Here is a 245,935-nt window from a genome sequence, read left to right as displayed (position 1 = left end):
CATCTAAAAGTAATAATCTATGCTATCGAACAGGTAGCCTACTTAGTTATGTTAATTTCATATTTTTTTCTTTTCAGTAGACGACTAGGTAAAGAAGCTGTGAATATCTACAGTAATTGTTCCAGTTTAGATTAGGACAAATTTGTTGACCACCAAAAGACTAATGAATCCATACACCTGATTATGATCTCTGTCTGTCTTGTCTGTCTGTCTGTCACCCCCCCCCTCTCTCTGTCTCCCTCTCTCTCTCTCCCTCTCTGTGTGGGCGTGCAAGCATGTATTTAGTGTCCTGAGTTTCAGTGACCTCTTGACTGGTACTGGTTGGACTATACATTACAGAAAAATGGAGGAAAGACTTAACTCTTCTCTCCCAAGTTATGACGATGATTGACCACCGACATCTCCGCTCCCTTCAGGGTGTGTAGAGGCCACAGACCATAGCAAATATATGGTTAGAGACATCTCAAAGAAAACGTCGTTCTCAAGATGTCAGTGGTCACTAAATGTCAGAACTGCAGAGAAGGGTGTACAACTGTCTCCTTTTTACTTTAGAACATTTGCAATTGTTTCAATGATGATAATAAACGTTATTTCTGTAACGCTTTACAGTTGGGCTCATTACAGTATAAGTTTAGAGTTGGCAGCACTTCACTGGGGGTGTATACTTTCTCCCTTAATCTCACTACTAGCATCACTTTAACTGTACAGCAGTGGTTTTTAGATGATAAATCGGGACCCTATATGGGTTGTTGGAGGCCTGCTTCTTCTGGCTTCCTCCACTACACAAGTACCAATGATATCTTAAAGTACCTGTGCCCCTAAAAGTACCTGTGCCACGGGGCAAGGGTCCTGAACTGAAAACAAGGTAAAAACAGCTGTACAATATTAGCTCCTCTGTTCCCTCTTATGACAAACATATCACACGGAGCGACCCCCCCCCCCCCAAACTAGAACTTAATTAATAACATAGGCCTAAGAATATTATAGTAAACATTCAACTCTTAACTTACACTTGAGGACGTTTCTATTATTTTCACCGGAGTCATTGACTAATATTATTTTGTAGTGCTATTCAGAACTTGTAATGTGATGCAAGACTTGAAACAATGCAACAATGCATACGACTAGTTGCACAGAACAATTGCTATGTGAATGCTATGCTGAGCTCTAAATGGTAGAGGTTAAAACCTCATTATAATAATTCAACCATGAGTATAATCTCATGTTTAAAACTATCGTTGTTGGGTTTTTTTTTTTTTTTTTTTAAGAATTATAACATTTCAGTTCTGGTATGTAATTTAAGTGCTTTGCATCATAATTGTTATTTAAGGTTTTATTGACGAATTGATGTTTATTATTCATAAGATAGTCCAGCTGAAGTGGCTTGCCTGGGTTTTTTTTCCTTTTTAATTCTTTTTTTCCTTTTCTTTGAGGTGTATTTCAGAATAAAGGTCTGTTTGGATGATTGGAGTGAGGGTGGGAGTAGACTTTATCCTGGGTACTGAAACACCATGCAGCTCACAATATCCTCCTCTACAAGGACTATGAATAGAAAATAGCTGATGCTATAAGGCATGGCTGTATGTAGTGCTAGTTGAACACTTGGAGTTAATATGTGGAGTGTTCCAATGTCCATGGTTGAAACTCAGCCCCACGGTTGAACTTCAAAAAGAGTAGATTTACTGTTTTCACTTTCCTTTGGTCATTCTGCTTTGTCCAACTTTGATTTGAATACTCATTTTCATAGAGAAATATGCTCTGTGTCTTCCAAAAAGAAATATCAATATGATTTTGTTCAGACTGAATTTAGAGTCGGCACTTTGAGATTAAAGGAACACTCCGCCCAAAAAAAGAAGGCTGATTTATTAGGCCCATCATTTTTTACACCTATACCAAAATTATAAACTGTCTTGTGCAAGTTCGTTTGGTTTTGAGAGTTACTGGGTTTGGACATTAACTGTATTAAATGAAGATTGGTGAAATTATGAAAATAAAAAAATAAAAGATCAAGTCCTTACATTATGCCTGCCCAGGATCTGTTAATCATTTACTAATGTCTTGATATAGTTACATTTTCATAATTTCACTGCGTTTTATTTGAATTCCTCCTGGAATATGACATCATCACACATTCCAACTCGTAACTCAATATCTCTCAAACCAAATTAATTCATACAGGAGACGGTTTGTTATTTTGGGGATATGTATAAGATTATGGACGTAATAAATCTTCTTTGTTTTTTTTTGGCTGGAGTTTTCCCTTTTTAAGACCTCCTAACCAATTACCCAGCTCTCTAGAAATGTTCCGTCTTTAGCAACACAACAGAGGTGACGGAGCGTTTGTAACACCAGGCTGGGACTACGTTGAGGCGGAGACCCTCATTAGACTTGTGTATATGAAGTGTAAATTTGTTTTTGTTTTTATGTTCTGTATGAGGATCGGTGAGCGATCCCACATGATCGAAGTAAACCATGTTTGTAATTGTACCTATTATATTTACTGTATGTTGAACATTCAAAAACTATTAAAATCTTTCAACAACAAAACAAGAAGCCCTTTGTGTTTTTTATTTTTAACTTTTTTTATAATTTGTTTGTTTTATTGTCTCACTGATTGTAGACATAGGAGCAAGTCCCTGCAGGTTTCTACTAGTGGCTCATCGTTATTTTACCCTGTATTCAACTGGTTTGATTAGACTGGACAATTAAGTGTTTATGATTATGTCTTGCATAAAATGATGCCCAGTTTACATGGGTTTACAAGACACAATCCAGCTTTACACAAGCAGGGGGGGGGCATTGGTATGGGCAGGGTAATAGTAGAAGACATAAATATAGGCAATGCAATTATAGTAAAGATAAGTATAAGCGATGTAAACAATATAATTAACACTGAATATGGGCAAGTAAACCGTGTAATCAAAGGTGCAGATGAGGGTCTGTATGCCTTATCAATTATGTTATGTTACAATAAATGTGGGAATATACACTTAGAATCTGAATATATATGAGTAAGTAAAGTAAACGGTATACACAGGTGCAGTGTATACAAGGTATCCTAACTGGCATGATATACTGAATGTTATACAAGTCAAGTCAAGAGTTTTAATTGTCACGGCATACAGGTATACAATGAAATGCGGGTGGTCTTGCCCGCAACGATTGATTGATTGATTGAAAAGTTTATTAACAGATTGCAGAATGGGTACAGTACAGTACATCTCAATACATACAATTGTTAAGGGGATGCAGACCAGAGAAAGACTTTCGTCTTGTTTACACCAGGGTCCCCCATTTTCAATTCATCATAACATATATGACATACATGACATACAGATAGACAGTACTGCTACATCTATACATTTATGACCTATCAGATTTGCAAATACAGTACTGTTTGTGATACAAAAGTGTCCAGAAAAGGAGTGTATATACATTTGGCGTAGAAACTGTACATTGGAGGAGGTTGGTGGGGTGGGGTTGGGTGGGTTGGGTGAGGGCTGTACATTGGAGGTGGGGGGGGGGGGGGGGGGTTGGGTAGGGGACACACACATTTTACACTGTACATTGGAATGTTGACAAAGCCTTACTTGGTCATTTACTGTACAACTAGGTTAGGACATTTGTAGGGGCCAGTTTCGGATTGCAGTCTCACGTAGGTGTTTTTTGAGAGTGTTTTTGAAGGTGGGTAGTGATTCACATTCCTTTACAGCTTTAGGCAGGGCGTTCCACATTGATGTGGCATAATTGCGAAACGTGTTTAGTCCCTTGTTTGAGCCGAATCTGGGTTTTACATGATTTGTGGAGCTCCCTCTGGTGTTGTGATCGTGGTATTCACTGACCTTTGGGAAGTATTTTGACATGTACATGGGTACCTTGGTCGCGTAGTGTATCTTGTAGACCAGGCCCATTACAAGTTGCTGTACTCTGTCGTCTACTCTAAGCCATCCTAGGTTGTCAAAGTGGGCAGGGGTGAGGTGGGTTCTAGGAGTCAGGTCAAGTAGTAGTCTGACTAGCTTGTTTTGAGATGTTTGTAATTTGTTTTTTAGTGCCTTTGAGGTGCTTTGGTACCATGAGGTGCAAGCATAGTCGTAGTACCCTTGAATGAGTGCTCCTGCTAGAGTCTTCAGGGTATTCTTGTTTACCAGAGAGGAGATCCGGTACAAGAATCGCGTTCGTTGGTTGACTTTTTTTATTACATTGGATGCCATTTTGTCACAGGAGAGATTAGCCTCTAGGATGGAACCCAGGTAGGTAATTTCATCTTTCCTTGTGACAATATTGTCACCCACTGTAACCGAGAAGCCGTCAGTCTTGCTGAGTTTGTTATTTGAACCGAAGAGAATGGACTCTGTTTTGCCCATGTGTAATGATAGTTTGTTGTCGGCGAGCCATACAGTGGTACAACATATAATAGAATCAAAAAATGAAAAAACAACATTGTGCAGTAAACAGGTAACTGGTAACATGGAGTGACATCTCGGTATCTGTACATAGTTATTTACAGAGCATATGGGACATGCTAGTTAGCTTTGGTAGTGCAATACACTGTTCCTGTTCTTTAATTTAAAGTGTCCTTTCCTTTGGCCATAAGTGTGCGTGTGTGCGACATGAGTGTGTGCCCGCTCATGTTAAAGTGTTAAGTGGCTGCTCGTGTGTGAGCGTGCACAGCGTGCGTGTCGTGTGTGTGTTCGTGTGTGCTTGTGTGTGGATAGTTCAATGTTCTGAGCACTCAATGTTCATTGTTCATTGTTCATACACGTTGTAGTCCGTGCAGTTTAGGTGGTAAAGAGTCGGACACAATACAAATAATGAGAAAAGAGAAAAACATATATATATACTATATACAATATCCTTGACATACATGATCATAAATAGATATATCACAGTTATATAATATTGTCTAGGTGATTCAAAATGTCCTTTTGACTCATTCCAAGCTTTAGAAATGAAAACACATTTTCCTCATTGGTGTAGTTTCAGGGGAAATCAGAGTTCTACACGACCACTCACACTTTGTGAAGTGTGACACCTCGTCACTGACCTAACCCATTACAATGATTATCACAGACATTTTGATAGACAAACGACAAGTGATCGTAATCAAATGACAGGTGATCATCATTAAATGACAACCGTGGCCAATGACGAGGCTGGTGATTTATGGTAATTCTCTTGAGCTGTGTTAATGGGGATGACTATGAATCACCAGCCTTGTGCTGTTGACCATATTGAGCAGCTGCATTGGAATTTGGAACAGATAGCTGGAGTACTGTAATGGTGCCTTGCTCAAGGGCACTCGACAGCCCCCCCCTCCCCACAGCTGGTGTGGGGAGTCAAACCAGTGGTTTTATGGGCACGAGCGCATCGTTCTCAGTCACATGTAGAGATAATTGAGCCCAGATCATCTGCAGTGGGCCTATATCCTGGAATAATACAAAATCCACGCTAGGCCTATAGTCATATTACTTAATCAGTTGTGTTGTGTGTAAGTGCAGCCTGGAAATTCTAGGGACTGGACAGTAGGCCCTGTTATAGAAGGCTGCATTGCAGGAGATGATCTGGCAACTAAATATATGTGCATTGAATACCACACACACACATGCACAGATGTGTAGGGGTCAGACAGATGCACCATCTAATCCCTGATTAATCCACTTGTTTGTGGAAAGGACGTGGCCACTAGAGGGATAAATACCCCGTTATTATTATTTAAAAATATAAATCTATTTCAAATTGTCAACACACACAGACAGTACCAAGAACACATCAAAATCAAGCACATGTAACTAAAAGCAGTGGCAAACAAAGACAACAAACAAAGACTAAATACATTGAATGTAAAATTGATTTTTTTTATAGAAATAAAGAAGCGAGTATGAAAATAAGTTCACAAAAAAAAAACATAAAGAACACTATTGCATACATTCATTATTTTGTGAGGTAGAAAACGTTGATTGAATAATTTTTTTGTATTTCAATTTAATTTGTGAATGTGGAATTTGTAGTATAATTGGTTTAATGAGGGGGGACATGCAACATCGTCTTTATCACTAAAGCCATAGCAGCTAAATATTATGTGTATATTGTACAAAGTGAAATCTGAGAAAACGTCAACTATATAAAAAAAATAATCCGTCCGTTATAGACAACCACAACACTTCCGGTATTTTGAGCTCATGGGAGAGAGCGGGGGAAGGGGGGGCGCGAATGAATGTTGATTAGAGCCTTGACGTAAGTGGTTGTAGCTATTCATTTTACCCCCCAGCCCCCCCCCCCCCCATTCCTCTCTCCCACTCTCACGAGCTCCATGTAACGCGGAAGTGCAGTGTTCTATTCCCACTCACGAGCTCCATGTAACGCGGAAGTGCAGTGTTCTATTCCCACTCACGAGCTCCATGTAACGCGGAAGTGCAGTGTTCTAGTATTCCCATGTATCTCCTCAGCGTGTCGCCATCACGCGCCACTCTCTCCTCCACCGGAAGCCCCGCTGAATCGCAAACTTGGCTTTTCTGTTCCCCGAGGCCACAGTGTTTTCACCAGGACTCTGACGGCGTCGCCTCCTCAGTCAGGTCGTCATGGCCGCTTGATCCAGACTCAATTTAAACCCGAGCGTGGTTCGCGTTTCTGTTGTTGTAATATTTTTTTCTCCCGAAGCCTTTGCACGGAGTTTCCCCCCGGATTAACTTTCGTCTTTTGTAGAGTTTTTTATGTCAAGAAATTATAATGCAACCCCCACCAAGAAAGGTGAGCTGTCCCGTCCCGTTGTGTAGCCTCTCTTTGCTTGTCTGCAAAATGTCTCGACGAAATGCTGCATAATGTTAATTGTTGAAAATGCACGCTTTGTTGTTGACCAACTAGTTTAAAACTTTAATTTGCCTTTTCTTGATTCGGCGAATGGTCGCTATTTTCCACTACATTGTACGGCTTGTTTTTGCAGCCTCTGCTTCTGGGAATAACGTTTTGTGTTGAAGTGAGAACATTTTAATTGTACACTTTTTTTTGGGGGAAAAAAACGAAAGAAGGATAGAAAACACTGCTACAAAAGCAAACCACCAAGACATACTTTGACTTGTAGCTCAAGTGTGTTGCTGCTGTTACACAAATGTTTATGGGATCATATTTCAAAAACATGGCTCATCATCATCGAAGTTTAGCATTTACCATTTCTACCCCAGTGGGTTGTTTTCTGAGGAACGTGACATTTTTCAACAGAACGTTTTTCAAAAGTACAAATAAATATGTCCCTTTTGATAAAGTTGTTTAGTAATACACAATAACTAAGCCTACTTGTGGGCAACATAGACAGATAATTATATAATGATTCATAAATACTGGATCATTTACTTATGAATGAATTATAGCTAATTAGCCTACTTACTGTAAGAAATCATTTTCTCGACTTCTGATATAAATCAATATCAATTGTAAATTATCAGGCTAATAATAGATTGCAAATACCATTATGCTTAATTTATAGACAGCTAACTTTAAAGTACCAACCATTTAATATCAATGTACCTGTACCATCCTCGGCAGCAATATGGGACTGGCTGTCATACAGGTTAATTACCATTGGTAGAAAAAGTACACAATTGCCACATGTCTTCTATGCAAATAAAAAATAGAAATACCTTGACACATCTTATGGTGTAATTAAAAGCCCCTTCAAAATTCCACTCATGCAAATGTATGAAAGTATTTAATATTGTATCTGTGCCACAAGTAAAACTATAACATTATTGTAGGCTACTATAGTGCTTTGGAATATTCAATGCAATCTTCTATGTATTGACCTTTTTAAAGGTGATGTTAAAGTGGTTGACCAGTAATGCTTTAGAGGAGTGCACAACACTGCACAAGTGCATAACTTTCATCAATGTATCCTGTTTAATAAAAGTTCAAGCCCTTTAGGCTGGGTATGATGATCTCACATGTGATATATACTTTTGAGAACCAAACACTCGTCATTGAAAGCTATGGAGTTCTTGAATTCCAAGATCAAATGGCAAAAGTGCCAAAAACATACACCTGAAATGGCTGGTAACAGCAGATGCATGTAGAGTAGTATAAATAAATGAAGTACAGGGATGTTATTTATATATGGCAGGTTATAGCATACAGCTGCCCTCCCCTACAGGTTAAGTTCTTTATATATTTAAATATTTTTTTACTAAAGAAATAAACCTCTGTATAGTAGCACTGTCTTCCAGGGGCTCTACACTCTCTAAAAGGATGTGTTGAAATGACACAGGATATGTTGTCCTTAACTAACTAATTAACACAGCGGGCTACGTTTGAACACTATAAGGCAAATTATATCATGTGAGATGGTATCCTGTATAGGACTGTGAAGCTATGCATCCCCCACCCTGTATCCCCCCCCCATGCTGCTTTGACACCCGAATTTCCCCAAGGGGATCAATAAAGGATTATCTTATCTTATCATATGAATTGCAAAGAATCTGTAGATGTCAACTAGTCGTACTACGACAAAATATAATTTAGAAAGTTTAGCAACTTTGACAGGCAAAGAAATGCCTATGGCCATTTTCAAAGGGGTCCCATGACCTTTAACCTCAATATATATAAATGGATTCATTGGAACTACAAGAGTCACCTTTACCCCAGAACCCCCCCAATTCCTGTATACTATATGGACTCCCATGAATTGGGTATTATATTAGCTGTAAAGCTGAGACTAAAACTGACAATCCAAAGAGCCCAATTATATTTGCGTGTAATGAGCAGGCATAACACTATAAAGTGGGATTTCCTGACAACCCTAGATGGTCAACCTTATCCAAAAGAGAGTAGGATATTTTCTCATGGCTAGCCTGACGAGCCATAGAGTTGTAGCCCACTCTTCAAAGGGGTGTGTGTGTGTTTCTTCCTCCCCCAGTGTCTCAAGAGTGTGCGCTCACTCCGCTCAGCTGTTGTGATGACCGGGATAATCCACCCCTTTTCAAAGGAGACCAGAGTCCTTTAGTTCTGTTCAATTGTTGAGCCCAACATAAACAACTGTACTGTACAGTCAGTGAGTGACTGGGAATTGTCTCTGAACAACGCCAAATAGAACCTTTTGGATTATTCCACCAGGCCCTGGCCTGAGCCCTGGACATAATCGAGTCACCGTCACCTTTCATATGTCCGTCAACAGTCCTCTGGCATTGGATTACCTTTAAATAACTCTTGTGTGGTGTCCAATGTCTTCCGTGTATTATTTTCAGTTTCGAAACGGCACCTAATTACAGTACTTGAGGAAAAGTTACTTTCCACCCCCCTGGTAATTTCCCTCCAGTTTCTGCAATCTAGAGGCCACACCAGCGTGCAACGTCCATTGGACGGCTCCAAAGTGCGTTTGTTTTCGTCATGACGTCGGTGAGCAAATTTTGTCGTTCCCTAATCTACGAGCTGAATTAATTACTTGCCTTGTGAAACCGTCGCAAAGTCCACTTTCTCTGCTCTCGCATTGTTTACAATCCAATCTGACTTTAAAATCGCTAGTTCCACTCTTTGGACGCGAGGACCTCATGGACCGGCAGTGTCTGTCACTCACTCACTCAATCACAGTCAGTTAGTCACTCTGCTTCCAGTGGCAGCTCATAGGCAGGGCACTTTGTGTAAGACCACTTCAGTTTACACGAGCATGATCTACGACGCTGTGTCCTTGTTTAACACTTTGAGCGCCACGCCGGGTTTTCCTTTTTACCCGCTGAATGCCACCATCGGTGCCAATGTTAACGTTAATATCGCCTAATCTATGTTTTAAATTATGGCTATGTGTCTAATCTGCCCATCGCATTATCAAAGACTATTTTCCAGTCAGTGCTGTCAAGGCAGATTGTTTTTTTATCGCGCCGTTTCCGTTTGAGCATTTAGAAAAGCACCCGTTTTCAGTACCGGATTTTTTCCCCCATTCATTTTCATTGAATCCATTCCAAAATCCCTTATGTCATCTGGGAGACGACAGGGGGCGCTTTTTTCCACAATGATCGCCGGCGCCGCTCGGCTATACTTGGGTAGGCTCGGGTGATGCAATATGATTTCAGATAGCTAAAAAAAATTTAAAATAATAATTCCGAGAAATCTCGTGAGTGGCTTTCAACCACCTATAAATAAACCTGAGTATTCTCGTGTGTGGCAGGCAAAGTGTTAATATGCGGTCAAAAGTCAAATAAAATGATTTATCTGAATAGTTGGATTCGATTTTCTAGATCCAAGCTGTGTTCCAATTCTGAAGGGCATGGCGAGTAGGGCTGCACTGAATGTTCTGAAGCTATAATCATAACATTGGAATTCAAAAACGGAGCATTTTGTGTGTTGCATACTAGTGAAATTATTTTTGGCTAATGTTCGTTTTTCTCAGAGGCCATGTCCAGAGAGGACTGGCCGTGTGGACCTCTATTCCAGTGGCTTCCCCAGGGGTCCTTGTGGTTATTTCAGGGGGGTGACAATTAGTTTTGCCCCGTCCAGTCAGAAATGTTATTTTGGTGCTAGGGTCCTAATACTCGATATTTAGCCAGTGTTGTTTCCTTCAGAAGTATTGCCCTTTGTGATGTCACATCAAGGAGGACACAAGCAATCAATTAGCTTGCCTTTTTGGAGCCAGGAACACTATCTAAACTACCGCCTCTTTTGCTAAATATTTATTTATTTAATTGTACTTTTGGGCATGGGCAGAGAAGAGCATAATTATTAATGTAAAACTTGGTCTGTGCGATGCCCACCGAAAACAAACTTTTCATATGAGGGAAGAAAGAGGTGCCGGGAAATGTAATTAAAATGAGATCTAGACTTGTTTCATTTAGAAATAAATCGGAACAAATATTGTTCCACAGGTTTAAGGAAATTGTATAAAATAACAACCCAATGAACCCATCATGTTTTACTTGTCATGGCAGTTTCCCTAATTGGTGTCCGTGAGCAAGTAAGCACACAGGTCGACTTCCTAAAGCGCATCAGCATCACTTCACCTTAAAGCGGTGAAGACATTGCGTTCTGATTCTGAAAGATGCCGTCTTCATTCTAGCAACCAATCGACTCAGCACTTAATCTATTTGAACCCACGTGATTTAATTCTCTCATCACACGTTACGTTAATGTAGTTCGTCTAGGGTTTCGATGGAGAAATGAGGAACCTAAGATGTTCTCCCAGGTGACCGCACTCCAATTATCCGCAGTGAGGCTGGGTCACCGCCGGGCTTCATTGCCTGAATCCACGGCCAATTAGTGGGTCCAGGGTGGCGGCTCAGGGCCTCCAGCCCTCCACACAGAGCCCTAGAGACTCACCTCACTGGCTGCTCCACACAGAGCCCCAGAGACTCACCTCACAGGCTCCTCCACACAGAGCCCCAGAGACTCACCTCACACTCTCACAGGCTCCTCCACACAGAGCCCCAGAGACTCACCTCACAGGCTCCTCCACACAGAGACTCACCTCACAGGCTCCTTCACACAGAGCCCCAGAGACTCACCTCATAGGCTCCTCCACACAGTCAGAGCCCCAGACACTCACCTCACAGGCTCCTCCACACAGAGACTCACCTCACAGGCTCCTCCACACAGAGCCCCAGAGACTCACCTCACAGGCTCCTCCACACAGTCAGAGCCCCAGAGACTCACCTCACTGGCTGCTCCACACAGAGCCCCAGAGACTCACCTCACAGGCTCCTCCACACAGACACTCACCTCACAGGCTCCTCCACACAGTCAGAGCCCCAGAGACTCACCTCACAGGCTCCTCCACACAGAGCCCCAGAGACTCACCTCACAGGCTCCTCCACACAGTCAGAGCCCCAGAGACTCACCTCACAGGCTCCTCCACACAGTCAGAGCCCCAGAGACTCACCTCACTGGCTCCTCCACACAGAGCCCCAGAGACTCACCTCACAGGCTCCTCCACACAGTCAGAGCCCCAGAGACTCACCTCACAGGCTCCTCCAGTCCACACAGAGCCCCAGACACTCACCTCACAGGCTCCTCCACACAGAGCCCCAGAGACTCACCTCACTGGCTGCTCCACACAGAGCCCCAGAGACTCACCTCACAGGCTCCTCCACACAGAGCCCTAGACTCACCTCACAGGCTCCTCCACACAGAGCCCCAGAGACTCACCTCACAGGCTCCTCCACACAGAGCCCTAGACTCACCTCACAGGCTCCTCCACACAGAGCCCCAGACACTCACCTCACAGGCTCCTCCACACAGAGCCCCAGAGACTCACCTCACTGGCTGCTCCACACAGAGCCCCAGAGACTCTCCTCACAGGCTCCTCCACACAGAGCCCTAGACTCACCTCACAGGCTCCTCCACACAGAGCCCTAGACTCACCTCACAGGCTCCTCCACACAGAGCCCCAGACACTCACCTCACAGGCTCCTCCACACAGAGCCCCAGAGACTCACCTCACTGGCTGCTCCACACAGAGCCCCAGACACTCACCTAGAGCTGCCGCGATTACCGCATTACCGCGGTATCGCTGTTGCATCACGGCCACCGCAGAGTAGGCTGAATTCCGCGTCACCGCTGTTTTTTATAATAATAATAATAAATTACCCTCCTCTCGTTGGGCTTGTGGCTCTGCAGATATACCCTACTCCTATATCGAGGTTCCAAGCGACCCTATTGGGTACCAGAAAAGTCACGTGAAACATTGCAGACCACTGATTGGTCAGAAGAGAGACGCGTCACACGTTTTTTACGTCCTGAATGTCAGCTCATCACAACACGGCTAATAACGTTAGCTTTAACTCTCCGCCGGAGTGGACTACCATCGCTCTTCAGGAGTACTAAACGAGACATAATGATTTTACTGTCTGCAACGAATGTTATAATAAAAGCCCTTCGTTCTATACACTTGTCTGATTGAAAACTTTATTAACAGACCGCAGAATGGGACAACTCAGCACGCTCTGAGCAAAGAAAGGAACTGAGATATGAATAGAGTATTGCTTGCATTGCTATGGTCCGGTAAATACGCTGATGTTATTGAACGTATAACTATATAATGTTAATGCCACAAAACGAATGCCTTTATTATAAAGTAGTAACTTTATAGTAATAATAATAAGAAAGGGTCGGGGGGGTTAGGGGTAACCACCCCTGCCCGCGACACCGAGTGAACTGCGCACGACCAGAGGGGAAACTTCGAATCCGTGTTTCACTTTCAATAACTAATGCGTGCTTGCCGAATCCCAAACAATATTCATGCTGCAAAGTCATCCTCTAAAGATAGACATTTAGACTAGAGGCAGGCTATATGCTATAAAGAGTAGACTACTACTAAAAAAAAAATGCATTCTTTTAATTGTTTGTGTGCGTGCGGTAATAACCGCGGCGGTAGGAAATATTTTGCAAATGTGTGCGGTAAGGAAAACATCAATACCGCGGCAGCTCTACACTCACCTCACAGGCTCATCCACACAGAGCCCCAGACACTCACCTCACAGGCTCCTCCACACAGAGCCCCAGAGACTCACCTCACTGGCTCCTCCAGAGTTGATTGTCATCGACCCCTCGGGTTAAGTCGTGGTTCTCAAACCCCTTTGGTGGACCAAAAGTCTTTGGGCTCCCCCTCACCACAACAAAATAGTCATGAAATGGGCCAAGTTAAAATGTATTGAAATAACATCAATATCATGAGCTTTCAAAGGGCTCAGCCCCTTACATTCCTCACTTGTTGCAGCTGGAGTTGACCGTGACGTAAAAAATTTAAATGCAAGTGAAACGCACACTGTCGAGTTCTGGCTTTAGGCAGAATCACAAATAGTGGTTTAAGATAAGTTATTTATATTTAGAACGTGATCATTCATTCATTCATTCATTGCGCACTAGTTAGATGACATGTTGTGCATGTTATGACTTTGAACATCTGCCATTTACACTGCAAAGACGGATAACATAACACTGTACGATGCGTCGGTTAGTGATGCACGATATATCGGCGGCCGATATAATATATTATATATATATATAATATATTATATATAATATCGGCCGATATGGCAGTTTTTTTACACATCGGTATCGGCCCGATATCAAGATTGGGCTGATATTAAAGAAATAATTATAATTTTTCTTTTTTCTTTTTTTAGTTTAATTTTTTTTACATCTTTTGGCCTTAAATAGTTTCAAAATATCAGTCATTTCTGAAAATAAGTTACAAAAGTAAAAGAAAAAAAAAAAAGTATGCGTTTTGGAAAATAGCTCTTTATTTGATTATCATAAAAAAGTGTTTTCTATAGAGATATCGACTAGAGCTGCCGCGGTATTGATGTTTTCCTTACCGCACAAATTTGCGAAATATTTCCTACCGCCGCGGTTATTACCGCACGCACACACAAATAAAAAAAAATTTGAATGCATTTTTTTTTTTTTTAGTAGTAGTAGTAGTAGTCTACTCTTTATAGCATATAGCCTGCCTCTAGTCTAAATGTCTATCTTTAGAGGATGACTTTGCAGCATGAATATTGTTTGGGATTCGGCAAGCACGCATTCGTTATTGAAAGTGAAACACGGATTAGAAGTTTCCCCTCTGGTCGTGCACCGTTCACTCGGTGTCGCGGGCAGGGGTGGTTACCCCCCCCGACCCTTTCTTCTTATTATTATTATTATAAAGTTACTACTTTATAATAAAGGCATTCGTTTTGTGGCATTAACGTTATATAGTTACACGTTCAATAACATCAGCATATTTACCGGACCATAGCAAGGCCAGCAATACTCAATTCATATCTCAGTTCCTTTCTTTGCTCAGAGCGTGCTGAGTTGTCCCATTCTGCGGTCTGTTAATAAAGTTTTCAATCAGACAAGTGTATAGAACGAAGGGCTTTTATTATAACATTCGTTGCAGACAGTAAAATCATTATGTCTCGTTTAGTACTCCTGAGGAGCGATGGTAGTCCACTCCGGCGGGGAGCTAAAGCTAACGTTATTAGCCGTGTTGTGATGAGCTCTGATCAATGGCAATGACATTCAGGACGTAAAAAACGAATACGCGCTTGCCGATTGGTGGTAACACACTGCATGACGCTCCAACGTGTGACGCGTCTCTCTTCTGACCAATCAGTGGTCTGCAATGTTTCACGTGACTTTTCTGGTACCCAATAGGGTCGCTTGGAACCTCGATAGAGGAGTAGGGTATATCTGCAGAGCCGCAAGCCCAACGAGAGGAGGGTACTTTATTATTATTATAAAAAAAACAGCGGTGATGCGGTTTTCAGCCTACTCTTGCGGTGGGCGTGATGTAACAGCGATACCGCGGTAATCGCGGCAGCTCTAATATCGGCATCTGTAAATATCGGTATCGGCCAGAACAGCAATATTAATATCGGTTATCGGTATCAGCCACAATTTTCACATCGGTGCATCACTAGCGACAACATTTCTTGACAACGTTGACTCATCGTTGCAGCCCTAGCCACGAGAAACACGCCAACATCAATAGTTCAGCACGTTGTTCCCCAGTGGATCATGTCTCCCCAGGCATGCCTCTCTGTCCTCCAGGGGGGGCTCGCCACACACATTGAGAAACAAATTGAAACAACGTGGTTTGGGTGGCAGTGGCTCAGAAAGTAGATCAGTCAATCTCCCCTGGTTGTCTGACAGTTCCCGGTTCGACCACAGCTCCTCCTGGCAGAGTGTCGGAAGTGCCCTTGAGCAAGACCCTGAACCCCTAACCGTTCTGGGGGCCTGTATTGCCCCCCCACGAACCCCCGCCATGACTGATGAAATGCATGTGTCGTGGGACTGTGATGTCTAACTAGGAGGGATATGTGATCAAGAGACATTTCCGTTGCCTCGAGTCGTGTGGGTTGACAATAAAAGGATCCTTGGCTTAATCTTCATCTCTAGTCTCTGTGAGATGCTTGCTCTAAAGAGGACGTGTGAGAACTCTCTCTCACTGCGACTCTCTCTCACTGCGACTCTCTCTCTCACTGTGACTCTCACTGACTCACTGTGACTCTCTCTCTGACTCTCACTGCGACTCTCACTGACTCACTGTGACTCTCTCTGACTCTCTCACTGACTCTCACACTGTGACTCTGACTCTCACTGAGACTCTCACTGAGACTCTCACTAACTCTGTCTCACTGTGACTCTCTCACTGTGACTCTCTCTCACTGTGACTCTCACTGTGTCTCTCACTGCAGGGAACAAAATAAACTTTTTGACTTACCAGCCATTTGGCTGGTAGATTTGAAAAACTACCAGCCAGGCAGATTTTTTACCAGCCAAAAATTATAAATAGCTTTTTAGTATATCGCCATGTGTTATTATTACTATATAATACACTCGTATGCTATTTTCAATTAATATCATGAACAACATAAGGAATATTAGCACAATTATGAGTGGACTGAAGGAATGAGTCAGCGTTAACACTTTGAGCGCCACTCACAGCTTTATTCGGGTTTACGACCCGACCGTTGAATGCCACGTCACGGCTATTCTCGGGTGATTTTTTTTTAGCGATCTGAAATAATATTGCATCACGCGAGCCTACCGTTGGAGATCCAGGGACCGCCGGCGATCAGATGTGAAAAAAGCGCCCCCTATCGTCTCCCAGATGGTAAATCACCCTTTTGGACTCAATGAAAGTGAATGGGAAAACTGATTTCTGACTCCACATTTTACTTCTCACTGATGCAGCCGGGGTCTACCAGAGTTCATTCTGGAGCCTCTGCGCCACGGCGAATATGGGTTATACTGTACACACGATGGATCAATACATTTATCGATTTTTTTCGAATGGCGATCGGAAATTGGAATAAACCATGTGGATACCATCTGACCTCAGGTAAGGAATCTATGTTATCAGTGTTAGGATAATCAGACTCGTTTTCACAGAGATATAAGCGTTTATGTGATATGTGATATAGCTGTTTTCTTTTTTGATCCACTTTTTCTCCCATTTTTCTATATATTTTCTCCCATCCCAATTTCGTATCATCCAATTCAACCCTCCCCTGTCACGAACGCTGTTTCTTGCCTCCCACAAGCCGGCTGCAATGTGGACTAAGTCATACATAGCACAAGTCCCCTCCGGTACTTGAGGTAACAGCAGTCGCATCTTTTCACCTGCGCAGCTTGATCTCTCAGTGGTGAGGAGTAACGCGTGGGAGGCTCACGCTGCCCCCGACACTTCCTGATTCCACTGCGCAGGCGCACCAACCGACCTGTAGGAGTCGCTGTCCACAACGCCCGATCCCCACCCATCAGTTTCCCACCCCCTAATACGGCCAATGTGTATTAGTACGGACGACCAGCTAAACTGAAAGCAAATGTGGAGCGCTGGGCTCGAACAGGCGAGCCCAGCTCTTCAGATTTCGTGGTGAGCGCCTTGCCCACTACGCCACGTAGCCGCCCATGATATAGCTGTTTTAGTGTTTTGACTGTAAAAGCGATCAGGAAATGAGAGCAGCTATTATCAGCGCACGGCACGAACGTGCGTGCGCACACATATACTATCGATCATCTAGCGTTTATTTGAAAACGATTCATAAATAGGCAGACAAATGACAACGTTCTGGAATATTCCAGTAAAAGGCGATTATCATAGGCATGGGTTGTTTTTCCCCGGAAAATGTGTGATTTTCAAAATGCTATCAAACGGAAATGAAGCGATAAAAATACAATCTGCCTTGCCAATGTTGACTGGAAAATGAGTCTTTGATAAGCGATGGGCAGATTAGACACATAGCCATAATTTAAAACATAGATTAGGCGATATTAACGTTAACATTGGGAGTGGACCGTGGCATTCAAGGGGGTAAAAAGGAAAACACGGCGTGGCGCTCAGTGTTAATAGTTTTAAATGCAAATAATTTATTGAAACATAGAAGTGGGGTCGGGACACACACACACTGTTTTAACTCACCACCCCTGCATATTGTAGTCTAGTCTGTCTTCAAACTTCCACTCCTCGAAACTTTTTTATATTTGAATATCAACATTATCTGTCCATCCTCAGTAATCCTCAGTTTACTATAATATACTCCTGTCCTGCGTCCTGACTAGTGACTTCATCGTCTTTCCAAACGCACGCACACACATAGAGAAAGGGAGAGTGCCCCCCCCCCCCCCCCCCATTTCCCTTTCCTCAGTCCACACTGTCTGCTGTTCTCTATGGCTCTGCCTCTGATCAGGATTAGCTTGTTAGCTTACGCTAACGTAACGTTAATTTCGGGCGATGTGTGGGCATAAACGACGATGCAAAGCATGTTAGATGCATTTGACCCGTTGTGAGAAAAAAAGAACACCACAGACTTATTTCGGGTCGCAAAATAGGTGCACTGCTGTGTAGCCCTGCTCCTCTGCTTGACCGCCCTGCGCCACAGACATTAGCATTAGTGACTGTGCGGATATGACTCGTCGAGTTGCCACAGGGTTTTTCAAAATAAGAGTCGATATTAACTAGGGATGCCCCGATCGATCGGCCACCGATCGTTATCGGCCGATAATCAGTATAAATATGCGATCGGGGAATTCCGATAATTAGTCATATTCGCCGATCGCGGAAACTGATCAAGTGGATATCTCACTCGCTTGTCTCAGACGCACAGGACCTGCAAACTGCTCCTCCTCCCTAGCCCCGCCCGTACCCGTGTAGAGTTTGTAAACACAGAGGAGGCGGACCTCCTCTGCTGAGTCTAGATAGTGCATTCGACCTGAGCTAACGTTAGCTACCTAGCTATCGTTACTGTTTAAACAAAATTACCCAGTCAACTATTTACTTTTAGTAGGCATTGTCTAACGGTATTTAGCCGGCTAGCTACTGATAGCTCCGGATATCAACAAATGCCCCAGGAAGTCCAGTAGCCCATGTTGATATCTCCGTTAGCTTGCGTTAGCTTGCGTTAGCTGACGTTAGTTCACGGTTCAAAACGAAATGTCCGATTGAACTAAATAGTTGTCTTAACGTCATCTAGCCGGCTAGCAGTAGCTACAGATAGCTCCTGATATCAATGTCTTATAACATTGATTGAATGCGTATTCGAGCTGAGGGCTTGCTGAATGTGAAATGACCAAAGCATAACGTTACCAATAGGGTCCCGCTGCAGCGCCGGAGAATCCTTTTTGGAGCTAGGGCTACTAGAGTACACACAGACAGTGGAGCTGTTTGCAGATAGCGAGCATTTTGACTTGTTGCGTGGTGGCGATGTCTCGCAGATAATACAAGTACAAGTCTAATTATATAATATATATATTTTATTAAAAAAAAATTTATATAAAATTTTTTAATTTCTTTTTAATCAAAAACGATCGGTATCGGATCGGTATTGGCCGATATGGCTCACGACGATCGGTGATCGGTATCGGTGGCAAAAAACGTGATCGGGGCATCCCTAATATTAACCGAACGTTGTTAGCTGCCGGAGCCATAGATATTATAGCTGGAGCTGCGCTTGGGGGCGGAAATGAGACCCGGCACATGATTTTCAAAATAAGAGTATCGATATGAACTATTTTGTTACACGCCAGGTGGCGGGCAGACCTCTCATTGTTACTCGCCAAACCTTAAATCTGCCCGCCATTGGCAGTTGGCGGCCGGGTACTTATTTTGTTCCCTGTCACTGTGACTCTCTCTCACTGTGACTCTCTCTCACTTTGACTCTCTCTCACTGTGACTCTCTCTCACTGTGACTCTCTCTCACTGTGACTCTCTCTCACTGTGACTCTCACTGTGACTCTCTGACTCTCTCACTGTGACTCTCTCTCACTGTGACTCTCTGACTCTCTCACTGTGACTCTCTCTCACTGTGACTCTCTCTCACTGTGACTCTCTCTCACCAGGGCTGTACGCTAAGCTTTTTCACTAGGGGCACACTTGCCCCTAAATGAGAAATTTAGGGGCACAGAATATTTTTTAGGGGCACATTTTTTAATAACAATTTTACCATTATAGTGCAAACAAATATGTTCCTCCTGCCTCATTACTGTGGTCCTTATATTTAACATTTAAGTGCGTTTGTTTTCAGGTTTATCTTTTTATAATGAACCAACTGAGAACGTGTGTAAATCACTAATAGAACAAAAACAACAAACTGTGTGTGTGTGCGCACGCTTGTAGTGCTCCTTGAACGAGATCACCACAACACACACACACCATTGCATTAATCAGGAGGACAAGGAAGAAACTCTGCATACCTTTGTTTCACAATGAAAAGTGCTTTATAAATAAAATTAATTATTATTATTGTAAATTGTTTCCGTTTTTCTTTTTGACATACTTGTGGCACACGGAACAAGTTAACAACTCACCACTGTCTACAGCCCCCGCATCATACTGTAGCCTAGCCAGTCTCTTCAAACTATCTTCAAACTTCCACTGCTCTGGAAACGTTCTTTTGTCAGGTGGTCCCACTCATCCTTTTCGTCTAAGAAAGCCGCAGTGGTTTTTTTTTTAGCGGCCGGCTTACTCCTTCCATATGGTTCCACATATTTATAACCCATTAACGTTATTAAGCTAACGTTAGCTAATCGGGCGTAATGTTACAGTGCAAGCAGTGTAAACAAGGAGAGATTGACGCCAGGGCTCTACGCTAACCTTTTTCCCAAGGAGCACATGTGCCCCTAAATGAAAAAACGTAGGAGCACACAAAGAAATTTAGGAGCACCCAAAAATATTTAGGAGCACAGTGAAAATATTTCAAGTAACAGTTAATTTTTTTTCAGAAATAAATATATTTGTACTGTGCGTGCATGTGGGTAAATTAGCTCTTGCTACAACCCTGCATGTTTACATTTTGTATTTTGTACTTGATGTTCATTAACATGTGCTGTCCCTATCAAATAAACTATCAAATCAAACTACTGCTACAAAAGTAACAGTCACTTAACTTTAGCTTTTTCCCCTTTTATGCATACAATGCCTATGTTTTGGCTGTGTTGCTCTTCTAGAAAAATAATCCTTTCAGGGTTGCCTATTGAAATACTGTACACCTCCAGTACAGAAACATTGTTTATGAGTTTGCATGTCAGGTAGACCATTGATTGACAGTCGAGTCTGCCAATTACGTCACACCGCTTGCACTCCGGCCGTCCGGCGCTGCAGCTGGACCCACTCCGGCGCTGCAGCTGGACCCTATTGCCCACCTCTGCTGTTGATGTTGTTATCATGTCCGTTACAGACTTACAGTCAACACAACGACATACGCTACTGCATCAATGTTATGATTAACAAAGCCAGGCATTCGTTTTGTTGCATTAACGTTATATTACTATTGCTATCGCTAAATCTAGGTGTTCTAAAATATATTGCTATTGGTAAGACTATAATAATTTAGTGTCTCGGAAAACTGCCCTGATTGCAATGGCAGACTTTCAGGAAGTAAACGAGCCAAATGAGAGCTTCCGATTGGTCATTTGCTTTATTTCCCATGAAACCAGTCACGTCGCTCTACTGTGATTGGACCGTTGGCTTGAGTGCAATGTGGGACTTGTAGTTTTTTAACGATTCTCAGCGGAGAAATAAAAAGAACGACTGGGGCTGTAATCTGCACTCGCACGCCTTGCGAGTAATTGATTTTTCAGGTTCGCACACACATATTTTTAGGGGCATATGCGAGCAATATGGTCGCACTGTAGAGCCCTGGACGCGTGAACACTTAAGGTAACTAACTTGCGTTCAGCGTTTCTCTGATTGGCCACGACGCCCACGTGACCGCGTGCTAGCACGCCCCCTTATCCACCCCTGCCGCTCTGACTGTGTGTTGCAGCGCGCGGCAGAGTGTTCTCGCCTTCCTCAATTTATACGCATGGAAGTATTGACTGCGCCGTAACGAATCATTAAAAAAATATACCGTTAACTGGAATATGTTGTGCCTTTACACATATGTTGGATTATGTAATTGGTTTGCTACAACAACACACAGTGACTGCATGTAGAGCTGCCGCGATTACCGCATTACCGCGGTATCGCTGTTACATCACGGCCACCGCAGAGTAGGCTGAATACCGCGTCACCGCTGTTTTTTATAATAATAATAATAAATTACCCTCCTCTCGTTGGGCTTGCGGCTCTGCAGATATACCCTACTCCTCCATCGAGGTTCCAAGCGACCCTATTGGGTACCAGAAAAGTCACGTGAAACATTGCAGACCACTGATTGGTCAGAAGAGAGACGCGTCACACGTTTTTTACGTCCTGAATGTCAGCTCATCACAACGCGGCTAATAACGTTAGCTTTAACTCTCCGCCGGAGTGGACTACCATCGCTCTTCAGGAGTACTAAACGAGACATAATGATTTTACTGTCTGCAACGAATGTTATAATAAAAGCCCTTCGTTCTATACACTTGTCTGATTGAAAACTTTATTAACAGACCGCAGAATGGGACAACTCAGCACGCTCTGAGCAAAGAAAGGAACTGAGATATGAATAGAGTATTGCTTGCCTTGATATGGTCCGGTAAATACGCTGATGTTATTGAACGTATAACTATATAATGTTAATGCCACCAAACGAATGCCTTTATTATAAAGTAGTAACTTTATAGTAATAATAATAAGAAAGGGTCGGGGGGGTTAGGGGTAACCACCCCTGCCCGCGACACCGAGTGAACTGCGCACGACCAGAGGGGAAACTTCGAATCCGTGTTTCACTTTCAATAACTAATGCGTGCTTGCCGAATCCCAAACAATATTCATGCTGCAAAGTCATCCTCTAAAGATAGACATTTAGACTAGAGGCAGGCTATATGCTATAAAGAGTAGACTACTACTAAAAAAAAAAATGCATTCAAACTTTTTTTTTAAATTTTTTGTGTAATAACCGCGGCGGTAGGAAATATTTTGCAAATGTGTGCGGTAAGGAAAACATCAATACCGCGGCAGCTCTAGCTACATGCAGTCACTGTGTGTTGTTGTAGCCACCGGGTAAATCACGATTTATTTTTATTTGTTTGTCATGACAAACCAATTACATAATCCAACATATGTGTAAAGGCACAACATATTCCAGTTAACGGTATATTTTTTTAATGATTCGTTCGTAGTCAATACTTCCATGCGTATAAATTGAGGAAGGCGAGAACACTCTGCCGCTCTGCAACACACAGTCAGAGCGGCAGGCGTGGATAAGGGGGCGTGCTAGCACGTGGGCGTCGTGGCCAATCGGAGAAACGCTGAACGAAACGCTCAACGCAAGTTAGTTACCTTAAGTGTTCACGCGCCCTGACGCGCAAGGAGAGATTGAGGGCTGCAAAAAAGGCGACTGTCTTTTATTTTACATTACTATTTTGTTCAAATCTGCCCGCCATTGGCGCTTTGCGGGTGTTTATTTTGTTCCCTGTATATATATATATATATATATATATATATATATATATAATTGGTAAACTGTCTGGGGCTTTTTTTGCCCCCCTTAACTGATTTTTGGGGGCATTTGGTCCATTTGAGGGCATTTTGCCCCAAGCCCCCGTTAATTTCGAACCCTGCACTGAGGCATAGTTTATTAATTGAACAATGGGTATTTACATTTAGTCATTTAGCTGACTTTTTTAATCCAAAGCGACTTACAAGTTCTGTACGACAGCCAGGTCATCAGGAAGGGCACAACTCTATCAGCTGAGTAACAATGTTGGTTACAATGTTGGTGCTACAGTGTAGGTTAGTATATTAGGACAAGTGCATGACAGTAAAGTTAGTTAGGGTTAGATAAAGAAAAGGAAAAAAGAAAATAAAGATTTATCTATAACAAAACCAAAAACGATCGGTATCGGCAGTGTATCGGCCGATATGGCTCATAGAAGATCGGTTATCGGTGGCAAAAAACAGGATCGGGGCATCCCTAGTATATATAATATTATGCAAATGTATGTATGAATGAATACATATTCTAATTAATTACATTTTCTCATTCAAAAGTCCAATTACAGATGTTTCTAGCTAACTTTGTTTGCAAACTAGTAACATTCCTGGAACCATGTAGCCTATATTTCTTTCAATACTGAATATTGATTCAGTATTATTGAATGATTTCCAGTGCTTATGCTGCATTATAGAATGAAACTCCTCTGTATTGTGGTCTGTTTACTGTTTACTGTACTGTAACTGAAGAGTTAGTTTTGTTGATCATGGTTACATTATGTCTGATCTACACTCCATCAGGTCAGAGTCACCCAGGAGTTGAAACACACTCACGCAGAGCAGATGAGCAGGTTACACGTCAAACACCAAGCAGAATGTGACCTTCTGGAGGACCTGAGGTAAAGACTTAGATTACTGTTTGTGTCTGTCTGTGTGTGTGCGTCTGTGTGTGTGTGTCTGACTGTGGGGGTGTTAATGTCTAGTCACAGTGCTGTTAACATGGACTGAACAAAAAAACAAGCCAGCGCTGCTGCGTTCAGATGGGCAGACATCTTGAGGTGGACGAGACGGGGTTTGTGGCTGCTTTGTCAGCCTTAGTCTTGGTTTGACAGCCTATTGGCTCCCACTTCCTGTCTGTGGTCGATGGCGAGCGAGAGGGAGAGAGCAGAGCTCTGCCCCTCCGAAACAGCTGGATGTGAGGAGCGCTGAGGGCCTCCAGATGTTCTGGCCAGGCAGAACTGTTCACTGAGTGCAGTATTATTACAGAAAGTGTGTGTGGGGGGGGGGACAGAACGACAGATCAAGAACCAAAGCCATAGCAAAGTTGCGAGAGCTGTACTGTGCTCCAGTCGGGAGAAAATAGTTCCAACAAAAATGGTAAAATGCATCTGGTTTCATGCCAGAACTCGGGCAGTTTTGGAAAATGACAGGAAGGTAGAGCTGCAGGAATGCAGAGAGGAAGGGAAGGGTGCAGGCTAAAGAAAGAGAAGGACAGAGAGGAAGGGAAGGGTGCAGGCTAAAGAAAGAAGAACAGAACAGTGGAGCGCCGGCGGACCAGTCCGGACATGTTCTAATGACTTACAGTCTAATCAGGGTGGATTTCCGTTTGTCCCGACGGCCAATCGCCTGCCTTTGCACTTCGTTTTGATCCCCGTCTGTGTGTTAATGAATGGACCGTGGTGGAAATCGCCCGCTTTATTGTGTTTTTATTATTATTTTGACCTTTTTGTATCTGAATGGAACTGTTTCCTCTCTGGTTGGCAGCACATTATTTCAAAGATGAAATGTCACATAAAATCAATCAATCAATCATGAGTCTTGAGTTGCCAAACGGAATGGAAAGGAAACAAACTGTGGTCATTATCTTCATTGGTGCCGTTTAGGACCAGACAACATGTTGTTTAGTCTCTCAAGACTGACGCGTCGGCTTCCGGCAATTTCCAGAATGCTGCTTCTGCCTACCCGTCTGTGATTCAGCAGCTCTGAAAGTCTCCCGAAAGTGAAGGCGGGCATGTGGTAATTTCCCACACTTCCGTTTTCCCGTTGCAGTTATGTATGAAAATAACTGAAATAAGGTGAAACTTAAATAACACAAGTAATGAATAATAAACAAGGACTAAATAACTTTAAATAACGTGAAAACTGAACGTTCCCCACTTCCCTGTCCCCTTACACGACAGTGTTATTTAAGTTATTCACTTGCGTTATCCAAGTTTCACCTTTATTTATTACTCACATTATTTAAGTTCTACCTTGTTTTACGTTTTTTAAGCGGCTGCAAAGGGAATACAGGAGTTGGGGAAATGACCGGATATCCGCCTTCACTTTTGGAAGACTTTCAGAGCTGCTGAATTACAGGCAGTCTCTGGAGCCTTGTGGAAGATTGTGGAAGAGATAGGCTGTCTGTCTCGAGAGATTGCATGTTGTTGCTCTCGAAAAGATGACTGCAGACTGTATTGTTTCAGAGAGACTCTTCTCGGGAGTGCGTCATTCAAAGGGTCCATCGCTTAGGAAGGCTCTGCTTGATGGGAAGGAGAATCATAGTTAGGAATTTGTTGACTTGATAGCTGAGCCTATTTAATTGACAAATCTGGAAGAAATTTGTTTCCCCACATTGTCTTCCAGCAAATGAATATTAGCCATGCAGAATATTCATGCATTTCACTGCAGCGCCAGTTAAAAGACCAAAGCATATTTGTGAGCATTATTGTTGCCAGAAGAACGTTATCCTTGCCAGAAATGTGTTCATCATTTTCCAGCATTGACTGATCTAGGGCTTCCCCTCCTTAGTCCATCAGGCGATTAATCGGTCGGCTTGATCTTGGTCTACCAAGACTTTGTTAGTCCATTAGTTGATTCATTGTTGTGTTTTTTCCAAGCTGAATGGGTTATTATTATTTCCCCGAAAAATGCTAAGCGCCTCTCTGTTCAGCACTACATTTAAAGAGGTCCTTCTATATGACTGCATGTGGGAAACACACTTTTACAAATTAGTAGATTAAGATATAGTCGATAAAGGCCTGTGATTATTGGTCGACTACGAGTTGAGTCGAGGACAGCCCTAGACTGATCATTAACGGCTCATTCAGCATAAACATACTGTGATGAATCTGGTGGGGACCAGACTCGCCACGGTTCAAATACAAACAAATTCAAAAGGTCCACACAAGAGCAATATCAATCAATAAGAATATTTATTGAATTAAGGCAAAAATCCAGTTTGATAAGCAAGAGGCTAAGAGGGGACAGCCCTGCTCAGAATGACAGAGGAAGAGGAAGGCAGAGCCTGGGTGAGAGTAGGGCTGGGCGATATGGCCAAAAATGGTATAAAAAAAAATATCGTTCGATATCGATACATTTCGATATCTTTATTAAATTATTTTTATATTTTTTTATTTTTTATTTAAACAATGTATGTTTATTTTGCAGCAATTCTTTGTAGTTGCCGCCATCTTTAGTGTTACAGCCCCTCAAGCTGCTAGTTTCTTTCTTTTGGTGCTTTTTTGGTGGACAAACCACCGCACACATGCACCGTGACTCGCGACTGGAGACTAGCTCTGCTAGCACACATAGCCTACTGTGTACAGACGGTAGGGCTGGGCGATTAATCGATTTTTCGATTAATTCGCATTAATGATCTAGGACGATTTTCAAAAAAAAATTTAATAATTTTTTTTTCTTTTTGATTCACCTTTTATTTTACAAAAAGTGATGTTTGGTGAAAGTTAGATTTGCACTTTATTAATCCCAATATTGTTTGATGATCAAGAGGCACGTTTTATTTGTTTGGTGAAAAAGCAATTATTGCACTATTAATCCCAATAGGGACATTCATCTTTGTTTGATCAAGAGTAACCTTTTATATATATATATATATATATATATATATATATATATATTATTATTATTATTTTTTTTTTTTATAATTTTTTAAGTGAAGATTGGTGAAAGTTAGGTTTGCACTTCAATCCCAATAGGGAAATTCATCTTGGTTTGATAATTTGTCAAATAAAAACAAAGGTTATTTGAATGATTTCCTAGGGGTTTCTAGTTTTCAAGAGAAAAAAAATCGATTAAAATCGGAAATCGGATAAAAAAAATAAACAGATTTCATCTTTAGGCCATATCGCCCAGCCCTAACAGACGGTTTCAAACTGTATTTTAAATTAGAAAGCAAACAAAATAAATGGACAAGAGAAAAATAAATCTCAATTTGGTCAGTATTGTCATTTGGACAAGCAAAGCCATTACTTTAAGTTGCAGGCAAGAAAGACAAGTCTGTCCACTGTCTCTGGTTTTAAAACTGCCCTGTTGCAGGCCACAAAAAAAAGAAAAGAAAATTCAATATTATTTTTTTCCGATATCGATTATTAAAATGTATTACATGGCGTTTTCACATTCGCCGAAATGCTTGCTTGTGATTGGTCAATAGCGCGCGTCAGAGGTCAGTTATCAGACAATAATGACCGCTGTGGGACAATAATGACCGCTGTGCGCAGCTGTTCGCAATCAAGCCCACTGACACACACTGTTTCAGTGCAATTAGACACTGCCGGTGTTCTGCTGCCGGGGAAGCTGCCGGCGATGACAGGGGGCGGAGCGACGAGCGGAGCCAGAACCAGTGTTGCGAGTCGATGTAAAATGAATTAGGTATATTGTTAGTAAGTTAGCCATGTAATAAGCGGGATAATGTATAGCTATACTCGATCATTGTCGCAAAATAATTGACCTTCACTGACGTTTAAAACACCTCGCCGAGGCGGCTCGGTATTTTAAACTCTTGTGTCGGTCAATTATTTTGCGACAACGACAACTTCTACACCTCGTTGTTTTTGTGAGTGCCCACAAGCAGCTGTTTTATTTGGTCTTCTGCCCATATGTTGATCAGGGCTTTCACTTCATCATTCGCCCAAGTCTGTCCACGAGACATGTTTACACTTTACAGTGTGCTTGTTTTGCAGTGAATGCCGCGCGCCGCGGTAATAATAATAATAAGCCGCTGTGTTTTTTTCTTTCTTCAGATGCACAGTTTATCAGGAGACATGTTTACAGTGTGCTTGTTTTGCAGTGAATGCCGCGCGCCGCAGTAATAATAATAAGCCGCAGTGTTTTTTTCTTCCTTCTAAGTTCTACCCAAGATGCACAGTTTATCAGGAGACATGTTTACAGTGTGCTTGTTTTGCAGTGAATGCCGCGCACCGCGGTAATAATAATAATAATAAGCCGCTGTGTTTTTTTCTTCCTTCTACCCAAGATGCACAGTTTATCAGGTGACTTCCTATATTTGGTCCGCGGTTGGTCCGATGAAGTGAACCGAGACCTATGTTTTTTGGCGGACCAGAGTTCGCGTGTTTGGTCCGCACCAGAGTTCGACTGCGCATTCACACCACCCCCAAAAAGCGGACTATCGAATTCTGGTCCGATAGTCCGGACCAAACAGCTCTGGTGTGAAAGCACCCTTAGAGACTGGTTAGGCCTAACAAAATTAATAGTTGGTTTCAGGTTGGTTGTCAGTTTGGCCATGGGTAGGTAGGGAATTTATTTTATTTTATTTTTTTATTTTATTCTTTCCCATGGCGACTATGGATAGGGAATTTCTTTATTTAATTAAAATGTTCACAACAACATGGATGCATGTACTCTGCTAGCATGTTTAATATCCATAATACTAAATGTTTGACTAAGATTTCTATGAAACTTTATTCTTATAATTTTTTTTTTTTTATAATTTTTTTTAAAAACTCATAAAATATATTGGGTCGCACCTAAATCGGCAGGGTCGGTCGGCAACCTGAAACCAACTATTATTTTTGTTAGGCCTTAGATGTTATAGACTGGCTAGATGTGTTACATGTTGGAGACTGGTTAGATATGTTGCATGTTAGAGACTGGTTAGATGTGAAAGAGAACCAGGCTAGGCTGAGCGATTAATCGATATTATCGATAATTCGAATGAATGATTTGGGACGATTTTGAAAAGAAATATAAAAAATGTCGAGTCACCTTTTTTATTTTACAAAAAGTGATGTTTGGTGAAAGTTAGATTTGGACTTTATTAATCCCAATAGGGAAATTCATTCTTGTTTGATGATCAAGAGGCACCTTTTATTTGTTTTAAGTAAAGTTTGGTGAAAAAGCAGGTTATTGCACTATTAATCCCAATAGGGACATTCATCTTTGTTTGATCAAGAGTAACCCTTTATATATATATAATTATAAAAAAAAATTAAGTGAAGATTGGTGAAAGTTAGGTTTGCACTTCAATCCCAATAGGGACATTCATCTTGGTTTGATACTTTTTTTGTGTAAAATATTTTTTTATTTTTTTAAAGCTCTCAAGAGAACAAAATCGATTAAAATCGTAAATCGGATTTAAAAAAAAATTATCTGGGATTTTATTTTTAGGCCATATCGCCCAGCCCAGCTATGCACTTACGTAACCCACTGCTGCAGCCTGCAACTGTAAATAGACTCCAGACAACAACAGATGAGCAGCCTGTGGAATAAACTGCAGAGCCAGCACCAGGTGAAGCTGTTTGGGGGGAAATGAATGAATTGCACATGTCTGTGTGTAAAGCCATGATCTTCTATCAACATGCTTAAGGATGGGAGGTAGTGTGTCAGACTGATGATTTACGATTATGAACTGTGTGTTATATCTACAGTATATATATTACAATCCGGTCTTCTTTTTCTCCAGGACATTTAGCCAGAAGAAGACAGCCATAGAGAGGGACTATGCCCAGGTGAGTAATTGCCTTATCACTGGTTTGAGAAATAGAATATGGCTGTTGTGTTGGGCACTTTCTTCTTGAATAGAAAAGGTCACCTGGTTCTCTGTTATTTAATTTAATTTAATTAAATTTAAAACCTTTATTTCAACTCGTAAGACACAGATGTGACCCAGCGATGACGAGCTTACAAAAAAATACATAGTTCATCAGCAATATCATACATATAGGCACAATAAATAAGAATAAACAGTAAAGAAATCAATCTGCGAATGAGGCAAATTTTTCTTAATCCCTGAAAGGGAGAGTTTCCAGCCGACGGCGGCAATTCACAGTACGTTTCCCAGCGTGACACTCCGAACCCAGAGATCCTGGGTTGTTCCTCGTGGTCAGATCACTGGCGGATGTTAACGCACCGCAGGAAAACACCACAACAGAGACGCTACATCTGATAGTGTTCCTCCCCGACGCGTCGCTTCCGCCCCGCTTTGTTGTCTCTGCCCGCAGCTTCCTAGGGATGTCAGCCGCACGCCTGAGAATCCTCCCCTCTTCTCCTCGGCTCTGCTCCGGCTTTGCAGCCCCATGTGGAATGTCCACCGCCGCTGTGAGAAAAAAGGGGGTGTGGCCCCCGGAGTTGTCCAACCAGTAACCTCATGCGTCTGCATCTGATTGTGATTTGCGGACGGCCCTTCGCACACAACATCATATACAGCGGTGTGTTTTTTTCCCCTCAAAGTGTTGAGTCGGAACCCACATGTGGGCCTTGGGAAGTTTAAAGGGCCACTCCGCCGGGGGAAAAAAACAAAATTTGTTTTGCTCATAATCCTGCGTGCATTTCAGAACCTCAATAAAATAGTTTTTCACACATTCATTTATTTTTAGAGTAAATGCGTTTGAATATGGCCACCACATTGAATCCTTGTGTTGTGTTAATTACAGCCCTATGAAATTATAAGGTAGCAGTCCCTATAAGACAGGGTATTGCTTTCACGGAGCTGTAATTAACACAACACCCTGATGACATCACTGGTGGCCATATTCAAACATATTCTCATTTACTCTCTAACTGTCCAACTAAAAGCATGTGTGCAACGTTTTAGAGTTTTTGGATGTGTTTAATTATGTGCAAAATAAATCAGCATAGTTTATTTGGTGATGTGCCCCTTTAACACATCCAGTGCCATTCACCAGAGGTCGCTGTGGGCCGTGTGTGCCAGCGCTGTAATGAACGGGGGTACATGACTGTGTTTGCAGTGCTAAAACTATATAAAATATTATAGCTATTGATCTAATAATATAGTCGATTGTCATTGAGTTTCTTCTGGTCAAGATGCAAAAAACTGAATTTTCTTTCATCAATACATTCCTGTTTTATACCATGGTGAATATGAGTATAGTTTTAGAGTAATTCTGTGTAATCCCAGGAAACGCAGCTAAACGGCGTTTTATTGCATTTCATTAGGAAGCGTGCCATTCATCGCTTGGATCAACAATCAATCTGAAATCAACACTAGATTATCTGTATTATGTTTCATCATGCATGCTTCGATCGTCACCAACGGCATACGTTGTGGAGTAACGTTACAGGACACGCACAGATCACAATGGAGGCATGCTCGGATCAATGCAAGATTGATAACATAGCACTTACCTTGACTAGGATGTACTGCAAAAAGAATAATCCAATAATCTGATCACCATTCCAAGTATTGATCTGGATCGTGTTGCCAAGATAATTCACAAAATGACTAGGGCTGTCTTAAATACTTAAATACTCGATGGGCATGGGATTCGAATATGAAAATAAAATTCGATTATGTAAATAATTTTTGTAGTGCAAAATCAACTCTGCCTCTCTTTGTTAATTACAACAATCAATGCTGTTTGTTATTTAAGATGAGGTCGGACTCGGCACTGACAGATTTGTGTTCATTGTGCTGCTTTTATAAAGCCTCAAATGACGGCTTACAATATTTCATGGAAGCAAAGTGTTTAGTTTGTCTAAGATTTAAAAAGGTTTAAACTTTACAGCACTGACAAAGTTGAACAAAGTGCTGTACAAGTCCCACAACATAAATGTTTTATTTTTATTTTTTTATTATTAAATTCTTTTTTATATATACCATGTTTTTTTCCCCGAAGCTTCGAATTAAAATCGAATCTCGGCCCCGAAGCTTCGAATTCCAAAAAATAAATCGAAGGTCAGCCCTAGAAATTATATGAATCCACGGTGCTTGATTCTCGAGTAGGAAAACCCGGACTGGATTTGTTAGATCAACATACAGGCTGAGCCAGAGTGAATCCAAGGATGTGCAATAGCGTCCGCAAGGCGTTAGGCGGCAGTATTGGACGTTTGCGATCTCGGACCCATTCAGGACAGCCTGCACAAGGTGCCTCGATGGATTATGAATGGCAATAGCAAATAAAAGAAATAACGACCCAGAAACGAGAATCTTCGTTTTTTGGCACTGAACCGTTGGGCCACAGAAACGAGAATAGGCTAGTGCGTTAGCAGAGTAAAATCAGGATACATTCTGTCCCATTAACCTAAACAACAATCTGCCAAATCTGTGTTGGGTCATAGCATTTTTTACTCTGAAAATGTTTTAAAACCACCAATACAGTAGTACACGTATAAAACACTGATACAGTAGTACATATAAACCATTGATACAGTAGTACTTCACTTCAATAACGTTTGGATGGTAATCCATTTTGTGAATCCATTTTTTCACAACATCTTTGTTGGCCGACGGCTCCTGCTATCTTAGCGTTAGCAAGCTAAAGGGCTGCGCTCTGCATAGCTTAATTAATGTGCATAACATACCTGTGTAACGTTAATTAACTTGTGTTCCGCTGGGAAAGTTCAGCATCACTGCATACACTTGGTTTAATCCAAACGTCCATTCGTAAACGTTGTATTATGAAATAAGACTGGTGAGTGTGAGTCGCTCAACTCTCTTTTTTGCACGATTGATTCATTTCCTGATAATGTATGATTGACGCGCATAAAAAAGAAGGTAGGCCAGCTGTTACATAGCTTGCATAAAACTGTCTTGAGGTTCCACAAGTTAATCAAAATCCGAAGTATTTCCAACCGGGGCTTGCGATGCTCAGAGTGCAAATCACTGTCTTGCGACAGGCGGTTGTTGTTGTTGTTCATTACTACTCATACGTTGTTCAGCTCAATGACGTAGCTTAATTATTCATTTGAATATAGAATATTTGTTGACAGCCTACAAGTACAATTACCGGTAGTTACGGTACACTACATCACCCCTGGGTGGAACATGGAAAGCCAAACTTCCCCCACTGTACCACTGATACAGTAGTACATATAAACCACTGATACAGTAGTACATATAAACCACTGATACATTAGTATACTACGGCTGAGCCCAAACGTTCGAACCTTCATTCGTTACGTTAACATTCGAATTTATTTTTTATAAAAAGAAATATATATATATATATATTTTTTTTAATTCATTCTGGTTTTTCTTCACAGTTGCAGATAAAGATTAGGCTACACTAATATTATAGTATTAAAAGAAACTGAATTATATTCATTAAAGAAAGTTGATTTAGTTGGGCTGGGGCTTCTCCCTGGGCTGGGTCTGGGGCTGGAAAGTTGATTTAATAAAAAGAAAGACTCATTTAATCAGATTAATCACTTTATTCAACTTTGTTTGAGGATATTTATATATATAAAAAAATTTATTATAAAAAAAAAATGTTAAAAACGAAGGTTCAAACGTCCGTTCGAAAAACCCTGACGAAGTTCGAATCCCAAAAACAGGCTTTGGGGACAGCCTTATAGTATACATATAAACCACTGATACAGTAGTACATATAAACCACTGATACAGTCAGGGTTTCCCATTAATTACCTAGACTGTGGCTGCCCGCCACAGTCTAATTAGTCCCGCCAAAAAAATAAAAATAAAATGCTAATAGTTTTTTTTCTTCTTTTTTTAACTATTTTCTTTATATATATAAAGTTTGACAATAGGGATGTATCGGTAGTATTGGCAGTGGTAGTAGTCGTAATAGTAATCCACTATATATTTTTATTTTCTAAAAAATAAACCAGTTCAGGTAACCACTTTTGCTTAATTTCTTTGATGGCTCAAATGTATGCTCTAGTCCAGGGGTTCCCAAACTTTTCAGGCCGGGGCCCAGAAAATAAGGCGTCAGAGAGCCGCGGCCCAATGCACATCGTCTGGCTTTTTTTTTTTTTTTTTTTTGCCATGCGACCGATTTTTTTTGCCAAATATCACTTCAATCCTATTAAGTTAGTTCAAGTTAGTTATTCATTTATATGTGCTATTTATGAGAGGGCTAACTTGTTGCAAAATAATAATGATAATAATAATAGCCTCATTAAAATACTATTGTTGCTTCAGTTGTTTTCAGCGTTTTATGTGCATAATCTGTTATTTAGTTTGAAATGTTCGTTGAAATAAGTAGATTTTTCGTTTTTGTTTATTTATTAAGTTAATATAAAACCATATAGTCACATTTTAGAATACAATAGAATAGAATTTTAGAATACAACTAGAAACACTGTCCTGGCCTGCTTCTAAGTTCAGTGGCCTGACAAAAAAAATTTAAATAAAAAAATAAAAAATAAAAAAATAAAAAAAAATATATTTTTAATTTTTTTTTTTTTAATCATCTCGCGGCCCACCCGTGGCTGCTCGCGGCCCACCTTTGGGTCGCGACCCCGACTTTGGGAACCACTGCTCTAGTCCAGTGGTTCCCAAACCTCTCCTCGAGACACCCCAGCCGTTCCATGTATTTGTTAAATTCCACCACCAGCACACCTTGATTCAACTAATAAAGGGCTAGTTAAGTTGAATCAGGTGTGCTGGTGGTGGAATTTAACAAATAGATTGAACGGCTGGGGTGCTTCGAGGAGAGGATTGGGAAGCACTAGTCTAGTCGATTTTGTGTTTTGAGCACAAAGTTCATCATAGATCTAGCCTCTTTATTTTGCTCTCAAAGTGCACCAGATTGATGCATTTAACTTTAAAATGTACAACAACAAAAAAGTTCAGGGGGGGCATGCCCCCGGACCCCCCTAGAGGGTCGGAGGTTCACCCCCCATAGTCTCTGAAAATCCTGTGGGAAACACTGGATACAGTAGTACATATAAACCACTGATACAGTAGTATACATATAAACCATTGATACAGTAGTACATATAAACCACTGATACAGTAGTATACATATAAACCATTGATACAGTAGTACATATAAACCACTGATACAGTAGTATACATATAAACCATTGATACAGTAGTACATATAAACCACTGATACAGTAGTAGTATACATATAAACCATTGTTACAGTAGTACATATGAACCATTGATACAGTAGTACACATATGAGGGTTTATCAAGCAACACTTGAAGTCTTGTTGAATGTAATGTTTTGTGTGGACCCCAGGAAGACTAGTTGTTGTCATGCAACAACTAATTGGGGATCCTAATAAACTCAATAAACACAAATTAGTTATACTCAAAGTAAGTATAACTTACAATGTAGATTGTAAGGTAACGTCCTAAACTCTTTCTCCAATCAAGAGCAACTCCTCAAGATGAGGGTTCAGTTGTCAGTCCTATGGGAGTTAATAGGGGGACGTTGCCATCAGGGCTGTTGAAAGAGGACCTCTGCGATACTTAGCATGTCTGTGTTGTGCTGCGGGTGTCATGTTATTATGTCCTTTAGCAACACATTCACATGCACAGCATGGGTCCCAGAATAGAAACGCCAAGCGGTGCCACTGGTCCTCGTCAGATTGACACCAGAGACGGGGGAGATTAACATTAAGGAAATGTCTGATGAGCTGGATGTCATTCCCTGCCTCATTATGCATGACCTTACGCATCTGGTGCGTGCGACCACAGGTGACGGCAAGCCACGGCGGGGAGCTGTCCAGTGGACAGTGGTGCTGAAATCCTGTGCCATGGCGAGCACACCTGCAGCTGCTGTGCCATTCGTCACGACCTTAACTGTAATAATAACGTCACACAAGGCCCAAACAAAATAATCGCTAAATGCAACATCTGCGGTATCAAAATATAGGATGCTGGATAGACCACATCAAACTTCTATCAGGCACCTAAAAACGCACCCGGATAGGTCAGTCACTCGTTAATGTGAACGTTAACGTTGGCACCTATGGGAGGTTAGCAAACATCAGCTATCTAATGTTAGCTTGCTACTAGCTTTGTCGCTGGGGAAGGTCAACCTGATTAGACTGGCGTTCGCTGGATATTTTGAAAAGATGAGCGAGTGTCTGTTTGCTTGCCACACTTGTTCACATAGAGTGCCGTCTTTGCCGTGGCTATAAAAATGGTCGAGTGATCATCCAAGTTCCGCTGCCACCATCTGCTGGCTAAAGTTCGGCCGAGAGGCCGCGTTAATTATTAACGTCGGCTACAGGCAGGTTACAGGTTTATTGTTGACCACGTAACGTTACTGTCTTATTAGGTTACCATTACACTGGGTTTGAGAGGCTAGGGCCTAACAAAAATAATGGTTGGTTTCAGGTTGCCGACCGACCCTGCCGATTTAGGTGCGACCCAATATATTTTATGAGTTTTTAAAAAAAATTATATATTAAAAAAAAAAAAAAAAAAAAAAATTTTTTTTTTTTTTTTTAGAATAAAGTTTCATAGAAATCTTAGTCAAACATTTAGTATTATGGATATTAAACATGCTGGCAGAGTACATGCATCCATGTTGTTGTGAACATTTTAATTAAATAAAGAAATTCCCTATCCATAGTCGCCGTGGGAAAGAATAAAATAAAAAAATAAAATAAAATAAATTCCCTACCTACCCATGGCCAAACTGACAACCAACCTGAAACCAACTATTATTTTTGTTAGGCCTAGAGGGATGTTAGTTTACAGTAAAGACTCAGTGTATTTATACAATATATGGTTGTACTGTAATGTTATTACATGCCTAATACTGCAATATTTTCTTATTACTCTGAGTAACGTTAGTCTATATCCATTTCAGCCACCTTCTATATTCAAGGGGGACAAATTATATGGCCTGATAGAACACTAAAGACTTGAGACTTGACTTGTGACAAAAAATTACTTGTGAGTTGATGTGTTATTTCTACGCTCCTGGACAGTTCAGTCAGAACAACATTTTTACGTCACCTGGATGTAATATCTGAGGCTGCTCCATAGACAATGAATGGGGCGCTGACTGTTTGGAGAAGCCACGTAATATTGTGTTCTCGCACCCAAGTGAGGTTTATGTATCGGTATCGCGTACAGGTCTGAACCAGCATTTCAATCTGAGAGCTCTCACCAGGATTTGATGGGCCCACGACGTCAGCCCATGGAGCAGCCACAGAGTTTACATGCAGGTGACATCCTCGAGGGATCTCTTGACTTCTAGCTGTAGGACAGCATGGCACACGCTCACACATATAGACTGAACTGCGCTGGGCTACAGGAATAACGTGTCAGAATGGCGTTTCCCTTTTTTTTTTTTTTTTTTTTATAAAGATGTGAATGGCTGTGGGTAGGCATTAGGTATTTCCAGTGATGTGCACAGAACTAATCAGAAAAAGGCAAAACTTCCTCAGATGTGAGATGTTTAAAAAAAAAATAATAATAATTTAAAGCTCCATTTGACTATTGACCAGCTTTTGAGAAAATAATTATGGACTTAAAGGAACACTTCACCCCAAAAATGATATAACCGATATTGGCATACAGACCCTCATATAATATATAATATTCAGATCTAATTATATTGCTTATTTTTATGTATTTCTATTATTACCCTGCCCATACCTTTACCCCCCCCCCCCCCCCCCCCCCATGCTGTTATGACGCCGGAATTTCCCCACTGGGATCAATCTTACTATCTTATCTCATAATATGTATTGCCTTGAATTCTTAAAGATAATATTTTTTTTTTTCTCATTAAAGTTAATGGGGTCCAAATTTAACAATGGCAAAACTATATCAAAACATCCGTTTACAAACTCTCAAACGCACCGTGCAGTATAATCCAATAGGCCATAAGGTGAAGCCTGAAAAGTGTCTAGAAAACTATTTTCGTTCCCACGTCTGGGAACTACATTCTGAATGCATTTTTCCATGCAATACCATCATGGACATTGGGTTAAAAGTTCTCCGCAAGATATCCTGCCGAATTTTGTCAGGGGCCATATGTATGGAAATTACAAACATTTTTAAATTGGTTGGGAAGACAATCTCTCTGAAATTGACATTTACACATGTACCTAAACATCAGAGACTCAGAGTCAAATATTGGTGCATTAGTATACTTGAATGTGAATTTATACCATGATATGCAGCAAATTTGTATAAAACGCTTTACCTTGTGATTCCCAACCTGCAATATTAAATATGCAGGTACAATTTTCTAAAGATTGAGGTTGTACACATAAAACAGTTCAGTGGATAGTAGGGGTGCATCGATTAATCTAAATGCATCGATTCTTATGTGACGATTCAACTGCATCGATTTGAAAATGTTAGAATCAATTATAATTGAAATTAATCGAAATTAAAAAAGATTTTTTTTGTGTATTGTTTTTATTGACCTATGACCCATTCATGCTGAGTGAATCAGTTCCCCCAGCCACATTTGTGTATTACATTTTTTTTGGTGAATTAACTGATTGAATCGAATCGTGGTCAAATGAAGAGATTTCATGATGCATTGAATCGTTGCCTGAATAATCGTAATCGAAATTAATCGTTGTGAGGTCGCATCGTTACACCCCTGGTGGATAGTATAATGAGAAAAATAATAGACCCACACATTTTTTATCAAGATGGTTAATCAATCAAAACACTACACAATCCCCTTAATTTGGAATAATGTAAAGAAATGGACAAATCAATAAGATTCTCATTAACCTTTTTATTTTCCATTTAAAAACGAAATAGAATGCAGGTACAAAAATACAAACAAATCACACTATACCTACTGTATAACCCTACCCTAATCCCCTCACCATATACATCCCAACCCCAGTCCACACCATCACCCACCACCACACTTCCCAGGCAACACTGATGTTAATCATCCTCACCACTATCATCTGAGTCATCATCCCATGTATCCCTATCCTCAGTTTCCTTAGAAATTTGCACAGTTTTGACATAGATCTGTACATGGCAGTTTTGCAGACACACAGGGACATCTTCCTGTCTCACATTTGCCTTGTTTGCAACCGCAGTGGACTACCTGCAACACACTATCACTATCAGGAGCCGGATTTGTAGTCATCCAGGTCACTGTTAACTCCCCATCCTCTACGTACCACCCATTGCCAACGGGTGAAGGGGCACACATTACAGCTTTCAATGAATGTCTCATTATAGCTGCTTGGTAATTTGCCATTTTGCAGTGTTGGTACAAGGCGTCACTTGTCAGGGGCATAGAGAGTTCTGGCAAAGCCGATGACGCCATGCAGAATGCTTTGTATCTTGCATCATTCACATTCTTAGCTGATGGCTGGCCATACAGGTGGCACATATATTTGCTAAGACCATGAAAGGTAGACTGGTCTAGGGTAAAACTGCTACCCAGTTCTGTAAATGCAGTCAGGTACTCCTTTTTCTCACAAGCAACAGGACATTTTTTCCTCTTGCCCTTGCCATGAAAGGCACTTGTAGAGTCACAACCCCAATAGATCCCAATAAGTGCTGAACACACATTGGTGCCAAGGGCTGATGACACCTAAGCCTAGCTACACTAATATGAAAAATAGACTATTTGATGAGACAGTTTAGCTGTGTTTTTTATAGTTTACATAACTAGCATTCTAGTTTTCTTCAGATACTGTATGCCATCTAGTTAGCTCCCCCCTTCCCCAGGGGTGCATGCTAGCTCTAGTGTGTGTGTGGGGGGAGGAAGAGGTGAGGGTAACGCATTGGTTCTGAAAGCTAACATACTTTAAACATCACTATGAACTAGCAGAGCTACATAAACATCACTGTAAAACAATACAACTAGATGGCATACAGTATCTGAAGAAAATGTGGTGGGGGAAATATCTATACAGTATAGTATCGCGATACTTTGCGTGGTGATACCGTATCGATACAAGGACGCCAAGTAGCGACATAAAAAAAAATATACCGTAATTCCTCTAATAGTAACCCCGGCTTGTATTTGTTTCAACTGTAGCGGATACCAGGCTTGTATTAGGAGGAGGCATGTATAAGAGAGAGGCCTATATTTCTAATTTTCAAACCGATCATAATGAATAAATCAACATTTTGTGTCAGTTTGAACCCGGTTAATTTATTGAAACCAAGTACTGTATGAAATACGGTAGTAAACAGTGCAATTACAGGTGGTCAAAAAAAGTAAAGTAAAATAGTGCAATCACAATACTGGTATAATAATAATAATAATAATAATAATAATAATAATAATAATAATAATAATAATAATAATAATAATAACTTCGTTTTATACAATTCTGAGGTAGGCTTACTCTCTTGGTAAACATTAACACCATACCATTATATGGTATTTACTGCATAGCCAGGCCAGCATATAACAACAATAACAAAATATATTGCCTATGGTAAATCCGTTGAGGGAAATACCGTAATTCCTCTAATATACATGAAACCCGGCTTGTATTAGGAGGCCGGCTTATAATTGCTTAGCTCAACAGCGCACCCGGTCATTAATGGAGACCCGGTTTTTAATTGAATACCGGTTACTATTAGAGGAATTACGGTATATATGATTTTATTTTAAAGAGTACATGTTTTATATAATTTCAATTTAACAGTCATTTTATTTCAAACCCCCCAGTTGCTGAAGGGCTCTGGGGCTGCATAACTTATTTTTTGTTTTTGTATAAGGAAGTTGCATTGTTCATTTCAATACCTGTAATAGTACAGTAGTCCACACACACGTGCATTCATTTAAGTTGGAATATGACTGTAATACAAACAGTTCGGTTTGTCAGGTACATGCAACACAGATTACAGTGTTGACATCTGTCTGCTTGAGAAAATCCCATTTGCTGCAATAAAAATTATGGAAGTGAGATGAACAGACTGAAAACTTTATTTTATTAGATAAAACATGTTGACAAAGTTTTACTTTGCAGTTGAAAAAAGGTAATAAATCGCAATATATCGCAATATTAATATCTCAATACTCAGCATATCGCAATATATTTTGAATCGCAATACTATCGTATCGTGACTTAAGTATCTGGTGATTCCCACCCCTACTAGTTATGTAAACTATAAAAACACAGCTAAGCTGTCTTTCAGCACAGCATCAAATAGTGTATCCACATCTTGAGCTGCAGAACACGTTGTGGCCAGTTTCTCAGCTGTATCCAAGCGCTTTTTGTCGATAAAACGCCTATAGCAAGCAACATTGGCAAACTCTATCTCTAAACAATGTTTGTAGTCTCCGCAATGGTATGATTCTCGCCTGGCAAGTTAAGCCACCGTTCGATGCAGTTTCTATATCTATCCCACCCTGTCTGTCTAACATCTTGTACACTTTCTTTCTGAATGGACGTGAGATGCATATAACATTAGGCGTGTTCGAGATTGGCTAGGCGGACGCAGATCTGCGCAGGTTTTACTACGGCCTCGCCAAGCGTGTTGCATGACGGTTAGAATGTTGTCCGACTTGCTCTGAAAATCTGACCAGACGAGGCGCGGAAATCTCGCGGGAGCGAGCCACGCACAGCCTTCAGAGCGAGGCTCCACAGTACCACTCACCCGACTGCTCCACGCAAATGCATGATGGGAAACGGCTTGCTATCTCTGCGCAAAGCGCCTATTAGCTCAGAAAAGTTGTCACCTGGTTGTCACCACCAGCCATGCCCACAAGAGGAAGTTATGAGACGTTTGATTGATTGATTGAAAACTTTATTAACCGATTGCAGAATGGGTACAACAATACAGTACGGATCCCGTCTATCAGATATATTAGACAATTACGTTTTGCATTTATAGTCATGACTCAATGAGCAATCTGAGCATTACCGCTCTATGTACAGTACTCCTCTAAGCAATCTGGCTCTCAGTTAACCCAATCGCTAGATAGATTAACGAATTCCATATAAATCTATAGTTATTAATGATGCAGCAGCTGATCTGATACTGTATCCCACACACACACACAGTTTTGCCTCAATACTATATATATAATTCTGTTTTGTCTCAATATACAGTATATATATATATAGATGCAAAACAGAATTATGTGTGTTGTGTGTGCGTGCGCGCTGCGGTGGCCAGGAGCGTGCAACAAGATGCTATACATTATGGATTATGAATAGTATATTCCACTATAGCAGTATATGAATGGTGTGCTGTACATTTGAATCTAATCTAATTTTGCACGCGGCCATCGCATTATAATGAGCTGGACAGGTGTGTATGTCTGTGTGGTGGTGATGTGAATGCGTATCTGCCGTGCGAGACTAGACGAGCAGGCTGTTGTCAAATCTGAAGTGTCCGACGTTCTGACTCCTCCCCCGGCTGCACTCGGCTACTCGTCTATTTTCGAGGCGAGCCGAAATCAATCTCGAACACGCCTATTGTTTAGAAACCTTTTTGCAAACTTTAGAAGGCGTTTTTGGTCCATTTCGTCCTTTTCTGTACTCTCCGATATGTACTCTGTGGATTCCATGAATTTTTTTCCCATGCTCTTTTTTTTGTTTTGAAAATCGATTTTCATCTCTTTTAAATCGTCCTAAATCATTCATTCGAATTAATCGATACAATCGATTAATCGCCCAGCCCTACTACGCGATGACCAAAGTATCCGTTCGCGAGGAAAGATCTAGTCCCGACTTTAAAAGTATAATTGTACAAAACCGGCAGGATTGTAGATGGAGAACTTTTTATTCCTAAATCTACACAAATGGATCTTTCACCCAGAGTGAACATTTCGTAGTCCCCCAAGGTTGGAACGGGATGAAACGATAACGGGGTTCACTTTATGGCCTACAGGTCTCTCGGTACTTACCAAACGCATGCATTTTTGCAAAAAACCTTGTTTATATATTTATTTATTTCCGGATACATGCTGCCTTCAAAAGGGGTTGTCATATAGAGTCCAGTATTCACAACGTTGTAAGTGGTCGTTTTCTGCAGCATTCCTATTGATCTCTATTGTATTTGGGCCTGTATAAAAACTGTTGACAGAACACTTACATTGTTTGAAGCGTTTGTTTTTTTAAGTTAAGTCAAGTAATTACTTTCCAACACTGGCCGCCATGAGTGTTCGCACTATTAAAAAAAGTTCAGTTTTATTTGTTTTCAGGCAGGCTCCTTCAGCTTATGTTTGGTCAGTTTTCAGGCTCCTTCAGCTTATGTTTGGTCAGTTTTCAGGCTCCTTCAGCTTATGGTTGATCAGTTTTCAGGCTCCTTCAGCATATGTTTGATCAGTTTTCAGGCTCCTTCAGCTTATGTTTGATCAGTTTTCAGGCTCCTTCAGTCTTCCCCTGTGGTATTTGCCCATTCAGCTGCAGGATATGTTTTTCATATTTTCATTTCATATTACGCATGTCTGTGTGACCTAAAAGAGGTAATGACTATTTCTGGTTATGTGATGATGGTCTTCGGCAGAATGTATATCTGTTTGTTTTGTCTTAAAGTTGCAGTGTGTGAGCACTGCCTAACACCCGTATACTCTAGAAGGGTTCACTTTGTATTTATAGATAAAGAAATGTTTTCCTCAATGTTACCCCTTTTGTATTCACCTAGTTATCATCTATTTACGGTATGTGTACCAAAAACATTCACAAAAATAATTTCCTTTTTTATTTTCGTTTAAAGACATCCATTGTTTAGAAATCCATTGTTTTCTCTTCCTGTAAAAAGTACCTACTCCGTGGGGCACTTCAAGGTGAACTCCTAAAATATTGTCCAAATACAAAGTCAATTTTGAACAACTGATGCTTTAGGATGTCAATCAAATCAACCAACCTGCCCCACAGGTCTGGTGCATTCAGACATCTGTCAAATTGAGGAATCTCACAATGCTGTAAATGCCATTTCCATAGATGTTTAAGGAATATGTCACTTCCTGTTTGGGGTCTTTGGGCCCCTTCTAGGTTTTCATATGGCTGACACATTAGATTCAAATGTATTGTCATTATGCAGCACAAGTAAGTACAGTACAACGAAAAGAAGTTTGGCATCCAACCAGAATGCAAATGTAGCAGTAAAGTGCAACAGCAATATACAATGTACAGGTGATTAAACTGGGTACAACATATACAACTTAGTACTACTGAGTGTAGTGCTAATCAGATGTATACAGAGTTGTAGTATAATATGCACAGTGATACATGTGTAAAGACAGTATGGTAGTAGTCTAGAGTAGTAGACACTTAAAGCATGTATTCCATATTTGGTCAGTCTGGTATGTTTTTTTTTAAATAACTTTCTTTATTGGAAGAGTTTTCAAAATTATGCAGACAGTTTGACACCTATGATACTAATATAACTGAAATGAAAAGACAAAACATTTTAAGAAATAAATAAAAATAGGGAAACAGAGGGGGGGGGGGGACTCAGTCGTCACAACCAGGCAGGGATGTCAAGGATTCTATGTGCTTTAAAAGGGGTCTCCAAGTCTTCTCAAAGGTATTCAGGGAGCCAGTAGGGCCTTTGAGGGAGAATCTGAGCTTTTCAAGATTAATAGATAATAGTAGTTCCTTAACCCACCTATTGTGAGATGGAGGTTTAGTATGTTTCCACTTAAAAAGAATAAGTCGCCTGGCCAATAAAGTGGAGAAGGCAAGAACAGGATGTGATATTTTGGAGGGTAGAGGCTGCAGAGGAACACAGAACAAGGCCATGAGAGGATCAGGGGTGATGGTAAGGTTGTAGGCTGTGCCGATAGTTTCAAAGATTTCAGACCAGAATGTGGCAAGGCTGGGCCCCTTCCAGAATGCAAATGTAGCAGTAAAGTGCAACAGCAATATACAATGTACAGGTGATTAAACTGGGTACAACATTATACAACTTAGTACTACTGAGTGTAGTGCTAATCAGATGTATGTACAGAGTTGTAGTATAATATACACAGTGATACATGTGTAAAGACAGTATGGTAGTAGTCTAGAGTAGTAGACACTTAAAGCATGTATTCCATATTTGGAGCTTTCATGATGTCAGTCTGGTATGTTTTAACAGTGATCCGTGACGGCGGTGGACATTGTGTATTTTTGGTGATGTGTTATTTCCTGTTTTGAGTTTTGTTCAGGCACCCCTTTTGGAATGTGTAAGGGTCACCCAGTAGACATACACTAAATATGTCCCTTCCTTTTCAAGGTCTTTGGGGAAACCCTTATCTGAAGAGTCATCACATAACTCTGCCAAATCTCGGTGCCTTTATTATGCCTTTATTATTTATTATGCCTTTATTAAATTTAATCACTTGTATATAGGGCTGCAACGATTAGTCGACATAATCGACGACGTCGATTATAAAAAAATCGTCGACGAGAAATTGTTGCGTCGATTAGTCATAAAAAAAAAAAAAAAAAAAAAAAAACTTTATTTAATTTTTTTTTTTTTTTTTTTTGCACTACCTATCTTTGTGAGTGGCTTCTCAGGGTTCCAGACAACATCATAACATGATGATCCCATAGCAAATTTTGGACATTGAAAACATTGTTCCCCTGCAGGAGATGATGATCAGACTAGACACACAATACATTACACAGTACACACGCACTCCTCTCACTCACACACAGCGATCAGAGTAAGACACACACATACACACTCCTCTCACTCACACACAGCGATCAGAGTAAGACACACACACATACACACTCCTCTCACTCACACACAGCGATCAGAGTAAGACACACACATTCACACTCCTCTCTCTCACACACAGCGATCAGAGTAAGACACACACACATACACACTCCTCTCACTCACACACAGCGATCAGAGTAAGACACACACACATTCACACTCCTCTCTCTCACACACAGCGATCAGAGTAAGACACACACACATTCACACTCCTCTCACTCACACACAGCGATCAGAGTAAGACACACACACATTCACACTCCTCTCACTCACACACAGCGATCAGAGTAAGACACACACATACACAAATTACACAGTACACACCTCTCACTCACACAGCGATCAGAGTAAGACACACACACAAATTACACAGTACACACACTCCTCTCACTCACACAGCGATCAGAGTAAGACACACACACATACACACACACGGACTCCTCTCACACACAGCAAACAAAAGTTATTTAAAGTACACTTCCACTTTAATTTGTATTATTTAATTTATTTATCTTGTTATGAGTGATTGCTGTATTGTTCTTCAAATACATTTTCATTTAAAGTGGCTTAAAGATCCAAATTAAAATGTTTCATGAGTCATTATTTTAATTTGCTATGGGATCATCATGTTATGATGTTGTTGTTTGGTCCTGACAAGAGTCTCAAAGTCTGGGGTGATGGTAGACAAGCAACTCTGAGGTCATGCTCAATGTCCAATCTGTTCCTCTGCTCTGTCTTCAGCTGGACCAGAGCTGAGAACCCACTTTCACAAAGATAGGTAATTAAAAAAAAAAAAAAAAAAAAAATTGTTTTTTTGTTGTTGTTGTTTACATTGGTTTTCGATTAGTCGACTAATCGAAAAAATAATCGGCAGATTAGTCGACTACCAAATTAGTCATTAGTTGCAGCCCTACTTGTATATTGCTATTGCACTTTACTGCTACCTTTGCACTCTGGTTAGCACAGTCCTTGTGCTGTGTATTCACAAGAATTTATAATCTAATCTACAGGTGTATACTGCACCTGCTCTTACCACTGATATATATATATATAAGGAACTCTATACCTCACAATCAATCCATAGCAATACCTTCAACATCTACATCATTATAGTTGTCACAGCAGCCATGCTTTGGTTTCCCATGGAGGCTGGCTGCTGTCAGCCTGTGTGAGGATGGATGCTCCGCCGTGCACACACACACACACACACACGTACACACACACGTGTTCATTATATGACCCGTGGGCTTGAAAGCCATTTTTCATTAGAACATCTTTGGACCCGTTGGAACTGTTTGTTTAGTGTATTTGCACTGTATACACTAAACAATCTGGATGCCTCATACTGTCATAAATCACACACTGGTAGCTGCTAATGTCACCTTTCCTTCATGGAGAGCTTTTATTTTATCTTTATTTTTAAAGAATTTGTACCCGTCAAGAGGCCTGTGGTCTGTTGGGGAACAACACTGATGAGTTTTTTTGCGTTGAGCAACAGCTCCACCACTTTCGTTGAAATATAGATTAGATTAGATTCACATTGTAATTATACAGCACAAGTACAGTGCAATCTACCCAGAGTGCAAATGTAACGGTCAAGTGTAATAGCAATATTAAACTAGAGTATATATAAATGGGTACTACTGAGTAATAATGCCAATCAGATGTATGTACAGTAGGGGTGGACGGTATAAACGGTATACGGTATAAACGGTATGAATTTGCTCTACGGTATGGATTTTGACTATACCGTGTAACCGGTAGAGAAGCTCTAAAATAGCAATGACGTCGTCGTCATGTAACCACAGCGCGACTATTTCAATCGCATTTGCCCCTAAAAATAGATAGAATTAGTCATAGATAATAGATATGTGCAAACTGGAAAAAGTTATTTAGGAGGCTTCGCGCAGTGGGCGCAGTCAACACGCAATTGTCATTTCATACTAAACACATATCACCGCGGCGCACAGCAAGTTTCAATTTCAGTTCCTGGCATTTTTAACCAGTGGAGAAAGGTAAGAGATCTTACCATCGTTTTTCTTATATTAATTATTCTAAGTTAATAAAACATACCTGGTGATCAACTACAGTTTGCTGTAAACATTATGATATGTGTGTAGTGTTATGATAACGACGGCTGCAGCGGAGCCGGGAGGACGGCTAGAGCAGCAGTGGATTTGCGAAATAGCATGCAGCTGCAGAGCCGCAGAGCCAGGGGCTCTTTCAGGTCTGGTCACAGGCCGCTCAACAGCGCCCCCCCACCCAACGGCTGAATTGCCCTGAATTGACCTGAAAGAGCCCCTGGCTCTGCGGCTCTGCAGCTACATATGCTTCTAGCAAAAGCCAGTATCCAGCCCCGCTGTTGCAATGGGAGCAGCACGGAGTCTCGACTCGGGACTTATTTTATTTGGAATATAATGACTTTATACGCAAAAGTAGCCTAGTTTTAAGTTAAACTATTATAAATCTACATGCCTTGAGGATGTCATTCTTTATATAGCCTGCCTATCAGGCAAAAAAAATTATTCTAACGGAAACACTGATACCGTGATATATACCGTTACCGTCTATGCTTCAGATTATACCGTGATATAAATTTTAGACCATACCGTCCACCCCTAATGTACAGTATTGTAATGTACAGTGATATAGGTATGAAGACATTATGGTAGTAAGTCATACTGGCCAGTGGTATAACTAGTAAGAAGTTAGGGATATATATATATATATATAGTATCTACAGGTATGTAAAAAGGATTATATGCAGGTATATTCAGACAGATGTGGATATATATGATATGAATATATATATGGTATATACAGCATTATTGTACATGCTATCATACAAAGTTATATGGGTTATATGCAGGTTATGTCCTAGAACCCATAATAAACAAGATAATAGATGGAAAGATGTTTATTTTCAACTGATCTCTCAGAATCTGCAAGGTTGGTTATTAGACGTTGGCTATTCTCTCAGACTTGCTTTTCTGGAGTCCAGAGTCAGACATAGATACCAATGTCCAGTACAAAGCTATCCGACTGCAAGCTAGCCTAGCTTAGCACAAATGAATGGAAGTGGATATGGACCACTAGCTTAGCTTAAAAACTCTGGGAGAGGTGCTATTGCTTTCTACTTGCAGAGAGGAAATTGGTATCTATTCTTATCTGAAAGTAAGAGCATTTCCCATAATGTTGGCGTGTTCCTTTTTTTAAGATGAATTGTGTAGCCCTTTGTTCCAGTAGTGTCATAGTAGCTGAATGACTGTCTATGTGGTGTGATGCCAGTATCGGGTACCATTACTCATTAGACTTTGCACCGTGAACCGATAAAACGGCGGTATTTATTGCGTGGCTGCAGGTTGAATGGCGTTCTGTGTCATCATGGCTGCCGCGTAGACAGTTGGTCATGTGATCGATTTAGACACCCCACTGCCAACAGTTGAATCAAAGTGTGTCAGAGTGGCCTTAAAATGCTACCCCTCTCCCCCCCCTCCCCCAAGCCAACCACCACCCCTCTGTCTCTTCTCTACCCGCCTCTCTCTCTGTGTCTCTTACACCTGCAAGCCGCCGTAACCATTAGCCAATTGATATTCAAATCACAGTAAGTAATAAAATGTCCCCCTCTGTATGTCTCTTCCTCTACCATCCTCTCATCCCTCCTCCTCCCCTCCCTCTCTCTCTCGCCCACCACACCATTCAGGCATGTCAGTCGACTATTCTCTCTCTCTCCGGCTCCTACAATGGCTGGGTTTGTGGTGGGTTTGGGGCTTTGGCTCCAGGCTCACGGAGACCAATGAGTTCAGAGCTGGAGCCTAATGTGTATTGGGGCAGGAGAAGAGAAGAGAAGAGAAGAGAGGGCCTCATCTTCTCAGAGAGAGGGTTCAGAGCTGGAGCCTAATGTGTGTGTCGGGACAGGAGAAGAGAAGAGAGAGAGGGTTCAGAGCTGGAGCCTAATGTGTGTCGGGACAGGAGAAGAGAAGAGAAGAGAGAGAGGGTTCAGAGCTGGAGCCTAATGTGTGTCGGGACAGGAGAAGAGAAGAGAAGAGAGAGAGGGTTCAGAGCTGGAGCCTAATGTGTGTCGGGACAGGAGAAGAGAAGAGAAGAGAGAGAGGGTTCAGAGCTGGAGCCTAATGTGTGTCGGGACAGGAGAAGAGAAGAGAGCGAGGGTTCAGAGCTGGAGCCTAATGTGTGTCGGGACCGGAGAAGAGAAGAGGGAGAGGGTTCAGAGCTGGAGCCTAATGTGTGTCGGGACCGGAGAAGAGAAGAGGGAGAGGGTTCAGAGCTGGAGCCTAATGTGTGTCGGGACCGGAGAAGAGAAGAGAGCGAGGGTTCAGAGCTGGAGCCTAATGTGTGTCGGGACAGGAGAAGAGAAGAGAAGAGAAGAGAGCGAGGGTTCAGAGCTGGAGCCTAATGTGTGTCGGGACAGGAGAAGAGAAGAGAAGAGAAGAGAGCGAGGGTTCAGAGCTGGAGCCTAATGTGTGTCGGGACAGGAGAAGAGAAGAGAAGAGAAGAGAGCGAGGGTTCAGAGCTGGAGCCTAATGTGTGTCGGGACAGGAGAAGAGAAGAGAAGAGAAGAGAGCGAGGGTTCAGAGCTGGAGCCTAATGTGTGTGTCGGGCAGGAGAAGAGAATAGAGCGAGGGTTCAGAGCTGGAGCCTAATGTGTGTCGGGACCGGAGAAGAGAAGAGAGAGAGTGGAAGTGCTGAGCCTGGTCAGTTCAGAGGCCAAGGGTAGAAACCAGTTCAAGGAATGTGAATGAAAGCTGGATGAGAACAATATTCTTGGAGGAACAGAAACATAACCAGGAATGAAAGTGATTTCCTACATTCCCAAACATAACCATTATTCTGAAATATGATCATAAAGTTCCAACATTTAATAGTTTTAAATGTCAATGTTTTCTTGTTGATATTAAGTGGAATCAGTTTAGACTTGAATTATATGACAACTGACTGCAAAACTGCTAATATATAGGGCTATGCTACTAATATAGAATATACGGTGCCAGACATAGTGCCAGATGGTGTGTAATAATAATACTCCTAATATATCGCTTTGGATAAAAGCATCAGCTAAATGACTACATGTAAAATAATATATTTGATTTGGCAGATCTTTTCAGTATTTAATTCCATAACTTATAACATTTACATAATGTTTTATGAAGTAAAAGCTTATATATTTTTTTAGGATGAATAATAACACATGAGGCATTGACGGGCTGCCCAGCCAGACTGTGCTCCAACTCGTTAGTTCTGGAAGTAGACTTTGACTGGAAAACCCTCCTCACCTGTCTGACAAACAAATCAGCTCTGGGCACTTTCCCTTGAAATCTATCCCAATGGCCAGACCAAGTAGTTGAGCTAATGAATGTTGAACATTATTATGCACCATTTCTCTTTGCTCTAACCGTTATGGAACATTGCTATATATAGGATGACTTGTCTTGAACCTGACTGGGGGAGGTGGGGTGGGGGTGTTATGCTCAAAATGCACCAATGGAATGGAAGAATCATTTTAGTTCATCCGATTGGAACCGTCTCTGTTAGCTTTTGTTAGCTAGCCTTGGCTAGGTCTTCCTCACAGCGGCTAGCCAACCCCGGTCGGCTTGCGTCTTGTGCTCCGTTCTGCCCCGTGTTTTCGTTGATGCAACAGCAGAAGGATGTCTCCCTGACACATACCAGAGGGACGCACTGAAGCAGAAATATTCCCCCACTTCTTTATTTTCGCCTTCTGTTTACTCTGCCCTGCTATTTCAGTTCCTCAAAGGCTAACCTCACTGCTGGCAGTGGGGGGGGGGGGGGGGGGGGGGGGGGGGGGCAGGAACCCAATATATCTCTGGGGGGTGGGGGGGGGGATGCGGTCAACATGAATTACATTTTTCTGCCAAAAATGAGCCTAGCTCAGCATAAAATAACAGGAAGCGAGCCAAATTCCAAGCTATGTTCTAACAGGTGAGCGAGTCCACGGAGTGTTGAATTATGTCGGGCTAATTGTAAAAGGTGTGTAGTTGTAGCTGGATAAAAATGTGCCTTGCCAACAAGTACATGATGAGTCTATGGATCTCAGGTTGATTATGGTGAAGGGGCGGTCTTTATGAAGATTCCTTCGGAGAAGAAGGAATGTTGTACAAAAAAAAAAAATTTAGTTTCCTGTAGGGTTGTGTAAAACTATATACACAAACAATTCGATATTGAATAGTTTTGTTTGAAAAATCCGATATCAATTCTTTAAAAATCAATCTTTGGATCTATGCCTTTTTTCAGTGGGTGTGTGAAGATTTTTCCTGGCTTCATGTTATTTCTATCGCACCATTTGTCCTGCGGATGTCTATGTTTGCCTTGCGCCGAGTTACTGCTGATCTATGAATCTTTTGACAACAATGGCAGCCTTGGCAGGTGCTTGCCCCCGAAAGCAACGCCATCAAGCGTAATTTAATCTACATCAAATGTAATCAAAATAAAATCTAATCGGGACCTTGTGAATCGAAATTGAATCAGGTAATCGGTGCCGATACCCGGCCCTAGTTTCCCGGCTGTTCTCCTCTTTAGAGCAACTAACCGTAGTCCCTGGGCCTCTCGGTTCCATGTGTTATTATTTACCATTATTGCTACCCTCTGGTTTATAGGCCAAGGTCTTGGGGTCGCCGTCTTCTAAGCGGCATTATCTGACGAGGAGACACAGGGCATAGATCACGGCGTCAGAGGTGAAAGTTCACCCTCCTCTTCTCTCACCCGTTTCCACCCTGCAGGCTCTGCAGAAGTTGGCGAATCAGTATCTAAAGAAGGAGTGGCCAGACAGCCCAGAGGAGCATGCGGACCACAGGTATGTTCTGCCCCTGGAGGAGAGAGGTCTCTATCGTCAGTGAGGGGGGAAGAGAACCGTCAGTGAGGGGGGGAAGAGAACAGTCAGTGAGGGGGGAAGAGAACGGTCAGTGAGGGGGGAAGAGAACCGTCAGTGAGGGGGGGAAGAGAACAGTCAGTGAGGGGGGAAGAGAACGGTCAGTGAGGGGGGAAGAGAACCGTCAGTGAGGGGGGGAGAGAACCGTCAGTGAGGGGGGGAAGAGAACAGTCAGTGAGGGGGGAAGAGAACGGTCAGTGAGGGGGGAAGAGAACCGTCAGTGAGGGGGGGAGAGAACAGTCAGTGAGGGGGGAAGAGAACAGTCAGTGAGGGGGGAAGAGAACAGTCAGTGAGGGGGGGGAAGAGAACGGTCAGTGAGGGGGGAAGAGAACCGTCAGTGAGGGGGGGGAAGAGAACGGTCAGTGAGGGGGGAAGAGAACAGTCAGTGAGGGGGGAAGAGAACAGTCAGTGAGGGGGGGGATGAGGGGGGAAGAGAACCGTCAGTGAGGGGGGAAGAGAACCGTCAGTGAGGGGAGGAGAGAACCGTGTCTGAGCCAGTGCTGCGTTCATTCACTTGGCTTTGATCGGATACTATCTTTTAATTTGATTGATTAAAAATAGGGATGCTCGATATTGGCTTTTTTACCGATATACCGATATTGTCCAACTCTTAATTTCCGATATCAACCGATACCGATATATGCAGGGTTTCCCCCCCCAATTTTTTTTAAATAATTTCAGGTAATTAACATTACATATCTCTTGTTGTGGAATTAACACAACATTATGCATACTTTTGACAATAAATAAAATCAGAATTTGTTCTTACTTGCTTGCCTGGGTAAATAAAGGTTATAGAAATGTAAATATTTTGTATTTTCTTATTTTTTGAAAACCGATACCGATATTTTCCGATATCACATTTTAATGCCGATATCGGCCGATAATATCGGACATCCCTAATTAAAAACCATTATTCTTTTCCTGCAGGGAGAGTCAGGTGTCTGTAGCAACATCAGCATTAGAATAACTGGATTACAAGGCAAAATACATACAGTAGTAAATAGAGCAAAAAGAAAAACCGGATGAGTTCGTATTAGATCTAGCGGATCTCCCAGATCTCCCGATCCACGGCGGTTAGCCCGTTTTCGGCCCTGCCTGGTTGTGGAGCTTGATGGCTACTGCCAGAACCGTTTGGTGGTATGTCGGGGGAAAGATAAGTCTATGACTGACCATGTCATAGACTCAAATTTGTGATCCACTGTTTTCATCAAAGATTAGAAGAATAGTTTATGTATTCTTGTGTTCATAGCAGCTCCAGGGTATGATATTTTTGTTAGTTTGGTCACCCCGGTACATGTGTACCTGTTACTGTGTGTCAAGTTGTGTTTATTTGTAAAGCCCAAAATCACATTACATGTCTCAATGGGTCCACAATGGACCAACAACAGCCCATGGCTAAACCCCCAGTGAAGAGAATCTCATACTAAAATATTACCACCACTAATGCAAGTTCATTCATTCAATCTTTATTTTAAGAGTTTGTATAATCAATTAGAACAACTGCAGATTATGGTGGAATGGTTAATAATAATAATAACTTTATTTGTATAGCACCTTTCATACAGGGGATTGCAGTTCAAAGTGCTTGACATCGGTAAGAAATAAGACATACAATCAGTGTAAAACAAGCAGCAAGAGCAAAGAATAAAGTGGGATAAAGATAAAATAATGCAGATATACTGTATTAATCAAATCATATCAGAACCTCACGTTCCAATAGGCTTCTTGAATGTCTGTAATCTGTTACAAAACATGATAAAGGTCATAGTATGCACTATGCACCCAGCGGATAGTGGGGCCTAGAAATAAAAATAGAAATAAGTAAAATAATAGCATGGGTAAGGTTTTTCACATTAGGATCTAACAGCCCACTTTGTTTATGGTTTGATTAAGTTTTAGAAGAATAGAAAAGACATGAATGATGAAATGAGCACAAAGTGCAGACATACTATAAAATCAGTGTTTTACAGTGCAATAAAATAGTTCTGGATTACTGTTTAACAGTTCAAACTAAAGTTGTCTTTACCTACTGTTTGGTATCCACAGTTTAAAACCTGACAGTCTTCCCTCTTGTTTGATTGGTTGGTGATGAAGGAGTTAAACTGACCAAAGTATTGAGTTTGAGAGTTTGTTGTTGTATGATGTTCCACGTAAGAGGAGCGCAGAAGCTAAAGGCAGACTTCCCAAGTCCAGTACAAACTCCAGGTGCTTTAAGTGTAGGAGCCAGTCATTTGGTCATGTACCATAGGGTCCAGATGTCCACTCCAACAGAGAAGCGAGATAAATTGGACAATCTCCAATTATGGCTTTATATAGAAACGGATGCCAAAGCAGCTCTCGCCTCTCTGCTAGGGAGGACCATCCAACCCTATTATACAGGACACAATGGTGAGGACTAGGGCTGGGCGATCACGATTCTCTCACGGTTCTTATTTTTTTCAATAAAATAATAAGTAAAAAGAATAAAATATTTAATATTTTTTTTAATAATACACGGGACAAAACATGTCCTACATAGAAAATTCTAATTTATATAAAAAAGAAAGAAATTCATAATGATTGACATACTCACAAAGTTACACCTAAAGGTATTGTGTATACTGATGTTATGTTTTAGCACATATATTTGTTTTTTGGGGGATATTTGTTTAAATGTATAATCTGTGGTTACAAGCTCCCATGTTAATTATCTTGTCCTCAGCAAGGGGTCACACTATTAACCAGCCCAAAAAAGCTTGAAAGACCTCCACTTGTGAAAACATACATATCAAATCAAAGATAAGGGTTATACATGTATAAAACAATGCATGTCGTGAAACTCAAATAATATTTTCCATAGAAATCTACCTATCAAAGTTGTGTCCTCAGTTTATGTCAACTCTGTCAGACATAAACCTAATTAAATCAGACAATAGCATTGCCAGCCCTATCCCTGAGGACCCCTTTTCCTTCCCCTGAATGTGGTGAATGCAACACTACCACACATGGTCTGGTAAGTTTTTACACTTTTTGATATTTTAGACAATGTCAATATTCCGATGGTCACAGCTGGAACATGTCAACACCGTCTCCCCGTTATTATACTTTTAAAAAACAATAGTGGATTGAATTCAAGTGTTTCAGTGAGATTATTAAGATAGCTAGCAACTGCCAAAAAACTAGCTAGCTGCAGTGCACAATACAGGCTTGGAGGGAAAATGTGTGCCCTTTTTTCAACTCCGTCAGATGTCAACTCCATCAGATTTAGTGTCTGACGGAGTTGACGTGTAAGCTGACAGAGTTGACAAATCCATCAATAACCTCATAATATGCTATTATTATACAATCTTTGAACATGGTAAAGGATTTAAATGTTATTTCAGAGTTTTATCTGCACAGAAGTGTGCATATAATAGCATGCATTACAATACACTTCTGACGTTTAGAGCATGGGCAGGCTGTGGTCTGCTTATTGAATAATTGTCTTACTTTCCCAGCACATGTGTTAATAAATAAATATAAATATATCACTTGTCTACGTTGATTGATTGATTGATGTAAAATATGGTGCAGTGTGTAGTTTTCACTACCAAATATCTACACTCTTGCCTCTTATAGAGCGGGGAAGGAGTTCCATGTTGCCCTTTCATATCCCAGAAGGGATACAAGACAGAAGAAAACAGTTATTCTTGTTTTTATACTGTTTACTTAGATCAGAGCAAAGGTGCACGGTGTAAACTGTGGATATTTCATCTTAATATCTTTATTATAATTCTTAATATAGGACTGGTCCATGCATGTCTAGATTGCTGATCATACTTTCTCTGACTTTCCATCCATAGTGTAATACATTATGGTATGGAGTGATCAATAGGATAATTTTTTGCTAGTCAGTTGTCACAATCTTATCAGTTGTAATATACCCTATAGGAATATTGGAATGACTGTCTTCTTGAATTTGCTCCCACTGCTTCCACTGAACATGGATTTTGCCTGCACAAGCCAGTGTGAAGATGTTTGCAACATCTAGTTGTAGAAACTATGCACTGCAGCTTTAAGATTTAACGTCAATCAATCATGTTTAGTAACTAGACACCTGATTTTATAGTCTTATTCTAATACATTTTCATGACTTTTGTATTATAGGCAAGCATGGCTAGACAAAAATTGTCAGTTGAGGAGCGAAGGAGAAGAAATAGAGTACCAATGAAAGAGAAAAGAAAAATTACACATTGACGAAGAGAGCAAACATGTCATGCAAGAGCAGGAAAGACAAAGGTGGAAAAAGAGGGTTCAAGACAAAAAAGTAATAGAAATAGACAAGATGGGAGACAGGGCACAGAGGTATCGGAGAAAATATTGGAGAGAGGTCCAGAAAAGGTGCAGACAGAAAAGGTCCCATGAAGGTGCGGTCCTGGAAGCAGACACCCCCCCCCCCCCGATCAGGATATTCTAGATAACAATGCCAGACAGCGCAGAGAGTCTCTCAGACAGGAACAGAAACAAAGTAAAACGCGAAAAAGGCATTCAAGAGAAATACAAACTTTGAAAGAGAAGATTACAAATGTAACAAAGCAACAAAACAACCTGAGAAAAACAATAATGTGCTGAAAAAAGGCTACAAATACATCACCACTGGACTCTCCAGGCACGGAAACAAAGAATATGCTATCAGGAAGCAAAGTAAGGAATCAGAAAATCCAAAAGGCCCTGCTATTCCACCACATCCTCAGAAGAGAGCTGAAGACAAACAAAGATTCATGTTGGCATCCATGTATGTCGAAGGCCCGGACTTGGCGCACTGGCCATCGGGAGCTCTGTCTGTCACACACACACAAAGGGAGCGGCATGTGATTGGTGGAGGCGGGACCAGGCCATACAACTGTTTGACAGTAGAGATGGCGAATCGAATGGCAGATGGCACTTCTGCAAAATGACAGGGAGAGACGGAGCGAAAGACAAAAAAATTCAAGCATAACCTGCGCTTGAAGATGGACAGTGGAAAAAGAGGAAGGGTCGAGCAGAGAGGGAAAGAGAGAAAAATACATACTGCTTACTGCTTGTATTTCACAGAACAGTCAGATGGAAATGACTGGAAATGAAATGTTTCAACAGTGAAAAAAAAGAGGAAGCATGGAGCAAAGAGGAAAAAAAGAAAAAGAAAAAAAAGGCCCTTGCAGGAGATGCCGCTAAATGTGGCAACATTGACCAAATGTTTTCTTGCACCACGGGACCACCAGGTTAGTCAGTGATAAAAATAAACATGCTAGCTAGCTAACATAGCTAACGTTACCATGCATCATCAATGTCCCCTGTCACTTTTTTTTCCATAAATCTTTTATTCAACTTCAGTCCTGATCATAACCATTTTTATTTTTCATTTTTCTTGTAATGATTAAATACTCTCACTTTTCTGATAAGAGTTGTTGTTAAGTCTGACATTACAAAAACTAAGTAAAGATCCATCAAAATCAGTGTTGTTGCTAACCATTGACACATGATGATTATAACAATTATTAGCCTGTAATAATCCCCCCCAGAAAAATCCACTTTGCATTTGATATATTGAAAATATTTACATTTTTGTGTTTTTTTAACAATAATTTGTGATGCCATCACAAACAATGGCATTTAAAGGGTAAATATTTTAAAAGTCCTGCACCAGCATGCAGGGAATTAAGTCTTTGTAACAAAAATCTTCCTGGTGGGGGACCCCCAGACCCCCTGCTTAAAAAGTGGCCTGACTTGGGCTATATTTCGCTCTATATTTCCTGGCCGGAATAATTCCCCCAGTCCGGCCCTGCGAAGGGGATGAAAAATGGTAAAATCTGCCATTTTGAAATCCAAAGTTATGTAGGTTAGAGTTATCATATCTGAAAAATTATCCTATATTTGAATTCCCCACAAGAAACACATATTTTAGACACCCCTCATGTTAAGATTTCTTTAAAATCATGTTTGCACAAAAGTATGGCCCGCCCTAATATGATGACCACTGGTGGATAGCCAAGATCATCGATGTGGATACTGATCAACAAGATGTGAAAGTGGAATTTCTGCATCCCCATGGTCCAACAGAAAAGGTTCTGTTTCTGCCCAGTTCAAGACATCATAGTGAAACTAATCGGAAATGCAGAAGGAAACGAAGAGGAGAAGTGCAGGGTGAGAAAGTGGAGATCAGGAAGTTGTGTAGAGGAGGTAGATGAAAACAGTGCATTTTGTAATAGTTGGAAACAGTGTATGTAAAGTTTGTTGTTATTACAATTGAGTTAACAAAATGTTCAGTATAAGACAAGGATTTATTAGTTCTTATCATTGTCACTTCCATCTGTTTAAAAAATGCATGTGTTAATTTATCAGAGATGCATATACAATTTTGTCAACTCCGTCAGTTTCTCGTCAACACCGTCAGATCTTTGTCAACACCGTCAGATGTTTGTTTTTGTTAATTTTGGGGAAAATACAAATTCCTCCTTCAGTTTATGTTGTTTAAGTAATAAAGGAGCATCAGATCTTCATCCTCTTGTCTTATTTACTTAATGATCTTTTTTTTTATCATATCAAAATTAAAAACAAAGTTTGAAAATGCTAATATTTCTAAATCTGGGTTTTCAGAATAGTGTGAAATTACACCTGAGGTTTATATATTATATTTGATTGCATACCAGAGTAACTAAACACTATTACAACATACTTCAGAACTTTAGATTCTTGTTGGACTGGAATAATTAGAATTATATACTTTTTTGTGTCTGACGGAGTTAACCCAAATCAAGTTTCAAAGGGAAACATGTGAATTTGTTGAAAATGTTTTTCTATGTATAGCACGCACCTTTACATGGTTAAATAGCTCAGACCTTTCTCTACATGAATATATAACTCTAATTAATATAGTGTGCATTCTCAAAATATAATATTTAAAAGGTGTTTTGTCCCGATTCTCAAGAATCAGTGATTTAAACAAATCGTCATAACTTAGAAATTAGATTGCATAGGTCTATGAATCGAGATTGTGACTTTTTTTTTGATTAATTGTCCAGCCCTAGTGAGGACCATAGCTATCACGGTGATAAATCTAATGGCTGAATGATGGACAGAGTCTAGGGGCTCACGGCGGGAAGCCGCTGCACGTCTATAAATTATATCTCTGTAGTCCAACACAGACAAGAAGAAACAGTGGAAGGGTAGTCTGGAGTAGAGCCTGACACGGGATTGGGTTTTCACTCCTGTACTGTCCCACAAGATCACTCCCATGAGAGCCATATGAAATCCATTTTATTATTTTCCAAATTCCATTATATTTTTTCCCAAATGCAGTTTTTTTCCATTTTAATATCTCAGAATTCTGTATTTTGCCTTTTACGCCCATTTTACCATCAGAAATAGTGTCTAATAAGTGGGAATTAATAAATGTCCACAATTTAATAAGATATAACAGTCCATTTAATGTTTTTAAGTGCTGCAACTCAGAAATACAGTTCAATTTTACACAATATTTTTCAAATAATATTGTGACAAAATAAAAATATACACATTTCAAGTGTAAACAAGATACAGCTAGCTACTTTTATCACAATGTCAGTAGCCTAGCTATATCTATTCTATTGTGATGGAATATAGTAATGCATAATTTATGCACCTTTAGTTTATTTCATTTATAAAGGACAGTGTGTAGGCCTACTGACAATCATTTGCAAATAGATGGGTGCACCAGATTTAGCAAGAAGCTATAATTTCTATCTATAGTCTTATGTACTGTAACGTTACATAGCTATTTAAATCACAATAGTGTCAGTGATTAGCCTCGCCCTCTAGCTGTATCCATTGTGATCACCAGAGATCATCGTTAGAGAGTTGGTGCGTTTTGGGAAGCACGGTCCTTGTTCCTGACATGGCTTTTGAAGTGATCTTCGCACATGTTTTTGTGGGTCCAGTCCCCACGCTATGTTGACAGAATTTGCAAAACACCTTATCGACTGAAGCATAAAAGTTGTTGTGAAGGGCCAGATTAAACTGAATATATATATGTATCGTTTGATATACTTTGTATATTATTTATATATATACACGGAATATCCCTTTACCTGCGTACAGACCAGAGTAATATTCGCTCTCCTATTGGACAGCGCCCCAGGCGCCAACGACCAAGCCCCCAACGGCAAGTTCAAAGGCAACTCCGGGCATGTCAGAACATGCCCAGAGTCTGCGTAGTAATACGAGACAAGAACTGAGGTTGGGACTAGATATTCACTTAAGTATAAATACGGCGCAGGTGTAAACAGCAGTAGTTCATTCAGTACCTTACCTAAACCTTACCCCACCTTCACCACGAGTCAACGTGCAGTGAAGTGAGCAACCTTGCATCTAAATAGAGCATTGAGAACCGCGTGCGAATAGAATGTAAAAGTGTCAGAGTTTAGTGAAGTAACGTCAAGTTCGACCTAGTTTAATGTGAAGTATAGTGCACAGGAGAATCGGCGTCGGCGATTGCAGAACCATTCCTGGTTGGATTATATTGCTTTGGGACCGTGACTACCGGAGAAGAGCACCGTTGATTTCCACTATCATTTGGGATTTAACCTCGTGAGGATTACCACTCGGGCCTGCCTCGTGGAAGGGGCTGGCTAACTGTCGTCAATGCTGTCGAGCATCTTGGATTACAACTATTGCTTTGTCTGCTGATCAAGGGAGTACAAGCACCGACTCCTGTACCTGGAGCCTCTTTATTCCTCGTTGACTCAGACGGAGTACCCGAACATTCCTCTACCCTCCCGGCTTTACACCCCGGAGGGAACCCATTGTCTCCAGTTGGTACCGGTGTTGCCCTATATAATTGCTACTATACAACAGGTGGCGTCAGCTTAGACCCATCGTAGGATTCCTACTATTCTTAGTGACTTATGCTCTTGACTGACTTTACGTATATTCTTCGCCATACAAGCGCGACCCTAATTCTCAATCTGTAACCTAACGTTGCCTAATAATAATAAATTACCCTCCAATAGAATTTCTGTCAATGCCGTGTTCTTGTGAGTGTTCACCATCAATATTTGATGTACTGTTTGGCCAGTAATTAAAGTACATAACTAGCAGTGGTTTAATATATCACAATCTTTAATACAGTCAGGGTTTTGTAACCCCTCAGTTACAAAAGTCATTAGTAGGGATGTCCGATATTATCGGCCTTCCGATATTATCGGCCGATATCGGCACTAAAATGTGATATCGGAAAATATCGGTATCGGTTTTCCAATTTTTTTTTTTTTTTTTTTTTTTTTTTTACATTTCTATAACCTTTATTTACCCAGGCAAGCAAGTACGAACAAATTCAGATTTTATTTATTGTCAAAAGTATGCATAATGTTGTGTTAATTCCACAACAAGAGATATGTAATGTTAATTACCTGAAATTATTCCATTTTTGGGGGTGGGGAACCCCTGCATATATCGTTATCGGTTGATATCGGTATTCGAAATTAAGAGTTGGACAATATCGGTATATCGGTATCGGTAAAAAAGCCAATATCGAGCATCCCTAGTCATTAGGATACTGCTCTGCTCTGAATTTAGGGCTTAGTGCGGAATTTCTTCCGACGTTAACGTTAACGACGCACCGGAGCAGCCAGACGCTTGGATATTTCTCTGTGTTGTGTATAACACGCTGTAGCGTCCCCGATCATGTTCGCGTAACACGTTGCACCAAACGTTCCATATTCTCCCGAACACGGAATTTAAGTCCAGATTAGGGCAAATTCTGCAATATTCCACGTTTTACAGTTTATTCCATTTTTATTGGTCAATTCCGTCCGCGATTCCGTCAACGCGGATTTCATATGGCTCCCATCCCACAAGATCACTCCTGTCCCACAAGATCACTCTTATAATAATAAATAATTCATTTATTTTATAGAGCGCTTCTCAGTAACCCGAAGTCGCTGACGGTGGGCAGAAAGAAAAAACAAAGAAACATAGAACCACAGGGGAAAACGGGGAACAATATGAATACACAGGAACATAGAGCCACAGTAACAGACAACAAAAAATACGGTAGGGGAGGGGAGGCAGAGAGTAGGAGAGGGGAAAAGGTGGCCGACAGGTTGGAGGAGGGTGGTTATGGCTAGGGAGAACAGGTAGGTTTTGAGATGGGATTTGAATGTGGAGAGTGAGGGAGAGTCTCTGATGGTCTGAGGGAGGGTGTTCCAGAATCTGGGTGCAGCACGTGTGAAGGCCCGATCACCAAAACCTTAGAGTTTGGATGATGGGACAGTGAGGGAAGCTGTGGAAGAGGAACGGGTGGGGCGGTAAGGGAGAAGGAGGTCAGTCAGGTAGGGGGGGGGGGCCAGGCTATGGAGGGCTTTGAAGGTGAGGAGTAGTAGTTTGAAGTTTATGCGTTCCTTAATCGGGAGCCAGTGGAGAGAGTGTAGGACAGGAGTGATGTGGTCACGGAACCGGGTGTTTGTGAGGAGGCGGGCAGCTGAATTTTGGACCATCTGAAGTTTATGGAGGGAGCGGGAGGTGATGCCAGTGAGGAGGGAGTTGCAGTAATCATAAAAGTAAAAACAAGATCGATCTTGTCCCGTCCCACAAGATCACTCCTGTCCCACAAGATCACTCCTGTCCCACAAGATCACTCCTCACTCCTGTCCCACAAGATCACTCCTGTCCCACAAGATCACTCCCGTCCCACAAGATCACTCCCGTCCCACAAGATCACTCCTGTCCCACAAGATCACTCCTGTCCCACAAGATCACTCCTGTCCCACAAGATCACTCCTCACTACTGTCCCACAAGATCACTCCCGTCCCACAAGATCACTCCTCACTCCTGTCCCACACGATCACTCCTGTCCCACAAGATTACTCCCCTCCCACACGATCACTCCTCACTCCCATCCCACAAGATCACTCCCATCCCACAAGATCACTCTGTCCCACAAGATCACTCCCATCCCACAAGATCACTGTCCCACAAGATCACTCCTGTCCCACAAGATCACTCCCGTCCCACAAGATCACTCCCATCCCACACGATCACTCGTCCCACAAGGGGAGAGAAGCTATGGTTGTTGGTCAGTGGGTCAGGTGTGTGTTCTGTGTTGCTACAGGAACATCTACTGCGTGTGGAGGGCCTTCCTGGAGGGCACAGTCCAGGTGACCCAGTCCAGGATCGGCGCCTGCGACAACTACAAGGTCCAGGTGGCCGATCCAGCCAAGACGGCCCGACTCCAGAAGGACCAGCAGCTGAGAAAGGTATGGAGGTCGACCCCGAACTATGGTCGACTCTCGCTCTACTTCTCCCCCTTCGCTTCACAATGGCTGCCATTTTACACATTTATACAGCTGGACCGAAACAATTCCAAACATTGTTTTTCCTCGTCATCTAAGGGCAATAGGGGCGACATGTTTTGAAAATGAAACATCGTTTTGTCTGGCGGTCGGCCCGTTTCCTTATCATGAGGTCTGAGGCTGCCTTCGCCCCTAAAACGCAGGGCTGTGCCCACAGGGGCTGCTCTCTGGTTACCCGTGGCCACGTTGCACTGCCTCCAGCCAACAATGCTGCCCTTGTTCCCCGCACCTTAGCAGGGTGGCATCATATACGTCTCCCATCCAACATCTGACGATGGAGTTACCTGCAGCAGATGTTCCCAATATATAGTTAAGAACGGACGGTCGCGAAAGTATTTTATGATTCGGTGTCGATTTCGGTCTATTAACGGCGCTGCTGATAGACGGCGAGTGGAGCGTGGATTAGATATAATCTCCGGCGGGATCACTCGGAAAGCTCTGCTGCACGTTAGAAATGTGAAAAACGAATGTGAATGGACACCATATAGCTGTAGCAAGCTGCTCCTTAATCAACGGGGAGGAATTCACCAGACAAGCCAAAAACACACTGCACCAGTAGACTTTGATATCAAATGTATTCAACATGTGATAAAGATATACAGAGCAAACCTCGAGAGACGCATCAAACACAAGTATTTTGGCAAAGGTCCATCAATGATCAGCTGCTTTATGTAATAGACGTCTGTCTCCTAACGGCAGCCTGGTTATAAACACAGGATATTAGGTTTATTTTTATTTTAGGAAAGTGTTTATTCTTTATTGTACAATTGCTTTTTTCTTCTCTTCCCTTTTGACTCTGTGAAGCACTTATTTACTTACGCCCAGACCAGACATGATGCTCTTTAGCAGCAAGGGGGGGGGGGGGGGGGGGGGCTTTCTGTAATTGTTATCAATGTCAGTAAAGCGCTTTGAGTGCCTCGAACATCCCCAAGTAGTACAAATAAATAAAAGATTAACTCAAAGTATCAATGGACAAAAAGGCAATGTGATGCTTCCTGTCTGGTCTGGAGTCAAACTCTTCTCCCGTCTGTGTCTCCTCTCCGGCCTCCTCCAGTGTATCGAGCAGCTGACCGTGGTGCAGGTGGAGCTGCAGGAGTCCGTGAAGGACCTCACCAAGAGCAGGAAGAAGTACCAGGAGACGGAGACCATGGCCCAGGCCGTCCGGGAGAAGGCTGAGTTGGACGCAAAGTATGCACTGCTGCCCCCCCCCCCCACTCTCGAGCCCCGTCCCTATTTTCCTTGATCCTCCAATCGCGTCCGTCGCTTCCCTCGGACTAAAACGTTCTTCGTTTGTCCGGAGGGAAGCGAAAGTTGCGATTGGAGGATCGGGGGACAGGGGTCGGGGGTTTGAGATGGTTCAGTAGAAGAACTGAGGGAGTTGTCCTATGAAACCAGTGGTTCTCTCTCCAGTGTTCCTTCCACACCTACAGTAGACAAAGCCATCGCTAACAACCAGTATCTTTTCCGATGAGAGGGGGGTCCCTGGGACAAAATCGTCTCAAATTACATTGACCTATTGACCCATCTCAAACCCTTTTTTCTTCATCCTCCAATCACAACTGTTGCTTCCCTCAGACAAACTGTCCGACGTAAGCGACAGTTGTCTGACAGAAGCAACCGTTGTGATGGGAGGATCAAGAAAAGTTTGGCGGCGTTTGAGATGGGTCCATTTGTCTATTTGGTGATATGAAAAGGAGAACCAACTGATCAACATGCTCTTCACACACATGCTCTTGTTTTCCCTTCTATAGGTCCAAGTTGAGCCTTTTCCAGTCCAGATCCAGCCTGCAGAGAGCCAGTGTAAAGGTACAGGGTCCCGTGTATATCTCATTAAACCCGTCTTAAATGATTTTACGTCTTTAGAGTCCAGTCGGCAATACTGAACGAAATGTGAACCTTTCAGCTGAAAGCCAAGAGGAGCGAATGTAACTCCAAAGCCACCCACGCCAGGAACGACTACCTGCTCATGCTAGCCGCCTCCAACGCCCACCAGCAGCGCTACTACGACACGGACCTCCTGGACTGCATCAAGGTGAGGAGGACGTACGCTCTTAACAATGACATGGACGGACAGACTTGACTCCCTAATTTCACTTGTAAACCAGATGGACAAAAGGATGGTCTCTGTCTCGTCTCCAGGTCTTGGACGGTAGTATCTACGAGCAGGTGAAGGACTACTTGGTGTCTCTGTGTGGGACCGAGCTGGAGGCCTGTCAGGTGGTCCATGACACGTTCAACCAACTCCTGGACAGCTCCAAAGGGGTAAGACTTCAGACCTACTGCTTTGACCGCCGGTTATGTATGTTGTGTTGCTGTGTTTCCTGTGTGTTATTATTTACTTGTATTCAACCAGGCAGGTTACTTAACACTTTAAGTGCCACGCCGGGTTTTCCTTTTTACCCCCTTGATGCCACCATCCACTTCAATGTTAACGTTAATATCGCCTAATCTATGTTTTAAATTATGGCTATGTGTCTAATCTGCCCGTCGCTTATCAAAGACTATTTTCCAGTCAGTGCTGTCAAGGCAGATTGGTTTTTTATCGCTTCATTTCCGTTTCAGAGCATTTAGAAAAGCACCCGTTTTGAGATAAAAAACAGTTCATTCTGGACCATTCTATGAAAATCGTCTTTTACTGGAATATTCCACAACGTTGATATTCGTCGGCCTATTTATGAATCGTTTTCAAATAAACGCTAGATGATCAATATTATACGTGCACGCAAGCACATTCGGGCCGCGCACGGATAATCGCCACATTGATTTCCTCTTGGACTTTTACAGTGAAACCGAAAGAGCCCATTTCACAAAACGGCTTATAACTTCATAAAAATTAGTCTGATTATCCTAACACTGATAACATAGATTCCTTACCTGACATCAGATGGTATCCAACTGGTATATTCCAATTCCTGATCACCATTCGAAAAAATCGATAAGTATATAGATCCACCGTGTGTACAGTGCAGTACATGATTCCGCGCGTCTCAGAGGCTCCAGAATGAACTGTGGTAACCCCGGCTGGATCAGTGGACTGGAAAATGTGGAGTACCGGATTTTTTCCCCCATCCATTTTCATTGAGTCCATTTCAAAATCCCTTATGTCATCTGGGAGACGATAGGGGGCGCTTTTTTCCACATATGATCGCCGGCGGTGCTCGGGTATACTCGGGTAGGCTCGCGTGATGCAATATGATTTCAGATCGCTAAAAAAAAAAAAAATCAGAGAAATCTCGTGAGTGGCTTTCAACCACATATTAATAAACCCGAGATATCTCGTGTGTGGCAGTTAAAGTGTTAAAAGGTCCGTCCCCAGTATGGTGATAAACCAGCTGTGTCTCCTGGTTGTGCTTAACACTCTGGTCGACTCGGGCGGCTACGTGGCGTAGTGGGCAAGGCGCTCGCCACAAATGACGGAGATGCTGGGCTTGCCTGTTCGAGCCCAGCGCTCCACATTGCTTTCAGTTTAGCTGGTCGTTCATACTAATACACATTGGCCGTATTAGGGGGTGGGAAACTGATGGGTGGGGATCGGGCGTTGTGGACAGCGACTCCTACAGGTCGGTTGGTGCGCCTGCGCAGTAGAATCAGGAAGTGTCGGGGGCAGCGTGAGCCTCCCACGCGTTACTCCTCGCCACTGAGAGATCGAGCTGCGCAGGTGAAAAGATGCGACTGCTGTTACCTCAAGTACCGGAGGGGACTTGTGCTATGTACAGTGTTGGGACTAACGCGTTACAAAGTAACGCGTTACAGAAACGAAGTTACTTTTTGCCGCAACTAGTACTCTAACGCATTACTTTTGAAATTCAGTAACGCTACTTACGTTACTGAATGGTTTGTTAGTTCGTTACTGCGTTCTTTTTATGTAGATTCATAGCGAGCGTCCTTATTTCGCCTGCGTTTGTTTTGTTTACTGTAGACTGAAAGGCGCTATATAAAACGAAGTATTATTATTATTATTATTATTATTTCTTTCCGTAGCCTCATTCTGGTTTTCGCACTTCTGATTGGCCACTGACGTTCTGAAAGAAATAGACGCTCTCTACAGTAAACAACAAGAGGACGCTCGCTATGAATCTACATAATAAGAACGCAGTAATAATAACGAACTAACAAACCATTTAGCAACTACTTGGAGAGATAATTAATATACAACATGGAAACGAGATAAAGAACATGTTTGAAGGGCTGCTGGAGTCAACTGGACTAACGTTACATCTCGACCACCGCAGACTGGTGACGGTGAGTGCAATGTGTTCACTGAAACTCAAGATCAACGGATTTTGACTGTACGAAATCTGCCAGGGAATCTCATAATACTAATCAAACAATATAAATATAGTCCTTTCATGCACAATTGATATCCTAACTATTCTAACGTTGCAATGCTTTGATTGATATCTTAAACAACGCTGCAAGATGGTTATGAATGAATTAATGAATGGATGAATGAATGAATGAATGAAAACTTTATTTAACAGATTGCAGAATGGGTACAATACAGTACGGCTCAATACATACAATTGTTAAGGGGATGCAGACCTGAGAAAGACGTTTGTCTTGTTTCCATCAGGGTCCCCCATTTTCAATTCATATAGACATTTATGACATACATACATACATGACATTTATGGCATAGGGACATATAGGTATTTAGTACTGATACATTTGTGACATAAGCGGTATTCAAATATACAGTACTGTTACCCCTAGATCCTGACAGAGTATATACATATGATGGGGAGGGGACTGTACATTAGGAGGGGGTGGGTGGGTGGGAGAGAAATATACATACAGCGGGGAGGGAATATATAATGAAACGCTCTAGACCACATTGCTTAGCAGAGTTCGGTGATGTGAATGGAAACTGTCAAGTTGATCAACCGATTTTGAGTATATGGGGCATGGGACTTGAGCAATTTTTTTTTTTATTTTTTTTTAAATAACTAAATAGTTACTTTTCACAGTAACTCATTACTTTTGGGTGTAAGTAACTAGTACAGTAACGAAGTTACTTTGAAATGAAGTAACTAGTAAAGTAACTGAGTTACTATTTTTCAGTAACTAGCACAACACTGGCTATGTATGACTTAAGGCCTCTGCATGCTACAGAAACTTCAGAGCAACTGCAACACAACATCGGCGCGATTTCAGCGCGGTTGTTTTAGAGGGTCTTGTAGACTGTGTTGCTTGGACGTTGCGTACATGTCCCTCAAATCTAACCTTAACAACCGTTGCGTTGATATTGCGTAGCAGTGATTGGTTGGTTAGCGAATGGGGGCGGGGCTGTCATAGAATAATATTAGTCCTGCAGAGGTTTTCAAAATAAAAGAGCGACGTCTAAAATCACCGGAAATACGTTTATTTTGTACATTATCACGAACCTAAACTAACTTTAGTTAAACTAACTTTGCGCGTCGATGTTGCAGAAGCATAAAGGCAGAGTGTCTAAAACACTGTTGCTTTGTCGATGTTGTGTTGCAGTTGCTTTGAAGTTTCTGTAGCATGCAGAGGCCTTTAGTCCACATTGCAGCCGGCTTGTGGGAGGCAAGAAACAGCGTTTGTGACAGGGGAGGGTTGAATTGGATGATACGAAATTGGGATGGGAGAAAATATAGAAAATGGGAGAAAAAGTGGATAAAAAAAAAAACACTCTGGTCGCCTCTTGTCAAAGAAATCAATGTGCTGCGTCAGACCAGAAGTTCATGAGCGTAAAGGAAGTTCACGCACTGAGAGAGAGAAACATGTTTTCTAGGGTAGGTTTCCTCTTTATGATTATATGGCTTACCACCATAACGTCCACATACTTTTTTTTAAAGGAAGGTAAACAAAGCAAAGATTTAAATAAAAAGAAAAGTAAGCTATGCGCAGAATTCTTTTAAATCTTATTTATTTGTTCTTTTATTAAAAAGGGTAAGCACCTTGAGACCGAGATCTCTTTTACAGGAGCCTGTTTACAATATAAAACACATTAGATAAACAAGTACAGTTCAGACACAGATTCAGTCGAACATCAACAAACATGGATATCAAAGGAAACGAGTACAAACATCTAAAATATCAGAATTAAAATCTTTAAAACAGAATGAAATGTTCTAACTTCAAGGTTTTCTGTATTTCATTCCATTTGTACAGAACGTAGTATTTCAAACTAGTTTTGCCAAGCTCAGTTTTTACATGTGGTATCAGTTTTATATGTGCTGTATTTAAAAGCAATCAAAGAGTAGCGATAATAGGGACGTTTCATAAGCAGAACCTTATAGATAAACAAAATACATTGCATATTCCTTCTCTTAGTTAAAGAAGAAGGCCATCCCACTTGTTCATATGAAATATATAAAACGTGATATGATACACGGCATCAAGGGGTTTTAAGGTGGATGGAGAGGCATGCAACTACAGAATGTCACCATGATCAAATACAGACTTGATTGTACAATGGTCTTCCTACTGACAGAAAGATTTGCTTCTATATAAGAATCCAAATTGTGATTATTGTATAGAAACAAAATAGTCAAGGTTAATATGGCTTCTGATTAGTAGTCCCGGTCCGGGGTAAGGTAGAATATGTGTTCTGATTAGTAGTCAGGGGTAATGTAAAATGTGTTCTGATTAGTAATGTAAAAGTATGTGTTCTGATTACCGTAGTCATAGGTAATGTAGAATGTGTTCTGGTTAGTAAACGCAGGGCTGTGTTCCTTTTTAAGAACATAATTCTTATTCTCTTACGGATGGTCTGACTACAGGGAATTCCCCTCTTTAAGAAGAACTGAGAGAGGATGAAAACAGTTCAGACAAACAAACAGGCAGCAAAAAGACCAAATGTGTAACAACAGCAACAACAACAACAACAACAACGCACAACCGAGGATAGTAAAACCACAAGACACAGGACTGTAGCTAAGCACAAAATAAAGACAAAACACCAGTTATGGTAAGAATGAGAAGCAGCTGTGTGCCTGTGACAATAATCCATTATGGGGCCCTGGAAAGCTGTTACAAGGATACATTGGGTACAGTGACCTGGAATGCAGAGCAACCAAGAGAAGTATCTGCTTTCACAAATGTTGTTCGGTACATGGTTGGCTAGTAATAATAATAAATGTATTTATGTAGCACTTTTGTGCTTTGCGGAACAGAAACAAAAACCAGTAAAAATAAGAGCTAAAGGGGAAGAGAGAAATGTGTTAACAGAAACATGGGAGAATCTCATTGAAAGTACGTTTTGAGAAGAGACTTAAAGGATGTTGCTGATTTTGAGTTCCACAGCTGAAGGGCCCAGACGGCAAAAGCTCGTCACCTTTTAGTGACGTTTTAGGAATGACCAGGAGACCCCTACCTGAAGATCTCAGTCTACGTTCAGGCTCATAGGGGACTAACCGCTCTGAAATGGGCTTATTGTAAATAAAGGAGAAGGTTGATAAGAGGAACTAGCGATTGTCCTTGTGAACGCGGGACACTTCTGCTCTGCATTGAACCCTAACACCCTGTATCGGCTTCTCGTCAGTCGGAACAGCTTGAGTTACTCCGCTACTCGGGTACCGAATTAGCTCCTGGGTTACCTTCACGTCAGGTACTGGTCTCAGTTAGTCTGGGCTGCAGGAGTCGTCTTGCCTCTCTGAAACTGGAGCGGCCACGCGGTCTAGAGACCCTAGAAAGCTCTGGACATGTTCTGCTTTCTGACAGGGCTCATATTACACAGTATCCTGACTTACCGGTATATGCTTCCCCTTTCGTCATAACTTCTCTGTGATGGATTTTGTGTGCGTGTATTTGTAGCTGCGACTAGCAGCTCTATAGCTCTCTCTGTTGGTTGGTTGTACAGTAGGGTCGCGCCGATGGCTGGTGACTTCGGGTATCGACGACCTTCAGAGCGATTGCCAATGCCTTTGCCTATGTCATGACGATTCTTTTGGCCGTTTGAGGCCGAACAACCGACTGGCATTTAAGCAGAGACCTGTGCTGTTAAATAGGCTTTGTGTTAAACATAAAAAATGTATATGAATTAATATTCAGGTGCCTTGGTGTCACTGTAGCCTATGTCTGTATCTCCGTTTCTCCCCTCTGCCTCTCTGAATGCTGAGCACAGGGAACTCTGGACCGGACTGGTTCATCCAAACTGATCAAATCATACGAGCACAAAACTCGCAACAGCAGATCTATCCACCATCATGAATAAAAGGATGTCTGTCCTCTTTATCGATCGTGACGATCTTTTCCCAGAAATGAGCGCGCCACCATGAAAATGACAACATTGCATTGATATTTAAATTGTTTAAAATCTCAACATAAAATAACAATAATAATAATCGGATAAAACACTAGAGCATTTATGATAAATAATCAATAAAAAGGCGACCAGTCTACCAATCCCCTAGTGGTGTGTGAATGAATTTGCGCGTGGATGATGCACGCTATTGCGGATTCACGCTCGTTTGTTCATGTGTGTGTATTTGCTTGCACTGTGTATTAGGGATGTCCCGATCACATTTTTTTGCTCCTGATCCGATCCCGATCATGTGATTTTGAGTATCTACCGATACCGATCTTTCCCGATCCGATCAAAAAAAAATATATATATTTTTTTTATATATTTTTTTTTATCCCAATTTCTCACATTACATTCACCCTGAATGTTGCCGTTATCCAGGTGAAAAGTTAACTTCATTCAAGCAAGGCATTGCAATCCTTGACATAAATCATTTGATGTATAATTAAATCAAAGGAAATGCGTTTGGGTCTGAGAGTGTGGCTGGTCTGCCGTTCTGCAGCTGGATACTATTGGTTTGTTTTGGCAAAATTCTTCTGCTCTGTGTGACAATAAATAAATGAATGATTATATGCAATTTAAAACCAAAACTAAGGCCTCAGTATGAGTTTAAGACGTGAACATGGTCATGTTTGTTGAATAAAAAAAAAATATTTTTTTTTTTGTCGATCCCGATCTTCGGAAAATCACGTGATCGGCCCCGATCACTTGATCGGATCGGGACATCCCTACTGTGTATGCATGTACATATTCTGTGTGTGTGTTTGTGTGCGTCTCCCAACCTCCGTTCCGTCTTCCTGTGACCCCTGAGGTCGACCCCTGGCCGTGCCCTAATGACCTGCTGTCATCCTCTACTACTGCTTCACCGCTCCTCAGACTGTGACCTCTGCAGCGCCACGCGCGTAATGCCATCTTCAAAGCACCCAACAATCTTGTTTATTTCATTGATGATACTGGGGAAACATTTACTGACTGATTCTGACTTTATATTGCATCTTAATTTACCGTCAATGTTTTGGCTTTTTGTCTGTTACTTGATCTCTCTCTCTCTCTCTCTCTCTCTCTCTCTCTCTCTCTCTCTCTCTCTCTCCATCTTCCTCTTTCTCGCTCGCTCTCACTCTGTGTGTGTCTGTTTATATATTTGTAAGTACTGTTTGTCCTCAAAGGCTGACAAAACTTTGACATTTCTCAACCCCCCCCCTCTCTCTCTGTAGGTGATGCAAGAGTTTCACCAACAGCTGTTTGTGCAGAAGAACCCACTTTTCCAGAAAGCCTCAGTCTTCCTGTTCCAGCCCAGCGACAGTGACACGGTGAGTCTCTCTCTGGGTCTAATGTCACTCAGCAGCTTTTATCCAACGCGCTTTACAACTTGTGCCTCACGTTCCCCCATTCACTCACTCATTCACACACCGACGGCGGGGGCAACCATGCAAGGTGCCAACCTGCTCATCGGGAGCAGTTTTAGGGGTTAAGTGTCTTGCTCAAGGACGCTGTTGGGAAGAACGCCAATCGAACAGATTACCAGACGACCACTCTACCTCCTGAGCCACTGTCCCCCCCCCCCCCCCCCCCCCCTGGTCTCTCTCTCTCTCTGAGCCTAACATCACTCAGCACCACATCTCTGCTACCTTGGTCTCTCTCTGAGCCTAACATCACTCAGCACCACATCTCTGCTACCTTGGTCTCTCTCTCTGAGCCTAACATCACTCAGCACCACATCTCTGCTACCTTGGTTTCTCTCTCTGAGCCTAACATCACTCGGCACCACATCTCTGCTACCTTGGTTTCTCTCTCTGAGCCTAACATCACTCGGCACCACATCTCTGCTACCTTGGTTTCTCTCTCTGAGCCTAACATCACTCAGCACCACATCTCTGCTACATTGGTCTCTCTCTCTGAGCCTAACATCACTCGGCACCACATCTCTGCTACCTTGGTTTCTCTCTCTGAGCCTAACATCACTCAGCACCACATCTCTGCTACATTGGTCTCTTTCTCTGAGCCTAACATCACTCAGCACCACATCTCTGCTACCTTGCTCTCTCTCTCTGAGCCTAACATCACTCAGCACCAGGTCTCTTCACTAGAGGAACTTTTCAAACGAGGATCCACGTCCCCGAAATCGTAGAGCCGGGTATCCGCTGTCATTAACTGGATTAAAAGCGGTTAGCCATGTTTTCTTATTCTTTTTCCAAAAGTGGTCTGTCGTGCACACAATCTGCCCATTTCACGTTCTAATTCTCTCTCTCTCTCTCTCTCTCTCTCTCTCTCTCTCTCTCTCTCTCTCTCTCTCTCTCTCTCTCTCTCTCTCTCTCTCTCAGCACGACAATACACATCTATCTACCGGTAATCTAACGTTACCAGACGACATCCTACAACAGAGGCTACACATAGAGATCATCCATCAATTAACTCTGCTGCTCATCATCACACAGCAATACAACTTGCTGATGCATAATGTCAGCTAACTATGAAGATACAGTTAGCATGTTAACTGTAATTAGTAGCAACACTTTAGTAAACTTGACTGAACCGCATGTCCACCACAGCACAGTACAGACCGTCTTTGTTTGCAAAACCCGGGGTTGCGTAGCAGCCGACGGGCAGCGATGGGAATTGTGAAAATTATGATGCAGACCCTCTCGCTTCTAAAACAACAGCCATGTGCAGCGTGCAAATGTTGTTGCATCTTCTGACGTGACAATGGAGCCAAGTAAACACTCTGTGTGCCCACAACGATGCGACTTGTAATTGACCAAACCCATTTCACCACACAGCTCAAACGCCCCCACTAGCTGTGGGGCTCACAGTGACGTGCTCGTCGTCAATCATCCTTATTGATCATCAACATGACTCGGATTGGCAATAAAAAAAAAAGCGTGCATACCATTGTGTTAATTTGTCCAAAACAGCCATGGAGCCATCGGCCTCTTTCATAACTTTATTCCCAGGGTCTTTCTTGGGCAGTATTGTCTGTCCTTTGATGATCCATGACCAGCCAGTCCTTTGATCATCACCAACCTGTTGATTCATCTGACTTGGCCGGCAAATGTCTGACTTGTTTGAAAAGCTCAACAAATATGACTGATCTTTTTTTTTTTTTTTACCGTATTGCCCAATTCACGTGTGCTCAATAAATGTTCCCCCATTGACAGTTAAATACAGAGGCACATGCTGCTAGAACCCAACTCAACTCAAGTCCTGCACACTGAGACATGCGCTGCGCATTCCCAGTGTAGTGACGGGTCTTGATGTGTTTTCGGGAGAGCTAGTATCGACGGAAACCTTTTCTGACAGAAACGATTTACGCCACTCTAAATCGAAGACGTATAAGTCTAAACGTAGAGAACATTTTATTTAGCGTCTTTACACATTCACCCTATAAAATGTATACAAAATCATATTTAAAAATAAATGCTAATTAACCATTTAACCGCTAAGAATATCCGGTTAATTTCAAACGGCATCCTTCTCCTAACATATTGGCCTGCTGTGTTTTCTTTTATACAGAACTGTCCACTCAAAAACCTTTTGGTTGTAGAACTTTAGCCGTTTATTATTATTATTATTATTATTATTATTATTATTATTATTATTATTATTATTATTATTATTATTATTATTATTATTATTATTATTATTATTTGACTGTTTCTGGGTCTGACATTGGACTATAGAGTGTGTGAGGGGTGTGTCAGCAGGTGATTGGATGGTGACCACTATGTATGTTTATAGTGTGATGTTCCCTTTAGTCCAGCCATGCCCGTCTGACAGCTCTTCCCGCCCTTGCCCTTGACCCCCCCCCCCCCCCCCCCCCCCCCCTCTCTCCTGCCCATCTGCCCCTGTGCTCCGCTGGACACACTGGACAATTTGTTCAAACTCCGAGCCTCTTGTTGTTTTCATTGGAAGTCAAACAAGCTGCAGTCTGTTCCTAAAGAAAACATCAGTGATGGAGTGAACCCTCCACCCCACCCTGCCAACGCTCCCCCCTCCCTCCCTCCTCAAAAACCCCACTCTCCTCCCCTCCCCACCCAACCCCACCCCACCCCACTTGCACTGGCCGACAGAGGGATCCGGAAAAGAGCGGTGTTGAAAGGGGGGGGGGGGGGGGAGGGAGGGGCAGGAGGCAGAGCCCTGTGGATGTCGCCCCGTCTGTGAAAAGGGGGCTTTGTGAGCGAGAGAGCCTGGTCAGAGTGCGCTCGCTCACAACCCCCACCCCACCCACCTTCTCCACACACACTCGCACTAACGCACACATCGCGCACTAACGCACACAGGAACTCAATGTTGCCCTGCTCTTCTCAGTGACTCTTTCTCTCCTCGCTCTCCCTCTTACATAACTCGGCTCCACCTGTGGCCTTTTTCTCTTCTCCTCATCATGGAACGTGGAGGCCTGGTCATACTTTTCAGCAGAATATACTCAATGTTTTGACTTTGCGTCGACTATTTGTCTTTGACGTTGTAAATAGGCACACGGTAAGATTGTGAGGTCAGATTGGCGGAAGCACAACCGGAGGTCATTGCTTATAATAAATCATCTTAGAAAGTCTTGGGATTAGCGTGTCTCAGATGTTAATGCCTCTACTCCAGGAGGATAAGAACCACAGGCTCAGCCGAGTCTTACTTGTTGGGAGAAAGTTACGTTTCAAGAGTACCGAGTCCCAGTTGGGCGGGTCAAGTCACAAGTCAGAAACGAGTCAATCGATGTGAAATCTGATCAAATATTTAGAAGAAACGGTGAGCGTTTTTTACCGAGACCCCAAATTGAGTCGTGAGGCTGTTTTTTGTTTCGGGGCTCTCCTCATTCCTTCATTCCTTCATTAAAGCTTTTGTTTATACTCTAGAATCATTGGACCTCATTCACCAACATTGTCTTAAGATTTCTCTCTCTTACGTAAGAGAAAGCCGACGACAATTACCCCCGGATTCACCAACGCGTGGAGAGGTTGTCTTAACTTGCCAAATTATCACAGCTGCGAACACGGAGTGCACGTTCCTGTTTACTTAATTTGCATACAGACACGCTCCTCCAGCTCATTATAATGCGAGGGCCGTGTGCAAAACAAGGGTCTGCATTGCATGAGCTGATCCCTGTATTCAACAGGTAGCACTGAAGGCAGCGCTTGGCGACGGATCAGAATTTCATCAGATTGAAATGTATTGTCATCATACAGCACAGTAGCACATAGGCGTATAACGATGCATCGATTAATCGAAATTCATCGATTCTAATGTGACGATTCAACTGCATCGATTTTAAAATGTTAGAAATCGATTATAATCTAAATACATTTTTTTTCTTTTTTCTTCATGTTTTTTTTTTGTGTATTGTTTTTATTGACCTATAGTCCATTCATGCTGAGTGAATCAGTTCCCCCAGCCACATTTGTGTATTCAAAAATGTTTGGGGAGTTAACTGATAGAAAATGTATCGCAAATTAATCAAATCGAATCATGGTCAAATGAAGAGATTTCATGATGCATTGAATCGTTGCCTGATTAATCGTAATCGAAGTTAATCATTGAGGTCGCATCGTTACACCCCTAGTAGCTAGAGTTGTTCCGATACCGATACCAGTATCGGAAATGCCGCCGATACTGCCTAAAATGCTGGTATCGGTATCGGCGAGTACCCTCTAATGTTGCGCTCCGGTACCATATGACGTAATTTATCAACAACACTGTGGACGTTGGGCTCTGTAGATATACCCTACTCGCTGAGTGAGCATTATAAAACAAACGTGTGCTTAATCGACCGTGAATTAAAGTGTCAATTGCCATTTGTCATTTTAACAGCAGAGCAGATACGTTCTTAAAATGCCATCGTCCCGACAGAGCGCTGTTGACAGGGAGCTCTGATGAGTTCGCTTGGTGGCTGGTGTTATTAGCATTGAACAGCTAACTGAAAGCTAGCTTTGACGTTACCTTGGCTAAAGTTGGGGCTATTCATAATCCAACAATAATGGCTGCAGACCTGCAAGCAAAGTACAGCAAGTTGGCAAAGGAGTATTCCAAGTTAAATCACAATGTCACCAGTAACGTTACAGTCTTCTATGGTCTTTCCATATACCGGTAGCTCCTGCTAGCTAACCTAGCTCGCGGTAACGTCGTCATTGCACAATTGCACGTCGCATACACAATTAATGACATGTTGCGGACAGCCATATCGGCGACAATGTTTAGCTTTTAGTGCCAAATGATAAGAGTCTGAGGCGGAGTCTCAAAAGAGAATGTTGAATATTTATTGTGCAAAAATCACAACAGTTCCTCTGCTACTTCAACGGAGCCTTGTAGACTGAGTAGGGTATATCTGCAGAGCCACTGGGTAGCGAGTGCAAAGCGAGTGGATCATTGGAGTAGGGTATATCTGCAGTGCTGCAGCCCCATACTCATTGATTAATGATACTAATACAAATCTATACAATCACCTGTTGAATAAATACCATTACTTTCTAGTTATTACTAAAAAACAGTATATATAAAACAGTATCTGTAAAAAAAAATATATATATATATATAATTTATATACGTTTTTTTTTTTTTTTTTTTTTTTTTTTTTTTTATATATGTATGCACTGGTATCGGATAAGTATCGGTATCGGCCGATACCCAAAGCTTAGGTATCGGAATCGGATCGGAAAGGAAAAAATGGTATCGGAACATCTCTACTAGTAGCACACTATAGCTATATAGTGAGTGTACAAGGGATGTCCCGATCCGATCACGTGATCGGGATCGGGGCCGATCACGTGATTTTCCGAAGATCGGGATCGGCAAAAAAATTTATAAAAAATCTGCATTTTATTTAAATAGTTTTTTATTGGTTTTTTAAAGGTTCAACAACATTATATACATACGTACAAACATACATACAATACATGACTACATATAACCGCACAATACCTAAAATAAATGAAAAATAAAGTAGACAAAAATAAAAAAAATTATAAAAATAATAATCAAAGAAAATTGCATTGTTCCTATAGAGGTTGTCACTTGCCATATAGAAATTGCCTATCCTATGCCTTAGCATCCTCAGCCGGGAATTTTAGATTGAAATAATCCAGAAATGGCTGCCAAACTTGGAAGAATTTCTGGGTAGAGCCCCTGGTGGAGTATTTAAGTCTCAAGTTTTAGGTGTGCCATCACATCTTCGACCCAGCGTCGATGTGATGGAGGAATGGCTGACTTCCAATTAAGCAAAATAAGGCGTCTAGCCAACAAAGAGGAGAAGGCCACAGCATCTGTTTGAGCGACAGATTTCGCCAGGGAGCACTCTAAAAACTGCAACCAAGTGGTTGGGGCTGATCTCCCTGTCACACATGAATGAAAATGTTTCAAAAACAGAAAGCCAGAATCGGGATAGTGATGGGCATGACCAGAACATATGGCAGAGAGTGGCTGGAGCCTGATGGCACCTGGGGCAGGTCGGATCCACATCCGGGTAGATCTCGGCAAGTCTGCTCTTAGAGAGGTGTAGTCTATGAAATACCTTGAATTGTAGTAATCCATGTCTGATGCAGACATACATTTTTACATTTACATTTAGTCATTTAGCTGACGCTTTTATCCAAAGCGACTTACAAGTTCTGTACGACAAGACAGCAAGAAGGGTACAACTCTATCAGCTGAGTAACAATGTTCATCAAGTGTTGCGTGTTACAGTGTAGGTTAGTTTATTAGGACAAGTGCATGACAGTAAGGTTAGTCAGGGTTAGATTTTTTTTTTATATATATATAAATCATTTCAGATAATGGTTGAAGAAGTGAGTCTTTAGTCGACGGCGAAAGATTGGACGGGATTCGGCTGTCCTAACTGGGATGGGTAGTTCATTCCACCATTGTGGGGCAAGGACTGAGAATAGGCGGCTTCTCTTTGATGACCCTCCGGGAGCTTGGATAGGAGTAGGTCTGAGGCGGCCAGAAGATGCAGAGCGTAGGGGTCTTGAGGGTGTGTAGTTAGAGACCATTGACCGGAGGTAGGCGGGAGCGGTTCCCTTTGCCGCACGGTATGCTAGGTCGAGGGCCTTGAAGCGGATACGTGCAGCAATGGGGAGCCAGTGCAGGTCCCTAAGAAGTGGGGTGACATGGGCCGACTTCGGTAGGTTTGAGATCAGGCGGGCCGCTGCGTTTTAAATGAGTTGAAGAGGCTTGGTGGCAGTGGCCGGGAGGCCAGCTAGCAGTGCGTTGCAGTAGTCGAGGCGGGAGGTGATGATGAATGTATTCTTTTAATTGCCAATTGCCAAGAATCTTCAGGGATTTCAAGTCCCATATCCTTACCCCATGACTCCCTGATACGGTCCAGTGATGGGGATGCCATCTCTTGGATATAACTGTATAGTGAACTCACTATCCTCTTTTGTTTTGGGTCTCCCTCCAGCCACTTATCCAGCCACCTGTCTGGTTGAAGTACAGGAAAAGAAGCAAAATATTTCTTTACAAAACCCTGCACCTGTAAATATCTTTAAAAAAATGTGAGCGGGGGATGTCATACCCGCCTACCAACTGTTCAAAGGACATAAAAAGCCCTTCTTTAAACAGGTCCTTCACCTTCTTTAGCCCCTTTCCGGCCCATGTTTTGAATGCTGCATCCATGAGTGAGGGCGTAATTGGGAGATAGGGTGAGGCTTGTTTATATTTAAAGTGAGTCCTAAACTGTGCCCATATACGGAGTGAGCCAATCACCATGGGGTTATTTGTGAGGCGCTTTTTACTGAGTGGCAGTGGAGCACACACTAGTGAGGATAGCGATACCGGGTGGGCGGAGTGTTGTTCCATGTCAACCCACACCATTCCGCCTCCCCCATGTGATGCAGCCATCCAATATGTCAATTTATAGATGTGTGCCGCCAAATAGAATTGTAAAAAATTTGGGAGTGCTAATCCTCCATCCTCTTTCGGTCTTTCCAGGAATGCCCTTCTAATACGCGGGGTGGTCTTATTCCAGATAAAGGTTGTAATAAATGTGTCTAATTCTTTGAAAAAGGATTTGGGGATAAAGACGGGCACTGTTTGAAACAAAAATAGGAACCTGGGCATAATTGTCATCTTGATTGAGTTAATCCTAACGGCTAGTGATAGGGGAAGTGTTGACCAGCGAGTAAGATCTTGTTTAGCCTTATCCAGGGCTGGTTTAAGGTTTAGCTTAAATAAGTCCCTATACTTGCGTGTCACAGTCACTCCCAGGTATGTGAAAGACTCTGATATTATCTTCAGTGGGTATGCCCCGAACGACATCTTTCGAGCTAAATCATTAACCGGAAACAACAAGCTCTTAGAGACGTTAATTTTGTATCCTGAGAACTTGCCAAAGTTTGAGATAATATCCAGTGCCTTCGGGATGGAAACATGGGGATCGGACAGGTACAGGATCAGGTCATCTGCATAAAGTGATAGTATATGTGTTTGGCCGCCCCTAGAGATACCTGCGAGGCCCACATCACTCCTCAGAGCGACCGCCAGTGGTTCAATGGCGAGATCGAACAATAAGGGACTCAATCCGCAACCCTGTCTAGTGCCCCTCCCTATCTGAAAGTATTTGGAAATAGTCTTATTGGTTCGGACCGAGGCCTGTGGTGAAACATACAAGACCCTAATCCAAGCGCGGAAAATGGGCCAAAAACCCAAACCTCTCTAGAGTTGTGAAAAGATATTCATATTCAATGCGATCAAATGCTTTCTGAGCATCAAGAGATAACAGAACCTCTGCTGTGGGCGGGGCTTCAGGAGAGTATAAGATATTGAACAGCCTACGTATGTTACCAAAGAGCTGACGCTCCAGAATAAAGCCTGTTTGATCCGGGTGTACCACTGTATTTATTCAACAAACATGACCATGTTCACGTCTTAAACTCATACTGAGGCCTTAGTTTTGGTTTTAAATTGCATATCATCATTCATTTATTTATTGTCGCACAGAGCAGAAGAATTTTGCCAAAACAAACCAATAGTATCCAGCTGCAGAACGGCAGACCAGCCAAACTCTCAGACCCAAATTTAAAAAAGAATTTATTTTTATTTTTTAATCCCAATTTCTCACATTACATTCACCCTGAATGTTGACGTTATCCAGGTGAAAAGTTAACTTCCTTCAAGCGAGGCATTGCAATCCTTGACATAAATCATTTGATGTATAATTAAATCAAAGGAAATGCGTTTGGGCTGAGAGTGTGGCTGGTCTGCCGTTCTGCAGCTGGATACTATTGGTTTGTTTTGGCAAAATTCTTCTGCTCTGTGTGACAATAAATAAATGAATGATGATATGCAATTTAAAAGCAAAACTAAGGCCTCAGTATGAGTTTAAGACGTGAACATGGTCATGTTTGTTAAAAAAAATAAATAAAAAAAAAAAAAAATTCCGGATTGGGAAAGATCGGTATCGGTAGATACTCAAAATCACATGATCGGGATCGGATCGGGAGCAAAAAAACTTGATCGGGACATCCCTAGAGCGGACCATACTCCACAGAGGCATCGCACACCGGTGTCACACAAAAGGCTGCTTGGCATGTTGGTTGACATCAATCTGCATTAAATGTAGTATACTGGCATGAGAAATGTAGGAAATTGGTAAGAAATTAGTGACTGAAACCTCAAACGAAAACCTCACAGTATTTTCGGACACCCCGATGCCTCTTGAGGCATGACTGTAAATGTAAAACAAAGAATTGTATCATACAAATATTGTCATATTTATTATTATGATTATTTAATTCCAAGGATGTCTGTAGAGTTGACATGAACGCAATGACCATGATTCCTCCCAAATAAAGCCCTTAAGAACATGTCAGACTTACGACTGCTCTTCAGCGCTCCTAAATCCTAAACTCTTCGGGGTCATCTGGCCCATTTAGGAAATCCCTGAACATGATATTGCATTGGTTTGTGATAGATTATTAGTTACTGGGTATTTCAAAGTACCTCATATTTGGTACCATTTTGAAGCTAACAACTAGGGATTTCCAATGATATAAAATAAGTGTATGATTATCATCATAATCTTTATTATGGTTCATATGTAGTTGCACTTGAACTTGTTGAAATTAAACTTGGAAGATAGAAATTAATTTTCAAGCACTTTCCTTGCTTATTTTAGATGTATGTGTAATGAATGGAATGTAGACAATCTTGTTGGCAATATAGAACAGCTGACATTAGAAATAGCATCTATTGTTAAAAAGTTATGAATTAATTAATGAAACTAGATTAGATAAAACATTTTTGTCCGCTTCCATTCATTGTGCTAAGCTAGGCTAACGTGCAGCCAGATAGCTTTCTACTGAACGCACAGAGAGGAAACTGGTAATTATCTATCTTGTCTCTCTGGAGAAGACGGTAAGCTAATTTCCCAAAATGTTGGCGTATTCTTTTAAGCATAAGCATAGGTAATTTGAGCGAGTTAGATGGGGTCCATAGTTCCAAACACTATCATTGGTTTTAAGGTGGTAATTTCCCAGCAATGGCCGTGAAGATAAACCGATACCGCTGTTAATTTCGCCCCTCTGCCAGGGAGGACCAGCCCACACGACGAGGGTACTAATAGGTTTTAATTAGCCAGGGCATTCTAGGGCCTGACTAGATTTACTCTATTTGGGGCCCCTGAGGTGAACATTCGTAATAGCTTCGTCTCTGTTCTGAAACGCTGACTGAGTAACCGACTGAGTAAATTATGACGGTTACAGCCAGTAGCCGTTGGAGAATATCACAGTAAAGAAACATTTATCCATGAAGCAAATAAAATCACACAAGATTGACACACCAGACTTTTCAAGTCATCATGTAAAAAGTTAAGTCAAGTTTTTCAACAGTTTCAACGACAGTATACTGGAACTGAGCTGATGGCAAGTCCATAACTCTAGAAAAGAGCTCGGCCCAAATTCCTGCTTTTTCTACCAAACTCGTCCATCAAGAGAGCTACGAGGTCAGCTTAGAGGAGGAGACTGTTGGCTAAATGCATACATTCAGATTCTCTCTCGCTCTCTCTCTCGCTCTCTCTCTCTCGCTCTCTCTCTCTCGCTCTCTCTCTCTCGCTCTCTCTCTCGCTCTCTTCTCTCTTGCTCTCGCTCTCTCTCTCTCTCTCTCTCTCTCTCTCTCTCTCTCTCTCCTCTCTCTCTCTCTCTCTCTCTCTCTCTCTCTCTCTCTCTCTCTGCCTTCCTCCCTCTGATTCCCGACGGGACGCAGGGATTGGCTGTATTTCTCTTGTGAGGTCATCTACAGGAAGTACTCTCCCACTGGTTGTTTTGCTTTGAATAAACAGCGATGCAGGTCCAGACGCAGAGCAGCATCTCACCTCAGCGGCGCACTTCTCTTCCATGTTTGTATAGCATTATGATTTTTCCTTCCTCTCAATTGAAATGGGTCAAATCGGATGTCGGTGGTCGCTTTCCTGTAAATATTTTGGAATTATCTGGTTGTTATGTCTGTCTTTTTACCCCATTTACCCCTTAATCACAGAATATGGGGATTCTCTCTCTCGCTCTCTCGCTCTCTCTCTATCTCTCTCTGTCTGTCTGTCTGTCTGTCTGTCGCTCTCTCTGTGTCTGTCTATCTCTCTCGTCCCGGTCTGTGTCTCTCTATTTGTCTCTGTCTCTGTGTCTGTCTGGCTCTCTCCGTCTGTCTGTCTCTCTCTATTTGTCTCTGTCTGTCTGTCTATCTGTCTGGCTCTCTCTGTCTCTGTCTGTCTCGCTCTCTGTCTGTCTGTCTCTCTTTGTGTCTCGGTCTGTGTCTTTCTGTCCGTCTGTCTCTCTCTGTCTCTCTCTCTGTGTCTCTGTCTCTCTGTCTGTCTCTCTCTGTGTGTCTGTGTCTCTGTCTCCCCTCACATTCTGGTTGTAACCATAAACAAGCCTATACTGGCTCATATCCAAGTTATCAATTGTAGATGGTTTCAACGTGACAACAATAACATTCCATTCTAAGGAGGACTCAAGTTTATTTCCTGTTGCAATGTTAAACTAATGCAATAGTTGACATTAAGGAGATACGTTTGGGTCCGTCCAGACTGTTCCCCTGGCAACAGAACTCCACATGAAGCCGTCTGTTGGGATGTGCTCTTTAGTCACAGCAGGACTCACTGAAGACGCCAGCCGGCCAGCAGGTGGATCATGTTATCAACCCTTCCGTCTGGGAAAAGCTCAAAGTGCTCAGACCAGCCGCCTCAGGCGGTCAGGATGATACACGCACACACAGACTAGGGATGCACCGATCCGATATCGGTATCGGCCGCCGATATCCGTAAAATAGCTGGATCGGGTATCGGTAAAAAAAGAAGTTTGATTATTTTTTTTATTTTTTTATACATAAGAAATAAAATAAGAAATAACCATTCAGTACATTTATATCTGTGTTAATTTGTGACATTTAGTTTCACTAAGTTAGGAAAGTAATGTTTTAAGTCGAGCCTGAATGATCCCAGTCTCTTCCACACAGTGACAGTGAGCCATACAGTTTATTTATTAAATGAATGAAGTTTATTTTCTGTCTTTGTTTACAACTAATCAAAAACACACTTGTGATCCTTTACAATTCTTAAAAACTAAATATATTTTAATAAAAAATAAACGTAGATAAACTTTTTATAATTTCTTTTTTAACTTTTTTTAAAAAAAGAAATTGGACAATGGGTATCGGATCGGTATCGGTATTGGCCGATACCCAAACCCAGGTATCGGTATCGGGACTGAAAAAGTCGGATCGGTGCATCCCTAATGAACGCACACAGACGCACACACACAGACAAACTTTACCGGGCATGCACCACAGACACACACACACACAGACAAACTTTACCGGGCATGCCATGCACACACACTTGAGCTAGACCGTGAACGTGAGCTTCTCCACGCCGTTGTAAATGGAGCGTGTTGTTTACGTGCTCCGACTCAGTGAAGAGCTACACTAAGTGTGTCTATTATATTCATGTGCCTGTGATCGCACTCATTGTGTGCGTATATGTGTGTGTTGTGTGTGTGCGTGCGTGTGTGCGTCTTCTCTTTGTAGGTGGTGCAGCTGCAGAGAGAGACGGGCACAACGGAGGAGCACAGTCTGGACAAGGAGGCGCGGAAGTGGGCGAGCAGAGTGGCACGAGAACACAAGAGCATCATCCACAGCCAGAAGGTGAGAGGAGGGAGGGAGGGAGGAGGGGGAGAGAGGAGGAGGGAGGGAGGAGGGGGAGGGAGGAGGGGGAGGGAGGAGGAGGAGGAGGGAGGGAGGAAGGAGGAGGAGGAGGAAGAGAGAGAAGGAGGAGGAGGGAGGGAGGGAGGAGGAGGAGGAGGGAGGGAGGAGGAGGAGGAGGAGGAGGGGGATAGAGGAGGAGGGGGTGGGAGAGATGGAGATAGAGAGAATTAAGTCGGTTCCAATTTCAATTATGCTTTTGGCTTCAATTAGTAATCGTGATTTCTATATCAATAAAAGTAATCGATTATGATTTTTGCCATAATGGAGCAGCCCTGCTGTGTTGGTCCTGTATAGAAGACCAGGTCTGTTTGATACACACTGCACTCCTGCTGTGGTGGTCCTGTATAGAAGACCAGGTCTGTTTGATATACACTGCACTGCTGCTGTGTTGGTCCTGTATAGAAGACCAGGTCTGTTTGATATACACTGCACTCCTATAGCCAGGAAACATCTGCACTCATTTCAGTAATCAATCATTCATGGGATTTTTACAATGGCTGCCTCAACGACTACCGCCCTGTAGCTCTCACCTCCATAGCCATGAAGTGCTTCGAGAAGCTAGTAAAGGGCTACATCTGCTCCTCCCTCCCCATCAACATGGACCCCCTGCAATTTGCATACCGCCCCAACAGGTCCACGGAGGACGCCATATCCCATGTGCTGCACACAGCAGCATCACACCTGGACAAGAGGCAGGGGAACTATGTGAGAATGCTATTCATCGACTACAGCTCGGCATTCAATACCATAGTCCCCTCCATACTCATAGCCAAGCTCAGGGACCTGGGCTTGGGCTATGACCTCTGCCAGTGGGTCTTGGACTTCCTGACTGGCAGACCCCAGGTGGTGAGAGCAGGCAACTGCACCTCCTCATCCATCACCCTCAACATAGGGGCCCCCCAGGGCTGTGTTCTGAGTCCCCTCCTCTACTCCCTGTACACACACGACTGTGTGGCTCAGTGGAGTAGCAATACAATCGTCAAATTTGCTGACGACACAGTGGTGGTGGGCCTGATCTCTGCCAACGACGAGAGGGCCTACCTGGAAGAGGTCAAGGTCCTGGCGGGATGGTGCCAGGAAAACAGCCTCTCCCTGAACGTCAGCAAAACAAAGGAGATGATTGTGGACTTCAGGAGGTCGGGGGTCAAGGACTACAGCCCCCTCAGCATCGACGGGGCACCGGTTGAGAGAGTCAACAGCTTTAAGTACCTCGGAGCCTACATATCCGAGGACTTGACATGGACCACACACATTAACAGTGTTGTGAAGAAGGCACGACAACGCCTCTACTTCCTCAGGCGCCTAAGGAAGTTCCAAGTCAGCCAGAAGATCCTTAAGAACTTCTACTCATGTACAATAGAGAGCATCTTGACCGGCAACATCACCTCCTGGTTTGGGAATAGCACTGCACAAGACCAAAGCAGACTACAAAGAGTGACACGTTCAGCCGAACGCACAATTGGAGGGGGGCTCCCCACCCTCCAGAACATTTACTACAAGCGTTGCAAGGGCAAGGCTAAGAGAATCATTAAAGACTCCAGTCACCCGAACAACTGCCTCTTTGAACTGCTGCCGTCAGGCAAGCGATACAGGAGTCTCAAGGCGAGCACAGAAAGACTCAGAAGAAGCTTCTATCCCCAGGCCATCAGGCTGCTAAACGAACAATGAATGAACACTACACAACAACAACCACCAAACGCACATAGCACACACATCCACACGCACACACTCACTTTAAACAAACACACTGTAGCACCCACTCCACACACTTATAGCACACACCCACTTTAAACAAACACACTGTAGCACCCACTCCCCACACTTTATATTTATGGATGAAGGATTGCACTACAACTCGTACACCTTACTGTAAATTGTACCTAAAATTGTACCTCATCCCATTTCTGCTTTGCACTAGATAGTACTGTACATTAGTACACTGCATAGTATTGTGTATTGTATATTATATGGTAACTCAGAACATTGTACATATGTCTATACCGAACACTGTGACCTCATTTTCTTCTAAATTCATGCTATATTATGTTATTATGTTATTTGATACTATCTTGTCTAGCACAGTCTCTGGAGCGTAACAGTAAGAAGCATTTTGTATGAAAGTATTCTGTACTTCTGTATGACAACTATTAAAGAACTTGAACTTGAACTTGAACGTCGGAGGAAAGTGTTTCATGTACGACTGAGAGGGAGTTGACCTTCACTGGTTTTCTACTGTGAAATCTTTGAGTGCTGAAGGAGATAACGGTCCTTGCCAAGCTCTCAAGACGAGTGACTTCCAGTAAACATGGGTTAGCGTTACAGGAGACTTCCTCATAACTGGAAAATCACATCTCACTGAAGAATGCAGTTCAGGAGTTCTGCCATCGCAGAAGGGCTGCTTCCTAAATTTAGAAAATCAGTCGATCTTACGCAGCAAGGAATTTGGCCGTTACAGAAGCATCCTGCATTCTGAACTTCTTAAAGGGGATGTCACCCGTTTTAATAACCCATGGCAGTTGAGTCTGTGTTTGTGAACACGCACTGAACTCTCCTAAAGCCAGGAATCAGAGGGAGAACCCACCAGAACCCTCCAATCTGTGATCTAACTGGGATGATGAGATCTGGGGCTGCTCCATAGACAATGAATAGGGCTATGGTTGGAGCCATAAAGTGTTTGTGTGAGCACTTAACACCCAAGTGAGGTTTTGATTCTGGTCCAGACCTTCCAGCATTGCTAGAATATGAACCTCATTTTATGTGTGTAAGAGCTCACATAAACACACACACATCGTGTGGGCTCACAAAGTCAGAGCCACATTCAGTGTCTATGGAGCAGCCTCCAGATTTTACATCCTGGTAACGGGGTTCTCTCTGATTTCTAGCTTTAGGAGAGAGTGGTGCTTGTTCACAATACTGACTGAACTGTCCTGGGGCAAACTGTCCTGGGGCACAGAAAGAACATACTGACTGAACTGTCCTTGGGCACAGGAAGAACATACTGACTGAACTGTCCTGGGGCACAGGAAGAACATACTGACTGAGCTGTCCTGGGGCACAGGAAGAATATACTGACTGAACTGTCCTGGGGCACAGGAAGAACATACTGACTGAACTGTCCTGGGGCACAGGAAGAACATACTGACTGAGCTGTCCTGGGGCACAGGAAGAATATACTGACTGAACTGTCCTTGGGCACAGGAAGAACATACTGACTGAACTGTCCTGGGGCACAGGAAGAACATACTGACTGAACTGTCCTGGGGCACAGGAAGAACATACTGACTGAACTGTCCTGGGGCACAGGAAGAACATACTGACTGAGCTGTCCTGGGGCACAGGAAGAACATACTGACTGAACTGTCCTGGGGCACAGGAAGAACATACTGGCAGAACTGTCCTGGGGCACAGGAAAACATATGTGAATTCTTAAAATGGGTGGCTTTCCCTTTTAACTCCATCAACCTAACTTCAGGACAATCACAGGCATAATCCTAAATGGCCATAAGTCAGATATTATAATTACATATATATATATAAATATGTTAAAGTTAGGTTTTATTCACTTACAAACATGACACTTGAACTTTTCCATTGCTACCTAGATTGACGGACAACATTGTGCCAAAAACAAGAGAAAGTGTATTTTCACATGCATATTCCTTGTTCCCATAGATGGGCGTAGCGTGTTCTGGCAGGACACTCTAAAGGCACAGTCATAGTCCAGACATAGCACACAAGGGACCCGATTTTGCCGGGGGTTCTCCCGGACTTAAAACGATGCAATAATGGACCTCAGCATACATTCTCATTGGCGTGTTCGCGGCACGCCACTCAATTTCTCTGTCCACACGTACCGGCGGTGTCATGGCAAAAAATTTCTCGGTATGCGCGCTGATCAAAGGAGACCGGTGGATCAAAGAGCCGGGGGGGGGGGCGCCTGGACTACGACAGGCGAAGGTCTGCGGACTGTCTGTCCACATAGTGTGCTTCTAGACCGTGTCAGAGCCTTTAGTCATGAGCTCATGCATCATCAGCTGATGGCCGCTGCGCTCCAGTCGTCTGATAAGGAGGTATTTTTAAAAGGTCTGTCGTCACGCAACTCGTAACGCTGTGCGGGGATTTTTCTTGATTTTTAGAGTGCTCCCTGTTTTAAATATCTCCGCTGTGCGGTCATGACTGTTGTGCGTTTGTCGCGCGTTTAGCCGACTCCGGAGGAGTTGAACCATACTGCCAAGCAAGTGTCCTACCATTTACATGTAATACATGGTTGAATCTGTGACACTAGTGGTTTCTAAGGGAATTGTGATTTCACTAGCTCTCTTAATGCAAGCTAGCTGGCTAATGTAAATGAATAAACCACTGCAAATGAATACCATGTGGCCATCGTGGATTAATGCAACATTGTAGCATTTTCTTTCCAAGTTGGTTTCATGTACAATTCCCACAAATGAATGAATCATACTGATCGAATACAGGCCACATGTCTCTACAGTCTACACTGCTATCAACTTAACTGAAGTAACATGAAAACAGCAGTTATTGAAACGGGTTCCATTCTTGCTAACCTCTTCATAATAGACATTATAAGTGGACAACAGGTTTTTATTTTAGCCTTTAAAGATGGTATTTATTTGTTAAAATAAGTGTTAAATAGCTCTACATTCGGCCATCACTGATATAGAGTGTTTGGTCAGTAACATGGGTCTCCCAGTCCCTCCACTCTGCAGTAAACACAAAATAAATGTCCTGGTATCCCTTCCCACTTTATCCAATCAGGAGAGAGAACCCCAGATATTTTTTCAAGACATCTTGCCAAGTAAAATCTTCTGGCAGATTATTCTACTTGTTTCAAGCTCATTATTTCTTATTTTTGTCAGACCATTTTTGGAGCATGGAGTTCTCTCTCCTGGTTGGATAAAGTGGGAACAGGATACCAGAACATGTATTTTGTGTTCACTGCAGAGCAGAGGGACTGGGAGACTCGCATGGACCACTTATTTTAACAAAGAAAATACCACTTTTCAGAACGTGAAGATACGATAGGACTGTGCGGTTGAGATAGGACTGTGCGGTTGAGACAGGACTGTGCGGTTGAGACAGGACTGTGCGGTTGAGATAGGACTGTGAGGTTGAGATAGGACTGTGAGGTTGAGATAGGACTGTGAGGTTGAGATAGGACTGTGAGGTTGAGATAGGACTGTGAGGTTGAGATAGGACTGTGAGGTTGAGCTAGGACTGTGAGGTTGAGACAGGACTGTGAGGTTGAGATAGGACTGTGAGGTTGAGATAGGACTGTGAGGTTGAGACAGGACTGTGAGGTTGAGATAGGACTGTGAGGTTGAGATAGGACTGTGAGGTTGAGATAGGACTGTGCGGTTGAGATAGGACTGTGAGGTTGAGATAGGACTGTGAGGTTGAGATAGGACTGTGAGGTTGAGATAGGACTGTGAGGTTGAGATAGGACTGTGAGGTTGAGCTAGGACTGTGAGGTTGAGACAGGACTGTGAGGTTGAGATAGGACTGTGAGGTTGAGATAGGACTGTGATGTTGAGACAGGACTGTGAGGTTGAGATAGGACTGTGAGGTTGAGATAGGACTGTGAGGTTGAGATAGGACTGTGCGGTTGAGATAGGACTGTGAGGTTGAGATAGGACTGTGAGGTTGAGATAGGACTGTGAGGTTGAGATAGGACTGTGAGGTTGAGATAGGACTGTGAGGTTGAGATAGGACTGTGAGGTTGAGATAGGACTGTGAGGTTGAGATAGGACTGAGGTTGAGACAGGACTGTGAGGTTGAGACAGGACTGTGAGGTTGAGACCGTAAGCCACAGTGGGTTTAGGATTAGTTTTTCAAATGGAAAGGGGGGATTTCTTTCTTAATTCTGGCTCCTGAAATGGGATACTTCCCACTAGGTATTCTATTCTGATATGTGGCTCTTTGATGATATAATCTGTTCCAGTTTCCTGAAGTGAATCAACTCAATAAGTGTTTCTACTTCTTGTTTTACTCTTGTTTTCTTCTGTCACAATCGTCTCATTATTATTTAAATATTTCATATTTTCAAATGTTCCTTTTAAAATTTTCCTCATTGTGTGGTTGTTATTGTTATTATTATTATGGGTCCTTTGTCGTCATTGTTGGTCTTGTGATTTAGCCATGGTCATGGTTGGTCTTATGATTTAGCCATGGTCATGGTTGGTCTTATGATTTAGCCATGGTCATTGTTGGTCTTATGATTTAGCCATGGTCATTGTTGGTCTTATGATTTAGCCATGGTCATTGTTGGTCTTATGATTTAGCCATGGTCATTGTTGGTCTTATGATTTAGCCATGGTCATTGTTGGTCTTATGATTTAGCCATGGTCATTGTTGGTCTTATGATTTAACCATGGTCATGGTTGGTCTTATGATTTAGCCATGGTCATTGTTGGTCTTATGATTTAGCCATGGTCATTGTTGGTCTTATGATTTAGCCATGGTCATTGTTGGTCTTATGATTTAGCCATGGTCATTGTTGGTCTTATGATTTAGCCATGGTCATTGTTGGTCTTATGATTTAGCCATGGTCATTGTTGGTCTTATGATTTAGCCATGGTCATTGTTGGTCTTATGATTTAACCATGGTCATGGTTGGTCTTATGATTTAGCCATGGTCATTGTTGGTCTTATGATTTAGCCATGGTCATTGTTGGTCTTATGATTTAGCCATGGTCATTGTTGGTCTTATGATTTAGCCATGGTCATTGTTGGTCTTATGATTTAGCCATGGTCATTGTTGGTCTTATGATTTAGCCATGGTCATTGTTGGTCTTATGATTTAGCCATGGTCATGGTTGGTCTTATGATTTAGCCATGGTCATTGTTGGTCTTATGATTTAGCCATGGTCATTGTTGGTCTTATGATTTAGCCATGGTCATTGTTGGTCTTATGATTTAACCATGGTCATGGTTGGTCTTATGATTTAGCCATGGTCATTGTGAGATTGTTCTGCTGGCCGTTTGACCTCTAGGCCCTGGAGGAGTACGGCACGCAGGAGGCCTGTGAGCAGAACCACGGCGAGCTGGAGACCAAGATGGAGGCGGCGAGAGAGCACCTGCGCAGGGCAGAGGTAATGGTGTGTGTGTGTGTGTGTGTGTGTGTGGGGGGGGGGGGGGGCGGGTTGTGTGTGGCTTTGTGGGGGAAATGTCCCCACGAGTGATGAAAACAAGATAAATTTAGCTGTTGTGGAGACATTGGCCAGACATTGGCTTCACAGGGTGAAGGAGCTATTATAGGGCTAGGCTAAAGATGAGGGTTTAAGGTAAGGAGTTGGGGAATTAATGTCCATAGAATGTCCCCAAAGTGTGTGTGTTAGTTAGTTAGCGTGTGTTTGTATTAGTGTGTGTGTTAGTATGTGTGTGTAATGCAGAGGTTTCTCAAACGTTCTCTTTTCTTCCGCAAACGACCACAGCTCAGCTCAGAAGGTTCTCTCACTCCAGCATTTGAAACGGATGAAAACTCTGCTTCCCTCAGTCACACTAACACTGATATTTATTGCACCACGAGAGTTCATGAGCAGCGTTTCCTTCCTCAAGGGGAGAGAACATCAAGTCGCTGTAACCGTTGAATCCTGCAGACAAAGAACCGTAAATTTGTGTTAAGTTCTCAGGTGAACGACGTGTTCTATTCGAATGATCTACAAATGGTTAAGTCGAGGTTAAAGGTCGACTTCTTTTGGACGATGCATCGCGTTCACATTCCAAGTGGTTTGGATTAACGTCACAGCCTGCACGGGGCCCCGACATGTTCAGAGCTCCTCTGTCTGGAGGGTTATATACAGTATAGATGAGATGAGATAGTCCTTTATTGATCCCCTTGGGGAAATTCAGACAGCATGGGGGGGGGGGGGGGGTGTGTACATGTATGGGCATGGTAATGGTAGAAGACATGAATACAGGCAATACAAAATTAGGCAGTGTAAACAATATAATTACAATAAATATGGTTACAATAGACTGGCGTTGTTGCTTTCACAGTAGTTGCTGGTAGTTTTTCCATTTCAAAATAAGAACTAGATATAAGAAGTTTTTCAGTCACCCCCCCCCCCAAGTTTACATGGGCAACAACCACAAGGTAGAAAAATGTGTGTGAGTGAGCACAAAGTGGATCTATTTCACAGGTTATTCTGATCAATCGGTCCCACACGCACAGCTTCACCCGAGCCCCTTGTCACTGATGCCCCCTGCTGGTTGAAAAACATATCGACTCTCCCGTGAGGGGATCACAACAACCCACATCGTGAGCATACAGAACCTTCACCACATCTGGCTCCTCCCACATCAAACCCTCTCTTGTTGTGTGCGCAATAATAGGAGCCAGCGCCAAAAATACTATTTTAACTGCGATCTCAGAACCGCGTTTGAGCTTCCAATATACATTTAGTGTCAGATGAACACAGTGGTCACTAGAACTCTCTTGCAAGTGACCTTCTGCCTGTTACATAATATATTGTCATCCCTCTATCGCATGCTGCATCTACAGTAAGCTTTAGGAGTGTCGTATATGACTCCAGCTGTGCGGTACATTCAGGATTATAGTGATTGACACCAGGTGGGAGAGGACATGGTATTCATGTGTCAGGGAGGTGTTCTTGAAGTCTTGAAGATGTCATCATGTTAAGAAGATTCCTAAAAGGTTGCTGAGCGTTGGTCTTGGTGCGCTCCGACCTCTCTGATGAAATGTATGTGTGGAGAACTTTATGTGTAACTAGGAGGGATATGAGGACTGTATGTATGTAACTAGGAGGGATATGAGGACTATGTATGTAACTAGGAGGGATATGAGGACTGTATGTATGTAACTAGGAGGGATATGAGGACTGTATGTATGTAACTAGGAGGGATATGAGGACTGTATGTATGTAACTAGGAGGGATATGAGGACTATGTATGTAACTAGGAGGGATATGAGGACTGTATGTATGTAACTAGGAGGGATATGAGGACTGTATGTATGTGTAACTAGGAGGGATATGAGGACTGTATGTATGTAACTAGGAGGGATATGAGGACTGTATGTATGTAACTAGGAGGGATATGAGGACTGTATGTATGTAACTAGGAGGGATGTGAGGACTGTATGTATGTAACTAGGAGGGATATGAGGACTGTATGTAACTAGGAGGGATATGAGGACTGTATGTATGTGTAACTACTAGGAGGGATATGAGGACTGTATGTAATAGGAGGGATATGAGGACTGTGTGTAACTAGGAGGGATATGAGGACTGTGTGTGTAACTAGGAGGGATATGAGGACTGTATGTATGTAACTAGCAGGGATATGAGGACTGTATGTATGTAACTAGCAGGGATATGAGGACTGTATGTATGTAACTAGGAGGGATATGAGGACTATGTATGTAACTAGGAGGGATATGAGGACTGTATGTATGTAACTAGGAGGGATATGAGGACTGTATGTATGTGTAACTAGGAGGGATATGAGGACTGTATGTATGTAACTAGGAGGGATATGAGGACTGTATGTATGTAACTAGGAGGGATATGAGGACTGTATGTATGTAACTAGGAGGGATGTGAGGACTGTATGTATGTAACTAGGAGGGATATGAGGACTGTATGTAACTAGGAGGGATATGAGGACTGTATGTATGTGTAACTACTAGGAGGGATATGAGGACTGTATGTAATAGGAGGGATATGAGGACTGTGTGTAACTAGGAGGGATATGAGGACTGTGTGTGTAACTAGGAGGGATATGAGGACTGTATGTATGTAACTAGCAGGGATATGAGGACTGTATGTATGTAACTAGCAGGGATATGAGGACTGTATGTGTAACTAGGAGGGATATGAGGACTGTATGTATGTAACTAGGAGGGATATGAGGACTATGTATGTAACTAGCAGGGATATGAGGACTGTATGTATGTAACTAGGAGGGATATGAGGACTGTATGTATGTAACTAGGAGGGATATGAGGACTGTATGTATGTAACTAGGAGGGATATGAGGACTGTATGTATGTAACTAGGAGGGATGTGAGGACTGTATGTATGTAACTAGGAGGGATATGAGGACTGTATGTAACTAGGAGGGATATGAGGACTGTATGTATGTGTAACTACTAGGAGGGATATGAGGACTGTATGTAATAGGAGGGATATGAGGACTGTGTGTAACTAGGAGGGATATGAGGACTGTGTGTGTAACTAGGAGGGATATGAGGACTGTATGTATGTAACTAGCAGGGATATGAGGACTGTATGTATGTAACTAGCAGGGATATGAGGACTGTATGTGTAACTAGGAGGGATATGAGGACTGTATGTATGTAACTAGGAGGGATATGAGGACTGTATGTATGTAACTAGCAGGGATATGAGGACTGTATGTATGTAACTAGCAGGGATATGAGGACTGTATGTATGTAACTAGGAGGGATATGAGGACTGTATGTATGTAACTAGGAGGGATATGAGGACTATGTATGTAACTAGGAGGGATATGAGATATGAGGAATGTATGTATGTATGTAACTAGGAGGGATATGAGGACTGTATGTATGTAACTAGGAGGGCTATGAGGACTATGTATTGTATGTAACTAGGAGGGATATGAGGACTGTATGTATGTAACTAGGAGGGATATGAGGACTGTATGTATGTAACTAGGAGGGATATGAGGACTGTATGTATGTAACTAGGAGGGATATGAGGATTGTATGTATGTAACTAGGAGGGATATGAGGACTATGTATGTATGTAACTAGGAGGGATATGAGGACTGTATGTATATGTGTAACTAGGAGGGATATGAGGACTGTATGTATGTAACTAGGAGGGATATGAGGATTGTATGTATGTAACTAGGAGGGATATGAGGACTGTATGTATGTAACTAGGAGGGATATGAGGACTGTATGTATGTAACTAGGAGGGATATGAGGACTGTATGTATGTGTAACTAGGAGGGATATGAGGACTGTATGTATGTAACTAGGAGGGATATGAGGACTGTATGTATGTATGTAACTAGGAGGGATATGAGGACTGTATGTATGTAACTAGGAGGGATATGAGGACTGTATGTATGTAACTAGGAGGGATATGAGGACTGTATCTATGTAACTAGCACTGTAGCATTGTTGTGGAATTAACACAACGTTATGCATACTTTTGACAATAAATAAAATCAGAATTTGTTCTTACTTGCTTGCCTGGGTAAATAAACGTTTTAGAAATGTTAAAAAAAATAATAATAATAAACGATACCGATATTTTCCGATATCACATTTTAATGCCGATATCGGCCGATAATATCGGTAGGCCGATAATATCGGACATCCCTAGTTGACATGTATGATATGAGGACTGTATGTAACTAGGAGACATGTGAGGACTGTATGTAACTAGGAGGGATATGAGGACTGTTTGTATGTAATTAGGAGGGATATGAGGACTGTGTGTATTTAACTATGAGGGATATGAGCACTGTGTGTTTGTATGTAACTAGGAGGGATATGAGGACTGTGTGTAACTAGGAGGGATATTAGGACTGTATGTATGTAACTAGGAGGGATATGAGGACTGTGTGTATGTAACTAGGAGGGATATTAGGACTGTAGGAGGGATATTAGGACTGTATGTAACTAGGAGGGATATGAGGACTGTGTAACTAGGAGGGATATGAGGATTGTATGTAACTAGGAGGGATATGAGGACTGTTTGTTTGTATGTAACTAGGAGGGATATGAGGACTGTGTTTAACTAGGAGGGATATTACGACTATGTACCTAGGAGGGATATTAGGACTGTATGTAACTAGGAGGGATATGAGGACTGTGTGTAACTAGGAGGGATATTAGGACTGTATGTAACTAGGAGGGATATGAGGACTGTATGTAACTAGGAGGGATATGAGGACTGTATGTATGTAACTAGGAGGGATATTAGGACTGTATGTAACTAGGAGGGATATGAGGACTGTGTAACTAGGAGGGATATGAGGATTGTATGTAACTAGGAGGGATATGAGGACTGTTTGTTTGTATGTAACTAGGAGGGATATGAGGACTGTGTTTAACTAGGAGGGATATTACGACTATGTACCTAGGAGGGATATTAGGACTGTATGTAACTAGGAGGGATATGAGGACTGTGTGTAACTAGGAGGGATATTAGGACTGTATGTAACTAGGAGGGATATGAGGACTGTATGTAACTAGGAGGGATATGAGGACTGTATGTATGTAACTAGGAGGGATATTCATCATCATCATTTATTTATTCGTACATGGAGGGATATGAGGACTGTGTTTAACTAGGAGGGATATTACGACTGTGTATGTACCTAGGAGGGATATTAGGACTGTATGTAACTAGGAGGGATATGAGGACTGTGTGTAACTAGGAGGGATATTGGGACTGTATGTAACTAGGAGGGATATGAGGACTGTATGTAACTAGGAGGGATATTAGGACTGTATGTAACTAGGAGGGATATGAGGACTATAACTAGGAGGGATATTAGGACTGTATGTATGTAACTAGGAGGGATATGAGGACTGTATGTAACTAGGAGGGATATTAGGACTGTGTGTATGTAACTAGGAGGGATATGAGGACTATGTGTAACTAGGAGGGATATTAGGACTGTATGTATGTAACTAGGATGGATATGAGGACTGTATGTAACTAGGAGGGATATTAGGACTGTATGTAACTAGGAGGGATATGAGGACTGTGTAACTAGGAGGGATATGAGGACTATGTAACTAGGAGGGATATGAGGACTATGTAACTAGGAGGGATATGAGGACTGTATGTATGTAACTAGGAGGGATATTAGGACTGTATGTATATAACTAGGAGGGATATGCGGACTATGTGTAACTAGGAGGGATATTAGGACTGTATGTATGTAACTAGGAGGGATATGAGGACTGTATGTAACTAGGAGGGATATTAGGACAGTGTATGTAACTAGGAGGGATATGAGGACTGTATGTAACTAGGAGGGATATTAGAATAGGACAGTGTATGTAACTAGGAGGGATATGAGGACTGTGTATGTAACTAGGAGGCATATGAGGGATATGGACTGTAACTAGGAGGGATATGAGGACTATGTGTAACTAGGAGGGATATTAGGACTATGTATGTAACTAGGATGGATATGAGGACTATGTATGTAACTAGGAGGGACATTTTTCTGGGGCCCTGGGGTCCACACAAAAAAACATACAAAAACAATTATTGTTGCAAAACCAAATTATTAAATGTCAGTACTCAACAGTCAACACACAATGCATAATGAAGCTAACAAATAAGATAGCTAAAATTACATGTGAGCAAAGAGTCAGAAAACAAAAATACTTTACAGTGTTAAATAGTTTATTTTTAAAAGTTAATTTACTGTAAATGCAGCAGAGGATTTCAGGCAGGTTATTCCAAAGAGTCTGATCTAAAAAATAAAATATCTCCTTAAAGTGTTGGTTTTTGGACCAGGTAAAAATAAAGCTGCCCATTACTGGAACCTCTAGTCTAGTGTAATGATCATGCACAGTATTACTATAAACAATCTGTTTATGTATAAAAACAGGAGTTTTACTGCCCATGACCAACTTGAACAGCACAAGTGTATTAAAAGACAACCTATTATCAACTTTAAGCCAAGAGAGACAGGCAGGCATGCATACGGCTCACATTAGACCTTAGTGAGCAGCCGAGTACCAGATTCCCAGATTCTAAATATGTTTTTGCTTGCCTGCTTCCGTCTCTTAAGGTTTTATGGCGTCGTTTTAACTCTTTACTGTCTCCTGTTCATGATGTCATTGTGCCAACAGACGGTGAAGGTGAAGGCGGAGGCTCGTCTGGACCTGTTGAGACTAGCGGGCGTTGCTGTGGAAACTTGGCTGAAGAGCGCCATGAATCAAGTGATGGAGGAGCTGGAGAACGAGCGCTGGGCCAGCCTCAATACCCACGATCCCTCACTGTCCGTAAGTTCATGCGCATGGCACATGCCAAATGCCAAAGACATGGGAACAAGCAATTTTTTTTATTCAACCCGGTCCCATCTGTTTTTAAACCGTCAGGCTGCGTTTCCACCAGCTCTGGCCTCTGCGGGGTATTAAAAAGTCTTAAAAAGTATTCAATTCATAATTCTCAATTTAAGACCAAAAGGTATTAACTCATTGACCGCCGGGGATTAGACGGGGCCCCGTTCTAGCACTGCCACGCTTTAAAAGATAGGAGTGCGTCACCTTGTTTGTAGAGCTGTAACTATATTCTATATTATAGCTATGGATACAATACTATGGCCGATCTGACATCCCCTATCTATTGTTCAATATGTGAAAAAGAATAAATGTTTCCATCCATACGTTCCCGTGTTATACCGTGGTGAATATAAGTATGGTTTTAGAGCGGTCTGGGGTCATTCCCGAAATGCTGAGTTATAGCCTTATATGTCAATTCTACTATAAACGTTGCCTGTACACGCTACTATTCCCAAATAAAATCTATGTCATAGGTATTATGTTTCATCATGAATGCATGAAGGGGGGTGGGGGGGGGTCGTTTCTGATTATTTGATTGCCAGTAACGGCATTCGTATTGAACACTAAAAACGCTTATCAACCCGATCGGTATAAAAGCATTGCACGATCAAGCTAAAATTGACGTCAGATAGTCCTTACCTTTGATCGGGAGTACTCCAAAAATAATATTCCAATTGTTTGATCGCAATCTGGTACATCCGATGTCCATTTGGTCCACGACATAACCCACCACAACATATGGATCAGGGATATTTGACACGCTTCAATGCAACCGAGAGAATCACTCCACTCGCCCGACAAAGAAAAGTGAGCCCGGAGACATTTGGCCGTTACACGGGCCAAGATACAAGGTTACAAAGGGTGCTCGATACCGCAGTCTATCTGGATGCGGCCGGTATTGCACTTTGGCGATCTCAGACTCATTCCCTATGGTAACACCAAGGTCCCCTGATGAATAATGAATAAAAATATCGGGCGGAAAAAGGAAAAACGATCAAATAACGTATAAATATACGTTGTTGGCGTTCAACGGTTGTCGGCCAAACACATATATAAACGTTGTTGAACTTGTTGGCGGGGATTGAGTTAAAAAGTCTTTAATTTAATTTTCACAGGTATTACATTTTGGGGGGGGCAGCCCAGCTGTCGGGAGATGACATAATATTAAATGTTTTTGTATTCAAGTCGTTGTTTTTTTTGTGGGATTACCGGAAGCTTGGTGTGTCTGGTGAGAGCTTGTATGGAGTGCACAATAATTTCAATTGGCGCACAAGTGCAGCCACCAGTTCAGTGCCGCTGTGTGGGTTTCGGCCGTCCTGACTGGTGGGAAGTTCGGTCCATCATTGTAAATGTGGAGTGAGGACCGAGAATAGCCTGCTTCGCTCGCTTTGATGGCTTAGTGCTGCCAGATAACTCTTACTGTCACAGAAGAAGTGACTTGTCTTGTGTCTTGTCTCGTGTTCCTAGGGGACGGCTGACTTGGAGCGAGAGGACGAGGAGGACGTGGAGGACAGCGGGGAGGTGTTGGACGACAGCAGCTCCAGCCCCTCCAGCACCCTGAGGAACTACCCGCTCACCTGCAAAGTGCTTTACTCCTACAAGGTAACTACAACATGGAAACATTGGGAACTTTGTAAATAATGATATGGATGAATCATGCAATATTCCCCCAGGATACTGTGTAGATGGGTCGTAAGGGTCACTATGTAAAAGTGCCCTGGTGAAAGGTTTCCTTTCTCCACTGCTTTTTTGTATGGGATGGAATATTCTCAATGAGTATTCTGGCTATTAGATCATGTCCCGGGTTAAAGTCTCATTCAGGATACAGTGTTTGTGTGCATCTTCATCTTGATCATGAAATAGGATTGTTAGGAAGGATAAGAAATACTTAAAAACACACAGAAGCCAGAGAGACTGAGCATATGCCGTCTTGAGATCCGAAAGTAACAATGTTGCATTTTGACGATTGTTTATTGTTTATTGTTTAAAAGGATCCCCATTAGCTGTCACCTAAGTGGCGAGCTAGTCTTCCTGGGGTCCACACAGAAAGACAACAGAAAACACAAAACATAACAACATGAGATACATATGACAATCACAATTAACAATGATAATCTAAAAACAGTAAAACATTTTAGACATCATTATCAACATCAGAATATTTTGCTCACATATTTAAGTAGTGCATTCTCAGGTGGTATTTGAAAGACACTTTACTATTCAATTTACTTATGTTCAGTGGGCAGTTATTCCAATGATTGATGGCACGATAACAAACAGTCCTCTTTAAAGCATTTGATTTAGGAAGTGGTAACATAATCTGTCCATCATCAGCTGACCTAGTAAAATAAGAATGAACCTGACTGCATCTGACAATTTGTTTGTATAAGAAAACAGGTTGAGACGAAAAGACAGTGTTCCTGAACATTTTTACTGTGTTGAAAACCAGCCTATTCTCTACCGTTAACCATGAGAGTTGCCGGTGCATAGTTATAGTGTTTGTTCTCATGGAACAATGTAAGACTAACCTTGCAGCTCTGTTCTGGGCAGTTTGCAATTTCTTTAGTTGACCTTTGGATGCAGAGGACCATACTGGTGCACAATAATCTAGGTGACATAAAATGAACGATTGTACACAACCATTACCATAAATAATGTGAGGGAATAAATGAGATTCTCTCTGTGTGTTATGGTATGAAGTACCGGTAATGCTGTTTTGAAATATATTTTTGGCTCAAACACAAGAAAACGTTGCAGGTGAAGATTACGTTCACTATGGTGACTATTACTGATGGAGCTACTTTTTAGCTAAAATAAATCATATAAAACTGCCTTTCTCTCTTCATTCAACTCCATTCATTTCAATTACATTTTCATTTAGATTGTGGCCCCGATGCAGTGGTATGTCCTGATGGAATGCTGCCATTGTTATGTCTATATCTTTGTTTTACTGTCCTTGATCCCAAATGTCCCTGTGTACATGGTTTAGTGAGAACTATGTGGTATAGTAGTATTACCACCCACCCCCTCCTAATGTACAGTCTCCTCACCATCATATGTATATACTCTCTGTCAGGATCTATGGGGAACAGTACTGTATATTTGCATATCGTATATGTCACAAATGTAACGGTACTATATACCTGTATGTCACGTATGTCCCTATACCATAAATGTCATGATGTCATATATGTTGTGTATGTCATAAATGTCACTATGAATTGAAAATGGGGGACCCTGATGTAAACAAGACAAACGTCTTTCTCTGGTCTACTCTGCATCAAATTGTGTGTATTAATCATTGTATCAATTGTGTGTATTGAGCCGTACTGTATTGTACCCATTCTGCAATCTGTTAAATAAAGTTTTCATTCATTCATTCATACCTTGTAAATATAACTTAAATAGACTGAAAAATCAATAGTAAATTAATATGTTTATGACCGCTGTATCCTGGATCATTTTGACATATCTCCGCAATTGTATTCGGGTTTTGCGTAGTTGGGATATGAGCTTATCTCTGCTATTCAAAACAAATTCCACACACTGTCTCAAAGGCAGAAACGGAGTCAAATGGGAGCCGTCTATGTTTCTGAATATCTCACTTCCTTTAACTGGCCCTGAACACTTGACTTTTGACTTGTTTTGTATATTATTATTATTATTATTATGTATTTATTCTGCATTCGTTTTATGTTGTAGCGTATGTAAATTTTATGTGCATTTTAAATGCTGCTTGTCTTGTCCTAAAAGAGATTCTTCATCTCAATGTGACTGAAAATATCTGCATCATATAGGAATATTAATGTGCATTTAAATGCTCTCAGTCTGAGACGGAGACAAAATAAGACACTGAAGTCTTTATCTCCTTCCTTTTGCCAGTCGTGTCAGCCGGACGAGTTGACCATCGAGGAGCAGGAGGTTCTGGAGGTCATCGACGACGGAGATATGGAGGACTGGGTCAAGGTACACAGTTTCCTACAGTCGAGAATTGGCTTGAAATCATGATCCATGAGTTGGAAAGAGTAACTTTCCTACTGAGACTGAAAAATTATTTATACATTGCAAGATGGATAATGCACTGGTTGGAGAAATAAGAGCTGTTGCTGGTGGTTTTCACAATAAGAGCTGTGGCTGGTGGCTTTCACAATAAGAGCTGTGGCTGGCGGCATTCACAATAAGAGCTGTGGCTGGCGGCATTCACAATAAGAGCTGTGGCTGGTGGCTTTCACAATAAGAGCTGTGGCTGGTGGCTTTCACAATAAGGGCTGTGGCTTTCACAATAAGCTGTGGCTAGTTGTTTCCCCCCTCATCCTCACTGATTTACCTGCCTTCCCTCCAATGGTATTCGCTTACATGCTAACTATAATGCTATATAAATAACTCGTACACATAAGCCTTAATATATTACTTCATTATTTTTTACTTTTGTATCTAGATGTGGTGGATACCAGGATGTCTGGCAACAATGTTGTTGTACTGTGACTATCAAAAATACAGCTAAAAACATGTCAAGTCAAGAGTTTTATTTGTCACGGCATACAAGTATACAATGAAATGCGGCTGGTCTTGCCCGCAACGATGTGCAATACAGTAGTACAACATATAATAGAATCCAATAAAACAACATTATGCAATAAACGGGTAACATAGTGGGGCATCTCGGTGTCCCCCTCAATATTGAGAAGAGGTCCCCCTCAAAAGATATAGCTAATATGAAAGACGACTCCCTCCCCAAAAGAGGTAAAAAAAAAGATTTATATATCCTTCTATTAACCAACAATTTGTTGGTTAACCCCTACAGGACCATACATTGTAGACGTGCCTACGCCCTTGTGTGTGTACATAACATAAATACACACAAACCTTTGCATCTCTGATCGTCGTGTTAAAATAAATAAATGGACTGCATTTATATAGCAACGGCAATCATGCAAGGTGCCACCTCGCTCATCGGGAGCAGTTAGAGGTTAAGTGTCTTGCTCAAGGACACTTTGACACGCTGCCGGGAGGAGCCAGAATCGAACCGGGATCCTTCCGATTACCAGACGGACACTCTACCCTCTGTGCCATTGTCGCCCAATGAGAAGCATTCAACATAATGCCTATTTTGTCTGTTAAACTGAGGTTAAACCATCATATTATATCTTATTTTGTTCAGAAGACAAAACACAAGATAATTTAATAATAGTCTGTCGGCACATTTGGACAGTGATACATTTGTACATAACATAAATACACCCACCTTTGCATCTCTTTCTTTTTTTTTTTCTTTTTTTTTACACATTGAGTGCCAACGACGAGATATCTCGTTGTTTGCCGCCATTCGTTGAGTGCCAATGACGAGAAATCTCGTTATTTAATAGTTATTATCATTGGGACTGTCTATGACCTCGAAAAGGGCAAATACCGCCCCCCATCGTCTCCCGGATGGTATTGCACCCATTGGAATGGACTCAATGAAAATGCATGTGAAAAGAAAACTCCGGATTCCACATTTTACTTCTCAGGCATGTAACCCGAGACTACTGCATTCATTGGGGACCCTCAGAGCAGCGTGGATTATGTGTTTCGAGTAGGGGTGTACCGGTGCGTGTATTCGTCCCGCGAATTTACGGTACGGCCGTCACGGTGTGGTACATCCAGCCATACGGTGAATACGTCTCAGATGACAAGCGGACAGAATAACAACAGCGCGCACTGACATCTGCACTCGGCTCTCCCCTCCTCCTCTCCTGTTTACTACAGCCTATTTGTCCCTAAAACAAAACCATGATGAATCAATTAAATGTTTAACACAGCAGGGCCATTAAAATGTTGCAGTTTTCTTTAGTTTTCGTGTTAGCCCAATAATGTTAACCAAAAGACACACACGCCCGCGCGAACACACACGTCAACCTTTTCCGGCGGGACCGCGGAGTCTCACAGCTGATCGGAGAAAAAATAAAAGCACAACATACCACCAGATCATCTGAGCTCCTCTCCAGTTGCTGCTATTAAATCCAAAATATTGATAATCCTCTGCCATTGTTGTGTAACATGTCATCTGTTCTCTAGTCTTCTTCAGTCTCGGCTTCACGTGAAGTTAAATTCTCTCTATAAGTGAAAGTGAAACTAAGTTGTTAAAGGTGCAGTAGGGAATTAATTTACTCAGTGGATGCCTGAACACAGAATTACACCAGTATCACTGACTACTACGGCAAGCCTATAGAATATTATTATATTTAATAATGATAATTATAATAATTATTATAAATATATAATAATAATTATGAATATTTTTTTCCTGTTGTACCGAAATCGTACCGAACCGTGACCTCAATACCGAGGTACGTACCGAACCGTGGCTTCTGTGTACCGTTACACCCCTAGTTTCGAGTACATAACGTTGGATCAATAAACGCGATCGATATTTGGAATGGCGATCAGGAATTGGAATAATCTTTTTGCAGAACATCTGATCTGAGGTAAGGAATCTATTTTACCAGTCTTGGGGTAATCGGATGTTTTTTCACATATTTCACAACGTGTCCCCTATGTGTGTATATGACGTTAGCGCTGACCAGGTCATAGATAATAGATTTTTCAGCCCACTTCTCTAGCGTGCATAAGTACACATATACTATCGATAATCTAGCGTTTATTTGAAAACGATTCATAAATCAGCCGGAAAATGACAACGTGTTGTGTGTATTACGCAAGTCATTGATAAGCGACGGGCGTATTAGACACATAGCCATAATATAGAATATAGAAATAGCTCTGTGAAAATCATGAAATATCGGAAAATCAGTCCCAAAAGGCTGGCATTCAAGCGATAAATAGTGCGCCCCCTGCTGGCACTCAATGTGTTAAGATACATTTTTAGCATTTTTACAGCTTTTTCAGGTCAGACATGACCGACGGAGAGCAGAGAGAGGAAGGTCGGGAGAAGAAATGGGGGGTAAGACATGCGGCAAAGACTAACCCCGGTCGACCGCGTAGGTCTGCAGTGCAGTAACGTGGTGCGCCACCCTGGCGCCCCAAACCTTTGCATCTCTGATCATTAGGGCTGTCTTAAATACTTTGAAGCTTCGAAGCTTTGTTCGATGGGCATGGGATTCGAATGGGAAAATAAAATTAGAATATATTAAAAGATTAATTTTTTTTTTTTTTGCTAAATCAACTCTGCCTCTCATTGTTAACTACAACAAGCAATGCTGTTTGTTATTTAAGATGAGGTCGGACTCGGCACTGACAGATTTGTGTTCATTGTGCTGCTTTTATAAAGCCTCAAATGACGGCTTACAATATGTCATGAAAGCAAAGTGTTTCGTTTGTCTAAGATTTAAAAAGGTTTAAACTTTACAGCACTGACAAAGTTGAACAAAGTACTGTACAAGTCTCACAACATATAATATTGAAATTATTATTATATATTTTTTTAATCTCGAAGCTTCGAATTAAAATCGAATCTCGGCCCCCGAAGCTTCGAATGCCAAAAGAAATGTCTAAGGTCAGCCCTACTGATCATCATGTTATTTCTTCTGTCTTCTCAGGCGAAGAACCGCAGCGGCCAGGTGGGTTACGTCCCAGAGAAGTACCTCCAGCTGCCCTCCTCCAACAGCCTGCTGAGCATGCTCCAGTCCCTGGCCGCCCTGGACGCACGCTCCCACTCCTCCAGCAACTCCACCGAGCCCGAGACCGAGCTGCTGCCCACCTCCACCTCCACCGTCAACGGCGACTCCAGCGGTGAGGGGGAATGCCACGGTTACTTTAGGCTTTAGTTTACGGCAACATTTTGGGAAATGAGCTTATCGTCTTCAGAGAGAGACAAGAAGATGGATACCACTAACGCCTCTCCCGAAGGCTAACCGGCACTGTCCGCTTCCATTCATTGTGCTAAGCTATGCTAAGCCAAATAGCTTTCTACTGAACGCACAGAGAGGAAACTGGTATCTATCTTCTTGTCTCTCTCTGGAGAAGATGGTAAGCTAATTTCCCAAAATGTTGGCGTGTTCCTTTAAACCGGATCGCTGGGCTGATCTCTGGTCTGGTGGGTTTGATTGATTGATTGAAAACTTTATTAACAGATTGCAGAATGGGTACAATACAGTACAGCTCAATACACACAATTGTTAAGGGGATGCAGACCAGAGAAAGACTTTCGTCTTGTTTACACCAGGGTCCCCCATTTTCAATTCATCAGGACATATATGACATACATGACATACAGATAGTCAGTACTGCTACATCTATACATTTATGACATACCAGATTTGCAAATACAGTACTGTTTGTGATACAGAAGGAGTCAAGAAAAGGGAGTATATACATTTGACGTAGAAACTGTACATTGGAGGAGGTTGGTGGGGGGGGTTGGGTACACTGGGATATTGACAACCATACTGGGTAATTTACATTGGAGGTGGTTGGGGGGGGGGGCACACTGTATAAACAAGCAAAACTGTACATTGAGGGGGGGGGGGGAGACTCTGTACAAACAAACAAAATTGTACATTGGACTATTGACAAAACCATACTAGGTAACTGACTGTACATTGGAGGGGGTTGGGTTAGGATATTTACAGGGGCCAGTGTTGAATTGCAGTCTCCCGTAGGTGTCTCTTGAGAGAGGTTTTGAAAGTGGGTAGTGATCCACATTCCTTTACAGCTTTGGGTAGGGCGTTCCACATTGATGTGGCATAATTGCGAAACGTGTTTAGTCCCTTGTTTGAGCCGAATCTGGGTTTAACATGATTTGTGGAGCTCCCTCTGGTGTTGTGATCGTGGTATTCACTGACCTTTGGGAAGTATTTTGCCATGTACATGGGTACCTTGGTCGTGTAGTGTATCTTGTAGACCAGGCCCATTGCAAGTTGCTGTACTCTGTCATCTACTCTAAGCCATCCTAGGTTGTCAAAGTGGGCAGGGGTGAGGTGGGTTCTAGGAGTAAGGTCAAGCAGTAGTCTGACCAGTTTGTTTTGAGATGTTTGTAATTTTGTTTTTAGCGCCTTTGAGGTGCTTTGGTACCATGAGGTGCAAGCATAGTCGTAGTACCCCTGAATGAGTGCTCCTGCCAGAGTCTTCAGGGTATTCTTGTTTACCAGAGAGGAGATCCGGTACAAGAATCGAGTTCGTTGGTTGACTTTTTTTATTACATTGGATGCCATTTTGTCACAGGAGAGATTAGCCTCTAGGATGGAACCCAGGTAGGTAATTTCATCTTTCCTTGTGACAATATTGTCACCCACTGTAACTGAGAAGCCGTCGGTCTTGCTGAGTTTGTTATTTGAACCGAAGAGAATGGACTCTGTTTTGCCCATGTGTAATGATAGTTTGTTATCAGCGAGCCATATGCAGATTCTGCCTAGTTCCGAGCTGAGGGTTTTTTCAACCTGTAACTTGTTCTTGTCAGAGACCAGCAGGGCTGAGTCGTCCGCAAACAGGAACAAGTTGCAGTCACTATTTTATCGAGTTTTAATGTGACTGGGTTCCAAGGTAAGAACCCTTGCAGAAGTCTTAAGATAAGATGAGATATCATATTACTTTATTGTACAGATATAGATGTATATATATTTATTAGTGCTGTCAATCGATTAAAATATTTAATCGCGATTAATCGCATGATTGTCCATAGTTAACTCGCGATTAATCGCAAATTAATCGCATTTAAAAAAATTAGCAACCTTAACACTATGGCGTCCGGAGCCCTGCGGCGATTTAGGCCTCAGAGGACAGAGGATTGTAAACAAACCGATGTACTTTCTAAGAGCTTTATATATCATTTATAGTATTGCTATCTGTCCATTCTCATTGTCACTTGAGTGCATAAACCGTGCCTTCATAATGGCTTAAAGAAAATAAAAATCCATCGGTTGGTTGTCATTTTATAGCGTCGTGAATATAAGGTATATCGCGCTTTTTGTCTAGGCTTTTCTGCAGGAGGCTGCAAAAAAGGCTAAACGTTGGCATCATTATATCAAACGCCATTTCTGCTGTATATATATGAATGAAATAAAACAAACTGCGTAGCATCCGGACTATTACAGAGCATCTATGGATGAAATGGGGGCGGCGGGGAACGCCGATCAGTATTATTGATTAGCAATAGAGTGTGCGTTCCGGTAGCAAATGTCTGTAGTCTATCACGTTAGGTTATAAAACAATGTTCAATCCAGCTGTAATTTGGGGTAATATTATCCTACCGTCAGGCCATGTGATCGCCGGCAGCATTTCCTCACCAGTCATCGGATTCTGGTAGATCGATATGCACATTGGCTAATCATAAATCCCATTATTCCACGCTGAAAAAAACGTCCGGCAAGCTGATCCAAGATGGAGGGGCTTCGTTTGGAATCAAGGATCTATGATCCGCCCACATGACTGTAAATCAAATCAAATCAAATTTATTTATAAGGCCCAACAACACACGTTAATGTCCCCATGGGCCGTACAGGTCTTCTTTAAACAAGTCAAGAAGAAAACATAACAATAAGTCAAGAACAGAACAAGGACACCATAAGGTCCAACAAATTTAAAATAAATGCAAATAAATGAAAGAATGCAAGCACTCCCAGACATACCCCACGCGAAGGTAAGGAAAAACTCACTAAAACCTAACAATAGGAAAAAATACTCCACAGGCAGTGTGGAGGAGAGAAACCTTAGAAGGGCCATTCAAGGGGGGATCTCCCTTCTTAGATGTCGGTGATAGTAGTGTTGCAGACGGACAGTTGATAAGCATGCACTCAAGTGTGTAGTGAAACACAGATGAGTGCATGCAATAGCAACTGAACATTTTGAAAGATTAAAGATAGAGCTGATAGCGATAGCAACTGAACATTTTGAAAGATTGAAGATAGAGCTGATAGCGAATCTATTTGAGGCACAGGGGCGGCGCAGAGAGGGTCGCGTCCTCCCCGTCTTAATCACGGGACATTCAACACTCCGGTCATTGCTCAGGGACAGCCGGAGACAGGGAGATAGGGGGCGGCGCAGAGAGGGTCGCGAACTCCCCGACATCATCGCGGGACGTCCGGCACTCCGGTCACCACTACGAGACCTCCGGAGACAGGGGGGCACGCAGAGGGGGTCGCAACCTCCCGGCCTTCATCACGGGACGTGATGCATTTATTTTTTTTTAATCCCATCAATGATACTGCAGTGGAGCGATGGCACCCCTAAGCGGATCTGGCCGGTACTGCATGTTTTGAAAAATCAAATATGTGGAAAGATCCTGCTAGTGGATCGGGTACCTAATAAGCGTTATAAATATGGAATAAAACAATAACAACTTGCCACGAGTATATACGTGGCTCTGGTCCACAACGCATGGAATCGAAACACGTATATACTCGTGTCTGGTCCTTAAAGTGTTAAACAGATCTTTTTCAAGTTCCAAGTTTTAATCCTCTTATCAACATGAGTCAACAAATGCTTGCTTTATGCAGCCATTTAACACAAAAGGATGACCCTCATGCATTGCAAATTTGCATCAAATTCAAAACAGAGTGATGCACAAAATAACTTAAAAGAAAATAATAATTTAAAACAATGAATAAAGTGTGCATGAAATAATAGGGGAAAGAAAACGTTAGGAACGTGTTACATTCACCCACACAAGGGCTGAGTAATCACACCCCCCCCCTCTCTCTCTCACACACACACTCCCAGCTCTCTTTCTCTCTTGCCCCGTTCCTCATCTCTCACCCCCCTCTCTCTATATATATCACACACACACACACACACACACTTCAGAAACAAACATAGCATCAATGAGAGCATCAATAATACACCTAGTGAAGTCTAGCAAAAAAAAATATAAACATTTCTTAAAAGTTAATCGTGAGTTAAAAGAAATTGTGGCGTTAATAGAATCGGGCGATAACGTGTTAATACCACGTTAACTTTGACAGCCTTAATATATATATATACACTGTATATTATGTACATATGCCTTACCTACTGTTAAGAGCTACAGGTGTCTATCTATCTCAACTCCTATTTGAGATAGAACCCTGTGGCCGCTCGATATCCCCCAGCGAGGTGCTAAACTCGCCAAGTTCTCGAGTCAATTACTAATCCTAATCACGCTTATTTCATAGTCACTGGTTGGTTTTATCCAGTTTATATGAAATATAAGCGTAGAAGAGTTGTTAACCTCTTCATCGTTTGTAATAAACTGAATGTCTGTTTGGGAAAACTCCTTTCATTGAATAGTCATATTCACAGCACTACTATGTAATAGTACTATTAATAATGGTGTAATATTAGCGTATAATATTAATAATAATTTCCATTAAGCCAGGTTGAAAACACTCAATACAAAGGTATCCGCGTCGAAGCCATATTTTTTTACTCCAACCCGGGTACAGACGTACTGTAAGAATTACTGAATAGTCATTGATATAACTTTAGCTATAAGCAGTAACCAGCAATTGATTTAATCAAGCGCCCTGAAAGATTGTGATGGGGTGATAAAGGAACGCAGACCACGAGTTGGATAAAAGTATTTTAACAAAGTTGATTTAATTAGAAAAAGTAGTTACAAAAATACTGTCATGGAAAAATCCAATCCAGGAATATAAAACAACAACATCGTAGTCAACATCTTTCTCAAAAAGAACCATAAGAACTCTCTTTTAAAAATCATCTAAAAGATTTAGCTAAGAGCATAGCTCTTCAAATCTAAAGAGTATCTTCATGGGGAGGAATACTCTGAAAAATGGCCAGACCAGGTTCCAATACACCGCTCAACCAGGTCTGGTGCTAAAAAGTCTCAAGCAAGAGCGAGCGAGCAGTACCTTATATACACAGGTCCGTAGCGTCATATAGTAAGCACAGATAAACACTCCTTTTTTTGATAGTACAATACCAATCAGCGTGCATGGCTGGAATTACATTACCTACCCCCAGTTTGCATCATAGCAAAACTTCTTACTTATTGGTTTGCAAACATTGAGGTCATTCTATCAACCAAACAGCACACAATCAGTAAGGATAACCACTCCTCCCTCTTCCAGTCGTTACTGTAACTAGGAAAGTAACAGATTACTTTGTGTTGTGGAAAACCCCTACTACATACATCAATGTCATGACTGTGCATTTTGCACTGGTCTAAGTTTACAGATAGATAGATATAGATATATATATACATACATGTACAATACAGTAAACATATACTTAATCATTGGTTTATATGTTTATACATTACACATGTAGTTTAAATGTAGTAAAAAAGTATGATGGCTTTTCCTTTGGTAGTGTGATAGGAAAGGGTTAAAACTAGGGATGCTCGATATTGGCTTTTTTACCTATACCGATATTGTCCAACTCTTAATTTCCGATACCGATATAAACCGATATCAACCGATACCGATATATGCAGGGTTTCCCCCCCAAAAAATGGAATAATTTCAGGTAATTAACATTACATATCTCTTGTTGTGGAATTAACACAACATTATGCATACTTTTGACAATAAATAAAATCATAATTTGTTCTTACTTGCTTGTCTGGGTAAATAAAGGTTATAGAAATGTAAAAAAAATAAAATAATTATTTTTTTAAACCGATACCGATATTTTCCGATATCACATTTTAATGCCTATATCGGCCGATAATATCGGTAGGCCGATAATATCGGACATCCCTAGTTAAAACCATGCAGAAGTGGTTCACTTCTTCCTCACAGGCGTTCAAGGTCGGCACACTGTAGCCACATTCCAGCAGCCCCCGTAGTAACAAGAGGTTCTGTTCTATCCATTCTTTAGGGTATATAAGATATAGTATAGTTATACAAGTTTACACAAGTAGGAGGAAGAATACAACAAACCGGACCTGTCCCACCCCCCAAAAAATATTGTCTGTGAACATTGATAGAAGGGCACAGCAACTACCGCGCTCCCCTCCCTCCTATGTGTACACCTAGTATGGTCAATCAGCCCTAATCCAAGTAGCCCATTCATTATCATTTATGGAGGAAAATGAAAAATGGGGGAAGTCAAGGAAATTATTTTATTTTTATAAATACATAAATAAAAAGTACCCTTCCCAGAATGGGTCTTATCCCCCTCCAGAGCTTGGGAATCAAACGCCCTCCTCGGGTCCAAGGAAGCGTTCTGCCTTGGCAACATCATTGAAAAAATTATGATCAGGATTGACCCCGTGTGAGTTTGATGGTCACTGGGTAGATGAGGAAAGCCATGGAACCCTATCTTAACTTAGCTTGGCAAATTACTTTTTGCATTGTACTGCTCTGTACGGATAATCGGATATAGGTAAGGTGTTTTACTTGCACACTTGTGTTTATTATTATAATTAGTCTTTCATCTTTCGCTCTCTGTCTCCCAGTGTCCTTTGCGAAGGCCTTGTATGACTACGCGGGGCAGACGGATGATGAGCTGTCGTTCCCAGAGGGCGCCATCATCCGTATTCTGAGCAGGGAGACGCACGAGGACGACGGCTTCTGGGAGGGCGAGTTCAACGGCTCCGTCGGCGTCTTCCCGGCCGTCCTGGTAGAGGACCTGAACTCTGGCAGCGAGAACGCAGACGGACAGAAAGACGGCAGCGCTCAGGTAGACGCTTTGTTGTGAACAGCCATCACTGATAGAGGGCATGGTCGGTAACATGGGTCCGTTTTCCCACTCTCCAGTAAACACAAAATACATTTTCTGGTATCCCCGTTCCCTCTTTATCTAATCAGGAGAGAGAACCCTAGATATTTTTTGTTATTTCAAGAAATCTTGCCGAACCAGATTTGCTTACTGCACAGGGAGATTGTTTTACTTGTTTAAAGCACATATTTGTGACCAATATTTTGTTAGTCTATTATTATCCTTTTTTCCCCCATGAGCAAGGTCTCTGATAAGCACTCAATTTAAAAGAGGTCATTCTGCATTTTCGCATATAGGAAACACAATTTTACAGACTACAACTAAACAATTCAAACCGACAAAGTCCTTTGACTATTAGTCGACTAATGATAGTTTTAATAGACATTTCAGCATCTTGAAATTCACTGTTAATTTGACTCTCTTGCATGTCCTTGTGTTGCAGGCCTCCCCCTCTACTTCAGCCCTGAGCGACCGCTCCCCCCGCAGCCCCTTCCAGCCAGGGCCCTTCCACAGCAGCCCCTGTCAGAGCAGCCCCCTCCAGACACCTAACCTGGCCTCCCCTCAGTCCAGCCCCTCCAGCGCCACAGCCTCCCCTATAGGCCGACCACCGTCCTACGTAAACGGACACCACAGGCCGCCGCCTGCGCCACTCAAAAGCCCCTTGCAGAGTAAGATCCATTCTCTTTATCGCACTAGAAAGAGGGTGACGAGTTGCCAGTATTGCACAACAAACCTTGTCCCATGCCTGAAGTAACACGTTTTGTGGTCAAGATTCAAGATATTTATTTGTCACGCGTGCACAGTTAAACAGCTACAATGTACAATGAAAGTCTTACTTTGCTAGTCCCCCCTTCACACAGAATCACAAATTATAGACTTAAACTAGAATTACAAAATATAAAAAACTTTAATGCTAAAATAAAGAATAAAGAAGTAGGCAAAGGTGACAGTATTGTAGCAGTATTGCACATTCAGTTCACAGTGTAGTGGTAGAAGGATATAAACTATGCATTGTTGTTAAATATTGCAAATAATGGTAGTGGAGGTGAGGTCACAGCAGTCTGTGTACCCTTCTTCACAGACTTCATATTTTGTGCCTTTATAGATTGGGACTTTGAAGTGATCCTCAAAAGTACCCAATAGGGCTGTCCCCGACTAAGGATTTGTATAGTCGACTTTGATTGGCCGAAATTTGCCAATAGTCGACGGGATAGTTCTTAGGCAGTTAGCCTCTCTGGTATGCGCGCCATTAGCGTTAGCCACGCTTCTAGGCCTCTTTGCTTTTGGAAAGAATGATACAAAAAATAATAATAATATATATACTTTTTTTTTTGCATTCGACGAAGAGGTTGGCAGTCGACTACGGCTCCTTTCGATCGATTAGTCGACTATTCAACTAATCTCGGCCAGCCCTAGTACCCAATAAATAGTTTGTTGTGCATCACATCCCCACCTCCTTTTTGGATAGTATTTTTGCCCTCTGAGTGCCCTGCCCATTGACCATATTCACACGGTGGCCATTTTGCTCTTATGTCATGCTCAGGTTGGGATTCCTTGGTGGGAATAGGGTGGAAATGAACCTGAGGAAGACATGAGAGCAAAATGGCCTCTGTGTGAATATTGCTTTCCACATTACTGCTTTAGTCAGCCAGAATGGAACAGGGGCTGGTACTTGGTAGTTGTAGCAGCACATGATAAAGTTTGCGAATGCTAATTATCAGCATCTCCTGTTCTTGTCAGGTCCAGCCCAAGGCTCTTCTCAGCCCCCTAAATACCCAGTTGAGGGTGGTTCTGGAACCATTCGTCCAGTAAGTAAACACAAAAAGTTCTCATGCTCTCAGGTAAAAAATAAATGTGTAGCTATTTTCCGAAGGTAGAATGAATAACTTTTCAACTGACAACAGTGAATGTTTGAAGATGTAGCTGCAAGTGTCAATTCTGGGTTGAAAAGGGCCAGAAGGTGTTATTGTATACTTATTACATGGCGTTTTAACATTCGCAAAAATGCTTGATTGTGATTGGTCAATAGCGCTCGGTTGCCCATAGCAGCGGTCAGTTATTTTTCGATAACTGACCGCTGTCAGGGGCAACCGAGCAATAATGACCGCTGTTCGCAGCCGGTGCAATCAAGCATTTAGATCGCAGTCATGACGGCTGCTCAGCATATGCACAGCTGCACTCATCAGTGCAAGCTGCCGGCGATGACAGCGCGGAGCCACAGAACAGAACAACTGCGTCTGCATTTGATCTCGTCTTGTCGATGGTGTAAAATGAATTAGGTATATTGTTAGTAAGTTAGCCATGTAATAAGCGGGATAATGTATAGCTATACTCGGTCATTGTCGCAAAATAATTGACCTTCACTGCGTTTAGAACACCTCGGCGAGGCGCCTCGGTATTCTAAACTCTGTGTCGGTAAATTATTTTGCGACAATGACCTCGTAGCTATACATTATCCCTTACATATTGTTGTATCAACTGATCAAAGAATATTTAAACTAAGTCATTCAAATAGTCAGTGGTGGTTATTCAGGCTAGTTGTTGTTGAGACTCTTGCAGCTTCTACTGTGCCAATCACTTGCCTATCTCAGCCCTGTTTTGGTTCGTCCTTCCTCCATGACAAAATCGTGATCTCAGAAGACCACATTTGCATCACTCTTAATCATTTTTGGGCAGTTATAACTGATGACTAGTGGCCCAGATTTGGGGTAATGGAGTTGATATGTAGATAGGTTAATGTGGCTATGATGTGCAGTGTGTGTAGATTAACGATGCGTTCATTGCAAGTTGGAACCAGATCAAACTTTCTAGCATTCAGGATGGAAAAGTGTGAGTTGTGTTATGGTAGCTACTAGCTGGATCAGTGCCACTACTAGAGGTGGCTACTGCAGCTAGCTATAGTTTGCCCCTTTTTTTTTTTTTTTTTTTTTTTTTTTTAAATAATAGTACAGTCGTGCTAAAAGCATTATAGATACTCTAATCACAGTGAATAAAAATGCCACCCTCAATGTGTTGGTTTTCCAGTTCCGAATTGCCATGAACGCAACATATTCCAGGAAATATTGTATATATTGATGTATATATATTGTTTTTGTAATTTCACTGAACTGTATTTTATATTTCCTGGAATATGTGATATCACATGTTCCAAATCTTAAACTCAAACCAAATTAAAATAACCAAATATCCAAGAAGAAATCTGTTCCTGGAAATGTTTAATTGTATTTTAGCCTCTCACTCGGATGGTCTATGTAAACTTTGCATTTAGTTTGAAACGCGGCTGTTGGTAGGATTATAGCGTCACTGTCCAATTTGTGGCACACACTCCCTTTGTTTTGGCCACCATGGTATTTATTGTACCTTGTCGAACCATAATGACTACAAATCATACATTTTGTGCAGCTAAAAAGAACATAATCTGAGTTTTACAGCAATGTACAGCACAGTGCTACTTACCTATTAAATAACGTACGTCATTTATGAGGAATTGCTGGCACACAGGAGTTGTTGCTAACAACAAGAGGAGGCCAGATGACCTTGTTGCACAGTTATAATAATAATAATAATGCAGGACCTCTTTAGAGAGAGGTCTTTATTCGGCATACGACATGCAATGGGCGGCACACACACACAGAGGAATACACACACACACACATGCAATTGTCTCTCAGGGTCGCCGATGCAATTGAGCTCTGCTCTTAACCCATCCCATCGTCCTTCCCCCCCAAGGGCTGCCGGGAGCAGGCAGGGCGTTGGCGAGGGCCGCGCCCGGGGACCAATCCAAGTGCTCCTGCCCGTCTTGGTCAGGGACACGACAGCGTCAGCGATCTGTTGTGCATGTTTTTCTATTGGGTTTATCTTATTGGGGGGTGGGGGGGGGGGGGACCCTTGCGAGCACGTGGAGAACATGCAAACTCTACACAGAAAGGCCTGGGAGATACCCCACCTAGGTACCTGGCAACGCGGAAACCTGGTCCCCAAGCGGGAATCGAACCCTGGACCTTCTTGCTGTGAGGCGACAGTGTTAACCACTACACCACCGTGCCGCAGTTAGCAGTGATGGGTGTAGCACCTGGAATGAACATGAGACACTTCATCATGAACCGTGCATCAGTAAAAAAAAAGGAGGAATAAACCTGGGGTTAAATGTGTCGATACTAGGCCTAACAGTAAATTATATGATCGTTTGTGAGCAAGTACTGTCCTGTATTGTCAAGATAATTCCTGGAAATGTCCTGGAAGATGATTTCTCAAAGAGTGGGAACCCTGTTTAGTAGGGGTGTAACGGTACGTGTATTCGTCCCGTGAATTTACGGTACAGCCGTCACGGTGCGGTACGCGCAGCCATACGAAGAATACGTCGCATAATACCACTAGGTGAAAGTAGGGTTGCACATTTTACAATATGCTCTATGCCTTTACTTTACACTGGCTTACATTGATCTTTAACGTTGAATATTAAGCTTGTATTGCCAAATGTAGATGACAAGTGGACATAATTAACAACGCGCACTGACACTGCACTCGGCTCTCCCCTCCTCCCTTCCCGTTTTCTACAGCCTATGTGTCCCTAAAACAAAACCATCCATGATGAATTAATTAAATGTTTGTAACACAGCAGGGCAGGGCTGTACAGTGCGAGATATATATTGCACGTGCTACAGCAACATCGGTCTGTGCGATGAATGGATTTACTTCAGTAGCACTGGTGCGTTAGGCATTCGGTTCATGTCGATACTCTTATTTTGAAAATCCTGTAGCGGGTCTCATTTCCGCCTAAGCCCAGCTCCAGCTATAATAACTATGGCTCCGGCAGCTAGCTACGCTCAGTTCATATCGATACTCTTATTTTGAAAATCCGTGGTGTCGTGACTCATATCCGCTCTACAGCACACAGCAGTACTTGTCTCAGTAGTAGCAGTAGCGTCTGGAACACGCACATTGCAACATAGCAAGGCTAGTGTGCCTATTTCGCGACCCAAAACAAATCCCTGCTGTTTTATTCCGCAACGGGTCAAATGCATATAACATGCTTTGCAATCCTCGCCATTCCTTTATGACCACGTCGTGTTTAAGACCGGAATTAACGTTACTTTAGCATAAGCTAACAACAAGCTAAAGCCCTGTTCAGAGCGATGGAGAACAGCAGAGTGGGGACTGGGAAGGAGGGGGGGGGGGGGCATTCTCCCTTCTGTGTGTGCGTTTGAAAATATATGAAGTCAGACGAGTATATTATATTGATAGTAAATGTACTGAGGGTGGACAGATAATGTTGATATTTAAACATAAAAAATACAATACATAATAAATGTATGCATGATCATCATGCAACATAAAACAATTGCAGGAACGGTTTGGGAGAGGAAGGGGTTTTAGGTTGCGTGTTCCAATTTTTTTTTTACTTAAAGTTTAAAGCTCAATATATCAAAACGTGCCACTTTATAGTGAACAGGAGGTCTATTTGTATTAAAAACAAATAGTTTTTCATTTAAATGTCTGGAAGAGCAATTTTTTTTTTCAAATTATATTTGTTACCTTTTTTGAGTTGATCTAAATGTTACTGATTGTGTTAAATGGGCTTATGATATCATCTCATCGATTGCAGGCACCTGCATTGTATCGTATCGTGGCAGATATTGGCAAATATCGTATCGTTGTCCAAAGAATCGATATCGTATCGTGATGAAACTTGTGATTCCCACCCCTAGTAGAGTCCATACACCCAACACCAAATCCCATAATTCCTTACACGTAACGTGTCTGGCTGTGTGATGTCAACTTGTCAGCATGAAAATGACAGCCAAACATGGCACTGCAACTAAATAACACAAATACAATAGGCACATTTGTGACTGTACAAATATAACACGTTTTATACTTGTGCTACAAGATTTTGGCCTGTGCTACAAAACTATCAACCTCTGTAGCACCAGTGCTATGTGCAAAAAAAGTTAACGTACAGCCCTGCAGCAGGGTCATTACAATTTAGCAGTTTTCTTTAGTTTTCTTGTTCGCCCAATAATGGTAACCAATGGAAAGACACACGCACAAACACATGTCAACTTTCTCCCGCGGACTCTCAGCTGAAAAAAGCACTACATACCACTAGGGGTGGGACGATACATCGATCCAGATCGATACATCGATGTAATTATCAACAATCGAATCGGATCGATGCGATGTAATAAGATCGATTCATATCGATACTCTTATTTTGAAAATCCTGTGGTGAGTCTCATATCCGCCCAAGAACAACAGCAGTAGCTCCGTGTGTGTAGATGTTACAGCATAGCATTCTCCCTTTCTGTGTGTGTGTGTGTGCGCGCGTCTTTGGAAAGACCAGATGAGGTCAGAGGAGTTTGATGTTTAAATGTTATTTAAACATAAACAATATAATACATAATAAATGTAGGCCTATACATGATCATGCAACATCAACAAATTGTTGTAGGAACGGTTTGGGAGAGGGAGGTTGTGAGTTTTGAGTTCCAAAAAATGTAGCTTAAAGTTTAAAGCTCAATATATAAAAACGTGGCACTTTACAGTGAACAGGAGGTCTATTTGTATTAAAAACAATAGATTGATTTTCCTTTAAATGTCTGGAAGAGCTCAAAAATACAAATGTCAAATGATATTTTCATTACCTTTTTTTTGTTGATCTAAATGTTACTGATTGTGTTAAATGGGCATATGATATCATCTCATATCGATCGCAGGCACCTGAATCTAATCGTATCGTATTGTATCGTGAGAGACTTTGTGATATCGGCAAATATCGTATCGTTGTCCAAAGAATCGATATCGTATCGTATCATGATGAAACTGGTGATTCCCACCCCTACATACCACCAGATCATCTGAGCTCCTCTCCAGTTGCTGCTACTGTGTTTAAATCCAAAATATTGATAAATCCTCTGCCATTGTTGTGTAACATCATATCATCTGTTCTCTAGTCTTCTTCAGTCTCGGCTTCACGTTAAGTTAAATCCTCTCTACAAGGGAAACTGAAACTAAGTTGTTGCATAAATTGTTAATTCAGATTCAGATTCAGATTACTTTATTCGCCATTTTATACAGGTACAAAATGGAACTTGATTTGACATTACAGTGCATACTTTTTTCACAATTAAGAACAATACAACAGTAAATAAATAATTTTAAGTAAAGTGCAAGACAGGACAGGACAGTGAGACAACAATAAGACTGTGAAAGTGCGGTGGTTGGGGACATGGATACAGTGCAACACAGAGTTCAAGTCCAGAAGTCCAGCCCTAGCAGCTCGCCATCGAGGGGGGGAGCAGGGGGACACCTGACTCGTTTACCAGGCGAGCTGCTGAGGGGAAGAAACTCAGTCTGTGGCGGGACTTTAGTGTCTTGGGCAGCCGTAGCCGCCTGCCGTGGGGGAGCATGTTGAAGAGGTTGTAACCCGGGTGGGCGGGGTCTGCCATGATCTTCCTCGCCCTCCTCAAGGCCCTGGTGGAGTGTAGGGACTCGAGGGAGGGAAGGGGGCGGCCGATCACCCTCTCCGCCGAGCGTATCACCCGTTGCAGCTTGGCCTTGTCTCTGACCGTGGCTGCAGGGAACCAGGTGATGATGGAGAGGGTGAGGATGGACTGGATGATGGCGGTGTAAAACTGGACCATCATGGTCCTCTGCAGCCTGCACTTCCTCAGCTGACGTAGGAAGTACATCCTCTTCCGGGCCTTTTTATTGAGAGCGATGGTGTTCAGCTCCCATTTCAGGTCCCGGGAGATTGTCATGCCGAGGAAGCGGCAGGACTCACAGAGGCCACCGGGGTGCCTCCCAGAATGATCGGGGTGGGGGGGGGCTGCCTTCCGCCTGAAGTCCACTACCATCTCCACTGTTTTCTGGGCGTTAAACGGGCAGTAGGCAATTAATTTACTCAGTGGATGCTGAACACAGAATGACACCAGTATCACTGACTACCACGGCAAGCCTATAGAATATTATTCTATTTAATAATAATAATAATAATTATTATAAATATATAATAATTATAAATATTGTTTTCCTGTTGTACCAAACCGTGACCGCAATACCGAGGTACGTACCGAACCGTGGCTTCTGTGTACCGTTACTTACACCCCTACTGTTTAGGGATATGTACGAGATTATAACTGCTTTATTTAGTGGATTTCTATTCAATGAGAGGGCGAGCATATTTGCAAACGCATAAACTATATCTTAAATTATGGCTGTGTCTAATACGCCCGTCGCTTATCAATGACTTGTTTGCAGTCAACATTGTCGAAACGGATTGTTTTTTAATCTGTACATTTCCGTTTTATACCATTTTGAAAAACGACCAGGAAAAAAAAGAGATTCTGCAGGAACCGCCCTTTAGTGGAATACACAAAACACGTTTTAATTTCGGCCTATTTATGAATCGTTTTCAAATAAACGCTAGATTATCGATAGTAATAATAATAATAATTCATTTAATTTATATAGCGCTTCTCAATAACCCGAAGTCGCTGACGATAGTCGGGAGCAAAAGTAAAAACAAAGAAACAAAAGGAAAGAAACAAAAACAAAGAAACAACAAAGAAACAAAAACAAAAGGAACATGAGACCATGGGGGGAACAGGGAAGACAGCATGATAGCACAAAAAGACTGGAGACAGACATCAATCAGGTTGGAGGGGGGGGGGGGGGGGGGGGTTGACGGCAAGGGAGAACAGGTGGGTTCCAAAACACCAAGGTTTCGGACTAGGGGGGAGGGGGTGATGGTGGAGTGTGATGGGTCCGGATCTGGTGAGGGTGGTTTTGGTGCCAATAATGAGAAGTTCAGTCTTGTCACTGTTCAATTTGAGGAAGTTGTGTGTCATCCAAGTTTGGAGTTCGGTAATGCAGGATTCGATGTGACTGAGGGGTGGGCTGTGGGGGGATTGTGTACTGATGTAGATTTGGGTGTCATCAGCGTAGCAGTGGAAGTTGAGGTGGTATTTACGGATGATGTGACCAAGGGGGAGAATGTAGCAGATGAAGAGCAGGGGGCCAAGGACTGAGCCTTGGGGGACCCCCTGTGTGACTGGGGAGGGGGAGGAGGTGTGGCCGGAGAGGGAGATGAATTGGTGTCTGTCTGTGAGGTAGGAGGAGAACCAGCCAAGTGCTGTGCCCTCAACACCCAGTTGGTGCAGCCTTTGGAGGAGGATGAAGTGACACACTGTGTCAAAGGCTGCACTGAGATCGAGTAGGATCAGGATGTTGAGGTAGTATATCTGTACTTATGCACGCTAGAGAAGCGGGCTGAAAAATCGATTATCCATTTCCTGATCAGCACACACACACACACATACACGCACACACACACATATGGGACACGCTGAGATATACGTGAAAAATCCCAAGACTGGTCAAATAGATTCCTTACCTCAGATCAGATGTTCTCCAAAAAGATTATTCAAATTCCTGATCGCCATTCCAAATATCGATGGCGTTTATTGATCCAACGCTGGGTACTGGAAACACATATTCCACGCTGTTATGAGGGTCGGCAATGAATCCGATCGTCTCCGGTTACATGCTTGATAAGTAAAATGTGGATTCCGGAGTTTTTTTTCCCCCATCCATTTCATTCAGTCCAATCCAATCGGTGCAATACCTTCCGGAGAGACGATAGGGGCGGTATTTTCCCTGTTCGAGCTCAGAGAGAGTCCCAGTAATAACGTGAGGCTAGATTAATGAAAAATGTATGGAAATCGCTAATAAAAAAAACTATTAAAAGCGAGATTTCTCGTGGCTGGCACCCGCATGGCATGAAATAACGAGATTTCTCATGGCTGGCACTCAAAGTGTTAAAGGAACACTCCAACATTTTGGGAAATTAGCTTACAGTCTTCTCCAGAGAGAAATAAGAAGATGGGTACCAGTTTCCTGTCTGTGCGTTCAGTAGAAAGCTATCTGGCTGCATGTTAGCCTAGCTTAGCACAATGAATTGAAGTGGACAGTGCTGGTTAGCCTAGGCATTGTCCAACTAACACTTCTCCCGAGGGCCAACTGGTCATGTCCGCTTCCATTCATTGTGCAGGTGTCTAAACAAACAAAAGTAACAAAACAGGTGGAGAGAGAGAGACTAAGGCGGCGGTTACACCTTTCGTATCATCTTCGTATTGTTTTCATATGCGTATCGCCGCGACGTCGTGCGCCTCGAGTCACACTTTCGTTTTTTTTTTTGTTTTTGTCACCCGAGCACACTGATGTAGTACACTGCCAAAGCAGTAGGTGGCAGTAGGTGGCAAACATGAAGGCAATTTCAACCAATCAGAACGAATGTGCCAATACACTTCCTGGAAGCTCCAGCAAAGAAAATGTCAATAAGGCAGGCGCCTATGCCGCGCCACCATCTTGCCTATTTACTCAATGCAGCAATTCTTTTTCAGCAAAGCCTAATAAAAGTGCAATAAACAAAACGGATACATTCACTGTGTTCTGCCTGTCATTTGTTGATGAAACAAAACTAACATCAACACAAGTGACCACCAAGAGCGGATAGTTTAGTCTAAAAAACGATCGGTAGCATTGTTAGCTGCATGCTAACGTCAATGGAGTATGCCATTATAACAATATAGAATTGTGGCTAGAAGCTAACGTTAGCTCACGCTACTTAGCCAGCACCAAAACTGATGATATCGCGAGCTATCAGTAGTTAGATAACATTAGAGACAACGCTGTGTGTATTAAACAAAGGTGAATAGATGACTGGGCCATTTTGTTTAATGCTTGTTAAGTTGAAAGAGGAGCTCTGAGCTAACGGTCTGAATCCTGATAGCTCACGTTAGCCAGCTGCTCATGCAATCGGTAATGCTAGCAGAATGAATGGATGTAAACTTTATTTAACATATTGCATATGGGTACAATACAATACGGCTCAATACAAACAATTGTTAAGGGAATGCAGACTGTTGTAGCTTGGACTGGGGTCCTTATAACAATAACTTGACAACACATGGTAGCTGAAGCTATTTGAGACACGGAGCTATGTCCCAAACACACACACTGTTGTCACCGGAAGGGCACGCCGATGGTATCTACTGCGCATTGGCGTTTTCGCAACAACGGCTAGCGTGCTGACTACACGCTGTTGTCGATTCGTTTTTTTTTGCGTATCTCCAAACGCAAACACAATTTTGTGTTTCAGCCGTATCCACAAAAAAACGCCAAAAAACGCATTTCTGTGTAATAGGGACATCAAACGTCGTCAAAAACGTATAAAAAAACGCCAGGAATACACTAGTCTAACCATGGCCTAAGGAAGCCTCCATCTATATCAGACTGGGATTTAGACCCAAGTGTGCCCCAATTAGCCTGATTAACCTCCGCCAGCTCCACCCACCAATCCTGTGAGACAAGAGGCGTGTTTGAGATTGGCGAGGCGGACGCTGGTCTGCGCAGTTTTTACTACGGCCTTGCCAAGCGTGTTGCATGACGGTTAGAATGTTGTCCGACTTGCTCTGGAAATCTGACTAGGCGAGCCGCAGAAATCTCACGGGAGCAAGCCACGCACAGCCTTCAGAGATAGGCGCCACAGTACCTCTCCAGCGACTGCTCAACGCAAATGCATGATGGGAAAGGACTTGCTATCTCTGCGCAAAGTGCCCATTGGCTCAGAAAAAGTTGTCACCTCCCACAAGAGGAAGTTATGAGACGTTGGATTGATTGATTGAAAACATTATTAACCGATTGCAGAATGGGTACAATACAGAGTATGGCTCAATACAAACAATTGTTAAGGGGATGCAGACCAGAAAAATACTTTCGTCTTGTTTACAGCAGGGTCCCCCCATTTTCAACAATATCAACCCCCCTGAACAAATGGTTGGTGATTACTTCTTCAAGTCGATTCTACAGATGGACTGTTTCTATCATCGGAATTAAATAATTATAATGATAATAAATACAACAATTACGTTTAGCATTTATAGTCATGACTCAATGAGCAATCTGAGCATTACCGCTCTATGTACAGTACTTCACTAAGCCGTCTGGCTCACAGTTAACCGACTAGAATAGATAAACGAATTCCATATAAATCTATAGTTCATTAACGATGCAGCAGCTGATACTGTATACACACATACACGTCGCGCGTGCTACAGCGCGAAAGCGATTTGCGACTCCACATGATGATATTAATAATAAATGAACACTTGATTCACATCAATTTGTGTGAATGAGTGAGTGTTATAGTATTTCATTTTCTACCTGTTCTCATTATACCCCCCACACAAAATCCAAAGAATAATTAGCTGACATTATCAGTGCGCTCTCGAAATTATAATATGGTTATATATATCTCGTTGCACACATCTTACATGATAAAGCGTCTGCTGAATAATTCAGTTTTGAATGAATGAAAACTTTATTTAACAGATTGCAGAATGTGTACAATACAGTGCGGCTCAATACACACAATTGTTAAGGGGATGCAGACCAGAGAAAGACGTTTGTCTCCCCCCATTTTCTATGACATACACAACATCATGACATTTATGGCATAGGGACATACAGGTATATAGTACTGTTACCTTTGTGACATATACAATATGCAAATATACAGTACTGTTACCCATAGATCCTAACAGACAATATATACTGTATATAGTTCTGTTTTGCCTCAATATACAGTATATATATATATAATATATATTGATGCAAAACAGAATTATTCAGCAGTGTGTGTGCATGCGCGCGCTGCGGTGGGCAGGAGTGCGCAACAAGATGATATAAATATGGTATATTAATAGTCTATTCCACTATAGCAGGTATATAGTGTGCTGTGTGACGACAATACATTTGAATCTAATCTAATTTTGCACACTGCATTATAATGAGCTGGACAGGTGTGTGGGAACGTGAACGCGATATCTGCCGTGCGAGACTAGACTAGCAGGCTGTCGTCAAATCTGAAGTGTCCGCCTTTTTTACTCCTCCCCCGGCTGCAATCGTCTACTCTAGTCTACTTTCGAGGCGAGCCGAAATCAATCTCAAACACGCCTAAGGACACAGAACAGAGCAAGCAAGCAAACACTGTGGGGGAGGGTCGTCACACTATCTTCTTGTCTCTCTCTGGAGAAGACGATAAGCTAATTTACCAAAATGTTGGCGTGTTCCTTTAAGTTCTGTGGTTAAGACACGCCCCTGTTTCCACCGCTTTGTCTCCAGGTCCGCGCTGCTCCGCCGCCCCCCAAGCAGCACCCTCGAGGGCAGGTGAAGAGGCGAGAAGAGGTGGAGATCACACTGGTGTAGAACATCGTCACCCTGGCGGCGGCAGCGGCTCTCAGTCCAAACCTGACCGGGACCTGGTGGATCCAGGCTCCTCCTTGACCCTCAAGAGAACGGAGGCCTCCGACACACCCCCCCCTGAAGGCATCATGGCAGCGGGAGTACCCCCCCTCCCCCCACTCCACAGCGTGGCAAAGCCAGGACAAAGCCACGGGTTTTGTCTCAGTCCCTCTCTACACACAGTACTGTGCAGCAGCTAGTAGGGCTCCACCAGTGTGGTGTTGAGGAAACACACTATCGTGCCTTTGTTTCTAATTCACTTCTCCAGTTCGTTTCCTTTCCTGTTTTGTTTGTTCTTCTCTCTCTCTGTCTCGGATGTTGCTCTTCTTTCTTTCTCTTTGTTCTTTCTCTTCATTCTACTGCCTTCTCGCTTGTGTCGTCTATTGTTAATGTTCCTTTCTGTTATCTCTCTTTACACCTACACGAGTTGAGAGTTGAACTGCCGGGAGTAGAGCGCGGAAGGAGACCCGTCTCAAACCCCACCCTCTTTTCTTGATCCTCCAATCGCGACCGTCTATTCCCTTGGATGAGCGAAGAGGAGCAGTGGTTGCGACTGGAGGGTTGAGAAAAGAGAGCGGGGTTTGACGTGAGGTCAATTGGATTACTATGCAACAAAGTTATGCTAAGGGTAGGGGGCGGGGGGTGACATGCGGGGGCGCCGGGGTACATAAGAGTATCGCAGCATTTTGGTCAAAATGCAGATTCAGCCCAAAACCAAATGTCTGGTTGTCTTCATTCATCAGGAACATTTCATTATGGTAGAGGCTGGTCCTCTCATGACTAAAACACCAGCAACTGGACAAAAAAAAGTTACATAAAGGGAAAAGTGGCAATTTTTTAGTAGGGGTTATTTCAGTATGGAGAATCTCCTACTTTAGAAAGATGTCTGAGTCACATTGTGAGATCAGAACAAAAAAAAAAGTCCCGATCACTTTTGAATTTTCTTTTTAACAATTCCCCCCCCCCCCCCCCCCCCATCATGTTCTTGTTAAGTTCTCTTTGCAAAGTACGCAAAGAAGTGTCTAAACATTGGGGGGGGATAACTGTTTAGTAGCCTACGTATGAGTAAATATAGTCTTTCTTTGTTCTGTCGTGTCGTAATAAGGATCTAGCTACGTCATTATTAATACTAATCTAGGCTTAAAACTAGCCAATAATGGTCGCTGGTGAGAATGCCTGTTCAGTCAAGAGGTAAGAGAGAGTTTTGCAGTTCACAATAAAGAACATTGAGGCATCGTGCGGTGGTATGGAACGTCACATTGTGGCAGTGCAGGAGGACCAGACATGCCTTGAACTTTTAAGGATGAAAACAACCTGAGCTGCTAGCTACCCATATGAAAATTATACTGACTGAAATGTTGAAGCACTTTCTTTAGGTCTTCTTTTTATTCCCTTTTCAGTATTGCTGGTTGGTCTTTTTTTTGTGGATGCTACATTGTTTGCAAAATGTTGTTGTTTGACATTTGTTGACCAACTGTATTTGTTATGAGTATTTTTCTCTATTTTTTTTTTAAACTGCTTTTGAATTATTTAGCCTTAAATAGCCGTCGTAGTGTCTTTGGTCGAGATGGAGGAATGATCTTTCGTCATATCATTTTTGAAATATTCAATAGTTTACAGAGAGCTTGGAGATGGATATCTGTACAGACGATGGTGCGTGATTTTTAGAATTAGTTTACCTATTGAAAACGTTAAATTTGATTATAGGAAAAGAGATATCTGTCAGCCACGTTGCTGTGTTCTCGTTGATCTCCCTGAGATCTGAATGTCATCAAACTTATTTTTGAAGTTTACATTTTCCCTGTTTATATAAAAAAAAATGTTGTAAGTAAAAACTCTGTGGTCTTTTCCCAATAGAGAAGTTGATTGTTGACATGCTACTGGTCCTGGTTCCATTCCCTAACCTCGGACCCTCTCTTAAGTGAAACTGAAATTCAGTTAGGAAATTGCCCACCTTTTCCACAACGTTGCCTCTGCTGACATTGTGGAGCATCACAATTATATTCCAGTGGATGTTAAACTGTATTTATTGTGTTCAAATAAATGTGAAATAAAATTAGCTAAAATAAAACACTAACATTAATTCTGTTTTAATGAAATGTCATATTCATCCAATTCGTGTTTGGTTGTAATTCACCTTTGTGTGTGTGTGTGTGTGTGTGTGTGTGTGAGAGAGAGGAAACTCAAGACCCAGCGTTGAGTGCCACCTCATGGTCTCAAAGGTTTCTTGTTCCATGCCAATTTAAAACAAAATGTTATACAGATTACATTTTGGGTCAATTTCTGGACTCATATGGTGGGCATTTTACCTGTAACCTAAACCAGACCTTACAACAGACATTAAAATATATATTACACGTAGGGCTATATAAATGGATAAGGTTTGGTTTTAGTCAACTTGAATACAAGTTGTGCATTTCCTGGGTTCGAATCCCACCTCCCAAGATGACTGAAGCTCGGAGGGAGAGGTCAAAGGGGGCAGACTGTAGCAGAGTTGGCCAGGAGAGAAAAATACGTTTTTACCAGTGACGTTATGCTTTCAGGCCCACCCAAAAAAATTCCTAAACACAAAAACTGTGAAAAACTGTGTAAAAAAATAACGGTCTAAACTCCACAGTTCAATGTTTTCAGAAACTGTTTTCTAACATGTAACTTTATGCGTTTATAAACTATCCGAATTATCTTTACTCAGTTATATGATGATGACAGGCCTACTGTGTGAAGCCCAAATCTGATTCATATTCATCACGTGGTGCAGATGAATAATTACAGTTGAGCTGATTGAAAATGACAACACGACAGCGTGCAGCAGATCATGTTTATATAGATACTGGTGATAATTCCCCCCGCGCCACGCGCATACATAGACCACCGCAACACTTCCGGTATTTTGACCTCATGGGAGAAGCGGAAAGGGGGTGAAGGGAGTGCGTGAATGAACGTTGATTAGAGCCTTGATGACGTAAGTGGTTGTCGTGGCTACCACTTATGTCGAGCTCTAATCAACTCATTCAAGCACTCACTCCCCCCTCCCCTCATGTAACGTTTGTTTACATTCGTAAATTGACTCGTTCTCTTTTTTCTTTTTTACCGCAAAGACCGAGTAGGGTATTTCTGCAGAGCCGCAAGCCCAACCGAAGACCCGCCTCAAACCGAGTACACGCCCCCGAAGCCCCGCCCAGACGTTGGGCTTGCGGCTCTGCAGATATCCCCTATTGCAAAGACCTCTGGGCCACTATTTTCTCCTGTGACGCGTTGGCTGGTGGGCCCCCATTGGTCCTCACGGCGCTCTCTCGGTGTCTCGGTGCTCCGGTTGGAAAAAAGATGGCTGCTCCGGCGGCAGCGGCGGGTTCCCCCCCCGGTTTGTGCCCAAGTTACGCCGTGATCTGCTCTTTCCTGGAGCGGTACGGAGCCTTGCTGGGTCTGCCGGAGCTGACGTTCCCCCAGCTGGAGAGATGTCTCCAGGATACCTCCTCAGGTAACGAGCTGGAGGAGAGACAGACTACACCAGTGGGTTAACGGCAGTGCTAGCGGGGCTAGCTAGCTAGCTAGTTGTGTTATTGTGTGGTTTTCCAACATTGTTGTTCATTTGAACGGCGTTTATCGCGAACCCAGGCGTGTAATTCGAAGTACAAATCACGCACACGCGTCGTCTTGTGCTTTCCCAAGTGTCATCCGACCGAATTGCGTGAGGTTTTTGAGAGTTAAGATGTTCTAAATTGTGCATATCCCCCCCTCCCCAAGCAGCCTTTATGTGACTCGCTTTAATACATTACAGACACAGAAAGAAATGTGCGTGTGTTTGGAATATAGTTAGGATCGCGATGATGATCTGATAATGAATTCAATGAAAACCTTGGGACTTCACATAATGTAGTCCAGTGGGATAATAATACTCGCAGTGAGCATGAAAGTGTGCACTTTATTTACAGTTACACAATATTTTGGCTTGGTGGTTCGCTGTTGCCAATGTACGCATGCGCACACACACAGTAAGACTTCCAGAATGGAGCAGCCTGCAATCACTGCATCGCGTTTAAACCTTCTCGATTCAAATTAATTGGCGGAATTTGGTCGCCTTGCACGTGTTTATCCATGATCCGTTTGCATTGTTTCATTCTATTAAACGTGCTTTCTTTCAACGGCATTGTTTTCGGTGGCCATCTTGAACAAATAGGGCCATCAGTGCAGAGACCACGGTCTATTATAGGGCCAGTGTGTGAATTGTAATTGTTTTGTTGCACAAATCATTACAAAAAGTTACCTCACTCCAAATTGCTCTACCAAATACAATGGAGTAATATTATCATCATAACATTGTTATTGTTATTATAAAGCTAGATTTCATCCACACCATTTTGAGTCCTCGTATTAAGGCATAATAGGAGGGAGGCAAAATGATGATAATAACAATAATAAACATGAACTGTTAACAAATAGTCTACAATTAAAATACAGCAACCCTACAGAGTCCGGATCCGGTCCATTTATTTTAATGAACAGTATAGACTTGGACCGTCACTTTGGGGACATTGGACAAAAATGATTGAGATATTATAATACATCTTTCTCCATTAGCGAGAGTTAATGTGTCAATAATGCAGTAACTCAAGTAACTTTTCTCACACGTTAGATATCAGATTTAATTATCTGGGGAAATTCTGCGATACCGATATTCTATTTTAGCTTTGTATCGGACCGATATCCCATACCAGTGTTGGTGCATCTCTAGTTCTCTCCCATTGAATGTGTGTGTTGACAGGTGGATCTTTTGGGTTAACACTAAAAGATTGGAAGTCTTTGCTTCCACACACAACCTCACAGTCATCATTATGGTATAAAGTAGAAACCTTGACCCTTGTTGTAAATCTTTGCTATTTTAGCAATTTCTCCCTCTCAACACGAGCTGAAGCTACTGTTGTTGGAACTACCACTGTGAAGGAAGGGTGCGCTGCATTTACAACACAAGACAAAATGAGAGCAACACAGCATGCGTTTTATCTCGATTGTCTTGTTTTCATGAACATGGAAAGACAAAATCGTAATTGAAATTCAATTAAACGCACAGCCCTTGTAAGAGTAACCCACCAACATGCCAAGAGGCATCTGTAGCAACGCGTAGCACTAGCAACCATCTAACTCCCAACCCACTTCCCAAGCCCTGTATGCATGGCATACCGATTGCGTTTCGACAGCTGTAATTATTTAGGATGGGTGTGTGTGTCTGTGTATGGCCGAAGGGGAAGAGAGATGGGGGAGACAGACTAGCTTAACTTATCATTACACAGAGTGAGTTTTGTAACTTTGGCATGCTCTTCTTACAAACCACAAAGTTAGTTTTGCAACTTTGGCATGCTCTTCAAATTATCTTTTGAGATGTAACTCGAGGTGAAGGTAAATTAATCCATGCTGCTTCACGGAGCTTCTGACTTTCCATGCATCTCTCTTACCCCCACAGAGTGTTGTTTGGCTGTCTCTACTTGTTATTCTGAACGTTTTTAACCAATCTGATGATGTTGTGGGCGGGGCATAGAGTCAGACTGCCTTAACACTTTGCCGCCCAAGCACGAGTTAACTCGTGTTTCGATTCCACCCGTTGAGGACCAGAGCCACGAGTTAACTTGTGGCAAGTTGTTATTGTTTTATTCCATATTAATAAACGGATCAAGGTCCCCGATCGGCTCTGCAGATTTACCCCCCAGATTTAAATCGGTGACATGCAATACCGGCCAGATCCTCTTAGGGGCGCCATCGCTCCACTGCAGTATCATTGAGGCCGAATGGGAAATATATTTTTTTTACTGTCTGGGGCGTTTCATATGAGCCTCGATCCCAGCCGAACATACTCCATCTTTGATCACGTTACCGAACGCAGATTTCAGCCTGGAATAATGGGATTTATGATCAGCCAATGGCCATATCGATCTACCAGATTCCGATGACTAATGACGAAATGCTGCCGGCGATCACATGGGCTGACGGTAGGATACTATTCCCCCAAATTACAGCTGGATTGGACATTGTTGTAACACGCAAGTGATCGATCAGTGAAAATGGCTACTTGAACGCACACTATATTGCTAATCAATAATACTGATCGGCGTCCCCCGCCGCCCCCATTTCATCCATAGATGCTCTGTAATAGTCCGGATGCTACGCAGTACCGGCAAACCTTTATGTTATAATACCCCGGTGCACGGTATTTGACGGTATGACTCTCATTTTCATCAGCGGGGGGGGGGGGGGGGGGGGGGTTACGTGTTACCAAGTAAACAAATCATCGTCAGCTCTCAGAATGGTAGTCCCGCACCGGTAGAAGCCTGCACCGTTTTAGCGTTAGCATCTAGCCTATAGCCATGGCAGACTATTTGATTCCTTAAGGGCTAGAAATTGCCTGGGTTTTGGTCATATGCTCCCGAAATGCTCCCGTTGTTTGGCTACTTCTATGTGCAGTGAAAACTACTCGAATGCTTTATAACCTAGTCATTGATTTAGTTCAGGGTAATCTAAGATTAGCCGCAGAGCTAACGCTACTTAACGTGAGCTAACGCTAGTTATTCAAGCTCAGTAGCTCACAGAGAGAGATAAACAGCTGACAGCGGATAGTACAGGATGGTACAAATACAATAAAAAGGCGGGTGGGGGCTGTTGTGTAAACCTTGTACTCTTTAGTTCACATATAATAAGAGATGGATTGCTCCACAACAACACTGCTCTCGTCACAACGCTTTACGGTATTTTCACAGCACTGTTGCAACATTACCGTAAAACGTGAACACCGTTGTGACCCACTCGCTCCACTAGAGCGGTCTCGCCCTCTGCTGGCGCGTGTGTGCACTACACTCAGTGTGTGCACTACACTCAAAACTCTGTTTCACTGTTATAGAAACTGAAGCGCATCTGTGATTTTGACGGTGACGGACGGTATTGAAAATCAATACCGTAGGTATTTCTAAATACCCTGGTATACCTTAATACCGTCATACCGCCCAAGTCTACTACGCAGTTTGTTTTATTTCATTCGTATATATACAACAGAAATGGCGTTTGATATAACGTGACTAGCCTTTAGCCTCATATCTAGCTCCCCAGAAAAAAGACAAGGCGAAAACTGCGATAAACCTTATATTCACGGCGCTATAAAATGACAACCAACCGATGGATTTTTATTTTCTTTAAGCCATTATGAAGGCACGGTTTATGCACTCAAGTGACAATGAGAATGGACAGATAGCAATACTATAAAGTATATATATAGCTGTTAGAAAGTACATCGGTTTGTTGACAAAGCTCGGTCCTCTGGACTATAAATCGCCGCGGGACTCTGGTCGCCAAAGTGTTAAGAGAGTGGTGTCTGCGTCAGCCAATAAAAATGCAGAATATCAGTATATATATATATATAGATTTATTCTTACCATATATATATATATATATATATATATACACCTGTCTGTACATACCTTCACATAATCCTTTTACATATCTGTAGATACTATATCTAGGCTATATCGTACATATCCCTACCTAATCTTACTAGTTATGCTGCTGGTCAGTATGACTACCACCATACTGTCGTTATACCTGTATCACTCACCGTACATATTGGTATTGGGCAATTCCAGCGTTATGGATGTTACATTCAGATAGAACATTGGAAACTTAACTTAACATTGACAAGGCATCGATTTGAATTGGAAGTATAATTTACACATTTTAGTTACACTTATTGAGATAAAGATGAGCCTGCAGTAAGAAATGTTTTGACCTTTTGGATTTTGAGATAGGTGACAAAATACACAGCGTTATGGATGTTGACAAGCTTTTCGGACTCACTGAACACATGATGAAAACTCTGTGAATATCTTTTTCAAAGAATAACATGTTTACTATCACTTTGTAGGGAAGGCTTTGAGGTACCCAAAAAGCACATTCTGGAAAACCTGGCATTTCCTCAAGGAATGAATCACAAAGTGCCGTTATGGATGTTACATTTTTGCGTTATTGATGTTACATGTCTGAAATAGACAAAAAACACTAGAATGTTTGATTATGACATCATACTGTGACATCACAAATGTTTTAGAATGTTTGATTATGACATCACAAATGTTCTATTATGACATCATACTGTGACATCACAAAAACCACAAAAAAATCAGTCACTTCTGAAAATAAATCTTTTTGTTTTTGGAAAATAGCTCTTTATTTGATTAACATAAAAAAGTGTTTTCTATACAGAGAACAGCAATATTAATATCGGTTAAATCAGAAAATGAGTTTTGGAGCAATTCCATGAAAAAGAAAGTTATAAAAAAATCAAGTCCTATTCACTCTGCCTGGACTGGTTCAGATAAATGGTATCTCCCTCTGTTATCCATGTGAGGATTGAGGTGTTCACGAATCTGATCAAAACTGACCCAGGACTTGTCCTCTTTGGTTGGAAGTGCAGCTGTAAGCCTCCATAAGGGACATGGACATGTGGCATTTCTGAACCCTCTACTTGACTCCTTCTCTTATGGTCACTGCATCCTTCATTCCTGGGGCCTGTCTTGAAATGTCGTCCCTGGAATAATACTCATTTACTTTCTGTTTGGTTTCATTTGGGGTTTCTGTGTTTTTTGGGGCGTCTTAAAGATATCATAATTTCATCACAATATGATCCCGATAAGATTAAGATGTCATAATACCATAATATTCAATTATCGCCCAGCCCTATCCAGAGGCATCTTCCTGTATTTTTTTTCAAAATCATCTGTTGCTTGCTATCCATATTTATGATGTAATCATGAATGATGTGTCTTGTCTCTAACTACACACAATCAAGACCCCTCTCTGCTCTACATCTTCTGGCCACCTCAGACCCACTCCTATCTGAGTTCCGGGGGGTCATCAAAGAGAAGCCGCCTATTCTCAGTCCTTGCTCCACGATGGTGGAACGAACTTCCTACCCCAGTCAGGACAGCTAAAAACTGCCTAATTTTCTAAAAACAACCGGGTTATTCTATCAATATCTGTTATGAAAAAAAAAATATATATATATATATATATATATATATATATATATATATATATATATATATTATATATACTAACCTACTGTCTTTTACTTTATGCACTCTGCTACTAAGGAATCTACCATGCCTATATTACTACTAGGGGTGTAACGGTACACCAAAACCACGGTACATACCTCAGTTTTGAAGTCACGGTTTGGTACAGGTTTTCGGTACAGTGGGGGAAAGTTCCACTCAGGGGTGATGTAGTGTGCAGTAACTAATTGTACTTGTAAGGCTGTCAGCGAATATTCTATATTGAAATTAATAATAGACTTGTAAAAAAAAAAAAAATTAAAAATATTATTATTATTATATTCGATTTTGAAAAAAACAGCCCCCGGTGGGCGGTCGTTAGTGGTTAACATACCGTTGTATTTGTTCGGTACGGATACGTGTACCTTTACACCCCTAATTACTACCTACTAGGCATTATGTCTTTTCTAATATGCGCTCAAGACCGGCATAGTGCTCAAGTTCAACACTGTTTGACAAACAATGTTACTTACCCTTAGCTGCTAGATTTGTACCCTTCCTGCTGACCTGTTGTACAGAACTTGTAAGTCGCTTTGGATAAAAGTGTCAGCTAAATGACTAAATGTAACATAAAATGTCTTGCCAACCAATAAGGGTGCCACAACTCATTGACCATGGTTTTAAGTGAATGATAATCACCCACTAGTTGATTCCAGTCAGCTGTTGTATTGCCAACCAATTATGTCTTAAATGGATGATATATTCAGGTCTATAGTGGGTGATCAAAAGTTTAGAAGGATTGGTGCAAAGGTTTCTGGCAATAACATTTGTGGCTTTGAAATGTTTATCGCGATATTGGTCTTATTTACATACACTTACAGACTAGGGATGCTCGATATTGGCTTTTTTACCGATACCGATATTGTCCAACTCTTCATTTCCGATACCGATATCAACCGATACCGATATATGCAGGGTCCCCCCCCCCCCAAAATGAATCATTTCAGGTAATTAACATTACATATCTCTTGTTGTGGAATTAACACAACAGTATGCATACTTTTGACAATAAAAAAATCAGAATGTGTTCTTACTTGCCTGGGTAAATAAAGGTTAAATAAAAGAAATAAAGATTTTTTTTTTTTTTTTTTTTTTTTTTAAACCGATACCGATCGTTTCCGATATCACATTTTAATGCCAATATCGGACATCCCTATTACAGACCCTTTGTCATGGCTTGCAGTTGTGTTATTGTTTTAAAGGTTATCTAACCATTGCACTTCTTCCCTAACTTTCCTCAGTTCCCAAGCTGCTGGTGGACATCCACGTCAAGCTGCTGAGGAAGATCGGGAAGTCGGTGTTGGCAGACAGATGGGAGAAGCACCTCGTGAAGGTAAACGCTCTTTAAGTGACTGAGAACTGAAGTGTTGCAAAAGATGCCACAGACAGGTGTTGTTTTGACATCTGTAGCTGTACATGTGCAACATTTAATTGAAATGAAAGGGGCACTTTACTTTTGATTTTTATTTTGTACACAATCTCACACACATCCAAAAACAAATCCAAATCCATGTGTTGTATTAATTACAGCTCCATGAATTGATGTAGATGTAAAAAAAAAATTGTCTGCCCAACACAATCACCACGCACGTGGATATTTTAATCAATGGTTCATAACGTGCACGTGTAATCGAAATGATGTCGTCAGGTGCAGTGCACCAGGGGGCTCTGAGAGTCACACACAGCTAGTGGCAGGCAGAGAGCCTTGCTACTACTAGCCGAGTGATGAATGAAAATGTATCTGTTTCACCTAACAACACTATTGCTCCATGATCATAGCCATCCATCTCTAAAGCTAACCACTATTTGTAAAAGCCACAACCACGTTACCATAATAATGTAAATCATTGTGTCGTTGTACATATTGTAATGTGTATACACCGTTAGAAGCTAACGTAGCTTAGCTTGGTAGCTATTGTGCTAACAACATACCCCGACATCTAGCTTGTTGTGATTTAAAATGGTTCTCTCCTCTTTGTATACCTTTGTCCTCACAAGTATTCTGCCAGGGAACTTATGGACACGACAATAGTAGTAGTTATAAGGTGTTTGATCATTGTGTCGTTGTACATATTGTGTATACACCGTTAGAAGCTAACGTAGCTTAGCTTGGTAGCTATTGTGCTAACAACATACAGCTTGTAACGTTAGTGGTACACGATAGCTATGAGCTAACTAACGTGTCCATAAGTTCCCTGGCAGAATACTTGTGAGGACAAATGTATACAAAGAGAAGAGAACCATTTTAAATCTGGCTTTTATGCCGGTGCCGGCTAACGAGCTAGACGCCAGGGTATGTTGTTAGCACAATAGTAGCCCACTCGGTGCATCACAGTCACTGACTGTGATGCACCGAGTGGGCTACTATAGATCAACATGCAGCGACGTGTAGCTTGCATGATGCGTGTGCAGTGCTTTGCCACACAGGTCTGAGAAGAGGACCTGCACATGATTTTACTCGTTCCCCAAACTCCTCTACATGCCCCGATCTAAAATGGTTCACGACAGTAGACATAATGCTAACGTTAGCCAGCGCCATATATCCAGTAGTACTATGACCCGGACGGGCATACGGCATACGTTTCCTGACGTGACGTCACAGCCCTACTAGCGTCTGATAAGCTTTTAGATTTGCTCGTGCATGTTATTCGTGCGTGGACCTTTTTAACTCTTTCTGAGTGGCATTTCCGGCGTCAAATGGAAATAAATAAATAATTAAATTAGATACCAATGATGTAAACTACCCATAATTGCAGAGTAGGGTTTAACCTGCAAGTTGGCCTTTAAGCTTTAGCCATCATAACATTAGGGTTTCACCATTTCAGTGTTCAAAGTAATTTTAAATTGTTAAGAGAGAAGTTTGAAGAAAATCCAGATTCAATATTGTATTAGTTAGTCTCTTCATCGACACAGCCTCACACGCCCCTTGCATATCCGATATTCCCTATCAGGATTTATAATTTTGTTGACATAAATAAAATGTCAAAATCAATTATGTTAATGTGGGGGGCCATTCATTGATTACTACATGCAATTCAAGGCCACTTAGACTCACATTCAAGTATACCGAATATGAAGGTATACCGTCATGGATGCATGCAAATGTACAGATATTTACTATACGATGTATATATATAAATATTGTATAAAAAATAAAAGTGTATATATATACAGTTTATTTGTGTATATATTATATAAATATATATACTGAATATTTTTAAGTAAAAAAAATAGTCCTTTATTTTTAATGTCTTAATTGCATTGTGTCTTGTTTACAGATATGCCAAGAATTCAACGCTACTTGGGCGTGGGAGCTCGAAGAAAAAGGATACAAGGACATGACGATGGAGTGCAAGGCGGGAATCCTTAAAGTATGTCTTTTATTTTGTTTGTTGAGAGTAGGCACTCCACCTGCCTCAACTTCTTATTAATTTAGTTAAAGAGAGATAGGAAAGAAGTTTAAAATAAACAGCCATAAAAAATGGACCAATCTCAAAGCACAGTGTTAAACGGTATCTTAACTCATTCCCCGCCAACAACGTTTATATACGTTATTGGGCGCCATCCTTTGAACGCCAACCACGTATATATACGTTATTTGATCGTTTTTCCTTTTTTTCTATATTTGTATTCATTATTCATCCGGGGACCTCTGTGTTACCATAGGGAATGAGTCTGAGATTGCCAAAGTGCAATACCGGCCGCATCCAGCTAGACGGCGGTATCGAGCACCCTTTGAAACCTTGTATCTTGGCCTGTGCAACGGTCAAATGTCACCGGGCTCACTTTTCTTTGTCGGGTGAATGGAGCGGTTATAACGATCGGATTTTGAGACGCGCCAAATGCTCCCGATGCATGATGTGTGGTGGATTATGTTGGCGACACGATCGACACCAATACTGGGACTCGCGATCAGATAATTGGAATATTCTTTTTGGGGTACATCCTAGTGAAGGTAAGGGCTATATGATATCAATCCTGCGTTGATCCAACCATGTCTTCACATTCACCCCGATCGCAACATATGTGTGTAACGTTACTCCACAACGTATGATGTTGGTGACGATCAAAGCATCAAAAAATGACCCCCCCCCCCCCCCCGCCCCCTTTCATTCATTCATGATTAAACATAATACCTATGATATAGATTTGATTTGGGAATAATAGCGTGTACAGGCAAGAAACGGCAATGTTTATAGTAGAATTGACGTATAAGCCTGTTACTCAGCCTTTCGGGAATTACCCCAGACCACGCTATAACGATACTTATATTCACCACAGTATAACACAGGAACGTATGGATGGAAACATTTATTATTTTTCACATATTGAACGATAGATGGGTGATGTCAAATGGGCCATAGTATTGTATCCATAGCTATAATATAGAATATAGTTATAGCTCTACAAACAAGGTGACGCACTCCTATCTTTTAAAGTGTGGCAGTGCTAGAACGGGGCCCTGTCTAATCCCCGGCAGTCAATGAGTTAAGTTTAAGAGCTTGTAACTAGGGATGCACCGAAAGTTTTCGGCCGAAAATGGCAAAAAATGGCCTTTCGGCTTTTGGCCGAAAGAGTTTTTTCACCGAAAATATATCACCGAAACAGAAACAACCTAACAACCTTGCGTGTTGTTGTGATGATGTCGCGCTGTCGGGAGTCGCGCTGCCCCTATGTAAACTCTGCGCGCAACGCGTCCAACAAATGCGTCCCCAACATGCTTCCATATCCTCATTCACTATTATGCCTGTCGCGGTAGGAGTGATCTAATATGCATATCATTCGCGTGTTGTTGTGATGATGTCGCGCTGTCGGGAGTCGCGCCGCCTCCATGTAAACTCTGCGCGCAACGCGTCCAACAAATGCGTCTTCAACATGCCTTTACATCCCCATTCACCATATGCCTGTTGCGGTTAATCACTGAGTGATCTATAATATGCATATTATTCAGAGCGAGAGGGGGGGGGGGATTGTGTTTCTCACATTGACGCTGTCTGTCTGTCGCGCGTCTACTGTGCCGAGTCAAGCGAGCACATTCAGCTGGGGACTAGAAAGGTGCGCTCAGTAGAGCACAGATGTCCGCAGAGAAAATATGGAATTAATGTACTGTATGCATTCGGAAGTGCTGAATAAATGTTTTATGGACCCATAATAGTGATTATTTATTATTTAAGTTAAGTTTTGCCATAATCATATATTTTTCCATAATCATAATGTTCCACAACATTGGTAAAAAAAAATCTATTCTATGAATCATTTTCGACCTTTCGGTTTTCAGCCAACTGTTTTCTATTTTCGGTATCGGTTTCGGCCAAGAATTTCCCATTCGGTGCATCCCTACTTGTAACTCAAAACTCTCGAAACATTGAACAAAAATGTATCTTGATAGGTTTTAGGAAAATGTTTACCTTTGCAGACTTTCAAACTAAAAGTAACAATCTGTAGAATGCCTCATCTCAAACTTTCTTAAAGATAAAATATGTACTATGTATATATTTACTATATCTGTGTACTTTTGGTGATTTATAGGGTGCACCACATATTTATATCTGTACCGCTGCTTTCCAGAGAATACTGATGCTACTGATCATTTAGATTATTTACTTCTGCTGTATCTTCTCTAGAATCACACATGATTGATCTGTTTCAATTACCACTCCCTGAAACCGTTCAGCGCTTTGTACTTGATATGCCTTATTAACACATTAACTGCCACGGAGTTTGCCCGTCTCATACCACTCTAAGCCTATGGAGATGTTTACCTTCTTTGCAGGGCTATAACTTTTTAAATTGTATTGCTAAATTGACATTACTATGGCCCATTCAACATCGATTATCTATCGTTCAGGATGTAGGAACGTTATACTTTTTCATTCATAGATTCATATGAAAATACCGTCTAGAATATAAATATGTTTTTATCGTTTTCTGCAGTAATTCCTAGAACGTGAGTTATAGGCATAAACGCATATATAGATTATCAACTGCCCTTTGTTGCCAATACACGCTATATACAAAATTTCAACTGTACATGATCCTAAACGTTATGACTGATCATGCGCGGATGAACGGGGGGGAGGGGGTCGTTTATAATTCCGTGATCGTCAGTAAATGCTTTATGTAGTATGGGTGATATATTGATCAGAGCAGTTTGCATTAATAATAATAAACAATCACGCTGAAAATGCCGTCGGCGTCCTCTTACGTTCGCCGATGAGACTGGAGGAAAAAGATCCCACTTATTTGACGTGGATCGCCTAGATCCATTTCCGGTTTGTATAATAATAATAAACGTCCAAATCATATCAATTCTTGAGTTATGGCAGCGATCCATATGTACGGACGTGTGTCTAGAGTCCCGCAACAATATGTGAGTGCCGGACGCATTTCCCCGGTACACGGAGATCACCAGAGATCCATTTCTGGTTGTAACTCGCCCGATCACTACCAGGCGGCAGTATTGAAGCGTTGCAGAGTTGTGCAGGCTCCCACTGTATCAGCCGAGGCTGGGTGAGGGCATTCTGAATACCATGGCGAAAAAATTAAATATGATCTCAATAACGTCGTACGCCGTGGCAGAATTAGCATGACCTTGAAACACGTTGTACAACGTTTTTGGCGCAGGATGTGTTCATGCTTTTAGTGTTAACTCTTATTGTTTTTAACTCGTATAGATTTGAACTCGTATCACCCTGTTCTGGGCAAGTGTGCTTGAAGATTCCTTCTACATGACACAGATTCAGTTTAGTGTTTATATCTTCAAAAGCACCTTACAGCCTAATTGGAGTCTACTGAGCGCTTGGCACTGCCCTCTATTTGCTAAAAATGTACAGGGAATGCTGGTTCTATTAATGATTATGTTAATAAAAAAAAGCTGAATTAAAAAATGTACATATAATAAATCAGGGGTGGCCAACCAGTCAGAGACTAAGAGCCACAAAAATTACTGTGGTACCACAAAGAGCCACACCATATACCAGCGTTTCTCAACCTTTTTTTCAGTCACGGCACCCTTCATGTGTTTATAGGTCTCACCCTCTGGCCTCTGAAGTTGCTAATGTCTTTTTTATTTGGGCCTCACAGGGTTAAAAGTACCCTGTGAGACCCACGGTTGCAAAATTACAAAATCACTTTTAGCCATTTAAAAAAAGAGTGCTTATTTAAAAAATGTTAAAGGGGAACTATTTTACTATTTCTTTCACTATTTGGGCACTTTTACACAATTCCTGTGAGTCTATGGAACACCTAGGTTTTTTTCAAATGGTGAGGTAAGTACCACGTCCTTCCTTCCTCTAGATTTAACGTACGGTTTGTATTTCTAATCAAGTACTAAAAAACCGCATTTTTCTATCTCAAGATCTTAAGCCGTTTTGAGGCTGGGCTCCAACCACTGTGTGGCCTGGTGCCAACTGCCACATCAACTGCCACATTATTATGCAGCTGAGAAATCTCTGACATCACAGATATGCAAATTTTCAGATGACTCAGTTCAGTGAGGGTGAATATTGTGAGAGGAGAATTGGAAGAATGCGCCAATATGAGAATTAGAGACATAGATCCTATTAATATAAATCCACATAGCTAAGAAACAATGGTAAACACTGAAAAAGGCCATTTATAAGATAGTTCCCATTTAAGCACATGTATAGTCAATTGGTCCTGTTGTTCAGCCTCACAATGCTATTTGATAGTAAATGTGTTTATATGTCCCACCCTCTGGCCTCTGAAGTTGCTAATGTCTTTTTAATTTGGGCCTCACAGGGTTAACCTCTTAAGCCCGAGATATACAGTAAAAGTGTATATTTTCAACATTACGTTTGTTTACCAATTATTTTAACTGTTATTAGTGAAATATAAGATTATAGAAATCTCAGGGCATTGAGTCGGAAACCGGCACATCCAAAAGGAGGAAGTGGCACATCCAAAAGTGAGTGTAGTCTTTTGAAGGAAGAGACTCAGGGCTTTCAAATTTTGAAAAACGACCCTACCCAGCTCACACCAGCCCCTGTCGATCATCTGACTTCTGGATTAACTTTTTTATTTCTCTTATTTTTTGGGATTATCTCCCACAAACCTGAACATTATTGCCATAAAACAGAACGCAGTTAGTTTCTCTACCTTTCTGTGAACGTCTTGCAAAAAAGACGAAATTCCCTAGATTCAGATACCAAGAACATGCAAATGGACCATTTAAAAAAGAAATTAAATGTTTATTCTACGTCCTTGTGGAATGAGTGACATAAAAAAAAAAAAAAGTAATTTATTTTGTTTTTGTTTTTTTTTGATGGAAGAGCCGCACATTGACAGGCAAAGAGCCGCATGCGGCTCGCGAGCCGCGGGTTGGCCACCCCTGTAATAAATGAACAGGATGTTGTTGCTGTTGGATGTGCTGTTTTGATATGGTATTGTATGTATACAGCGCTATGAGAAGCAATAAAGTCTGAAGTCACAAGTCACCTGGAAGGCCAAAAACATCAACTCCCTGCATCAATAACCAATCAAATGTTTCTGGCCTTCCAGGTGGTGTTCTCATCGGGAAACTAAGAACACTATTGCGTTCCTCGCCAATGTTTTGGAGCAACATTTCAAACAATCATACACATTTTAGGTAAACTGTAAAAGTATTGTTATGCTCATCAAGTGCTGTATTTTCTCTCCAGTATTTGTGCGAGTATCAGTTTGATGAAAATGTCAAGTTCAAAAATACAATCAACGAGGAGGATCCAGAAAAGATGCGGCTCCAGCCGATTGGCCGGGACAAAGATGGCCAAATGTACTGGTATCAACTGGATCAGGACGACAATGTGCGCGTGTATCTGGAGGAGCAGGACGATGTGGACGAATCATCCTGGAAATGCATCGTCAGGTAGGCTGGATCTCTTTTCTTGTAAAGCGCTTTGGATAAGTTCATTTACCATTTACATAGCGGAAAGAGTTATGGAACGTGGAACGTGAAGGTGTGGCCAGTGGAGGTGGGCTGCAGAGGCTTTGTAGCCAGTTCCACCACAAGGCTCCTGAAGGAAGTAGGGATCAGAGGACAGGCCCGACGGAAGGCAATCAAAGAACTTGCCACTGCAGCAGAACGGAGCAGTCACTGGTTGTGGCTGAAACGTAGAGACGCATCATGGGCTGCTAAATGAACATGTGGTGCCACCGTGCGACACACACGCAGGCCGCGTGAATATTAAAGGCAACCAACTTGTGTTTAGCGTTTCTCTGATTGGCCAATACGCCCATGTGACCACAACAGCGCGAGAGAGCGGCAGCGCGGAAATAGGCTGTCTATTGCCTCGCGCTGCAGCGCGGAAATAGGCTGTCTATTGCCATTCTCTAAGTCAAACTCTAACCTTAACCAGCTCCTTAACAGCGCCTAAACTTAACCCTTCTAACCTTAAGCAACTCCGAAACAATGCCTAACCTTAACCAACTCCGAAACAATGCTTAAAGTTATGCCTAAACTTAACGGCGAAAGAATGCGAATGCACGGTAAAAAAAAAAATATTGAAGGGAATCGAACTAGCCAGCAACGAGCCGTTGGATCCACAGCCATGCAGCGTTGCCAATTGAGCTATTTCTGGATACTGAATAAGGGGCGGTTACTGGCATACAATGCTGCCGCGACGGAGCTCCGCGGCCGAGCTACGCTCTGCTGCTGCCGCGGGGGCGTGGCTAGACGCAAGTTGGGCGTGGTTAGACACAAGTTGGTTGCCTTTAATATTTAGGCACCCAGGCCTGATCAGCCTGTGGTGGGCCAACCTCGGCAGAGGGTGTATTGTGATAAAGGGCCGAAACACCAAATGAGGTCGGGGAACACAACTGAAGATGTGTCGTACTGGTGGCACCACGTGATCATTGCCAAATTCCACCCCACTCCAACCTCATTCAATTGTTGTGCTGAATATTTAGGGTCTTTAACAACTAGTCCTATTAAGAATCCTGAGGATCAGTAATCTCATTACAGAATATATCAGAGCCTCTAGGTGGCGGTATACACACGAGAACAAGTCAATCGCCCCTACACATTGTGTCGTAGAAGAAGATCGTTTGACTCGCATTGCGTCGTTTCAGAAGTGCTCACTCTTTGCATCTCTATGGTCAGGACTGAAAGCTGCAATAATCTTTCAGTCACCTATAAAACGTAACTTTGCCTTCCGAGCACAATCTTGAAACAATCTTTTGTCATACAGATTACTGGATTTATCAATTCAATTCATATACAACTTCCTCTAGGTTTAAGGATTAAAAAATATATAATAAAAAAAAACATTTTGGATTCACTGTCTTGATGCTTTAAATTACCCAGGTCTGAATGATGACATTGAATTCACATGTTTCACCTATGAATATGCTATATGTACCAATTGTAATTTCTATTACCCCATGTTTTTTGTGTGTTAATGTTGTGATTTCTTTGTGTTTTTCTTGAATTGATTGATTGATTGATCAATCACTGGTGAGTATGACAGGATTGCCTTCTATTGGGCACCAGTGATGACGACTCCTTTTATAAATAAAGGGTGAACCCGTAGCAACCTGTTATGCCCTGATGAAGACCAACTTGGTCGAAACATGTTGGCTTTTAAAACTATGTAGCCCTGCCAGAAAAAAAGGGCTTTTTAAGATATTTTTCTTCCTATTATACCTTTTGGCCTTTTTTTTCAGTGGCCTTTCCTGGTTGTTGAACAAGATGGCAATTGCTAATAGCGAACCTTAAATACTTAAAACGTAATACTTTGAGCCAAAGCACAGCCCGGATTTTGTCAAGAATATTAATTATGGAATTACAATGGACTGGCACGGTCAGGAAATAATGATGGCATCTTGAGGATTAAATGACAGCGTGCCAGATAGACTAGTAATTATTCTGCAGAGAAAGCACTTAACAACTTTCCATCTTCTTCTCCCTCCAGGAACAGGAACGATCTGGCTGAGATTCTGGCTCTGCTCAAGACTCAGATTGACCCCTCGTTGTTGACAAAAAAAGAAGACGAATCCACCATCAAACCTGAAGGCGAAGAGGATCAAAAGAAAGAAGGAGGTAAAATTAAGTATTTGATGGAATAATATGAATTAGAAGTATTAGAAGACATAATATGAATTAGAAGTATTTGATTAACTAATACGAATTAGAAGTATTTGATGAAATAATAATTGTCTGATTATGATTCTTAATTTCTTGTTTTACCATTATGATCAGTGTTGCAATTTATACGTCATGGTGGTCGTTTTAACCAAACCACATTATAAGCTCTGTGTTCGCATTCATTTTTTGTATTCTGTGCACCAAATTTCTTTACCTTTTGTTTACCCTGGGCTGGGTAGGTTCTCTGAGCACAAATGTTCTTTTTCAGCCATGCCCTGCTTCATACTTCACACAGTTACAGAGCTGCCCAGTACAACCTCACTCCTCTGCATTTGGCCACTGAGCAGTTTGGGGGTTAAGTGACTTGCTCAGGGGCACTTCAACTGTGGGAATTGAGAGAGAGAGGAGATCGTTAATCATTGATTTCCCCACCTGGATCTTTCCCGCCGGTCCGGGGGATTGAACCGGAGACCTTCCAGTCACAAACACGCTTCTCTAACCTATATGCCACTGCTGGCCCCATATCCATCCTCCAAACCTGGCAGTGTTGGTGCCATGCTCTACTTATTGACCTATGTACTACTAGGGATGGGTGTCGTACTACTAGGATTTGATCGATACTGCTTATTTGATCGGTAATTTATTGATACTTTATCGATTCTTTTTAATTATTTTGCAAGAAGATAAGACTATTAACACTTTGGATGCCACGCCTCCCCGTCTCAAAACCTCGTTGCGTGCCACCACCCACTTCAATGATAGCGCTCTCATATTTGCGAACGCATAAACTACATCTTAAATTATTCCAGAAGATTTCAGAAGATTCTGTGATAAACGCCCTTTACTGTAATACACAAAACACGTTGTCATTTTTCGGCCTATTTATGAATCGTTTTCAAATAAACGCTAGATTATCGATAGTATATGTGTACTTATGCACGCTATAGAAGCGGGCTGAAAATCGAATCTCTTATTTCCTGATCGCACACACACACACGCATAGGGCCCACGTTGATATCTCTGTGAAGAAAGCTCTGATTATCCTAAGACTGGTAAAATAGATTCCTTACCTCAGATCAGATGTTCTCCAAAAAGATTATTCCAATTCCTGATCGCCATTCGAAATATCTCGCGTTTATTGATCCAACGCTGGGTGGTCGAAACACCGATTCCACCCTGTTCTGATGTTCCAGAATGAATCCGATCGTCTCGGGTGACTTGTCTGAGAAGTAAAATGAGGAAGCAGGATATTTTTTTTTTCTTTCATGCTTTTCATTGTCTAATCCAATGGGGTACACCAGTGGTAACGGGAGGCTAGATTGATGAAATATGAATGGAAATCGCTAATAAATTAAATAAAAAATAAAAACGATTAAAAACAAGATTTCTCGTCCGTGGCACTCAGTGGTCAGCATGAAATAACGAGAATTCTCGTCCGTGGCACTCGGTGTTAAGAACAGAATCTTTCTCAACTCTTTAACTGCCACGCTGTTTTCCCATCTTTAATATCTGGCGCCAGCGTTTCAGACCGTTTTAACGATGTTTGTAGACCCATTGTATATATATATGTTGTGAGCCAGCAAATTTGCAAGAAGATCTGCTTGATCAAGCGTCGTCCCCTTGCTAAATAATTTACTCCTAAGGTAGGCGGGACTGCCACCTATCGGGATTCGATCGTCATCACAGTTTTACAAAATCCATACAGAAGGTCAAGGGACTGTCTAGTATCATATAAAATTTAAAAAAAAAAAATATATATATATATATATACTCGTTTTTTGCGTTCAACACATGGGTGCCAAAAACGAGTATACCCCTTTTTTGGCAGTCAATGAGTTGAGCAGTAATGTTTTAAATACGTCACTATTATAGACTCACAGCCCTCAGGCACTCGTTCACTCTCTCCTCTGTCATCCTCCCTCCAGCTAATTGCGCAGGGACTTGGCTTGGCTGGGACCGGTGGTAGGGGGAGGAGGGTGATTGTGTCTGCCTAGTTGTAATAATTAGTCATTAGCCTAGCGACCTCTGTATCAACTCTGGCACAGTATGCATGCAGTGGTGGGACCACGAGGGATGAAGGACTGCGAGCAAAGTGGTTGAAAACTGTGCATTCGTGCACATTTATATTAACCTTGCCCGACAGATTGTTTGATGAATTGCTCAGAATTGTCCTTACTGGAATTTATTACTTTATTACACAGTCAAATGTAACCAAACCTCAATGTGAGTGTGTTAATTTGTTAATGTTGTGGTCTATTTAAAGCTTGAATTGATCCTTATTCTTCACAGATGGAGTCAAAAAGACTGAGGACACTACAACGGATGACGAAGAAGACAAAGCCTCCAAAGATGCCTCTTCCTCTCTCGCGCCAAAACTGGAGACTGACGAGAAAGAGCCCCTGAAAGACGACCTCAAACTGGAGGTTTCCGAGGCCAAGTTGCCGCTGAACGGCGTCAAAGATGGCAAAGTTGAATCGGAACCCCTCGTCCAATCAACGAAGCCTGCTGTAGACAACACCATCACTATGAAGACCCAAGTCATCAAAGAGGAGCCAATGGAAGTGTCTGAAACGAAGGCTGGTTCCACGACAAGTGTAACTGGCGCAATCTCCGAGAAGTCCTGTGCCTCACTGAAGGCGGAGAAAGACGAGGCCAAGAGGAACCCTGCAGAAGAACTCCAGAGGTCGATGAAGAACGACCAGCAGGCCAAAATACCCCTGAAGAAGCGAGGAATGAAACTCAGCGAGGACTTTGACAAAAGTAGCGCAAGCAGCATTATTGTACAAAACCCATCTGTTTCTCAGGCCAAGGAGCCTCCTAAAGTTCCAGAGAAGACGGAGGGGACAAATGAAGAGGCAAGTGTGCGTGATCACGTCAACGGTGATGTCCAGCAAGCGACAAAGAAAAGTTTCCATAGTCGTTTGTGCGAAGCGGGTAAAGAAACCCAGACGCAGAGCAACTCCGCTGAAGGCAGAGAGCAGGCGACAAAAGCAATTTCGGGAGGTGATCGTGCCGGCAGAGAAAAGGAGGTGCCGGTCATGAACGAGGGTGGACGGGAGGGAAAGGAGGGGGCTGATGATATGGAGAAATCCATGGGTGTGGCCAAGTCGGATCAAGCGGACTCTGGGAAGAAAGCCTCCGCTATGACGACGGAGAGGGAAAGTGCCAAGGCTCCAGAAGGAAACAAGGCTTCTGTCAAACCTGCAAAATCTTCCCCTCCTCTAATAACAGAGTCACCAACTTCAACTAAGGATGTAACTAATGCCCCCGTGAAGTCCTCTGGCCGCCAAGATGAAGAGAAAACAATCAAATCCAAAATGACTGACGCAAAAGTGGCTCACGCTGTGGACAAGACGTCCATATCAAAAGACCTGAAGGATTCATCAACATCAAAGTCACTGGGCCTGGGTTCAAATGAAGTAACCGATTCATCGGTTTCATCCAAAGATGTAAAGTCGGATGAAAAACGTGACAAGTCGGTAGAAAAGGGTGCCTCTCGAGATGCGTCAGAATTGAATACGAGCGGTAAACCAGAAATCAAGAAAACCGTAGGAAATGTAACTGACCCCAAACGCACAGAGACATCAGTTGTTAAGGAAATTAAGAAACCGGAGCCGGTTAAGGAGCAACTGGACCACTCTCTACCGAAAGGGAATGTGGGAGTCATTAGAGAGACTCCGCCCCCTGACAGAGAGACGGCACAGAGGTCTAATGATCCTAAAGAGCCTGTGACGCCATTGACCATTAGAAAGTCAGCTGTGCTAAAACACAGTAATGACAGAGAGAGACCGGTCGGCTCTAAGGAGGCACAAGAATCATCCGTCATTAAAAAGGCAGAGAGACCATCTGCCATTAAGGAGCTCGAGAAACCACATAACACTAAATTGCCAATGGTGGAATCCTCTGTTATTAAAAAGGTTGAGAAATCAGAATCGTATAAACACGGTGAGAAGTACGATAGCCTCAAAGACACTAAGATGTCTGCCGCTATAGACAGGACGACTAGTGTGGTCTGCAAGACGGTCAGTGCTGAAGAGAAGATGAAAGCTTCCCTCAAGAAAGACTGGGAGAAGACGGATATTTGTAAAGACAAGCAGATGAACAGTGTTGCTAAGATGAGTGACTGTATGTCCAAGACGAAGGAAGTGGAGATGGTGGCCAATAAAAAGGATTTGACCAAAACACAAGAGGACGGCAAACCTGAAGCAAAAGTGTCTACTAATAACAAGGAAGACAAAGCCACTACGAAGAAATATCAACAGTCTGGCACTATGGAGAAACATCAACCGTCTGGCACTACGGAGAAACATCAACCGTCTGGCACTACGGAGAAACATCAACCGTCTGGCACTACGGAGAAACATCAACCGTCTGGCACTACGGAGAAACATCAACCGTCTGGCACTACGGAGAAACATCAACCGTCTGGCACTACGGAGAAACATCAACCGCCTGGCACTACGGAGAAACATCAACTGTCTGGCACTACGGAGAAACATCAACCGCCTGGCACTACGGAGAAACATCAACCGTCTGGCACTACGGAGAAACATCAACCATCTGGCACTACGGAGAAACATCAACCATCTGGCACTACGGAGAAACATCAACCGTCTGGCACCGTGCACAAGACAGCCACTATGGAGAAACATCAACCATCTGAAACCGTGCAGAAGAAGGCCACTATGGAGAAACATCAACCATCTGAAACCGTGCAGAAGAAGGCCACTATGGAGAAACTTCAACCATCTGAAACCGTGCAGAAGAAAGCCACTATGGAGAAACATCACCCATCTGAAACCGTGCAGAAGAAAGCCACTACGGAGAAACCATCTGAAACCGTGCAGAAGAAAGCCACTACGGAGAAACATCAACCATCTGAAACCGTGCAGAAGAAGGCCACTACTGAGAAACATCAACCATCCGGCACTGTGCAGAAGAAAGTTATCTCTGAAGAAGCCGATAAAAAATCTGATACAAAAAAATTTGAACAAAAACTTTCTAAAACATCTGATGCAGCAATGGTTGAACATGGACAAGAAACTGAGAAAAAATTGGATGCAGCAAAATCGGAACAGAAGCAGCAAATGGATAAAACATCGGATGCAGCAAAATTGCAACAAAAACAAGGAACTGATAAAGAATCTGATGCAGCAAAGGTTGAAAGAAAACAGCAAACTGATCAATCGGATGCAGCAAAATTGGAACAAAAACAGCAAAGGGATAAAAAAACAGATGCAGCAAAATTGGAACAAAAACAAGAAATGGATAAAAAGTCAGATGCAGCCAAATCTGAACGAAAGCAAGAAGGTGACAAAAAATTGGATGCAGCCAAATCTGAACGAAAACAAGAAATGGATAAAAAATCGGATGCAGCTAAATCTGAACGAAAGCAAGAAACTGACAAAAAATCAGATGCCGCAAAATCTGAACGAAAACAAGAAATGGATAAAAAGTCAGATGCAGCCAAATCTGAACGAAAGCAAGAAACTGACAAAAAATCGGATTCAGCTAAATCTGAGGCAGCCAAATCTGAACGAAAGCAAGAAAATGACAAAAAATCTGATGCAGCAAAATCTGAACGGAAACAAGAAATGGATAAAAAATCTGATGCAGCAAAATCTGCACGAAAACAAGAAATGGATACAAAATCTGATGGAGTGGAACTAGAGTCCCAGGAGAAGGCTGACAAGGAGACAAAGTGCTCCTCCACTTTATCAAAGAAGGAAAGTGAAAAAGACGCTAACAAAGACGAGGAGAACCTCAAGAATGAAGGTGAGAAAATCCCACGTCAAGACAAGAAGAGTAAAGCGCATTCCACAACAGAAGACCTGTTAAATAAAGACACTGCAAAGGAGGACCACAAAGATGGCAAAACTGTAACTCAAACAGAGACGCAAGACTGTCCAAAAGAGAGCAAGGGACCAGAGGACGGCAAGCCTACGGAAAAGGGCGCTGAGGACGAGGGTAAAGAAGGGGAGACGGCAACAAAAGAGACTGACGCAGCCGACGTCTCGTCCGAGGTTCTGGCGGAAGGCATCCGTCTGAAGATGAAGATCCTGGCCCACCGGAGGAAAGCTGAACTCCTGAGAGAGGAGAGGCAAGGGGAAAGGCAAAGGGAGAGGCATGGGGATTCAGAGTCCGACACAGGAAGGTGCCTCCGACGGTCGCCCAGGATCTCCAGACCGACACCCAAGGCGGTGGAGATCCACGACCGGAGGCTCGAGAAACTGCACGGCACACCAGCAGTCGAGAAGTCTGCAGACAAGGGAGAGGAGGACGAGGACGAGGACGAGGACGATGAGTTGAAAGCCGCCCAGAAGAAACCCAGAGAGAAAAAGGTGGATCAGGAGGGCCAGGTCAAATCTAAGGTGAGTTCTCTCAGTAGGTGGCAGTGTTTCTTTTTAGAAACATCTTCGTCAAAGTTGGCAGTGTGATGTGCTAACCTGTCAGCAGGTGGTACAGTCCGGGAAATAATTAAGTTCTTGATAATGTCCAGCTTGTGAAAGGTTTGAAATTATTAAAACAGCCTTTCTTTTGTCAATACACACAAGACTACACATTCTATGTAGATGTAGACATTTTGAGATATGAATTGTGTTGTATCGCATAATTAGTGATGCACGATATATCGGCCGCCGATATAATATCGGCCGATATGGCAGTTTTTTTATTATCTGTATCGGTCCGATATCAAGATATATATATTTTTTTATATATACTTGTTTTGACCTTAAATAGTTTGAAAATATCATTCATTTCTGAAAATAAGTTACAAAAGTACAAAGAAAATGTGTTTTGGAAAATAGCTCTTTATTTGATTATCATAGTGTTTTCTATACAGAGATATCGACATCGGTAAATATCGGTATCGGCCAGAACAGCAATATTAATATCGGTTATCGGTATCGGCCACAATTTTCACATCGGTGCATCACTACGCATAATCTTAGGCAGTGTAGAGTGTTGTGACCTAGTTGATCATTTAGTCCGTATTGAACGCAGATGAAAATATTCAAATTCAGCCAAGAAATGAATGTCTGGAAAGCGTACTTTTTTAAACTAAAGGTGTTTAGGAACACTGGCGGTAGCTGCTTTGTATTTCACAGCTGTTTCTGTTCCCTGCCCTGGAACCTGAGAATTCAACGTGTCATTCCTTGTTTCAGGGGAGGAAGAGACGGAAAGTGCGGTGGTCCAGAACTCGGCGTAAAAAGAAAGGCTCCGGCGACGAGGACGAAGATGACGAGGACGACGATGACAGCGAGGACTATACCAGCGAAGACGAGGAAACGGAGGAGGATGACAGTGATGAAGATTACAATGTCAAGAGAGGCAGAAAGAGGATGAACATGAACATGGAAAGGAATTTCTCGAACGCTTCGAGCTCCTCTGACGACCTTCCTCCTAACGACGATCCATGCAAACACTGTGGCCTCCCCAACCATCCAGAGCTGGTGGGTCCCCACTGGTTCCCTACTCAACATAGTGCAATCAAATTTAAAGGAGCAGTTCACCCCAAAATTTTTATTAATAAATAAAATGCCCCTTACCTAGAATGCTATCTATCTATCCAGATAGTTTCAGTGAATTTTGGAGATATCTGCCATAGAGATATCTACCATCACCCTTAACACTTTCAGTGCCAGGCCGTGTTTTCCTTTTTACCCCGTTGATGCCACGGTCCACGGCCCATGTAAAGTTAATATCGCCTAATCTATGTTTTAAATTATGCTATGTGTCTAATCTGCCCATCGCTTATCAAATAATCATTTTCCAGTCAACATTGGCAAAGCAGATTGTGTTTTCTTCTTCTTCTTCTTATTTGAATTTCCGGCAGAGTAGACGCATCGAGGCGTATTACTGCCCTCCGCAATTCTTTTTATGGGCTCTTCTTCTTCTCCTTCTTCTCCTTCTTCACCTTCTTTTTCTTCTTCTACTGGACCCCGTCATCAACTACATTGTCCATTGGAGTGCCTCTACTGCTGCTACTTCCTGTCTGAGCCCCCCTCCGCGGGACCCTCCTTGCCCCCTGCTATCTTATCCTGGGCCGCTTTGTCCCTCGCAGCCCTGTCCCTCGCAGCCCCCTCAGCCAACTCTTCACACACCTCCCTCCAGTCCAGACCTTCCAATCCCAGATGTTGAACCGCTATCCTAACAATCATCTTCACCATCTCTGTTCTACCCGTAACCTCTGCCATACCAGTAACTACCCCTGCCACGAAGGCCACAATACCTAATTTCTCCTCCCTTCCCCTGTCTCTTTCCACCTGCTCTACCCTCACTGCCAAATGCCCTCCTTCAACCCCCTGCACCCTTTCTTGGCTCCCCTGTCCTGCCCTGCTAACCGCCCCAGCATACGTCAACTTACCCTCCCTTCTCTCTCTCCGATCCGCGACCTGCTTCATCATCACCTCGCACCCCCGAAACGCTACACTGTGCTCCCCACCACAACTACAGCACCTCGGCTTCACTCCCTCTCCACATTTCCCATATTCATGTTCCCCGCCACACCTAGCGCACCTCATCCCCTTCATACACGTGGTAGCTATATGGCCAAACCCCTGGCACCTATAGCACCTAAGAGGATTATGAACAAATTCCCTAACCCTATACATCCTACGCCCTACTAATACCTCGCTAGGAACAACCCCACCCTCAAACGTAATCACTACCGTCCCCGTCACTGCCCTCTCCGCTCCCCTCTTCATCCTTGCTGCACTCTTAACTATGCCATTACGCCTGTCCTCCTTTAGCTCTTCCACCAGCTGCTCTACTGTAACCTCGACCGGTACCCCAACTATCACCCCCTTACATCCCCCCCCCCTCTTCTCCCCTACTCTCGCCACCTTACTTATACCCACCCCCCCAATGCTCTGCATCTGCCTAGCCACCTCCACCTGCCCCTCACTACCACACCCTACGGCCAGATTCCCATCCCACAAAACGTTCACGTACTTTACCTCTCCTAATTGCTCGGCAATGAGTTTGGGCCACTCGAGCCTACCTACTTTCCTCTCATCCCTCTCCCCCTCAAGCCTGACCACTATATGGATCACTTGCGCTTTTGCCACATCTTTTCCTGCACCCTCGTCTCCCGGACCACTTGAGCTATCGTCCCCCCCTTTCTTCCTCTTCCCCCCTTCTCCCCCCCTCTCCTCCCCCCTACTCTCACTATCCCCATCGCTGTCGTTCCTCTCCGTCCGCTTCTTCCTCTTCTTCCTCACCGTATCCCACCCCTCCTCCTCCCTCTCCCGTTCTTCCTCTTCCTTCTTCTTCTTCTTTATTCCGTCCGCTTCATTTCCTTTTTATAGCATTTTGAAAACCACTCTGTTTAGAAGAAAAAACAACACATTCCCTGATAATCGCCTTTTACTGGAATATTCCAGAACGTTATCATTTGTCGGTCTATTTATGAATCGTTTTCAAATAAACGCTAGATGGTCGATAGTATATGTGTGCGCACGCACACACACACTTGTGCCGTGCGCTGATAATCGCTGCCATTATTTCCTCACGGCTTTTACAGTGAAACAGCCATATCACATATAGTGGAAACGCTTACCGGTATATCTCCTCGAAAACGAGTCTGATTATCCTAACACTGATAACATAGATTCCTTACCTGACATCAGATGGTATCCAAATGGTATATTCCAATTCCTGATCACCATTCGAAAAAAATCGATAAGTATATTGATCCAACGTGTGTACAGTATAACCCATGCTATAACCCATGCTCGCCGCGGCTCAGAGGCTCCAGAATGAACTCTGGTAACTCCGGCTGCATCAGTGGACTGGAATATTTTTTTCCCCATCCATTTTCATTGAGTCCATTCCAAAAGGGTGATTTACCATTTGGGAGACGATATGGGGCGCTTTTTTAACATCTGATCGCCGGCGGCCCCTGGATCTCCAACGGTAGGCTCGCGTGATGCAATATGATTTCAGATCGCTAATAAAAAAAAAACAATAATAATACAGAGAAAAGCTGTGACGTGGCTTTCAACGTCACAATCGTAAACCCGAGATTAGCCGTGAGTGGCGCTCAAAGTGTTAATACAATGGAGCGGAAATGCACTCGGTTTGTGGCATTGAAAAAACTCACCAGAAATCACGACATTGTTGTGACCCGTTTCATTTCGGATGTATTTCTACCGAAGTAATACACCCGCCATATATTATTACAGGGGGTGTACTTGGCAGAAAATAGTGCCTAAATAAAACTGTTCACAAGTTCTGTGCATTATTTCTGGAAAGAGACATTGCTGTTGAGTTTTTCAAATGTATCTCTTTTTGGGGGCATTTTGAGCCACAAACCCAATACTCAATTGCGACGGTAGATATCTCCAAATAATCTAGATCAATAGAAAGCATTCTGTGTAAGACGAAAAAATGGGTTCGTTTTTTTTAACCTAATTTAGTTACAATAAGATTGCCAACATGCCAACGGTCCTAAGCATTAACATGAACATCCTTCAATGTCCCCCTCATAGATCCTGCTGTGTGATTCATGTGACAACGGCTACCACACTGCCTGCCTGAGGCCTCCCATCATGATCATCCCTGACGGGGAGTGGTTCTGTCCCCCTTGTCAACATGTAAGTAACACGGCCAGTATGGCAACAGCCAAGAGAGTTCCTGAAGACATCCTACAAGTGGCATATCAAAGCCTGCATGAACTGAGATTTGTTTCCATCATTTGGAACGAGGATAGTATAAGCTCAACCATGTACAATTGACCTCAATCTCAAACTCCACCCTCTTTTCTTGAGCCTCCAATCACAACTGGATGATCCACCTTTTAAAGGAACATGCCTACATTATGGGAAATGCGCATACCGTCTTCTCCAGTGTCAGACAAGAAGATGGATATCGATGTCCTCTCTGTGCGTTCAGTAGAAGGCTATCCGGCTGCAAGCTAGCCTAGCTTAGCACAAATGGACGGAAGCGGACACGGATCATCTAGCCTAGCTTAAAACTCCTGCACAGACAGGAAATTGGTATCTATCTGCTTGTGGGCCTACCCCAGTATATGATCTGGTGTCATTAACCCTCGCCCCTCTGCTTGTGGACCTACCCCAGTATATGATGTGGTGTCATTAACCCTCGCCCCTCTGCTTGTGGTCCTACCCCAGTATATGATGTGGTGTCATTAACCCTCGCCCCTCTGCTTGTGGACCTACCCCAGTATATGATGTGGTGTCATTAACCCTCGCCCCTCTGCTTGTGGACCTACCCCAGTATATGATGTGGTGTCATTAACCCTCGCCCCTCTGCTTGTGGACCTACCCCAGTATATGATGTGGTGTCATTAACCCTCGCCCCTCTGCTTGTGGACCTACCCCAGTATATGATGTGGTGTCATTAACCCTCGCCCCTCTGCTTGTGGACCTACCCCAGTATATGATGTGGTGTCATTAACCCTCGCCCCTCTGCTTGTGGACCTACCCCAGTATATGATGTGGTGTCATTAACCCTCGCCCCTCTGCTTGTGGACCTACCCCAGTATATGATGTGGTTAACCCTCGCCCCTCTGCTTGTGGACCTACCCCAGTATATGATGTGGTTAACCCTCGCCCCTCTGCTTGTGGACCTACCCCAGTAGATGATGTGGTTAACCCTCGCCCCTCTGCTTGTGGTCCTACCCCAGTAGATGATGTGGTGTCGTTAACCCTCGCCCCTCTGCTTGTGGACCTACCCCAGTAGATGATGTGGTGTCGTTAACCTTCGCCCCTCTGCTTGTGGTCCTACCCCAGTAGATGATGTGGTGTCGTTAACCCTCGCCCCCCCTGCTTGTGCCTCTCTGTAGAAGCTGCTCTGTGACAAACTGGAAGAACAGCTCCTGAACCTCGACGCTTCGTTGAAAAAGAGAGAACGTGCCAATCGAAGGTGAGAACTTCTGGAACCCATGCTGTTCTACGTCAGCATGACTATTGCTACTGTGTGCACAGTGTTTTACCTCGAAGTGAGTTTCTCATCTCAAAGTGCCGTTTGTCATGTCTTCTAGGAAAGAACGTCTAGTGTATGTTGGAATCAGCGTGGAGAACATCATCACACCTTCTGTAAGTATGCAGCTGTTACGTGCCGGTGATGAACGAGAGGGGGAGAAACAGACACTTAAACAGGTTCATGGTAATCGCTCGCCAACTTTTATTTCCATTTCTATTTCCAGGTGGAGGTAGAGGAAGAGGCAAAGCCTGTGAAGGAGAAGAAAGAAATTAAGAAAATCAAGAGCTGGGGTCGAAGGTCGACTCGGGCAAGAAAATCCATTAGCTACAGGTAGGTACAGTGAGATAGACGGCACGATTCAATGATAACATTGGTATCGCACTGACAAAAATACTTTTATTATTATTTTTGTTTTTCTAACAAGCCAACACAATTTATTCACGTTAATTTTAACATTATTTCTTTACAGATTCGATGAATTTGATGAGGCTATTGAGGAGGCTATTGAAGAGGACCTCAAAGAAGCAGAGGGTGGAGGTAGGAGAACAATCGGGCATCTCATGACAACTGTTGAATTGAACTCTTGATTTCTTTAACGACTTATAATTTAACGACTATTCAATAATTTTTTAATTGATGCCCATCCCTACTGAGCACATTATCAACATTGTATTAGGGTTGGTGTAATGATGTGTGTGTGTGTGTGACCGTCTACAGGAGCCGGTCGGGGGAAAGACATGGCTAACATCACGGGCCATAGAGGGAAGGACATCTCCACCATCCTCCAGGGGGGGGAGGGGGAGGGGGTTGAGGAGGGCAAGGAGAACGGCTGCCCGCCGCGACCCGTCCTCGGCCCACGCAGGAAGAAGCGGCGGCGTCTGAACGACCTGGACAGCGACAGCACCGCGGAGGATGAGGAGAGCGAGGACGAGTTCCGCCTCAGTGACAGGTGAGACTGGCCATCAGGGGAGGGAGGGACGACCACCGTCAAAAGATGTGAAGTATGAATAAGAAGAGATGAGTTCCGCCTCAGTGACAGGTGAGACTGGCCATCAGGGGAGGAGAGCGAGGATGAGTTCCGCCTCAGTGACAGGTGAGACTGGCCATCAGGGGAGGGGCGAACGACCACGGTCAGAAGATGTGAAGTATGAGTAATAAGTAGGGATGCTCGATATTGGCTTTGATACCGATATACCGATATTGTCCAACTCTTAATTTCCGATTTATTTATTGACAATAAATAAAATCTGAATTTGTTCTTACTTGCTTGCCTGGGTAAATAAAGGTTATAGAAATGTAAAAAAAAAAAATCTTTGAAAACCGATACCGATATTTTCCGATATCACATTTTTATGCCGATATCGGCAGATAATATCGGTAGGCCGATAATATCGGACATCCCTAGTAATAAGAGATGAGTTCCGCCTCAGTGACAGGTGAGACTGGCCATCAGGGGAGGGAGGGACGACCACTGTCAGGAGATGTGAAGTATGAGTAACTAGAAGAAGAAGAAGAATAAACTTTATTTGTGTAGCACCTTTCATACAGGAATTGTAGCCCATAGTGCTTCACAGCAGTGATGTAGACACAACATAGACAGAAGGCAGGCAGAAGAGGTAATAACAGCAATAGTAATGAACATATAGCATAAAATGAGCATTAAAAGTATAGACAGGCATAAAATGAGCAGAGAATTGATATGAAAACCGATAGATTTCTGTCATTAAAATCAATGGGGGAAAAAATGTAACATAAAAAAAAAGATTGTAATAGATTTCTTATTGGTTATAATAATATATTTCTGACATTAAAATCTAAAATCTGTACTTTCTAATCAAATCTATAACTCCCACGGCTGTTCCTTCCTGGCGTGCAGCTCCGAGGAGGAGGAGTTCGTGCTGTCGGAGGGCGACGCAGGGAGCGGGAGCGGCTCCAACGACAGCAGCGGCCCGCGCCGCGCCTCCAGCCGGAGGAACAGGAAGCCGGCCAAGCGACGGAGGAGCACCCGGCGACGACGCAAACCCAGAGGGTACTCGGACGACGAAGAGGAGGAGACTGACGAGGACGACGACGATGAGATTGGTACGACGGCAATCTTAGTATTTTGTCAAAAGGACTTGTCTGCTCGTGATAATGTAAATGCATGGGGTTTGAATTGATGGAATGGCCAGAATCCCACATTCTTTAACCCTTTCACTGCCGCACTACCAAATGGTTAACCCTTTCACTGCGACAATACAGAAGGTTAACCCTTTCACTGCCACTTGGACAAAGGGTCAACCCTTTCACTACCACACTACAGAAGGTTAATAGGTTAGTAGTGTGATAGTAAAGGGTTAACCTTTTGTAGTGTGGTAGTGAAAGGATTAAAGGGGAAATATTATTACGTAAAATGTGTTTTCCTTGTCTTTGGAAACATTTCATTTGAAACATCTGAAATGTTCTATAGGCACTGGGGACATAGATACTCCTTGCTGTTTAGCCAGGGTTTGAAGTCTTCAGATGAACAAGCGGTTCAGAATTATTGCTCCTTTTGTGTTGTCACAAAGGGGACACAATAAACTAGCTTTTTAATTAATCAATTAGCTGCAGTTTGTGGAGCCAGGAACACAGCTTACCTACCTAACGTACTGCCGTTTGTAACGCTGTTTTACTCTTTGGTGTGGCGTAGCCTGGCAGGGATGGAAATAATTCATTTAAAATGTGGTGTGTTGCCACAGCAACCAAAACATTTTTCAATGTCTTCAAGGGAAGAAAATAAATGTATATATTAGACATAGACTAATTTCTTTGCAAAGAAACTTAACAAACATGTTCTACAGATTCAAGGAAGTCGTATACAATTGTAGAAAATATACATATATATGTCCCCTTTAATGATAAACCTTAAAATGGCAGCAATAGAACTTTTGGTATTGTCATGGATTGATTCATTTCTAATAATATTAATAGTTACAGATTTCTTATTATATCTCGATAGTACTCAAAAGAGAATTTGGGAAAGGGTGTTGTCAAATTCAGTTTAAGGATTCTAAACTTTGAAGTTTAAGGAAGTTCTGCCCAAAATCAACGGCCGCCTATAGCTCATTTTAATTAGATAATCAGTTACTGTGGCAACGGTATAATTTCGATGAACCCTCAGTTGTGTTGAACATTTTGTGTTTACATTTACATTTGTGTTTACATTTTACATTTCATGTCCAAACATGAAAAAACACTAGTTTCCACAACCTCTTTTCAGAATTCTACTCTAGCCATCTTTATTATTTTTAAGGAAATGACCGTGATTACCTACGAAGAAACCCTTTCTATTCAAAATCTGCAAACCCACTAATAATTATTTTCTTGTGTGTTTGTAGCGACGGAAGGTTCCAGCGAGTTCAGCGACAGTGACCTGGACATGAGCCGCCGTCGGTCTCGCAGGAGCAAGAAGAAGGAGGTGAACTACTGCGAAAGTAGTTCTGACGGCTCGAGGGCCGAGACCAACCGCGACAGGTTCAAGCCCAGGCCGCGCCTCACCAGCTCCGACAGCGAAGGTCAGTCTCTCTGTGTCTCTATGTATCAGACAAATACACCACAAATAGATCTCCCAGACTGATACCGTAACGTCTTAACAGCGAAGGTCAGTCCGCTCTCTCTGTGTCTCTATGTATCAGACAAATACACCACAAATGGATCTCCCTGTCTGACACCGTAATGTGTTAACAATGTTCTTCTCGCGCTCCATTTGGCTGCTCAACTCTGTCTTAACCACCACAAGAACCTCAACCTGTGAGAAACACTATCTCATTGACGCTGAATGTTTTTATAGATTTATCTATGATTTTCAAATGAGGAATTATAGACATGGAAGACATAGACATACAAAACAACAATCGGGGGTGAAGCGTGATTAACTCATTGGGCGCCATTCACGAGAGTCGGGTTAACTCGCCATCGCTTGAGCGCCAATCACGAGAAAAGTCGGGGTTTTAATCGTTATTTATTTTATTCGCTATTGCCATTCATAATTCATCAGGGCAGCCTGTGCATGCTGTTCTGAATGTGTCTGAGGTGGCAGACGGTCAATACCGCCCCCTAACGCCTTCGGCCGCTATTGCACTCTATTTGAAACAATGTAGTTTGTTTTCTCGGCCGAGCTGAGCCGTGCGGGCGGGGTTTAAATACTCTGACAGGACAAGCGCTTACAACGATGCATCAACAAGCCCCCCCCCCCCCCCCCTTGTTCATATGCAATGCCGGACAATGTGGGATGGACCTCTGCGACCAGTACTTGGAATGGCGATCAGATAATTGGATTTTTTTTTGCATTACATCAGAGACAAGGTAAGGACACTATATGTCCAATCTTGCGTTGATCTGATATTCTCCCGCGATCGAAGCTGTCTGTGTGGAATCTGTGTGCTGTTTACCGTTGGTGGGGGGGGGGGGGGGGCAAGCCCCATTTCATGCGTGCATGAGGGAGGATAATAACGATAATCTAGCGTTGATTTCAGGAAGATTCGATAATCAGGCGAAAAATGACAACGTGATAACTGGATTTCACTAAAGGGCTATTTTCACGTCTTTTCCTGGGATTACTAAGAATCACCCAAACTATACTCGTATTCAAAACGGTATAAAGCGGAAATGTACGGATGAAAAAACAATCTGTTTTTTGCATGTTGACCAGAAGCAACTCACTGACAATCGACAGTGTTATTAGATCCATAGCTATAATATTTCATATATTTTTAAGCACTCGCAAGTTTGGCTTTCTCCCCATTGAACAAAGCGATGGCATTCTACCCAGAAGGTAAACAACGACCCCTAGTGCTGAATGAGTTAAAGAAAAGTAATGCATATAAATAAATAAATAATAAAATTTAAAAGGAATACATATATATTAATAAATACAAATAAGTAGATATCTTACACAAATATCTGTGTAACTGAAGAAGAAAAAATACCAATAAAAAGGCTAAAAGCAGTAATGTATTTATTCACAGAATTGACATGAAAGCTTGTCAGATTCTTTAGTGTGCATCACAAACTGGCCAATTGTACATGAAACAATGTACAACAAATACATGGCGTCACACACACTGACTATTATGTCCCCAACAGAAAATGTTATCAGCAATAAAAATATATATACATCATCTGTTTTATCTAATAAGATAATGTTTTCAGTCTGTTCACCTCATTCCAATCATTTATATTGCAGTCAAATGGGATTGTCAAGCTAAAATATATATGTATATATAATATATATACTGTATATATGTGTGTGTATATACAGTCCGGTCCATAAATATTTGGACATTGACACAATCTTCTAAATTTTGGCTCTGTACACCACCATGGTGGACTTGAAAAGAAACAATCAAGGTGTGTTTTAAGTGCAGACTTTCAGCTTTAATTTTAAGCTATTCACATCCAAATCAGGTGAACGGTGTAGTAATTACAACAGTTTCTACATGTTTCAGAATTCAGATTCAGATTACTTTATTCACCATATTGTATATACAAATGGAACGTGATTCGACATTACAGTGTATGATTTTTTTCACAAATAAGAATAACATAATAACATGTGCACCCCCCTTTTTAGGTAATTGGACAAACGAACAATCTATAAATAAAATGGTCACTTTTAATACTTGCAAAATCCTTTGGCTGTCTGGAAGCCATAGACGCATCACCAGACACTGGGTTTCGTCCCTGGTGATGCTCTGCCAGGCCTCTACTGAAACTGTCTTCAGAGCCAAAACGGTGTTGATGTACAAATATTTCTGACTGTACATACATACACACACATGAATGTTATTTTTGTCTAATAAGGTTAACTCTTAGCTCTGTGAATTACCTTTTCAGAGAACTCCTCCAAATCGTCGGAGGACCTGGCGAGGACGCGGAGGTCGAAGAGGAAGGCCGACTCATCGGAGGAGGAGTCTCAGCGGCGCAGGAGACTCTCCCTGAAGCGCCGCAGGGCCTCCGAGGAGGACAACAACGACTCCTCTTCGGACGAATCCGAAGAGGAAGACCGTCCCGTCCGCAAACGGGTGAACCGCATCGACTCGGACGACGAGGAGGAGGAGGAGGAAGAGGAGGAGGAGAAGAAGAAGAAGAAGGAAAAGGAAGAGGAGGAAGGCGGAGCGCTGGGTAAGGGAGAGAGCTCGCTGGACTACAGCCTGGCAGAGCTGCCCCCCACCAACGGACAGAGCCCCGTGAAGGGCCTGGAGGCCAAGAGCATCAGTGCCACACCGGCCGCCGCCACGGCTCCCAACGGCCTGGTCGCCCCGGAGACAGCGCCACAGGACGAGGACGAGGACGACCTCTTAGGGGTCACCGACCTGGTGGACTATGTCTGCAATAACGAACAACTGTAAACGAGAAAGAAAGAAAAATGGTGTATGTTTTTAGTGGTATTGTATTTTTATATTGTTTAACTTTATTATTTCCCCACCACGATGCCCCTCAACACTCCTTTTATTTGTGTCGTTTTGGATCTGTTTAAAGGGGAACGATCCTTCGCACCAAACCAGTCTCTTGCTCTTCTCTCGCTCTTCCTGTGGGATTGTACAGTAAATAAGAGCACCGACTATAAAGGACGTCTTCACTCAACCCTATTGCTGCATTCTTATCTTTTATCATAAGTAGTGGTTAACAATCAGATCATTTACAAAGCCCTGGATCATTCAACTGCCAAACCACTCGTCGTTTTTCCAACCGAGGCGTCCCGTCCCCCCGGTCCTGTCGCAATAATCATTTCCCGTTTTCTCCGAGGGAGGGAAGCGCTAAGAAGAAGGAACGTTGGCCCACAAACCTGTTGTTACCCAGAATTCTCCCAGAGAGGCTCTAGTCTGCTTATCTGGGAAATATAACATTGGAATTGTACACTTTATTAAAAAAAACGTTTATTGTGTAGGAAATAGATTACGTATTGTTCATCAGAGTACCACAGCACTAAGGTTTCTAAATGTTAATGCGAGCGGGATGTGGCAGGGGTCAAACACGGTGACATGCATTCCAGAACTTGTAGTCCAAAAAGAGTTTTGTGGATCTATTGTTGAAAAAAGATATTATTATAGTTTTAATTGCCCTAGCTTTTTAATATCTAAATTATAAATGATAAAAAAGAAATCAGTCTATTTATTTGTTTTCTAATGTCATCCTATGTGGTAAAACCCCAGATGTGGTAAAACCCCAGAGGGTTTACTTCTCCGGATAAAGAAATGGAATCAACATATTATACGTTGCAGAGTACAGGGGGAATTACTGTGCCGTCGTAACGGAAATAACGAAATCGCCACCAGGTAATTTCCGGTTATTTCTGTCATTACACAGTAATTACCCTGTAATTTGTGTACCATAATATGCAGTGCCATCTAGTCATTTAATCTTGTCTCAAAATCAACATGTTTTTGAAAATGGCCACGTAAAGTTTTAGACTGTACATTTTTGTCTTAACAAATAAACCCTAAAATGACTAGTGTTCTGAAGGTCCAGATTAATAATTAGAATTAGTTCAACAAAAGGGTAGATTAGGCTATCACCTAAAGTCCACGTTTATTATTAATCTGGACCTTCAGACAAATAGTAAGATATGGAGGTGTGATACTGATATCCCTGTCAATCCCATGCTGGCGCCGGAAAGGGAACAATCGAGTTTCGGTTCAGTAGAGTTCTCTTTGACTTGCTTAGTTGTTGTTGTTTTTGTTTAGTTTTTTACCCCAAGTATTTAATTGTTAATTGTGTTATCATGTATTTACATTTTCAATTCCTTCCAAGTATATGGAGGATTGAGTGTATATATATGTGACCAACTAGAGTAGACCAACCCGTTCTCTCACCTCTACTGTGTGAGCATGCACCAGTCTTTTCAAAGTGTTTAGTTTTTGTATATTGTACACATATATGATTATTTTGCCCTCTTATCGGTTGTTAAACTCCCACATTTAAGTCTCTTAATCCTAATATGTACAGGGATTGGCTGGACAAACGACTCAAAGACAGAATTTAGGGCTAACCGACATTGGTAAACATTTAGGTGCACACTATAACCTCATCATTTTACTTTTAAATAATAAAATGTATTTTTTTGTATATCCAATCCTTTTTTTTCGTTTCCCTTTTTTTGTATATTTGTTGTCGCCTCTTCTAGCTAACTTTGAAGTGGCTTATTTCATGTGTACATTGTCCCTCTGTGCAGGTTCAAGACTCGTCTTTCACTCACTAAATAACTTTCAGTTTGAAACCCATTTGTTTTCTTATTAAAACCCTCTGCCATAAGTATGAAGTATTAGACTGTAGAGAATACTACACTGTGGCTATGCTTCCCTCGCATACAAAGGAGACTAAAGATAAACCTCCAATCTGTCCAGACACTATCGCTTTATGGATTTGAGTTCATCTTCAGGGCAGTTAATGCTAAGTCACCGACTAAAGTCGGAGGATATACGACTAAGGCCTAAATGGTACATTGGTACATGCAAGTCATTTTGTTTGGAATGATTTGACCAGAATGCATGTTGGTTAGGGATCTGGCCAAAAAAAGTAAGCAAAACAATAGAACTAACTGACCTCTGTTATGTGTATATCTGTAGTTTTTTGCTGTACATTTAGAGGCATTTTTTTTAATCATGGAAAAAATATATCTGGCAATTCCTTCGGATTGCATGAGTTTATAACTTTTCTTTTTTTTTTCTTTTTTTTTAGGGACGTGATAATCTGCACAACTGTTTTTTGTAATGAAATTTGACAACTGGCATGTTTGACGGATGTCATTTTGTTATCTCGAGACCCCCGCGCAATTATTGCCAAAGGCTTTTGAGGTTAACACCATGGATATCTCCTCTTTTGCAGTGAAACTGCCAAGCATGAACTGACCTAACTTGAGGGCATGTGTTGTTCGCCAGGGAGGAGTGCGTCAAGATACGCCATGGGAACTATACAGTTTGTCTTGAGAGAGAGAGAAAAAGAAAAAGGATTTTTTAAAAGCCTGTTTGTAAAATATCTTTGTAATGTAGCCTTGGCATGGTCTCGTCACAAAGGATAAACCACTCTTATTCTTTGTTTATCATAGTGTTTTGATACTCTGGCCAAAAAAAACCATTCTTTCCAAGGTAGAAGTCCATGTGCTGCTGTCTAAATGCACACGACTCAGTATTGAATGTAGAATATACAAACACTACAGGACGTTTCCTTCGATTAGACAAATGAAAGCATACCTCATTTCTCAAGATTTGTGACGACAGCAGGCTACCATTGCGGGGCGGTTGGGTGGGGGTGGGGTGTAGTAGTCCAGACTTCTGTGTGCAGTATGTAACGATGTTCTATGTTCTCCTCAAAAAACGAGGAGAATGTATTCACATGTATTTCCGCGGTTCTGAAACAGCAGGTAGCGAGACCCGGCGTAGTGGGACTGCATTAGATCTTTCAGGATGGAACGATGTATAAAAAGGGATCTCATAGGGAAAGTTGGTGCCAATGATGGAAGTGTTAGTTAGTTGCCTATTTACCTCATCATGACCCCGGGAGGGAAGACAACTTGTCTGGTGTGAATATAAACTTGTAGACTGGTCTTTTTTGTGTTTTTGTCTTTTCCTTACCTTCTTGTTAACTTTACTGTTATTTCTTATATGAATCTGATCTTGTACATTTTGTCATAATAAAATGGGTTTAAACCTGACACTGGTGCTTTTTATTTGGGGGTGGATTATCAGCGAAGTGTTAACGTTAAACTTTATTTCGGTTAGGGTTATCTTATTTAATTATTTTGGGGAGCCAGCCCCCCAAACTCGTGAAATGCATAGAAATCTATGAAATCTAAATAAAACAATATGAAATTTTTTTCTCTCTCTCTCTCACACACACCTTTGCTCTCTGTCTAAGATAAGAAGAACTTTATTATCCCCGTGGGGAAAGTTACTTAAACTGCCTCATAGCTACAAGGATTTATTTTATATTGTTATTTCTCTCTCTCTCTCCCTCCCCCCTCTCTCTCTTTAATGGTTGTATCTTGTGTGGACCAGATGTCTGATACGTGTGTTGCTGTCTTCTTGGCCTGGTTGTCCTTGAGAAGCCACACAGGGAGATTCCATTCCCTCTATTTATAGAGCAGTCTTGTATGACTGCATGAGAGAGAGTAAGAAATATGCCTGCATAGGTGTGTGAGTGTGTTTGAGTTTGTGTGTGTTGGGGTGAAAGGTCATGTTCTTCGTTACATGTGAGGATTTCCTCTTCAAGTCATCTTAATGGTGCCAACATCTATACTTTTTATTGTATTTATCTTAAAGGGACACTTCACCAAAAGACAAAGCTGGTTTATTATTTGCACATTAATTTTGCACATCCAAAATCTCTTAAACAGTTTTGCACACATTAATTTGGTTTGACAGTCATTGAGAGTAAATGAGTTCACTGCCACACGACACGAGTCACGACAGCCGGTTAACCCTTTACTATCACACAACCGACGGCGATGCTCCATAATTAGCATCATTAGCTCCGCCTCCGCAAAGGAAAGTGGCTGGAGTAGTTAGTGAGGGTCAACACCTTTCAGACTCAGATCCATCTGGGTCATTTCCTCTTCCAGTCCAGACCTTTGTGAACCACTTCCATCTCCACCACCTTCTCTCTAAGCTTTATGCAGCAGCTCTCTTTTGATCAATTTAATTTACGACACCTTCTCATCCAGTCCATAGAAGCCATGACTTGATTCCTCACATTCACATCACAGGTCAGAGATTATCAGCGCTGTCGCTGTGAGACCCGCCTGCGTGAATATTAAAGGCAACCAACTTGTGTTCGGCTTTTCTCTGATTGGCCGCGCCCCCACGCGCAGGCACGCGACCCGCCTCCTCCAGCTCCGCTCGTTGCCGACTCTCTGAGAATAAAATAAAGCGGAGCCGAATACGGTGTAATGACAGGACTGTACCACCAGAGGGGGGGTAAAAACCCAACCTATTACCTAATAATCATATTGACTCAGTATAATTATTTACAGTGATGATGAATATACTATGGTAGTAAGACATTGTGGCATAAGATGGTCGTGGCATAACTATTAAGAACATACATACATACATACATACATACATACATACATACATACATACATACATACATACATAGTGTGGTTACTTAGAACCCCTGTTTACAAGTTATCACTCTTTTTCAAACAACATCAGCCTATTATTCACTTTACATTGTATTTTCTTTTATTTACACATATTTTCTGAACACAAGTGACATTCTCCAAGAATCAAAATTATAAACACATTACATTTGTAATTCTCTTAAAAAAGAATCACACACACACACACACACATTTGAATACTTTATTTGGTTCCACAAATTATATTACATAAACAGGGAATCAAATGTATCGGGGCCAAGCAGCACTGAGCACTTAAGGGTACACATAGCACCTCCTTCTCCACGTGGAGTGTGGTAACGAGGCACATGCTTATCAAAAGCGTCCAGTGCATCTTATGTCCCACACACACACACACACACACACACACACACACACACACACACCTTAGGGACCATAAATCATTCAAGAACTATCTCCCTTATAGGGACAATGACAGTAGTTTTCTGTTTTTCCTCAGAAAGGGGAAGTTAGACTTACAAAGTCGTAAATCAATACATACCCTAACAATGACAAGTTTTCGACTTCGCTGATTCGCCCCCCTCAAGTCGTAAATCAATACTTACCAGGGTTTTGACAGGAGTTTTCGACTTCGCTGATTCGCTGAGCTCTTCCATCTCTCCTGCCTCCTGTGACTGTCACAGCGAAGGGGGACTGTCACAGCGATGGGACCCAGTTTGACAGAGAGACACAATGCTTACAGAGAAGCTACAGTTTGACAGCCTTTAGAGGGGAATCACACAGATCGGAAACACATATATTTTCTGAACATAGACACATTGAATTTTTCTTAAAAAGAAATGTTAAGGAAAAGTGTCTAAACACTCTCTTGCATTTGGCTTTATCCAAGAAAACACACACACACACACACACACAAATTCCAATTTCAATCGTTTGATTTATTCTGAAAAAAAAATCTGAAACCGGAAGTCCCTCCCCCTATAACCCCTCCCCTTCCGAAACCGGAAGTCCCAACCCTCCAAAACCGGAAGTCCCGCCTCCTTGAACCCCTCGATCAATCAGAAAAGGGGGCGGGGCTTCAATCAATCAAACTTTCCATATATGGTCTGACAGAAGCAGGATCATCATTCTCTCTCTCATCATAAAAAAATTTGAACTAAAGTTCATGGTTTCAAAAATGAACTAATTTATAGTTTATAGTTCTTTTTTCAATACGTTGCTGCAAGCTATTATTTGTCAAATGTATTGCCACAACCCATAATAGAACCACAGGATACTGGCATTTCCATAACGCTTTGCTGCCGCCCATTCAGTCCACACTAGTAGCAGCTGCAGCTTTCATCTCTACAGTATATTTTCAAAAACATGAGGAAAGATGTGCTGCTTGAATGGTCTTTATTAAGTATTATAATCTAAATATACTTAAAGTACCAAACGTGAATTAATTCATTAATTTAATTGTAGGCACTGTTTATATTGTACATAGTCCTGTGTGTTGTATATTGTGTCCTATGTTACTTTTGTGTTTATTGTCTCTTTCTATATACACCGTGGGAAGGGGGGCATGTAATTGAATTTTATACTGGCACATGGGTCTAATACAGCAATGGATTATGGGTAAATGCAACATTAAAGCAGTGCCAATGTAAGACTGACTTTACATTAAACAAATGACAATAATATAGTATAAAGTCGGATATTATTTGGACTAAAGAATGGTGTTGTCTCACCCTACTCGCATGTTGAGGGAGAGCACCATACATTATACACTGAGAAACCACGGCCGAGAGTGAGCTCTCCGGGAACAACCCCACATTGCCGGTATCTAGACTGCCGGATATGAGCAAAGCGGTATTATTAAAGTTGTATAATAAGATATTCGATGAGGGATATTTGCCGACTCAGTGGAAAGAGTCAATTATTGTTCCTATATGCAAGCCAGGAAAGGATCCAAGTTTAGCAGGAAGCTACAGACCGATAGCATTAACATCACATGTAGGGAAAACTATGGAAGGAATGATAAATGAAAGGTTACAGTATCATATAGAAAAAAATGAATTATTAGAGAGTTATCAGAGTGGATTCAGAAAAGGGAGAAATACGATAGATCCAGCTATATGTCTAGAAACTGAGATAAGGAAGGCGCAAGCTAATAAGGAAAGTGTAGTAGCTATATTTTTTGATGTGGAAAAGGCATATGATATGATGTGGAAAGCAGGACTATTGATCAAGTTAAAACATATGGGAATAAGAGGGAGAATTTATAAGTGGGTGGAAAACTTTCTAACAGGTAGGTCAATATCAGTACGGGTAGGGAAAGAGTATAGTGGAGAGTATGTAGTGGAGAATGGGACACCTCAAGCAAGCGTAATAAGTCCAGTTTTATTTTCTATTATGATAAATGAAGTGTTTAAGAATATAGAGAGCAGTATTGGGGTGGCATTATTTGCAGATGATGGGATTATGTGGAAAAGGGGAAAGAATATAGAGTATATAGTTAAGAAATTACAAGAAGCAGTAGAGAAAGTAGAGAAGTGGACACAAGAGTGGGGTTTTAGATTTTCAGTGGCAAAGACAAAGGTGGCATTTTTTACTAGAAGGAAAGTGTCAGATCAGGTTAGTCTTAAGTTATATGGGGAAAGGTTAGAGAGAGTAGAGTGCTTTAAATATCTAGGGATTTGGTTTGATAAAAGGCTTACGTGGGCAAACCATATAGGAAAAGTTGTTGCTAAGTGTAAGAAAGTATTAAATATTGTAAGGTGCCTGAGGGGTAGGGAGTGGAGAGCAGGTAGGGGTTCTTTGAAAGCTGTGTATATAGGGTTAGTAAGGTCTGCTTTAGATTATGGCTGCATCGTGTATCACTGCATCAAAAATGTTATTAAAGAAGTTAGATATAATACAGTATCAGGCGTTAAGACTGTGCTGTGGTGCGATCAGAACAACCCCAGTATCTGCATTGCAAGTGGAAATGAATGAAGCTCCTTTGGAGTTCAGACGGAAGCAAATAGCGTTAACGTATTGGGTAAATTTAAAGGGCCATAAGGAGAGTCACCCCACTCAAAAGGTATTATTAGCGTGTCAGGAAAAAGAAAAGAAAGAGTTTAAGAGTTTTGGGTGGACAATAGGGAATGACAGTAGGGAGATAGGGATAGGGGAGATGGAGATAAGCCTGACGGTACCATTGTCTGATGTTCCACCATGGCTGTTTGAGGAGGTGGACTTGGAGGTAGATTTTCATTTATTGGAAAGAAGGAGGGAAAGAGGTGAGGAAGTGTTGGATAGGTATGAAGTCAATAGGTATATAGAAAGTAAGTATGGAGAGCAGATTAAAGTATACACAGATGCATCAAAAACAATCAGTGGTAAGGTGGGGGTTGCATTTATAAGCCCAGAAGTAGATATCATGGAAAAGGAGAGGGTGAGTGATAAATTGTCGGTATACACGGGTGAGTTAATGGCTATTTTGTTAGCTATTAATTGGGTGGAAACAATTAAGCCAAGCAAGGTATTAATAGCGTCAGATTCAAGTAGTGCATTAGTAAGTATAAAGAACACAGAGTCAGAATCAAGGCAGGACATTATTTTAGAAATAGCGCAGGCAATGTTTAGGGTAAGGAGGGTAGGCGCAGATGTGTGTTTCATATGGGTGCCAGCACATATAGGGGTGGAGGGGAATGAACTGGCGGATACATTTGCTAAGGAAGCAGCTAGTAGAGTAGAAGTAAGTAGGGAAGTGAGGTACAGCAAGGCAGAAGTTAAGAGTGTAGTTAAGTATGAAATGAAAAAGAAGTGGCAGGAGGAGTGGGATAGAGGAAGTAAAGGTAGGCAGTTTTATAATATCCAGAGGGCAGTAGGGAAGATGAGAAGTGGGGGTAGGGGTACGAGGGGAGAAGTGATTGTATCAAGAATGAGATTAGGGCACACAGGTCTAAATAGTACACTTAGGTTAATGGGCAAGCATGAGACGGGTAGGTGTGAGTATTGCAGTAGGCAGGAAACAGTGGAGCAGGGTTCGTCTCGTTTACATAGGTACATTATACATAGACAGTAATGTTACATCTAGACATGTAATAATAGAGTAAACTTGTACCCATACAGTGTTACATCTAGACATACCAGATCTAGTAATAATAGAGTAAACTTAACTTTCGTCTCAGTAACAATGTTCATAAAGTGTTGAGTGCTACAGTGTAGGTTAGTTTATTAGGACAATTCCACCATTGTGGGGCAAGGACTAAGAATAGGCGACTTCTCTTTGATGACCCTCCCGGAGCTTGGATAGGAGTAGGAATAAACTGTACATATACAGCACTGTTTGAACCTGGCACACATACTTCACATGTCATTTTTCTTTTTGTTATTCCACCATCTTTACTAAATATAAACGTGCAAGTACATGGTGTAGTAGGACTGCTATCTTCACTAAATATAAACTTGCAAGTTTATATTTAGTAAAGATAGCAGTCCTACTACACCATGTACTTGCACGTTTATATTTAGTAAAGATAGCAGAGAGAGCAGAGAGAGAAAGAGAGCCAGTTAGCTAATTAAATTCGATTGCACAGGTGGTCTGTGGTGGCCTTGATAAGCAACACAACCAATGTCCAAAATAGGTACTTACATTTTTACATATTTAGTAAAGATAGCAGTCCTATACACACCATGCACTTGCAAGTTTATATTTAGTAAAGATAGCAGTCCTACTACACCCGGTTGTGTGTGGCCGAACAGTGCAACTGCGCACATACAATCATGGTTATATTAAATCCAGCGCTTGTGTGGACTGGGCAACTTGCCTGCCATGCCATTACGTTGCGTTCTGAAAAGCGAAACTGACCCTGTGTGTAACTGCAGCCGTCTCTGTGCTAACAGTCACGTTTTCAGTACGAGAAGACAAGACAAAACTTCTTTCTCTGATCTGCATCCCCTTAACAATTGTGTATTGAGCCGTACTGTATTGTACCCATTCTGCAATCTTGTTGCAATAAAATTTTCATTCACACTCAAAATCTGTGTTAATTTTTTATTTTGCATACTAATGTTCTGTGTCTTGAGTCGTACTTGTATTGAAAAACTGATTTTATGTCTGAGGAGAAGACCGGTACTCATCATCTTCGTCTCCACAAAAAGAAAAATGACATAGTATGTTGTGTGCCAGGTTCAAACAGTGCTGTATATGTACAGTTTATTCCTACTCCTATCCAAGCTCCGGGAGGGTCATCAAAGAGAAGTCGGGTCATCAAAGAGAAGTCGCCTATTCTTAGTCCTTGCCCCACAATGGTGGAATAACAAAAAGAAAAATGACATGTGAAGTATGTGTGCCAGGTTCAAACAGTGCTGTATATGTACAGTTTATTCCTACTCCTATCCAAGCTCCGGGAGGGTCATCAAAGAGAAGTCGCCTATTCTTAGTCCTTGCCCCACAATGGTGGAATTGTCCTAATAAACTAACCTACACTGTAGCACTCAACACTTTATGAACATTGTTACTGAGACGAAAGTTAAGTTTACTCTATTATTACTAGATCTGGTATGTCTAGATGTAACACTGTATGGGTACAAGTTTACTCTATTATTACATGTCTAGATGTAACATTACTGTCTATGTATAATGTACCTATGTAAACGAACGAACCCCGCCCCCCCCCCCCCCCCCCCCCCCCATTCGCAACTACTTGTCCAGACCACTTATACTTGTCCAGACCACTTATACCCGTCCAGCCTGGCTCTGCGGCTCTGCAGATACCCCCTACTCGGAAATTCACGAGAAGGAGAAGAAGAAGAGGATCAGAGGGAGAATTGTGGGTGTAGTATAAGAACTGAGGAGGGCAGTAATACGCCATGTTGCGTTTACACTGCCGGAAAATATAAAGAAGAAGAAGAAGAAGATCTCATTGTGATGATTGAAAGAAGGGTGTGGAGCTCATTGAGGACAGAGAGAAGAGGGTTCCCCCTCTTGGGGGGGCACTTCGAGAGATGAGATGATGTTTGGATTGTGATTGTATGACAAGAGGAGCAGAGAAGAAGGAGACAGAGACGATAGTAATGTGTTTTGAAGATGAGAAGAAGAAGAAGAGTGTAAACTAGATTGTAGTTAGGCAGCAATACGCCGAAAGGTGTCTAGACTGCCGGAAATTCACAAGAAGAAGAAGAAGAAGAAGAAGGATTAGCTTCCTTTAGAACTGAGGAGGGCAGTAATACGCCATGTTGCGTTTACACTGCCGGAAATTCACAAGAAGAAGAAGAAGAAGAATTCTCTGCCTTCCCTTTAAATCTCCCACCAGCTGCTCCATGCTAACCGCGACCACCATCCCAGCCATCACCCCCCTACACCCCCCCTCTCTCCCCCCCCCCCCCAACCCCCACCACCCTACATACACCAACTCCACCAATGCTCCTCATCCTCCATCTTCCTTTAAAGAGAAACATACGGAATGGGAAAGTTAAAAGTGCAGAAAGGATGAAGAGAGGAGCAGATAAGACAGAGACGGAGACAGTAGTGATTCAGTTTGACGATGAGGTATTTCCTAATAAGGTGTTTGTAGGGTGTATGGTGTTTAGGGTTAGGGAGTTTGTTCGGAATCCACTGAGATGTTATAGGTGCCAAGAGTTTGGGCATATAGCTATTACGTGTAGGAGGAAGCAGAGGTGTGCAAGATGCGGTGGGGAACATGAATATGGGAAGTGTGGAGAGGGAGAGGGGCCGAGGGGTTGTGAGGTGATGAAAAGGGAGGTAGTGGTTCAGAGAGTGAGAAGGGAAGGTAAGTTGTCATATGCAGAGGCGGATAGGAGGGTAGGACAGGGAAATCAAGATAAGGAACAGGGGTTTAGAGAAGGGCATTTGGCAGAAAGGGTGGTACGGGAGGATAAAGAGAGGGTGTGGGAGGAGAAATTGAATATTGTGGCAGGAGTAGTTAATGCTACGGCTTCGGTTCAGGGCAGAACGGAGAGGATTAAGATGATAGTTAGAGTGGCAGTTCAACACTTGGGCATGGATGGTCCGACATGGGAGGAAGTGGTTAGGGAATTAGAGAAGGGGATTGTGAATAACCAAGAAGTCCAGAGTCAGCCCATAGGAGGCAAGGAGTGTCTCACAGAGGGGGGCTCAGTCAGGGAGGAGCAGCATTAGCTGCACTTCATGATGGGGAAGAAAAATGGACATTATAGGAGGTAAAGGATTCCAGAAGATGGCGGTAATGCCCTAAAATTGGCCAGCCGCCGTTAAACCTCAATAAGAATAAGAAGAAGATGCTTCTCTGACTTTTGTTGGTAGGTTGTTGAATGTAATACATTTCGCGCTAAACCACTCCTTTATCCGGTCGCTGTTCTTCTTCTTCGGGTCGCAACCGTCTTCCGGTCTGACTTCCTGTGCTAACGTTCTAATCTACATCTACTGCTGCCACCTGTCGTCACGGAGGGGAATTGCAGCCATTTTGTAAAATTTTTAAAAATTAAAAATACGGGAACATATTTGAATGGGATGACGGCGGGAAGGAAGGTTGAAATACAGTACAATCCCGGGAAAAACGGGATGGTTGACAGGTATGACACCGACGTCGTGTTGCAATAAAAGGAACTTGAATTTGAACAGAGCGGGTGCCAGATTGGGTGGTTTTCCACATTATTTTAAAGCCTGTTTATGGTGTGTTTTAAGTAACCCATTGACATCGGGAAACACATTTGTGTCTATATACCTTTAACAACGGGATACGCATTTGTGCGTAGGTGGTTCACAGCGGGAAACACATTGGTGCGTCTTTCAGCGGTGACTCATTTTCAAGGCCAGTAACCAATGATATGCACCTTCATTGGCTGAAACCCCACATGGGTAAGTGAGAGGGGGGTCCATATATGGTCATAGATTTTTGTAAAAAATGTTATGCTCCCTTATTGGTTGAGCACGAGTGAACTAGAGTGAACCCCCCTTGTCGTTCTCAGCAACCAGTTCAGCTGGTCCTTCTGTTGGAGAGAGACTACACTTTTACTCACACACACTCTCCCTCTCCAGACACACACACACACACACACACACACACACACACACACACACACACACACACACACACACACACACACACACACACACACACACACACACACACACACACACACACAAACAACAACACAATAAGAAGTGACAGAGAGCCCCCTGATCTCCCCACCAGGGCTCTCTGTCACTTCTTATTGTTTCTCACATGTTACCTGGTGATAAATGTGTTCTGAATAGTTTTTATTCAACATTTATTATATGTTTATTTACATTTTATAGATATTTTGTTATTCATTGATTTTTACTTTATTCTAGTTGAATACTATTTTAAAGCAATCAACTTGTAAGCTATCAAATCTTTTTTATTCCATGTTTATATCTACTTCAGAGCCTGAGAAAATGATTTTTTAGTAGGTGTTGACAATTATTTGAATTATATTTTAAAACAGCTTATATTCTGGGGGTTTAATGCAGTTTTATAGGGCCTTTTTACTAGGCGGATTTAGGTGTCAATGGGTTAACTGGGTTTTCGGCTGAAAGGCATATGAAATCTGGCACACTTTTGAACTCCGTTATAATATAGTGCTGAGAATGAATGCACTTTTCAACGCCGTTATACAGCGCTGAGAATGAACGCGTTCTCAATTACGTTCATCTAGCGGAAAAAACATCCGTTCAGTTCACGTTCCCCCCAAAATACGAACGCGTTCACGAACGATCGTACGTTCAGGTACATCACTGACCACATAATGTATAGTCAATCATATGAGCTAACATACTATAACAAATACCATCTTTCCCTGGTGATGATTGCATCCGCCCATTTACAGCCCTTTTTAATTCAAGCAAAGTAAAAGGTAGGTCTAAACTGTCACTTGTTACAATCTTCTTCTTCTTTTGAATTTCCGGCAGTGTAGACGCATCGTGGCGTATTACTGCCCTCCGCAGTTCTTTTGATGACCTCGTCTTCTTCTTCTTCTTTTCCCGCAGTCTACTGGAATCCGTCATCCCCTACATTGTCCATTGGAGTGCAGCTAATGCTGCTACTTCCTGTCTGAGCCCCCCTCTGCGAGACCCTCCTTGCCCCCTGCGATCTTATCCTGGACTGCTTGCAGGGTATCTGCAGGTTTAGCCCAGTCATATTTAATGCTTTTTAAGACTTTTTAATGCCACTCAGAATTAAATTTAATACCAATTTCACAATAACAAAATGACAAAAATCATGCAATGACACCAATTAGTTTAAGTTTAGGGACACATTGGTCCAAAGATGTTTATTAAAACATAACTTGGAAACTTAAAAATCTTGAACTTAAAGGAGTAACTGGATTGGATGAATTTCAACAAAGGGGTGGCCAAACATAAATAGCAAATATAACAAAATATACCAGGGGCCAAGCAGCAAGTGCAACAGCCACTGTCAGAACACATAACTATTACCACCCTCCCCAGGGTATCAAAAAAGTCAACCAACAAACAAGATTCTTGTGCCGGATCTCCTCTCTGGTAAACAAGAATAGTAATACCCTGAAGACTCTAACAGGAGCACTCATTCAAGGGTACTACGACTATGCTTGCACCTCATGGTACCAAAGCACCTCAAAGGCCCTAAAAACAAGATTACAAACATCACAAAACAAACTGGTCAGACTACTGCTTAACCTCACTCCTAAAACCCACTTTACCCCTGCCCACATTCAAAACCGCTCTTAAAGAGCACCTACGGGAGGCTGCAATTAGAAACTGGGCACCGTAAATGTCCAAACCCCCCCCACCCCCCTCCTAATGTACAGTCTCCTCCCCATCATATGTATATATTTTCTGTTAGGATCTCTGGGTAACAGTACTGTATATTTGCATATCGTATATGTCACAATTGTAACACTACAGTACTATATAGTATACCTGTATGTCATGTATGTCCCTATGCCATAAATATGATGTCATGTATGTTGAGTATGTCATAAATGTCATGTCACTATAATTGAAAATGGGGGACCCTGATGTAAACAAGACACACGTCTTTCTCTGGTCTGCATCCCCTTAACAATTGTGTGTATTGAGCCGTACTGTATTGTACCCATTCTGCAATCTGTTAAATAAAGTTTTCATTCATTCATCCAGTTGTTTTGTTTTTGTGGTTTTGGTTGAATGAATACTTTGTTTAACAGATTGCAGAATGGGTACAATACAGTACGGCTCAATACACACAATTGTTAAGGGGATGCAGACCAGAGAAAGACGTTTGTCTTGTTTACATCAGGGTCCCCCGTTTTCAATTCATAGTGACATTTATGACATACTCAACATACATGACATTTATGGCATAGGGACATACAGGTATATAGTACTGTACCGTTACATTTGTGACATATACGATATGCAAATATACAGTACTGTTACCCATAGATCCTAACATACATGGGAGGATACTGTACGTCATTAGGAGGGGGTGGGTGGGAGGAAAAAATACATAGTGGGTGAAGATCTCATCGAACATAAACACAAACGTGTCCTTGTTTACATCCGTGAATAGATTATTTTCAAGTTAAGACCTCAGCTTCAAGCTTTGGCGTGGAGCCGAATGTTATCCGGACTTCTGTTGGTGCAGATGTTATAGTCCTACCTGAGATGGCGCAGCTGGTGTGGAGGCAGGGGCCGAAAATAAATGCGAAATAGTAGTTTGCAGGCGGTTTTTGCAGAACGCTCAGCATGTGCGACGCGACTGCTCTTTTTTTTTTTTGCAGCAGGGCTTGTAATGGTCTTTGACTGGGACCAACCATCGCACAAACAGTGGATTGTCGAGCCAGTTCTCGTTAAATTGGCACTTAGTTTCCCATATTAACGAGTGCAAATGCTAAACTAAACTAAACGTAACGTTAGCGTTATCGCTTCGCCTTGCTAACGTTAGCTAGACTCCGTTGCTGAAATGGTTCCCCGGCCAACACATTACACAAGGAGTTGTGTTGGTTCCGCCCCATTCCGGTCTGCGTGATTCTACAATGAAAAGTCAAACTTTATCTCCCGTTATAGTTTTCCCCCAGATTTCATAATAAAACATAAGATGACATGGGATTTTATCTTTCCTTTCTATGGCATTTTTAAGACCTCTGAAAATGGATTTAAGACATTTTAAGACAAACTAAGGCCTTAATAATTGATAAACAAATTTAAGACCTTTTAAGACTTTTTAAGGATCCGCGGACACCCTGTGCTTGGTCCCTCACAACCCCCTCATCCAATTCCCTGACCACCTCCCATTTCAGACCTTCCATTCCCAAATGTTGAACCGCTATCCTAACAATCATCTTTACCCTATCTGTTCTACCCTTAGCCTCTCCCATACCATTAACTACCCCTGCCACGAAGGCCACAATACCAAATTTCTCCTCCCTTACCCTCTCTCTATCCTGCTCTACCCTCTCTGCCAAGTGCCCTTCTCCAACCCCCTGCACCATATCTTGACTTCCCTGTCCTACCCTGCTAGCCGCCTCAGCATACGATAACTTACCCTCCCTTCTCACTCTCTGAACCGCGACCTCCCTCTTCATCACCTCACACCCCCTAAATGCTACACTATGCTCCCCACCACAACTACAACACTTCAGCTTCACTCCCTCTCCACACTCCCCATAGTCATGTTCCCCGCCACACCTAGCACACCTCTGCCCCTTCCTACACGTAATAGCTGTATGGCCAAACTCCTGGCACCTATAACACCTAAGAGGACTCTGAACAAATTCCCTAACCCTAAACATCCTACGCCCTACAAACACCTCACTAGGAACAACCCCACCCTCAAACTTAATCACTACCGTCTCCGTCACTATCCTATCTGCTCCTCTCTTCATCCTTTCTGCACTCTTAACTATGCCATTACGCCCGTCCCCCTTTAACTCTTCCACCAGCTGCTCTACGATATCCTCCACCGGTACCCCAGCTATCACCCCCTTACATCCCCCCTCCCTCTTCTCCCCTACTCTCGCTACCTTACTTATACCCACTCCACCAATGCTCCTCATCTTCCTAGCCCTCTCCACCTGCTCCTCACTACCACACCCAACGGCCAGATTCCCATCCCACAAAACTCGCGTACTTTACCTCACCTAATTGCTCGTCAATGAGTTTGGTCAAGTCGAGCCTACCTACTTTCCTCACTCCCCTCTCCCCCTCAAGCCTAACCACTATATGAATCACTTCTGCAACATCATTTCCTCCACCCTCACCTTCTGACCCACTTGAGCTATCATCCCTCACTTTCTTCCTCTTGCTCCCCTTCCCCTCACTTACCTCCCTCTTCTTCTCCTCCTTCGTCCACCCTTCTCCCACACTCTCCTCCCCCCTACTCTCCATATCGTCACCACCCGACCCCTTACCCTTGCCCTGGCTATTCTCGCCCCCATCGCTGTCGTTCCTCCCCGCCTGTTTCTTCCTCTTACTCCCCTTTCCCTCACTTACCCTCCTCTTCTTCCCCACCCTTTCCCACCCATCTTTCTCACTCTCCTCCCCACTATACTCCATTCTGTCGCAACCCGAATCCTTCCCTTTGCCCTGGCTATTCTCACCCCTATCGCTGTCTCTCCTTGCTTGCAGCTCCTTTTGAGCTCTCGCCAAGACCAAGTTATACTCGTCAAGGCTCAACGATTCCCACCACTTGTTGTCACTCCCCTTCATGTCGCCGTCGCCGATCAATCCCTTCACTGACTCTGACTCTTTCTCCACTGAAGACTTCTTCTTCTTCCCACTCCCCCTCATGTCACCGTCGTCTTTCCACCGTCGTCTTTTTTTCGTGTTACAATCTTCTTTACATTTACATCTATATTCTGAGCAAGAATTGTATCCCTACCTTGTCTAGCATTTATTGATACATTTCCTGAACTGTGGATTTTCACTAGTTTTTCTGCCAGAAGTTCTGCCTTTTCTTTATTACTTACTGCTGATGTATTGTTAGTACCTGTCAACACTGGTATTACATAGTTCCTCTTAACTCCACTCATTCTTCGGATCATTCCCCATATATCAGACAGCCTCTCTTCCTATCGTACTACAATATTTCCTCCAGTATGTCCGTTTAGCTGTTTTTACAGTTTTCCTAACTATTGCTTGTGCCCTTTTATATCGTTTTAAAGTTTCTAGAGAATTATGTTTTTTCAACTGCCTAAATGAACTATTCCTATGCTTAACTGCATAGGAAGGAGGAGGAGGAGAAGAAGGAGGAGAAGGAGGAGGAGAAGGAGGAGAAGGAGGAGTACGAGGAGGAGAAGGAGGAGGAGAAGAAGGAGGAGGAGAAGAAGGAGAAGAAGGAGGAGCACGAGGAGGAGAAGAAGGAGGAGTACGAGGAGGAGAAGGAGGAGTACGAGGAGGAGAAGAAGGAGGAGTACGAGGAGGAGAAGAAGGAGGAGAAGAAGGAGAAGGAGGAGTACGAGGAGGAGAAGAAAGAGGAGGAGAAGAAGGAGAAGAAGGAGGAGAAGAAGGAGAAGAAGGAGGAGTACGAGGAGGAGAAGAAAGAGGAGGAGAAGAAGGAGAAGAAGGAGTACGAGGAGGAGAAGAAGGAGGAGCACGAGGAGGACAAGAAGGAGGAGAAGAAGGAGGAGGAGAAGAAGGAGGAGTACGAGGAGGAGAAGAAGGAGCACGATGAGGAGAAGAAGGAGGAGGAGAAGAATGAGAAGAAGGAGGAGTACGAGGAGGAGAAGAAGGAGAAGGAGGAGGAGTACGAGAAGGAGAAGAAGAAGGAGGAGAAGAAGGAGGAGTATGAGGAGGAGTAGAAGGAGGAGGAGAAGAAGGAGTACGAGGAGGAGAAGAAGGAGGAGCACGAGAAGGAGAAGTAGAAGGTTGAGGAGAAGAAGGAGAAGAAGGAGGAGTACGAGGAGGAGAAGACGAAGGAGGAGAAGATGAAGGAGGAGAAGGAGGAGAAGGATTATACGAAGGAGAATACGAAGGAGAAGGAGGAGAAGAAGGAGGAGAAGAAGGAGGAGGAGAAGAAGTAGGAGTACGAGGAGGAGAAGAAGGAGGAGTACGAGGAGAAGGAGTATGAGGAGGAGAAAAAGGAGGAGTACGAGGAGAAGAAGGAGGAGAAGAAGGAGGAGGAGAAGGAGAAGAAGGAGGAGTACGAGGAGGAGAAGGAGGAGCATGAGGAGGAGAAGAAGGAGGAGGAGAAGAAGGAGGAGTATGAGGAGGAGAAGGAGGAGGAGGAGAAGAAGAAGAAGGAGGAGTACAAGGAGGAGAAGAAGGAGGAGTACAAGGAGGAGAAGAAGGAGTACGAGGAGGAGAAGAAGGAGGAGAAGAAGGAGAAGGAGGAGTACGAGGAGGAGAAGAAGGAGGAGAAGAAGGAGAAGGAGGAGTACGAGGAGGAGAAGAAAGAGGAGGAGAAGAAGGAGAAGAAGGAGGAGTACGAGGAGGAGAAGAAAGAGGAGGAGAAGAAGGAGAAGAAGGAGTACGAGGAGGAGAAGAAGGAGCACGAGGAGGACAAGAAGGAGGAGAAGAAGGAGGAGGAGAAGAAGGAGGAGTACGAGGAGGAGAAGAAGGAGGAGGAGAAGAATGAGAAGAAGGAGGAGTACGAGGAGGAGAAGAAGGAGGAGTACGAGGAGGAGTAGAAGGAGGAGGAGAAGAATGAGAAGAAGGAGGAGTATGATGATGAGAAAAAGGAGGAGAAGAAGGAGAAGGAGGAGGAGTACGAGAAGGAGAAGAAGGAGGAGGAGAAGAAGGAGGAGTATGAGGAGGAGTAGAAGGAGGAGGAGGAGAAGAAGGAGGAGTATGAGGAGGAGTAGAAGGAGGAGGAGGAGAAGGAGTACGAGGAGGAGAAGAAGGAGGAGCACGAGAAGGAGAAGTAGAAGGTTGAGGAGAAGAAGGAGAAGAAGGAGGAGTACGAGGAGGAGAAGACGAAGGAGGAGAAGGAGGAGAAGAAGGAGAAGATGAAGGAGGAGAAGGAGGAGAAGGATTATACGAAGGAGAAGACGAAGGAGAAGGAGGAGAAGAAGGAGGAGAAGAAGGAGGAGGAGAAGAAGTAGGAGTACGAGGAGGAGAAGAAGGAGGAGTACGAGAAGGAGAAGGAGTATGAGGAGGAGAAAAAGGAGGAGTACGAGGAGAAGAAGGAGGAGGAGAAGAAGGAGGAGGAGAAGGAGAAGAAGGAGGAGTATGAGGAGGAGAAGGAGGAGCATGAGGAGGAGAAGAAGGAGGAGGAGAAGAAGGAGGAGTATGAGGAGGAGAAGGAGGAGGAGGAGAAGAAGAAGAAGGAGGAGTACAAGGAGGAGAAGAAGGAGTACGAGGAGGAGAAAAAGGAGGAGCACAAGGAGGAGAAGGAGGAGGAGAAGAAGGAGAAGGAGTATGAGGAGGAGAAGAAGGAGGAGTACGAGGAGGAGGAGAAGAAGGAGGAGTATGAGGAGGAGAAGAAGGAGGAGTATGAGGAGGAGAAGAAGGAGGAAGAGAAGAAGGAGAAGAAGGAGGAGCACGAGGAGAAGAAGGAGGAGGAGAAGAAGGAGAAGAAGGAGGAGTACGAGGAGAAGGAGGAGGAGAAGAAGGAGGAGAAGAAGGAGGAGCACGAGGAGGAGAAGAAGGAGGAGTACAAGGAGGAGAAGAAGGAGGAGTACCAGGAGGAGAAGAAGGAGGAGAAGAAGGAGGAGTACGAGAAGAAGGAGCACGAGGAGGAGAAGGAGGAGCATGAGAAGGAGGAGCACGAGGAGGAGAAGAATGAGGAGGAGAAGAAGGAGGAGGAGAAGAAGGAGAAGAAGGAGGAGTACGAGGAGGAGAAGAAGTACGAGGAGGAGAAGAAGGAGGAGGAGAAGAAGGAGGAGAAGAAGGAGGAGCATGAGGAGGAGTACAAGGAGGAGAAGAAGGAGGAGCACGAGAAGGAGGAGCACGAGGAGGAGAAGAAGGAGGAGGAGAAGAAGGAGGAGAACGAGGAGGCGAAGGAGGAGGAGAAGAAGGAGGAGAAGGCGGAGGAGGAGGATGAGAAGAATGAGAAGAAGGAGGAGTACAAGAAGGAGAAGGAGGAGGAGAAGAAGGAGGAGTACAAGAAGGAGAAGAAGGAGGAGTACAAGAAGGAGTACAAGGAGGAGAAGAAGGAGGAGTACGAGGAGGAGCACGAGGAGGAGAAGAAAGAGGAGAAGGAGGAGTATGAGGAGGAGAAGAAGGAGGAGGAGAAGAAGGAGGAGTATGAGGAGGAGAAGAAGGAGGAGCATGAGGATGAGAAGAAGGAGGAGGAGAATGAGGAGGAGAAGAAGGAGGAGTACGAGGAGGAGAAGAAGTACGAGGAGGAGAAGAAGGAGGAGGAGAAGAAGGAGGAGAAGAAGGAGGAGCATGAGGAGGAGTACAAGGAGGAGAAGAAGGAGGAGCACGAGAAGGAGGAGCACGAGGAGGAGAAGAAGGAGGAGGAGAAGAAGGAGGAGAACGAGGAGGCGAAGGAGGAGGAGAAGAAGGAGGAGAAGGCGGAGGAGGAGGATGAGAAGAATGAGAAGAAGGAGGAGTACAAGAAGGAGAAGGAGGAGGAGAAGAAGGAGGAGTACAAGAAGGAGGAGGAGAAGAAGGAGGAGTACAAGAAGGAGAAGAAGGAGGAGTACAAGAAGGAGTACAAGGAGGAGAAGAAGGAGAAGTACGAGGAGGAGCACGAGGAGGAGAAGAAAGAGGAGAAGGAGGAGTATGAGGAGGAGAAGAAGGAGGAGGAGAAGAAGGAGGAGTATGAGGAGGAGAAGAAGGAGGAGCATGAGGATGAGAAGAAGGAGGAGGAGAATGAGGAGGAGAAGAAGGAGAAGAAGGAGGAGGAGAAGAAGGAGGAGGAGAAGAAGGAGAAAAAGGAGTACGAGGAGGAGAAGAAGGAGAAGAAAGAGGAGGAGGAGAAGAAGGAGCACAAGGAGGAGAAGAAGGAGGAGGAGGAGAAGGAGGAGAAGAAGGAGGAGTATGAGGAGGAGAAGAAGGAGGAGGAGAATGAGGAGGAGAAGAAGGAGAAGAAGGAGGAGTACGAGGAGGAGAAGAAAGAGGAGTACAAGGAGGAGAAGAAGGAGGAGGAGAATGAGGAGAAGAAGGAGGAGGAGAAGAAGGAGAAGAAGTAGGAGTACGAGGAGGAGTACGAGGAGAAGAAGGAGGAGAAGGAGGAGTACGAGGAGAAGAAGGAGGAGCACGAGGAGAAGAAGGCGGAGGAGGAGAAGAAGGAGGAGAGGAAGGAGGAGCATGAGGAGGAGACGAAGGAGGAGTACAAGGAGGAGAAGAAGGAGGAGCATGAGGAGGAGAAGAAGGAGGAGTACGAGGAGGAGAAGAAGGAGCACGAGGAGGAGAAGGAGGAGGAAGAGTATGAGGAGGAGAAAAAGGAGGAGGAGAAGAAGGAGGAGTACGAGAGGAGAAGAAGTAGGAGGAGAAGGCGAAGAAGGAGTACGAGGAGGAAAAGAAGGAGGAGCATGAGGAGGAGAAGGAGGAGAAGGAGGAGTACGAGGAGGAGTACGAGGAGGAGAAGAAGGAGGAGAAGAAGGAGGAGAAGAAGGAGGAGTACAATGAGGAGAAGAAGGAGAAGGAGGAGTACGAGGAGGAGAAGAAGGAGGAGTACAAGGAGGAGAACAAGGAGGTGAAACAAGGAGGAGAAGAAGGAGGAGAAGGAGGAGGAGAAGGAGAAGAGGGAGGAGGACGAGGAGGAGAAGAAGGAGGAGTACGAGGAGGAGAAGGAAGAGTACGAGGAGGAGAAGGAGGAGGAGAATGAGGAGGAGAATAAGGAGAAGAAGGAGGAGGAGAAGAAGGAGAAGAAGTAGGAGTACGAGGAGGAGAAGAAGGAGGAGTACGAGGAGGAGAAGAAGGAGTACGAGGAGAAGAAGGAGGAGAAGATGAAGGAGAAGAAGGAGGAGTACGAGGAGGAGAAGGAGGAGAAGAAGAAGGAGGAGTACGAGGAGGAGAAGGAGGAGAAGAAGGAGAAGAAGGAGTACAAGGAGGAGAAGAAGGAGGAGTATGAGGAGGAGGAGAAGGAGGAGCACGAGGAGGAGAAGAAGGAGGAGGAAAAGAAGGAGGAGGCGAAGAAGGAGGAGGAGAAGAAGGAGAAGAAGGAGGAGTATGAGGAGGAGAAGAAGGAGGAGGAGAAGAAGGAGAAGGAGTATGAGGAGGAGAAGAAGGAGGAGTATGAAGAGGAGAAGAAGGAGGAGTATGAGGAGGAGAAGAAGGAGGAGGAGAAGAAGGAGAAGGAGGAGTACGAGGAGAAAAAGGAGGAGGAGAAGAAGGAGAAGAAGGAGGAGTACGAGGAGAAGGAGGAGGAGGCGAAGAAGGAGAAGAAGGAGGAGGAGGAGAAGAAGGAGAAGGAGAAAAAGGAGGAGTACGAGGAGGAGAAGAAGGAGGAGAAGGAGAAGGAGAAAAAGACGGAGTACAAGGAGGAGAAGAAGGAGGAGTATGAGGAGGAGAAGAAGGAGGAGTATGAGGAGAAGAAGGAGGAGTACAAGGAGGAGAAGAAGGAGGAGTACGAGGAGAAGAAGGATGAGTACAAGGAGGAGAAGAAGGAGGAGGAGAATGAGGAGGAGAAGAAGGAGAAGAAGGAGGAGGAGAAGGAGAAGAAGGAGGAGTACGAGGAGGAGAAGGAGGAGTACGAGGAGAAGAAGGAGGAGGAGAAGAAGGAGAAGGAGGAGGATAAGGAAGAGGAGAAGAAGGAAGAGGAGAAGAAGGAGGAGGAGAAGAAGGAGAAGAAGGAGAAGTACGAGGAGGAGGAGTACGAGGAGAAGAAGGAGGAGTACGAGGAGGAGAAGAAGGAGGAGGAGAAGAAGGAGAAGAAGGAGGAGTACGAGGAGGAAAAGGAGGAGGAGAAGAAGGAGGAGAAGGAGAAGATGAAGGAGAAGGAGAATACGAAGGAGAAGAGGAAGGAGGATAAGGAGTACGATGAGGAGAAGAAGGAGGAGTACGAAAAGGAGAAGTGAGGAGGAGAAGAAGAAAGAGTACGAGGAGAAGAAGGAGGAGGAGGAGAAGAAGGAGAAGAAGGAGGAGTACGAGGAGGAGAAGAAGGAGGAGTACGGAGGAGAAGGAGGAGGAGGAGAAGAAGGAGGAGTACGAGGAGGAGAAGAAGGAGGAGGAGTAGAAGGAGGAGTACGAGGAGGAGAAGAAGGAGTACAAGGAGGAGAAGAAGGAGGAGAAGGAGAAGAAGGAGGAGTACGAGGAGGAGAAGGAGGAGGAGTATGAGGAGGAGAAAAAGGAGGAGTACGAGGAGGAGAAGAAGGAGGAGGAGAAGAAGGAGAAGAAGGAGGAGTACGAGGAGAAGGAGGAGGAAAAGAATGAGAAGAAAGAGGAGTACGAGGAGGAGAAGAAGGAGGAGAAGGAGAAGAAAGAGGAGCACGAGGAGGAGAAGAAGAAGAAGGATGAGTACGAGGAGGAGAAGAAGGAGGAGTACGAGGAGGAGAAGAAGGAGGAGCACAAGGAGAAGAAGGATGGGAGAAGAAGAAGGAGGAGTACGAGGAGGAGAAGAAGCAGGAGTACGAGGAGGAGAAAAAGGAGGAGTACGAGGAGGAGAAAAAGGAGGAGCACGAGGAGGAGAAGGAGGGGAGAACAAGGAGAATAAGGAGGAGTACGAGGAGGAGAAGAAGGAGGAGTACAAGGAGGAGAAAAAGGAGGAGTAGGAGGAGCACAAGGAGGAGAAGAAGGAGGAGGCGAAGAAGGAGGAGCACAAGGAGGAGAAGAAGGAGGAGAAGAAGAAGAAGGAGGAGTACGAGGAGGAGAAGAAGGAGGAGTACAAGGAGAAGAAGGAGGGGAGAAGAAGGAGAAGAAGGAGTACGAGCAGGAGAAGGAGGAGCACGAGGAGGAGAAAAAAGAGGAGCACGAGGAGGAGAAGAAGGAGGAGAAGAAGGAGGACTACGAGGAGGAGAAGGAGGAGGAGAAGAAGGAGAAGGAGGAGAAGAAGGAGGAGAAGAAGGAGAAGGAGGAGCACGAGGAGGAGAAGGAGGAGGAGAAGAAGGAGGAGTACAAGGAGGAGAAGAAGGAGGAGAAGAAGGAGGAGCACGAGGAGGAGAAGAAGGAGGAGGAGAAGGAGGAGGAGCACGAGGAGAAGGAGGAGGAGAAGAAGGAGGAGTACAAGGAGGAAAAGAAGGAGGAGGAGAAGAAGGAGGAGCACGAGGAGGAGAAGAAGGAGGAGTACGAGGAGGAGGAGAAGAAGGAGAAGAAGGAGAAGAAGGAGGAGTACGAGGAGGAGAAGAAGCAGGAGTACGAGGAGGAGAAGAGGGAGAAGAAGGAGGAGGAGGAGAAGAAGGAGAAGGAGGAGGAGTACGAGGAGGAGAAGGAGGAGGAGAAGGAGGAGTACGAGGAGGAGAAGAAGGAGGAGGAGAAGAAGGAGAAGAAGGAGTTGAAGAAGGAGAAGAAGGAGGAGTACGAGGAGGAGAAGAAGGAGGAGGAGAAGAAGGAGGAGTACGAGGAGGAGAAGGAATAGTACGAGGAAGAGAAGAAGGAGGAGTACGAGGAGGAGAAGAAGGAGGAGGAGAAGAAGGAGAAGGAGTACGAGGAGGAGAAGAAGGAGTACGAGGAGGAGAAGAAGGAGGAGAAGGAGGAGTACGAAGAGAAGAAGGAGGAGGAGAAGAAGGAGAAGAAGGAGGAGTACGAGGAGGAGAAGAAGGAGAAGAAGGAGAAGAAGGAGGAGCACGAGGAGGATAAGAAGGAGGAGGAGAACAAGGAGGAGTACGAGGAGAAGAAGGAGGATGAGAAGAAGGAGAAGAAGGAGGAGTACGAGGAGGAGGAGAAGGAGGATGAGAAGAAGGAGGAGGAGAAGAAGGAGGAGTACGAGGAGGAGAAGAAGGAGGGGGAGAAGAAGGAGTACGAGAAGGAGGAGGAGAAGGAGGAGGAGAAGAAGGAGAAGAAGGGGGAGTACGAGGAGGAGAAGAAGGAGGAGCATGAGGAGGAGAAGAAGGAGGAGGAGAAGAAGGAGGAGCACGATAGGAGAAGGAGGAGGAGAAGGAGAAGAAGAAGGAGTACGAGGAGAAGAAGGAGGAGTACGAGAAGAAGGAGGAGGAGAAGAAGGAGGAGCATGAGGAGGAGAAGAAGGAGGAGTACGAGGAGGAGAAGAAGGAGGAGTACGAGGAGGAGAAGAAGGAGGAGCACAAGGAGAAGAAGGATGGGAGAAGAAGAAGGAGGAGTACAAGGAGGAGAAGCAGGAGTACGAGGAGGAGGAAATGAAGGAGTACAAGGAGGAGAAAAAGGAGGAGTAGGAGGAGCACAAGGAGGAGAAGAAGGAGGAGGCGAAGAAGGAGGAGCACGAGGAGGAGAAGAAGAAGAAGAAGAAGAAGGAGTACGAGGAGGAAAAGAAGGGGGAGTACGAGGAGCAGAAGGAGGAGTACAAGGTGAAGAAGGAGGGGAGAAGAAGGAGGAGTACAAGGAGGAGAAGGAGGAGCACGAGGAGGAGAAAAAGGAAAAGCACGAGGAGGAGAAGAAGGAGGAGGAGAAGAAGGAGGAGTACGAGGAGGAGAAGAAGGAGGAGAAGAAGGAGAAGAAGGAGTACGAGAAGAAGAAGGAGGAGGAGAAGGAGAAGAAGGAGGAGCACGAGGAGGAGAAGAAGGAGAAGAAGGAGGAGTACGAGGAGGAGAAGAAGGAGGAGCACGAGGAGGAGGAGAAGGAGGAGGAGAAGAAGGAGGAGGAGCACGAGGAGAAGGAGGAGGAGAAGAAGGAGAAAAAGGAGGAGTACAAGGAGGAGAAGGAGGAGTACGAGGAGGAGAAGAAGGAGGAGTACAAGGAAGAGGAGAAGAAGGAGAAGGAGGAGTACGAGGAGGAGAAGAAGGAGGAGTACGAGGAGGAGAAGAAGCAGGAGTACGAGGAGGAGAAGAGGGAGAAGAAGGAGGAGGAGGAGGAGAAGAAGGAGAAGGAGGAGTATGAGGAGGAGAAGGAGGAGGAGAAGGAGAAGAAGGAGGAGTACGAGGAGAAGAAGGAGAAGAAGGAGGAGTACGAGGAGGAGAAGAAGGAGGAGGAGAAGAAGGAGAAGGAGAAGAAGGAGAAGAAGGAGGAGTATGAGGAGGAGAAGAAGGAGGAGGAGAAGAAGGAGGAGTACGAGGAGAAGGAGGAGGAGAAGAAAAAGAAGGAGGAGCACGAGGAGGAGAAGAAGGAGTACGAGGAGGAGAAGAAGGAGGAGGAGAAGGAGAAGAAGGAGGAGTACGAGGAGGAGAAGGAGGAGTACGAGTAGGAGAAGGAGGAGCACGAGGAGGAGAAGGAGGAGGAGGAGAAAGAGGAGAAGTACGAGGAGGAGAAGAAGGAGGAGGAGGAGAAGGAGAAGAAGGAGGAGTATGATGAGGAGGAGAAGAAGGAGTACGAGGAGGAGAAGAAGGAGGAGTATGAGAAGGAGAAGAAGGAGGAGTATGAGGAGGAGAAGAAGGAGGAGGAGAAGAAGGAGGAGTATGAGGAGGAGAAGGAGGAGGAGAAGGAGGAGTACGAGGAGAAGAAGGAGGAGGAGAAGGAGGAGTACAAGGAGGAGTACAAGGAGGAGGAGAAGAAGGAGAAGAAGGAGGAGTATGAGGAGGAGAAAAAGGAGGAGTATGAGGAGGAGAAGAAGGAGTATGAGAGGCGAAGAAGGAGAAGAAGGAGGAGTACGAGAAGGAGAAGAAGGAGGAGGAGAAGAAGGAGAAGAAGGAGGAGGAGGAGAAGGAGAAGGAGGAGGAGGAGAAGGAGAAGAAGGAGGAGTACGAGGTGGAGAAGAAGGAGGACTATGAGGAGGAGAAGGAGGAGTACGAGGAGGAGAAGAAGGAGGAGGAGAAGAAGGACGAGGACGAGGAGAAGAAGGAGGAGGAGAAGAAGAAGGAGAAGAAGGAGAAGAAGGAGTACGAGGAGGAGAAGAAGGAGGAGTAGGAGGAGAAGAAGGAGGAGTATGAGAGGCGAAGAAGGAGAAGAAGGAGGAGTACGAGAAGGAGAAGAAGGAGGAGGAGAAGAAGGAGAAGAAGGAGGAGGAGAAGAAGGAGAAGAAGGAGGAGGAGGAGAAGGAGAAGAAGGAGGAGTACGAGGAGGAGAAGAAGGAGGACTATAAGGAGGAGAAGGAGGAGTATGAGGAGGAGAAGAAGGAGGAGGAGAAGAAGGAGGAGGACGAGGAGAAGAAGGAGGAGGAGAAGAAGAAGGAGAAGAAGGAGAAGAAGGAGTACGAGGAGAAGAAGGAGGAGTAGAAGGAGAAGAAGGAGGAGAATGAGGAGGAGAAGAATGAGGATGAGGAGAAGAAGAAGAAGGAGGAGTATGAGGAGGAGAAGGAGGAGCACGAGGAGGAGAAGAAGGAGGAGTATGAGGAGAAGAAGGAGGAGGAGAAGAAGGAGAAGAAGGAGCAGTACGAAGAGGAGAAGAAGGAGGAGTATGAGAAGGAGAAGAAGGAGGAGAAGAAGGAGGAGGAGGAGAAGGAGAAGAAGGAGGAGTACAAGCAGGAGAAGAAGGAGGAGGAGAAGAAGGAGAAGAAGGAGGAGAAGAAGGAGGAGTACGGAGGAGAAGGAGGAGTACGAGGAGGAGAAGAAGGAGGAGGAGAAGAAGTAGAAGAAGGAGGAGCACAAGGAGGAGAAGGAGGAGGAGAAGAAGGAGAAGAAGGAGTACGAGGAGGAGAAGAAGGAGGAGTACGAGGAGGAGAAGAAGGAGGAGGAGAAGAAGGAGTACGAGGAGGAGAAGAAGGAGGAGTATGAGGAGGAGAAGAAGGAGGAGTACGAGGAGGAGAAGAAGGAGGAGTATGAGGAGGAGAAGAAGGAGGAGTATGAGGAGGAGAAGAAGGAGGAGTACGAGGAGGAGAAGAAGGAGGAGTATGAGGAGGAGAAGAAGGAGGAGTATGAGGAGAAGAAGGAGGAGGAGAAGAAGTAGAAGGAGGAGCACGAGGAGGAGAAGGAGGAGGAGAAGAACGAGAAGAAGGAGTACGAGGAGGAGAAGAAGGAGGAGAAGAAGGAGGAGGAGAAGAAGGAGGAGGAGAAGAAGGAGAAGAAGGAGGAGTATGAGGAGAAGGAGGAGTATGAGGAGGAGAACAAGGAGTAGTACGAGGAGGAGAAGAAGGAGGAGTACGAGGAGGAGAAGAAGGAGGAGGAGAAGAAGGAGTACGAGGAGGAGAAGAAGGAGTACAAGGAGGAGAAGAAGGAGGAGAAGAAGGAGGAGGAGCCCTATGTATGGGGCTGCGGTACTGCAGATTTATGCTATTGTACATCGGAGCTCTCACATTCCCAGTCACACAGCGGAGAGACAGGACGGCACATCATCGCCCTGTCTTTCATATTGATTCCCGACCTTAAAATACGGGACAAAGTGCGTCCCGTATCAGTTCAATACTGATTAGTTTCCAATTACGCGACGATTCTGTATTTTACGGGACGGGTGGCGAGTAGGTATAGCACTGGAAAAGCATATTACTGTTCTACTGGGACTTGTTTACCAGATCCAGTAATAATACACCAAATGTATTGTGTTTTTGTTGATATATTTCTCATGATATTATTGTATATCAACTATTGTTTTGCGCATAGAAATCATTATCTCTTTCATTGCAATGTACAAAACAATGGTCGCTACAGTATAATAATAAAAATTATAATATCTTAAATTTATATAGTGCCTTTCAGGAGACCCAAGGCGCTTAACAGGAGGGGGCAGCTAAGGGAGGGGAACAGGGAACAACGTAACAACAAATAATAATCAAAAGGAAAGAAAGAAAGAAAACGAAAAAAGGGGGAAATCAGGCAGAGTAATTTACAAATTCGGTGTAGAGGTGGGTTTTGAGTTGGGATTTGAAAAAGTGCAGGGATGTAGCACTACGGATGCTTGGAGGGAGTGAGTTCCAGAGGGTGGGTGCGGTCACAGAGAAGGCTCTGGGACCAACAGTCCGCATTTTGGTGGTGGGGCTGGAGAGGAGACCGGAGTCAGAGGACCGCAGCCTCCGGGGCAGGATGTAGGGATGGAGGAGGTCAGCTATAGGTACCGGGGGGCAAGGGAGTGAAGGGCTTTGTAGGTGATGAGGAGGATCTTGAAATTGATGCGGGACTTGACTGGAAGCCAGTCTTGGACTTGATTTGGTTATTGTTTTTATGTGGGAATGAAAGGAGAGGGTGGAGTCCAGTATGACGCCCAGGTTGCGAACTTCTGGGGAAGGGTGGATTAGGCAGCCATCCACCTCAAGGAGATCTCCAACCTTCCGGAGCAGTGACTGCTTGGCCAAAACCATGAGCTCAGTCTTCTTGCTATTTAGCTTCAGGAAATTGGATGACATCCAGGCCTTGATGTCAAGGAGGCAGTTGACGAGGTGCTGTGGGGGGAGAGGAGTGGAGGGTGAGGTGCTGATGCAGAGCTGAGTGTCATCAGCGTAAGAGTGGAAATTGAGACCATGTTTCCGGATGATGTGACCAAGGGGGAGCATGTAGATTGTGAAGAGGAGTGGACCAAGAACGGAGCCCTGCGGCACACCTTGGTTGACTGGGGCAGGGGTGGAGGAGGTGGAGTTGCAGATGGAGATGAACTGTTTTCGGTCAGTGAGGTAGGACTCGAACCAGGTGAGAGCAGTCCCAGTAACACCCAGGTGGTCAGAGAGGCGGTTGAGGAGAATGGAATGGGAGACCGCGTCAAAGGCTGCAGATAGATCCAGGAGGATGAGGAGGCTGATGTGACCGGAATCGGAGGCAATGAGGAGGTCGTTGGTGACCTTGGTGAGGGCAGTCTCGGTTCTGTGGTGTTTCCTGAAGCCAGATTGAAAGGGTTCATAGAGCTCATGGTTGGACAGGTGTTGGTGCAGTTGGGCGGCCACTGCTCTTTCCAGGATCTTGCTTAGGAAAGGAAGGTTGGAGATCGGCCGGTAATTCCTAAGGTCATCTGGGTCCAGACCAGGCTTCTTCAGGATGGGCGTGACTGATGCTGCCCGATTCCAGGGAGGAATTAATTATTCCCACGATGGTAGGGCACACGGCAGGTAGGCCAGCTTTGACCAGGACTGTGGGTAAGGGGTCAAGGGAGCAGGTGGAGGGCGGCCTTGGCCTTGGTGACCAGCTTAGCCACCTGGAGAGCGTCGACAGCTGCAAAGGAGGAGAGGGAGCACCGAGGCGGATTAAGAACAGGGGGGGTGAAGTGCCCCCCAGCACCCCCACCCCATCACACATTGGATTGTGAGTGGAATGGGGGGGGGGGGGGGCAGGGATTGAGAGATGGTGGTAGATGGAATCCACTTTCCCTGAAAGAAGTCCTGGGATTTTGAGGGGAGGTCGGTGGTATCTAGATTTTTTTTTGAAATTTATTAGAAGGATAAACCCCTTGAGATATGTTATCTCGTTTTCGAGGGGGTCCTTAACATAGGATACAAAACATACAATACAATATCTGAAGGGTGAGGGGTGACAATGGGGGAGAGCAGGTGGTATATCTGTATATCAGTTGGGGTTGTACCAGTGGAGCATACAAGATCTAAAGTGTGACCTTTGGTGTGGGTGGGACCTATGATGTGCTGTGTGATATTAAAGCAGTCCAATAGAGAAATTAGATCAATGGCTGCGGAGAAGCTGGTGTTGTCCATGTGGATATTGAAATCCCCAAGCAGGAGTGTGGAGTAGGTGGTGCAGAGAGTGGTGAGGAGCTTGGATAGGTCAGACATGAAAGTAGTGGAGGCTGTTACAGGCTGTTACAGGCAGCCATGTTGGAAGACGCAGAACTATACAATCATCAACTATCAAGCGTCTTTGAGCACCTGGAAAAGCGCTATATAAGATAGATGTATTATTATTATTCCGTGCAAGGCCTAAATGCACACTTCATGGACATTTTGGATAACACATTTTGGATAAATTCATGATACATTTATATCAAATTCTATGATGAATTAAGTACAAAAAGTACAAAAAAAGGTTTGAAGGAACATCTGATTATTATATTGTAACAGTGTATTGTAATCGGTGTATTGTATTTTAACGTACACACTTACACACACACACACTCACCCTCACTCACGCACGCGCATACACACACACACTTACTCTCACACACTCCCACAATGTACTTACATTGATCTTGTTTTCCAACTTGCTATATGTAATATTATTATAGGTTTTTATTATTATTATAGGTGGTTTTTTATAAGCCTGGGCTTTTCTGCCTCTTCCTGCACTGTATATCTTTTGTACTTTACAGTTGTTGTTGTTGTTGTTGTTGTTGTTATCTTGTTTTTATACTGTGTGAAAAATAAACTAAACTAAACTAAGTGTAGTAAGAAATACTGCATATATTTCAGCATACCAATACAACACCATGGTCATTCATTGGCTCAGGAGGTAGAGCGGTCATCTGGTAATCCGAAGGTTCCTGGTTCGATTCCGGCTCCTTCCTGCAGCCTATTGAAGGCTTAACCCCGCCCTGACTGCTCCCGATGAGCAGGTTGGCACCTTGCATGGTTGCCTCTGCTGTTGGTGAATGAATGTGAGGCATACGTTGTAAAGCGCTATTATAAATACAGCCCATTTACCATTTTGTCAACCATCACCACACGATATTCAGAGAGGTCCACTCACACTTCTAAACCTCCCCTCAGCCCATCTCTCCCCTGTGTTTCCTGTAAAAACCGAAGCTCCACAATCCTTCAAGAGGCAAGGTCTTGTCACCATATCCCATGCTGCTGTATCCAGACATGGAAATGAATCCTCTCTATTCTCAGGTTCTCCCACATGTAGATAATGTTTTGAAGCTCCTCACATTAAACTTACCAGTGTTGTAGTACTCAAGTCTGAGTCCTGGCCTGATTTTCAGGACTCGTGACTTGACTTGGACTTGAGCACTGATGACTCGGACTTGGACTCGAGCATTGACTGCATTCAGACTCAGAAGGTGCAGACGAGGACTCTGACTTGTTAATTGATAAATACAGTTATTTTTTCAAACTTTTTTTTGTAATAGGCCCTAATCATTTGGCATAAGATATTGATGGCTAGTGCATTTGTTTGGCTATTGTGTCACAAAGTAAATAAACTCCCTTTGAAATGGTGACCGCTGTGTCATTTATGTTTAATTTAGACCTTTTTCTTTTTGTATGACAGCTCAGACTCAACCTTGATGACTTGGACTCTGACCCGGACTAGGGTAATGGGGACTCGACTTAGACTTGACTCAGGCTCTTCTTTGGTGACTCAGACTTGGACTCGAACACTGGGGACTCGAGACTCGACTAGGACTCAAGATTTAGTGATTCGACTACAACACTGAAACTTACACAGAAGACAAAGCAAAAGCTATCAAGATGCAAAGCAAAAAGCAAAGTGTCTTTAACATCCATGGCATCGGAAAGATAAAGAACCTGCTCCAAATAATATAGATTTGAATACAATTTTAAAAAAAATATCAGCTCCTCCAGAAGATTCGTCCATGTGCTGTCCTGGTACCAAGTAGGTCTTTGACCAAATGTCATTTCTGAAAATGTGACTGAGTTCAATGTGGTCTCTTGAGCTGCTGAGCTCAATGTGGTCTCTGAGCTGCTGAGCTCAATGTGGTCTCTGAGCTGCTGAGTTCAATGTGGTCTCTGAGCTGCTGAGCTCAATGTGGTCTCTGAGCTGCTGAGTTCAATGTGGTCTCTGAGCTGCTGAGCTCAATGTGGTCTCTGAGCTGCTGAGTTCAATGTGGTCTCTGAGCTGCTGAGCTCAATGTGGTCTCTGAGCTGCTGAGTTCAATGTGGCCTCTGAGCTGCTGAGCTCAATGTGGTCTCTGAGCTGCTGAGTTCAATGTGGCCTCTGAGCTGCTGAGCTCAATGTGGTCTCTGAGCTGCTGAGCTCAATGTGGCCTCTGAGCTGCTGAGTTCAATGTGGTCTCTGAGCTGCTGAGTTCAATGTGGCCTCTGAGCTGCTGCGCTCAATGTGGTCTCTGAGCTGCTGAGTTCAATGTGGCCTCTGAGCTGCTGAGTTCAATGTGGCCTCTGAGCTGCTGCGCTCAATGTGGACTCTGAGCTGCTGAGTTCAATGTGGTCTCTGAGCTGCTGAGTTCAATGTGGTCTCTGAGCTGCTGAGTTCAATATGGCCTCTGAGCTGCTGCGCTCAATGTGGTCTCTGAGCTGCTGAGTTCAATGTGGCCTCTGAGCTGCTGAGTTCAATGTGGTCTCTGAGCTGCTGAGTTCAATGTGGCCTCTGAGCTGCTGCGCAGACCAGAACAGAGCCAGCAGTCATTTGTGAACAATATGGATCCTGAATTTTTGTTCAGTACCAAGAAAACCTTATTAGGCCGTCCGTTCAGTTTTTATCTGATGGAGCACTTAGATGTCACTGAACTAATTTAGTCATTTAGCTGACGCTTTTATCCAAAGCGACTTACAAGTTCTGTACAACAAGTCAGCAGGAAGGGTACAACTCTTTTAGCTAAGTAACAATGTTCGTCAAACAGTGTTTAACTTGAGTGCTACAGTCTTGAGTGCATAGTAGTAAAGACAGATTAGCATAGTAGGTAGTAATATAGGCAAGGAAGATTACTTAGTAGCAAAGTGTATTATAGTAAAAGACAGTACAAAGGTTAGTATACATTAAATATACTATATATATATAAACTTTTAACTACAGAGTGTTTTTAATTTGTATTATTCTTATAATATTACTGTTACATTCTGGGTTATGGACTACAAGCACATAGTGTGATGAATCACTGATTCCAAACAGTTCTTAGTAGACCACACTTATGTAGACTTACCACTTAGATATTTTAGCTGGATGCTTGGAGCTAGGGACACTGGGGGCTAGTGTCTGGCGAAGATCTCTTTAAACAGGCTAAACGCTCTGCTGTCTACGATATCAACCATGATGTCACAACAAGCTCTTGGTGTATCATTGTGTGACATTGGATCTTGTGTTGCAGAGAGTGAACAGAGAGGCTGTTGTGTGAATCCCCTGGAAACAGAGCGGCTGAACAGAGCGGCTGCACAGAGCGGCTGAACAGAGCGGCTGAACAGAGCGGCTGCACAGATGAGGGGAGAGGAACCACACAGGTCACATGATGTGTCACAGATACAACCCAAGGTACAGGGTTCTTCACTAAAATATTCTACCTTGAAGACTAATGACAAGAACTACTGTGACTGATTAATGCTGCTCTGGTGTTGTTACCAACAGACTAGATGGCTGCAGGCGGTGTTTCCTATACGTAGATTTATTTGTGGTTGCCCAACACAATATGAAACAGGCCCACCACATATCTAGTTGCCAAACTGATACAATAACACATAAATATCTCGTCTTGCATGTGTGCCGAACTTTCCACTGCTCCGACTATGTGCATCGCCTGTCTCAGCTTATACCGGCACCACCACAAATAAACAAAGAACCTCTGGGAAATACTGGACTGCGTTCATAGCTTCGAGACTTTGTCGTCATCGCTTAATAGAAGCCATGTTTCGTACAAAGTGGAAGTGTGTATGAATCAGTTCACCCAAGATGAAGAACAATGGGTGGTGCATTCAATGAGTAAAAAAAAACAAGACTTGTTATCTAGTCCCTGGTGAGTTGGGAAAGAAGACACCAAGACACAGTAAGATCCACCAGGACGCTCAGCACTGTGTGGTCACAGGCTTGTTGTAAGGATTTCTTCCTTGCCTATTAGCACCATAATTGAGTGGTATTGTGTATTGTGTGTTTTAGGCCCTCCCTGGCTTTCATGCAGCTGGGTTGGCGTCAAGTCATTTGACCCTCCTCCCCATTGTCGTCCCGGAGAGGCAGCTTTGCTTGTGTAGGTCTACCACTCAGGAGGGGTTTCAAAGGGATCTTTTTTATTATTATTATTTTGTTTTATATAATTATATATAAAGTGACACCTCACTAAAAATATTTAAATAAAATTAATCCCTCCCGTCCTCTCATTAGCTCTAATCCACCCACAGATAAACACACAGTGGGCATTATGGCCACAGATGGCTTGGAGTCACATGAGGATTGTATAGAAAGGACTAACCAAGCAACTTGTAACAGCAAGACCATGTCGATTGACTTAAACTTAACAGTAGTTACTCATATATACATGCATATCTTACCTGCAAATGTTAACTACAATTAAAAAAGCTAGATACTGATATTTAGAACCCCCAACTACTGTAGGTAAATGAGAAATACAGAGACATGTATAATGCAACAGAAAACTTTACATTTTACAAATTGTATTTTACTTGAAATCAATCTCTACCAAGCACAATAATGCAATACATTTTGACCTCAAAATACAATGTAATGAACACAATGCCCTTGGAGAAACTCAAAAGCACTTGTGGTTATACAACCAGTGAGGTAAGATCCAGTAACCACATTCTGATGTTGCTCTTTGGCACAAAACAAAGAGAACTGGCCTAAATCACAGCTAGTAAACAGTAGTAAAGAACGGAGGTAAAATTGTTGTACATCTGCAATGATAATCACAGTTCACAATGATATCAAAGCAAAGCCAAAATAACATATGGCAAACAAAGAAAAAAAGGTCTATAGACTATCTTCAGTACTGAGTAAATAATTTTTTTTAAATAAATTGTCCTGAGACGGAAATTGGATCCATGGAACACTGTGTTTAAAGCTAGTTTGACTAGACAGTTATATCTAGCATCAGCTGACATTATTGCCCAATACTTGCCTGTCAGTGTTTACCGAAATGTGCAAATAAATGCATAACCCTGTGGTGTGTCAAAATACTGCTCCATGGTTTTGTCAATAAAACATGCTCATGTTCCGTCTTTGTTTGAAAGACATGTTGATATCAAATAGTGTTCTTATTTGAACAGCAATGCTGTTTATTATTATTTTCTCATTTGTTTCCTAGCAATGAAGTTCTGAATTTCATTGAAATAAAAATGTGCTTTTAGTTCAATCGTTACAGAGTTTTAGGGATATAATAAACAAATATATAATAATAATAATAATAATAATAATAATAATAATAATAATAATAATAATAATAATAATAATAATAATAATAATAATATGAGGAAACCCAAAAACATTAGCGGTAAGTCAAGTTATTGGAAATTTAAGCTCCCAAATATTGAGGTCGGTATCTGAGCCACAGATCTCACATTGGTCTAGCGCTAAAAGCTAGTAAGTAGTAGGATAAGTGTTTTGCTCAAATATTATTTGTACCCTTCCATTGTAATACAATAAAATACAAAAAGGCTTCTAGGCTCACAGTGCTTCAAAAGATTACTTTTGGATATTAAGACATACAGTATCAGCTAGCTGGGAAATCTCAGACCACATGCAGGAGTCAGCTGATGTATTGTCCATGCATCAGTTTCATACCATTTTGTGTGAACACTGAGCTAGTCCCTTTAATGTCAAGCATCCTAATGATCAAGTCAAGAGTTTTATTTGTTGTATGCCGTGACAAATAAAACTCTTGACTTTTTTTTACCAGGGTTGTATTTTTTACGGCACGATTTTGAATGTCAAATCCATTCAAAGGAAACTATTTTTTAATAAAAATATTTCAAGCCACACCACAACAGGCAAAAAAAAAGTAAACAACAGAATACAACATTCATGTATTTCTGATATTTTACTCACAGACTGACTGACATTCAAGAAACAAAAATAGTTTCAAGACATAACGTTGGTCTGAGAGTGGAATCAAGCATTGGAAATACACACATGTTGTTATATTCTGTTGTGGATAAAAACCCTTTTTAGCATGTTGTGGCGTGGCTTAAAATACTTTTGTTAAAAGACTCCATCTGCTGCTGCTCATTTTAGTCTGAGAAGCTGCTAGCTAGCTGGGAAATCTCAGACCACATGCAGGAGTCAGCTGATGTATTGTCCATGCATCAGTTTCATACCATTTTGTGTGAACACTGAGCTAGTCCCTTTAATGTCAAGCATCCTAATGATCAAGTCAAGAGTTTTATTTGTCACGGCATACAACAAATAAAACTCTTGACTTGATCATTAGGATGCTTGACATTAAAGGGACTAGCTCAGTGTTCACACAAAATGGTATGAAACTGATGCATGGACAATACATCAGCTGACTCCTGCATGTGGTCTGAGATTTCCCAGCTAGCTAGCAGCTTCTCAGACTAAAATGAGCAGCAGCAGATGGAGTCTTTTAACAAAAGTATTTTAAGCCACGCCACAACATGCTAAAAAGGGTTTTTATCCACAACAGAATATAACAACATGTGTGTATTTCCAATGCTTGATTCCACTCTCAGACCAACGTTATGTCTTGAAACTATTTTTGTTTCTTGAATGTCAGTCAGTCTGTGAGTAAAATATCAGAAATACATGAATGTTGTATTCTGTTGTTTACTTTTTTTTTGCCTGTTGTGGTGTGGCTTGAAATATTTTTATTAAAAAATAGTTTCCTTTGAATGGATTTGACATTCAAAATCGTGCCGTAAAAAATACAACCCTGGTAATTTCAAATCACAGCCCGCTGGATCACTGTCCATATTAATACTACAACTATGTACATACATCTGATTAGCACTATACTCAGTAGTACTAACTTATATATTTTATACCCAGTTTAATCACCTGTACATTGTATATTACTATTGCACTTTACTGTTACATTTGCACTCTGGTTGGATGCCAAACTTATTTTTGTTGTACTGTAATTGTGCTGTATGATGACAATAAAATGTAATGTAATCTAATGAGTACAACCAATTGGGATTCAAATGGTTTATATTTAAAGGTAATATTAAAAGACTTCTTCTTTTTATACATATGTGGCAAAATCCCATTCAAGTGAGACTGTTCTGGGTCCACGTCCTGATATTCACTAACAGTCTCTATCAATCACCCTATGAAAAGTCAGGGAATCAGACAGCAGCACCATGAGCGTTCCATTGGTGTGTGGAATACCATAGATATCTATAGAACACTAGATAGCTTAAGGCGGAGTCACCAGCGTCACTGAACCGCCGCCATCTTGGTAGAGTCAGCCTTGAGTGAGAGTGAGTGAGCTGCACAGACAAAAATACTCATAACTCGCTGAAATATTGACGGATTTACAAACGGGTTGGTTTGCTATAAACATCAAAGATGTAGTTATGATACTGCATACTTATAAAAAAAAATGTAAAGATGTTTTTTTTTACAACCCGCTTGAATCATAGCCACGTTAATAATGCTTGTAATAAACCAAACCGTTTGTAATATTTCAGCGAGTTATGAGTATTTTTGTCTGTGCAGCTCACTCAAGGCTGACCCTCCCAAGATGGCGGCGGTTCAGTGATGTCGCTCTCCATTGGCCGGCAGTGCGGGCAAGCTATCTAGTGTTCTATATATATCTATGTGGAATACCACGTGGACCACACACAGGCGATCTCCTTCTACAACATGTGTAGGGGAAGTTGACAGTTCTCATGTGTATATCGCCATCTAGAGGCTCCTGGTTTATTCTGTAATGAAGTTACTGACCCCTGTCACCATTTCCACTAATTGGTAGTAATATGTAAAGTCCAGTGTTCGAACCACCACTGGATCTCAAATGAGTAAGGAGCACTGAAATCTAATTCTACCCTTCTTGCCTCTAATGCTGTGAGAACACATTGGCTGTACTGTGTAGATAGGAACTACGCCCTCTAGCTCTGTATAGGAACTACCCCCTTTTAATATATTTTGGACCACATTGATGGACCAGTTAAGACACATGCAGGTTTCGTGACGCCTTACAACAAAGGGATTTGGAAACCCTATAGTATACACCAATGAGAGACTTAGCCTTGTCACGTCTCTGCGCTACTGAGTCTTCTTCTTCTGGACAACAGGGACGTCCAGTCCGACGGTGGTCTTTCGAGAGAGGAAGGGGATGACTTTTTCAAAGAACAGTATGCAGCTTGCCGCGCCTGGGAAAAGAGATACCGTAGAATGTGTAAGAGGAATTAGGTTGTTTTGGTATTTGGAACTCCATTCAGCGACTTGTGAAATACACCTTAATACAGTGGTTTTCAAAGTACGGGGTCCCAGCAGGGGGCCAGGTGGGTCATGAGATGAGGCCAAAATGTTCACTTTAGCTCATAATTGTTAGTGATTCTGTTCACTTCTTCCCCCAGGCCATCAGAACACTGAACACTGAGTCTTCTTGACTTGCAAGTTAGCTAACATAATTGATAGCTTTTGATGCTAGTATAACGTAATAAATGGTGCATTTATATAGCGCTTTTTTCCAAAGTGCCTTACAATTTAGTTCCTCACATTCACCGATTCACTCACACATTCACACAACAATGGCGGAGGCAACCATGCAGGGTGCCAACCTGCTCATCAGGAGCAATTAGGGCTTAAGTGTCTTTCTCAAGGACACTTCGACACACTGCCCGGGAGGAGTGGGAATCGAACCAGGAACCTTCCGATAACCAGACCACCGCTCTACCTCCTGAGCCATTGTTGCCCCATCTAATGCTAGCTAACTGACAATTACACTTTTAAAATGTACAAACATCATATGTGTAATTCATGGCACAATTCAAATGTGATAAAAAAAGTATTTGTCTCTCACTGTTGACTAATCGGTCAGCCAATTTAATCAGCCAATATTGGCCTATCACAGACATATTGGTATCAGCATAGCTATACTGTGTGTTGGCCGATGGGCACCGATATGATTTTTATTTATTTTTTTACTGAACACACATTTGCAACAAAAAATAGATGTGAATTTAGGAGCACATGTGCAAGTAAAGATAATACAAGCTGACCATTCGATGACCCAACCCCCCCCCCCCCCCCCCCCCCCCCCCCCCCCCAATGCATAGGTCCAATATTTATAGGCTCTACTTGGCTGGCCTGCCCATGTACATGTCAAAATACTTCCCAAAGGTCAGTGAATACCACGACCACAACACCAGAGGGAGCTCCACAAATCATGTTAAACCCAGATTCACCCAGGGTGAACTGTACATAGGAGGTGGTTGGGTTGGGGTGGGGGGGATAGGCGGGGTGGGTAACTACATTGGATTATCGACAAAACCTTACTTGGTCCCAAGAAGAGGGTCTTGTGTATTATTGGGTTACTTAGGACATTTACTGTACATTGGAGGGGGTTGGGTTGCGTCTATGCTTTTACCAACGCGTTTGTGTTTCCGGGTTCCCGTTTTGCGCTCTGATTGGCCACTGACCTACGCTAGTACGCCCACCTCGTAAGTAGAGTCGGCACTGCACTCAACCGATTCATTAAACAGGAAGCGATTTGCGAGTACAATACACCATCACGCCAGAGTGGATAAAGAAATGCTCCAGAAATGAATATGCGTAGGGGAAAGGCTTAACGAGTCAGAGCGAGAGCGCACACACAAAAGCACACGTGCATGATATCTGATTTATTAATGCCAAATAAGAACGGTACACACTGAAACGGTTCGGTATGGATACGTGTACCTTTACACCCCTAATATTCATAGATATGCATATTCATAGATATGCATATCAGCATTATGAGCATTCTCAGTGAGGGTAACGAGATGCTGCTGAGAGGTTTTCAGTAGAGAAACACATTCATACAAATAGTTATTCTATATCGAATATTTGTAAAGGTGTAAAATACATCTGGAGAGGTTGATTGTCTTTTGTTTATACTGTGTTGATAAATGTTTTGTTTGTTTTGTTAGATGTGCTGCATTGTCCCTCATGTGGTACGTTAACTTTGTGTTGTGCAAAAACCCGACACAATGTTACAAAATAGAAAAGAAAATTTAACAAACTTCCAGTTGCTTGAGTTGCACAAAAGCACAACATCCGTCCTTACCCAAGAGAGGCCCCAGCCAATAGACAAAGCAGTATTCCAGGAAAGAATGGCCACTGCAGGGAAACTGGATAGAGAAGGCCAGGACAGGGTTGAAAATGCCCCCTGAAATACCACCGCCTGCCGTGGAGCAGAAAATACCAAGGGGTCACTTTGGAGACATGACATATGATACCATCATTCACTGACATTCCCAAACCAACGCCATTAATAACCACTGACACCAAATCTCACTGATCCAAGACATCCGTCTTGATAAACACAGGTTAGCCTTGTTTTCCAAAGTTACCGTTATTATAACTGATACTGTATGCACTGTGTGTTTCTTCTGCTTAAATCTTTTCAGGAGGTGTGCAATGATCTCACCTTTGAGATAGAATCTTGGTAACTGAACATTATAATGAAGGTCTAACAATGCCTGAACTAACGTACTGGTAATTGAAACCTATGGAGTTATAGAATTACAAAACACTTACACTTAAAGGTCTGGGTCAAGTTCCTATATAAGCCATTAACGATAATGTTATAAGGTGACTTAAAGGAATATTTTACTTTAGTAGAAATGGTCAAGTTTCAGCAGTCTTACGTCTAAAGTAGTCATCTCAAAGTAAGGAAGGTTGTGAATATAGCTGTCGCTGTCACCTGCTCTCAACACCACCATGTGTCAGGCTCCTCATTAACTTCCATTTATTTTGGGGACCTAGTCTAAATATAATAAAACAGACAATTCTGAGTCAACGGTACGTGTTTGTTTTGGCATTTGATGTGTGTTTACAGATGTATTACTTTTGAAAAATACAAGCAGATCCGGTCAGTTTGTTGTAGGTTTGAGTGTGCTATATATCCTTATGGCCGCATAGAATGTTCAGAGTATGGTTACCATGGTTACTTCTGTTTAAATCCCTGCCACTTTGGGATCCCAGCGAACAAAAAGTGCAATACAAATTCAATTTATTATTATTATTAAATGGAAGGATTCTAAACAGTCTGTTGGTCAAACTAGTACACCTCAAGTAAGACATAGTTCCTTTACTGATCATTTGAAAGCTCCGAAAAACAAGTACCTTTGACTTTATTATACAGAATAATATTGCTGTATTGTTTGTTTACAATTCAGAAGTATGAACCATTTAGATTTGGCCTGACACCTCGGATGACTGGTGATGTTGCAGCAGTGGTCTCTATAGTTTACTTGTTGTATGTGACTTTAGACTAGAGGTAAATAGCTGATTTTTGACAAGTTCTTCTAAAGTGAAATATACATTTACGGCAGAGAATGATGAACGAACCTGCATAACCAAAAAATGTGATGACAGCGGCGATGGCGTAAGCTCTGAATTTCTCGTCCAATTTGCGAATGTGCATGCATGCGCCTTGGACAGCGAAGGCACAGGCCAGCTCCACGGCAGCGGCCTCAACCAGAGTCCCGTTTATAGGATCGAAACATTTGAATCCAAACCTTTCGTGCTTAACGTGAAGGTCGGACAGACCCAGTGTCCACACCGAGAGCGCGAAGAGCCGCGCGGCCGATGCGCCCAAAAACTGGCACACTATCAACGCGGCGGCGCCCCGCGCGCTGATATACCGGCGGCACGCGTTCTCGAGAGTCCCGGTGGGGTTGCACGACGCGCCACGGGAGGTCAACACGTTAATAACGGTGATTATGTAAGACGTGGTCAAGCCCACGCGCGGCTCCACGCGGCCCACTTCGCCCAGGAGTTTGAGCTCGCGCGAGCACGCGCAGAGTTGGAACGTAGACGCCGCTTCCACCGCGTTGATCCTCCAATAATCTCCCATAAATCGCGCGGCTGCCCTGCGCATCGCCTCGCTGAGAAGCACGATCGTAAGCAGCACTGCTATGGAAACCGCCAGGTCTGACATTCTCTTTGAGTGAGAATGGTTGTTTTACTAGAGTGTTTCTCGGTGTTCGTGGTGGTCTCTCTCGGGCTCGGCATACATAGAAAGTCCAAGGAGGTGTCGTGTCGGCTCAGCTGTGCCTGTGCTACACACAGCGCGTGGCGTACACGCCCACACGGAAGTTGTTGGGACGGTTCTTCCATAGCCGATGGAACAGTGGAGGGCGCACTGGATATATCTATGGCACTGGACACAGAAATAGATTATCCTTTATGTGAGAGCCGTTGAGTAGGGTCCAGCTGCAGCCCGTCTCAAGGGGCAAGCCTGTGGCAGCCACAGAGAGCGCGCTGATTGGCGGAAAGTACTGAAGTTTCTCGAAGTACTCGGAGGTGCATGAAGGTGAATGAATGAATGAATGAAAACTTTATTTAACAGATTGCAGAATGGGTACAATACAGTACGGCTCAATACACACAATTGTTAAGGGGATGCAGACCTGAGAAAGACGTTAGTCTTGTTTCCATCAGGGTCCCCCATTTTCAATTCATATAGACATTTATGACATACACAACATACATGACATTTATGGCATAGGGACATATAGGTATTTAGTACTGATACATTTGTGACATAAACGGTATTCAAATATACAGTACTGTTACCCCTAGATCCTGACAGAGTATATACATGATGGGGAGGGGACTACATTAGGAGGGGGTGGGTGGGTGGGAGAGAGATATACATACGCGGGGAGGGAATATATACATGCGGTGGGGAGGGAATATATACATGCAGTGGGGAGGAGACTGTCTATTAGGAGGTGGTGGGGGTTTTGGGCATTTACGGTGGCCAGTTTCGAATTGCAGCCTCCCGTAGGTGCTCTTTAAGAGCGGTATCTGCAGAGCCGCAGAGCCAGGCGTGGATGGGTTTGAGGCGGGGCTTCGTGGCGTAGACAAGTATTAGTGGCCTGGACAAGTATTTGCACTACTGCGTGGATGAGGGGGGGGGGGGCTCTCTCGCTCGCTCCCTCTCTCGTTTACGACACATACACAACTTAACTTTCGTCTCGTTTACATCAGGGTCCCCCATTTTCAACTTCACTTTCGTCTCGTTTACATAGATCCCCCATTTTCAACTTAACTTTCGTCTCGTTTACATACCAGATCTAGTAATAATAGAGTATATACATTTGAGGGGGAATACATTTACATTTAGTCATTTAGCTGACGCTTTTATCCAAAGCGACTTATAGGTACATAGACAGTAATGTTACATCTAGACATTTATGACATACCAGATCTAGTAATAATAGAGTATATACATTTGAGGGGGAATACATTTACATTTAGTCATTTAGCTGACGCTTTTATCCAAAGCGACTTACAAGTTCTGTACGACAAGCCATCAGGAAGGGCACAACTCTATCAGCTGAGTAACAATGTTCATAAAGTGTTGAGTGCTACAGTGTAGGTTAGTTTATTAGGACATGTGCATGACGACAGTAAGGTTAGTTAGGGTTCGATTTCGCGGTACATATGTAACGGATGTTCTGTCCGTGTTCTCCTGCGTTGTGTTCTGGTTGTGATGCGAAGTGAGGAGTCAGCACACATGGACACTGTTCAGTCTTTTATTTGGTGATCTGCAATGGAGTCACCAACCTGCATGGAAACGAATGGTGGAATTGCCACAATAGGAAAACAGCGTCAACATGTGTGCTCTCAATACGTCTCCATGTTGAGTTCGTGTCGTAAACTGCATAAACAATATATTGCACAATAAACACATATTAAGGCACAATAAACACATATCGAAACACATACCTGCATGGAAACGAATGGTGGAATTGCCACAATAGGAAAACAGCGTCAACATGTGTGCTCTCAATACGTCTGTGGACAGAGAACACTAGTTAACTATATTGCCTCGATGAAGTACACCGACCAAGACCTTCAATTGTGCACACCATACAACCACACCGTTCGTCACAACTAGCAAGTAATTATTATCGACATTCAATTCTTATACAAAATATATACAACAGTATGAAACACAATAGTGCGGCGCGCCACAGTAATACACATACCTCCATGTTGAGTTCGTGTCGTAAACTGAACCCAAACCGGAAGGCTGCTCCTAACACGCGCGAATACCTGACCCGGAAGTGCTACACTCTTGAACGTGAACTTTCCAAGTTACGTTCAAATAAAAGTGCCTTTGGTATAAAGAAATAATAAATAATAATAACCACTTGTAAACATTTGTAAACAGGATTTGATAACATCTCAATCCTTAATAAAATAATAAACAATAGTAACCCTTGGAGACATTTATAAACAGGATTTGGTGACATTTCAAACCCCAATAATAATAATAAACAATGTCCAATTGACCTGGTTACATTCACCCCTCCTGAAATCTCACCAACATCCTGTGTCAGCAGAGCAAGGGGGACATACAAAGAGAAAAAAAAATATAGGTAGTCTACCACTAACCTAGACCTGGCACCAGAGAAAAAGGACCTAGTCCCCCATTCGACTCAAAAGTCACCCCCAAAAGAGGTTCAGAGAATAAAAAAATTGATCAGATCTCAAAATTCCCTTAGATCAATATGACGCCTGATACGCCACACAACTCATGGCCCTCAAAGCTGTCTGATAGACACCAGCAATACAAAAGAAAAAAAAATGGCTTTGGTGAACCCTAACCTCCACCTCAACTCAACCAGTCACCCCTCTCAGAAATGGCATCTGAACCATAGATTCTATCAACCTGTTCACTGATCTCACTACTCTCCCTGTACGTGTCCTAACCCGACCATCATTCCCTACGTGAGGGTGTAAATCAGTGGGAACCGCAACACCCATGTCAGGTGAGTGCGAAACCCCTGCACCTGAATCAGTGTGAGCTATGACAACTATGTCAGGTGAGTGAGAAACCTCTGCCTCTGAATCGGTGTGAGCTATGACAACTATGTCAGGTGAGTGAGAAACCTCTGTGTGCTGTGCCTGTGTGTCAGGTGTACATTGAGCAATGGCCCCTGCAGGACTGGCCACTGGGCTAACCTGATCTATCCCATCTGTCACAGCCAACACAGAATCAAAAGAGTCTGTAAGTGACGAGACCACAGGCCCCTCCACCTCCACAGAGTCGGTCAGGTCATGTGCAACACCGCCCTCAGACCAAACTCCAGATACAGGATCCATACCGTCACTACTATCACAGTCCCCCTCATCGGACTCTCCGTCATCAAACGCCTGACCAATCTCACTGGCGTCCTCCCCTTGCTCTAGCTCAGGAAATGGCAAGAAGTTGACCTCCAGCAAACGGTTCCTGTGCACTACCCTTGTGCGCCCCCCTACATCCTGAATCCTATAGACATGGATACTGGGGTTGACACCAACAACTGTATACACTCCATCCTCCCATTTGTCAGCCAACTTCCGTTTTCCCCGCTCTCCCTGATTTGCTACCAGAACCCGATCCCCCACAGACAGGTGTGTACCCTTGACACGCTTGTTGTACTGTCGGGTTTGGTGCTGTTGCTCAACAGTGGAGTGCTTCTGAGCGATCTCCATGGCACTCTTCAGACACGAAAGCAGGGAGCCAGCATAGGAATCGTAATCTACAACTCCAGGGTCATTCAGGACCTGCCTGAACATGACATCCACTGGTAGTCTAGGGACGCGGCCAAACATCAAAAAGAAAGGCGCGTAACCCGTAGTCTCATGAACAGTGGCATTGTACGCAAACGTGAGTGTCTGGACCTGCTGCGGCCACTGGTGCTTCTTCCGAAGCGGGAGAGAGCGGAGCATGTTCCCCAGAGTGCGGTTAAAGCGTTCTGTCCCACCGTTACCCATGGGGTGATAGGCCGTTGTGTGGGATTTGGCCACTCCCGCCAACCTGAGGAGCTCAGCAATCAATTTGCTCTCAAAATTGGCACCTTGATCTGCGTGTATTCTCTCAGGGAACCCGTACACACAAAACACGTTGTCCCAGAGCTTTCTGGCAACTTGTTTCGCCGTCTGATTAGCGCATGGGAACGCGTGCGCCAACTTGGTGAAATGGTCAGTCACCACCAACACGTCCACTGACCGCTGATTGCTGTCCTCAGCGGACCAGAAATCCATACACACTAACTGCATCGGCGCGGAGCTCTTGATACTTTCAAGGGGCGCACGAGCAGCAGGCTCCGGGGACTTCCCATACACACATCTTTGACAACACTTGACATATGCTCTGACATCCCTCTCCATATCTGGCCAATAAAAACGTTGCCTGGCAAGAGAAAGAGTGCGATCCTGGCCCTGATGACCCGCCAGATCATGGATGCCAGACAATGCCTTGTCCTTCAGACTCAGCGGCAACACGTACTGAGTTCTCCTCTGCTTGGACACTTGGTCCCTCGTCACACGGTACAGGACACCATCACGGACCTCCAGCTTGTCCCACTGTTTCAACAGTCTGAGAACCCTCTGGTCAGCGCCGTGCCTCTCCCGTCTAGATGGTCGCTTTTTGCTACACATGACTGCGTAGCACAGCGGAACAACAACACCATCATCAAATTTGCTGATGACACAGTAGTGGTGGGCCTGATCTCTGCCAACGACGAAAGGGCCTACCTGGAAGAGGTAGAGAACCTGTCACAGTGGTGTCAGGAGAACTGCCTCTCCCTGAACGTCAGCAAAACAAAAGAGATGATTGTGGACTTCAGGAGGTCGGGGGTCAAGGACTACAGCCCCCTCAGCATCGACGGGGCACCAGTTGAGAGAGTGAACAGTTTCAAGTACCTCAGAGCCCACATATCCGAGGACTTGACATGGACCACACACATTGACAGTGTTGTGAAGAAGGCACGACAACGCCTCTACTTCCTCAGGCGCCTAAGGAAGTTCCAAGTCAGTCAGAAGATCCTTAGGAACTTCTACTCATGTACAATAGAGAGCATCCTGACCGGCAACATCACCTCCTGGTTTGGGAATAGCACTGCACAAGACCGTAGCAGACTACAAAGAGTGACACGTTCAGCCGAACGCACAATTAGAGGGGGGCTTCCCACCCTCCAGAACATTTACAACAAGCGGTGCAAGGGGAAGGCTAAGAGAATTATTAAGGACTCGAGCCACCCGAACAACTGCCTCTTTGAACTGCTGCCGTCAGGCAAGCGATACCGGAGTCTTATGGCGAGCACAGAAAGACTCAGAAGGAGCTTCTATCCCCAGGCCATCAGGCTGCTAAACGAAAATAATCGCTAAACGAACAATAATCACTATGCAACAACCATCAAATGCACACAGCACACACACCCACACGCACACACTCACTCAAACAAACAACACACTGCAGCACCCACTCTCCACACTTTAGATCACACAAACACACTTACACTTTATATTTATTGATAAAGGATTTGCACTACAACTCGTACACCTACTGTGAATTGTACCTAAACTGCACCTCGTCCATTTATGCCTTGCACTATATTGTATTGTATATTAGTACACTGCACAGTATTGTATATTGTATGGTAACTACGTCTACGAACATTGTACATATGTCAAAACTGAACACTGTGACCTCTTTTTTTACTTCTAATTTTTACTATGTTTTTATTTCATACTTATCTTGTCATGCACAGTCTCTGGAGCGCAACAGTAAGAAGCATTTTGTACAAAAGTATTCTGTACTTCTGTATGACAACTATTAAAGAAACTTGAAACTTGAAACTTGAACAGCGACAAAGGGTAGCACCCTAGAGATGCATGTGTCCCGTTCCTGACTCAACCGGAGCTCCTCAACTGAAAACATCGGTAAAACATCTTGACCCTCAGACAGATGTTGGATGTTCTGAACCAAACCCAGCGCTCTGGACTCAGCAGCACCAATCCAATCACATTTAGACTGACAGAGGGCTCTGATCTCCTCTGTCCCACAATCCATCCCGAGTAGTGAGCTACTCACCGTCTGGGACAGACAACTGGTCCTAAAAACATCTTGCACAGAGTCCCCCTCAACTGCCCCCGCTTCCTGCACAAGAGCCGGGTACGGCTCCCTCAATAACCTCTGACTAACATGCTTAGCGAACGGGTCACGACTCAAAGCGTCCGCCACCACATTCTTCTTCCCTGGCAGGTGTCCGAGATCAAAGTCAAAAGCCGCAAGTTTAGACCCCCAGCGAATCTCACATGCGTCGAGCTTTGGCTTCGTAAGCAGATAAGTCAACGGGTTATTGTCCGTCCAAACTGTGAATCTCTGACCCTTCAGCCAATGGCTGAATTTCTCGCATATGCTCCATTTCAAGGCCATGAACTCCAGTCTATACACTGGATACTTACGCTGTGAAGCACTGAGGGTCTTGCTTGCAAAAGCAACAGGCCTGGCCTTGGACTCACCTCGAGGTACCTGCGACAGCACAGCGCCAAGTCCGTCCAACGACGCATCAACTGAGAGGACAAAAGGCTCCTCAAAATCTGGATAGGCGAGCACAACACACTCCAGTAACATTGTTTTCAGCCTGTCGAAAGCTTCCCCACAAACCGATGTCCAGTCGGCAGGGGTGAGCCTACGAAAGCTGCCAGGTGGTTTCTTGTCCTTAGGGGACCTCCCCTTCCTCTTTTGTCCAGCCGTAAGGGCGAACAATGGCTTCGCAACAGCAGAGCAGTTTGGGAGGAAATGCTGGTAATAGAATACCATCCCAAGAAACGACCTGATCCTACGGACAGAGGGTGTGCACCCATCAACTTCCATGAGATCTTGTACTGTCATGTTGGAGATAACCTCCACCTTGGAGGGATCAACAGACACGCCCCCACCACCGACCACATGGCCCAAGAACCTAACCTCCTGCTGCAGAAGGTGACACTTCTTGGGAGCCAGTTTCAAGTTGTTCTCCCTCAACCTCTGAAACACGGTGTGGAGCCTAGACAGGGCCTCATCTTCTGACGGCGCGAAGACCAGGAGATCATCAAGGTAACACAACAGTTTTGTGAAGTTCATGTCCCCAAAGATTCCAGTCATCATTCTCATAAAGGCTGCAGGGCTATTACATAGACCCTGTGGCATGCGATTGTACTCATACAACCCGAGGGGGGTTGTGAAAGCCGTGTACTTCTTGTCATCCTCATGCATTGGGATGTTAAAGAAGCCAGAGGTGAGATCCATCGTACTAAAGAGGCAATTGCCCCCAAGCGCGGCAAGACAATCAGACTGGTGTGGCAGGGGGTGAGCGTCCTTCAAGGTGCGTGCATTCAGCCATCTGAAATCAGTGCAGATACGAACCCCCCGTCCTTTTTCCAGACCATTACAAGAGGTGAAGCGTACTCACTCGAGGACTTCCTGATAATCCCCTTTTCCTCCATATCAGTAAGAACCTGTCTCAGCTTCTGATAGTGAGCCGGGGGGACCCTCCTGTAGGGCAATCGAAAGGGGCGCTCATCCACAAGACGGATGCGATGAGTGTATCCCTTGACCTCACCACAGTCTAACGAGTCCTTGGAAAAGATGTCGCTATATTCAATTATCAACTGCTCAAGCTGAGACTTGCAGGCTTCACTGACCTGGCAAGAACTGATGTCAATGTCACCGAGCCCGAGCTCTGACAAACTCCTAGCCGGCGAGGCCGAAGGACCGGCACAACCAGGGGCGTCAGGCTCTCGCCTTTCCGAAACTGCCTGCAGTCCCTGAAAAGCATCTAAGTCCTCAATCGCCAAACACACTGAAACATCAGCCAACTTGCAATTCCTTTTTAGTGTGATAGGTTTGTCAGACGGATTGACAACAGTCATGGGCACCCACCTATCTCCCCAGAGTGGTGTAACGAGCCGACCCACAAGAACACCTCGTGGCATAGCCTTGGAGTCTGTTGGCTCCACGATTACAGTGCTCCCAGGTGACATAGGCACCTTAGCGGGGAGTCTGCCCCAGACTAAGTGCTCGTGTCTCGGTAGGAGCGTCACGGCCTGGGTGAGCTTCACAGTACCAATTTTCTCGGGAACCGTACCGCCCCTCCAGCGCTCCACGTTAGTAAACATGGACAGAAACTGCTCCACTTCCGGACTTGACTGAGGCTCTGGTCTCGATGCGAGATCCCAGTACTCACTACCACCCTTCAGGACGTGGGTAACATGTTTAAGGACATTCGTGCCAACTATCAGGTCATCATGTTGACCGGGCACGACCAAAGTGGGTACAGTAAAGGAGACCCCATAAAGCTGCATGTCTAAATCATAAAACCCATCAGGCCTCGTCTCCAGACCACCACAGCCAATCAAAACAATATTTTCTTCAGGCTGCTGCTTCCCAGGTAAAACACCCCCAGAGCGGAGCTTCTCCACTGCATATTCACTGATACTGCACGACATAGAGCCAGTATCCAACATGCCTCTAAGCTGAACACTCTGGTTGACAAGGACTGAAGCATAAAACAGGTCACTGAAAGCTTGAATCTTTTGAGTTGCTTGAATGATCGTACGAGAACCCTTAGGTGCTTTGGCACACTTGTCTTCATACAAGTGAGCAAGATCAGAGACATCAGTGAGGGATTCATCCATACCACCCACACCACCCCTCTCTAGGTGTGAGTTTAGTCGTTTAAAGGACGAGACTGACCACCAGTGCTGTCACCGGGCGGAGTCTGCCGCTGGTTGTGCTGCTGAGGACAATCCCTCTTCCAATGACCGGGAGACAAACATGCTAGACACCTGTTCTCCCCTCTGCAGTGGGAAAGAGTGGAATGGTCAGGAGAGTTACAAACTCTGCACAACCGGCGCTGTGTGTCAGGCACCCGAGCTGTGGCGCTGGCTGGCACCTGAGTCTGCACTGTAACTAGGCGGTCTAACAAACCCACTAGACTCCTCATGTAGTCATGGCCACCTCCGGAACCATCTGTGGGTGCTGGGGACGGTGCCGGAAACACCGAGGCTGTTGCACTCAATACTGGTGCGTCACTGACTATAGGCACATGACACTGGGAACGAACCCTGCGCTCTACCGTACCTAATTCAAACTGTCCACCTGCAGCAGTTCGAGACTTCCTGTCCTGCATGTGCTCATCGAGTCTCTCCTGGATCTCGCAAGCAGACCATTGCCCAGCAGACTTGAACTTAAAAACATTAGCCAATGACTGATCAGGGCAGTGTTTGATAAACATCATGCTGACCTCGTGACTCGGGTCCTCGATACTACGGCCTTGCCTTCTCAAACACTCATCAGCTACTTCTACTGTCCTATTTAACCTGATCCAAAACTCCATAGCATCTTCACCAGGCTTTGGTAGTGTACTATAAAAGTCCGCCAGGGGCATGCTCGAGTATGAGAGTTCACTAAAATGTTGTTTTAGTATGTCAAAAATCATGTGAGGGTTCCTTGTGTGGTCAATAGACTTGTTGTTACGCAACTTTATCCTTACCACATCCCCTGCTTTACCCATGAGCTTAGATAGAATCTCCTGTGATTGCTCACCAACTGGAGTGGCTCGTTTCCTCATGTATGAGGTAACCAAATTCTCCCACTCATAAACAGTGAATTTGTCTGAATTATCACCCCTGAATATAGGGGGCTCTCTGGCGTCTGAGTGCACGACTATTCTGTGTGGCACTGTCACCTCTGAGGGACGCTCAATAGACCTAATGGTGTCTGTGCTCCTGCTAAACTGCAACTTAGCTGTGATGGACTCGCCAATCATTTCTGCCAGCTGTGTGATGAGCGCACTTAACTCTGGCTGTTCACCCGTTAGTCGCTCACTAACTGGTGATTGACTTGGCCCGGCACGGTCCACACACTCTAACCCTGGCTGTTCGCCTGTTAGTCGCTCACTAACTGGTGATTGACTTGGCCTGGCACGGTCCACATACTCTAACCCTGGCCTTTCACCTGTTAGCCGCCCATCAACTGCGGGTAGACTTGGCCTGGCATGATTCACGTACCTCGTGGAGGTAAACTGTGGAGTGTCAAATGTCACTGGATCTGGTCCTGTTGCTTCCGTCTCTGAGAGCCGGTTGTAAAATCCCCCCTCCCCAATCAATTCAATATCAACTACTACATCTGTATTCCCCCCCTCTGCCATTGTCCTACTCTCACCCTTAGGTGTTCTGACTCAACAGAAGAAGAAAAAAAATTAAATAACCTGTTCAGGTATTTTAAATACTGTAGTAGAAAGAAAATGGAAAAAAAATTGAATAGGAATGACTTTACATAAGGGGTTAACCAATCAAATAAATAAACCCTTATATATTATATATACAATTAATATCTAAATGTCTTCTGCACATCTACTGACATGCATCCTCATCTTCATGTCTTTCTCTTCTTCAGTTCATTCATTGTCTGTTCACAATTTACAAAACAGTAGCCTTTCCACCTCTCCAGGGCCATTCACTGTCTGCTGTGCATACCACTGTGCTTGAGCCACGTAGGATGACAAGTTCTTTTCACCGGCCACTAGATGGCAGCGTTTCACCACTGTCTATTGTGACATACCTTCACGTCTGAAGCCCCGTAGGGTGAGGTTCTTTTCACCGGCCACTAGATGGCAGCGTCTCACCATTGATGAAGGCTGTGTTGGTTGACTGTGGTCTGCAGTCTACAGTCTGCAGTTCCCCCGGCGAACGATCTGATGTCGATCTCCTTGATTAATTCGGGTCATCGGCTCCAATGTAACGGATGTTCTGTCCGTGTTCTCCTGCGTTGTGTTCTGGTTGTGATGCGAAGTGAGGAGTCAGCACACATGGACACTGTTCAGTCTTTTATTTGGTGATCTGCAATGGAGTCACCAACCTGCATGGAAACGAATGGTGGAATTGCCACAATAGGAAAACAGCGTCAACATGTGTGCTCTCAATACGTCTCCATGTTGAGTTCGTGTCGTAAACTGCATAAACAATATATTGCACAATAAACACATATTAAGGCACAATAAACACATATCGAAACACATACCTGCATGGAAACGAATGGTGGAATTGCCACAATAGGAAAACAGCGTCAACATGTGTGCTCTCAATACGTCTGTGGACAGAGAACACTAGTTAACTATATTGCCTCGATGAAGTACACCGACCAAGACCTTCAATTGTGCACACCATACAACCACACCGTTCGTCACAACTAGCAAGTAATTATTATCGACATTCAATTCTTATACAAAATATATACAACAGTATGAAACACAATAGTGCGGCGCGCCACAGTAATACACATACCTCCATGTTGAGTTCGTGTCGTAAACTGAACCCAAACCGGAAGGCTGCTCCTAACACGCGCGAATACCTGACCCGGAAGTGCTACACTCTTGAACGTGAACTTTCCAAGTTACGTTCAAATAAAAGTGCCTTTGGTATAAAGAAATAATAAATAATAATAACCACTTGTAAACATTTGTAAACAGGATTTGATAACATCTCAATCCTTAATAAAATAATAAACAATAGTAACCCTTGGAGACATTTATAAACAGGATTTGGTGACATTTCAAACCCCAATAATAATAATAAACAATGTCCAATTGACCTGGTTACATTCACCCCTCCTGAAATCTCACCAACATCCTGTGTCAGCAGAGCAAGGGGGACATACAAAGAGAAAAAAAAATATAGGTAGTCTACCACTAACCTAGACCTGGCACCAGAGAAAAAGGACCTAGTCCCCCATTCGACTCAAAAGTCACCCCCAAAAGAGGTTCAGAGAATAAAAAAATTGATCAGATCTCAAAATTCCCTTAGATCAATATGACGCCTGATACGCCACACAACTCATGGCCCTCAAAGCTGTCTGATAGACACCAGCAATACAAAAGAAAAAAAAATGGCTTTGGTGAACCCTAACCTCCACCTCAACTCAACCAGTCACCCCTCTCAGAAATGGCATCTGAACCATAGATTCTATCAACCTGTTCACTGATCTCACTACTCTCCCTGTACGTGTCCTAACCCGACCATCATTCCCTACGTGAGGGTGTAAATCAGTGGGAACCGCAACACCCATGTCAGGTGAGTGCGAAACCCCTGCACCTGAATCAGTGTGAGCTATGACATGAAGTACACCGACCAAGACCTTCAATTGTGCACACCATACAACCACACCGTTCATCACAACTAGCAAGTAATTATTATCGACATTCAATTCTTATACAAAATATATACAACAGTATGAAACACAATAGTGCGGCGCGCCACAGTAATACACATACCTCCATGTTGAGTTCGTGTCGTAAACTGAACCCAAACCGGAAGGCTGCTCCTAACACGCGCGAATACCTGACCCGGAAGTGCTACACTCTTGAACGTGAACTTTCCAAGTTACGTTCAAATAAAAGTGCCTTTGGTATAAAGAAATAATAAATAATAATAACCACTTGTAAACATTTGTAAACAGGATTTGATAACATTTCAATCCTTAATAAAATAATAAACAATAGTAACCCTTGGAGACATTTATAAACAGGATTTGGTGACATTTCAAACCCCAATAATAATAATAAACAATGTCCAATTGACCTGGTTACACATATCCGTTACACAAGCACAAGGCTTCTCTATTTCAAGGCAATATTTACAAAAACATCAAAACACTGACACTTACTAGAATCAACCAAGGGAGAGCAACGACGTGGACAGGAAACGGGGAAACTGGAGGTAATGACGCCACAACGAGGAGAGGGAGACACACACATATATACCTGACTAATTAAGATTGGCAACAGCTGGCCAGGCCAGTCTAAAACACAAGCAAATAATCAACTAGACACATAAGCATAATTACAACAACACCAGACAGGGGAAAACATCACACCAGGGAAGGGAACGTCAACAACAGACAACACACATAGAATTACATTGCTCAAACTATTAATTACATTAATTATATTTATCAAAATAGGCAAAATGGTCGCCTGCATCATCTGATGATGTCCACTAGGTGGCGGCATGATACCACCGAAAGAAGGTAGAGAATGTCCAGTGTTGTTCCCCTTCTTAACCCCGGCCCCCCAGGACCTGGGGTCGTTACAGTAGACAGTCTCTAAGATCTTTGCTCCACTGAGCAGTTGGGGGTTGAGTGCCTTGCTCAATGGCTCTTTAACAATGGGTATTGAAGGTGGGAGAGTGGTATTCACAGATTATTCCTGCTGATACAGAATATTGAACTGGCAACCTTTTGGTCACAAGCCTGCTTCTCTAACCTTAAAGGGATATTTCACTTTATTAGAACTTATCAAGATTCAGCAGTCTTGCCTCTATATGTAAAGTCATCTACTAGTAAACTAGCGACCACTGCTGTCCCTGTTGTCCGCTGTCAACACCACCGTTCCTCCCAGGTATCAGGCTCCTCATTCTGCCTCCATTCATTTTGGGACCTAGTCTAAATATTTATTTTCTGAAGTATAAACAAACTAAATACTGCAACAGATAATTCTGAGTCAAAGGTAGGGGAGAACGGGGGACGTTGTCACACTTTTCACTCTAGTGTGAATTGCTCATAATCAAAACATATTTCAATAGTCATTCCTACATTAAATTGAAGCTTAAGATGTTGGCTTGAAATGTGTATCCCTCTCATTTTCCAACGTATTGTAACAAAGAGTTAATCACCTATCAAAGACACTCTGACACATTGTGACAACCAACCCCATCATGGGGATGGTTGTCACACACTATGGGGTTGGTTGTCACCATGTGTTTTAAAACTTTTAATGGGAAAATCTTAAAAAGAAGACAAGATTTAGATTTCAGATAATGATTGAAGACGTGCGTCTTTAGTCGACGGCGAAAGATTGGACGGGTTTCGGCTGTCCTAACTGGGGTGGGTAGTTCATTTCACCATTGTGGGGCAAGAACTGAGAATAGACAAGAAAGCAGAACTAAATTTGAAATTTGCATTGACAAGTTGACAAATACATAATTTAATGCATCTTAATGAACATAAACAGGAAACACATGTTTAGGCCATCCTATATAACAATAAGAACACAATAAATCGGCCTAACAATAATAGCCTACACCAAATAAAATGTGACGACCAATCCCAACTGGAATGTCTTGATAGCATCAAGGCTAACAGCCATCTAACAACTAGTTAGCTAGCTAACAACAATCTAAACTATAGCTATGCCTTCACACTTTTTAAGGGTAATAATTGTTTCATTATAAACCAATTGTGTAAAAGCCTAGAAGAAAAATACTGAGGAGCGGAATATTTACAAATGGACATGAAAAACACAAAAAGTCCTCTCACATCAAATTCAGCTGTTTCACTCCAAATATGACAATGTAGGTGAACTCTGACCCCAATTCTGGACATTTAAATACCAAAGTATGGGAGACAGGATCCTCTGGTGGTGAAATATAATGAATGTGACAACCTACCCGTGTGACAACGTACCCCGTTCTCCCCTACATGTTTGTTTTGGCATTTGATGTGTGTTTACAGATTTATTATCTTCGAAAAATAAAAGCAGATCCAGCCAATTTGTTGTAGGTTTGAGTGTTCTATGTATCTTTGACCTGCATGGAATGTTCAGTTAGTGGTTACCATGGTTACGTGCTGCCTTGCTGGAATAAATATTCTAAACATTCTGTCTCCTCCATATCGAAAGGTTATCCTATAACCTAGTTATATGAATACTGGCTGAGCGTCTCGCTCTTCGCCATTATGAGATAACTCCTATCTCCTAGCACCTAATGTGCTCACGAAACAAACAAATGCACTCATATGCACGTGACCAGGCCACGCCCCCGCGTCCCACTATATGACGCCGGACATGGTCACACTCCACCTTCCTCAGAAAGATTTCCATACACAGAAAAATCATCCAAGGGACCTCAGGGCGCTAAGAGCGAGACGCTCAGCCAGTATTCATATAACTAGGTTATAGGATAACCTTTCGTTATATTATCATACTGGCAATCGCGTCTCGCTCTTCGCCATTATGAGATATGGGGCAGAGCAGACGCGTGGCCCGACAAGTGTATCCCCTGAGGGCCCGTAAGCCTCAGCCAGGGAGGAGGGGAGTCCCGTTCACCCACCCGTCCTAACGAAGGGGGGGAGGCAGTCAACTCCACCAAAGTGAGAAAAAAGGGGGAACCAGACACCCCTGAAAACGCACAGCACAGGCGGGACCACGTGTGACACAGCACCCCGTGGCACACACCCACACACCCCTGCTAGCCCACCAATTGGTGGGACGCAGGAGAGGTCCCAGACCTCAGAACCGCCTGGGAGACAGAACCCCCAGTCACGCCCACGAGGTAAAACCTAACGAAGGGACCTGGGGAGGACCAGAAGGCCGCAGCACAGATGTCCTCCACCCAGGCCCCCCCTAACAGGGCAGCAGCCCGAGGGGGGACCTGTCCAGCCAACGTGCAGCAAAGGGCAACGCCCCCGCACAATCAATGTGACAGGTGCTGCTTGGACAGCGCCTCACCCGCGCAAGGGCCACCGTAACAAAACAGTTGAACGGAAGCCCTGAGAGCCCGAGTCCTGAGGTAACCCCCAGTGCACGGACAGGACACAACAGGTGAAGGCCCGCCTCCAACTCACTAGCGTGAGGACGCGGACGAACACCTGAACCACAATATTCCTGGAGCGAAAAGAGCTCCGGGTATTCTTTGGCACGAAGACTGGATTAGGCCTCAGAGTCGCACCGCTATCGGCCGAATAGACAGGCACTCAGGCCGCACCGAGAGAGCACACAGCTCACACACGCGCTTAGCACAGGTTATGGCCAAAAAGAATGCGGTCTTAAAGACAGCTGATCCAATGGCGCCTGCTCAAGAGGCTCAAACGGGGCCTCCGACAACCGGCCCAGGACCAGTCGGAGGTCCTACTCGGAGACAGAGAACGTTCCACAGGCTTGAGACGCCGAGCGCCAAGCAGGAATGTTTCACAAGAGGGTGGCTGAACAATATTCTGCCCCCACACTCGACCATACGCCACTCCCCAGCGTAAGCCGCGGTAGAGGATGGAGCGCGCGCGTACCGGATAGCGTTAACCACAGAATAGTCAAGACGCATCCCCACCAGATTCACACCAAGCCTAGAGGCTGCCCCAGAACAGGAGGCAGAACAGAGTTCCGCGTGCCTGAGAGAGGGCCCGCGGTGACCACGGAACAGGCCACGGCGGGGCCACCAAGAGCTGAATCAGGGCCGGGGACCACACAGCTGAGCCCCGGCCCGGCGCGACCAGGATCAAGTCCCGCGCTCCCGACATACCTGCCCCAACAGCTGAGCTATCAGGTGTAAGGGGGGGAATGCGGACAGAATCCCGGGCGGCCATGGAATCTGTCCCAGACCTGTCCGACTATGTCTGGACGTAGTCCCCCATCGTCAGGGTGAGGACCGCCCCGCGACATCACATCTGCACCCACATTCTCCCTGCTGGGGATGTGGAGAGCCCTCAGGCTGCGCAGATGGAGAACGCCCATAGCCAGAGCCCGACCGCCGCACGGTGCAGACGGGGGGAGTGCACTCCTCCCTGTCTGTCAATATACGACGCTGACGTCGTGTTGTCCGTCCTGACCAAAACATGCTTGCCCACCACAAGGTGGCCGAGCCGTTTGAGAACCAGAAGGACTGCCTTAAATTCCAACACATTGAATGTAGCGCAGACCGGGCAGACTTGCCAGCTGCCCCCTACTGTGTTGGCCCGACACGTCCCCCCCCCCATCCCATAAGGGAGGCGTCTGTGAAGACCGTGACGTGTGACAGCCCTCCCCAGAGGACGAGGTCCCCCAGTACTGACATGGGAACCTTCAGCCGCTTCCACATGTCTCTCACCGGGTCCATTTCCATACTTGAAAAAACCACCTCTGTATCCTCCTCATGAAGAGGAGGCCAAGAGGGACCACAGAGTGAGCAGATGCCATCATACCGAGCAGGCGCATCACGGACAGCGCCGTAACCGTCCTAGGACGGAACCTCCCGAGCGCGCCGAGAACCACCCACTCGCCGCCGCTCTGAGAGGGATGCCCATATAGACCTTGAGCTTAGAAAAAGCCCAAGTACTCCACCCGTTGACTGGGAAGAGGAGTACTCTACTTCCAGTCTACAGCAAAACCCAGGCTGGTGAGGCACTACCTGCCTGGTATGAGACCTGGCGATCTACCCTGACCGGCCAAGGACCAGAACGTCGTCCAGGGTAGAATAAAATTCATAACCCCGACGACGCAGAGGCCCCAGCACGGTCTCCACGCACTTGGTGAAGATGCGGGGAGCCAGCATCTTGCCAGCATCCATGGGACAGGTCCAGTATGGGTCAGACACCCCCCCCGACTTCTCTGGCAACAGAGAATACCTGGAGGAAACGCCACGCATCGCGTCCTCCTTTGGGACCATGACGATGGCTTGCTTCGCCAACAGAGATTGGATCTCGTTGGCCAGAGCTGTCACCGCTGCTGACCCTGACAACAGGGTCTGTACCAAACCTGAAAACAGAGGGTGGGGTTGTGTTAGGTGCTAGGAGATAGGAGTTATCTCATAATGGCGAAGAGCGAGACACGATTGCCAGTATGATAATATAACTGTAATCCTCCTATATACCTACTTATACACCTGCATATAACCCATATAACTCTGTATGATAGTGTAACGGGTGTAAAACTCACTCCCCAGAGGCATCCAAACTGAGTGCTTAGGAGGGAATTCCTTCCCAGCGCAAAGGTCTGTGATGTCGCCCCCGGTGCGGGAGACCGGGGTTCGAATCCCACTCAAGGCATAGTTGAAGTGGCAGGTTCAGTGTTGGACTGTTACAGTGGTGCCTTGGGTGGAGTAGAAATCCTCGGAGGCAGGATAGACGTGGTTAGTTAGTAGGGAATTCCTTTCTTGGCGCAGCGGTTTGTGATGTCGCCCGCAGTGCGGACGCCTGGGGTTCGACTCCCACTCAAGGCATGGTCGAATTCGTGGCAGGGGCGAGTTGCTTCTGTTACACTGGTGCCGTGACCCGGATGCCTTGGGTGGTGTGAGTTTAGGGGGGGTGAGTGTAACGGGTGTAAAACTCACTCCCCAGAGGCATCCAAACTGAGCCCTTAGGAGGGAATTCCTTCCCAGCGCAAAGGTCTGTGATGTCGCCCCCGGTGCGGGAGACCGGGGTTCGAATCCCACTCAAGGCATAGTTGAAGTGGCAGGTTCAGTGTTGGACTGTTACAGTGGTGCCTTGGGTGGAGTAGAAATCCTCGGAGGCAGGATAGACGTGGTTAGTTAGTAGGGAATTCCTTTCTTGGCGCAGCGGTTTGTGATGTCGCCCGCAGTGCGGACGCCTGGGGTTCGACTCCCACTCAAGGCATGGTCGAATTCGTGGCAGGGGCGAGTTGCTTCTGTTACACTGGTGCCGTGACCCGGATGCCTTGGGTGGTGTGAGTTTAGGGGGGGTGAGTGTAACGGGTGTAAAACTCACTCCCCAGAGGCATCCAAACTGAGCCCTTAGGAGGGAATTCCTTCCCAGCGCAAAGGTCTGTGATGTCGCCCCCGGTGCGGGAGACCGGGGTTCGAATCCCACTCAAGGCATAGTTGAAGTGGCAGGTTCAGTGTTGGACTGTTACAGTGGTGCCTTGGGTGGAGTAGAAATCCTCGGAGGCAGGATAGACGTGGTTAGTTAGTAGGGAATTCCTTTCTTGGCGCAGCGGTTTGTGATGTCGCCCGCAGTGCGGACGCCTGGGGTTCGACTCCCACTCAAGGCATGGTCGAATTCGTGGCAGGGGCGAGTTGCTTCTGTTACACGGTCCAACATGTACAATAATGCTGTATATATATTTATTCTTACCGTATATATATCTATCCACCTGTCTGTACATACAGTACCTACACGTAATAATTTTACATTTCTGTAGATACTATATCTACCTGTACATATTCCTTACCTACTCTTACTAGTTACACTGCTGGCCAGTATGACTACGACCATTGTAGCATTTCCCAGCTGGACTTTAATTCAGACGAAATGAGATCCTTGTCAATTGAGGGCCAATGTATGTCAACCATTTATTTAACAAAGTTCATAATTTGACACCATAGACACCATAGACAACGTAAGAGCTGAAAGTGGAAACAGACATACAGTCATTCGTTTATCCCGATCACGTTTCCATGGAAACGTGTAGCACTGGCTAGCATCTTAGCTAGTTCAGCTCAATACATAAAATATGAAGATTGCAAATATAACACAAATTACACAAATTACAATCCATAAACACATACCTCTTCGCCTTCCAGCTAGGTACTAAAAACAAAATAAAGGGGGAAGATTTCCTTCACGAACAGTTAAAAAAAATTCCCTATGAGAGATATCCATATTAACGTTACTTTGTCTCTCTCTCTCTCTCATCAACCGCTCATCTGACACACGCAAAAGTTAACGGTTACCCTGTTACCGTTGTTACGCAAGAAGTAACACGGCACGAGGGGAACCACAAGTATTTTCAATAGTTTCAATACTAATAAGTGTATGTTATGTATGTTATGTATAAACAGTTTTTTAATTGCTGTTTTTAAATTGCTGTTCAATTCAAAAAAATAAAAGACAGTGGAAACAATAAACAACGGATATTGGTTCTTTACAACCATACTGTCTTTATACCTGTATCACTGTACATATTGGTATTACATTGGTATTACACTCTGTACATCTGATTAGCACTACTATACCCAGTTTAATCACCTGTACATTGTATATTACTATTGCACATTACTGTGACATTGCACTTTGGTTGGATGCCAAACTTCTTTTTGTTGTACTGTACTTGTGCTGTATAATGACAATGCATTTGAATCTTATGTAATCTAACATAGATCGAAATGTAGGTTGTGACAATGACATTCAATTCTTACACATTAGGGCAGCACGGTGGTGTAGTGGTTAAACACTGTCGCCTCACAGCAAGAAGGTCCAGGGTTCGATTCCCGCTTGGGGACCAGGTTTCCATGATGCCAGGTACCCAGGTGGGGTATCTCCCAGGCCTTTCTGTGTGGAGTTTGCATGTTCTCCCCGTGCTCGCAAGGGTTTCCCCCCCCCGATAAGATAAACCCAATGGAAAAACATGCACAACAACAAGATCGCTAACGCTGTGGCGTCCTTGACGAAGACGAACAGGAGCACTTGGATTGGTCCCCTGGCGCGTCTCACGTTGCGCCTGTCTGCTCCCGGCTGCCCATGGGGGGGGGGAGGACGACGGGATGGGTTAATCGCAGAGACAAATCGCATACATGCATCGCATGCATGCCGATTAATGACCTCTGAGCAGGTCCTAATTTAGAAAATTTTATTTTTAGATAGTTCAAAAAAATTATATTGCGAGTCATATTCCATAGTGTCGTGGAACGACACAGCAGCTTCCTCTCGGGAACAGGGAGCAAAGGATATGTTGTTTGTGATAACTCTGTCCTGTACGGTTCTGAGAGAGCAGGAGACTGAAGCTGTGAAACAGGTTGATGGAGATGCAGCGATATGCCTGATGGAACCACGGCACAGATAATGGCAGACCTCCAACGGATGGGGATGGTGGACTGGAGCAGATAAACAGGGGGGCCTCCCTGAAGCTGCAGGACAGCTGTGTTGTGAAAGCAAGACGGTTATTGTATCTTGTGACTTTTGCTTATACGTTTGAAATATCTTTAAAAGTATGTCATATTTAGTTAGTCAATCACATGATGCTGTAGGCAAAGAGTAGGCCTATGTATCGGGAAGACGTCGCATAGTAATGTTCATAATGGTCTTCTCTACTACTTTATATTCGGGAAATTGAATCCTTATGTTGTGTTAATTACAGCTCAATGAAACGAGTCCCTATAAGACAAGGTATTGCTATTTTTTAATCTACATCATTTCATGGTGCTGTAATTAACACAACACAAGGATTCAATGTCCCAGATGACATCACTGGTGGCCACATTCAAACTAATTTACTCTCAATAATTGTCTAGAGCTTGTAGATGTTTTTCAGCATTGTTTTTTTGGTGACAGGTGCCCCGTTAGGGCTAAGGTAAATAATCGTTGATTCAAGTTAAGGGGATACAACTTTAAATCGCAACGGCACATTCACAAGTTCTTGGTCACTGTCGTTTATGGGGACTAGAGAAAGGTGATCATGGCACGTACTGTAGGTGGAAACGGTCCATGACAATAGCCTACCTTTATTAAGACAATAGACAATGAACGGGGCTCTGACTATGTGAATTGGGCGACGTTCCCCTTTAAGGACAATAGAAACATAAAAAAAATCACAACAATTAACAATTAGGCCCATCCAAATATTTCTCTGGCCCACCCATCATTGGAATCTTGGCACCAGTACTGCAGTACAGGGGAGCACCACCCAATTTAAGAATTCATGCATGTTGGGCGGCTGAGTGGCGCAGTGGGCAAGGCGCTCGCCACTAATGCAGGAGATGCTGGTATCGAGCCCAGCTCTCGGCGTTGCTACCGGCTTTGCCGGCCGTCATACTAACACAATTGGCAGTGTTAGAGGGTGGGAAAGCCGGTGGGTGGGGATTGGACATTGTGGACAGCGACTCCTACAGGTCGGTTGGGTGACGCCGGTACGGCGGAAACAGGAAGTATCGGGGGCAGCGTGAGCCTCCCACGCGTTACTCCTCGCCACTGAGAGTTCGAGCTGTTGCGGTGAAAAGATGCGACAGGCTGCCTCCTCGTGTACCGGAGGGGACACGTGATGCAAGGCTTCTATCCTCACTACAGCCGACCAGTGGGAGGCATAGTCTAGCAACGTTCAAGACAGGGGAGGGGAGAATTGGAAATACGAAATTGGGATGGGAGAAAAATAGAAAATAAGGAGAAAAAGTGGATCAAAAAAGAATTCATGCATGTTATTCCTATAGGTCTAAGGAAATATACTAGTGAACATGGACAACTCTCCCAAATCAAAAACATGGATGGCTAAAGCTCCAACGTGTGACGTCATCTGCTAAATACAGTCTGGCGCTTCTTCATAGTCAGTGACTTGTGAAAGCAGTAAGTAAAGCTGACACTGAACAGTGAACACTCAGGGAATGGTGTTGTGATGGCCAGCAGGATCACTGGGAGGGGGGCATGCCCAGATGACTGACGAGGCTAATGCCATCCTGGTCTGCCCTGGTCACCCACTGCTTTGATCCCCTTAGGGCAGCAGGAAGTCTACGAATCCTTTGGCTATTTATCTGATTCACTCAGGAAATAGGCTGATGTTCCTTTTTATAATTTGCTGCAAACTGAATTTCCCCTCGAGAATAATAAAGACTTGACTTGTGTATGAGTCGTACAATATGCCTCTTTTTCTTGTACATTCTCAACCCTCCTGCTCATGACTTTAACCATAACCATGCCTCGTCTTCACAAACTGTCTGCATGTCAAATTATTTAGACAAATTAATGCAATAGGGGAGCCTGGGACTGAGTGGGTTCTTTTCTAGGTTTCTTAATTCTTAATTTATTTAATAGAATAGAATAGAATAGAATAGAAATCCTTTAATAATCCAGAGGGAAATTCGGCACAACACTCACTCACATTGAACAACAATAAACAGGTAGTCAATAGGACTAAAATAAGAATATAATAATATTAAAAATAAGAATAAAATAGAAGGTCCGGGATATACATTCTGGTATGTATATATATACATTCTAAAATCTTCTAAAACCAACAGTAGGCTATTTATATTGTGCAATTATATGTCTTTGACAGTCATAAACAACATAGACAAGAGTGTCAACACGTGGGATTCATGGCGTCATGAAGTGTCCGTTTTTGGAGTTAGTCCATTGACAGGAACACTGTGTCACCACTGGCAGCAGGGCCGTTTCTTGCCATATTATGCGGACTGCGGTTGCATAGGGCCCCCGAAGCCACCATATTTTTATATATATATATTCTTTCGAAATTAAAATGACCAGTTTCTCTTGGTAGCCAAGCACTCTTGCACATATATGCAAAAAAATAAATAAAAGATATATATATATATATATATATATATATATATATATATATATATATATATATATATATATATATATATATATATATATATATATCCTCTTAACGTTTGGGGGCCCCCAAACAACATTTTGGTAGTGAAAGTTTTAACCTTCTGTAGTGTGGTTGTGAAAGGGTTAACGTTAGGTTATGACTATAACCAAGTTCTGTTAGTTAGGGGCGATGCTTGGCATCGCTACTGCACTATCTCGCGTACGTGCACGCGTACTGAATAAACCACAAATGTACCTCTAATACCAGTATTAGTCTGACCACACCCCTCATCAGCTTACCTTCATAAGCAGGTGTGTGGTCACCTGCTCTCCTCCTTCCCAAGCTTTCACCACAAGGTGAGGACAAGGGCTGCAGCGGCCGTCCGATGCCAAGCATCGCCCCTAACTAACAGAACTTGGTTATAGTCATAACCTAACGTTCTGTATCGTTAGTGGCTTAGCTTGGCATCGCTACTGCACAAGGGAGGCCAAGCGGAGCCACTTGGCTGACAAATACACCCCGCTGACAGCCCCCCAAAACCATCAGAACAGGGAGGGCCGAGCCCCCCCGACCCCCCCTAATGGAGGGTAGCCCCCCTATTAGGGACGTCACGGGAGGGCGACGGACCCGACCGTGCGAAGAGGCACTCAAGCAACTCAACGCACAGGGTGAGCAGACTGTGGCTCGACCCCACGACTACACACACGCACAACCCGCATGCCACCCGGGAACGAACGGAGGAACAACCTCGTTACTGCCCCCAGAATCACGGGGTCAAGGGCAAACCCAACCCCGTGGCAAGGCCGTAGCAGCGGAGCACGAAGGAAGACCCAGACCCACCAAAAGGACTGGACTCCCTAGAATGGGGGCCCGGAGAAGTCCATGATGCCAGCATCAAGACCCCACCAGGTGGGCACGTAGTGCCCCGCCCCCCACATCGCCAGCGTATTCGGACAAAGGCCCCTCAGTTACTGCACCTGGTATTCCCAGGCGGAACCAACCAGGCCAGAACCTGCCCAGCTTCCGAGATCGGACGAGATCGGGCGTGTTCAGGTCGGTATGGCCGTAAGCCGAGCGGGCCCCGTCCCCCCAATAGCACACCGCCTGGCACACTGACCCTGCAGAATAGGCAGTCAGCATGGCCGTAAGCACACAAAAAGGTTAACCAACGGAAGCAGGCAGCGCACCGGGGAAAAACCAGGCAACAGGCTGTTAACCCTAGCCTGGAGACTGCGGACGAGACAGGCGCCAGAGGGGACAGCTGAACACAGCCGCCCCGGCGGAAGGAGCGTAAGCTGGCGGTGTTGCATGACCAAGCCTCCATTTAACAACCCCCACCCAGAGGGGTCGAGGCAGAGAAGGCTGACACGATTGGCAGACGTCATGAACGTGCAGGGGCACCCTCAAACGGTGAACCCGGGAGTTGACACTGCTCCAACACACCAGGGAATCAACCACCTCGGTGTTACCCAATGCGGTGGTTGTTCCTATAACCCCTCAAGAAAAAACTCCAAAACACACCTGCGGGTATACACCGGCTATACCGCAGTACAAGTGTTTCAGTTTCCAAAAAGGGTTAACCCAGGCCTACGGGTCGCAAACATCACTTCGGACCGGGCCTGGCGGTACGGGAAGCACAGGGTCACCAGAGGAGGTCAAAAAACCACCCCCACAGGCCCCTCTTCGCCATGCGTGAGAGAGGAGCGAAAAATAATGGAGAACCAGCCCCTAAGCACACCGTACCTGGTATTCCCCGGCGGTCCCCCAACCAAGTACTAACCAGGACCAACCTGTGTAGCGGCCGAGATCCGACGAGATCGAGCGCGTACAGAATGGCATGGCTGTAAGCCATGACGACAGTGCTGAGTAAAAACATACCCAACCAGGGTCTCCATAGCGCTTAACCCTGTGACACCCAGACCGACCTGGCATTTTTCCCCCTGAAAAAAGCCCAAGTCCCTCAGGGTACCAGAACAGCAGATCTGCATCCCCGGCGGACAACGGGTTCAACTGATCTGGACCAGCGTGACCAGAACCAGTCCCGTGCCCTAACCACGCCGACATGCCTACTCCAGGAGAAGGGCAGATATGCGTGTTGATCTTAACATGAAAAGAAGGCGCCACCCAGACGTTCGGACGAACCGCGCCTGGTGGCCCACCCCAAGGGCGTGAGACCCCACTACATATGTTCAGATCCATCCCGTCATCATCCCCCAGACATGAACGAGAATCCGTCGACAACCCACCCAGGTCATGGGATGTGGTCGCCGGAAGAGGAAAAACCCCCATCTCAGTTGCTTTATAAAAACGCTGTTTCAACCACAAGCAACCAAGGCGTGCCAGTCAATCGCCTGTTTACAGCGAGCTAGCACTATACGTGCGTCGGGACACACCCCCATCAATGAACAGGCTATTTAGACCTGTCATTGAATCCCCAAGGCGCCCAGGGGAACGACAAGAGGGGTGTGACACTCCCTAACTCCAACACTTCTGGAATAGAAAGAAGGAAGCATCAACAGTATGTATCCCAGTCTACACAGCCGGGGTAAAAAATGTTCACATTTTTACATCCCACCACCCTCCCATAGGAAAGAGACGGGGATCCCCAGAGAGACTTCCCACGCGAGCTGTACAGATTGAAAAGAATATATTGCACCTTGAGCCATGTAAAAAACTGGTTTTAGGGCCTCCGGGGAAGAGGCACCGAACCCATACACACTCAATAAACGAATTGAATCGAATATACATACAATAGAAAAGGACCCTTCTAGAGGGTCCACTCACTTTGACAATCTGAGGAGGAAGGCTCTGTACTCTGATGGAGGCTTCCTCACATGGAAGAAGGAGTCCGAACTCACAGAAGGCCTGAGTAGGCGCTTGGTGAGGAGGAGCCCTGACCACCCCCCCTGAAAACAGATCCATCACATGGACCTGAACAGCACACGGAAGTCCTACCAACAGAGACGCGCACGGTGACGTACTCTATGGCGGGGGAATTCCTGCGGTGCACACGCCCAATATACCAGGCCGTGGGACCAGGAACTCCCTCCCCCCCCCCCCCCCCCCCCCCCGTAACGTGCCGAACCGCCACGTGACGGGAACCTTGAAGGACAGGGGGTGTACCCCTGACCGACAGAACAATGGGGAGAGGAAAGGTTACCAGTTCACCCCTTTACGACCCCACACCCATGATACGACGTAACGACAAAAAGAGAATATGACACAGTCATAGTCAGCTCTATGAAGCGTTTCACAGCTCCACACAGCGCACAAGCTAACCTGCTATCTGATTTTTACTAAGGAAAAACACAGAATAGAGAGGGCTCTAAGAACCCCGGTCCAACATACACATGTGCTTCTGTGGCCAGTACAACCCAGTTGTAGGTCACATGACACACACAACCCATCATCACCTACAAAAAATGGCAAAAACACTCAACAGAGGAACGCCGTTTTTTTCACAATGAGAGAATACATCATTCTTGATTAGTATCGACCACAGGCCTTGCTAAGCACACATGACAGCAACCAAACCAATTTCCCTTTAGGAAATAAGTTTCTCCAGCAGATTTAGCACAACCTCAGCAATCAAGCTGAGAGTTACATCGTATCCCTACCACACAAAAGACACAATTAATGCACAACATGTCTGATAGGAGGTGATAAAGTCCCCAGGGAACCGGGGGGGAAACACAATCCTCCTATTTTACCCTCAATACGGCCAGTTAAAACAGGAAAACCTGTTAATGTGTGAACTCACTGTTCATTGTCATTACAGTCTGAGAAAGAACATTCTTTTACTCACTCGTCACCAAGCATAGCTTCATAGGTTAGTTGCCTTAGTAGTGAGTACACGGTACACATAAACACCATGATGTTTCTCACACAACAACCAGATCAATACATCACGATCTGCACGGAGAAGCTAACTGCCAGTGACAAAAACAGCTCACACACAACCCGCAACGTATCCCAAATGTATTGCAACAACACACGTTTTGGGAAAAAACACCGTTATTCACAATACATTTAGCAAGGTAAAACCAGAAGACGTGTTATGAGGTCTGGCCAACCCCGTACCTACCCGGAACGCAGATCAGCGAAGTGCAGTCACAAGACACCGTAGAACACAGCCGTCCTGTGTTGTTCGATCCGGGCAGCGTCGCCGCTCCACCAGTCGCTACAGTCCTCTTTGTTGACGCAATCCCCGTCTAGGCTCAGGCAGGGTCGACGAACATCCCCTGTCAAGGATGACGTCGTGGTCAAGAGTGTAAAACATGTTAAAATCAAAGCACGTTCAACAGAATAGCATCAAGCTAACGGCTGCTCCAACCGTTCGGGTGCTATTGCTTCCGCTCGCGAGACGCCGATCTAACGACGCACGCGATCAGGAGCGAGCTCCCGGCGGCGCGCGAGAAGCCAAGCTACCCCGCGCCAGGCCACCGACCGGCTAACCGTAAGCTATGAACATGTAAACAATGACATAACACTCACCCAGACAGGCCGCCGTTCTGAACCCTCCTCACTTTTTAAGAGAAAAGAGAAAACAAGACGTCAACACCGCTTCACAACGGTGACATTACCACGTCCGGCGGAATCAGCACAGTACCAACTGGCCTGTATAGCTGACTTTGAACATGAATCTGCCGCTATCGCACATTACATGCACATATCCCCTCGTGAAGGAATACTCTCATTTGGATATGAAAGATGGGGTCTTAACACGGTGACAGAGAGAATCCACTCGTCCAGAACACACAGGGATCACCAGTGTCAATGGTCGCGGCCCACTAGTTAAAACTATAATGGTCGCCAGACCAAGGCCTTCTGTCGCCTAGACGGCTAAACAAAGGACCCTAGCCTGGGGCCGGTTTCCATAAACTTTGTCAAGTAGCCCCCATAGCACTAACAGACAAGTGGAGCCCGCCAGCAAACACTACTCACCCAACCTGGAACGCACCGCTCCTCACAACAGCGGCATGTCCGACAGTTCAGCTGTGGCCTGACAGGTTTCACCCCAACAAACACAGCAAGGAACTGCAGTTGAGAAGCATGCAGCGGCGTGCTCCCAATACGAAAACCGGTGGAGGGTTTGTAGAATGATCATCATCTTCTAGACACTCCAGTACGAAGACAATATCGCCGTATTTTCTCGAAAATAGTGAGAGAGAAAATAAAGATATGATGTCAACGTATCCTTGTTTCCCAAGCTGTTCCTAATCCAATTTCTTCCATCATGGTGTCAAGTGTGGGGATCTACCGAGGCACCTCTTCCTTGTGGTGAAAGCGAGAAGGAGGAGAGCAGGTGACCACACACCTGCTTATGAAGGTAAGCTGATGAGGGGTGTGGTCAGACTAATACTGGTATTAGAGGTACATTTGTGGTTTATTCAGTACGCGTGCACGTACGCGAGATAGTGCAGTAGCGATGCCAAGCTAAGCCACTAACGATACAGAACACTCTGTCGTGTGGCAGTGAAAGGGTTAACCACTCTCAGCACTGTCACTTTTTCATACATCATTAATATGCTGGTTTTTATTGTGTATTGTATTGTTTTATTGTGTATTTTATTGCCATGCTGTAGGTCGAGGGGGCAAGACCCAAGAATCTTGCTCTTTTTTGTATGAGGAATATGACAAAGATGCAACAATAAAGCTGAATCTGAAGGTCTCCTCGAAGGTCCGCACCCAGTCATACAGAGCCACCGTCGAGAGTGTCCTCATCTCCTCCATCACTGTGTGGTGCCCCGCATCCTCTGCCCACACCAAACTCACACTGGAACACATCGAGCGAACAGCCAAGCGGCTCACAGGCCAGGAGCAGACGCCCGTGGGTGTTCTGCACGAGTCCAGGGCCAGGAAGCTGGCCAGCAGGATACCCATCACACACCCGGCTCACTGCCTCATCAAAAAGATACCATCAGGACCACCAGACTCCTTAACAGTTTCCCCCCCCCAAAGCCATCACTCTCCTCAATAACCCATTTCAGCCCCCCCCCCCCCCCCCCCTCTCCATGCACGTACACATGCACCTACACTAGTATGGACGCATCTGTTCTGCCAGGACTGACTATTTATTCTCTGCACTGTGCTTTTAACCTTTTTGAATTTTTTTAATGTCTTTTCCTTGTTTTTATTGCACTGTGGCACAAAGTCAAATAAAGCAGTTCTGATTCTGACACACACAATCTTTGGACTCTGATGGTTTGGTTCATTTGAGCTATTACATCCAAATTAGTTTTATTTAAATGGAAGGCTTACAGCTCTGAAAATAGGAAACGTACCCATATCCCATTAAAATCACTATGGGTGCTATGACAGTGTCCTGGGGGTTGTTCCACTATTCGTCATCCAGCTCAAGGATTTGTCTCTTGGCGACATCATCACTAGATAATAATAATAATAATAGATCAAATTTCTATAGCGCCTTTCATGAAACCCAAGGTCGCTTCACAATCATAACACAAAAATATAACAAGGTTGAAACCTTGCGATTATAGCCCCTTGGTGTAAACATACTACTCCTAAGTTAAATTCCCACACTTCATCAGCACCTGAATTGGATTCTTCTCAGGTGGCGGAATGGAAGACCATGGCATTTATGTGGTGGTCACATGGTGCTGGTGAGTGGAGGGTTCCCGGTCCAGGTGCCGAGTGCAAAGTGCCTGCTAGTACCTACTACCTACCTAGTGACCACCGTTACACAAAATCAATGGGGCCAAGCTCCTATCCATAAACGCTGACAGAACGTAACTACATTGTGTGCATTGTGGAGTAGGTTTCAGTTACGTTCAGTCAGCTTGTACAAACAGGAGTTTGACCCCATTGACTTTGCATTCGTTTGTGGATAACTAGTGTTAGATTTAGTTGACTTTTAATTACTGTTACTTATCCTGTCTTCCTTCAGGATATAGGACTGCAATGTGTTGTTGGATGTTGAAGTAAAGTCACTCTAAAGAAATCTCCCCTTGAGATAATATACGACAGTACGATAATATATGGCGCAGTGGGCAAGGCGCTCGAGCCCAGCTCTCGGCATTGCTACCAGCTTGGCTTGTCGTTCATACTAATACAATTGGCAGTATTAGGGGGTGGGAAGCTGGTGGGTGGGGATCGGACGTTGTGGACAGCGACTCCTACAGGTCGGTTGGTGCGCCTGCGCAGCAGAATCAGGAAGCGACGGGGGCGGCGTGTCCCTCCCACGCAGACCCTCGCCGCTGAGAGATCGCGCTGTGCAGGTGAAAAGATGCGATGGCTGCCTCCTCGTGTACCGGAGGGGACACGTGATATAAGGCTTAGTCCACATTGCAGCCGGCTTGTGGGAGGGAGGCATGGCCTAACAGCGTTCGAGACAGGGGAGGGTAGAATTGGACAATACGAAATTGGGGATGGGAGAAAAACGGAAAAATCGGGAGAAAAAGGATAAAAAAAAGAGATAATATACGACACACAGGCTCCCGGTATTCTGTTTAGAACACAGGTTTATTAGCATAAACAGCAAAATGGTTATGATTAGGTTGCTCTCAGGTCCTCTCTGTGTGAGCTGAACACTGAAGGGCAGGAAGAAGCCCATGTTCCTCTCTCTCCCTTCCCGTTTGTTATCACCCTCTCCTTTGTTTGTTTGTTTGTCTGTTTATTATTATTTGTCACATATAAAATACATGCATCAACGTGGACGTAGAACTTGACCTACTTCCACACGTAAGCACGGAATGTAGAACTAGCGCACGCACAGGGAAGTCGGCATTCATCACACGTGCGTACGCAGGCTCTACGCACACCTGTCATGATGAATACCACTTTGTTCTACCGTCAATGCTCGTGCATGATTATCCATATATGGTCATGAAAATGAGGAAACACCCCCCATGGGATGTGAAATAATGGACGGACCCGAGCGGAACCCTGAGAAACTCCACGGAGAATTCACTGCTGTCGAACCAAGAAGACACTATCGCGTATTGTGGGATAAATAAAAGGCGGACTCGTAAACGGTGATGTCAGATATCAACGGCTCCCTAAGACCATTGCTGCAATTCTGCCTGGACAGCTCAAAATACTAATAAAGACCGTTCGTTGACCACTGTTTGGCGTTGGTTGTGTGTCATTATAACCGTGCTGTAATATGAATGCCTTTATTAGTTGTGTTCGATTGGCTATATGATTTTTAGATGCATCTATTTTGTTGTCGGCTAATAAAGACCGCGCTGGAATATGACTGCCTTTTCCCGTGTTGTTTGATTAATACCCCAGGGATTAAAGTTCTCCTCAATTTTATTCCAAATCGCGATGGATCTCCCGTCAATTTTCGACCTGCTGCATATGATTTCTAGAGGCATACTACAATCTATTTTGATGTCAGTATTGGGTAGCCTATATAAACAATATAATACGAGAGCATATACAAGAACAATGAATCTCACTGCATGTATGATAGCCTGCCTTTCAATACATGAACTTGAATTCCATCATGTTTGTGTGCGGGACTCACAAGGCTGTTGTCACAATGGGTGGTACCGGTACAGTAATAATAACAGTCCACACAATATCACGATCCATGCCATAGCCTATGTTCTATTAGGACATGATCTGTGACGACAAATGTTCTAGAATGTTTGATTAAGATATCATACTCTGACAGCATGCCTATGACTATGAGCAACAAAAACGCGAACTTGAATCCCATCATATAGTCTGTCCACTATCTGCATGGTGTCATTGCAATGCGTTTTCTATTCTTTCTTGTACAGTAAAAAGGGGGAAGAACACTATATTCATATGACTTATTCTGCTTACAGCTTCGAAATTCCACTTGTTTCGTTTAACGTAAAGCCTTTTAAATATAATCAAAACGTTCCCGTGTTTCGGCAGTCTGTGCGCAAAATAATAACGAGTTGAGCTTTATGATTTATGATGAATTGAAAATGGGGGACCCTGATGTAAACAGGACGAAAGTTGGTCTGCATCCCCAATTAACAATTGTATGTACTGAGCTGTACTGTACTGTACCCATTCTGCAATCTGTTAATAAACTTTTCAATCAATCAATCAATCAAGCTACGCGGAGCGCAGTCAGTCAGTAGCCTACACCCCGTATATTCCGATAACGCTATATAAACCATGCTGCATTCATTCTGAGAGAAAGATCTATTATTCCAAATGCTATTTATAGGGTTTTGACCATAATTACACTACTGTTGCTATCTTACAATGAACTATAATGAACTACGGTTCATACAGAACATCCAGTGTTATTATGCACAGAAGCTCATTTCCTTGTTGTAATAATATATTCTACCACTGGGCGCGAGGTACGCCAGGTCTGACCTGTGCGTAGATGTACGCACGAAGTCAAGTTCAAGTTCAAATTGATGAATCCCACTCTTTGCTTAGAAATGATCGTACGCACGGGTTACGCACAGATCTGTGCGTAGAACACGTTGATGCATGAGGGCCCATTTACGGTGAAATGCTTGGTTCATGTATGAGCCCCTGAGAGTGTGCTTCATACAGTAAAAAGGTAAGTAGAAAAGTAAGTAAAATAGGAATATACAATATACAATACAAATACAATATACAATCTAAAGTACAACCTAAGTACAATGAGTACGAATTTGTAAACAATGAGGTACAAATGCAGACAATGAGGTACAAACTTTAAGGTAAGGTACAAATGCAAATGAGGTATGAATAGTGCAAATCTCTTTAATAAATAGAAACATATAATGTGGTGTTAAACTGTCTAAAGTGAGTGTTAAGTGTTTGTTTAAAGTGAGTGTGTGCATGTGGATGTGTGTGCAATGAGTGTAGATGATGGGTTGTTACATAGAGTAATTGAGCATTGAGAGTCATTGAGCTCCTTTGGTTATCTCCCTTTCTGGTTGCCCAAAGTTCAACACAACCTTGATTCTCCTAGATTCGTTCCCCCTGTGAGATATGCCATCTGGATACCTAGATTTATATAGTCTAGCTAACTGAAATGTTGACACTTAGCGTAATATCAGGTCAGAAGTAAGAATAGACTGTTCTTTCTGAAACACGCTCTCGGCTTAAGGTCCAAGTGAACTTTTTGTTGATCTGTCTAAAGCTTTTGATTCTGTGGATCATGCATTGCTACTGCAAAGGCTTGGCTGCATAGGTCTTGGTAAAATGGCTTTGAGCTGGTTTAAAAACTATCTATCTGAAAGAACTCAGTGTGTTTCAGTAGAAGATTATACCTCAGCTGCTCTTACTGTAAATAAAGGTGTTCCACAAGGTTCTATTTTGGCCCCTGTCTTATTTTCCATCTTTATAAATGAACTAGGAAATGGGATAAACCCAGCATGTTTTCATGTATACGCCGACGATACAGTTGTTTACACAGTGGCTTCCTCTTTAACTCAGGCCATAGAGCTTCTACAGGATGCTTTTAATACACTACAACACTCCTTGCTAAGGCTAAGACTGGTCCTTAATGCAAAAAAGACCAAGTACATGACCTTCTCTCGCTCTCGAGCTAATACAGCTGTCCCTCCGATTCTGACACTGGAAGGGACGTGCCTTGACAAAGTAGCATCCTATAAATATCGGGGCATATGGATTGATGAAAAGATGGCCTTTGATGTTCATATTGGGAACCTACTGAGAAAACTTAGACCTAAACTGGGCTTTTTCTTCCGGTTAAAGAAATGTTTCCCGTCTGAAGCCAGGAAGAGAATTGTGCAGAGTTCCTTTCTGCCTGTATTAGACTATGGCGATGTAATCTATATGCATGCTCCTTCCTCCCTGCTTAAAAAGCTGGATTCTGCGTACCATACTGTCATACATTTTGTAACAGGTGCAGGCTCTCGCACCCACCACTGCACTTTGTATCAGTCATTAGGATGGTCCTCTCTGTACCAAAGAAGACAATCACACATGTTGATTTTTATCCTTAAGTCATTGCTAGGTAAGCTGCCCTTACATATCTCCAGACTTCTGTCCTTTTATACTTGCTTTTTTAATACCAGACGAGCAGCAAATGGGATGCTTTTAAATGTTCCTTTGATGCAGTCAGAGCTTGGTAAAGCTGCATTCTCCCACTATGCTCCCTTTTTATGGAATACGTTGCAAGTAAAACTTTGTCTACAGGCACTTCCTACTGTGAATGCTTTTAAAGGTATGCTACGATTGGCCCTTTATGAAACATGTAACTGTTTTACCTGATGCTATTGTTGATGTGATTATGCTCCTTGCCACTGCACAAATGACCTTGTGTATTTATATTTGAATTGTATGTTTTTTGTTAATGCCCGGTTTTATGTTGAAACTTGTTGTGTGCCGTGTTGGTCAGGACTCCCTGGAAGAAGAGATCTTGTATCTCAATGGGACATTCCTGGATAAAAAAATAAAAATAAAATAAAAAAAAACTTAGACCTTAATGGTTTTATACTCTATGAAAACGCTACCCAAATCCTTCACTATAGCCAGAACTGTGGTGGGTATCCAGTATGAAGAGTGGCACGAATTGTGCTGAGAAAGGATTCTACCGATTGACAACATCATTGGTAAGTAGGAAATAGGACCAGGGTAAAATAAATGGTGAACTATTCCTTTAAGGAAATACTTGTTAAAATATTCACAAATCGAAACTGACCTGTACAATATAGAAATAACATACCAGTATGTGAATTATATTTTAGGATGGACTTTCCTGTTAAAAAGTTGTGTAGAAATGTTTCTTTCTTTTATATTCACAAAGCATCTCAACTAAAATGTACTGTCAATTTGTTAAGAGCCGATGGGCTTGTCTCTAATTATCTCAGATCACTTACTTGAGATATAACCCTTTGGCCGCTCGATATCCCCCAGCGAGGTGCTAAACTCGCCAAGTTCTCGAGTCAATTACTATTTCTGTCAAGATTACTTCAAAATCACTGGTCTAGTTATATCCAGTTGATATGAAATGTAAGCATGAAGAGTTGTTAATCTCTTCTTGTTTGTAATAAACCAAATGTATGTCTAGGAGAACTCTTATTGCCTATAATAACAATAATATTATTATTATCATTATCATCACCGTCCTCATTTGTGAGGGAAGGCATGTAGTACTGATCATTTGAAAAGCTTGGTTGTATTACTACTCTTTTAATAAGTATTACCACTGTTAATAATATAACATTAGCGTACTAACACGTAATCATTGTTTGCACGCCCCAGCACCTCCTGTCAATCCGACAGGCCCGTCCGCCAGCGGGACCGACCATCCAATCCTGCAGTGATTTAGACAATCGATTTCCCACAGACCTGACAGCCCATCGAACCGAGATACCGGAACCCGCAAACAACAAACATTGCCATATATAGATATAATATATAACTTTTAGCTGAAAAGCATTAACCAGCAATTGATTCAATCTGTATTACATGCTGCCAGTCACCTTCATAGCCATAGTCACCTTCAATAGGAAATCAGGGCGCGGCCGGCATCGTGGCACATTGCTGGCCGGAATCAGTCCACGAAGTCAATGGTCAATGGATAATTATAGGAAGTCATCTTTATTTTAGGAAGTTACAAAAAAGGACTGTATTGGAAATGTCCATTACAAGAGCTCCTCCTCCTGAGAATTTCCCCCTTTTTTTGTTACATAATATAAAATTACAGATTCATACCTTCAAAATAAGCCATCAATTGTCAAATTTGAGACGATAGTTTTCAATCAATGTCCTATCAAACATTCTGGTAAAATCCTAACACCTTTTCAGTATAGGACTTGAAGTAGATCCAAGTTCATTCAGCTATCTGATGAGAGAACTACACTCCCAGAATTCAATGTGATCATTGTCACTAGAACCAT

The 245,935-nt window shown here is 43.3% G+C and overlaps 3 protein-coding genes across 3 annotated transcripts; 2 read left to right on the top strand and 1 right to left on the bottom strand.

The window, feature by feature from the left end:
- The first annotated feature begins 6,546 nt into the window (after positions 1-6,546).
- On the top strand, positions 6,547-130,577 carry LOC311233267 (F-BAR and double SH3 domains protein 2-like). Its single transcript, XM_084320206.1, has 20 exons — positions 6,547-6,747; positions 24,116-24,213; positions 30,015-30,060; positions 52,640-52,713; positions 63,876-64,020; positions 65,171-65,304; positions 65,868-65,922; positions 66,020-66,148; positions 66,256-66,378; positions 73,600-73,695; positions 86,381-86,497; positions 93,568-93,666; positions 100,407-100,559; positions 102,087-102,221; positions 104,502-104,585; positions 108,158-108,350; positions 114,955-115,178; positions 115,660-115,885; positions 116,958-117,025; positions 128,403-130,577. Exons 1-20 carry the CDS (start codon positions 6,727-6,729, stop codon positions 128,484-128,486), a joined length of 2,304 nt encoding a protein of 767 aa, XP_084176332.1. The 5' UTR covers positions 6,547-6,726; the 3' UTR covers positions 128,487-130,577.
- Positions 130,578-131,846: 1,269 nt separating this feature from the next.
- On the top strand, positions 131,847-170,310 carry rsf1b.1 (remodeling and spacing factor 1b, tandem duplicate 1; the record flags this gene model as incomplete). The annotated part of the gene is made up of 16 exons (XM_084320295.1): positions 131,847-132,000; positions 138,853-138,944; positions 140,890-140,982; positions 146,272-146,477; positions 148,522-148,649; positions 150,984-155,065; positions 155,861-156,148; positions 159,188-159,292; positions 160,504-160,583; positions 160,702-160,756; positions 160,867-160,973; positions 161,113-161,180; positions 161,361-161,592; positions 162,520-162,725; positions 164,003-164,179; positions 166,500-170,310. 16 exons carry the CDS (start codon positions 131,847-131,849, stop codon positions 167,012-167,014), a joined length of 6,588 nt encoding a protein of 2,195 aa, XP_084176421.1. The 3' UTR covers positions 167,015-170,310.
- A 36,015-nt stretch (positions 170,311-206,325) lies between these two features.
- LOC311233559 (aquaporin-11-like) lies at positions 206,326-210,208 on the bottom strand (the record flags this gene model as incomplete). The annotated part of the gene is made up of 3 exons (XM_084320526.1): positions 206,326-206,432; positions 208,331-208,447; positions 209,617-210,208. 3 exons carry the CDS (start codon positions 210,206-210,208, stop codon positions 206,326-206,328), a joined length of 816 nt encoding a protein of 271 aa, XP_084176652.1.
- Between the last annotated feature and the right edge of the window lie 35,727 nt (positions 210,209-245,935).

This window comes from Notolepis coatsorum, assembly GCF_963971535.1.
Source record: "Notolepis coatsorum genome assembly, chromosome: 8".
NCBI classification, from domain to species: domain Eukaryota; kingdom Metazoa; phylum Chordata; class Actinopteri; order Aulopiformes; family Paralepididae; genus Notolepis; species Notolepis coatsorum.
Note: the sequence above shows the minus strand (reverse complement) of the source record. Positions and strands in the feature narration are given on the sequence as shown.

What these genes read in the sequence shown, in the direction of transcription:
- LOC311233267 (XM_084320206.1), top strand. Translation starts at nt 6,727, where the DNA reads ATGCAACCCCCACCAAGAAAG. An exon ending in AGGACCAGCAGCTGAGAAAG is followed by an intron (nt 64,021 to 65,170) that starts GTATGGAGGTCG and finishes GGCCTCCTCCAG; the next exon opens with TGTATCGAGCAGCTGACCGT. An exon ending in AAGGCTGAGTTGGACGCAAA is followed by an intron (nt 65,305 to 65,867) that starts GTATGCACTGCT and finishes TCCCTTCTATAG; the next exon opens with GTCCAAGTTGAGCCTTTTCC.